General features: G+C 59.8%; 8 protein-coding genes across 28 annotated transcripts in view; 7 read left to right on the top strand and 1 right to left on the bottom strand.

The window, feature by feature from the left end:
- Positions 1-28,240, top strand: part of CAVIN1 (caveolae associated protein 1) — a 31,919-nt gene extending 3,679 nt beyond the window's left edge. The window contains exon 2 of the mRNA XM_048830037.2: positions 24,253-28,240. Within this exon, the coding sequence (XP_048685994.1) occupies positions 24,253-24,918 (666 nt within the window). The 3' untranslated portion in view covers positions 24,919-28,240. The remainder of the gene's footprint in view (positions 1-24,252) is intronic.
- A 13,501-nt stretch (positions 28,241-41,741) lies between these two features.
- On the top strand, positions 41,742-76,594 carry STAT3 (signal transducer and activator of transcription 3). 4 transcript variants are annotated; one of them, XM_048829979.2, is made up of 24 exons: positions 41,742-41,881; positions 59,175-59,321; positions 60,372-60,516; positions 62,174-62,272; positions 62,909-63,004; positions 63,117-63,198; positions 63,876-63,970; positions 64,760-64,911; positions 65,883-66,041; positions 66,221-66,313; positions 67,249-67,308; positions 67,666-67,695; positions 67,822-67,915; positions 67,998-68,045; positions 68,473-68,556; positions 70,095-70,193; positions 70,836-70,971; positions 71,362-71,414; positions 71,499-71,593; positions 72,493-72,632; positions 73,127-73,339; positions 73,596-73,638; positions 74,085-74,197; positions 74,445-76,594. In XM_048829979.2, exons 2-24 carry the CDS (start codon positions 59,194-59,196, stop codon positions 74,498-74,500), a joined length of 2,313 nt encoding a protein of 770 aa, XP_048685936.1. In that variant the 5' UTR covers positions 41,742-41,881; positions 59,175-59,193; the 3' UTR covers positions 74,501-76,594. The 4 variants fall into 4 exon arrangements, with proteins under 4 accessions (XP_048685936.1, XP_048685935.1, XP_074979828.1 ...); XM_048829978.2 differs by having other exon boundaries at positions 73,127-73,342; XM_075123727.1 differs by lacking the exons at positions 74,085-74,197; positions 74,445-76,594 and having other exon boundaries at positions 73,127-73,342; positions 73,596-73,642.
- A 5,028-nt stretch (positions 76,595-81,622) lies between these two features.
- Positions 81,623-107,984, bottom strand: LOC125626678 (signal transducer and activator of transcription 5B-like). Of its 5 annotated transcripts, none has more exons than XM_075123731.1 (19): positions 107,879-107,984; positions 100,339-100,476; positions 93,249-93,405; positions 92,674-92,763; positions 92,222-92,396; positions 91,589-91,719; positions 91,343-91,494; positions 90,683-90,838; positions 89,822-90,001; positions 89,312-89,399; positions 89,113-89,235; positions 88,689-88,781; positions 87,952-88,158; positions 87,318-87,412; positions 87,097-87,227; positions 86,606-86,761; positions 86,228-86,279; positions 84,835-84,942; positions 81,623-82,403 (listed from the first exon to the last, which is right to left on the bottom strand). In XM_075123731.1, exons 2-19 carry the CDS (start codon positions 100,464-100,466, stop codon positions 82,277-82,279), a joined length of 2,349 nt encoding a protein of 782 aa, XP_074979832.1. In that variant the 5' UTR covers positions 100,467-100,476; positions 107,879-107,984; the 3' UTR covers positions 81,623-82,276. The 5 variants fall into 5 exon arrangements, with proteins under 5 accessions (XP_074979832.1, XP_074979831.1, XP_048685934.1 ...); XM_075123730.1 differs by lacking the exon at positions 107,879-107,984 and adding an exon at positions 105,042-105,143; XM_048829977.2 differs by lacking the exon at positions 107,879-107,984 and adding an exon at positions 103,978-104,166.
- Positions 107,985-138,410: 30,426 nt separating this feature from the next.
- STAT5B (signal transducer and activator of transcription 5B) lies at positions 138,411-183,638 on the top strand. Of its 8 annotated transcripts, none has more exons than XM_048829971.2 (20): positions 138,411-138,505; positions 169,875-169,965; positions 170,745-170,882; positions 171,681-171,837; positions 172,323-172,412; positions 172,690-172,864; positions 173,367-173,497; positions 173,592-173,743; positions 174,248-174,403; positions 175,035-175,214; positions 175,637-175,724; positions 175,801-175,923; positions 176,255-176,347; positions 176,878-177,084; positions 177,770-177,864; positions 177,953-178,083; positions 179,619-179,774; positions 180,093-180,144; positions 181,008-181,115; positions 181,272-183,638. In XM_048829971.2, the coding sequence occupies exons 3-20, from the start codon at positions 170,755-170,757 to the stop codon at positions 181,396-181,398; spliced, it is 2,349 nt and encodes a 782-aa protein (XP_048685928.1). In that variant the 5' UTR covers positions 138,411-138,505; positions 169,875-169,965; positions 170,745-170,754; the 3' UTR covers positions 181,399-183,638. The 8 variants fall into 8 exon arrangements, with proteins under 8 accessions (XP_048685928.1, XP_048685931.1, XP_074979830.1 ...); XM_075123729.1 differs by lacking the exon at positions 138,411-138,505 and adding an exon at positions 142,378-142,462; XM_048829968.2 differs by lacking the exon at positions 138,411-138,505 and adding an exon at positions 148,022-148,264.
- A 2,210-nt stretch (positions 183,639-185,848) lies between these two features.
- On the top strand, positions 185,849-193,678 carry GHDC (GH3 domain containing). The gene is made up of 8 exons (XM_075123604.1): positions 185,849-186,119; positions 186,266-186,402; positions 186,780-187,353; positions 187,640-187,829; positions 189,227-189,298; positions 189,571-189,704; positions 191,016-191,104; positions 191,997-193,678. Exons 1-8 carry the CDS (start codon positions 185,864-185,866, stop codon positions 192,195-192,197), a joined length of 1,653 nt encoding a protein of 550 aa, XP_074979705.1. The 5' UTR covers positions 185,849-185,863; the 3' UTR covers positions 192,198-193,678.
- Positions 193,679-197,671: 3,993 nt separating this feature from the next.
- On the top strand, positions 197,672-228,310 carry LOC142068287 (inactive phospholipase C-like protein 2). Of its 2 annotated transcripts, none has more exons than XM_048829918.2 (6): positions 197,672-197,863; positions 211,769-214,252; positions 215,055-215,258; positions 215,715-215,790; positions 218,783-218,892; positions 227,073-228,310. In XM_048829918.2, the coding sequence occupies exons 1-6, from the start codon at positions 197,738-197,740 to the stop codon at positions 227,256-227,258; spliced, it is 3,186 nt and encodes a 1,061-aa protein (XP_048685875.2). In that variant the 5' UTR covers positions 197,672-197,737; the 3' UTR covers positions 227,259-228,310. The 2 variants fall into 2 exon arrangements, with proteins under 2 accessions (XP_048685875.2, XP_074979790.1); XM_075123689.1 differs by lacking the exon at positions 197,672-197,863 and adding an exon at positions 209,050-209,100.
- Positions 228,311-228,417: 107 nt separating this feature from the next.
- On the top strand, positions 228,418-235,772 carry HCRT (hypocretin neuropeptide precursor). Of its 4 annotated transcripts, none has more exons than XM_075123690.1 (3): positions 228,418-228,702; positions 229,957-230,077; positions 235,020-235,772. In XM_075123690.1, exons 2-3 carry the CDS (start codon positions 230,000-230,002, stop codon positions 235,659-235,661), a joined length of 720 nt encoding a protein of 239 aa, XP_074979791.1. In that variant the 5' UTR covers positions 228,418-228,702; positions 229,957-229,999; the 3' UTR covers positions 235,662-235,772. The 4 variants fall into 4 exon arrangements, with proteins under 4 accessions (XP_074979791.1, XP_048686012.2, XP_048686010.2 ...); XM_048830055.2 differs by having other exon boundaries at positions 228,576-228,702; positions 229,905-230,077; XM_048830053.2 differs by lacking the exon at positions 228,418-228,702 and having other exon boundaries at positions 228,947-230,077.
- Positions 235,773-238,073: 2,301 nt separating this feature from the next.
- KCNH4 (potassium voltage-gated channel subfamily H member 4) lies at positions 238,074-271,353 on the top strand. 3 transcript variants are annotated; one of them, XM_048829935.2, is made up of 16 exons: positions 238,074-238,205; positions 248,620-248,853; positions 249,328-249,459; positions 249,926-250,053; positions 251,855-252,098; positions 252,497-252,654; positions 253,607-253,814; positions 255,033-255,227; positions 255,938-256,137; positions 256,375-256,624; positions 257,481-257,695; positions 265,290-265,328; positions 265,812-266,152; positions 266,795-266,901; positions 267,644-267,720; positions 269,306-271,353. In XM_048829935.2, the coding sequence occupies exons 1-16, from the start codon at positions 238,130-238,132 to the stop codon at positions 269,909-269,911; spliced, it is 3,210 nt and encodes a 1,069-aa protein (XP_048685892.2). In that variant the 5' UTR covers positions 238,074-238,129; the 3' UTR covers positions 269,912-271,353. The 3 variants fall into 3 exon arrangements, 2 of the variants coding, with proteins under 2 accessions (XP_048685892.2, XP_048685891.2); XM_048829934.2 differs by having other exon boundaries at positions 266,795-266,997; XR_012666203.1 differs by lacking the exon at positions 266,795-266,901 and having other exon boundaries at positions 269,306-269,327.
- The last annotated feature ends 2,613 nt before the right edge of the window (positions 271,354-273,966 follow it).

The following is a 273,966-nucleotide window of genomic DNA, read 5'->3' as shown; positions in this document are numbered from 1 at the left end:
AATCCCTGTCCTGGGGAGTTGACAATGGGGAACCTCTCTCCCAAGCCTGGCTGTAGAAAACCAGTAGCAAACAGTTCCAAAACAGTCCCCTAGTTCTACAACTCATGCTCAGCGCTTTCCAGACTGAACACTCAACGGAGGGTCAGTCTAGACGCTGCCTTGGCTAGTTTTGTTCTTCTCGTGTCTATGAACAATTCCAATATCAACCTTTAATGGCATTTGTGCTTTAAGAAACTGTGATGAACTTTCCTGCTCCCTTGTGACTTCAGTAGCCAGGGGAAGGATTTCGGAGTTTGTTTTATTGTGGGGGGCAAATGTGCCTAATACACCTGCAGGATTAGCCGAGAGGAGGAATGGCCTCTTTCCAGGGGGGATTGCCAAGCAGGGAAGGGGCTGCTCCCCAGGTGGATTTAGTATGGAAGGATGCTGTGCCTTGGAGAAGCAAAATGACAAAGACAAGAAGTCTGTTTTAATAGGTGAAGGATGCCTGGTTGGCTCTTCCAGTGCATTTCGAGAAGTTATGGAAGGAATGACACTCAGGGTGCAAGCGAGATCCCTGGGACTGCTTGTTGGGGGAGGTCAGACTAAATGCAAGCGCCCTACTTCGGTATTTTACGTATCGTAGGAGCAGAGAGAAAATCCAAGTGGGTTCCTCCGTGTCTTGGCAGCTGAATTTTGGTCTGGAGAGCTGAGCATCAAGTATGTCTGTCTTGTCTGCCTCAAAACTAGGGAGACAACGGGCAGTACTAAAAAGCAGCCACACCCAGGAGGATATGTACAGTGACTCTGATGGGAGTTGAATCAGGCCCCAAGAGCAATGTGAAAAAAAGCCAGCCCCGAATGAAGCTGCCCAGGAGAAGACATGATTCTTTGCCAAAGAGCCGTGTGGACAGAGCGTTAACCTCCGTGTCACAGAGGGGAACGTTCATGCCCAAGAAGCTGGAGAGCAGAGGGTTGGGCCCTTATTTGCTGCTCGTATCCCCAGAGCCGTTGTTAGTGCATCCTCTCCGCTGCATCCTTCCCCCCAGGCCATCTGGAAGGGCAGCTCGGGGTCAGAGCTAGGTGAACCAGTCTTGTACCCAGTTGCCTCATCCAAAAACTCCTGAATGTTGGGGGGTGGGAAATCGGGGGCTGGATTCATTTGGGGCCCATCCCTACAACAACGGGAGTCCTAATCCAGTTATAAACACAACTCACCTGGCACAGGACAGCTGGAGAACCGCAAGTAGCTACAGTTCCACTAACGCGCCTCGTTCCTCCAAACATTTGACAAGCGAATTCATCCTTCAGAATGACACGGACCTGCTTTTTGTAGGGTCAGATTTTGAAAAGCGCAGACCCCAGCACTCAACTCTGCCCACGTACCATGGTACCCAGCCCATGCTGCACGGTGCCCCCTTTGTCTGAGTTAGGGGGCTCAGGGATGGGGGAAGCAGGGACCCAACACTGATAGATGCAGACCCCGCCCCCCCAAATGGATGCTTTCAATGGACATTCTGGCCACACGGGCATGGTGGGGACTATTTTTCAAAGCTTTCGGCAGTGCTGGGGAGGCATCTGGCCCGTTCCTGCGTGTGCAGGGTCTGGTCTGTTATACTGGGGAGGGCAATTGTTTGGGAGGCCCCCGCAGAACTTTGTCTGCCTTGCCGATGAATCTGAACAGCCGCTCCAAGCCCATCAAGGGGCTGAGCCGCCCCAAAAAAGGCCAGGTGGCCACGGGCTGGAAAAGAAATGTGTAGGGTAGGTGGGGCTGTGTGAGGAGTATAAATAGCACAGTTTGGCGGCTGTGCCTCCAGTGGGCCTTATAGGGCTCCGAGCGGCCAAACGCCCGCAGCAGGGAGGGGCGGACTCCCTGCGAACCACGTCTCGCTGTGGTGGGTCTGGAAGCTGGACCCAAAGCGGCCATTACGGGGCTCGTGCTCTGCGAAGGACCGTGTGAAAAGGAGCCCAAGTGTGTGTGTGGGGGGAGAAAGCACCGATCACACCGGGGTGGGAAACGGAGCAGAAAGCAGGGCAGAGTGGGAGCCAAACCCCCAAAGAGAGAACACGAAGCGCAGCCCGGGCAGAGGAGAAGGAGCACCCGTTCTGCCCAGCTGAGCCGCAAGGTGTCGTCCTCTTCTGCCCCGAGCTCGGACTCAGGGGTTTAATGACAAGAAAAGACTTGGGAACGCCAAGGAGATTTGCAAACTCACAACCAGCTTGCAAGGGGCACAAGCCCGGGGACCCCACAGAGTTTGCCCAGCTGCAAGCTTGGAGGGTGAAGAGCAGGGTCCCAGTGCAGGAGATTGGCAGGAGCACTAGGTGCTGCATTTATGCCTTTCTTACAAGGCTGCACATTGTGGCCAAGAAACTCAGTGTTTGCGACTGGGGCCCCGGGCTGGAGCTAGGAGCACTGGTGTATGTGGCATGAGCATTTCCTGGGGTCCGCTGGAGGGACGGTCCTTCCCCACCCATTGTTTTCGGTATTTCTTTTTATCGCCATACATAACAAAGCAATGACTCCGTGCTGCCCTGGATCCACTCACACGCAGCTCCCCGACAGCCCTGGGGGTTCTGCACACAGCCTCAGGGCCGTGTATTAGGGTTGCGAGTTGTCCCCAGAGTCCCAGGATAATCTCTGTTTCCAAGGGCGTGTCCCATGTTGCAGGAGACTGATTTCTGGGGCTGTTAAGAGCCCTGGTTTTACTGCACAGCACCTTGCTGGGCTGTAATGGTGTATAGCAATGGGAGGACACATCAGCATAACCGGGTCATGCAGCTTCCCAGCACAAGACGACTTCCCTGCAGGAGAAATCCAAATTCCCTGTACAGCGAAGTTGAATGCCAGGCCTGACTGATTGCAGCGCTGCAGTGTTTGGTCGGATGCCCCACTTGAAGTGAGTTCTCCTGAATCAAGAACATCTCGGCCCCAGAATGGGATTCAGTTTTGAGATACGCCTTGGAATGGGATTTGGCATGAGCGATCCTGCTCCGGCCGCGTACAGGGGCCTTGGAATGGGCAGGATGATTATTTAAACTCTCGTTACAAATAAGATTCAGGCCTGTTCTACACTTAACGTTTAGGTCAATATTGCTACGGTGCCCAGGGCTGTGAAGACCCCATGCCCCAGCGTGCTGCGGCTATGCGAACCCCCGTGGTGGGGCTGCAGCCAGGTGGATGGGAATGATGCTGTTGACTTAACTCTCCTGGCCCAGGGAGGTGGCATTCCTACAGCGACGGAAAAACCCTTTCCATCCCTGTCGGCTGTGTCCGCACTGTGGGGTTGTGCTGGACCTGCACCTCTGCCGTTTGCATGGCCTGTGGTCGGGACGCTTTCCACGGTGTCGTTATTCCTGCGGACTGCTCCCGAGAGGAGGCAGCTACCTGGTCCGAAAAGTCTCTAGCAGGACCCTGCGGTTCAGCCTTAACGCTGACCTGAATGTTACCCCTCCCAGCGTGCTCACGCCCCCGGAACACTTGCCTCTTTCTGCAAAGGAAAAACGGGTTTCAAAGAAACCCTTGTGAGTCAGAGGCCTTTACAGTCGTGCTGTGCGCATGCAGCTTGCCTTACAGCCCCTGGCGGTGACAGTGTCTCTGAAAAGGGCCTCAACATTGATTAGCATCAGGCTAGACTGACTGGTTTGGGTAAAATGAGAGCCAGCCTAGCGTTTGCTCAGTTTTCAGCCCCGAATCTAGGCTTTCCCATTGCTGAGAGATATATATATATGTGTGTGTGTGTGTTCTGGTTGCACAAGCATGTACATATTGTGCATGTACTGTTCTACATGTGTATTTGAATGTTGAATATAATATCAGACATCTGTGTACTAAGCATCAAAGGATTAGCAAGACAGGGGGTGCCACGTAGAATCAGATCCCGCATTAAAAAACTGCGTTTCTGTCTACAGATGTCTGAATTGAGGAGGTCATAAACAGTTCCCTATCATGGTTTCTATAAGCTAGGGCTCATCCTTTGCCAAACTTATACCACTAGCTCTTAAATATTAGCCTGTCACATAGGAGTTAGGAGAGAAGGTAAACAAGGGATTGCTTTAACTAAAATTAGTCAGTAAAATGTTACACACGGCCCCTCTGGGGTGAGGCCCTGAGTGTCATCACTAAAATATGCAATGGTCTCAAGAGGTTAATTTGGGCTAAGTGTTTTCTTTCCCTGTTTGGATAAGAAAGCCCCAGCCTGACTGATAAGATCGCTGCTTTCCTCTTTGATGTGAGAGCAGCTGTGGAGAATAGCTCTCAGCACAGCTGCACAGGGAGGGGTGCCCTGGAGGAGGTTGTTTTCCATGCACTGGTTTGATTTTACTTGTCCCACCCCATAGCTCACATTAACATGTGCTTTGAATGGATAAAATCCACCCCCCCCCCCTGTCCTTTCCTTTCCCAGTGTCTGTGTCCCAGGCAGGAATTCAGAGAGCGATTCAGGGAACCAGCTGGTCACCCCCGGCTACTCCAAGTAGAAATGCAAACAGTCCATGTGAGACATGGGAAGACAAGCATACAAGTTAACCGGCTGCGGTGGGGAGCCCACTTCTGATGCAGGATACTGCAAGACCCTGGGTGACTTGTAGCAGCTTGGCCAGAGGAAGGGGGCTCACAGCTGAGACCAGCTCAGAGGACTTGCTCATTGCTATGCAATTCAGCGGGCATCCCCCTCCTCTAGCCCAGCCGCTCAGGAGGACAGTGGTGATGTGGCCTGGGCTCAGAGTCATCTCCGTCTAATCTCTAAGCTCACCCACATGCCTCCCTTTTCAGAGCATTAGCAATACCCTGCGAAGCCCAGATAGCATCTGATCCACTCTCACACTGCTGGACCCAGTGGAAGTTCATTGGTTTCACACAGTAAGTTTGGCTGAGTCGGGTTCTCCACTGGCCCCCAGGACTGTGCTGTTCCCAGCGTGTCCATAGTCCCACACACTCCTCACTCCAGGCTTTTGCAGAGAAGGACCGTCTGGGCCCCTAGCAGCTACATTCATAGATCAACATGCGGGGTTTTCACCAGGCAAAATCCCAGTAAATGCCTGATCCAGTGACGAGCTTGGTTTGTGACAACGGGGGACCAGAGCAATCCCACGGGAACTGGGACACGTCCCGAGACCCCTCAGGTCCAGCATACTCTCGAGGACAAGCCGTTAGCTCAGGGTTTTCATACTATCTTTAAGAGCAATAATGAGGAGTATTAAATGCAAAGTCGTGGTTAAAACGCCACACACGAACTCTGCAGACTGAAGTCCAGGAACCAAAAGCTCGCACTGCTCTGTTCTGCGCCTTTGGCTTCACTGCTGAAGTACAGGAGCTCAGTCAGCGGGATGGCCGCGGAGTCTCTAAACGAGTCCTGCTTCCACTCTGACCCTCCTGCCTTTGGCCAGAGAACCGTCGAAGTGAGAGATGGAAAAAGCGCCATTAGGTCAAAAGCGCCATTAGGTCTGACCCATCCGCTGGGAGCCAGGGCAGGCTGGCCACTCAGACTACTGTCGGTTTCACTCAGACCCTCAGGGACGCAATTCCACAGCAGTGCACAGAGAATTCAGCTGCATGATTCCCATCCACGGCAAAGGGCACAAGGCTGCCAGCCCCCATGCACAAGGAGCTTGTACCACTCCCTGCACGGCCGTTCATTAGCCGAGTCTCAGGCTAGTCACCCACAGCAGAGCGCGGCCCCAGAACAAGGGGATTACTTAGCACCCAAGACATTTCCTTGGTGCACGCTGTCAGTTCTTCCACCCAGAGCCTCTTCTGAAGTGTGGCTCTTGCTGGGCCCCAATGCACCAAAGTTTCACGGCTCAGCTCTGAGTTATGAGCTGCCAGTGTCAGGGCAGTTTGTTTTGCTGAAGTGCTTTTGTATTCTACGGACATGCTGAGCTGTGGAGTGCCCAACTCCCCCCGTGCAAAGAGGAAAACAAAAGGCCCCGAATAAAGAGAAATGTGAGATGGCTAGTGAACCTCAAGCCAAAAGGGTGAGTCACTTTCAGCTCACCCTCTGGATCTCTTAGGCATCTCTCATGTGCCCAACCCATAGTAGCTAAGCAGGAAAGGTCTGCCCTGTGCAATGCCAATGAAGTCACTGCACCAGAGGGGGTAACTGAGGGCAGAATTTGGCCCCTGTGACTCACCAGGCCAGGCAGCCAGCTGGCTTGTTCTCATTTCCAGGGCTTCTCTGTCCAATACACAAGGCCCGATTCCGCTGATGTTAATGGGGGTTTGAAGTGGATTGAAAGGAAATTCTAGCACAAGATCACAGGTCAAACTCCCTGCTGGCATGCCCCAGGTTTGAGTTTGGTCCCATTGTCTTTATTTAAATAAGGAACACAAATCCGTGCAAATGCACCCCTGTGGTATAAATATGGCCATGGCCAACCCAGAGCCTCAAGCAGCCCTGTACGTGCTCAGCACGGTTAGTCCTGTTGAACTGCACAGCACCTGGCTATTGTCTTCTTGACTACACAGTAAATTCCACAGGTTAAAAGAATTCCTGAGCCCCCATCCGGCTGCATTCTAGGATGAAGCCCAGAGCCAGAGGGGAGAGCTGTTGATTGGAGAAAGACAATCCAACTAAACATTTCCAATAAAACGCCCCTGGATGTTTAGTCTGCACCTTCCAGATGCTGCTGCTAATGTCAATTAATGCCAGTCACTGATCTCCCTGCGTAGCATCTGCAGTGCAATCTCTGTCTTTGTAAGTCTGCTGTTCAGAAATAGCCCCGAGGGTCATTAATCAGACATGGCAGGGTAGCCGGGAGGGCAGTTCTGAGAGTCGAACTAGATACACAAACAGGCTGATAATGGCATTAAAACATTCTTTCTGTCAGAGAAAAAAAAAGTGATTTTCCCCCTTGCAATCTGCTTACTTACCCATTTCCTAGGGACCTGCCTTTCATCTTCTTGTTCTTCCAAACCTAGCTTCACTGTTTATATTCAGCCTCACCCCTTGCCAGGTTCCCATGCTCTTCTTCATCAGGTCCAGATTAGCACCAGTACATTTCACAGGGGGTTTAAAGCACCAATCTCCTTGTTCCCATCAGCCTGTTAAAGAGGGAAACAGCTTTTAAGGGCACAGTTCCCAGGACAGGGAGAAGCTAGAAACCTTTGGGAGACTCCCAGTCTCAATGAGAGTTTCAGAGTAGCAGCCGTGTTAGTCTGTATCCGCAAAAAGAACAGGAGTACTTGTGGCACCTTAGAGACCAACAAATTTACAGTGAGGTTGTACATTAAGGGTAGGGGGACCAGATGTCCCAATTTTATAGGGACGGTCCCGATTTTGGGACTTTTTCTTATATAGGCACCTATTACCTGCCACCCCCGTCCCGATTTTTCACACTTGCTATCTGGTCACCCTAATTAAGGGAAGTTATTTGAGGATGGAAGGAATTTTGCTGGATGTGGAAAGGTCACGTGCGATCCAACAAGCCCTTTAATGTTTATTTGCATCTCACTCCCTGCTTTTGCACTAGGGTCTTCAAGACCCTTTCTTTCCATTTTATGGAGACAGGACCAATAACCTCTTGGTACAATTTTTTACTGTGTTCTACAATGAGCTGCTGCTTCTCTTATTCTGAGCCTCCTCATTTTAGCTGATAACCTTGGAGGTGGAGACTTATACCGAACTTTCTGAAAATTTAGGCATGAAACCTGGTTTATGTGGCACTCCTAAAGGGGTTAACACCTGCTGCTCTCCGGATTTGCCACGTAGCAGAGGCTTGGCCTCAGGGTATGCTCAGTGGGCCTCTCTTGTGTTTCTTTGGCTGAGGGTGTTGTCTGGATCCTCCTGGGAGAGTTGCATGGATGTAGGTCTGGAATGAGCCCTAACATTCCTGATCCACCTTGCTCCCGTAGTTGAGTTTAGCTCTCAATGAATGTTGCTATTATTTTTCTGCGCACGCTCCCTGAAACTCTTAGAGACTTTGAGAGCCAGATTCCGCTTTCAATTACACTGGTGTAAATTGGGAACAACTCCACTGAGTGAAGTGGTGTCACTGGAGATTTACATCAGTGAAAATGAGAGCTGAATCTGGCCCTATGCCTAAATACAACACAAACATACATTATTCCAGAGCAGGGACATTGTATCCTCCAAGCCTGGCAGGCAGTTAGAGAAGCTAGACTCCCATCCTTCTTGTCTGTCTCTGTTCGCAATATCGCCACTCACTAAATCATTCTGATAGCATTCCCCCGCCTGCCCGTTATCACCCTAACCCGCTCTATATCTGGGCCATGTCCTTGTTTACAGCAGTTAATGGGGGAGAGGAAATTCTTCCACTCGGATTCCTTTTTGCTGGCCATTGAAATTCCTTTTCCTCATCTCAGCCTGAGAAGACCCTGAGTGTGCCCTCTGCCCCTGCCCCTGCGAATCCGCCCTGGCCCCAACCAGCAGTGGACGTGAAGGGAGGCAGCAGATTTAGGGCATCAGAAGCGTCACCTGAAGACTGTGTTAAGCCTCTTCTCCTGAAACTCTGAAAGCTGCCGTGGCCAGTGCCACGTGCTGCTGCTGCCCACTTCTTGGTGGCTTCACTCGGCAGTACAGCTAGTAAGGCAGATATTTATAATTGGCATAAATGCCTCAGCGGATTGAATAGTCTGTTTGCTGCAGGATGATGGTGCTGTCGTTTTGGGGCTGTGCAAGAAACTGTGATCTCCTCTCCAGGCTGCAGGGAGATGCCTTGTTCCTCCCTGGGGGAGGGAAGGGTGGTCAGATGGCTAAAGCACAGGGGCACCAGGGGTCTATTCCTAGAGATTCATTGTGTGACCTTGGGCAAGCCACTGGCCTTCCCCATGCCTCAGTTTCTCCATCTGTAAAATGGGGGTGCTGCTGCTGACCTCCCGGGAGTAGTTGTGAAGTTGAAGTCACCTCTGTTCATACAGTGGTGTGAGCCCCTCCAACGGAGCTCTGCGGAGGCTCATCTCAGACAGCGTAAGGGGAAGGCAGCAAGGCAAGTGGCTTGGTTAGAAAAGGCAGATCGGGTTCAGATCAGCAGGTTACATTTCTGCCTCTATGCTGCAGAGGGTGGAGCATCTGGCTTCGTGCACGCTCACCCCGGCCCTTGAGACACCTAGCCACAACCTCCTAGGAGATGCTGGCAACAAGATGCCTTCCCCTGGCTAAGATGCAGCGAAATCCCAGCCCGCCTGCTTTGCAGAGGAATTTCTCTGCACTGCTCCGGCAACGAAGTGCTCCAAGGAGCCTTACCAGGCAGCAGGCCCGATTCTCGCCTCACCAGCGTGAGCTCGGAGCCAGGCCCCTGGGGATGGTGCTCTGGAGCCCACCTCCCTGACAGCAGCAGCCAGGGGCTTGTGCTGCATGCAGCAGGTGCAGATCCTGCTAATGTAAGTGTTTAAACTGAGCAATGTGGGGGGAGTGTTGTGGGGGGGGTTGTCCCCTAGGCTCCAGCAGTGCTAAGTCCCGGAAACCCCCTGCACAGCAGGGCGACCCTCGGAAGGTGCAGGGAGGTTCAGAACGAGGGTTCAGATTGGTCCGTATTTTATCCAGAATGGCTCCCCCCAACCCTGCAGCAGAGACGGAGTTACTGCAACCCCCTGAACCTCACCGAGCAGGTACCCAACAGGGAGCCATCCGCAGCACCCAGCGGGTACCGGCGTGGCTCAGAGTTAGCAGAGCGGGGCTCCCATGTGGGCATCAGAAAGAGCTCGCCATGGGCACGCAGCCCCCGTCATCCCAAGCACTTTCCAGCGACAGGCACAGAGCACAGCTGAAATGCAGCCACCCTGGGAGCTGAGGGGGAATGCAGCACCTGGAGATGGGCGGGGGGAGGTCTTTCACCAAGGACCTGGGGTCAAACCCTGACTCGATGAAAAGCACCCACAAGATCTTTACTCGCCAGCCCAAGCCTGGGTTCGAAGGTCTTGGTGGAGAAAGGCAGCCTCAGCGACACAGCCTTGCCCTAGTCCTTGGCGGCAATGAAATCCCCCGGTGCAGACCAGGTAAGGATCCCGAGTACCTGGGTTGGGCAGGAGGATGGTCGCTGGTCCCTGGACACGGCTGTCGCCGCACTGGTTGAGTGCCGCCCTTAGGCGCTGAACGAGACAGACCCGCCGTCCGGGCGAGAAGGGCCGCAGAGCAAGGAGAGCAGCAGACCGCTTCCGTTAGCGACCAGCCAGGAAGGTTGTTAATGACTCGCTCCCTGCCACCCTGTGCACAGCAGGCTGCCGACGGGGCGGGCAAAGGGGGCAATCGGTCAGGGGCCTGGGCGATTTAAAAGGGGGCCCCCGGCCACGCAGCAGGGCGAAGGTAGGCTTCCTGCCCATCCTCGCTCCGTGCTGCTCCTGGAAGTGGCCGGCACGTCCCTGCGGCCCCTGCGGAGGGGACCTCCACACATTGCCCCCGCCCCGAGTGCCAACTCCGCAGCTCCCATTGGCCGGGAACTGCAGCCAATGGGAGCTGCGGGGGCGGTGCCTGCGGGCAGCGGCACGCGGAGACCCCCTAGGCCCCCTGCCTAAGAGCCACTGCCAGAGGGGTGTGCAGGCGGCTTTCTGGAGCCACCCGAGGTGAGTGCTGACCCCCTGCCATCCAACCCCCTGCTCCAGCCCAGAGCCCGCACCCAAACTCCCTCCCAGAGCCCGCACCCCCACCCCTCCCACACCCAAACTCCCTCCCAGAGCCCGCACCCCCACCCCTCCCACACCCAAACTCCCTCCCAGAGCCCGCACCCCCACCCCTCCCACACCCAAACTCCCTCCCAGAGCCCGCACCCCCACCCCTCCCACACCCAAACTCCCTCCCAGAGCCCGCACCCCCACCCCTCCCACACCCAAACTCCCTCCCAGAGCCCCCACCCCGCACCCCCTCCCACACCCAAACTCCCTCCCAGAGCCCGCACCCCCACCCCTCCCACACCCAAACTCCCTCCCAGAGCCCGCACCCCCACCCCTCCCACACCCAAACTCCCTCCCAGAGCCCGCACCCCCACCCCTCCCACTCCCAAACTCCCTCCCAGAGCCCCCACCCCGCACCCCCTCCCACTTCCAAACTCCCTCCCAGAGCCCCCACCCCGCACCCCCTCCCACACCCAAACTCCCTCCCAGAGCCCCCACCCCGCACCCCCTCCCACACCCAAACTCCCTCCCAGAGCCCGCACCCCCACCCCTCCCACACCCAAACTCCCTCCCAGAGCCCCCACCCCGCACCCCCTCCCACACCCAAACTCCCTCCCAGAGCCCCCACCCCTCACCTCCTCCCACACCCAAACTCCCTCCCAGAGCCCCCACCCCGCACCCCCTCCCACTCCCAAACTCCCTCCCAGAGCCCCCACCCCGCACCCCCTCCCACACCCAAACTCCCTCCCAGAGCCCCCACCCCTCACCTCCTCCCACACCCAAACTCCCTCCCAGAGCCCCCACCCCTCACCTCCTCCCACACCCAAACTCCCTCCCAGAGCCCCCACCCCTCACCTCCTCCCACACCCAAACTCCCTCCCAGAGCCCCCACCCCGCACCCCCTCCCACTCCCAAACTCCCTCCCAGAGCCCGCACCCCTCCCACACCCAAACTCCCTCCCAGAGCCCGCACCCCTCCCACACCCAAACTCCCTCCCAGAGCCCCCACCCCTCACCCCTCCCACTCCCAAACTCCCTCCCAGAGCCCCCACCCCGCACCCCTTCCCACTCCCAAACTCCCTCCCAGAGCCCCCACCCCGCACCCCCTCCCATTCCCAAACTCCCTCCCAGAGCCCCCACCCCTCACCTCCTCCCACACCCAAACTCCCTCCCAGAGCCCGCACCCCCACCCCTCCCACTCCCAAACTCCCTCCCAGAGCCCGCACCCCCACCCCTCCCACTCCCAAACTCCCTCCCAGAGCCCCAACCCCCACCCCTCCCACACCCAAACTCCCTCCCAGAGCCCCCACCCCTCCCACTCCCAAACTCCCTCCCAGAGCTCCCACCCCGCACCCCCTCCCACACCCAAACTCCCTCCCAGAGCCCCCACCCCTCACCTCCTCCCACACCCAAACTCCCTCCCAGAGCCCCCACCCCTCACCTCCTCCCACACCCAAACTCCCTCCCAGAGCCCCCACCCCGCACCCCCTCCCACACCCAAACTCCCTCCCAGAGCCCCCACCCCCTCCCGCACCCAAACTCCCTCCCAGAGCCCGCACCCCCACCCCTCCCACTCCCAAACTCCCTCCCAGAGCCCCCACCCCGCACCCCCACCCCTCCCACTCCCAAACTCCCTCCCAGAGCCCCCACCCCGCACCCCCTCCCACTCCCAAACTCCCTCCCAGAGCCCCCACCCGAACCCCTCCCACTCCCAAACTCCCTCCCAGACCCCCACCCCCACCCCTCCCACTCCCAAACTCCCTCCCAGAGCCCCCACCCCTCACCTCCTTCCACACCCAAACTCCCTCCCAGAGCCCCCACCCCCACCCCTCCCACACCCAAACTCCCTCCCAGAGCCCCCACCCCCTCCCGCACCCAAACTCCCTCCCAGAGCCCGCACCCCCACCCCTCCCACTCCCAAACTCCCTCCCAGAGCCCCCACCCCGCACCCCTCCCACACCCAAACTCCCTCCCAGAGCCCGCACCCCGCACCCCCTCCCAAACTCCCTCCCAGAGCCCCCACCCCACACCCCCTCCCACACCCAAACTCCCTCCCAGAGCCCCCACCCCCACCCCTCCCACCCCCAAACTCCCTCCCAGAGCCCCCACCCCCACCCCTACCACACCCAAACTCCCTCCCAGAGCCCGCACCCCCTCCCACACTCAAACTCCCTCCCAGAGCCCCCACCCCGCACCCCCTCCCAAACTCCCTCCCAGAGCCCCTACCCCTCACCTCCTCCCACACCCAAACTCCCTCCCAGAGCCCCCATCCCTCACCTCCTCCCACACCCAAACTCCCTCCCAGAGCCCCCACCCCTCACCCCCTCCCACACCCAAACTCCCTCCCAGAGCCCCCACCCCTCACCTCCTCCCACACCCAAACTCCCTCCCAGAGCCCCCACCCTTCACCCCTCCCACTCCGAAACTCCCTCCCAGAGCCCGCACCCCTCACCTCCTCCCACACCCAAACTCCCTCCCAGAGCCCAGCCTGGTGAAAGGGAGTGAGGGTGGGGGAGACTGAGCGACGGAGGGTGGGGGGATGGAGTGAGCAGGGGGCGGGGCCTCAGAGAAGGGGCGGGGGCAAGGTCTCGGGGAAAGGGCAGGGTAGGGGGTTGCGCGATTAGACTGTTGGCATCCCTACCGGGTGGGCATGGGGATGCCCTGGCCATGCCGAAACAGTGCGCAGCCGGCAGCTCGCTGGGCACCAGCCAGCGCGGGTGCAGCACGGCCCGAATGTCAGGCGGTCCGCGTGGGTGCAGCTCGTGTGTGCCCCAAGGCCTGGAATTGCTGTCGGCGGGCCTGGTGCACAGTCTCATCATTTCTGATATGCTAAACAATTGCGCGAGTGAGGGCGTCTCTTTGTGTCACGGCTCTTGGCACAAGGAAGCCTGGGGGATGCCGTGAACCAAGCACAGAACAGGCCAGGAAGCTGAAACAGACACAGACTCAGTGAACTTGTTAACCGGGTGGTTACTGGGGGAAATATCTGAAATTCCCTGCAAAGGGCCCGAGGGACCATTGCCCTGGCACTCAGGGAATCGCCCACCCCAGGGCAGCGTGGGTGTAAAATGCTGGCAAATCAAAATGGCAACGCTCCAGGCTGGTAAAGGGTAAAGGGTTTCACCAGGAGCGGGACATTGGTGAAGTGGATCCAGACAATTCAGCACTTGGGGAAATTGCTCCTGTGGCCTTTGCGATGGGTAAGGGAGGTGGAAAGGGGGGGTTGAGGTTACTATTATTTCCTCTTCCTTTTACCCCACAAGTTTTAGGAATGTCAAGCCAGGTTTTTCCAAAGACCCAAGCCTCGCACCTGAATCAGTGCGGACAGGGCACCGCCTGCGTGTGGATCTCCACTGGGCCCCAGCTGCATGGATCCAGGTCCAGGATCAGGGGCCCAGGTTTGCGGGAAGACTCTTTGCAGGCCTTACATTTGGAGTGGAAGTTTTCTCAGTTTGAAGAAGGGGAGCTGAATCTTTAACACAGATATCTGGTCTGCCAAGAGTGATAGGCGCCTTTCAGATCAGCAGGGGCTGGGGAGGCCAGACCTGTATTTCTAATGTGAAGAGGGAAACCCACTTAAGCCTTCTCCAACATGGAGCAGGTAAAAAGCACGACCCCCATTTTCTCTGTGCAGATCACCTGAAATCCAGGAGTTTGCGCCTTCTGCGGTTGCTTATCTGGTTTTCTGCCCTTAGTCTGTGGAATGAAAGGGAACCGAGGGCTGTAGGAAGGGCCACAGCCCCTGCGGCGCTGAAAGCTCAAGCCACAGCAGTGGGCACTCAGCATCTGTCAGAATTGGGCCCCTGGTGGTGGTGGGCCGTTGGTTGTGTTCTGTGTCTTGCAATCGCATGTGAAACAAGCCCCTGCTCTCTCCCCCCACCAGAGACTGGTGGTGATGCAATGATGTAAAAGCAACTGCACCAAATGAACTGCAGATGTGGTCAGCGTGCGTGCGAGCCAGGCTTCATGAAACATTCAAACCGGAGAGCAGATCGCCTGGGAGTTTTGCTTTCTTAAACAAACTGAAGATTTTTTTTAAAAAAATCCCCCTAAACAACAACAATGCAGGGGCTCTTTGGAGTTCCTGGGGCATTTTGCTCCTAGACCTTTGGGAACCTTCCCCGCTTTGGCAGTGAGTCTGGAGAACTTGAACAGTTCCAGGCCTGGCCCCGGTGGGAAGGCAGCTCAGCTGTGCAGTTCACGGGCCTTTTATACAATGAGGAAAGTGTTTACATGTGTTGTAGCAACCAGGCAGTATGTACATGGCCATAAAGGGCACGGATCCAGTGACTCACTGGAAGGGAACTCAGGCTCCAAAATATAATCAGATAAAAAACACACGTAGGGGGGAGAACCGGGGCAAGTCAATCCAACGGACCTACCAGCACTGGGTCATTTGAAATAGAAAAAATAGAGATGTCAAACCCCCCTCAACCAGTCTGCCAGCTCTGGGTTTCACAGCTCCACGAAAGTGACCCAGGTCTCCTGGTGGCTCCCCGAGACCTGCTGGACAAAGGGCTTTTCCCTGGTCATGGAGAGCCCTTCACACAGTCTTTGCAGCTCTGTTTGCTCCTCCTGGGGGGTTCTGTGCAGCAGGGGGCAATGTGGATCGCAGGACAAGGACGGACACTGTCCAGTAAGGTCACCCCATCCAGTATGTGGGCTCAGGGACAGGAAAACCAGATCATTCACAGAACCCTTCTGAAAAGCTCAGCAAAGAACTCCCCTGCCCGCCCCCTCCCCCCCAAAAAAACAACCCACCACACTTCCCATGGATACTCGTCCTCTGTGCTTCCGGCATGTGGCAGGGGCCGGGACAGAAATCCAGTGGGAATGCCTGTCCCCCCCCGTCTGCGCCAGCTGGACTGAGGCAGAGCTGGAGCACACAACCACAATTTGGGAATCCCAGTTTGAAGAGCCCCAAGTTCCAGGACGCGGAGAGCCAGGGTTTTCAGGACAGGCCCATCTGGGCAGCTGGACTCACCCGTCACCAGACTTGGTGCGTTTCCCAGTAAAAAGTAGTGTGCTTCAAATGCCCAGGGCTAAACCTTGTGGTTCCTGTGAGAGCTGGGAGCGAGCCGCAGCCTTCCCGGGGCTCATGCTCTGCGTGTGAATGGGGATTTGTGTAACAGCCAGCCAGCCTGCGCCTCCATGATTCCTGGCTGTTCCCACGGGCTCCCGTTGTCTTTTCACTGCACCCAGACTATGGCTGCATTTGCAGCCACATTCCCGCCATCCAGGGCCCTGCCGCAGCAGACTGCCCGTCCTACACATGCCCGTCGCAGGCAGGAGGCAACCCTTCCACTGGGCAGCTCCCCCCATCTGCCATGGGCCAAGCAGCTCTTGTGGAACAGGGCGGAGATCCTTGATGTCCCACAGCCAGGGAGCTGAGTCCTCCTCCCTACCAAGGCTGCTCCGGCACCACCCTCCTGACCCCCTGTGGAAACACAGCGGTTTTGTTCTTGCATTGCCTCCGCAGAGCCTGCTGCAGCCCAGCGAAGCCAGGGGAAGGCCCCCTCTCGGCTGGTGGGCTCCCTCAGAGCCCCTTGCAGGACGCGCAGCCTTGCTCTGGTCTCTGGCAGGCCCTTCCCTCCGGGCACAGCGTATTCATTCAAACACAAACAGCTCCACTGCCCACCACAGGCTGCAGCTCCCGGAGGCTCTGCCCCTCGCCTGGCTCAGTGCTGAGCCGAGGATACGCCCCGCAGCCCCCTGCTTCGGGGCCTCTGGAGCCACTCCTCCCGCTGAAAAGGGGGTCAACCCCGCCCCAGCTGGCTCTGCTAATCCAACAGGGCAGCTGGGGCCTTACAGACGCAGACCAGCCTGGAACGCTCCCCTTGCCTCTGGGGGAGGACTCAGGCTCCCCACGGCCTGTCCGAGTGGGCTGTAGCCAGGCAGAGGGGCAGACGCTGCAGTTCCACGGTTCTAGGGCGAAAGGCTGGGGGAGAGCCAGGGGGCAGGGGCCCGCTCTGGGGGTAGACTGTGCTAGGCCGAAAGGTTACACACGAGCGATCCCTCGGGATTAGCTGCTCAAATGAGTAAAAACCCCGCATACGGCCCAGGCTGGGCAAACGCAGCTCCTGGGGTTCAGTGCCTGGCAGACATGCACGCCTCTCCCAGAGAGACCGTCCGGGCTCCCAGTTTGTAGTGCTCCAAACAGCCCCGCTGCTTCGTCCGCCGGGAGCAGCTCCGGCCCTCTCGGTAGCACAGAGGAGGGTGGGTGCATTTTATGCCGAGAGAGAGTCATGGAGAGCAGCAGCCCCCTCCGCTCCCACGCTGGAGGGGGGTAGGGGACAGCTCACGTGGAGCTGGAGGCTTTGAACAAGTCTCTGCTCTGTGCACAAACCTTCTGGAGTCAACAAGGGCTGATAAGTATCTGAGCCCGCAGGATATGGCCCCTTTCCAGCACAGCCAGGCCAGGCCGAGATGGGGAATGCCTTTGTTCTTGCTGATGGTGTTGACTCAGAGGGAAGGAAGTAGCTGGAGTTCCTGCTGTCAGGGTCCCCGGGAGATGAGGCATTGCTTGGGCAGATGCTGCTGTGGAGAGGATGAGCAGTCTTCATGGGGGCTGTGGACTTGCTCTGGGCTGTCGGGATCCCCCGGGACAGCGTCGGTGGTTTTGTTCTATGTGTTGCTAATCATAGTAGCAAAGCAGACGTTGGCTTCTCCAGAAAGCAGCACAGCAAGGGCTCCTCGTGCATGGCTCTCTGGTCCAAAGACCAGGAACAACCCCTCAGCCCCTCCTGCACGCTGCAAACCTGTCCTTTGTGCCAGGTATTTCCGGAGCCCGGTGCTGGGTGGAAGCACACATGGCTGCATTGTTAGGAGCTGTGAGATGAGAGGGGATTTGGGGCAGATGCCGTCACTTCCCTCAAGAGCGAGAGTTTTCTTGGGCTGAAAGCAGGGGGAGGAGCGGGCAGGACGTCCTGCGTCGGCCCTGGACGAAGCTGGACTGACATGGCGGGAAGCTGGATCAACTGAATCAGCCACTTCTCCCTTGGGGGCAAGGGAGGAGAAATGGAGGGGAAACCACACTGGCTGTCCTGCTGCAGGGCCGCGCTGGTGGTGACGGTCGTGTCCCTGTTGTCTGGAACAGCCGGGACGATCGTGCCACCAGCTGTACAGTGGGTCGTCGTGAGCCCGTAACAGGGACGCTCTCCCCCACTGCACTGGAGGGACGGGAATGGTCTGGGCCCAGGACCTGCTCCTCCTGGCTGCCTGGGCAGTTTTGGAGCTGATGGCTGTTCCTTTGGGCCCCGGGCCGAAGAGGCAAGCACCTTGACTGGCAAGAGGGGCCTGGGCCTTGCACCTGCTTCGCTCGTTAGCTTGGGGCTGGGCTGGTTCAGCAGCTCCGGGCACGTGTCTCTGGGGTAACAGGCAGAACCCAGATGTCACAAGTGAGCTGGTGGCCTGGACACGTGGCCTCTGGCTTCCCAGAACACTGAGCTTGTTGCTGGGCAAATCAAGTCCCTGAGCCCTCCTGCGGTCCACGTGGGACTGAGGGAAACCGGCTGCCAGGAGGAGCAGGCAGGCTTTGTTCTTCATTTCAGACTTTTTCAGAGTGAACGTAAGCCTGGACTGGCACCCTGGGAACGGCCATCCTGACTCACTCCCAGAGCTGGGAGCAGAACCCAGGAGTCCTAGCATCCAGGCCCTGTTATTCTAACCCTGGGTCCCCTCTCTCCTCCCAGAGCCGGGAGCAGAGTCCTTGTGCCCAGACCAGCCCCTCCCTGCTTTAACCCAGTACGCAGAACTGCTTTCAAAATGAACTTGTGAAAGGGAGGCTTTTCCAGGTCTCTTCACCGCCTGGTTCATGAAAGACAAAAGCTGAGCCATCTCCACCTGCTGCTGCCCACGGCTTGGGGCTCTCAGAGAGCTCCCACTTCCTGCTTTATGGACTTTCACAGGCTTTTGCTGGGAGGTCAAATGGGCAGATCCTTGGCCAGGCGAGTGCTGGGGATCAGGCCTAGCTTAGCTGGGACGTTGCTTGTTTCCAGGGAGGTGCATGCAGGGTCGGTGCCTGTTTTCCTGGGTGTGGCGGCTGTTGGGTGGGTGTGGCTGGCTGGCTGGGCCATGGTGCTGGGGGAGAGGCAGATCCTGAGTCACGCAGCCCTTGGGACGCAGGCCCAGGGGCTGACGGAGCCCTGCTGGCCCTGCCTAGCTCTCCTATCAAACCCATTCACGGCTCCCTGGCGGGCGGCTCATCCCAGAAGCTCCACGTCTCCCCCTCCCAGCTCCTGAGATTAAAACCCCTCGAGTAATAAATCCCTGAGCTGCAGGTTGAGGCCCGGCAGCTGTGACGCTTCATACAGTGCAGGGCTATTTCCAGCCTGGGCTGGGAACGCGGAGAGGATTCATCGCACGCGATGTGCTGCTCAGCTGAAAACCAATCTCATGCCAGCCTCTTCTCCCTCCCGCCCGCATGTTTCCCTCTGCGGGGGACTGCAGGCCTGGCTATCCTGAATGAGTCTCTCTCTGCTCCATAGGGACGCAGAGTGACTGGAACACTGAGCACAGGGGGTCAGGACTCCAGGGTTCTGTCCCAGGCTCTGAATTCCCGGGGGAGGAGGGTCAAGGCAGCAGGAGAATCTGGGGGGCAGAGGGGAAAAAGCAACCATGATCAAACATCCCCAAAGGGGAAAGAGTTTAAATGCTGGGGGGTCGCATTGAATTGGAGGGGAAAGTGCCCAGGGCAATGCAGCGACTGACTGGACCTGGGAGCTGAGCCACAAGGCCTGCGCTATCGGGAGGGACGCCGGGGCCAAATCCAACCTGAGTGGCAGGGATCACAAGGCCACTCCAGCTCAGAGTCCCTCCTCCTGCCGCAAGGCGCAGATCCGGCTGCAGCTCTCCACGCCCAGGGAGAAGGTGATTTCCCATCTTTCCGTGCGCTGCAGAGCCTGTCGCCCAGCAAGGCAGCTGCTGCCCCGAGACTGGCTCTGTCTGGCGGCAGGAACAGATACCAACATGTGCTCAGCAGGAGCAGGGCTGGCTGGGCGTCGCAGCGCTGCTGAGCCTCCAGCCCAGCACAGGCTGGGTTTCAGGCCAGGCTGCATTCCGGCGCCATGGAGAGAAGCAATTGGGGGGAATATGGAGTAACAGATAGGGAAGAGCAGGGCCCCTGGTTTCTGAGCCTCTAGGGGTCACGTCTCCCAACTCCCCACACCAGCTGCGAGGGTTAAAAACTTCCATTTTCCTTTACATGAAAAATGGAGCGTCTCATAATCACCTGACTCCTGGAGCTGGGGCTGGAAACATCGAACGTCACAAGACGCATGGCACGGTTGTGAGAGCTGGCAGCATTGAGCTGGGACAGCAGCGCCCCGAGCCCCCTGCCGGTGCCTTGTGCTGCTCTGGGCAGAGAATGGGGGCTGAGAACTCTGATTTGGGCACATGTCGCACCGGGGGAAGGCGCCAGGGCAGGCAGTCAGCCCCGTGGGGAGGGCAAAGCCCCCACCAAATGCCACAGAGGGAGCATCGTCTCCTTCTCTCTCCTCCTGGCACTAGCAGCCCAGGCTCCACCCTTGCTCTAACCCTGGTGGCTTGTTGCGCAGGGCCATTCGAGCCGGGGAAAGAATGTGAAACCAGGGCCCGAGGCTAATTGTGCTTGGCCGGGAGAACAACAATAGGAAAGTTCTGATTGTCTAAAAAGATGTTGACAGAGCCTATGGTGGGGCAGGAGCCAGGGGAGCCATTCCGGCCTCTGGCAAACAAAGGCAGGATGGCCATGCTCCAGGGTACACGGTGAAAATGAGGTAATGCCCCTGGCCGGCCCAGGAGGCCAGGGGAGGGCCCTGGGCCCCCGGCCAGGCCCACAGCCCTGGAGGGGAACCAGCCAGGCAGAACAGGGTCTGGGGGAGCATGTGAGGCAGGGGCCTGTCAGGTCAGCCAGGCTATGGGTAAACCAGGGGAGATGGGCAGGTGCTGCTTGCCCCTTCTCTGCCCCCGTGCCCCACGGCACTGGATGCAAAGGTCCATCTGCAGGGTAAGAAGCTACACCCCACACGCTGACTGCCTGGCCCCTGCAGGCAGCTTAATACACGCTCATGCAGAGACCGGAGCATCTGTCTGTCCTGGACCCGGCTGAGGGGAGGGTGCGGGGGAGCCATCCCATCTTCACTCCGGCCGGGGCACGTCAATAGGCCCCTAAGAAACTGCCGCTACTCCGTCTGCCTACGGTTCCCCGCTGGCCCTGAGCATTGCAAGGTCCTGCTCCCTGGCTGGAGTCACTGGGGATTGTGAACTCACATCCTAGGCTGGTGATGGAGGAATCGACCAAAAAGCTGTTTGAAGCAACCTGCGCTTGGCCAGTTCCCTGCTTGAAAACAGGATAGGGTGGGTTATTTTTGTTATGGATTTGGGCTGTATTCAGGCTGTGAACAGACATGGGCCAGGCTAGTTGGGTAGCCCAAAAGAGAAAAAGGCCGGGGGGGGGGGGGGGGGGGCCCGAACCCTGAACTCCTGGGTCCTATTCCTGGCACTGATGCTTGCTTGCTGAGGGACCTTGGGTAAGTCACGCTGGGATTTCATGCCTCAGTTTCCCCAAGGAAGCTGACCCACTTCACAGGTGTATTAGCTCATCAGTGTGCACAGCCATTTCCCAGAGGATGGGAAGGTCGTAGGGCTAGTTTGTCCTTAAGCACATTTTGGGGTTACAAATCGGTCACAGCCTCCTGCTGCCTGCCCGCTCGCTGCCGGGTGTAACTATACCCATGTCTGGGGGAAGCAGGAGTTAATTCTGGCTGGGGAACGCAGAGCAGAGGGCTCCTCGCAGGCTTGGCCCTTCAATAAAAAGGGGACTAACTAGGGATGGACCGACTCCAGCTGCCTTCCCCCTGGCCAACTAGCTAAGCACAGGTCCCACTTGACAGATGAAGAAACCGAGGCACAGAGAGGGGAAGTGATTTGCCCAAGGTCACCCAGGAAGCCAGTGGCAGGGCTGAGGATAGAACCCAGGAGTCCTAGCTCCCAGTCATCCTTGCTCTAAACCCCACTCCCCTCCTGGAGCTGGGAATAAAACCCGGGAGTCCGGGCCCCCAATCTCCTTTCTAACCTCCCTGGACAACACACTGCTTGTGGGCCTTTGCTGTTACAGCCGCGGTTTGACTGCCGTGGGCTGGGGCATCTGCTGGGGCATCGGCTGCTGGGGACAGGGAAACATGCTGAAGCCCGTGCCCCGTGGCACGGGGCACCCTCCTCAGCGCCCGCCGGCTGCTCTGTGCTGTTGGGATGCCCCTCGCCTCGCACCAGGGGGCGCTTGGAATCTTTCCCTGTAACTCGAAACAAGCCCCACGGAAGGCAGCTGTCTCTGGCTGGGCTGGGAGGCCGGGCACAGGTCACTTCTTTCGGGAAAGTGGGGGAAATCTCCCTGGCTCACTTTCCCTTCCTCCACGAGCCCCGGGGCCAGTGCCCAGGTGCAAGGGGAAGGGTTCCTGTGCGTCTGCGTTGTGAGAACGGGGCGGAACGCAAGCCTTGGGGGGCAGGAGCCCTCTGCTCCCAGCCCAGCTGCCGCAGGCACGAGGCCATATGAGGGGCTTTCCCACGCTCAGAGGAGAGGCCTCGCCCCAGGGGAAAGCCCAGCAGGTGCCCTCGATGACAGATCACGGGTGATTTCTAGGGGGACCTGAATTCCTGTGCTCCCGGGGGAGCTGATCTCAGTGGTCAGCCAGTGACTCGCTGCTGTGAGAGCGCTGGGAAATCGAGCGAGGTCTCTGCCCCTTCCCAGGGGGAGGGCCAGTGCTGGCAGGCTCTGTTCACATCGCTCTGGGGAATGCCCAGACACCGCCTCGAGCGGCATGGGGAAGGGATGTTACTTCACCAGCAGCCTCGGGAGGAATCTGCTTGGGAGGTAGTTTCCCCAGCAGTACCAGGGAACAAGCAAGCGGCTGGGTGTGGTCCTGCCACGGGGGTGGTATGCGATAGGGCGAAGGGCAGGCAGGGGACACATAACTAGCAGAAACAACCTTTCCTCCAGGGCAGCTCCCACACACCAAGGCAACAAGGCCACGGGTTTCAACTCTCGCACCTGGTGTTTTATCCTGTTTCTTCTGCAATGAGCAGTTCGGCGGGTGAGGATCCCAGACCCTCTCGCTCTGCAGAACCAGCCAGAAACCTGGGCGGCTCTCGCAGAGGGGACAAGATGCCAGCTCTGCTCCTCTGCAGCTCCAAGCCCCCTGCTGCTGCCTGGCTCTGTTTGCGGTGTGATGTACCGGGCCGGGGAAGCACGGCCTCCCAGTCTGTGCTGCAGAGGTTAGACACCAGCCTTGCAGCCAGGAGTGGGAGGCAAACATGGGAGCTTTGTGGTGTGTCTTTTGCTCTTTGCGCAACAAGAAACCACCAGGGCATGGGTGAGTGCAAATAACTCTCTGCAGACTTGGCACTGCTGTCCTGGCTGGGTTGTGAAACATACAACATGGTGAGCGCCACGAGAGGGCTCACAAGCTATTTAAAGGGATACGACCCAATTCCTATACATCACTGTTTGCATGGGCTGGAATCAGTCAGACCCCTAGTTCGTCTCTGAGGCCGGTGTGAATCAGGAGTGGCTGCCCTGGCATCAGGGAGGCTGTCCATGGGTGAGTGAGAGGGTGGGGCCTGTGCCTTGAGTCGTGTGACTGTAGTGAACCCCGCGCTGTGAAAAGCTGGGCTCGGTGCCGAATGCAGGTGCCAGCAGCACCCAGGATGCCCCAGCGGGGAACGGGGGGGGGGAGTCCCCGGACTGCTCAGCAGGGAGCTCAGGGCTGCGCGGAGGGAGGGAGCCAGCCAGGGGAGATGAGCTCCGAGGGCCGGAGGGGAGAGTCCGCTGGCAGCTTTGACTGGCGGGAGGGTGAGTGGTACAAGCAGTTTTGGGATGAAGAGGATGCTAGTGAAGGGCTTGGAAGATGAGGGGTGGGAGGAGCCAGGATAGAGGGGACAGAGCCCGTTCCAGCACCTGCAGGTCTCTCCTGTGCTGTCAAGGCCACGGTGGGTTTGTCACCCAGGCCGGAGTGTGCAGGGCAGATAAGGCTCAGCTTGAATTTAGCAAGGGCCCCAAGCTGCTGTGGGCGAGAGCTGCATCCTACCGGGGTAATTTACCAGGAGGAGTGAAAAAGGGGGTGAGGAGTCCAAGCCGGGTGCTGGCCACTGAAGGCTGGATTTGTCCCCAAGGTCAGACTAGCTGTGAATCTTAGTCCTCGTAAGTGCGGCTAGCTGGGCAGTGACTCCGAGAGCTGCTCAGCCCAGGTTAGATGGCTGGGAGCCGCGGGGGCAGAGTGGGCCAAGGGGCAGAGCAGGGGCAGGGCTGAGGCTAGGGGTAGCCGAGGAGTTCGTGGTCAGTTCCAGGCTGGGGTTGATAGCAAGGGTCAGAGTCCGAGTCAGGAGGCGAAGCCCAAAACAAGCCGACGTCAAGCCAGGGGGTCAAGTGCATGAGACAGGAACAGCCCTGGCAACACCAGAGATGCACCACGCTGTGGCCCAGATGGTTCCTGGACTGCCCGCTGGGTTTATATAGGGCAGGGAGCCTATCAGGAGCCATGGGGCTGCTGCCTGACAAACCCCTGAGGCCAAATGTCCCATGGGCTGTGTCCACAGAGGGTTGTGGGAAGTGGGGCACAAGCTGCCTACATGTGGTGCTGGGTGGCCGCCAGGCGCTGTAGCTCTGCCAGGCTGGGTCCTAGGGCCGTGGGTCCTTACAGTGCACGTGTCTTACCGATTCCATTTCACCGTTGGCAGGATGAAGTGAAGCTCCCGGCCAAGCTGAGCATCAGCAAGTCTTTGAAGGAGACTGAGAGGGAAGAGAAGGAAGAGGAGGGCGTGGAGGTCCCTGTGGACGAGGACCGCGCCGATGAGGACCGAATCCAGCTCTCCTCAGATGAGGAGGTGGAGGTTGAAGAGACCATCGAGGAGTCCCGAGCAGAGCGGATCAAGAGAAGTGGCATGAAGAGGGTGGATGACTTCAAGAAGGCTTTCTCCAAGGAGAAGATGGAGAAGACCAAGCTAAAGACCAGGGAGAATTTGGAGAAGACCAAACACAACTTGGAGAAGACCCGGCACAACCTGGAGAAGAGGATGAACAAGCTGGGCACCAAGATCGTAACCACTGAGAGGAGGGAGAAGATGAAAACCTCTCGAGACAAGCTGAAGAAATCCTTCACTCCCGACCACCCCATCTACACCAGGTCCAAGACAGCAGTCTACAAGGTGCCACCCTTCACCTTCTACGTCAAGAAGATCAGAGAGGGCGAGGTGGAGGTGAAAGCCACGGAGATGGTGGAAGTGGGAGGAGAAGAGGCCGAGAACACGGAGCTGCTGAGGGAGGAGAGCCCTGAGATGCACACGCTGCTGGAGATCACGGAGGAGTCGGACGCAGTGCTGGTGGATAAGAGCGACAGTGAGTAGGATGGGTGGCAGCACGGGATGGACGGCTGAACACATAACCTTTCACACTGCAAAATCTCTCTTCGCCCCACGCATCCTGGGGAACGTGTACCCGTTGTATCATTATTCCTCTGGACGTCCAAGCCGACCCCCCACCATCCCAGACGAGGTGTAGTTTATATTTTAGTTTTAGCACACGGAGGAGTTAGGAATACAGGACTGTTTTCCTTACACTCGTTGTGGAGACCATTCCTGCTGGCAGCCCTGTGAGAGCTTGCTAGCCACCAGGGACCCCCCTGAGGGGAAGCGTGCTAAAACCAAGATAACTGCTGTACACCTGGGAATATCCCTCTTTGCAGCTCTCCAAGACCTGATGTCCAGAATGCTTCTTGCCCGGCAAACTGCCCAGTGCTGGAGACCCCCCCAGTCTGTCAGCCCGAGCAGCCATCCCCCCAGGCAGATGGAGGGGAACGCAGGAGCCCAGCTGGCTAGCAACAGCAGAGAGACGTTTCCCACCCCTGCCCGAATGCCAGTTCCCGGGGCCGGGCGGTCTGGAAGATCTCCAGCGGAAGGTGGATCTCTGACATGTCTTAGCATGTGGCGAGGGAAGGGTTAAGCCGATCCCACTGGCGGGTAGAGCACGCGTGAGGATGGGCAATGCCACACGGGGCTGGGAAGGGCTCCCTGCCACTTCCTGACCCCAGAGGGTTCAAAGAGTTAATGGGCCAGCTCTGGAGAACCCAGCATTGTGTAACATTTGGAGAACATGGGCACCACATTGCCTGGGTGGCAGCGAGAGCCCCTGGCAACGCGGGCATCCTACACACACACACCGGACCCTGTCACTGCTGCCGGTTACACCGGGGCCACCCCAGGCCTTACCGGGACTGCCCCACAGGAACGGAGAGCTGAGCATGTGCCTCATGCTCCTGTGTGTGTGTCTACAGTGCCCGTGGCACAGGGGCGTAACCGTCCGCTGGCTGGGGCCCGTAACCACTTTGCTCCAGGAGGCTCCAGGGAGCTGCATCGAGTCGGGTGTCCCAGCCCCTCACCGGAGAGCGAGCCCTGTACCATGTGGCATCAGCAGCCGGGAGCTGCACGGTCACTGGCCGGGGGAGGGTGCAGGCCGGGGGAGGGTACAGGCCGGGGGAGCTGCATGGTCACTGGCTGGGGGAGGGTGCAGGCCGGGGGAGCTCCATGGTCACTGGCTGGGGGAGGGTGCAGGCCGGGGGTGCTGCACGGTCACTGGCCAGGGGAGGGTGCAGGCCGGGGGAGCTGCACGGTCACTGGCTGGGGGAGGGTACAGGCCGGGGGAGCTGCATGGTCACTGGCTGGGGGAGGGTGCAGGCCGGGGGAGCTGCATGGTCACTGGCTGGGGGAGGGTGCAGGCCGGGGGTGCTGCACGGTCACTGGCCAGGGGAGGGTGCAGGCCGGGGGAGCTGCACGGTCACTGGCTGGGGGAGGGTACAGGCCGGGGGAGCTGCATGGTCACTGGCTGGGGGAGGGTGCAGGCTGGGGGAGCTGCATGGTCACTGGCTGGGGGAGGGTGCAGGCCGGGGGTGCTGCACGGTCACTGGCCAGGGGAGGGTGCAGGCCGGGGGAGCTGCACGGTCACTGGCTGGGGGAGGGTGCAGGCCGGGGGAGCTGCATGGTCACTGGCCGGGGGAGGGTGCAGGCCAGGGGAGGGTGCAGGCCGGGGGAGCTGCATGGTCACTGGCTGGGGGAGGGTACAGGCCGGGGGAGCTGCACGGTCACTGGCCGGGGGAGGGTGCAGGTGGGGGTGCTGGAGGGCCCAGGGTGCGGCTGTGACTCATTTCCAGGAGGGCTAGAGAACGTGCTGATGCCACAGAAAGGGGACAGAGCAAGGAGGGCTCTTGGCCAGCCAGAGAGAAGCCTTGACACGGGTCTGTGGGCCTGATCCTGAGCAGCTGAGTCTCTGCAGGGAGTCCCGGCACGGCTCAGGGCCCTGCATATCCCCCCAGCCTCCCCGCTTGCTGCCATTCTCACTTCCATAGCTGATGTCAGATGCCCAGCGCAGTTCGCCAAGCGCCTGTTCCAGCTTTCCTATCCGCACGCACTGCAGCTGCTTAGCGGGCTCCCTGCAGCCCTGGCAGCACGGAGGGAGGGGCCGCGTGTGCTGGGACACGGTGTGTCTCCTGACCAGCCGACGTCGGCTTTGGGGCTGGCAATTCCCAACCCCCACCCTGCCCCTTTGCAGCCCCTCAGGTGGCAGGGGACACCGGGTGGTTTGGCTTGTGTTTGTGCCCATCCTTCCCTTAGTTCAGACCTGCTGGGCACAGCCCAGCCCCTGGCACACGCAGCCACCGTCCTGACTGCCATGTGACACACAGGAGAGCAGAGGTTTGTTGTTAACAGAGCCACAATATATAAACTTGCTTCTTTGTTAAGAGCATTTTCTTTCTTATTGCCCGTCCCCCTCCCACCCCCGGGGTCCTTCCCCTGCAGCAAAGCTCACGGCCTGCCCAGCCATGCCCAGGCCAAAGTGGGCACGGCCCCAGCACCTGGGCTCTGTGCCTGGCTCCCTGGTGGGTTCTCTCTAAGCCACGAGAAGGCATCTCTGGACCCCTGTGCTGCCCCCACAGATGGGCAGGAAGAGATGGGGTTGGCTGGGCCTTTGCCATGCTCTGCCCTTCCCTGCCAACCCCATGATGGCACCGCCACTGCGGGGGGATGCCAGGCCCCAGGCAGTGGCAGTCCCCAGGGGGCAGGGGAGCCTTGCTTGCCCTCGGTTGGGATCTTTGCTCACTGCCGGAGCTGCCCTTCACTGTTTGCCACGGGAGCTCGCGGAGAAACCAGATGTTCTGCAGCCCCCCAGCCCAGGGCAGGCTGAGCCCTCGCCCCTCTGCCTAGGGCCATTCCTTCAGCATGTGCGTGGGGACCCAGTGACTGGCTGTGCCCCGCACTCACCCTGCCGAGCCGCGCTGCACCCCCCCTGTGCAGCCCAGCCCATGGCAGGGGAGGTGCCAGCTGGCGAAGGAGTGGCCAGGGCAGGGGGCTGTTCACCCTCTGTCTGTTTCCAGGGGCCCATCTATTGTTTTTTACAGATATATTTTTCTTACGGAGAAGCAGAGTAAGCAACTCCCAGGGCACAGACAGGCGCTTGGCTTGAGCGGCCCAAGGCCACCAGGGTTTGGTACCGCACTAAGCAGCTCTGACCCCGGAGGGAGGGAGCCGAGCGGGTCCACGGGGCAGAGCGCGAGTCCTGGGCCCTCCCGAGCTCAAGGTGATGAGCTGGGGGCCATGGGAGGCGGGCGGAGCTTTATCCATTTTCTATGACTGCATCCTGGTGAGCAGCCCGACCAATAAAGTTTCTTTTCTAAAAGGCCAAGCGTGGAGTGTGTTTCCCACGGACGGACTGGGGCGAAGGGCACCGGCCCGGGGGTGCCAGCTGCTGCTGGCTGGCAGGGAGCCTGAGCAGGTGCATTTTGTTGCCTGTTCCCAGGGGCCCCCGACGCTCTCTGGCAAACTTTGATTCAGCCTTTTTTAAACCGCAGCCCACACATGGAGCTGGCAATATGGGGAGCGTGCTCGGCTCCCGCCTCCTTCCCTGGCCGCATCTGTCTCCCACGAGCTGGAGCCAGAATATTGTGATTTCACTCCCAATAACGTAGGTCCTACATAAAACCATGGAGTGTTTTGTTTTGCTTTCTCAGGAAGCGGGCTGGACATTTAGAACATGGCAGAAGCTCAGCAACCCCAGAAACCCCTCTAGGGGAAGGTGGCTCATTGCGAATCCCGACTCCCTTTGTCATTCCCCCCACGTCTGTGTACCCAGCTCCCCCCTTCCTGTACCCAGACCCCAGCAGTGACCCACACCAGGCTGGCTGGACACCCATCTCCATGCCCCGTCCTGAGCCTCACACACATTTGTGGATTTACCCTCCCTAATGGGGCAGGTAAGCTCCATCACTCCCATGTTACGGGGGAAACTGAGGCACACGGCAATCACATGTCCCTCCCCAGCCTGGCCCCTGGGGAATCACAGCTACCAGCACAGTGAGTGCCCATCGCCCCTCCACTAGGGGTGGGGGATTCAGAGTTAGGAACGCTGGGGTGGGGGGTGGCCTGTCAAACTGTACCGACCCAGTGGGTTCAGTCCTGGCCCCAGCTGAGGGAACCGTGGCTTGGCATCCTCTCCCTACCCTCTCCCTGTTTACCCAGCTCATCCACCATCCACACGGCACACGGACCCCAGCACACGGGCCTGGGGGGTCGAAACAGACTGGCCTGGCCCAGCTCCTCCCAGCACCACTTCCCCCCAACAGTCCCCGACAGGCAAACACCCTAGAGCCCGCGGAAGGGGGAGAAGGAACCGGCGCCAGCCCAGAACGGGGGGCTCTTACTGCCATGCTGGGGAACAGCTGGATCCCGGCTCCAGCTGTGGGTCTGAGATCCCCTGGGGAGCCCATAGCCCCAAACCCTAGAACAGGAGAGGCCTTGGCCACTGGCGGGAACTGCCCCATCCCGGCCCAGTGCCGCACTTGCCAGCCCTCTGCAACTCCCAGCCCAAGCACTGATCGTGGGGACACCTGGGGGAGCAGGCTGGGCTGTGGGGAGGGCCCCAGGGAAACCCCCCTGCGCTCCCCCGCCCGGCGCTGAACGCTGGTGCGGGCAGGGGGTTCCCCTGGGAGGGCTCTGCATGCAGCGAGGCCTGGGGAGCGGGGAGGAGGGCGGCTCAGCCTTGAGGTTTCCTCCCAGCGCTGACAGTGCAGCGGTGCACAGCCTCGGCGCCCCGCACAGGAACGAACGGGGGCCAGAGACAAAGCCGCTGCAGTCGCAGCTGGGGACGCTGCCAGAGAACCAGGGCGGGGGGGAGCCGCATGGGGCAGAGAGGAGCTGCCAGCCTGGGGCCCTGCGGCCTCTCTGGCCCCGCACCAGCTGCTGCCAGAGGGGAGCTGGAAACCCCGCATCTGGACGCAGCTGCACCAGGAAGCTCCACCCCGCCTGTCAGGCACTGGCTCACGGCGTCTGTCCCTTCCTCGGGCTCTGGCTGGCATAGGCTGGGGTGAGAAGCATCCCCTACATGCCCTGTGCCAGACTCCAGCCATCCAGCCCCATCTCCTGGCCGCGCCAGGGCCGGCTCCCAGCAAGGGCAGGCGTTTTCAGGAACCTTGCAGCCTTTTCTGGGTCTTGTTCAACCCTAGAGAGTGTCTGCAAGGGGATGGGGCAGGGACAGCCCGGGGCTCGGCTCCCAGCAAGCCCTGGCTGGGTGGGTTTTCCTGTGACATCACCAGCCAGCATGCTGCAGCCCACGGGGAGTCTCCTCAGAGCCTGCTAGGAAAGCCCAGGGCACAGGGGAGTGAAGGGCACCCAGTCGGCTGGCCCCTCAAGGCCTAAGTGTTAGCTGGGAAAATACATCTGCAGCCGTGCAGGGCCCGTCTGAGCTGGGTCCCAGGCACAGAGCGCTCCCCACACGACTCACACCATGAGCCACACAAACAATCCCAACTCTGATGAAGTGAGCTGTGGCTCACGAAAGCTCATGCTCAAATAAATTGGTTAGTCTCTAAGGTGCCACAAGTACTCCTTTTCTTTTTGCGAATACCGACTAACACGGCTGTTCCTCTGAATCCCAACTCTGTTCCCCGTGTGCACTCAGCGACCCCACTGCAGAGCAGCAGCAGTTGCTGGGTTGCCTGTGAGGTTAGTGGGTACATGCGTCTGAAGGGCCAGGTCAGCGGGGGGCTGCCCCTAAGGATCAAGGGGCATTGGCAGAGCTGGGCGGTGGTGCCAAGGGCTGGGGTGCCGTAGCAGGGATTTGTGGGCTGGGATTGAGGGGCCTCGCAGTTGGAGAAGGGATGAACTGACTGAAACAGCATGGCTGGACCTGCCCTGCCCTCCGCACTCAGCTGGGGCTCGTGGGGTTGCACAAACACAGACATAGCGTCTGATGGGCCGCGTCCCCACCACGGCAGGAGGAAATCTGTCTCTGGCTCCTTTGCATAGAGTTGGAGCCAGAACAGAGCAGCAGGTGGGAATGCAGTTTGTCCTGCCAAGAGGGTGCAATCCCTTCAGCGGCCTGAGTCACTGCTACCGAAACACGACTCAGGTTTTCATGCCATGCTTTGGGGGGTTTGGTGTTGCACCGGGCTCGCCCCCAGGGAAATGGGGTCCCTCTGCAACGTAATCAGTCTAGCAATAGGGCAAAGGAGACATTGAGCCATGAATGGCTGTTCTGAATCCCGGGGAACAGTCATTTGGGAGCAGCGCAGCTGGAGCTGTTATTGGGAAATAAACCAACTGTCTTATTTTTAGCTCCACTGAAAGACCCCGGAGGAACCAAAGCAGCCAGCGGGTTTCTTCAACACCAGAAGACAGGTGGATCAGGAGGGGAAGGGCGGGGGGAAGTTTTCAGGCTTGCAAAAGCAGGAGCGATCCAGGGAATTGTTTAAAAACACAGCTACAGCCGGGAAGGGGACAGCATGACCTGTTCCCTTGAGCCCACGCATGATGCAACCGCTGCCTGTGTGTCCTAGCCAGCTGGTAGCTTCCAGGAACACGGGACATGGGACCCACATGGATCACGTCTCCTCAGAGACCATCTGTTTGTTTCCAGCTCCCTGGTCCTAAGGGGCATGGCGCCGCATACAACGTAACACATGCTTATCCCTTGTGGTCTCGGCACCAGGCAGGTGAACGCTATACATTTCCATGCATGGCTAAGCTCCCAGAGCTCTGCCCAAGGCTGCAGGCTTGGAGATGAAGTTACAGTGAAGCCTTGGGGCTAAGAGCCCGGGCCTTCTGGGTTCACATGCTAGCCCTGTGACTGGCTCCCAGAGAGGCTAAGCATTGGTCACCGGGGATAGGCATGTCCAGCCATGCTGTGTGGTCATGAGGATGCAGCAGTCAGCATCTGTGCAGGGCTCTGAGATACCCTGGGAATGCTCAGGGCCAGCTCTCCCTGATGGCACCTGAGTGAACGAGCCGCTCGTGCCCTAGGTGGGTCCTCAGTTGTTTCCAAGGGTCCCAGGCTGTGCATAGCATGTGCCTCATGCTGGCAGAGAAAGGACCTGACAGAGGGCAATGAGTTCCCTGGGTTGCACCTGGAGGGCGGCCAGCCCAGCTGAGAGGGGCAGGATGACCCGTACCAGAAGGAGTCAGGGCCGTGGCAGGGAGCGTAGGCCTGGAGCTCCTGGGGACGTTGACCTGGGAAGGGAGCTCAAGCAAAGGGCCAGGAGAGATGCTGGGAAGCCCCAGGGCAGGACCAGCTCCTGCGATGAGCCTGGACAAAAGGGACAGACCCCAGGGAGGCAGTGCAGGGGTCAGGTTTCTGGAGGAAAGGGACACCCACACAGACACCCTGGGAGAGGCTGATGGGAATGGGGCCTCGGGGGTGGGGGGTGTGTGTGGAAGCGCTGGGTGGTGTCACCCGGGACAGGGCAGTGGAGAACTCTGCAGAGCCCAGGAAGGGGCTGTGATGCGGCAGGGAGGGGGGAGTATTGACCTGGGAATGTGGCAGGGGAGTTTCAATGGGAGACCTGAGAGCCTGTCACCTGAGCCGGGAGGGGGAGGGGGAGGTGACACCTCTGCCCAGGAATGTGAACAGAGGCTGCAGGAGGGAGCCTGCTGGGGGGGGGGGTTTAGTTTCAGTTTGGGGCTGGGGGGTGGAACGCAGGGAACCCCAGGGCTGGGGCCTAAGCTCCCTGCTCCGCCAGAAGGACTTGACTGAGGGGTCCTGGTTATACCCACAAGCTCTGTTTTAGACTGTGTTCCTATTGTCCAATAAATCTTCCATTTTACTGGCTGGTTGAGAGTATCAGTGGATCCCAGGAAGAGGGGTGCAGGGCCTGGACTCCCCCACACTCCGTGACAACTGGTGGTAGCGGTGGGATGTACTGCACCCCGTGGACGGCGCTTCCTGCAGTAAGTGACTAGGGAGCAGTAAAAAGAAGGGGGATTGACGGGGACCAGGTGTCACGGAGTCCCTGGGCGATGCTCTGGAACTGCTCCCCATGAAGCCAGTCAGGACTCTGGGGCAGTCGCCTTTCTGTGAGCAGCCTGTCTTCAGGACACACAGCTCACACAGCTTCCACCTTCCTGGGTCTGACCTCGGAGCATTCAGCATCCTCTGCCTCTCCGTGCGCTTTCCCCCAGCGAGTCCGCTCAGGCGGGGCTCCTGGGGAAGCCAGAGGGTCCTGCACCCCAACTTCGCAGTCAGACGTGACTCTCAGCCAGCCAGTAAAACAGAAGGTTTATTAGACGACAGGAACATGGTCTAAAACAGAGCTTGCAGGTGCAGAGAACGGGACCCCTCAGCTGGGTCCATTCTGGGGGCAGTGAGCCAGACAACCACGTCTGCACTTCACTCCATGTCCCAGCCAGCCCCAAACTGAAAACCCCCTCCAGCCCCTCCTCCTCTGGGCTTTGTTCCTTTCCCGGGCCAGGTGGTCACCTGATTCCTTTGTTCTCCAACCCTTTAGCTCTCACCTTGCAGGGGGGGAAGGGCCCAGGCCATCAGTTGCCAGGAAACAGGGTGTCGGCCATTCTCTGTGTCCAGACTCCTGCACACACCTGCCCTCTAGGGCTCTGCAATGATCATACACCCTTACCCCACCCCCTAGATACTTAAGAACTGCCTAGGGGAAACTGAGGCACCCCCCCACTATTCAGAGGAAACATTAAGAACAGTCCCACTTCGTCACACCAGGCGTGCTGAATATTCAGAGAGAGACGGTTTCAGGGGGCGGTTAACCCCTGGGAGTGTGTGACCAGAGAGAAGGACTTTTGCAGTAACAGGATCCCCTGCGGGATTGCAGCAAGCGGTCCCAGGGGCGGAGGAGTCCGCAGCTCGACCCTGGCAAAGAGGTGGTGACCTCAAGAAGGACTGGCACACGAGGGGATTTTCCTGGAAACCGTGGAAAGCTGCCCGGCCTGCGAGTGGTCAGCAGGGAGATGTACGGTAAACCTGGTGGAGCTGAGCAGGCAGAGGGGGCTGCGCATCGGGAGGTCCACCAAAGAACAGCTGATTGCCCAGTTGGAGGAGAGGGATCGCTTGGATGACCCGATCCCTGTCCTGGAGGGAAGCCGCCCGGTGGACACAGCATGGGCCCTGGGGTCTGACCGGGCTGGGAGGGGTCAGACTGCTGCCGAGGACATCCCGAGACCCTTCCTACCTATGCCTGGGGGAGGGGTTGGGGGAAGCCCAGCGAATACCGAGGGCACCCTGACCCCGGCAGCCAGCAGGGGATCCTCCCGGCGGAGCTCCCCATCCCTGGAACAGAGGCGGCTGGAGTGGGAGAGGGAGATGAAAATGAGGGAGCTGGAGGATCATGAAAAACAACGTCAACATGAGCAGGAGGAGAAGGAGAGGGAACATCAGGAGAAGGAGAAACAAAGACAGCATGAACTGGAGCTGGCCAGGCTGAGGAGCAGTGGGGCCCCAGCTGCAGTGAGGGAGGGGGACCCAAGACTGCAAGGAGCTTTGATAAGTGCTTCCTGGCCCAGCGTAAGGAGGGGGAGGACATAGATAGCTTCCTGACGGCCTTTGAGAATGCCTGCGAGATGCACAGGGTTGACCCTGCAGACAGGCTCCAGTTCCTCACCCCCTTACTGGACCCCAAAGCCGTGGAGGTGTACAGCCGAATGACAGGGGCGGAGGCAGGGGACTACGAACTGTTCAAACAGGCCCTGCTCCGTGAGTTTGGGCTGACCCCCGAGATGTACCGGAGAAGGTTCCGGAGTCAGCGTAAAATGCCTGAGGTCACCTACCTACAACTGGCCAACCGGATGCAGGGATATGCCCGCAAGTGGACAGCTGGGGCCCGAGCTAAAGAGGACCTGCTGGACCTAGTCGTACTGGAGCAACTGTATGAACAGTGCCCTTCTGACCTGAGGCTGTGGTTGGTGGACAAAAAGCTCGAGAACCCCCAGCACGCAGGGCAGCTGGCCAACGAGTTTGTGAACAATCGGTCAGAGGGTAGCCGGGACGAGTCCCAAAAGAACAGGCCCCCCCCGATACAGAGAGAGAGTCACCAGGGGACCTCCCAGTGGGGAAATGTGGAGAACCCCCTCCCAAGGGGAACGCCTGGCATCGGGCCCCTCCGACCCGCTCAAGGGGACCAACGTGACCTGAGCTGCTATCACCGTGGCCAGAGAGGCCACGTACAGACCCAGTGCCCCAGCTCAGGGACAGACTGAGCAGACCCAACCTACCCAGGGTTAACTGGGTAGGGACCCAGCTGGACGAGGGGCAGACGGCCCAGGCAAAGGGGGCTGCCAGCTTACCACCTGCTCAGGAGGGAAGAGTACCCGCGGCCAGCTCCGCCAGAGGGCTGGAGGCTCTGCACTCAGGGTGCTCGGTTTACAGGGTGAGCGCGGGGCTGTCCCTCCGGAGAGAGTGCCTTGTTCCCCTGGAGGTGGATGGGAGGAAGGTTTCTTCAGGTAAGTTGGCAACAAGAAGAAAGCCAACGAAAGTGTGGGCCCCTTAATGAATGAGGGAGGCAACCTAGTGACAGAGGATGTGGAAAAAGCTAATGTACTCAATGCTTTTTTTGCCTCTGTTTTCACTAACAAGGTCAGCTCCCAGACTGCTGCGCTGGGCATCACAACATGGGGAGTAGATGGCCAGCCCTCTGTGGAGAAAGAGGTGGTTAGGGACTATTTAGAAAAGCTGGATGTGCACAAGTCCATGGGGCCGGACGAGTTGCATCCGAGAGTGCTAAAGGAATTGGCGGCTGTGATTGCAGAGCCATTGGCCATTATCTTTGAAAACTCGTGGCGAACGTGGGAAGTCCCAGGTGACTGGAAAAAGGCTAATTTAGTGCCAATCTTTAAAAAAGGGAAGAAGGAGGATCCTGGGAACTACAGGCCAGTCAGCCTCACCTCAGTCCCCGGAAAAATCATGGAGCAGGTCCTCAAGGAATCAATCCTGAAGCACTTACATGAGAGGAAAGTGATCAGGAACAGTCAGCATGGATTCACCAAGGGAAGGTCATGCCTGACTAATCTAATCGCCTTCTATGATGAGATTACTGGTTCTGTGGATGAAGGGAAAGCAGTGGATGTATTGTTTCTTGACTTTAGCAAAGCTTTTGACACAGTCTCCCACAGTATTCTTGTCAGCAAGTTAAAGAAGTATGGGCTGGATGAATGCACTATAAGGTGGTGTCACGGAGTCCCTGGGCGATGCTCTGGAACTGCTCCCCATGAAGCCAGTCAGGACTCTGGGGCAGTCGCCTTTCTGTGAGCAGCCTGTCTTCAGGACACACAGCTCACACAGCTTCCACCTTCCTGGGTCTGACCTCGGAGCATTCAGCATCCTCTGCCCCTCCGTGCGCTTCCCCCCAGTGAGTCCGCTCAGGCGGGGCTCCTGGGGAAGCCAGAGGGTCCTGCACCCCAACTTCGCAGTCAGACGTGACTCTCAGCCAGCCAGTAAATCAGAAGGTTTATTAGACGACAGGAACATGGTCTAAAACAGAGCTTGCAGGTGCAGAGAACGGGACCCCTCAGCTGGGTCCATTTTGGGGGGCAGTGAGCCAGACAACCACGTCTGCACTTCACTCCATGTCCCAGCCAGCCCCAAACTGAAAACCCCCTCCAGCCCCTCCTCCTCTGGGCTTTGTTCCTTTCCCGGGCCAGGTGGTCACCTGATTCCTTTGTTCTCCAACCCTTCAGCTCTCACCTTGCAGGGGGAAGGGCCCAGGCCATCAGTTGCCAGGAAACAGGGTGTCGGCCATTCTCTGTGTCCAGACTCCTGCACACACATGCCCTCTAGGGCTCTGCAATGATCATACACCCTTACTCCACCCCCTAGATACTTAAGAACTGCCTAGGGGAAACTGAGGCACCCCCACACTATTCAGAGGAAACATTAAGAACAGTCCCACTTCGTCACAGGTGGGTAGAAAGTTGGCTAGATTGTCGGGCTCAACGGGTAGTGATCAATGGCGCCATGTCTAGTTGGCAGCCGGTGTCAAGTGGAGTGCCCCAGGGGTCGGTCCTGGGGCCGGTTTTGTTCAATATCTTCATAAATGATCTGGAGGATGGTGTGGATTGCACTCTCAGCAAATTTGCGGATGATACTAAACTGGGAGGAGTGGTAGATATGCTGGAGGGCAGGGATAGGATACAGAGGGACCTAGACAAATTGGAGGATTGGGCCAAAAGAAATCTGATGAGGTTCAATAAGGATAAGTGCAGGGTCCTGCACTTAGGACGGAAGAACCCAATGCACAGCTACAGACTAGGGGCCGAATGGCTAGGCAGCAGTTCTGCGGAAAAGGACCTAGGGGTGACAGTGGACGAGAAGCTGGATATGAGTCAGCAGTGTGCCCTTGTTGCCAAGAAGGCCAATGGCATTTTGGGATGTATAAGTAGGGGCATAGCGAGCAGATCAAGGGACGTGATCGTCCCCCTCTATTTGACATTGGTGAGGACTCATCTGGAGTACTGTGTCCAGTTTTGGGCCCCACACTACAAGAAGGATGTAGATAAATTGGAGAGAGTCCAGCGAAGGGCAACAAAAATGATTAGGGGTCTGGAAAATGACTTATGAGGAGAGGCTGAGGGAACTGGGATTGTTTAGTCTGCAGAAGAGAAGAATGAGGGGGGATTTGATAGCTGCTTTCAACTACCTGAGAAGTGCTTCCAGAGAGGATGGTTCTAGACTATTCTCAGTGGTAGAAGAGGACAGGACAAGGAGTAATGGTCTCAAGTTGCAGTGGGGGAGGTTTAGGTTGGATATTAGGAAAAACTTTTTCACTAGGAGGGTGGTGAAACACTGGAATGTGTTACCTAGGGAGGTGGTAGAATCTCCTTCCTTAGAGGTTTTTAAGGTCAGGCTTGACAAAGCCCTGGCTGGGATGATTTAATTGGGGATTGGTCCTGCTTTGAGCAGGGGGTTGGACTAGATGACCTCCTGAGGTCCCTTCCAACCCTGATATTCTATGATTCTAAGGTCAATGGATACTGGGATACGGGCGCGGAGGTGACGCTGGCCCGGCCCGAGGTGGTGGCCTCAGATCGGGTGGTGCCCAACACCTACCTGACCCTGACGGGGGTGGGCGGGACCCCATTCAAGGTGCCTGTGGCCAGCTTACACCTGAAATGGGGGGCCAAGGAGGGCCCCAAAGATGTGGGGGTACACCACCATTTGCCCACTGAGGTTTTGATGGGGGGAGACCTAGAGGACTGGCCAAGCAACCCCCAGACTGCCCTGGTTGTGACCCGTAGCCAGAGCCGGCGAGGGGCACTGCACCCTGACCTTGGGGAGGGTACCGCACTGGAGGCGCAGGACCCTACCCTGGTGGGGAGGGAGCGCCGAGGGGCACGGCTCAGAGAGGCTGAGGCCTCAGACCCGGCCAATAGAGGGAACCGGGCCCCGTCCCTTCCCCAGCCGCTGAGTTCCAGGCCGAGTTGAGGAAAGATCCCTCCTTGCGGAAGCTCAGGGACCTGGCCGACCTCAGGGTGGTACGGACCATGAGGAGAGGCTGCCAGGAGAGGTTCCTGTGGGAGAAGGGGTTCCTATACCGAGAATGGGCTCCCACAAGGGAAGTAGAGTCCTGTGGGATCAGGAGGCAGCTGGTGGTCCCCCAGAAGTATCGCCGCAAGCTCCTGTACCTGGCCCATGACATCCCCCTCGCAGGGCACCAGGGAATCCGGCGCACCCGGCAGAGGTTGCTACAGAACTTTTACTGGCCCGGGGTCTTTACCACGGTCCGGCAGTATTGCCAATCCTGCGACCCTGTCAGAGGGTGGGGAAGGCCCGGGATAAGGGGAAAGCGGCTTTGAGATCTTTGCCCATCATAGAGGAGCCTTTCCAGAAGGTGGCCATGGACATCGTGGGGCCTCTCAGCAAGACGACCCGGTCGGGGAAGAAATACACTCTGGTGGTGGTAGATTTTGCCACCCGCTACCCCGAGGCAGTGCCCTTAGCTTCCATTGAAGCAGACACCGTGGCCGATGTGCTCCTGACCATTTTCAGCCGAGTGGGGTTCCCCAAGGAAGTCTTAACAGACCAAGGCTCCAACTTCATGTCGGCCCTGCTCCGGTGCTTGTGGGAGAAATGTGGGGTCCGGCACAACTGGGCCTCAGCGTATCACCCCCAGTCCAATGGGCTGGTGGAGAGGTTCAATGGGACACTAAAGATGATGCTGAAAACCTTTATGAACCAGCACCCGCAGGATTGGGACAAGTACTTACCTCACCTGTTGTTCGCGTACAGGGAGGTGCCCCAGGAGCCTACCAGATTTTCGCCTTTCGAACTGTTATATGGAAGGAGGGTGAGGGCCACCACTGACTCTCCATTGGGAGTGGCCTTCCCCTCCCATTTGTCTCTCATCAGGCCACTCCCGATGGAGAGTCAGTGGTGGAGTATGTCCTGATCTTCCGAGAGAGACTAGCTGAACTCATGGTCCTGGCCAGGGAGAATCTGGCCAGAGCCCAGAAGAAGCAGAAGGTCTGGTACGGGTACGACGAGCGATGGCAGGAAGGCCCGATCGCTGTGAGATTGAGATATTTCGCACAAAGTCAAACCACTTTATGCTGAGGATTTGGCGCAGACGAGTCAGCCGGTGAGAGGGCCCTGGTTTCTGACGGGATCAGCATTGCAGGCATAACACAGGAGGGATAGATCACGAACTCTGGCTCAGTGCAAAGACGGTTTTGCATCCCTAGGGAGGTTGTGGAATCCCCATCATTGGGAATTTTTAAGAGCAGGTTGGATAAACACCTGTCAGGGATGGTCTAGATAATACTTAATCCTGCCATGAATGCAGGGGACTGGACGAGATGACCTCTCGAGGTCCCTTCCAGCTCTATGATTGGCGAGACATACACTTTGTGCAGGAGACAGCGAAACCTGTTCATGGAAGAACGTACAGTTCGCTGTGACTGTTTGAACTCTGCTTGCAGCCTATGGAGGTGGACTCATCAGTGTTCTCCAGAGTACTTGAACCCATTTGCCCAAGCGGGTCTGGGGGCCCAGCTCCAAGGTTCTGGACCTTGGTCTTCTGCCACAAGCTGTTCTACCCCGTAGGGTGGGCAGCATCTTGGAGCCCTTGGGAGATTGGAGCTGAAATTCTCTGTCCAACATTGTTGTGGACACTTATCTGCTGATGATGCCTATACGCCAACAGAAGATGTATCATCTGCAAAAAAGGACACACCGCACCACCAGCGAGCAGCAAAAATCCAGTCTGTTCCGCCACATGACACGCTGCCAGCACTCAGAGCTCCGATCGAACTGAGTATGAAATCTTGATTGGTTCCTTTGGTTTGAGTTCCCCAAACGACACCACCATCCAGGGTTTGACATTGTGGTGCCGCTAAGAGCTTGTCTGTAATGGGCTCCTTCCATAGGCACTTGAACAACCATCGCTGGACCTGGGTTTCAAACAGAGGATGTGCCACAAGGGAAGCTGACCACATCCTCATCAGAAATTGCTCCATAGTGATCAAGATTGGAGTTCCTCAAACACACACTCTAGCTCAATCCCCGGATATGGGCTGGATGCAGGGGGCAGTGGGCTAGGTTACCCGGCCTAAGCTGTGCAGGAGGTCAGGTTAGGACATAATGGTCCCTTCTGGACTTAACATCTCTGGCTTTTCTGAAGTGGGAGGGACACTGGTGAGGGCCCGGCTTCCTCACACCCTGCATGGTTCCTAGAGGACAACCAGAGAGATGTCTCTGGCCTCGTACTGAACAGTCCTGCCTGGGGGTCCCCCACGCTCCGGTGCAAGGGGCAGGGACGTCCTGTGTGTGTCCCTGACCAGGCTGGTGCAGCAGGGCAGGAAGGCAATCCCCTGGAGGCACCAAAAACATACACCAGCCTGAGAGCCGGCTCTGATGCAGGAGACGCGGGGCTCTGGTATGGAGCTCAGATGTGATCAGCCCCACCCCTCCTCCGGTGTTATCATCGTCATTATTTTTAATAATAACCTTAAGCAGCACTCACCTCCCTTCACCAAGGGGTGTTTCTTGCTGCTTTTCGCAGCACTCAGCAACTCCCGGTCTTGTTGGACTGAGATGCGGGAATAAGGGACTGTTGGCAACTCTACGCACCCAGCCCCAGAGGCAGCTGCTTCTCCGCTCTGGATGTTTGCTGCCCGGCCCAGGGCTGCCCCAATTTCACAGTGGGGATAGTGAGGGGGAGGGGGGAGCTGGGGGTAATGCTCACGGATTCCCAGGAGACGCAGGCTCCAATCCCACCAGGGAGGAGGCCTCGCCGGGGAAAGAAACCGAGTCCCTGCTCAGCCAACCATGACCCCCATCCCCGTGTCCCTGCCCCCCAGTCTCACCCTCCCCATGTATGCCCCCATCCAGTCCAGTCCCCATGGGCCCCCACCACCATGTGCCCCCTACCCCCACTTTGCCCCTCTTCCCAGGCTCAGCCCCACATGTCCCCCCGCCCCTAGGTTCAGCCCCCCCATGTACTCCCTCCCTCATGTGCCCCCCACCCCCACTTTGCCCCTCCTCCCAGGCTCAGCCCCCCCACGTCCCCCATGTGCCCCCGCCCCTCGGTTCAGCCCCCCCCCATGTACTCCCTCCCTCATGTGCCCCCCCAGGCTCAGCCCCCCCATGTGCCCCTGGCCCTTTAAGGGGCGGGGACAGCGGCAGCCCCGCCGCGCTGATGTCAGGACCTGCCCGGAACTCAGCTGAGTTTCCCGCATGGACATTCCCGGCACTTGCCGCTCCCCCCCCCGGAGCCTCCGGGCTCCCCTCTCCCCTCGCCCGGCCATGCGGCGGGAGGGGAAGATTCATGCCGGAACAGCCACCGAGGGCACCCTCCCGGCAACTCATGAATAATTAATGAGTCTCGCGGCTGTGAGGCGCTGATTGGCCAGAAGGTCAAGTCCCCTCGTGAATAATGAGCAAAGGCGGAGCGCCATTGGCCAGCGGCGCCTTGACGTGTCCCGCGGAGGGGCCGCAAGTTTCTGGTCCGCCACGGAGGGAGCAGGAGGCCGAGCGCCCCAGGCAGCCGGAGCCGCGGACGCCGCCCCCAGCCTGGGAGCCCCGTCCCCGCAGGTGAGCTGGGGAGCCTGGCGGGGGTCCCCGCGGGGACGGGTGCAAAGGGGCGGGGCCCGGGGGGTCCCCGGGGTGCTGCTCCCATGGGTGCTCCGGGCATAAGAGTGCGTGTGGGCGCCCCCCTCGGGTGCTTGGGTCAGACCGCTGGGAGGCGCAGGGTTAGGGGGGAAGCAGCTGCACCCATGGGTGCTGGGGTCAGACCGGGGGGCTGGTAGCTGCACCCATGGGTGCTGGGGCCAGGCTGCTAGGAGTAGCTCAGGGCGGGCTGCACCCATGGGTGCTGGGGTCAGACCAGGGGGGCTGGTAGCTGCACCCATGGGTGTTTGGGTCAGACCGGGGGGCTGGTAGCTGCACCCATGGGTGCTGGGGTCAAACTGGGGGGGCTGGTAGCTGCTCCCATGGGTGCTGGCTGCCCTGGCGCCTGTCTCTTTTGAGCCAGGCAGCGGCTGGTGGCTGTTCTGAGAGCAAGATTTAAATGAACAAGGGTCAGGAAACTGAAAGTGGCGATGCCCGTGGCAGCCGGAACCCGGCCCTGCTCGTACATCCATCTTGTCTTGCATCAGCCTGGCCTGGGTGCTGGCTCTCCCCAGGCCCTGCTGCAGCCGCACGCCTGGGTTAATGCAGGTGGCTCTGGGCCGCAGTGAATGCTCAGGGCTCCCTTGGGGGAGCCTCTTGCCCCAGAGGTAGACCAGCTGTGCGAGGGGGAGCCTGACCCGACAGGTGCTGCTGTCACTCAGTATCAACCTAGGGGTTGGACTGAGAAGCTTGCCTCAGCTGCTAAGCACCTTTGCTTTGCTGTTCCCCCAAGGGCCACTGACTCGTCCTGTTACCACACTCTGAGGTTACTCGCTGGAATTTGACTTCCTGAGCGAATTGGGCACAAGGCCCCAGCCAGTGGCAGGAGGGGGGTGTCTGTTTGCACTGTCCGTAGAAAAAGGTGTCTTTTGTTTGAGAAACTCCGTTGCCAGCGTTTGTAAGCTCCCTGCGCCTCTTGCTGCCTAGCAGCAGGGATGCATAAAGTTGAAGCGTGTTAAAAAAGACCTAATATCCAGTGGCTTGGATTATTGGAATCTCCTTTTGAGGCCAGTATTGATGCTGGGTGGGTCTCATACCCTCGGCCAGGAGAAGACTCTGCAATTTAACTTTTGTTGTTAGTCATTGTCCACTTTCTCTCTGCCTTGGGGTGCTAGGTCTGTAGCCACTGGGGGGGAACGGGGCCATTTCTCTGGCACCCAGAAATGAGCTTGGCACCTTAGAGAAATAGGTAAGAGCATTGTACCTGAAAGGCATGGAATCAGCATTACTAAGAGTGTATGTGAATGTCACCACCTGGCGCTTTTACAATAGGAAGTTGTGTCCCATGGGTGGTGGGTGAGCCCCACCTTCAGGGAGGTTAGCCCCTAGTTCCGCCCAAGCCCATGGCTGGAGGAGCCTTGGCCAGCCTGCTGCTAGGCTGGCCAAAGCTGCCCCAGGCCACTGGCTGGCCCAAGCCGCTCCAGCATCTATCCGCCAGCCCAAGCCCTGAGCTCCAGGCTGCAAGCTGGAGCTTAGTCCCCCGCCAGCTTCAGGGGAGGGGAGGAGCGAGGGTGGGGCCACGGCCGGGGTTAGGGGAGGCTTAGCCTTCCCTGACCTTCGATACCCACCGCCCATAGGGTTGCTAACTTTCTAATCGCACAAAACCAAACACCCCTGCTCTGAGGCCTCACCGGGGTTGGGCCAGAAATGAGGGGTTCAGGATGTGGGAGGAGGCTCTGGGCTGGGTCGGGGGTTGGGCTTTGAGCTCTGGGGTGGGGCCAAGGATGAGGGATTTGGGGTGCAGGAGGGGGCTCTGGGCTGAGATGGGGGTTGGGGTGTGGGAGGGGGTACAGGCTCTGGGGTGGGGGTACGGGCTCCAGGGTGGGGCCAGAAATGAGGGGTTCGGGGTGGGAGGGCGCTGTAGGCTGGAGCAGAGGGTTGTGGTGTGGGGGGGTGCAGGGTGCCAGCTCTGAGAGGGAGTTTGGGTGTGGGAAGGGGCTCAGGAGAGGGTGTGGGATGCAGGAGGGGGCTCTGGGCTGGGGCAGGGGATTGGGGTGTGGGAGGGAGTGTGGGCTCCTGGCAGTGCTTACCCTGGGGGCTCCCAGAAGTGGCGACATGTCCCTTGACTCCTAGGCGGAGATGTGGCCAGGCAGTTCTGTGCATTGCCCCTGCCCGCAGGCACCGCCCCTGCATCTCCCATTAGCTGCGGTTCCCGGCCAATGGGAGCTGCGGAACTGGTGCGTAAATTCCTCTGGGTGCGCCTCTGCCTGGGAGCTGAGGGACATGTCGCTGCTTCTGGGGAGCCAGGTAGGGAGCCTGCCAGCCCCACCAACGACTTCTAGTGGTGGTCCAGTTGAAAACAGGACACCTGGCAGCCGTAGCTGCCCATGGTCCCTCCCACAAATCCCTGTTGGTTATTGCAAGGAAAGAACAGTCTGGTCAATACCAGCCAATCTGTAAAACATCCAGACTCTGACCCTGAGCACTCCTCCCTCTAACCAGCCTCTGCAGTTAGCCCTGGGGTGACCGTGTTTGCTGTACATCTTACTCAGAGCCTTGATTATCAAAGTTCTGCAACTGCCCTGCAAACACAGTAACAGTGTAGAGATGGCCTTGTTCATTCAGTGAATGCGCTCCTAGAGTTCGGTGCATTTTAAAATGACATTTCAGGAAGCTTTGGCTGTCAACTGCCTTCTTGGAGTAGATGAACTGGGGAATCTATGAACTGAAGCCAAACTGTGGACATTCAAAAATCTAGTTTTTTATTGGGTTCTGGCCTTGAGCGCCCCACAGACTGCTCTCGGGCACTGTGAAATTCACAATGCGTAAGAATAAGGATTTCTAGCTGAGCCTGTGGAACCTTTCTTTAAAGGTGTTGCATTAACACCGGTCAAAACTGCTGGCTGGCTGAGATTACTGGTAATCGAGACTGAAAACCAGAAATTTTGGTTCTGTATTTGGTCAACCCAGGGCTTAGCGAGCTGATTCATGTTTCCAACAGATGTGAACTCTGGGTTGCATTTTATTCTCCTTTGCTTGTTGCAACTGCTCTTAAAGAATCACAGTGAGAGTGTGTTTTGTGCTGGTTCAGGTCTCAGCTGGGCCAGACCTTTGTCTTTAGTAAGAAAACTGGCACCTTGGGTGAAACGCAAGGTCTGGGGTTCATGATGGTGGATGATTTTCAGCACGGTGTCAGGGAACCTCTTAAGTCCTTACCTGGCCCCAACGACCGCAGCATCCGAGCGCCTCTCAATCCACCGGTGGGTGTATTCTCCCCATTTTACAGATGAGGCAATGAGGGGCAGAGAGACTAAGTGACTTTCCCAAGGTTACTCAGGGACTCTGTGGTAGCACATGGACTATTCCCCGGGTTCCTGGCTAGCACCGAACAGCCGCACCATCCTTCACCCTTTCCTAAATCTCTGCATTGATTACTTGACTTTCTCCTAGCACCAGCAGGAGAGTGAATTTGTGTGGGGGGGTGGAGGGTGAGAACCTGGATTTGTGCTGGAAATGGCCCACCTGTTGATCACTTTAGATAAGCTATTACCAGCAGGACAGTGGGGTGGGAGGAGGTATTGTTTCATATTCTCTGTGTGTATATAAAGTCTGCTGCAGTTTCCACGGTAAACATCTGATGAAGTGAGCTGTAGCTCACGAAAGCTCATGCTCAAATAAATTGGTTAGTCTCTAAGGTGCCACAAGAACTCCTTTCCTTGTCCAGGGTTGCTTTTCTTGGCCACCTGAACCCGGAGAGTCATGTTCGCTCATTAAACCAGCCGTGCAAACCCTATTTGCCCATTTGCCTGGGGCAACATACTTTCTCTTTTACAGGAGAAGAAGTCCATATGTTTTGTCATGCTACAGACAGCCAGGTAGAACTTCGTGTGAGCTGGGGAAGTTCTGTTCATCTACTGCTGCAGCCTCACAAACCTGCAGCCTCACAAACGGACAAGGAAGAGAAGTTCATTTGAAAGCTTCGGTGGGTGCTAGTGGGTGGCAGGAATCACTCTCCCACAGACAGGACCTCTGCTGAGAGTGGGTTGGGAATTGTTTCCCTCGCTGTTTCTTCGTTGGAAAATACCAATTTATCAACACCAAAACATTTTGATGAAAAGTTTGTTGAGGAGATTTCTCGGGTCCAGGATGGGAGGGAGGGAGACAGAGACCCACCCTCTCCTAGCCTGGTGATTAAGGCACGTGGGAGATCCAGGTATCCCTTCTCTGCCTGACTTGGAGCAGGGACTCCAAGTTGGGTCTCCCGCATCCCAGGTGAGTGCCAGAAGCACCAAGCTTTTGGGTCTTTTGGTGTGCACGCCTTTCTCTTGCTCTCGGTTTTATTCCAGTGTGGAATGGAAATGTGGTGGAACCTCAGCATTTTTCATGAAGGAGAATTCCTGTTTTCCAGCCTGCCTTACCCAGCAAGCTGCAGGGCATCATTCTCCTGGCTTGGCACGGTGGAGGCGTGAGAATAGCCCCGGAGTATTCTGAGAAAACAGGGGCTCTTTGGAGGGGTCTGGCTGTCCCCTGCAGCTTGCCTAGCAGCTCCCCACTCGGCATGCTGACTTCAGCATTCGCTGCTGCATTTTGGGTTCATTACAACCCTCCCCCCCATCCCAAGGAGATCTGGATCACAGATTGCACTGCATGGTTCCTCAGCTGCATTTCAGAACTCAGTCCCCAGCGCACAGGTTGTTTGCAGGAGAGCGATTGGTGGCGTCTGTCAGTTAAACAGCACCTCTGGCTCACTAGAGAGTGACGTTCCCGGGAATGCCTGCCAAGGCAGGAGATCAAGCGTTCAAAGTGCAAGGACTGACGGAAGCTATTCTTTAACCCTTCATGACGCACCCCTGCCCTCCACCACAGCAAGATACAGTGGAGTTTAATGATCCTTGTGGCTCTATTCAGCTGCTAGGGTGCAGGAGAGAATTGTGCGTGCTGTGACATGGCTCATTTAATGCATCAACTTAAAATGGCCTCCCATAATTGCTGGCATGGTGCAGTAATGGCTCAGGAAGTTGGGTCCCAAATGAAGCATGCTAGGAAAATAACGGCGTCTGCAAGCTGTTTGGGAGGAAGCCAGTCCTCCATTCAGGCTGAAGTAATGTTCCAGTGTATATTTCTTTTGCCTCTTGAGGAGGAAATTTTGCCGTGCAGGCCTGTCCCTTGCTAGCAGTGATCCGAGTTACCTGTTGTCCCCCCCCCCCCCCCCGCACACCTCCAGTGCTGCTATAGCGTAACCAAGGAAACCCGAGGTGAATGTTCTCGCATCTCCGTTTTGTACCTTCGCGCAGTCTCTGTTTGTTTCACCGAGTGCCTGTGTGATGTCAGACTGTGCATTCAGCATGGTTACATGCTGGCTCTGCTCCAGAGATGAAAGGAGAGGCTAACCACAGAGAGACCTAAGCCAGGCAGAATCGGAAAGGTTCATCCCTCAGATCTTTAAACCTAGGCTGGGAAGACGGAGCAGTAGCAAATCTGGGTTAGGTGGGTGAGGGACCCATTAAAGCTTCAAGGTTAGTCAGATGAAAGCTTTAAGAATGCAAGTGACCAGAAGGCTGGTGGGAGACGGAGTAGCTCTTCCTCCTTTCTCTTGGGGCTTTAGTCACCAACACAAACATCTACTGTAGGTGGCCACACTGGTGCCAGTCACTGCTTGCACTGGAGCAGCACCTACAATTGTCAGCAATGATGCAGCACAGGGAGAAGTGTTTAGGAAATATTTGTTTGGTATTTGGGGGGGAAACACCTAGATATGATCTAGTCGTCGTATGATGAAACGCTTTCAATTCCAATAGTAGCTCAGAAGTGTGTTCAGCATCAGCTGCTGAAGTTAGCTGTTTTTAAATTGGCAGGTCCAGATAATTTGCACCCAAGGGTCTTAAAAGAGCTGGCCGAGGAGCTCAATCGACCATTAATGTTGATTTTTTTTTTTTTTTCAATAACACTTCAGGCACTGGGGAAGTCCCAGAGGACTGGAAGAAAGTTCATGTGACAGTATCTGGAAAGGGTAAATAGGCCAACCCAGATAATTACAGACCTGTCAGCCTGATGTTGATCTCAGGCAAAGTAATGGGAATGGCTGAGACAGGACTGGATTAATATAGAATTAAGGGAGGGTAATGTAATTAATACCAATCAACATGGGTTTATGGAAAATAGACCCTGTCTGACTAACTTGATACAGATATTTTTGATGCAATTACAAGGTTGGATGATAAAGGGAATAGCATTGGTAGCCCAGACTTCGGTAAGACGTACTGCACAACATTTTGATTTTAAAAACTAGAACAATAAAATCCACATAACACATGCTAAATGGGTTAAACTGACTGACTGGTAGGTCTCAATGGAACTGTAAACAGGAAATCATTGAGCGGGAGTGTTTCTAGTAGGGGCCTGCAGGGATCAGTTCTTGGCCCTATGCTAGTTAACATTTGTATCCATGACCTGGAAGAATACATGAAATCACTGATCAAGTTTGCAGATGACCCAAAGATTGGGGGAGTGGTAAATACTGAAGGGGACAGTCATTGATACAGAGCCGTCTGGATCGCTTGGTGCAAGCCAACAATATACATTTAATATGGTTACTGGTAAATGACACATCTAGGAACAAAGAGCATCAGCCAGGCCTGCAGGATGGGGGACTGTGCCCTGGGAAGCAGGGGCTCAGAAGACTTGGGGCTCATGCTGGGTAATGAGCTGAACAAGATCTCCCAGTGCAACCCCACTGCCAGAAGGGCCAATATGATCCTTGGGTGCATAAACAGGGTGGGGGCGGATGACCTGTATTGCCTTTGTATTTGGCAGTGATCTGACTACTGCCGGGAATCCGGTGTCCTGTTCTGGTGCCAGCAGTTCAAGAAGGATGTTAATAAATTATAGAGAGGAGCTGGGAGAACGATACAGGCTGGGAGAACATGCTTTTTGTGATAGACCCGGCCAGTTCAAGACGTTTAGCCCAGTAAAAAGAAGGTGAAAGCCTGAGTGGATCGGTCTGTTAGGACCTGGATGGGGGCAGAGTTTTGATGAGGCTCGTCCATCTAGCAGATAAAGATGTGTAACAACCCCCCCGGCCGGAAGTGGAAGCTGGACAAGTTGGACTGGGGATGAGTCATGGTTTTTAACAGGGAGGGGAATTAACCCTTGGAACAAGTTACTGAGGGCTGGGCTGGATTCTCCATCCCTGGCAATTTTTAAATTGAGAGAGGACATTTTTCTAACGAGGGCTGCTCTAGTTCCAACGCGTTAATTCAGGGCTGGGCTGTGGCCTGTGTAATGTGGGAGGTTCAGACCAGATGATCGGTCGTCCCTGCTGGCATAGTAGTCTAGGACACTTTGCTAGCCATTGGCACGGATGCAGCCACGCCGGTGGCTAACTTCCCCCCCAGGATAGGAGCCCCTTGCATTCAATTCTGTACCCCGCCTCTGGGCAGAGCGGCAGGAAAGAGGAGATGGCAAAGCTGCCCCAGGTGAAAGCTTCCAGCCCTTCCGTCGTGCTTTGCTGTCTGTTGCTAGCTTGGTGGTGGGCCAGTCAGCCTAGCGCATCCTGAACCCTTTCCTTCCCTTCCCCCTGGGTGGGATCAGTGCGTGGCGGAGGAGCTGAGCCCCGTGCAGCGTGGGCAGAGTATTTTAACTCTGCAAATTCACCTTGAGATGCTTTTGTGAGTGGCCGTTTGGATGGTGGCAGCCCCAGAGGCTCTGGCCGCGAGGGGCCCCGCTGCGCTGGCTGTTCTGCCCACCTAGGAACTAGCAGCTTCTGCCCCAGCAGGTTGACAAGAGGCAAGACGTAAGCGGTAGATGGGACAGACAGACAGGCGGGGGTTTGGGGAGGGGCACGGTGAATACTGGACAGGGTGCAATGAGTCCCCACTCGCCCCCCGGCTTGGAGCTGAGGGAGAGCCTGAGGCAAGCTCAGCCCGTAGCTCTCTGGGGTGATTTACGTGGCCAACTGTTCCTGGCTCCAGTCGGCCTGCGGGTCCTGTGTCCGGGGGTTGATTTAGAGAGTGCGTGTGCGGGGCCTGCTCCTGGAAGCAGTGTTCTCTGCAGCTGGGCCTGCCTGGGGCTTGCCGTGGGAACTCAGAAGCATTTCGCAGCCAAACAGAAGCCCAGACTGGTTTGGCACCCAGTACAGGAACTGTTCCCGGAAGCGAGCCGTGGCTGACGTGGTCAGAACGTCCCTGCCGCGCTGCAGCCCGGGGATCTTGGTTTCGGGCTGCCGACACCTGTCTAGCCGTGCGAACAGCCACGCTCCAGGCGTCATCTGAGTAGTTTCAAATGATGTTTATGAAAGACGGAGTGGGGCACAAGTTCAGCTGTGCTGGAGGCTGGGTTTGTGTTTCCTGGGCTTAGTAGGGAAACACCCCCTGTAGCGAGGCTCCTGCCACGCTCTGCGGTCTCCTGGAAGGTGTTCAGGGTGCGTGATAGCACTGCCCCAGGGGCAGCTCTTCCAGGAAGCAGGTGTCCGGCTCTCCTGGCATTAGGAGTAAGAGGGCAGTCCGACTGTTGGAGGGGACAGGTCCTGTAAGCACGGTGCTTTGCTCTCCATGAAAAGGCTGACTAGAAGGCCTTGTGGAGAAGGGGGCTCTGAGGACAGTGACTGGAGTTACCTGATTACGTAATACATTTTTGGCCGTGTGGCTGTATCTAGACAGCCCCCAATTCTGTGCCGAGTCACATAGCGACCTATGCTTTGGTCGAGATCTCCGAGGACCTGCCATTTCTCCCCCGCTGTGCAATGGCTAGAGGGAGTGAGGAGTACTCGGGATTCCCCCCACGCATGCCTGGGAGGCGGAGAGAGGAGGGTTGTTCTGTAATGTGGTAAAGACACTTCAGAGAATCCAAGTTTCAGAGTAGCAGCCGTGTTAGTCTGTATTCGCAAAAAGAACAGGCGTACTTGTGGCCCCTTAGAGACTAACCAATTTATTTGAGCATAAGCTTTCGTGAGCTACAGCTCACTTCATCGGATGCATTGGTTAGTCTCTAAGGTGCCACAAGTCCTCCTTTTCTTTCGGAGAATCCAAGTGGCTGAAATCTCCATGTGGGCAGGCTGTAGTCTGTGGACCAGGCAGGCTGCTCTGTATTTCTCCAGTGTTGTTTCCCACCCCATCCAAGGGCAGTGAGCATCCCAGGGATGTTCTGCAGGAGTGTGAATGGGAGGGGAGCCCATGCAAACATCTCCGAGCTCGCAGCAGCTACAAGGGGACACTGGTGGGTGCAGCTGTAAATCCAGGAGGTCCCTGAGCACCTGCGGGAGCGGGAGAGGTTACGGTCTGGGCTGAGGCTTTGGAGGAGCAGCAGCCTGTCTGGTGAAGCATGGCAGACTTGGGGCACAGTCCCTGGGCAAAGAAGGGTCAGTGCAAAGCCACCGATGCTAAGAGGAGCCTGTCCATTGACTCCAGCAAGCACCGGATCAGTCCCTCCGAGCACCGCTGGCCTCTTCAGATGGGAGATACTGCCAGCATCCTGGGTTTGGCTGGCTGGAGCTGGGGGGAGCCAGACGGTAGCAGGTTTTGGCTTTAAGTCATTACCCTCTGTGAGGTTGGGATGAACCTTCCCTCTCTCCAGGTGTCTCTCCCCAGCTGTCACTTGAGCTCCCCATTGGGAAGCACTCGGAGGGCTGGGGGTCAAATTGGCTTTCTAAGCTTCATGGTTTTGCTAATTTCATCTGCGGTGAGCTGCAAAAAGCAGCTGCTCCATCAGGGTTGGAGCCGGTTTAGTTTGGAAGCCTTTTAGAGCTGATAGGAGACTATCTCGGGGCTTTGTGAAACTGGCGACGTGGGCTCCAGGGCGCCCGCACCTGCCCTATGCGGACAGACGAGCGCGGAGAGCGATCGCTGCCAAACCCGGTTACGCCGTTCCCCAGCTTGGGCTGCAGCCTTTTGGCGCCGCAGAGGAGCGTAGGAGACATGGAACGGCGCTGCTGTGGTGTGCTTGATAGACTCCTGGTTTTGGCATAAGAGCTCAGTTTTGGTTTTATTACAATGCACAATGTTCCGCTGGTTTGTTTTACTTGTTTAGGGATCAGGCCTCAGGGCTTGGTTGTGGGCAGGTCACCTAGGGCTAAACTTTCTCCAAGTAGTTTCATGTTCTGGATGCCTCCCTTTGAGTATCTAGTTTGACCCATTTCAGAGGAACAGCCGTGTTAGTCTGTATTTGCAAAAAGAAAAGGAGTACTTGTGGCACCTTAGAGACTTCATCAGATGAAGTGAGCTGTAGCTCACGAAAGCTCATGCTCAAATAAATTGGTTAGTCTCTAAGGTGCCACAAGTACTCCTTTAGTTTGACCCATGTTAGGCTCCAAGGTGCTGAACGTTACAAGTTTGCAGCAGTTTTGCTAATCCACACGAGGGTCTGGCGCCCTGGCAGGCGGAGGAGGGAAAACAGCTTGATTACTATGAAACTGCAGCTTTGGTAAGTTTCTCTTTCTTCAGATTCAGGTCTTTGGCTGCTGCTAAAACAGAAGCAGAGAAGCAGCTGTTCTCACTCTGGTCTGATGTGTGTGATTTGTGCTTCCTCATCCTGCTGAGCTGCTCCTTTGCCTGCAGGCGTCTAAGCCTAGACTCGGCTTCAGGGCTTGCAGAAATCCACCCTGAACTGCTGGGAGTGGCTGGGGGGGTTTCCCCATCTCTAACTCCAATGACTTTCAGAAGGTGGCGAGTGCAGGGAGTGACTGAAGGCATGTGATGGGATCTGAGATGCTTCCTGTGACCTCTCACACCCCCAACTCCACAAAATCAGGCTCTCCCAACTGCCAGCTTGTCCTGTAATATTTGCTTGGATTGCTTTCATGTGGGGTTACCTGTCCTGGGCTTTCCCCACCGTTATTTACCATCACCGAAGCTGTAGGTCCCGGCTGCCCTCTGGCACAGAGTGGGAGCTACCCCTGTGGAAGTCAGTAGGGTTATAACCGTGCAAGCCCAGCAAGAGAGGGAATGGTTTCTCCAGGCTGTGGTTTTCTCCCTGTTTCTCCAGGCTGTGACCCCCTGCATTGCTCTCGGGACAGACAGACAAAGCAAAATGCAAAGGTCCCGTTGTGACCCATGACCACTCCTAGCTTCTCACTCTGCCCTGGCCTGTCTCAGGGGGACCGAACTCTAGTTACTGCAATGCCAGCCTGTCACGGAGTCCCTGGGCGATGCTCTGGAACTGCTCCCCATGAAGTCAGTCAGGACTCTGGGGTAGTCGCCTTTCTGTGAGCAGCCTGTCTTCAGGACACACAGCTCACACAGCTTCCACCTTCCTGGGTCTGACCTTGGAGCATTCAGCATCCTCTGCCTCTCCGTGCGCTTCCCACAGCGAGTCCGCTCAGGCGGTGCTCCTGGGGAAGCCAGAGGGTCCTGCACCCCAACTTCGCAGTCAGACGTGACTCTCAGCCAGCCAGTAAAACAGAAGGTTTATTAGACGACAGGAACATGGTCTAAAACAGAGCTTGCAGGTGCAGAGAATGGGACCCCTCAGCTGGGTCCATTCTGGGGGGCAGTGAGCCAGACAACCACGTCTGCACTTCACTCCATGTCCCAGCCAGCCCCAAACTGAAACCCCCTCCAGCCCCTCCTCCCCTGGGCTTTGTTCCTTTCCCGGGCCAGGAGGTCACCTGATTCCTTTGTTCTCCAACCCTTTAGCTCTCACCTTGCAGGGGGGAAGGGCCCAGGCCATCAGTTGCCAGGAAACAGGGTGTCGGCCATTCTCTGTGTCCAGACCCCTGCACACACCTGCCCTCTAGGGCTCTGCAATGATCATACACCCTTACCCCACCCCCTAGATACTTAAGAACTGCCTAGGGGAAACTGAGGCACCCCCACACTATTCAGAGGAAACATTAAGAACAGTCCCACTTTGTCACACAGCCCATCTGCTGCTGTCCATCTCCCGCCATTTCTGGCTGAGATACTGAACTGACACAGCATCTCACCCCGATACTTCACAGGCTGAAATGTTGGTTTAAAAGCAAAATTACCCGTGACGAGGTTCGCTCAGCTGAACTTTAGCGGTAGCTGGTTGCGCTCAGCTGACCTTTCAGTGGTGACTGAATTTGCTCACGCCTTCACAGAGTTGCAGATTGCCCAGTGAACAAGCCACGGTTTCCCCTGCTAGTTTTTGTTTGATTCCCATTGACACACATGGAATAAACCCAAGAGTTATTTCTTCCTCGTTTCTGTTGTGGTTCCTGGCAGTCTCCACCTCCTGCACTTACTGTAAGTCGGGTGGCTCATTCCCAGCGCTGGTTCTGGAGGGAAACCAAAGACGAGAATCAAGGTAGAGTCTGGTTTGTGGCCGGGTGTGTATCGGCATTCTGCTGAAGTCACGTAACTGGCTGCTCTGGGCTGGTTAAGAGCCCTTCCAGGTGAAGGTAGGGAGCCTACCGAAAATGTTCTGTGTTGCGTGGACAGAGCCGGGCCTTGGCAGGGGGATGTTTCTGGCAGGGATAGCTGGGGGTTGGCTTCGCTGTAGGGAGATTTGCATAGTGATGGGACGAGAGCTCCACTTCCAAATCTAAACTGCAGACCCTTCTGCCTGATTGGTTCACTCCTCCTTTTGAAGTGCTGGGAAGTCTTGTGGACTGTGCTCAAGAGAGGGTGGGGTGGGGGAGAAGGTTCACGGTGTAAGTCCCAGTTGGTGCAAAGGTCTCTGCAGATCTCTGCTTTCTGAACCAAGGATTCCTACAGCTCCCTGATCCTGCAGCCTCGGGCAGGCACAATTCCTGCTGAAGCTGTGTGAAGTCGACAGGATCAAACTCTAGGGCCTTGGGTCCCGATTCAGCAAATACTTTAAGCAGCTTGTGTGCTTAAGTCCTTTGCTGAATCGGGGCCGTAGCCATTTAAATATCGGCAGCTCTCCTCAGGGTTTGGCTCTGAGGGGCGCTGTGCAGCGCACAGGCTAGGCTGCCTCTCCATGGCTCTTCAGAATTGCTTCTGGGGTGACTTGTGTGTCCCACTGGGGTGAAGCTCACCCTGTGCACCAGGCCTGTGCACCAGGCCTGTGCACCACCGAAATCCCACTAACCTGGCACGTGGCCCTGGAGCTGCCCCTCTGCCCAGGGCAGAGTTCCCTCGTTGGGTCCAAGTCGCGTGGATATTGTGTTGTGTGCCGATCTGTGTCTTCTCAGCCTCTCCATGGTCAGCCTTCGCTTGGAGGCTTGAATAGCCAAACTAGCAAGATTTGGACTCCTAACACCAGCGCTGAGGCAGGTGGGGGATTAAATCTTTGCAGGTAGGGGCATGGGGGAGGGTTAGAGCCTGAAACTCTTCAGCACTTGTGAGAGACTGGCTCTCGAGTCGGAGCAGGGTTATTGGTGCTCTGAGCTGTGTGGGCTGCTTGTTTCTTGATTACTCATCTTCGTGCTTGGTGCCCACCTCCGGTTGCAAGAGGAGACGGGGTCGGCTCGCCAGGAGTCGTTCCCCCGGTGTTTACAGGATGTATGTTAAAGCCATTGGGCCATGTAATGTCGTGAGGGGCGCTGGTGGGTTTGTAAGGGAGGGAGGGGGAGATCTTCCTGAGGACAGCACACACCCACTGCCCCCTCAGCGTGTCTCTTTAATCTCCCAGTGATGTGGGTTTGGCCTGTGGCTCAGGGTTCACTCTTCCTTTGCGTAGACCAAGGCTGTGTCCTGGGAGTTCCCAAGCCGGAGCCGCTGGGCACTGTCCTCTGGTGCTGAACATAGAGGGTTGTGTGGGGTGCAAATCCATGCGGGTCTTGGGCTGCTGCAGCAGAGCCATCCTGACCGCCAGTTGCAGGTAGGAAGCCAGGAGCAGCTTTGCTGAACAGGAGCCCGAGGGGTCCCTGAGGCATGCACCTCACCCAGAAAGGCGAGCAGTCCCATCCTGCTCAGCAAGCACGTTGTCCAGGCCCGAGCCACTGCCTTGAACCGGGGGGGTGTCAAGCACGTTGTCCAGGCCCGAGCCACCGCCTTGAACCGGGGGGGGTGTACCAAGCACGTCGTCCGGGCCTGAGCCACCGCCTTGAACCAGGGTGGGCAAGCGCGTCCTTACGGGCTCTGCTGAATCAGGAGCTGAAAGTGAGGCACCTAAAACGGGGATGGGTTTTCCCCAGAGGCGTTGCAGGCCCATGGAAGTCAGTGGCAGGGCCCCTCTAGCCAGCCAAACGCACGTCCTATCCAGGCTCCTAACTGAAAGCTGCGGCCGTCGTGAACTCCCGTGTCTGCCTGCAGCCTCCTGGTCCTCTTCCCCGAGGAGCAAGTGTGACTCTCTCTGTTGTCCGGAGTCTCGTTGTGCCGGGTTGGCGTCTGGGCGGCTCCTGTGCCTGGTGGCAGCCGGGACATGACATTGCCCCTGCGGGCCCTGAGCGGTGCGGAAGCTGCTACTGGTTGGGTTGAAGGGAGAAGGCGCACTGGTAACTGGCTGCTCTTCAGCAGCATTAGTCGCGGGTATGCTGCTTCCTGTGGCTTGCTCATGCTTTAATAAAGAGACCTCTACCGCGGCCGTGCCTAGCCGCTCACCAAAGAGAAGATCTTCGGTCCACGCCCACCTCCAGATGAGTAGAAGATGCAAAATAGTCAGGGACCTTGCCAGCTCTAAGGGCGAGCGTGAATTGTGTGGAAGGGGGCTGCCTTCAGGATCCCGGGCCGTGTCGGTGGCTGGGGCTACAACTCAATGATTTTGGTTTTGAAACCAGCTCGTTCTCAAAAGGTGCTTGGCTCTGGTCCAAGGCAGAAGTGTTATTGCACGTAGGAAATGGCTCGCCTGGGAGAATCTGACTTTTGCTTTCTGTGTTGCTGAACTGAAATGGTGTCGATCTCTGGCCAGCCCAGCATGCGTGGGTGAAAACGCTCCAGCGGCCCAGAAAACCAGTTGCTGTACTAACGAGAAGACAGGCAAAAGGCCAGGGGCTCTCGAACGGAGCCCCGAAGACCCCTGTGGATGGAATGTGTCGTGTGTCTTAGGGGCCTCAATGGGAAATCAATGTCCTGGGGTCTTGCGCTCAGTGGCATCAAACTAACCCTGAGCAAATGCCTGGGAGCCGCCTCTCTCAGTGCACTTCCCTGCTGTTGGTGGATGGGTGGACAAGTAGGTGCAGTTGTATCCTGGCAGCAGAAAGGGGGCGGGGGGCAGGAGAAGTGGCCTACCAGGATGCTCTAGCCTCTTGTTTGATTTTCCTCATTAACCTTCTAACCACAGGTTTCAGAGTAGCAGCCATGTTAGTCTGTATCCGCAAAAAGAACAGGAGGACTTGTGGCACCTTAGAGACTAACCCATTTATCTGAGCATAAACTTTCGTGAGCTACAGCTCACTTCATCAGATGCAACCACAGCACTGCCTGGAGCCAGGCTCTGTGACAGAACGCTAGTCGGGTGCATGTCCGCCCCCAGGGACCACAGAGCGAAGCCTGGGGCTTGTGCCGTAGCATCGAGCTCCTGAAAACCAGCGCGTGCGAGGTCCTCGTGTTGCAGGGTGAATTTCACTCCTGCGCAGGGGGCCAGCACAGGCCTGTGCAGGAAAGGGTGAGAGGGGAGCGTGGGCTGACACTGCACCAGGGTGAATTTTAACCTTCAAATTCTAGCTGCCCTATTATGCTAATGACCGGAGATCTGTTCACTCTGGCAGCTCATTCTAGACCAAGGTTCTTTCCAGTTGCAGATGGACCCTAGGGCAGATGGGTCAGAAGATAGGCCTGAGATTAAGGTTGTCGGATTTGTCTTTTATTCCTGAGGCGTCTCTAAATCCCCTAGTCAGAGAACTTGGTCCTACCTCTGTTTTAGTGTGTCCTTCAACCTGTCCTGCTGAGTGTTGCATGGAGCCTTTCCGTGAGATCCTGGGGAAGCCAACAGCCTGTTATCTGGCCCATAGCAGCTAGTCCTGGTGTCCTGGATCCACAGGATCGGAGCTATACCCCAGCTTTTGATCAGAACCAATCAGTGTGCCAGACCCCCAGGGGAGCCCCTCTACCTTCAGGGCGGACCACACTGGGCTGCAGCCCCCTTGCTTCGCTGTTAGTCTGCCCTGAGAGCAAACGTAATCCTTTCCCCCATCCCTCCCCCCCAACAGCAATGCAAAGTGTAGGGGGAAATTGAGGCATGCTGTCACGGAGTCCCTGGGCGATGCTCTGGAACGCTCCCTATGAAGCCAGTCAGGACTCTGGGGAAGTCTCCTTTCTGGGAGCAGCCTGTCTTCAGGACACACAGCTCACCCAGCTTCCACCTTCCTGGGTCTGACCTCGGAGCATTCAGCATCCTCTGCCCCTCCGTGCGCTTCCCCCAGCGAGTCTGCTCAGGTAGGGGTCTTGGGGAAGCCAGAGGGTCCTGCACCCCAACTCCGCAGTCAGACGTGACTCTCAGCCAGCCAGTAAAACAGAGGTTTATTAGACGACAGGAACAGGGTCTAAAACAGAGCTTGTAGGTGCAGAGAACAGGACCGCTCAGCTGGGTCCATTTTGGGGGCAGTGAGCCAGACAACCACGTCTGCCCTTCACTCCATGTCCCAGCCAGCCCCAAACTGAAACTCCCTCCAGCCCCACCTCCTCTGGGCTTTGTCCCTTTCCCGGGTCAGGAGGTCACCTGATTCCTTTGTTCTCCAACCCTTTAGCTCTCACCTTGCAGGGGGGAAGGGCCCAGGCCATCAGTGGCCAGGAAACAGGGTGTCGGTCATTCTCTGTGTCCAGACCCCTGCACACACCTGCCCTCTAGGGCTCTGCAGTGATCATACACTCTTATCCCACCACCTAGATACTTAAGAATTGCATAGGGGAAACTGAGGCACCCCCACACTATTCAGAGGAAACATTAAGAACAGTCCCACTTCGTCACACATGCACAGGATTCATAGAAACACTTCTGGCAAGTCCCACTTGTCCGGGGGAGGCGCTCAGGGCAGGCTGCTCTGCAGTGTTTAGGGGAGTTATTTTTGTCTCCTGTAGGCAGAGGGGCAATAACAAAGCCAGGAACGCCTCTGAAAATGGGGAAGACCGGGTCCGTTCTTTCTGCTGAATTCAGAAATGGCCCAGGGGATTTCCATCAACCTTAAATAAAACCGAACTTTGGGCGAAGATCAAGCATGGGAGATGCCACCCTTTCAGGCGGCCCACCAGTGGGGCTAGGAGCCTGGCAAAACGGGGGGTGGTGTTTAAAATCTGACCGGGACCCTCCCCACAGGCCTGTGATGACAATCACTAGTCACTCCAGCGTATGGGTCTGACGCTGTGGCAGACGCCTCGCAGGAATTGTTCCCCGGTGAACAAAGACGCGCCCTGAAGCCCGCGGCGGCCCCCTGCAGCTCGGCATCCCTGCGGCTCTGACGCGGTTCTCCCTGTGTTGCCAGGTGTCCAGAGTCGGACGAGATGGCACAATGGAACCAGCTGCAGCAGCTGGACACGCGCTATCTGGAGCAGCTGCATCAGCTGTATAGTGACAGCTTCCCCATGGAGCTCAGGCAGTTCCTGGCCCCCTGGATCGAAAGCCAGGACTGGTAAGTCCTCGTGTCTCCCCGCCTGCTTCAGGGCATGAGCCAGCCTCCAGCGCATGGGGGTCAGGCAGGGACTTACCTGGGGTGGGTATCCCGTAACCGCAGCGGCTGGGGGCGGGAAACTGCACTCGGTGGGCACCTGGCCTGGCAATTCCTCTGTCCAAACCTCCTGCGCTTGGGCTGCTGTTGCCAAATGGCGTGGCAGCACTCTGGCCTGCTGTGGCTGTCTGGATGACCCTCTCCCATGCCCGGGGCCAATACCAGGACGAGATGCCACTGAAGTCACGCCTGGGGGGTTTCAGGCTGCCTGGCCCTGGTGCTTAGCCCTTTGCAGAGGGTGAATCTGGCCATTGCTGAGCATCTCTCCTAGAACCGGAGCCGGTGGAGGAATTTGCAAACACAAGCACTTCCCCCTCCCCTCTCTCCTGTGTCACTGGGCGACCTGACGCTGCCAAGGTGGTGAACGTTGGTATGTGTCACACCTGCAGGCAGGTAGGGCAGCCTGGGGGCTCGGGGCTGGCTGGAGCACTTTTAATGGTGGATTTGACACATCGCAAGCGGGTCTGGGACTGGGCGCTGGCTCTTGCAGACTCTCCCCGCGGTGGGAGGTGGAGGGGACCGATGCAGAGCGCGTACTCGGCTTGCGAAGACTGACTCAGGCCGAGCTGTCGGGCAGCCTAAAAACGTCCCCGTAGAATTTGCATGCACAGCTGCCTGCATGAGTGAGTCGGGCCTATGCGCACGGATGAGCAGGTTTCTGCAGCCACTTGACTCAGGTGTGCAGACGGCGCCTCTTGCTCTCGCTGGGGCTTGCCTAGGGGGCCCTCGGCAGGCAGCTGGGTGCCCAGGGGTCACACCCCAGCAGGGAGCCTGGGCCTGCTCTCACTGTGCAGGTGGGAGTCGCTCCCATGCGGCCGATGGAGTCGCCCTGGGCTAAGGCTGGGGTGAGCAGAGTGGGGCCCGTGCTGGTGGCACGGACTGTTCCTACCCCCTGCTTGCACCCGCTCTGCGTGTTTAGTTCAGTCCCGCCTCTGCGCTGTCCCTCCCACGCAGGGCGTACGCCGCCAGCAAGGAGTCCCACGCCACGCTGGTGTTCCACAATCTGCTGGGGGAGATCGATCAGCAGTACAGCCGCTTCCTGCAGGAATCCAACGTCCTCTACCAGCACAACCTGCGCAGGATCAAACAGTTCCTGCAGGTGGGCGCCGTGCGACCGGGGCGCCCCAGGAAGAGCCTCTGGGGTCAGCAGCACGGGTGGCAGGGTGGGGCGCATGGGGGGACGCTCTGCCTCCTGTCTCTCGTGCTCAGAGGCAGCGGGGTTCTCGACTCAGCCCGGCCAGCTAGTTCAGGATGCTCCCGTTGCCTCCCTGACCTCGGGACCCACGAAACTTATGGGCTCGACTCGCCCTCCGGCCCTGTCTAGCCGCACAAGCTGCACCACGTAGCCACGTGAGAAACCGCCGCCGGGCCCTTTGCACGGAGCTGTCGCTCCCTTCAGGCAGAGTGTCCCCGGCCGGCATCTCGCTTGGCCGCAATGGGCAGGTAGCCACTCCAAAGCGGCAGTCCCACCTCGGCATCGCCTTCCCTCGGGGCCCTGGCAGCAGCAGTCTCAGGTCAGCGCCTGTCCCCAGCCAGCCCTGTCTCTGAGTCCGAGCTCGACGTCCCCGCCCAGCCAGCCCCCAGCTTTCCCCCTTTACGCCTCCCTCCAAGCCGTTTGCCAATGTGTCCGGGTAGGACTAACAAAGCCCGCAGCAGCTCATTAACCCTTTCCTGACCCTGTCAAGGCCCCTCGATCGCAGTAGAACTGTCCACATGAGGGGTTGCACCTGGGTAGCTATGCAGGTAACCCTCCTGCCCCCCAGTGACATGGCTCTGCTGGTCTGAGATCTTTGACAGCCCTTGTACTCTGGCCCCTCCGGAGGGCTGATGGGGCTGTGGCGTGGCTGCCGGGGGCCGTGCCCAACACTCTGAATCGGAAACCCAGCGAAGCACGCGCTTCCATTGTCCCGCACCCAGCCCTCCTGCCCTAGCCAGAGTTCAAGCGGAGGAGTCACAAGGCAAGGCCTGGCCAAAGGTGGTTGGGAACCTGGTTGGCGTTTCCCCCTTCGCTCCTCAAGCACCAGAGAAGAGGCGGAGGCCACGTGATGTCGCTGATGAGCAGCCCCTGCCTCCCCACTCTGATGGCAGAGAAAGCCGTGTGCGCTCTCGGCTCTGCCTTGTCTGCGACCTGAACAGGGCACTGTCCTCTCCCCTCCAAGGCCAATGCTGAGCTGCAAGGTCGAAATGCCCTTTGGGTAACGACCTCAGCTGCCTGTGAGTGGGTTAAGATTCCTGCCCTACTGGTTTCTCACGACCCCACCACTTAATATCTCTGCTACACTCAGTCTTTGGCAGATTGAAGAACTGATAGTGGGCAGTGATACCTAGTGGTCAGAGCAGAGGACTGGGGACCAGGACTTCTGGGTTATCGTCCCAACTCCGACAATGATTCCCTCTGACCAGGTCACTTCCTGGGGAAACTGAGGCACGGAGGGGGCTTGGCAGGTTCTACTAACTACTTGTAAAATGCATTTGTGGGTCGTCTGTGTCCAGGGAGAGACCAGCAGTTCGTGCTGGACTCTGCAAAACTGTGACGAATCCACTCTACATTTTAGGCAGTGTTTTGTGAGGGAGAACCTCAGCCTAGCAGGCCGTGATTCCCTGTTCCTGTTAAACCCCTCAGCGGTTCCCTGAACGGCTCTGAAACGCTCGGCCTTTGCCCTAGGCTTGAAAATAACCATCATTGTTGTCACCTGCTCAACGTTGGTTGGATGTTTTTGTTTTTCTCCTGTCCCTCTCTCCAAAAATGCCTACAGAGCAGGTACCTGGAAAAGCCGATGGAAATAGCCCGGATCGTGGCTCGGTGTCTCTGGGAAGAATCTCGCTTGCTCCAGACAGCTGCAACCGCGGCCCAGGTGAGAGCAGGGGGGGCTCCAGCTCTTCGCTGAGGCGGTTCCCTGCCAGACAATTTCCCCCCCCTTCCTTGATGCAGAACAGGCCTACGTGCCCTTTGGGCGGAAGTGGGGTGTAGGGGGTACCTAAGGCCTGGTGGGATTTGAATGGCCATTCGCAGGATCCGTCAAGAAGGGGGCCATGTTAGCTCCGCATGTGGGAAAAGTGGCGAGTGCAGGACGGCCATTAGTTGGCTTGGGCCGCTGTCGCTTGTTTGCGAGGTAGTGCCCTCTCGGGGCACAGTGCTAATCCTCGCTTGGCTCGGGGGAGCTGCGTCACTGCCCCCTGGTCTGTGCGTCCACCTGTCTTCTCCTTGTCTGCGTTCAGCTTGTCACTCTGGGTGTCAGGGTGGGGTGGGGGCATCTACTAAGATCTGGGGCCCCCGAGCTACAATCCCAGGACTTGACGCTGCTGGTTTGATTCGTGGTGGGAGGCAAATCTGCTTGCAAAGCCCTGAGCCAAGAGGCCAGAGTGCCCAAGCTGCCCGGCTGATCCAGGAGCTCGCTAGCAGTGCACGCGGCTCCCCCACGGGCACACAGTATCGCAGCAGGGTCTGCGATCCGGCTCTCGCAAACGCCCATCTCCTTTCCCCTCCGCAGCAAGGCGGGCAGGCGTCGCACCCCACGGCCGCTGTGGTGACGGAGAAGCAGCAAATGCTGGAGCAGCATCTACAGGACGTGCGGAAGCGGGTGCAGGTAGGTCAGCCCAGCTGCCCGGGGACCAGCCCTGGGGATCCCCACCCCATGGCCCTGCTGAGGGCGTTTGAACCTCTGCCCCTGAGATGACCCCCGACCCCTCACCTTGCAGGATCTGGAGCAAAAGATGAAGGTGGTGGAGAATCTCCAGGATGACTTTGACTTCAACTACAAGACACTGAAGAGCCAAGGAGGTAAAGGGGGAAGTGCCTGTCCAGAGGGGAATGTGCCAGGAGGTGCGATCTGGCGAGGCCTGTCTGAGCCAGCGCTGGGGGCAAGCCTGGCATTCCTCCCAGCGAGGGCGAAGACAGGGCACTGGCCTGCAACTCGGGAGACCCCAGTTCTATTCCTGGCTTGGCCACAGACTCCCTGTGACTCGGGGCAGTCGCTCAGTCTGTGTGCCTCAGCCAGTCCATGGGGGTCGTGCTCTAAGCCTCAGTGTGCGGTGGGGATCCCAGCCCGGCGTGACAGTCACCATCTGGGCTTCAGCCCCCCAGGCAGTGGGGATCCCGGTGCTGACCGGGGGGAGGGTAGGGGGGTGAGGATAAATACGTGAGAGGTTGGGGGTGGTCTGCTACTCCCATGTTGGGGGCTGGATGATGGTGCAGGAACAATTTGTGGGGGTGCTGAGAGCTGTTGAACCAAACTGTAAACCCTGTACGTGATGGAAACCAAGCCGGGGGTGCGGTACCCCAGCGCCCCTAGTTCCAGCACCTATAGGGCTGGAGAGATGGAGAGTTAAAACCAAAAGCCCAGCACCTTCTGCTGGACGGGTGACTGAGCAGGGAGCTGGGGGACACTGGGCGCCCCGTGCTGGGAGAGGGCTGGGGCGTGTGCGCTTGGTGAGTAACTCGCTCTTCTCCCCACCCAGACATGCAGGACCTGAACGGAAACAATCAGTCTGTCACGCGGCAAAAGATGCAGCAGCTGGAGCAGATGCTGACCGCGCTGGACCAGATGCGCAGAGTACAGGGCTCTCCTCCCCCGGCTTCTGTCTGCCCTCTGCTCAGCCTCCCCGTCCCCCCATGCCCTCACTTGTCAAAGTCCCTGGGCGGTTCCCTCTCGGGCACCAAACCGGCCTCCTCTTGTCTTAGGCACAAGTAGAAAAGACCAAATGAAAGAGCAGAGGCAGCTCCTGCCTCTGTCAGCAAGTGCCTCGTGCCGAAGAGCAGCTGAGCTGCGTAGTGGGACGTGCCCGGCCTGTCCGTGTGCACACGTCAGACGTACCATGTGTGATCCGCTGACCCAGTGCAGGCTCTTTCACACCTACCCAGCCCTGACTTCTGCTGATTCTGTTTGAAAGCAAACAGCTGAGTCGATCGCCACCCCCAGGAGTTTGCAGTGACTTCCCTAAATCCACTTCCCAGCTGCTGTGCGCTTGGTGCATCTAGTGTGTGGAGAGCAACCTGGGGCCAGGCCCCCCGGAAGGGCTCTGCTCCCACGTAGGCACCATGACACGTGGCCAGAACGGAGCTTGGCAGGTTGGGAGCTGAGCTGGGAAATCTGGCCCCACCTCTGGGCATTGAGCACTCGAACATCTGTTCCTAAATGCAGCGTCGGGATGCTCAGATACCACGGTGAGGGGCTTGATATAAGCACCGGCTAGAACAGGACATGCCCACAGAGCCGCAGTAGAAGCCACTGGTGCTGGCAGAGCTGCAGGTGCCTTTCAGGGGCTCCTCCCATCTAAGGGATCTAGAACTTGCAGGGACTGGAGGGATCTGGCGACACCTGACTGTCTTGTTCCCTGGACAGGGGATTGTGAGCGAACTGGCCGGGCTGCTGTCAGCCATGGAGTACGTGCAGAAGACGCTGGCAGACGAGGAGCTGGCTGACTGGAAGAGAAGGCAGCAAATCGCCTGTATCGGGGGGCCTCCCAACATCTGCCTGGATCGCCTGGAAAATTGGTGAGAACCCATGAGCCCCCCCGCGGCCTGTTCCCAGCAGAGAGCTGGCTGGGCGCTGCTTAGATCCCGGGCAGAGAATCCTAGAATCAGAGAATCTCAGGGTTGGAAGGGACCTCAGGAGGTCATCTAGTCCCACCCCGTGCTCAAAGCAGGAACAATCCCACACTAAATCATCCCAGCCAGGGCTTTGTCAAGCCTGACCTTAACTTCTAAGGAAGTTGATTCTACCACCTCCCTAGGTAACGCATTCCAATGCTTCACCACCCTCCTAGTGAAAAAGTTTTTCCTAATATCCAACCTAAACCTCCTCCCGCTGCAACGTGAGACCATTACTCCTCGTTCTGTCATCTGCTACCATTGAGAACAGTCTAGAGCCATCCTCTCTGGAACCCCCTTTCAGGTAGTTGAAAGCAGCTATCAAATTCCCCCTCATTCTTCTCTTCCGCAGACTAAACAATCCCAGTTTCCTCAGCCTCTCCTCATAAGTCATGTGTTCCAGTCCCCTAATCATTTTTGTGACCCTCCGCTGGACGGTTTCCAATTTTTCCACATCCTTCTTGTAGTGGGTTAATTCAAACCGCCAGGAACGGATCTCTGTCCCTGGCCCCTCCTCCCGCCTGGCTAAATAGTCCCCAGTGTCTCCCCCGACCAAACGCACCTCGTGCCAGCCCGCCTGGCTGCCGGAAGAATGAATGGTGGTCGATTGACAAGCCCATCAAACCCTTCGCCCCAGCGGGTGTGACCTTGCAAGGCGGCTGTGACGACTCGGGGCCCTGCCCAGGCCACTACTGAGCAATCTACACCGTTCTCCTTTGCAAACCGCGTGCCTCGGGCGTTCTCCTGCAGCCCGCGGGGAAAGGTGCTGAGTGGGGATCCAGGCCTCTCCCCTCTGCTGGCTGCAGATTGCTGGCGCCCAGGCCAGTAAGAGGCTAATGAGTGAGAGGCACTAACGTGGCTCCCCCCTCCTCCAGGATCACATCCCTCGCAGAGTCCCAGCTCCAGACGCGGCAGCAGATCAAGAAGCTAGAGGAGCTGCAGCAGAAAGTGTCTTACAAAGGAGACCCGATCGTCCAGCACCGGCCCATGCTGGAGGAGAGGATTGTGGAGCTGTTCAGGAATCTAATGAAAAGGTACCGTGGGTACTTCCCAGGTCACGAGGGCAAATCGCGGCTCCCGCTGACCCTGTGCGTGACTGAAAGCAGCTATCGCAGGGAGGAGGCTGGCAGCGTGGGTGTGTCTGGGAGGCGGGTCTGCCCCCCCCCCCCCCTCCAGGTCCGAGCATGACGCCCCATGTGCTCTCGTCCCACAGTGCCTTCGTGGTGGAGAGGCAGCCCTGCATGCCCATGCACCCGGATCGCCCCCTGGTCATCAAAACTGGCGTGCAGTTCACCACCAAAGTCCGGTTCGTCTTTGTTTGTGCTGGGGGAGCTGTTGAGGTGGGGAGGCCAAACGCACGGTCGCTGTTAGCGTGCATCTGGAGGGTCCTTTCGCTCCTTCGTTTGGCTGGAGGCCGCCCGTCCTGCCAGGGTGGGGAATCCGGCCCAAATGGCTGCAGGAGCAGGCCCCGGGTTGACACAGCGCCAGCCGCTCTGTTCCCGGAGACTGCGGGTTCTTGTTTCTCTGGCGGGAGGACGTGGCAAGTGCTCCTGCCTCCGCGGCTGGTGGCGTTTGTGCCTCGACCGATCTCTTGGGGCATGGTGCCTCTGCTCGCCCACATGCCTGGCTCCTGTCGCCATATTCCCATTGCGGCTGGTCTCCCCTGGCCCAGCCTCTCCCACACGACACCTTTCTGCTCCGTCATGTTGGAACGCTTGGCAACAAGAGCAGCATGACCCCGGGTTTGGAGGCAGGCGCCCCGGTGCGGTGGTGTCGTCCAGCGGCTGGCGTTGGAGCCCCTAGAGTGGGGAGGGACGGGCGTGAGGTCGAGAGCTGGGGGATCCCGAGTGCTGATCCCAGTTCCGCCGTGGTCCTGCCACGTGGCCTGGGACCAGACCCTTCCCCGGTCAGATCCCCAGCTGAGAGCCTGTCCCCTGAGTGCATGGGGGAGCAAGGGGGCAGTGGGTGCTAACAGCCTGATCCTCAGAGCACCCGCAGCTCCCAGCACGCTCGACAGCAGCTGCAAGGGCTGGTGCCCTGGGAATGGGGCTCTAATCTCCTGGAAGCGGAGACCTCCCTGGGCCTTTGCCTGGGAGCCTTTGTGGGAACAGCGCTGCCCCAGTGCTTAAGTGGTGCTTAAACCTCCTGCCATTCTCCTGGGATGCTCGGCTCGTGGCCACCGGCGAAGGCTGCTCTGGCGTCCAAACGGCTCGTGCTGAAACGCCTGCTGCCTTCCGACAGGTTACTCGTCAAGTTTCCTGAGCTGAACTACCAGCTGAAGATCAAAGTCTGCATTGACAAGTGAGTATTGCGCTCTGGGCCATGCTGCACCCGCGGGGCTGGGGAGGAGTCGCTGAACGAAGGGCCAAGCCGCGGCCATGGGCTCTGCCCAGGTCCCAGCCTCTCCTGGGGGAATCCGCCCTTGTGCTGAGATCCAGGAGGAGCGAGGGCTCTGTGGGCACAGGGGAGGCTTTCATGCCCACTGCACGTGGCTCTCATTCGGGTGCCCTTGGTCTGCTGGGGTCAGGGTGCGCATGAGTCATCCACACGAAGTCAGGGCCCCTTGGGAGCTGCCGTGCCCACCTGGGTGGGGGGTGTAAATGGGACGTGCCCTCCACTCCGGAGCGAACCAACACTCTGCCTCTGTCTCCTCTGCAGGGACTCTGGTGACGTTGCTGCGCTCCGGGGGTAAGTGGAGCCAACGCGTCTCGTCTTCCTCCGTTCCCCGAGGCGCGTGTCGTCCCGCCCCCTGCTCTGTTGCTGGGCTCTGGGGGGTCCTAACCATCCTTCTCTTCTCCCCCCCTCCCCCCCCAGGTCCCGGAAGTTTAACATCTTGGGGACAAACACCAAGGTCATGAACATGGAGGAGTCGAACAATGGCAGCCTGTCGGCAGAGTTCAAACACCTGGTAGGGAGCTGGCCCGGGAGCTGGCCTGGGGCCCGGGGCCCGGGAGCTGGCCTGGGCTTCAGCTTGTCCCTTCTCTTTGCAGACACTGCGGGAGCAGAGGTGCGGCAACGGGGGCAGAGCCAACTGCGACGTGAGTGTCTGAGCCTGCGCGTGTGGCCGGAGAGGCGGCCTGGGGGGCCCTGAAGGAGACCCCTCTGGTCCCCAGCCCAGAGGGAGGGGGAGCTCCTGCCAGGCCCTCCTCCTGGGCAGCCCCTCCAGAGCTCACTGGAGTTCTCTCCTTCTCCAGACCGTCTGTAGGGAAGATTTTGTGCGCCGCATTCTGCAGGGAGGCAAAGCAACCCCCCAGCGGGCCCCTGCAAAACGGGTCAAGCCTGCATGTACCTGCAGGGCATCTGGGGTGAACAGGCTGCTGCTGACCTCGCTGTGCCCAGGCGCCAGCCCACTGGTGCCCCATGTGGCTCTGTGACCCAGAGCAGTGCCTGGCCTGTCAGCTGCCTGGCGCCCAGGGGTGGGGGGAAGCTGGCGTCCTCTGAACGCCCTCCCTGTCACCTTCCCAGGCCTCCCTGATAGTCACAGAGGAGCTCCACCTCATCACCTTCGAGACCGAGGTCTATCACCAGGGCCTGAAGATCGACCTGGAGGTGAGTCCAGGCGGAGCTGTGCATCTGCCCCCCGGCGGGAGCAGGACGGGGTCGCCCAGCCCAGTGGGGAAGGTGCCGCCGACTTCCCCCTCAGATAAAGGCCTCGCTTCTCCGATGGCTTGTCCAGGCCTGTGGGAGCAAAGGCCGCACCTGCGGGTACACAGAGCATTAGGCAGAGCGCTGTCTCTCACCTCTATTGCTGGCCTTCGCAAGGCTCCCAGGAGGAGATGGGCGAAGGGAGGCAGGACGCTGCTGTGGCCTCGGCACTGGGCGAAGCCGCTCATGGCGGAAGGGGAGGCCAGCTTGAGAAGGGAGAGCGCGCTAGAAACAAGGCTGCGCTCACATCAGGGACCCCTGGCCGGGGCAGCCAGGCGGGGTGGCTTGCAGCATGTTGCAGGGCCTGGGCCGGGAGATGGGGCCGGGGCAGGTGGGGTGTGTGTCTGGAGGGACCTAAGCAAATAACCATGTCCTATTCAACATATTCATAAGTGATCTGGAAAAAGCAGTAAACAGTGAGGTGGCAAAATTTGCGGATGATAGAAAACTACTCAAGATAGTTAAGACCCAGGCAGACTGCAAAGAGCTACAAAAGGGTCTCTCAAAACTGGGTGCCTGGGCAACAAAATGGCAGATGAAATGTAATGTTGATAAATGCAAAGTAATGCACATTGGAAAACATAATCCCAACTATACATATACAATGATGGGGTCTGAATTAGCCGTTACCACTCAAGAAAGAGATCTTGGAGTCATTGTGGATTGTTCTCTGAAACCATCCACTCAGTGTGCAGCGGCAGTCAAGCGAACAGAAAGCTGGTAATAATTAAGAAAGGGGTAGATAATAAGACAGAAAATATCCTGTTGCCTCTATAAATCCATGGTACGTCTACATCTTGAATACTGCGTGCAGATGTGGTCGCCCCATCTCAAAAAAGATCTACTGGAACTGGAAAAGGTTCAGAAAAGGGCAACAAAAATGATGAGGGGTCTGGAATAGCTTCCGTGTGAGGAGAGATTAATAAGACTGGGACTCTTCAGCTTGGAAAAGAGACGGCTAAGGGGAGATATGATCGAGGTCTATAAAATCATGACTGGTGTGGAGAAAGTAGTTAAGGAAGTGTTGTTTACTACTTCTCATAACACCAGAACTAGAGGTCACCAAATGAACTTAACAGGCAGCAGGTTTAAAACAAAAGGAAGTATTTTTTCACACAACACTCAGCCAGCCTGTGGAACTCCTTGCCAGAGGATGTTGTGAAGGCCAAGACCATAACAGGGTTCAAAAAAGAACTAGATAAGTTCATGGAGGCTAGGTCCATCAATGCCTATTAGCCAGGATGGGCAGGGATGAGGTCCCTAGCCTCTGTTTGCCAGGGCTGGGAATGGGTGACAGGGGATGGATCCCTGGGCGATTTACCGGTTCTGTTCATTCCCTCTGGGGCACCTGGCATTGACCGCTGTCGGAAGACAGGAGACTGGGCTAGATGGACCCTTGGTCTGACCCAGTAGGGCCATTTGTATGTGTCTCGTCTCTCTAGACCCACTCCCTGCCTGTTGTGGTCATCTCCAACATCTGCCAGATGCCCAATGCTTGGGCGTCCATCCTGTGGTACAACATGCTGACGAACAACCCCAAGGTACGTGCGCGGCCTGCCCCTGGGTGGGAGAGACTCAGCAGATCCCCCAGAGGAGCTACCCCGAGGGTGTCTGTCTCTGCTCAGTTGAGCTGCCCTGGGCCTGAGCACTCCAGGTCAGACCCGTGTGAAACGCCCTCCGAACGCGAGTCTGTGCACCGCATGTCGGCAGCGCTTTGAGTGGTGGTGCACGGCCGGTCTGCCTGAGCCCGGTCCCTTGTGCAAGGGCTGAGTCTGCACTGGTCTGTCGCGTGGTCAGAGGCCGCAGCCTGGGGGCTGGAGCCCCAAGAACCCCTCTAATTCGGACTGTGCTATGACCTTAGAAGGCCCAGCTAAGATCGGGGGCCCTGGCACTGCACGTAGACAGTGAGACAGTCCCTACCTCAGAGAGCTTCCCAGCCACCCAGACGAGGCAGAGAGGAGAAGAGGGGAAACTGAGTCCTGGCAGTTGCTGGCGTGAGGTCACACACCCGGGGGGTAGAGGCACCGCCTACGGGATGCCAGTCCTTCTTCCATGGTACCCTGTCCAAGTGGGGTGGGGAATTGGGCTGGGCAGCGTCCCCCTTCAGGCTGCCCGCTGCAAGCTGGTGTGTTTCCCAGCCTCCGTCGGCATCGCCCACGGGGCGGTTTCATTTTCTCCCGCAGAACGTGAACTTCTTCACCAAGCCCCCGATCGGCACGTGGGACCAGGTGGCTGAGGTTCTGAGCTGGCAGTTCTCCTCCACCACCAAGCGGGGTCTCAGCATCGAACAGCTGACCACGCTGGCAGAGAAACTCCTAGGTAATCTGCCCTGCCCGCCGGAGAGCCGGGCTGGCTGTGCCCATGGATTCTAAACCCCTTAGGCAGGTGGGTTGTCTTGAGGGGTGTGGGCTCTGCCCTGAGCCCGGGGGAGCCTGCCCAGCATCCCAGTGGAGGAGAAACTCGGCAGGAGGCCTAGCCCCCGGTGAGCCCTGCCCGGGCGGCTCTCAAGTGGCACGGCAGGGTCCGTGCCAAGTGACGCAGGCCAAAGGCAGAGGCTGAGTTTGTTCCTGGCCTGACTCACTAGCCGGGAGCATGGCGGCAGCAGCCCGTGTGGGGCTCTGCGGTTGGGCTCAGTTCATGGACCCGTGGAAATGCCATTCGTTAAGGAAATCGCTCCAGTGCTAACGACCTGCTCTGTCCCCACCCTAGGGCCAGGCGTCAACTACTCCGGCTGCCAGATCACGTGGGCCAAGTTCTGCAAGGTGAGCACTGCCCTGCGGCGCGCTCCTGCTCCACGTTCCCCTCCCCGAGCCTGCGCTGACCGGGCATCTCTCTCTTCCCTGCAGGAAAACATGGCCGGCAAGGGGTTTTCCTTCTGGGTCTGGCTGGACAACATCATCGACCTCGTGAAGAAATACATCCTGGCGCTGTGGAATGAAGGGTGAGCCGTGGCCCCACCCCTGGGACCCTGGAGCTGACCCAGGGGATGGAGGGGCTGAGACGGGAGCTATAAGGTGGCTGCGGGGGGGTGTCCATGTCTCCTGTAGCTCAGTGACTCCCAAAGCCTGGGGTGTTCTCCCGAACGCCAGGCCCTGTGAGTTCCCCCTGGGCTCGGAATCATGCTGGGTCCCTTTGCAGTTATTGAACTTTGTTTCAGGCGTTGATGCAGATTAGAAATGCGGGGTGCACACTTTACTGGGGGGGGGGGGTGCATAAGCCCTGGGAACAGCTCAGCCAGGGCCGTGGTGCAGTCTTTGAATCAGGCCTGGGGTCTCTTCCTGAAATGTGCCCTAGCTCCGCTGTGAGCTGGATGCTGGAGCCGGGTGGGCTCTCTGGCCTGTGCAGTGCCGGTCAAGCGGGGGGCTCGGTTGTTTCCTTCTGGACTGAGCGCTGGGAAGCTCTGCAGCCAATGTCCGGCCCTCAGGACATGCCAGCCGGCCCGTTAGCCCTGGCAGGGTGGCCCTAGTGTATCAAATTGGCAGCCCATCCCGAGGATGGGCTCCCTCCTTCCCTCCCAGCCGCGGCGTTGGCTGCATGGTGGCAACTAGCAGGAAGAACTGTACGGAAGGGTCAGTAGATCTGTCTCTGCCAACACCCTGGGGCAAAGCAGCCCCTGGAGAAAGTTCCTCTCGCTTCAAAATGTCTGCATGCCCACTGGGACCGTGCCTAGCAACCGTCCGCAGCAGTGGGGCGAGGGATCCCTTGTGACAATAACGTGCAGCCCCAGCCATGGCCGGTGGTGCTGATCCTGCGGCCGCGGCCGGCTGCGCTGGGAGTGGGGGAGGAAGGCGGCGATATGGCCGATCGCTGCGTGGCTCAGCACTGTCTCCCCTCTGCCAGGTACATCATGGGGTTCATCAGCAAGGAGCGGGAGCGTGCCATCCTGAGCACCAAGCCACCAGGCACCTTCCTGCTGCGGTTCAGCGAGAGCAGCAAGGAGGGGGGCATCACCTTCACCTGGGTGGAGAAGGACATCAGCGGTACGCACCCCGCAGGCAGAGCTCGTGTGTCCGGACAGGGCCGGGCACCAAGCCAGGGGGAGCCGCGTGGTCCCGTTACTGTGGAGCAAGGCGCTTGTGATCTTAGCGTGTCTTTGCCCAGCCCTGCAATCAACTCTGCCGGCCGGCAGTCAGCCAGGGTCATGAGGGGCTTGGACCCCGCTCTCCCGAGTCCCCAGCCAGCGCTCTAAACCCTGCCCCTCCTTCCCCATGACAGTCACTATTTGTGACACGTGAGCCAGGTAACTGTAGTAACCAGCCCCAGGATGCTGAGCACCTGGTGCTGCCAGGAACGGGGGGTGTTCGGCCCCTCCCCAGATCCCAGGCTCCCTGCTGCCATGCCCAGAACCTGCCTCTGTTCGGTCGCAGCCACTCCGCGGCGGCTGGCTGGGCTGTCTCTGTTCCTGGTCGTTCTGCGGGGCGGTTCCCAAGTGAGCCAGGGCCGGGCCAGCGTGACCTGCTGCCTCCCCCTCTAGGGAAAACCCAGATCCAGTCCGTGGAGCCGTATACCAAGCAGCAGCTCAACAGCATGTCTTTCGCGGAAATCATCATGGGCTACAAAATCATGGATGCCACCAACATCTTGGTCTCGCCCCTGGTCTACCTGTACCCCGACATCCCCAAGGAGGAAGCCTTTGGCAAATACTGTCGCCCGGAGAGCCAGGAGCACCCTGAAGCTACAGACTCAGGTAGTCGTTGACATTCCGCCCCTGCTGTCCGGCCAGTGGCTGGCGAGAGCTCTGCGGAGAGGGAACGTCGGGGAGATCTGGCAGCCGTGAACGATCAGTGTCACGATGGCAGGGAGCTGCCTCCCGGCCTGGATCGATGCTTCCTGCGCTCGTGGGTAGCGAAGCCGGCCCATCTGTGGCTGGCCAGGTATCCCAATAGCGGGGCCGTCCGGGGTGGGACAGATGGCATTCAACTAACCGGCTCTTCTCCCCACAGGCACTGCACCATACCTGAAGACCAAGTTCATCTGCGTCACCCCGTAAGTGTTCTCCGAGGAGGCTGCTGCCTGGGGGTGTCTGAACACAAGGTTGCCCTGCTCTGTAGGAGCCTCGACTGTGAGAGCGAGACTCTGTTTCGTTCTGTTGCAGCGAGCCCAAGATCCGGCCCTGTTGGGCTGGGAGCTGCGCAGACATGCATGGTGACACCCCGTCCCAAGGAGCTCGGAGGCTCGCCGGCTCAGCCCCGCAGAGTGTGGGGGGAAGGGGGTTCTCCCCATTTTGCAGATGGAGAAGTGGGAGCCCAAGGCACAGGGTCACTCAGGAAGTGGGCGCAGAGCTGGGAATTGATCCCAGGGCACCATCCTTCCCCCTCCCACACAGGCTCAGCTCTGTCCGATGCTAGGCAGCCTCGCTGCAGCGGTGATGGATGCGGCTCTCGGCCTCTCATGGCTTCTCTTGTGCTGTCCTCCACCCCCTCCCACTACAGAACGACCTGCAGCAACACCATCGACCTGCCCATGTCCCCGCGCACGCTGGACTCGCTCATGCAGTTTGGCAATAACAGCGAGGGAGCGGAGGCCAACGCAGGAGGCCAGTTTGGTAAGTGGGCAATGCCTGGCCCCCTGGACTTAGAAACCTGGGGCCCTCAGTGCCCCAGGGCATGGGGCCTCTGATCACTTCGAGCTGGCAGGTGACTCAAGATCTGGCACCAGCCCCCTCCAAGAGCCCAGCTCACCTTAGACCCTTCCCAGCCTGGTGGCTCCCCAGCTGGGAGAGGCGTGTTGTGTCCAGCTGGCTCTAGGGGCTCCCCCCCATCTGACTGGCCCCTGTCCCTGTTTCCCTGCAGAGTCTCTGACCTTCGACATGGAGCTGACTCCGGAGTGTGCCGCCTCGCCCATGTGAGGGCCGCGCGCCCGGCTCCGCGTCTCGACAACTCTCGCTTCCCGGCTCCAAGTCATTCCCTCGTCCTGCTAGGTCATGCGTTCGCTCCGTGCCCCAGAGCCTCCCTGGGCTGCTCCCTGGGGAGAGACGTTGACCTGGGGGGTCCCGATCAGTTCGCGGCCGTCTAACTGGAGCACCCAGTCGGCGCTCGGAGGTGGTGTCGGGGGGCTGGGGGGAGGGAACCTTTTTTCTATTTCCTTCCGTAACAAACGTTTTCTGCTCGATCAAGTGCCTGTTAGCATCTGATTGCCGCCTCCATCCGTGCGAAGCGCTTTCCAGACCTCCTGCAGCGCTGCCAGACCCTTTCCCAGCTCATCCCTGCGCTAACCTCCAGATCCCCACCAGGATTCGGTGAACAGGCCGCTGCTTTGCGGCAGCTGGAAAAGGAGCCTTGGAACCCAGCAGCCCTAACCCCCAAAGCTTTAGCCAGTCAGCACAGGGGTGAGGAGCGCGGAGACCGCGCCGGGCTGACCTGCCTCGGGCACCAGATGCCATTGAACGAAGAGGGCTGTGAAGCGACTCCCCGACAGGCAGGTTATTCCGATGGTTCTGCCTCCGGCCTCCAGGAAAGGCCGGAGGCTGGGCTGGGCGGGCCTTCAGCCCCGGTGCTGGGGTAACAAGTGGCCCAGCCGATCTGTCTCCAACGTGGGGAACGGCTGTCCTGGCCCCTGAGCTGGAGTCAGATGTCCATGGCGCAGTTCAACTCCCTGCCTGTCTGCCGGGGCTCAGGCTAGACCCAGCATGGGTGACGAGCAAGCCAGGTGCCCGCCTCCCCCCTCCTGGGACGGCCTCTCCAGGCAAGCCCCCTGGAAATTGGCCAGCAGGGACACTTGGCTTGTCCTGTGTGCTGGGGCTGCAGCGGGGGGAATCTCCAGCGAGCAAGCCAGTAGTTCTCTCCCTGTCAGACCAGATCCACGCACTGTCTGCTGTCCCGATGCTCCCTGATCCCACACAGCTGGGTCCTTCCTCCAGGTGGTCACTGTCGTGACAGTGGGGTGCCCTCAGTTACCAATCCGCTCTCTGGTGTAACCCGACTGGGGCCCCCCATCCCCGCCCTGGCTGCTGGGCTCCTCAGGGCACTGAATCAAACGCAGTGTCCCTGGTGCTCTCCCTCCAGAGTTTAAACCCTACAGACCTCCGGGGCCGGCTGGCACCAGTTCTTGCCGCTCTGTGGCCCGCCAGCCCCATTGGACTGGGAGCGGAAACACCGAGTGGCAGGCACTAGACAAACCTGGAGGTCTTTGCCCTTCATTTCAGTCGGAGGTCGGTTTTTCAGTGATAAGCTAGCAGGCTGGATGGCCTAGGAGAGTCAGCAGCCACCTCCCAACCAGCTGTGCGGGGTGAGGGCAGCAGGAGGAAAGTAACGACTCTCCTAGCGTCTGCCGGAAATGTGCCAAATGGCCAGCAAAGTGTTGTGGGTCAGAGAAGGTGGATCTCCTCTGTGGAGACTGGGTCACCCTGCAGACAGTCGGCAACTGTATGAAGCCATTACACACAGACAGTTCTGTGCTGTGTTTAACCAAGCACCATGCTTTGAATTTCTCAGGCTTAATGGATCCCAGTATAAAATCAGCGTGGGCGAGGGGAGCGGGGGTGCAGAGCCAGAGCCGTCTGCATGTTACAGTGTGGTCTAAACCCAGGCTTATCAACACTGGTGGGTGTTTCCTTTTCTTCACCCAGAAGCCTGGAGAAGCCCTGGGCCGGGGTGGCAGCAAGCGCCTGCGCTGAGCTGCTGCTCCAGGCCCTTCGCCTGGGGCTAGTGCTCTGCACTAGTGCGCTGCGTGGGCTCACGTTCACCGAGCTGGCCCTCTGGTGCAGACCTAGGTGCTCGGATGAGGTGAACGCTGTTTGCCGACCCAGGTTTATTTCTTAACACAATAGCCACCTCCTTCCACCACCACCTCCCTGCCTGCCTCTCTGCTTCTCCGTCATCCGGCCACCTCTGGCCTGTACATCTCCTCGTGACGCTCAATACTGTAAAGATTTTATTTTTTGTATATTTTATTGCTGTATTTACAGGCTTTAACTTTCTCCTAAATAAAGGTGCTAAAGCGACTGTGTGCTCCAGCTGGATTAATCTCTAAACAGTCACTGAGACTCAGTCGGGTTAAATGCAAAAACCAGGGACAACGAGAGAGGCCAGACTGGGTCAGACCAATGGTCCGTCTAGCCTAGTGTCCTGTCGGCTAGCAAAGCCCCGAGCCAGGTGCGTCTAAGGGAATGACCAGAACAGTTAATTTATCGAGTGATCCTTCCCGTCAGCCAGTCCCAGCTTCTGGCAAACAGGTGTAGGGGTCACCCAGAGCATGGGGTTGTGTCCCTGACCGTCTTGGCTAATGGCCATTCGTGGACCTGTTCTCCACGAACGTATCTAGTTGTGGCCTTCACAACATCCCCTGGCAGAGGTCCCTCGGTGACTGCATTGCCTGAGGTACTTGCTTTTGTCTGTTTTAAACCTGCTGCCCTTAATTTCATTGCGTGAGCCCTGGTTCTTGGGGTAGGTGACAGGGTAAATAGCACTTTCTCCACACCAGTCATCATTCTAGAGACTTCACTCGTCTTCCCCCGGAGCTCTCTTTTCCAAGCTGACTAGTCTCTTTTCAATCTCTCCTCAGATAGAAGCTGTTCCATCCCCTTAATCATTTTTGTTGCCCTCCTCTGTACCTTTTAAATTTCTAATGTATCTTTTTTTGAGATGGGGTGACCAGACCTGCCCGCAGTAGTCAAGGTGTGGGCGTACCCCGGATTTATATAGTGGCATTATGATATTCTGTCTTACTGATCCCTTTCTTCATGGTTCCTGATAGTAGCTTTTTTGACAGCTGCTGCACATTGAGTGGATGTTTTCAGAGAACTCTCCACAACGACCCTAAGAGCTGTGAACAGTAATGGCTAATTTAGATCCCATGATCTTGTATGTAGAGCTGGGATTGGTCTTCCAATGTGCGTTACGCTGCATTTATCTGCAAGGCAGCCCCCGCGACCCAGGGTTAGATCATCTCTGCTTTATAGCAAGGTGGGGGAGCTGTATGGTAAACACCACGACAAATAGGAAAGGAGTTCCTGTTCTTTTTGTGGATAGAGACTAACACAGCTGCTACGCTGCAAGACAAATGATGCCTCTGTCCTGCCCCCCGTGGCTGCTTCTCCACCTATAGAAGTAGCAGAACTGTCCCCTGCAGCCGAAGCTGCGGTTCCTGGACAGGCCTGGCTCCTTGAATAACGAAATAGGAGTGGAGACTGCTGCCCGGCAGCTCTGCCTGGCAGCCAGCAAAACCTGTGTATTCCCAGCCTGCCCCTGGCTGTTCCTAGGGAGCCAGAGACCAGTCTGAGCTGCTGCAGGTCCCACCCGTTCCTCTTGTACCTTCTGCGGGTGCCACGCTTGGCAGGCAGGGTGCTCTGCCAGCCACGAACAGCCCGGGCAGGGACCCAGCCCCAGCCTCTGGCACTGAACTTTGTGGTTGGAGCCCCAGGCTGGGCAGGGCCAGAACCCCGCTGTCCCGTGACTAGCCCCTCCAGCTCAGAAGCTGGGGGCTAGACAAGGTTATTGAAATCATAGAATCATAGAATATCAGGGTTGGAAGGGACCCCAGAAGGTCATCTAGTCCAACCCCCTGCTCAAAGCAGGACCAATTCCCAGTTAAATCATCCCAGCCAGGGCTTTGTCAAGCCTGACCTTAAAAACCTCTAAGGAAGGAGATTCTACCACCTCCCTAGGTAACGCATTCCAGTGTTTCACCACCCTCTTAGTGAAAAAGTTTTTCCTAATATCCAACCTAAACCTCCCCCACTGCAACTTGAGACCATTGCTCCTCGTTCTGTCATCTGCTACAATTGAGAACAGTCTAGAGCCATCCTCTTTGGAACCCCCTTTCAGGTAGTTGAAAGCAGCTATCAAATCCCCCCTCATTCTTCTCTTCTGCAGGCTAAACAATCCCAGCTCCCTCAGCCTCTCCTCATAACTCATGTGTTCCAGACCCCTAATCATTTTTGTTGCCCTTCGCTGGACTCTCTCCAATTTATCCACATCCTTCTTGAAGTGTGGGGCCCAAAACTGGACACAGTACTCCAGATGAGGCCTCACCAATGTCGAATAGAGGGGAACGATCACGTCCCTCGATCTGCTCGCTATGCCCCTACTTATACATCCCAAAATGCCATTGGCCTTCTTGGCAACAAGGGCACACTGCTGACTCATATCCAGCTTCTCGTCCACTGTGACCCCTAGGTCCTTTTCCGCAGAACTGCTGCCTAGCCATTCGGTCCCTAGTCTGTAGCTGTGCATTGGGTTCTTCCGTCCTAAGTGCAGGACCCTGCACTTATCCTTATTGAACCTCATCAGATTTCTTTTGGCCCAATCCTCCAATTTGACTAGGTCCTTCTGTATCCTATCCCTCCCCTCCAGCGTATCTACCACTCCTCCTAGTTTAGTATCATCCGCAAATTTGCTGAGAGTGCAATCCACACCATCCTCCAGATCATTTATGAAGATATTGAACAAAACCGGCCACAGGACCGACCCTTGGGATACTCCACTTGATACCGGCTGCCAACTAGATATGGAGCCATTGATCACTACCCGTTGAGCCCGACAATCTAGCCAGCTTTCTACCCACCTTGTAGTGCATTCATCCAGCCCATACTTCCTTAACTTGCTGACAAGAATACTGTGGGAGACCGTGTCAAAAGCTTTGCTAAAGTCAAGAAACAATACATCCACTGCTTTCCCTTCATCCACAGAACCAGTAATCTCATCATAAAAGGCGATTAGATTAGTCAGGCATGACCTTCCCTTGGTGAATCCATGCTGGCTGTTCCTGATCACTTTCCTCTCATGCAAGTGCTTCAGGATTGATTCTTTGAGGACCTGCTCCATGATTTTTCCAGGGACTGAGGTGAGGCTGACTGGCCTGTAGTTCCCTGGATCCTCCTCCTTCCCTTTTTTAAAGATTGGCACTACATTAGCCTTTTTCCAGTCATCCGGGACTTCCCCGGTTCGCCACGAGTTTTCAAAGATAATGGCCAATGGCTCTGCAATCACAGCCGCCAGTTCCTTCAGCACTCTCGGATGCAACTCGTCCGGCCCCATGGACTTGTGCACGTCCAGCTTTTCTAAATAGTCCCTAACCACCTCTATCTCCACAGAGGGCTGGCCATCTCTTCCCCATTTTGTGATGCCCAGCGTAGCAGTCTGGGAGCTGGCCTTGTTAGTGAAAACAGAGGCAAAAAAAGCATTGAGTACATTAGCTTTTTCCACATCCTCTGTCACTAGTTTGCCTCCCTCATTCAGTAAGGGGCCCACACATTCCTTGGCTTTCTTCTTGTTGCCAACATACCTGAAGAAACCCTTCTTGTTACTCTTGACATCTCTGGCTAGCTGCAGCTCCAGGTGCGATTTGGCCCTCCTGATAACATTCCTACATGCCCGAGCAATATTTTTATACTCTTCCCTGGTCATATGTCCAACCTTCCACTTCTTGTAAGCTTCTTTTTTATGTTTAAGAGCCGCTAAGATTTCACCATTAAGCCAAGCTGGTCGCCTGCCATATTTACTATTCTTTCGACTCATCGGGATGGGACTCATCGGGATGCCAGCATAGGAGCCACAGGGCCTGGAAGTCAAGCCTGCAGGGCCAGTTCCCCTTCCCCAAGGAAAAGGGGGGTGCCTGGGGTTGTGCACAAGCTCTTCAGATCGGCTTTTGTTGCCCTGGGCCTGTCCCCTTCTGCGGGCACTATTGGCCTCGCTGCCAGCTCCCTGCCCACTGCAGAGCAGCCCCTGGGCCAGAGAGCATTTGGCTTCTACATTCAGGGCTCGAGCCGAGCAGGCGCCTTGCCCAGCCCTGCCATGGCTGCGTGTTTCATCTCCATGGTCCACCAGGGAACCTCTCCTGCTTTCCTGGGCCAGGGCCACAGCCTGGCTGTGGGCGCAGCAGCTCACCAGCACCACCTCCTGCCCCAGTGATGTCTTACGGTTTATATCCTCTGCTTGCTCACGCCCACAGCAGTCACCTGAACCAAGCACAGGCCTGAGGGCTTCAGGCTCGGTTCTTTTCTTACACTGAGGCACTGATGGGGGGGGGGGGGGGGGGAATGGCTTTGATTTGCTGGTGGGGGAGGGGGGTGGATGAAGGCACCTCTGGACAGGTGTCCCCCATGTATAAAAGGAGGTGCTGGCTGCAAGGGAGAGAACGGGGTGTACAGGGCAGAGCCCAGAATCCTGTTACTGGCAGGCCAGCAGCATGGGCAAGGGGCTATTTGCACGGCGGGGGTGGGGACGGCTCACCTGTGCTCCAAGAGGGCACCCTGCAGGTTTGACAGGGGTGCTTAGCTGCTCTCGCAGCAGGGAGGTGCTCCATGGCCCCTTGGCAAAGGAGCCACAGGAGCAGTGGATGCCCCAGCTCCCGGCCCAGCTCAGCAGCAGCTGGGAGTCAGGGCCCAGCCTAGTGCATTGTACGTTCTCCCCCTAAGGTACAGACAGGGCCTAGCGCCACTGCAGGGGAGCTGCTCTCCCAGGGAGGGTCCCTGCTGCACCCCTGGGTGCCCGCCTGCAGGGCTGGGGCAGGAGCAGGGCCCTAGTGCTGTGTTGTGCTGCCACCTTGTGGCGAGCCGCAAAGCTGCAGCAGTGCCCAGCTGGGTTTCTTCACTTTAGAGCTTGGCCCGAAGCAGGGGGGCTGCTCCTTTTCCCCAGCCCCTGCATGCCCCGATTTCACTCCCTCCCTCGGGGTCGGGGGGGCGGGGGCCTGGCTGGGAGCCCAGTGACCAGTGCAAAGGATGGATGGGGCATGGGCCAGGCCCAGCTCTGCCATAGCCATCCTGCATTGTCTTGGGCCAGTCCCTCAGTGCCCACCTGTACAAGGGGGACCCCAGCGCTGCCCCGCCTGCCCCTTGACCTCATGCACCTGAGCCCCCTCCCCAGCACAGCTGGTGCTGAGCAGGCTGTGCGCAGGGGGCCGGCTAAGAATAGCAAGCTCCCCGTGCACGCGGCTGGGCCCGCAGCCCTGTGCTGCTGAGGATGGACGGATACCCCAGAGCACCGGCCGGAGCAGCCTGGGCTTGGCGCAGAGCCTCACTTCGCAAACTGGCTTTAAAAAAAACATCAGTTTTATTGCCTGGTTGGTCACGAGAGAAAAGTGGTTGAGAGCCAGAAGTAACGGCTGGGGCGAGAGGGGGCATCATCTAAGGGCCAGCAGGGGGAGGGGAGGGATGAGCCCATGGGGGGAAGGGGGTCAGAGACCCCTGCTTGTCCCTCCCCAGGCTGCTGCCCAGCCTTCCCCTCCCAGAACAGGGGCTGCTTCAGGGTTGCCTCTTGCTCTTCAACCCCCTGCCTAGCTTTTGGGGCTGGGGCCCGCTGGGATCATGTTGTCTCCCCCTAAGGTACAGTGCGTGTCGGGGGAGGATGGGGCAGAGGACGATCTCGATAAAGAAACCAAGGTGGCTGCTACGGGGGGAGGCGGGGCTGGGCCACGTCCCCCACGCCCCCGAGAGAGGCAGCTCTGCCAGGGTGGGGGAGGAGCGCTGAGCGAGGGGGAGGGGCCCTGCCAGAGCTGGGGACCCCACAGATGCAGCCAACAACGGCAACGCTGCAGCTGGTGCAGAGCAAAGCCCCCGGACGAGCACCCCCCACACAGGGGCCCACGCACAGAGACCCCAACACAGGGCTGCTCTCCACGGGGCTTCCGCCCCGGATCGTCTCCCAGGGACACGGCTGCCGGGCCGGGGCCGTACCATGGCGCAGGGTCACGACTGGCTGTGGGGGATCCACTGAGTGTCCATGGGCCGCCGGAGAAGCTCCTCCACGTGTCGCGCGACGTCCATTGTATCCTCCAAGTCGAACTCGCCCTCGGGATCCAGGACGGAGTCGGAGCTGAGAGAGAGAGAGAGACCTACATAAGAGCAGCCAGACTGGGTCAGACCAAAGGTCCATCTAGCCCAACATCCTGTCTTCCGATGGTGGCCAATGCCAGGTGCCCCAGAGGGAATGAACAGAACAGGGAATCATCATGTGATCCATCCCCCGGCACCCGTTCCCAGCTTCTGGCAAACCGAAGCTAGGGAAAACAATGAAGCGTCCTTGTGACGCCTTTGAGACTAACAAATTTATTTGGACATAAGCTTTCGTGGGCTAACACCCACTTCATCAGATGCATGGAGTAGAAAATACAGGAGCAGGTATAAATACGTGAAAAGATGTCACAGATGTGACTTGCCTTACCAAGTGTGAGGTTAGTCTAGGGACACCATTCCTGCCCATCCTGGCTAATAGCCATTGATGGACCTGTCTCCCCTACATCTATCTAGCTCCCTTTTGAACCCCGTTATAGTATTGGCCTTCACAACACCCTCTGGCAAGGAGTGCCAGAGGCTGACAGTGCGTTGAGTGAAAAAATACTTTCTTGTGTTTGTGTTAAACCTGCTACCTATTAATTTCATTGGGTGGCCCCTTGTTCTTGTGTTATGAGAAGTAACTAACACTTCCTCATTTACTTTCTCCACACCAGTCATGATTTTATAGACCTCTACCATATCTCCCCTTGGACTTTTCAGCTTGGAAAAGAGACGACTAAGTCTTATTAATCTCTCCTCATACAGAAGCCGTTCCCTACCCCTAATCATTTTTTCTGCCCTTTTCTGAACATTTCAAATTCCAATAGATCTTTTTTGAGATGGGGCGACCACATCTGCACGCAGTATTCAAGATGTGGGCATACCATGGATTTATATAGAGGGAATATGATATTTTCTGTCCTATTAGCTATCTCTTTCTTAATGATTCCCAACATTCTGTTTGCTTTTTTGTCTGCCGCTGCACATTGAGTGGATGGTTTCAGAGAACTATCCACAATGACTCTAAGATCTCTTTCTTGAGTGGGAACAGCTAATTCAGATCCCATCATTGTCTAGGTATAGTTGGGATGATGTTTTCCAATGTGCATCACTTTGCATTTATCAACATTAAATTTCATCTGCCATTTTGTGGCCCAGTCACCCACTTTTGAGAGATCCTTTTGTAACTCTTCACAGTCTGCCTGGGACTTAACTATCTTAAGTAGTTCTCTATCATCTGCAAATTTTGCCTCTTCATTGTTTACCCCTTTTTCCAGATCATTTATGAATATGTTAAATAGGACTTGGCCCAGTACAGATTCCTGGGGGACACCACTATTTACCTCTCTCCATTCTGAAAACTGACCATTTATAACTACCCTTGGTTTCCTATCTTTTAACCAGTCACCAATCCATGAGAGGGCCTTCCCTCTTATCCCATGACGGCTTATTTTGCTTAAGAGCCTTTGATGAGGGACCTTGTCAAAGGCTTTCTGAAAATTTAAATACACTATATCCACTGGATCTCCTTTGTCCCCATGCTTGTTGACCCCCTCAAAGAATTCTAGTAGATTGGTTAAAAGAAAAGGAGTACTTGTGGCACCTTAGAGACTAACCAATTTATTTGAGCATAAGCTTTCGTGAGCTACAGCTCACTTCATCGGATGCATACTGTGGAAACTGCAGAAGACATTATATACACAGAGACCATGAAACAATACCTCCTCCCACCCCACTCTCCTGCTGGTAATAGCTTATCTAAAGTGATCACTCTCCTTACAATGTGTATGATAATCAAGTTGGGCCATTTAGTAAAGAACAAAATTGTCAGACACATAGATGAACATAATTTGTTGGGAAATAGTCAACATGGTTTTTGTAAAGGGAAATCATGCCTCGCCAATTTGCCCGGTACTGAAGTGAGGCTTACTAGCCTGTAGTTGCCAGGGTCTCCTCTGGAGCCCTTTTCAAAAATTGGCATCACATTAGCTATCCTCCAGTCATTTGGTACCGAAACTGATTTAAATGATAGGTTACAGACTATAGTTAGTAGTCCTGCAATTTCACATTTGAGTTCCTTCAGAACTCTTGGGTGAAAACCATCGAGTCCTGGAGACTTATTACTGTTTAGTTTATCTATTTGTTCCAAAACCTCCTCTAATGACACCTCAATCTGGGACAGTTCCTCAGATCTGTCACCTAAAAAGAATGGCTCAGATTTGGGAATCTCCCTCACCTCCTCAACAGCGAAGACCGATGCAAAGAATTCATTTAGTTTCTCCGCAATGGCCTTATCATCTTTGAGTGCTCCTTTAGCACCTCGATCGTCCAGACAGAGACAGAGCGAGGCATCCCAGAATAGGCATGCCGGGGGGCCGGGAGCAGCATGCTCCAGCTAAACATGCCCCTAGCACGGGGGAACCCCTCGCCCCCGGAACGCGGCTCAGGCCTGGGGAAGGAGCAGCACCTACTTCTGTGGGTAGACGTTGTAATGCGGCTGGGAGCAAATGGCTGGCGACGGTGCCTGATCCATGTAGGTGACCGTTCCGGCGGCGGGATCCCCGGAGGCGCTGGCAAACCTGGAACAGATGAGGGACCGGCGCGTCAGCTGGGCTGGGGGCACCAACAAGGGAGTAGCGGCCCGATGATGGGGGAAAAAAGCAGGGGGGGGCCCTGAACATCAAAGGGCTGGCCTAATGCACAGAGTGAGAAGGAGGGAGCACAAGGCAGAACTGAGGGAGCTGCTAAAAGCAGTAAGGGAGCCTGCCCCCCGGCTGAAATTCGAGCAGCGGGGGGCAGAGATGCTGGGGGCCTTGGTGTCACACTGTAGGCTTAGCCCTCTCCCTGGGGCCCAGCCTGGCTGGAGTGACAGCTCAGGTCCTCCTGGCCCCAACCCTGGCTCTAGCTCCCTTTCGTAATTATGGTGCTGCTGCCAGGGGTTCCGTTTGGGCCAGGCTGCGGGGGGTGCCCGTGGTGCCTTACGCCCCCCGCCATGGCCCGCATTCACACATGGGGGGCCTGCGGCCAAGGGGCCAGCAGACCCGGTTTGGCACCTGAGCCGAGCCGCCATGCTTGGTGTCAGTGTCCCGGAGTGTGGGGGAGTCCAGGCCCTGCCCCCCTCTTCCTGGGATTCACTGAGACCTCAGCCAGCCAGTAAAACAGAAGGTTTATTGGACAACAGGAACACAGTCCCCAACAGAGCTTGTGGGTACACCCAGGACCCCTCAGTCAAGTCCTTCTGGGGGAGCAGGGAGCTTAGACCCCAGCCCCGGGGTTCCCTGTGTTCCTCCACCCAGCTCCAAACTGAAAACTAAACCCTCCCAGCAGGTTCCCTGCTGCAGTCTCCGTCCACATTCCTGGGCAGAGGTGTCACCTCCCCGTCCCCCTCCTGGCTCAGGTGACAGGCTCTCAGGTCTCCCATCCCCAGGGCCCATTCCCCGGTCAACACTCCCCCCTCCCTACTGAGTCATAGACTCATAGAATATCAGGGTTGGAAGGGACCTCAGGAGGTCATCTAGTCCAGCCCCCTGCTCAAAAGCAGGACCAATCCCCAATTAAATCATCCCAGCCAGGGCTTTGTCAAGCCTGACCTTAACATCCTCACATCGTCACAGTCAGTCCCTCGCTCGCAGCGGGGAACAGACTTTAACCCAGTGCAGGGCGGGCTCAAAAGGCAGCGAGCCTCCCCCTGGTTGAGTCCCACTGGGAGCTACTTGCTGGCACTTCACCCAAAAGGCCGGGCCAGGTGCCTGCCAGGTCTGCAGGGAACTGGGCCTTGGCTGGCCGGACTCGCCGAGGGCACAGCCTGGCTTGCTGGAGGGGGAGAAGCCCAGACAAGAGCCATGCCGGCGGGGAAGTACTTACTCTGGCACCACCTGTTTGATCTGGGGCTTCACGTAGCCATCCGCGGCTTTGCCTGCAGTGGGAGGAAAGAGCCGTGAGCCCAGCAGTCCGAACACTGGGTGCTGGCGAGAACCCTGCCCCTGCAACCCAGCGCTGCCCCATCACCCGCAAGCTCCTGCTGCAGCCTGCTGGTGTAAGCGCACGCACGGCCCGGCTGCTGTCCCGCGCGTCCTGTCAGGCTGTAGGAACCTGCCTTCCCCCCACCCACGCCGCAGAACACCCGGGCCAGGCCCAGCCCCGACAGCAGCCAAGGGGGCCAGGTCTCGGCAGAGCCCCTCAGCCAGCGTGCGCCGCGTTGGGCGGACCTGCTGCAGCGGCTCCGCTCGCCGAGAGACTCACAGAGAACCGGCGTGTAGTACTTGGAGAAGACCTCGTCCTTAGGCCGGTCGGGGAACACGTAGTTGAGGTAACTGAGGTCACCAAGGCGGTCGGCCAGCGAGCGGATGGAGAAGTCTCTGGTCGTGAAGGGTTTCAGGTTCCACAGGTTGCGGTCGGCTACAGGAGAAAGGTGGCAGTGTGAGCCGGCCCGCGAAGGGCCAGGCGTGGCAGGCAAAGGAGCCGAGAGCAAACCCGGCCTTGCGCTCAGGTGCCCCGATCCCGGGTGGGCCGGGCAGGGGACTGGGCTGTCCTTCCCCGCCAGCCATGCTGGCTGGAGGTCACCGCCATGTCTCTGTCCCCTTGTGCCGGCCGGCAGGGCGGACTGAGATGCCCCCGTTCCGTCAGCTTTTCCCCACCAGACTCCCGATGGAACCATGGGGTGCCCCAGCGGCCAGATGCGCCAGAGGAGCGGCAAAGCCAGCCCAGCGCTGCCCCGGCCCACCCTGACTCACGCGAGTCGAACTTCCAGGCGATGGTGATGCCCCCGATCTCGGAGTCGCTGAACCGCAGCAGGAAGGTCCCGTCTGGCTTGTTGATCAGCAGGTCGTGCGCTTGCTGCTTGTTGACAAAGCCCAGGATGGCCCTGGAGCACAGAGAAGGGGGTGAGGAGCTGGCAGTCGGGGGGGAGGGGGGGGCTGTGCCGTGCCGGCCGTTATGGGAAGGAGGCTCTCACCCGTCGTTCCAGTGAGGCTTCTGATGCTTCTTCAGCACCTCCATGACCCCGTCGAACCACTGCCAGAAGGTGTAATTCCAGCCGGGTAAGTTCTCCTGGGGGAAGACCAATGCGGTGATGGCCAGGCCTGCAGGTCGTGCCACAGGGCTCACTCCTGGCCCGTGGGGCTGCAGGCAATCCATGGCAGTGCTGGAGCAGCCTGGACTGCACATAGCAAACCCAGCAGAACACAGCGCTCCCCAGCCCCGCACTGACAAGTCTCCCCCGGGGCGGGGCAGAGAACAAATCACTTGGGAGGATGTCTGGCCGGGGCTGCGGGAGGGACGGCGCTCGAGGGGGGCAGGCGGGATGGCACTCGGGGGGCGGGGGGGATGTCTGGCCGAGGCTGCGGGAGGGATGGCGCTCGAGGGGAGTGTGTGGGGGGGGGCAACACTTGAGGGGAGCGGGAGGGACGGTGCTCAGCGGGGCCGGGGAGGCCGAGGTAAGAATTTCAGCAGTCGAAGGACATTAATGGGTCAGGCCACCCTGGGTCTCCTGCTGCCCCACAACCCTCCGCATGCTGCTGTCACCAAGTCGCCCCGCGAGCCGGCGCCCCCCGCCCCCCGGCAGAGGCTGGCGGTGTGGCGCGGCTCACCCTGTTGAACTGGGACCAGGAGACGGACATGGCGCTGTACTCCTCCAGCTGGCCACTGCTGCTGGTGAAGAGCTTCTGGGCCAGGAAGAGCAAGTTCTCCTTCGTCAGCCCCCGGCTGCTCTGCACCTCGGCCTTGAACTTCATGTTGAGCGCCTCGCACAGCTGGGGCCACAGCACCTTGTCGGGCACGGCGAACGGCACCCGGCCCTGCGGGAGGGGGCAGCGCGGGAGCCTGGGGTCAGGGGGGCTCCAGCCGCACCCGGGCAGGGAACCCAGCGGGGAGAGCTCCGGCCCCAGGAGCCAGCAGCATCCATGCACTATCCCAGTGCCCCCCTCCTGTGGCACTCACCCCCTGCGCCCCCCTCCAGGGTCCCCCTCCGCCTGCCCCTGTGCCGCCAACTCCCGGAGCTCCCCTCCTCCTCCTCAGACCTCCTGTCCCCCTCCCCCTGACCCTCACCCCCCTGCGCCCCCGACCCCCACTCCCAGAGCTCCCCTCGCCCGCCCCGTGTGCCTCCCTCCCCCAGAACTCCTGGTGCAGAGGCCAGCTGAGGGCAGGAATGGGAGACTGCCCAGGCGAGAACAGAGAGGGCTGCAGGAGGGGCCAGGTGCGGGGGGCCCAGACCAAGGGACCTGATGATGTGGGGGGCCCAAGGGCAATGCACATCTGGGGCCCCAAGTGAAGCGGGGCAGGCCCCCCGGGTGTGGGACTCTGCCCCCCGGCGGCGCTGGCTGCTCACCGGCTCGGCGAAGGCGTTATCCCAGAGCACGGTGGCCGTGGCGTTGTTGTCCTGGCTCCCGTGCACGATCACCACCACGGGCAGGGACAGCGTCTGTGGGAACCGGCAGGGCTGGGCTGAGTGTGGGGCGGGGGTGGGGGCTGGACCCAGCTCCGGTTCCTGCCCTTCCCCCACCTGCCGCTGGGCGACTCTCAATCAGACCAAGCCCCCCCCGTGCTTCTCGCCTCCATGCCCACCCACGGACCCTGCGCCTCCCGGGGCTGCCCCGGCTCGTGACCGAGGCTCAGGAATTCCTGTGTCCCTCCCTCAACCCGGAGGGACCGTCCTGGGGACGGGCGACACGGCCAAGCCTGACACCAGCCCCAGAAGGGCTCCTGGAGCCCCCAGCGCCGGGCAGGGCCCTGGGCAGCGGTGCCGGCTTTACCTTGACCTGGAAGACCAGCTCGTTGCCGCCGACGCTGAACTGCGACTCGAAGAGGATGGTGAACTTCTCCTCGGTCACCGACTCGGCGCCGCGCCGATCCGAGCGCTTGATGCGCTTCAGGGACTGCGGGAGGCAGGGGAGAGCGTGAGAGGCGGGTGGGGGCAGGGGGCAGGGGCGGTGCCTGCGGCCCGGCTCTCACCATGTTCCTGAAGTGGGCGCTCAGGGTGCCCGTGGCTTGGTGGTACTCCATCACGCAGCAGTTGTTCAGGATCTCCCCACTGCTCTCGCTGCAACGGGAAAGGCAGGTGAGGGGGGCCAGGCACTGGGCCAGCTCCGACGGCCAGGGGGGATGGGGGGGACTGGGCGGTGCCAACAGTCACCATGGGGGGCAGCTCGGGGACTCCACTGGGGGTGCTGGGAAAGGGGCCAATCGCCAGCCCCACAGGCGTGCGGCTGACCCTCCCTCCACTCAGCGATACCCCGGGGGTCAGAGGGGGCCACACGCTGGGCTGGGCTCTCTCCGGGGGATCCAGGCTACGTGAGCAATGGGACGCAGAGACAACAAGGGACCAGCCCCACAGGGTCCTGCCAGAGCCCCCCAGTTACCCCACCCAGTTACCCCGGGACTCAACAGGAGCCGCGTGGCTCAGCAGAGCCAGCTCGGGTGTCCCCCAGGACCTGCCCCGGGCGAGTGGCGGGGGGGCATTACTTGCGGGTGCTTTCGTTCTTCAGCAGGGCCTTGGCTTGCTGCTCGCTGATGATGGTGGCCTTCACCTGGGGCGGGTTCATGTGCACGTTCAGCTTCCCCCCCACCAGCAGCCGCACCGTGGCCGCAAACTTGGTCTGCGTCTTCAGCACCTGGGGGGGCTGCTTCTCGATGATGAAGGTGCTGGGGGGAGGAGCCAGCATCATGGGGCCTGCGGCTGCGAGATGGGCCCCGGGGCCGGAGCTACAACCTCCAGGTGCGGGGAGGGGTAACGAGACCACCACATCCCCGCCCTGGCTCACAGCACCTGCGCCCAGATTCCCCCTTCCAAGCCCCCGAGCCAGGTCCCCCCCCACCCAGAGCGCTTGCCCCACGAGCCCCTTTCTCTCGCCACCCGCCTGCAGTGCCAGCGGCCCCCCCGCCCCCCCGACCTAGCCGGCCCGTGGCCCCTCGCAGCCCAGGTCCTGCCTGGTCGGGTCAGAGTCTGAGCCTGTTCCCAACCGTGCCCTGAGCTCAGCCTCAGCCCCGCCAGCCCGTGTGGGGCAGATGGCCCAGCCCAGCTCTGTCCCCCAAGCCCGTGTGAGGCAGACGGGCCTGAGCCCAGCCCAGCTCTGTCCCCCGAGCCCGTGTGAGGCAGACGGGCCTGAGCCCAGCCCAGCTCTGTCCCCCGAGCCCGTGTGAGGCAGACGGGCCTGAGCCCAGCCCAGCTCTGTCCCCCGAGCCCGTGTGAGGCAGACGGGCCTGACCCCAGCCCAGCTCTGTCCCCCGAGCCCGTGTGGGGCAGACGGGCCCAGACCCAGCCTGGCTCTGCCAGCCCGTGTGGGGCAGTCAGACACAGCCCAGCTCTGCCCCCTGCATTATTACCTGGTCACCAGGGCGGAGATGATGTCTGTGATGGTGCCATTGAGCTCAGCCAGCATCTCCTCTACGGGCCCCGGGATGGGCAGCTGCTGGCACAGGTGCTCGGCCCGACGGATCTGCTGCCGGTTCTGCCAGATGATCTCGGCCAGCTTCTCACACCTGGGGCGAGGGGCCCCCGGGCCAGGTCAGCCCTCTGGCAAGGCCCAGGGACATCACAGAGCCCCAGGCCGTGGCGTCCCGTGTCTGCTGGTCATGGGGCTCCCTGTCTGTGCCTCCCCCACGGGCACCCCCCAGGCCGCGGTGTCCAGGCCGAGCCAGGCCAACACAGGCTGGAGCGGTCCGGCCTTAGCCTAGCCATGTGGGGAGCTCAGCCGCCCCAGGAATCCAGTCCCACGTCCCTCGCGATGGGGGCAGGGGACCCCTGGTGCCCTGGACTAACAACGCCAGCGAGGGCAGTGTCACCCACCAGGGTCACCCCCGGGGCTGCCTCTTGCGACCCAGGGCAGCACGGTGACTCCCCCGGATTCCCTGCTGCCGGCGGCACCGTTCGCTGGTTTCCCAGCCAGCCGCCATGGGGCCAAGCGGCAGCTCCCGGGTGCCCAGTCCCCATTTCCCATAGGGCTGCGAGCCCCGTTCCCGGCAGCGCTGGGAGGGGGGACGCACCAGGACTGCAGCACGTCCAGGGTGCCCTCGGGAGGGCCGCCGTTCCCCGCCAGCTGCTGCCGCCGCTTCCACTGAATCAGCTCGTCGTCCAGGATGGTCGTCTGTTGCTTGCGCAGCAGCTGCAGGGTTTTCTGGTGCTTCTCTGCCAGCTCCTGCGAGGGGACGGGCTGTTAGCGGGGGACGGGGGCGTCACCGCCCCCTGCTGGCACCAGGGCAGGGAGTGGGGGCCCCTGGGTCGGCACTCACCACTCGGTACTGCTGTAGTGTCTGGGCCTCCCGGTGCAGCCAGGCCTCCAGCGACGCCTTCTTCTGCTGCAGTGTCGTCTCGCGGGACATGCGCTCCTGGGGGCCCAGCTGGGAGAGCTGGGAGAACTGGGCTGGGGAGGAGGCCAAGAGCGTTAGGCCTGAGCCCCGCCTGCCCCGGGGGCTCCCCGACCCTCGGTGGCATCCCCAGAACCCCTGCGCCAGGCCTGCCCCTGGGGTGGGGGGAGACTCGCTCCCCGGGCCCCACGGAGCCGGTGGGGCGGTGCTGAGCTGGGGACTCCCATGGGACTGCGAGGGGAGGGGAACCGTCCTGGGAGTGCTCAGATACCTGCAGCCTCCTCATGGGGGTGCGGTGGGCAGGTGGGTGAGATGATGCCCCCCCAGATGCTATGGCAGAGTTTCCCCCGCACCAGCTGCAGCCCCCGCCGGACCCAGCCGGAGCCCAGGGCCTGGCGCCCCCTCGGCAGCTGGGACGGGGCAAGTGCTTCGGCACGTTTGCTGGCACGGGCTGGTGTCTCCCCAAGGATGGGATCTCAGGGCAGGTCCCTGCCCCCAGCAGTCCAACCCCACGGCCCCTCCCTCTCCCCATGGCTCGAGCGCCCCCCATCCCCCCACCTTGGAGGCGCATGTTCTCCTGGTACTGGATGATGAAATACTCCTGCGTCTGCTGCAGCTTCTTCAGCTCGTTCTCTGTGTCCTGGGTGACGAGGCGTAGCTCCTCGAAGGTCTGGTTGATCTGCAGGTGCTTCTGGGACATGGCGTCCGCCAGGCTGCTGGCCGGGGAGGGGCTCTGCAGAGAGAGGGCACCAGGTCAGTGCTGTGCCCCCCACGCCTGGGGCAGGGAGAGGCCGGGCTGCAGGGGCTGCCATGGGGGGCAGCGACAGGCCCCACAGCACGGAGGCCGAGGCTCACGCCATGGGGCAGTGGCTGGAGCCATGTGCACAGGGTGGGGTGCGGGGCCCCAGGGTGATCCCAGCAGAGTCAGCGCCGGGGCTGGGCTGGGGCAGTGTCCCTGGGGCCCCAGAAAGATGGGGAGAGAGACAAGGCCCCCCTGCCTGGCTACTCACGTTCGTGGCCTCCCGAACCAGCCGCTGCTCATGGTACAGGATGTGGCGGATGCAGCGCACCAGCTCCATGGGGCACCGGTCGTACGTGTTCTGCAGCAGGGAAAGCAAAGGCCCTGAGCCAGGCGCAGAGCGGGGCTAGTCAGGGGCTCTCACCGGCCCAGGCTGGGGGAAAAGGGGTGCCATGGGCACTGGGCGGGGGGGCTGCTCCTGCCCTAACCTACCTTGCCAGCATCCCTGCTCCCAGGCCACGTGGGGGAGGATGGGGGTCACCCCAGCCAGCCTGTGCCAGGACGGCAGCTCCCCTTGGCCAGACGAGGAGCCTGCGGGGGACGGAAGCGGCTGGGGGGGCTGCGACATGCCAGGTGACGGAGGGGCTCAGTGATGCGCTGGTCCCACGCGGTGAGGAGAGGGGAGCGACGGGCACCAGGCACCTGCCATCACACACTCTGCCGCTGTCCCAGACCCTTGCTACGCGCCAGGCTTGGCCAGCCCACGGGGGAGCGCCCAGTGGGAGTGACCGGCCCCTGGCAGGACACGAGGGCAGAGGCCGCCCCATTGCGGCTCTGGGCACTGACCTGCAGCTGAGTGGCATAGTGCCCCAGCTTGATCTTCAGCAAGAACCCGTCCTCGCCCACTTGGTGATCTGCCTTCTTCTGCAGCTCCTGGATCAGCCCCTCCAGCAGCTGGGTGGCTTTGAGGTTCTCCTGGGGGTTATCGAGGTCGATGGAGTCCCTGGCACAGAGAGAGACAGGGGGTGGGCGGAGGGCCCAACTCGGCACAGGGACTGCATCTAATGCGGGAACCCAACCCCCCACAACTGAGGCCCCCCTTCGTCCATCCCTCAGCCAACTGGGATGATCCAGCCAACCCACCACACAAAGCCCAGAGCGAATGGGAGCAAAGCCCCATCCCAAGCCCGCCCCCCAGCCCTGCACCTGCCCCCTATGCCTGCCCCTCTTCCCCCACTGTCACGGTGTCCCCAGGCGATGCTCTGGAACTGCTCCCCATGAAGCCAGGCAGGACTCTGGGGAAGTCTCCTCGCTGTGAGCAGCCTGTCTGCAGGACACCCAGCTCACACGGCTTCCACCTTCCTGGGTCTGACTTCGGAGCTTTCAGCATCCTCTGCCCCTCCGTGCGCTTCCCACAGCGAGTCCGTCCAGGTGGGGTCCTGGGGAAGCCAGAGGGTCCTGCACCCCAACTCTGCAGTCAGACATGACTCTCAGCCAGCCAGTACAACAGAAGGTTTATTAGATGACAGGAACATGGTCTAAACCAGAGCTCGTAGGTTCAGAGAACAGGACCCCTCAGCTGGGTCCATTTTGCGGGTCAGTGAGCCAAACAACCCCGTCTGCACTTCACTCCATGTCCCAGCCAGCCCCAAACTGAAACTCCCTCCAACCCCCCTCCTCTGGGCTTTGTCCCTTTCCCAGGCCAGGAGGTCACCTGATTCCTTTGCCATCAGTTGCCAGGAAACAGGGTGTCGGCCATTCTCTGTGTCCAGACTCCTGCACACACCTGCCCTCTAGGGCTCTGCAATGATCATACACCCTTATCCCACCCCCTAGAGACTTAAGAACTGCTTAGGGGAAACTGAGGCACCCCTACAATATTCAGAGGAAACATTAAGAACAGTCCCACTTCGTCACATCTCTTCCCCCTTCAAGACCAAACTGAGTGGGGTCACTTTAGCCAGTGACCTGGGGAAGTTCGAAGCCACCAGCGTTCCCATGGATGCCCCAGCATCTCTCCCGTTCCTTGGTGGGAGTTACACCAATCCCTTCCAGTTTCATGCCCTCCCTTAGGTCGGAGGTGGTCGATAGGACTCGCATACCGCATGTGGGAAGGTTTATGCGGCCCGTGCCCTTTTGCCACCCCAAAACCCCCGGGGGTCAAACTGGGATCGGGTCTTCTCCCAGCGCTCCAGTCTGGAGGGCTGCAATTCACGCTCTCTTGGTTAAGAGGCCCCATCTTGACCTGGGCCACATACTGTTCACTTGCAGAACAAGCATGGAGACATTCCTTTCTCAACAACCTTGTCTCCCCAACAAGCTGGCCAGACACAGCCACTTGGTTATAGGACTGTTTAACTTTCTTAACAGCTTTCATTTCATCTGAGACCTTCTCAAAGCTATCCACACTGGATCTTTCAACAGGAAAGTCAGTGGATCCATTCACAACAGAAAATTTCTGGCTGTTAGGAACTGAAACTTTCTTGATTAAATCACTTTCACACCCTTCAGTTGCAGTAAACTGCTTGCAAAGACTCCATGAGGATTCCTTTCCCTAGGGCTTCTCTATGTAACAATTCACCCTACACAGAAATTCTGCCTTTACCCTCTTCACCGAGGGCTTGCTCTAGAGGAACACTTTCCTGAGCAACAACAGACTCTTTCTGGGTCTCCCTTACATCCAGAATTACCTCTGGCCCATCCGGTGGATTCCTACACAATCCCCTTTCAGGCAAACTCACAGACTTCCTAGATAAAAGGTCAGAAACATTCTCCTTCTCTTTGCCACACACAAGTTCAGGAATCTTTTCCTTCTTGCTACAGGTTTCCACACCCTCAGTAGGTAACACAATCACATCACCTTCATGCTCTCCTTGTGCCCTGGCTAGGATCTCACCCTGATTAGACAGAGTTGCTCCACCCTTTCCCAACAACACACTAGCAACAGGCAAAATACAAGCACCAGAATTGTCTGGTCTCTGGGATTTTGCATAGACACTAACTGGATGCGACCTAGTTACAGGGCCATTCTCCTGAGCAGACACAAACTTAGGACCCTTCGCTTCCTGGGCTTTAGCTGAATCCAGAACCAGCTCTGAAACAACTGCACTCCCCTCAACCGTCACAGGCTGAAAGGTCCCTTCTGTCTGCTCCACAAACAAAGAAGAGCCGGACACACTTTCTCCTTTCCCAGACACACAGCTTGGGATCTCATTCCCCTGGTCCCAGCACACAAGGCTGGTCACAGACAACTGCTTGGAGATCAGGGTAACTCCCTCCACAGGCAAGTCAATACCCCTGACAGACATGGGCACGTTTCCTTACCTGTCACAATTCTCCACCCAGCTAACAGGTAAGGTCCAGGGACTCTCATCTTCCACTCTCCTCGCCTTCCCACCCTGCTGACTAGACACAGCCATCAACTCACAAGGCTGCCTAGGCTCATCCAAACTTTCCTTACCAAGCACCTTGCCACTCCCGACAGATCCCCTGCCCTGCCTGTGTCTCCCCCCACTCAGCTGGGGTCTCAGCTCCACTGTGCTCAGCGCTGCCCTTGCTGTCCCAGTGGGGGCAGGCAGCGAGCTTGCTGCTTTCCTCACAGCATCAGAGCCAGCGTGAGCCCCCTCTCCGGTGTGCAAGGGGGGCAGGGAGCATCTCTCTGTCCCACCCAGCCCCAGGGGGCTGGTTACAGGCAGGCAGGTATCCTGAGCCTAACAGCTCCTCCCCGCTGCCAGCCAGGTCATCTGCATTTTCACTGACCATTTCCCTCTCCACCGATTGGTTCCCTGGATTCAAATTCAAACCCTTGGCAGTTACCGGAGCAGGGCCTGGATCCTGTCCCAAAGAGACACAGTCACCCCACAACAGGGTCTCGCAGCTGATAACCTGAAGAACCCCAACGACCAGCCAACCCCACCCCTCCTGGGTCCGCACCGGGATCTGGGCCATAGGCAGGGCGAGGGGCTTCGTCCCTGGGATGCTCACACAGCCCCTCAGCCTCTGAGACTGCTGTGATGAAGCGGGACTGTTCTTAATGTTTCCTCTGAATATTGTGGGGGTGCCTCAGTTTCCCCTATGCAGTTCTTAAGTATCTAGGTGGTAGGGTAAGGGTGTATGATGGTTGCAGAGCCCTAGAGGGCAGGTGTGTGCAGGGGTCTGGACACAGAGAATGGCCGGTTTCAGAGTAATGGCCGACACCCTGTTTCCTGGCAACTGATGGCTGGGCCCTTCCCCCCTGCAAAGTGAATGTGAAAGGGCTGGAGAACAAAGGAATCAGGTGACCTCCTGGCCTGGGAAAGGGACAAAGCCCAGAGCAGGGGGGGCTGGAGAGAGTTTCAGTTTCGGGCTGGCTGGGGATGTGAAATACGGACGTGGTTGTCTGGCTCACTGCCCCCCAAAATGGACCCACCTGAGGGGTCCTGTTCTCTGCACCTACAAGCTCTGTGTTAGACCATGTTCCTGTCGTCTAATAAACCTTCTGTTTTACTGGCTGGCTGAGAGTCCCGTCTGACTGCGGAGTTGGGGGGCAGGACCCTCTGGCTTCCCCAGGACGCCGCCTGGGCGGACTCGCTGTGGGAAGCGCACGGAGGGGCAGAGGATGCTAAATGCTCCGAGGTCAGACCCAGGAAGGTGGAAGCTGGGTGAGCTTCTTGCCCTGGAGACAGGCTGCTCCCAGAGAGGAGACTTCCCCAGAGTCCTGCCTGGCTTCATAGGGAGCAGTTCCAGAGCATCGCCCAGGGACTCCGTGACAACTGGTGGCAGAGGTGGGATGTACTGCACCCCATGGATGGCACTTCCTGCAGTAAGTGACTGGGGAGCAGTAAAACGAAGGGGGATTGATGGGGACTAGGCGTGCTGAAGGCTCAGAGAGGAGCGGTTTCGGGGGGCGGTTAACCCCTGGGAGTGTGTGACCAGCAAGAAGGACTGTGCAGTAATGGGGTCCCCCTGGGGACTGCTATGAGCAGTTTCAGGGGCGGAGGAGCCTGCGGCTTGGCCCTGGGAGAGAGAAGGATTTTTGCAGTAACAGGGTTCCCCTGGGGATTGCAGTGAGCGGTCCAGGGGCAGAGGAGTCTGCCGCTCGACCTTGGCAAAGAGGTGGTGACCTCGAGAAGGGCTGGCGCACTAGGGGTTCTCCCTGGAAACTGTAGGGAGCTGAGAGCACACAGGCCTGTGAGTCCACAACAACTTGGGAACAGCGGAGTGGTGGCCTATCACCATCTCCTTAAGAAGGACATTGTAAACCTGTGCAGAAAGAGAGGGTTGCACATTGGGAAGTTCACCAAAACACAGTTCATCCTGCAGCTGGAGGAGGATGACTGCTCTAAGGAACAGATTCCTGACCCCAAATGGGGCTATAGCAGGATCTGGGAGCAGCTGGAGTAGGAGCCAGGCACTCCCAAGACTCCTGTCCCCGACCAGACAAGGGTCTTCACGATCGGGTTCCCCATCCGGGGATCGGAGACGGACGGGATTGAAGCTGAGTCCGAGAGAGCAAGAGGACTGTGAGAGACAGCGAGAGCCCAAGAAAGAGCTGCAGAAGCAGCAGCAGCATGAACTGGCGGTGGGGGAGCGGAGAGGCCTAGGGGACCTCCCAGGGGTGAGTGGGGATAGACCCGGGGGGGGCCAGTTCCACAGGGAACCTCGAGACTAAATTGCTGCCCCTGGTTAAGGAGGCGGGGGATGTGGATGCCACCTCACTGCCTTTGAGCAGGCTGGCGATTTGAACCAAGGGGACCCTGCAGAAAAGCCCCGGTGTCTAGCTCCCTTGCTGGGTCCCAAGGCCATAGACTCCATCAGCCAGATGGGTGGGGAAGTGGACAAGCTCCCACTCCTGACCCCAACCTATATGTCTGTGTGGAGTTTCCTGGGGCCAGGCCCCTTGGCCCTCCAGTGGGAGCAGAAGGTGACGGTCAATGGGGAGACATTCCTGGGGTGGCGAGATCCTGGGACGGAGAGAACTGTTGTCAGGACCTGAGTGGTGCAGCCTCAGATGCTGAGGGGCTGTGTGAGCTGGGTAAGTGTCCCAGGGACGAAGCCCCTTGCCCTGCCTATGGCCCAGATCCCTGTGCAGACCCAGGAGGGGTCAGGCTGGCTGGTCGTTGGGGTTCTCCAGGATACCAGCTGCAAAACCCTGTTGTGGGGTGACTGTGTCTCTTTGGGACAGGATCCAGGCCCTGCTCCGGTAACTGCCAAGGGTTTGAATTTGAATCCAGGGAACCAATCGGTGGAGAGGGAAATGGTCAGTGAAAATGCAGATGACCTGGCTGGCAGCAGGGAGGAGCTGCTAGGGCTCAGGCTACCTGCCTGCCTGTAACCAGTCCCCTGGGGCTGGATGGGACAGAGAGATGCTCCCTGCCCCTTTGCACACCGGAGAGGGGGCTCACGCTGGCTCTGATGCAGTGAGGAAAGCGGCGAGCTCACTGCCTGCCCCCACTGGGACAGCAAGGGCAGCGCTGAGCACAGTGGGAGCTGAGACCCCAGCTGAGTAGGGGGAGACACAGGCCGGGCAGGGGATCTGTCGGGAGTGGCAAGGTGCTTGGTAAGGAAAGTTTGGATGAGCCTTGGCAGCCTAGTGAGCTGATGGCTTTGTCTAGTCAGCAGGGTGGGAAGGCGAGGAGAGTAGAAGATGAGTGTCCCTGGACCTTACCTATTACCTGGGTGGAGAATTGTGACAGTGAAGAAAATGTGCCTGTGTCTGTCAGGGGTATTGACTTACTGTGACGAAGTGGGACTGTTCTTAATGTTTCCTCTGAATACTGTAGGGGTGCCTCAGTTTCCCCTATGCATTTCTTAAGTCTCTAGGTGGTGGGATAAGGGGGTGTAATTGTTGCAGAGCGAAGGGCCAGGGTACATAAATGGCCGACACTCTGTCTCCTGGCAACTGATGGCCTGGGCCCTTCCCCCTGCAAGGTGAGAGCTAAAGGGTTGGAGAACAAAGGAATCCGGTGACCTCCTGGCCCGGGAAAGGAACAAAGCCCAGAGGAGGAGGGGCTGGCTGGGGACATGGAGTGAAGTACAGACGTGGTTGTCTGGCTCACTGACCCCCAAAATGGACCCAGCTGAGGGGTCCTGTTCTCTGCACCTACAAGCTCTGGTTTAGACCATGTTTCTGTCGTCTAATAAACCTTCTGTTTCCCCTGCTGGCTGAGAGTCCCGTCTGACTGCAGAGTTGGGGTGCAGAACCCTCTGGCTTCCCCACCATGCCAGTGCCCCCTCCACTATATGGGGCATACACAGAGGGACCTGCTGAGTGTTCACAGGGCTGTCCCCTCAGCTGCTGACTCCTTGCTGCTGTGCGGGCTGAGTGAAGTTGCGAGCCCCGCCCTGATGCCTTTCTGCCAACTCTGACGGGGGAGGCACTGAGGCTGCATCCAGGTTCCCTGCCGCAGTGGGCAGCTCCCCTTGTGCAGGATCCCTCACCAGGCAGCTTCAAGTGGCGTCTACAGAGGTAGAAAGGCTGATGAGGTAGCAAGGCTGATGCATGGCACTGGGCAAAAGGCTTTACAAATGATGACTGGTTAATGTAACCCACGTGCCTACGAAAGGGTAAACTGAGGCACAGCAAACCAGCAATGGGCCCCAGATCTGTGCTCAGACTGCTAGGCTGTGCTGCCTGTCTCTGTCACAGCCAAAAGCAGCATTTACCTTTTTTAATTGATAAAACAGAGATTGGCCAACAGTGGGGTGGGGGTGGGAAGCGTTTGATAGAGGACACACTCCCCAGCCTGGGGACAGAGCCGGGATGCAGCGTTCATGCAGCAGCACCATTCTAGACCCCTCGTACTGCAGGGGGAAGAGGAAAGGGGAGTTAGGTGAACCTTCTGCAAGCAGCAACAAGCACCGTCAGCAGCCGGCCCCCAGCTCCACCATGCAGCCCCTGGAGGAAGAATTTCACTGGCACGGTGACAATGGCATGGAGCGGGGCGGGCTCACCTACCATGCTTGGCTCTCGATCCACTGCGAGAGGTAATGCCGCACCTCGATGGGGAAGTGCTGGCCGTACAGCGCCTGCATCTGGCGCAGGGCCTCGCCCTGCAGCTGCTGGGCCTGGATCCACAGGGCCATCGGTCAGAACCTGGGGAAGGCACACGACAGTTACCCAGGAAGGTTCTTCCCCCACTCGAGAGGATTTGCACGCTCAGTGGTCATTGTCTCTCTGGGCTTCGTGCCCGCAGAAAAAGAAACTTGTCTGCCTCCCTCACACCCTTTCCTGTCTAGTCAAAGGCAGGTCTCACAGCTGCTCCCTCAGCAGTGGGGCACAGGATCCGATCTGTGCCCCGAAGGGGATGTGAAGAAGTGGAGGGGACAAAAGCACTAGCAGAGGGAACCTGGAGCCGGAGGCTGCAGCAGGAGCTGCCCACCAGCCTGGCCCTGAATGACTGGAAAAGCCACCAACTGTCACCACCCCAAAGGGAAAGATGCTGCTCCAGGCAGACGGGTGCGACAGGGTGAGCCGAAGCCAACGGCAGGAGCAACTTCGATGTCTAATGAGCTCAGGTCTAGCTCTTCCAAGGAACTCACAATTTCTGGGGCCCGGTTGGAGGCCCCTAGCAGGGCCTGGCTCTCCAGAGGGCAGGGGCTGAGCAGTCCCTAAAGAGTCTCTCAGACAGGCCCCCCAAGTTCCCAGCCGTCTCTGAGCATCGAGCTCTCCCAGACAAGAGCCAGGTTCTGACCCGGAGGAGTGGTGGTGAAAACGAAGCGGGTAAACTCCTAAACTCAACGCCCCGGTCCCCAGGTGAGAAGTGAGCAAACACCATTTGCTGACACTCCTCCACCACACCCTGACGCCGGCAGGAACTCGGTGCCGCATAGCAGCCTGCGAGGTATCTCCTGGCTGAGACGGATGCCGCTTTCAGGAACCCAGGGGCGTCCGAGGTACCGGTGTCCCGGTGCGCACCCACGTGGGTTTGACTTCACGTGCAGGAGCCAGCCCCACGCACAAAGCTTAGCACGTGGGTCACTGCTTGCCTTACCCTGGATCCTTATGCGGAAGCCAAGAGGGAGTTTCTCACGGTCCCAGAGGGATTCAGCTAGCTCGAGCCTCACCCACCCCACACTGCATGAATCCCCTCCCCCTGCTGTGAGGAAAACCCGGACAGAACATCCCCTTGAGCACTGTCATGCAGGAGCTGGCTCTGGACCCTCAGGCATGGCCCAGTCCCAGGTCAAGCTAGACCAAGGGAATTCTGGGAAATGTAGTTCCTAGGGGAGGGTCATGGGAATTGTAGGCTAATGCAAGGCATGCTGGGAGGACTTGCCCGGGTATATAAGGTGCGGGATGCGCAAGGGCAAGGCAGCTGCAGCTCAGGAGAGCGAGTGGGTGGAGGGGCAGCAGGGTGGCTGCAGGAAAGGGCTTGTGGGGAGGCCCAGGGACAGGCTGGTGCTGCCACCTGCACTTCTGTGGGGGTCCCAGCCAGGGGAAGCCCCTTCCCCCGTCAAGACGGGGGCGACTGAAGAGTGCCAGGAACGGGGCTGGGAGGCTGAAGGAGCATTTGGGGAGGTTTAGTTCCCCTGGCAGGGGGAGGCCCTTCTACCAGAAGGGGAGCCGCAGCCCCCAGGAGACGGCCAGCCTGGGGGGCGGCCAGCCCTGCTCCAGCGGGGGGCCGGAGGCCCAGCTGCATCCACCAGCCAGCCCCAGGTACATTCCAGTGCGCCTGCGGCGGGCTCGGGAGCGTGCTAGACAAGGGGCTCCGGGTGCACGGCGGCTTCGGCCTCCCCACAGCAAATGCTCTGTGCTACCCCTTGGGGCCCGGCTGTACCTGGGGTCCCTGACGTGGCTGCTTTGTCTATTGCAGATGGGGGGCCCAGGTGTCTGAATGGCGTAATCCAGCAAGTAAAGGGAGCGGCCCGTTTTGGGTGGCAGGGGAGGCATTACCTGCCTTGGTATAAAGGGAGAGCTCGCTAGTAGCCGGCACCCTCAGCCCCTCATCCACACACTTCGCTTCGCAACCCCTCCCTTGGCATGCTTCCTGCGGCCGCCACTGCGGGAGCTGGGGCAGTAACGGGTGAGTTCAGCACGCAGCCTCCCTCTTGTTGCCGAGCTACTGCCCTGACGAGGGCTTGTCTGCGATGGACACTCGCACCAGGTGTGACTTGGCCCTCATTCAGGTAGGCCAGCGCCGAGCTCTGCGGATGCTCATTCTCCGCGACGAGCCGCTTTGTCTAGGTTCACCCAGGTCTGTTAGACAAGGCTTAAGCTAAATGTCCACACAGGGTTTGTACCAGGTCCTCTAAATTCACACCACCGGCTACACCTGGGCAACTAGCCGTGGTCCCTGCAGCCAGCCTGCCCCACCGTGCTCCTGGCAGTGCCACCAGCCCAGGTCAGGAGCCAAGCTAGGGTCAGGGGATGTGTGACTGTAGCACCCTTGTCCAGGGCACAGCCCGCGCTGGCTCCTTTAGCAGATGCTGTTTCCTAGTGCAGTTGCCAGGACTTGCCTTCCCTGGCATCTGCTGAGAATGAGCCGCCTCTGGCTGTGCCTGTAGACACGCTGCGTTCCCAGGGCTGCTAGATCTGGGGCTGTTTGCTTCATCCCCCACCCCCGGGGCTGCATAACACACTCATGTGACTCCTGCATCTCTCTGAGCCCCCGTCCTCACCATCCCTGCCCCGTCGGCGCCTGATCTCCCAGGCCTGTCTAGCCTGCGGTTCCGACTGCCCGTTAGCTCAGGCGAAGCCCCCATGATCAGACAGGCACGTTACCCGGAGTTACAGCGGGTCCAGCCAAACACCTGCTGGCCATGCCGCACAGGGCTGGCTCCCTGCCAGCTGGGCTCAGGTGGAGACAGTGCTAAATTCAGATCCAAGGACCCTGGGAGTGGCATTAATGTCAAGACTGGACCCCTGCCCTGCACAACCACGATCGCTCCAGCTCTCCTGCCCAGGGAGCTGCCGTCTTTGCTTACCAGGCATTAACCGGACATGGTTAAATCAGAGCTCCTCTCATTCTTGCTTCACACCCCCTGACCCCACACACACAGACAACCCTATCTACAGCTCCCCTTGTGGTCTTCCAGGTAGCAAGACTTTGATCAGCCAACACAGGGGCGCGGGCAGCTGTGCCCTCTGCCCAGGGAACCTGTGAGAGGCCGGGGGTGGGGATCATGGAATCATAGAATATCAGGGTTGGAAGGGACCTCAGGAGGCCATCTAGTCCAACCCCCTGCTCAAAGCAGGACCGATCCCCAACTAAATCATCCCAGCCAGGGCTTTGTCAAGCTTGACCTTAAAAACTTCTAGGGAAGGAGATTCCACCACCTCCCTAGGTAACGCATTACAGTGTGTCACCACCCTCCTAGTGAAAATTTTTCCTAATATCCAACCTAAATCTCCCCCACTGTAATTTGAGACCATTACTCCTTGTTCTGTCAAGGAGTTGCGTTGCAGAAAGAGATTCTGCACAGAATGTCCCTCGTAAGCCGTCCGTGCCAGCATCTCTCCAATGCCTAGGAGCCTTTTACTAGTTGGGCAGCAAACTCTCTCCTTCCAGCACAGAGCAGCGGCCCTGGCGACAAATCTCTCTTGGCCCCGGGTCAAAAGCTGATGGTCCCTTCCCCAAGTGCCGGGGATACTCACGGCAGGAACAGATGTTCTCCGCGCTCTGCCCTGCCCCATGCACTGCCCTGGCAGCGCCTTGCCAGCCACCTGGGCACCCTGACCCTGGGCACCGAGGGGGATCCTGCCTCTTGGCGAAGGGGTCACGCCCGCAGGGACAGCCTAGCGTGGCAGCCCAGTGTGGCTGCTCCTCAGGCTGCCTGCTACAGGAAGGAGTGAAGAGCAACTGTTTCCTTCCAAAACGTCAGCTGCCTCTTGCGGACCAAACAGCAAGCGCTGGGCTCCTGGCAGCTTCCTCCCCGCCGCGGCCGCGAGTGCGCAGATCCAGCCACGCTCACTGGGAGCGCCAGCTCCAGGCCGCGTGGGGCCGGCAGCGCACAAGTGTCAGAGGGTCACATTACATCTGTGCTCCTTGCCCAAGAGTTATTTATAGTTTTACTGTCTGGGAGGACGGAACAAAAGGAAACCAGCTGGAAAATGGCGCTTTTGGCTAATCCTGATTTAGAGTTCTGGCTTTAATGTGAACGGGATGTGACATGGGCTCAGCCGTGTGTGGCATTGAGATCCCCACGTCCTCTCCGTCGGCCCGTGCTTCACAATCGCAGGCTGAGTAACTGCAATCCCCCTGCCAGCAGGGTCCGTTCTCCCCCTCTGACGGAGGGAGATGGAGGCAGGCACTAAGTGACTTGCCCAAGGCTGTGGAACAAATCTGTGTTGGAGGCAGGATTGGAACCCACAAGCTCTGGGCTCCCAGCCCTTTGCCCGCAATGATGGGTACTCTACACACCTGCTGGAGGGGAGACTTACCTACACTAGCTCTGAGAGCTAGCATGCTAAGAACAGCTGCGCAGCACACACCAGCCGCCCACGCAGGCGGCAAGGGATTGTACTCCGGGCAGGCAGTGTGCCCATCCTGCTGAGGCTACCCTGCTGTTCGCAGCACGCTGGCTCAATCTGCATGAGTGGGAGTATGTCCACCCGAGCTGGAAATCCGCTCGAGCTGGAAATCCGCTCCAGCTGGGATGTGCACGAAGGCAAGAGAGGTGCCTGCAGATGTCCATGGGGCTGGAGGGAGGGGCTCATACCTGGAAGCTCCTGGGTCTGTGGTAATGAGCCGTAACTCCCCTGAAGCGAGGTGGGGTAGAGACCGCATGCCCCTTCCAACCCCAGTAGCTGCCTGTCTCATGAAGATGGCACAGTCATGGGCGTTCCCCCAAGTGGGATGGGTTCTCTCCACCTTTAGGAGCGGCTTGGTCTCTAAAGCACCCAGCCAGCCAGGGGCCTGCCCGAAGGAGGGAGTTGCAGGGATCTCTGTCCCCACCCACCCACACACACAGCACAGCACACGTTGTCCTGCGAAGCAGCGCCAGGGAGCAAGCCAGCCAGCCCAGAGCAAGGAGCAGGCAGCCTTGGGCTGGGTCTCTGCTGCTTAGCAGTCTGTTGCAGCTAGAAAAGTAGGTCACTAGAGCAGACTTCCTCCTTCCCGAGGGGCGGGAGCTGCCCTGGTGGGCACCCCTCTGCAGCAGACCCCCAGCAGCGGGGAGAGACATGGCGCCAGCTGCCCAGCAAGGAAGGGGCTGGTCAGAGCGTGAATCAAAATCCCCCGCGGATTAGGGATTTCCAAATCCAGCTCAGCTGCTCACGTGAGAGCTGTGCCTCAGAGGGCAGACCCCTGGGGATAAAAGGAAAAGCCGCAAGATCAATTGAAGTGCTGCCTAGCTAGCACGGGGCAGTCGACGCCTCCCAGAAATACGCAGGGTCGCCACTGGCCACCGCAAATAGATGCAGCAGCTACACAGCCAGGCCTGAGGAGCTCCCTTCATTTTAACCAGGGGCTGTCTCGGCAATTGCTTCTGCCTGCAGGTCCCAAGCAGCTGCCCCCAGTGCTGAGCTATGGGCAGAGGGAGGGGCATGGGCCACCCAGGGAGGGGGAGGCTTCAGCTTCCGTTTACTTCAATTACTGACTTTCCTTTCCTTTTTAAAGTGCTTGGAGCCCACAGCAGAAGGCTGTTACACAGGGAGCAGGCAAGCAGCAGGGGGCTAGGTCAGTACAGGTATGGAGGAAAAGGAGTCGTGTTTGGGAACGAGGAGTCAGGGCACCTGGGTTTTCTTCCTGGCTCTACCTTGGACATTAATGGGCAAGTTACTTGGCCTCTCTGCCTCAGTTTATCCCGAGGACTTGTCTGGCACACTGCAATGCTAGGAGGCTTTAGTAACTGCTTCCTGAGATCCTGGGGTGAAAGTTGCTAATGGTATGGTATGGCTGCAAGTCACTTGCAAACAAGATCTGCTCTAGGAATGATTTGGGGCCAGGTCTCTGGCATGTGTCACAGGAGGTCAGACTAGAGGATCACAATGGCCCCTCCTGGCCGAGGAACCTAGGAAAAGATTGATAGATCCAAAATAGGGAGTAACTGAATTTCTGTCCTGTGACCATCTGCAAGTTTCTGCTACATTCACCCCCGCAGAGTGTACCAGGGACCAGCCCCACTCCCCACCCACCCTTGACTACTGCAGAGGGTTATAAAACTCTCAGGAAGAATTCCAAGAAAGTTTCTTTTCCTCACACAACTCTGTTCCAAACACAGCACGAGCCACTGCAATCTACTCTGGGAAAGGCACAATCTTGGCTTCTCTGCAACATTCGATTATCTTCCCTTCCAATTACAGAAGGCTCCCTTCGCTTGCAGATCTCTTCGGTGAGAAAGCTGGAAAGCTTTGCCTGCCATCCTGCAGAGCAGTGGTGATCTGTGGCCCATCCGAGTAATCTGCTGGCGGCCCTCTAGACAGTTGGTTTACATTGACCATCCGCAGGCATGGCCGCCCGCAGCTCCCCGTGGCCACGATTCGCTGCTCCCAGCCGATGGGAGCTGTGGGAAGTGGCGCTGGCTGCAGGTTGCCCACCACTGCCACAGAGCAACCAACATAGGATTGGGCCAATTTCCCAAGCTGGGAAGTTGCCTCGCATTCCCGTCTGGGAGGCCAGCACTGTGTGCTGTTGCTACAGGCTAATTCTGCTCCGGGCTGGCTTCCCTCACCCCCCCCCACCCCCCCAGCCCCCTTATGAAGAGAAGGGGAAGGGTGGGCAGGTTTCTAGACGCTTGATCCATGCACCTCTCTGCACAGGAGCAGCACGTCTCCAGGAGCTGTGGGAAGAAGATGCATGGAGTCGTCCGAGGAAGAAGAGCTGCCGGGGGCTCGGCTGGGGTATCGCAGCAGTTCCTAGAGCCCCTGTGAAGGAGCAGCTCTGCAGGCAGTAATCCAGCTGGGAGGACGATCGGGCAGTTTAGCAAGCCCTGGGGAAGCCTAATCTCTGCTATTAACGCCAGTGCCCCCATTGTGGCTAAACCCAGACGTGGATTAGACAGGCCTTGGTGGCGCGTTAATAACGGCCCCTGCAGCGCCTGGGGCCACGCGGCCCAATTCCCCTTGCTCTGGGGGGCGACAGGGCCTTGACCAGCTGGAGCCAGTGAGGCACAAAACAGGGACCCACCAGTGTACAGGCTCTGCCACGGCCCAGGGGCTTTCCCTGCTCAGACGGGATTCCCCAGGGCAGGTACTCGGAGCTGGGCACCGCCTCGGCTCAGCCAGCTCCATCCCATCCAGCCACTTCCCTTCTCTCAATGGCCTTGAGGAGCAGTCGCCTCATGGGGCGAGCAGGGGAGTTGGCAGGTCTGGATTCTCTAGTGCGTCGCCCAGTCCTGGAGCAGAGAACCCAGGTCCTGCTCCTCGGCACAAATCTCCTGCACCTTTCCTAAATCAAACAGGGTTAGGTACTCAGCCCCTGGCAGGGTAGGGACCTGTAGCAGCCTAGTCCAGCAATTCACGTTAATGGTAGCTTCTGCCCACTGGACTCACTGGCTGCTCTCTGCCTTGCCATCTGACACGCTGGTAGGGAGCAGTACCATGTTACTGGACTTACCTGTCAACTAGAACTAGGAGCAACTCTGCCATCGAGCCATGTCCTGCCAAGACTTCATGTTCGGCTCAGGCTGTCCCTGGCATAGGCAGGATGTCTGCCTTAACCAGGGCTGCTCATCGCACCGCAGATCCCGCGTGTGCCCTGGAACACAGCACTAGGGTAAGATCCCGGACTCACAAACGAATGCCAGTTGGGGACTCAGGTTGCAAATTCCTTCTCAAGAATATTCCCACGCTCGGTGAACATCAGCTTGGATGTAGGCGTCTGTTTATTTTACAAGCTGTGATTTCTGGCTCTGCTCCTGTCAGGGATTGTACAGATAACGAAGATAGGCTGGCTCCTTAGCTCTCTCTTCCTCCTGCACAGCACTTCACCTGTGACATTTGGGCTGCATTAGAGGGTTGGGGGATCAGGTCACAAGGCATGCTCCAGTGAGAGCATTCAAACCACTCTTAGGAGACGGGCACTCAGGGGTGTCCCTGCATCGCGGCTACCTTCATTACTGGGTACTGTGATTATTGCAGCATGAGTCAGCTCAAGGCTGGGCAGTTAATTCTCTAATGCCTGGCATTTCTGCTTAGCGGGCTGGCAGGGCTACAAGATACTTTGACAGGTTTCAGAGTAACAGCCGTGTTAGTCTGTATTCGCAAAAAGAAAAGGAGTACTTGTGGCACCTTAGAGACTAACCAGTTTATTTGAGCAGACGCTTTCGTGAGCTGTAGCTTATGCTCAAATAAATTGGTTAGTCTCTAAGGTGCCACAACATAACTTGAGTCATAAGAAAGGGCTGCTCTCCACTCACGGTAGCACAGCTCGCAGCCGAGTGAAAAGAAAAGTATCCCAGCAGCAGGGGATGGCTTAGGGGGCTAGGCACCAGGTTTGAAATTCCTGGACTGGAACCTCCGTTCTCTACCTTTCAGACAAGCAGTTTGAAGCGTGATAGGACAGACCCAGCCCCTCACCTCTCAAAGGCCGAGGGAGCCAGTTCCAGGTACCAGACTGCCTTTCCAGCTGAAATATAAAACAACACCCCTCAAATCTTCTCCAAATGGACACTGGACTCCACCACCCTCCTTGGGAGAATGGAGGGGTTGGGTACAGCTGCCTGGATCAAAGTGCCTTTCTCCCCACCTCTGTTCAGCCGTCTGCTGTCTTCCTGGCTGCTGTCCCCTCCCCAGAGCTGGCTGCATTTTTAGGGGTGCATTGATGTTACTTCTGAAATGCCCTGCAGTGAAGGGATCATCTTATAGAATCTGCATCAGCCTGGCAGCCCAGCAGCTAAGAAGAACCCCCAGAGTACAGGCCGGCGCTGCTTGGGTAGAAAAGTCCCTGTGCGAGGGCACCCCCCGGGCACAGAATCCACTTGAGGTGGGTAATGAAACAACCAAGACTCTCAGACTGGGTCACGCTGAAGTGCCCAGGCTGCCTGTGCAGCTGTTGACACCTGGCAGTGAGAAGTGAAGAAGGGAATGGAGGGATGAAGAAAGAGAGGAGAGTCCAGGGCAGCAGCTGAGCCTTGTGTCTACAGGGCCTAGTACTGCGGCCTCCTGCTTGGAGTTACGGCACCGCCTAACAGAGACACCACTCACCCCCCACCCCACCCCCCCTCTGAGTCAGCCTGGACTTCCCCTGAGGAGCGGGGCTTGTGGCAGGGGATTCCCGCTCAGCCACAATGACACCGAGCCTGGCTGCCCAGAAGTGAGGGGGGGGGGGGGTGAGAACTCTCCTCTGAGAGAAGCCCGCGGCTCAGCCCCCGTTTCTCTCTGAAAAGGCAGGTAACGCTGTGAGCGGGCTCCCCCCGTGCTGTCTGTCCAGGCGGGGTCCCGGGAAGCCAGAGGGTCCTGCCCCACCACTCCGCAGTCAGACGTGACTCTCGCCAGCCAGTAAAACAGAGGTTCATTAGACGACAGGAACATGGTCTAACACAGAGCTTGTAGGTGAAGAGAACAGGACCCCCCTGCTGGGGCCGTTTTGGGGGACAGTGAGCCAGACAACCACATCTGCACTTCACACCACATCCCCAGCCAGCCCAAACTGAAACTCTCTCCAGCCCCCCCTGCTGTGGGCTTTGTCCCTTTCCCGGGCCAGGAGGTCACCTGATTCCTTTGTTCTCCAACCCTTTAGCTCTCACCTTGCAGGGGGGAAGGGCCCAGCCATCAGTGGCCAGGAAACAGGGTGTCGGCCATTGTCTGTATCCAGACCCCTGCACACACCTGCTCTCTAGGGCTCTGCAACGATCATACACCCTTATCCCCCCACCTAGATACTTAAGAACTGCCTAGGGGAAACTGAGGCACCCCCACACTATTCAGAGGAAACATTAAGAACAGTCCCACTTTGTCACAACATCCCCCGCCAGCCACCTGCATCCTCCACTTCTGTTTGCCAGCGCGAGGGAGGGCTGCTGGCACAAGTTTCTCTAGCAACTATTGTGGGGCAGGTCTCTGGGCTATGCAGGGGGGCCCTTCTGGCCTGGGAAGCTACGAACTTATGAGCACCGGCCCTGCCTCCAAAACCCACCCCCAGCAGCTGCTCCCAGGCTGGGCAGTCGTGGGGTGACTCACCCCCATCGGGATGAGTCATTCAGGGCTGTCCTAGGCGGTCCGGGCAGAGACCGGACTTGTAACCTGATTAAACCATTGGCACTGGGGGAAGGTGTTAAATGAACTGTGCCTACAATTGGCCTGCTTCATAGAAACCTGAGTGCTAGGCTCTCCATGACAGCGTGATCTCCCCTGTCTGCATGCACGGCGCACTCTCCTGTTACCAGGGATACCCCAGGTACAAACCAACACAACCGCGGAGCATTCACCGCCTGAGCCGTCCCTTGTAGTGAAAGGAGACCAAGAGACTGGTGGAAAACTAAAGGAGCAGCAGCACCAGCCCATCCTCAAACGAACTAGGGTCGTTCAGCTCCGTGCTGGAGCCTGAGCCCGCTCTCTGTCCTGGGACCAGGCACGGCAGCCTGGCGAACTTCCCTTTACTGCCCTATACCATGCCTCTACACAGCTGATGTAGGGAAACTCTGCAGCTGCCCTCAGTCCCGAGAGCCCCCTGCTATCCTGTCCCTGGGATCTTCCCCCTGCTCCCCCCATCTTTGCCAAAGCCCCTTGCTCCCACCCCTCGGCAACGCTGGCATGTTTGGGATTTTTTGTAAACAAAATACTCCTCTATGCCTGTTCTACTGAAAGGGAACGGTAGCTTTGCCATTTGCTGCTCAGAGCTCTGACCCACGAAGCCGAGCCCTTCAATGGCCAGCGTTTAGAGGAGGCAGGCTGAGTTCTGCTAGGATGAAACACTCCAATCTCATTACCCCCCCCTCCCCCCCACCGTAAAAACAACAGAGGCTTCGTGCTCAGCTGGAGAGCACAAGCGATTGCAGTCATCCCTGTGCCCAAAGTGCTAATGCTCATAAAACGACATTCACCTATTTCATCGACCCCCGCCCCCCTTTCGTATGCTAGTGAAGCAGGGCCCAGCGAGGTCTCTGACGTGACAGAGGTCAGGAATGGAGACGCTCAGACCAAGCCCGCTCAGTCTGCCTGCCACTGCCTTGCACAAAACCACCCTACTGCCCAGTCATAATCAGAAGCACTGGAGTGTAGACAGACAGACCCAGTCTGTCCCAGGACGTTCTTCTCCTCTGAGGTGGCACAGGCCACACCCCAAAGACCTGTGAGGAGATCACCCTGTTACAGCCAGGGGCAGCTTCCTGACACAAGGGCCCCTTACCCCCTTCAGCTGGTATCTGCACTATATTTGTAAGTTGTAATCAGCACATCACTGGGCTCAGTGTTGCACAAGATGCCCAATACAGATGGAGTGCCTGCCCAAAGGAGCTTGCCAGTAAGCCAGATGGACACGGAGTAGGTGGGAGGAACTGGGAAGCCCACGGGAGGAATGAGCGGGGTTATTTAGCATTAATATTGTTGCCCTAATTCCCTGTGGTTATTACAGAAGAGGGGAGATCGTGGGATTTGGCTTTTCTAGCTGGAAAAATAGTCACAGATTTCTGAATGTCTCTGCTGTGCTTTGTGCTCCAGAATGTTTCTGCATAGTTTGGTTTTAACCCCCCTTCTGGCTGTTAGGGTCAGTCTAGGAGTGCAGGGAGAGAGTTCCCAAGGCAATGGTAACAGAGGCTCTGAACACAAGCCCCAAGAGTCTCCGCTTAGTCTTTTGGCATAGGTCTAAACCAGTTTAAAGTCACAACTTAGTCTGGTGCAATGCTGTGTGTAGACAAGCCTTGAATCCCCACAGGCAGAAGAGTCTGGTTGCAGGATCAGGGTCAAAATGTGGGGAACGAAAGGTTACACAACCTCTTTGTGTTGCTTTGAGCAGCTAGAAGCCTGTGCAGGCATGGTCCACACAGTGAAGAGGGTCCATCTACCCAAAAGCTTCAGTTCCTTCTACCAGGCCCCTGACAGCGGAGCCGTGTACTGAGCTGGACCTGCCGTACACAGACTGGGAATAAACACTCGCAACCTAAGGCTCTCTGCCCGCCCACTCTGTGTCCAGAGACAGTGTTATTTCCAAGCTGGGAAGAATAGACTCGTCGGACTGGAAGGGACCGCGAGAGGTCTCTAGTCCAGTCCCCGGCACTCACGGCAAGACTAAGTATTATCTAAACCAGCAGTGGCCAAACCATGGCTCGCAAGCCACATGTGGCTCTTCTACAGTTAAAGTGCGGCTCATGGGAACCCCCTCCATTCTCCCCCCCCCCATTCTCCACCTATCAGACTTAGGGGCGCAGGGGGAGCTCAGGACCTTTGCCTTGCAGCAGGGTGATGTGATAGGGGATTCAGCACTGGCAGGCGCCTCCCACAAGGATGAAGCCCCGAGCCCCGGCAGGCACACACCGGCTCTTGAACTTCTGAAGATTGTCCTATGTGGCTTAGAGAGTCAGTAAGTTTGACCACCCGGATCTAGACCATCCCTGAGAGGTGTTTGTCTAACCTGCTCTTAAAAATCTCCAACAGTGGAGGTTCCACAACCTTCCTGGGCAATTTATCCCAGTGCTTAACCACCCTGACAGGAAGTTTTTCCTAATGTCCAACCTAAACCGCCCTTGCTGCAATTTAAGCCCATTGCTTCTTGTCCTACCCTCAGAGATAAAGAAGAACAATTCTTCTCCCTCCTCCTTGTAACAACCTTTTACGTACTTGAAAACTGTTATCATGTCCCTCTATCTTCTCTTCTCCAGACTAAACAAACCCTGTTTTTTCAATCTTCCCTTATAGGTCTTGTTTTCTAGACTTTAAATAATTTTTGTCTCTCTTCTCTGGATTCTCTCCAATTTGTCCACAACTTTCCTGAAATGTGGCACCCAGAACTGGCCACGATACTCCGGTTGAGGCCGATTCAGCACGGAGTAGAGCACAGGAATTCCTTCTCGTGTCTTGCTGACAACACTCCTGCTAACACATCCCAGAATGTTGTTTCCTTTTTTTTTTTTTTTGGCAACAGGGTGACACTGTTGACTCATGTTTAGCGTGTGGTCCACTCCAACCCCCAGAGTTAATTCACCTTGATTATAAATGTGTTCCTTGATTATCAGGATTGATTCTGAATCTGGCACCAGATTTCCCAAGGAAAAACATTTGTGGCGTTCCAGGTCTGACCACCTGTGACTGCGAGTGGCTTTCAGTGTCTGAGCAGGGGGTGTGTCACAGTCAGCACAAGCCAAGGGAGTTTATAAAACAGGAGGGAGAGACGCAAATACGGAACAGGATGGAGTTTAAGTGTATCGTGGCCCCTGAGTCCCCAAGCTGCTTTGGCTCTGCTCCCCCGGCAGTGCTGGGAATGATTGCTGCCGGCTGCAAACAACAATGACAAGTTACACAACAAGCAATGCGGGTCAGAGCCCTGTAAGGGGCAGCCAGCCCAGTGCTGCACAATTGCATTACAGCGCCCAGGGCTTGGTACGGTGCTGACACAGAGGCGAAGTGAGATCCCAGCCTTACAAAGGTGCTCCTGCACTGCGCTTCTATTGCCCCTTCCAGAGCTCGTCTGCACTGGCAAACTCCGTCCTGTTAGAACTCATGTTAACTGTGCTGTGACCCATCTTCACCCGGAAACCGGCTGTGGTCTTCTTAAAGATGTGCCAGCTCACACAGGTTAACGGGTTTAAAAAACCCTCCTGTCCAGGGGCAGCCTATGTTTTGACACACGTCCGTCAGCTGGCAGAAGTTAACCCCAGGACTGTTCGCTAACACCTGGAACCCCACCCCTTCTCTCCCAGTGGAAACAGGGCCAGGGGGAAGTGTTGTTCAGTGTCACGGGGGCTGGCTGTAGTTCCCCGTGGCCACTGGCAGTCCCTGTCTGCACTGAGGGCTTCACCCTATTTCACACCGGTCCTAGGGCCACGTACCGCTCAGGGCACCACCCTTAGGCCCTGGGCCTGGTATGGACAGAACGAGGGGCAGCCGACAGATCCCTGCCAAAGATCCTCCTCTGCCTGATCGTGAATCAGCCACAGCTTCTGCTGCCCCAGCACCTCTCAGGGCCCTGCCCCCTTAGTTCACACCCAGGGGCCCCGTCCCCAGGGTGGGCAGCTGCGCCCAGCCCAGAGGCTCAGGGAAGGGGGAGCAGGCAGTGCCCCAAGGGGGCTCGTGCCACTCGGGGATCATTCTGCAGGTGCCGGCTCGGCTCCCTCTCCGGCCGAACCGGGCCAGCCACAGGCGCTGGAGCAGGTCCCAGCTTTTCAAACTGCCCGCACTCTGCCCGCGGATCCCCGGCAGCAGCTGCTGGGCGATGGGGCCCGAGGGCCAGGCTGGGCCCTTTCTGGGGGCCGAGGCCACTTACTTTGCTCCCCACGAGCCCCGCAGCAGGGGCCCCGGCCCGGCCCCCTCCTACCTCCGGCTGTGGCAGCTGCTCCCGACTCTGCTCCGGGGCCAGCTCTGCCCCCTCCGGCTGCTGCCTGCACCGCCCCCGCCAGTCCCTTCCCTGGCACCGCCCGAGCCGAGCGTAGCGCCCGGTGCGGGGACCCGAGCCCCGGACCGCCCCCCCTCGGAGCCTCCCTCCTGGACCCGGGCACCCCCCATTGGCCCTGCCCCCAGCCCCCATTAGCTTCCCCTGCTACCTGCCCTCACCTCCCCACATTCCCCGGTTCCTGCTTCCCCATCTCCCCCAGTCCCTCTCATCTCCCCCATGCCCCATCCTCCTGCCCCTGGTGCCACCCCAAATGTCTCCTCCACTCTTCCTGCTCCCCCACAGCTTCCCCTCACCTGCCCCCACCCTGTCCTCACTGCCAGCAGCGGGACCCTTTCGGGCCAGTCATGCTGGTAGGGAATTGTAGGAGTTGTGGGTCAAATGCCCAGAATCCTCTGCCCTCTCCCGGAGGTCATGCGCTTGAGCCATTTCTGCAGGGCCAGCTGCGAACATGGTTGAGGCATGGAGGAGTGAACTTCTTCCATCCGTTGTTTGGGCCGCAAGCCGGAGAAGAGGTGGAATCCCACTCACTGGGCTAGGACTTGTCTGCACACAAGTTGTACCAATTTATCCAACATCAATTTAATAACCAGTTTAATGCAACTGGTGCAAACCCTGTGTAGACACACTTATATCAGCTTAGAACTAGTTATACTGGATTTAGCCTGGGCCAGTCAAGTTATTGACAGAAGCTAACTTTTACTGTCACATGATAAATTGGCGTACACCTGGTTGAAGTTGAATTAGTCATGTCCACACAGGGATCTGGCACTGATGTAGCCAGCTTGGTTTAAAAATCACACCTTTAGTTAAACTGGTGCAGCCCTAAGACTCCAAGCTGGATTCTTCCTGCTCTGCAGCTTGTGGGGATTGTTTACACCAGCACTGCCACTCTTGGTGAGAAGGTGGAGCATTCGGTGTAATTTCTCACTCACTGTGGGGGGATATGACAATACAAAGTGCATCACTCCTAAGGAGACAGGTGAGAGGTGTCCTGTCTCAAACAGGCTGCTGCATGCTGAAAGCAGGTTCTTCACCCCAGAGGGACAAGCCCACAGCTGCAAGCCCATGTGGTTTTGTTTTTAAAGGTGACCCCAGAAAGAATTGCCCTCCCACAGCAAATGGGTGAGGGTGGGTGGAATGGGTTTCCACAGCACGCTGAGCCTTTGCAAATCAGACCTTGCGTGTGTCTGTGGTGGGATTGGAGGAAGAGGCAGGGGAACAGGTTGGTTGAGAAAGGACAAAGATCTCTCTGTCAGCCTGACTCTAACCCCCAGCGTTATCACCTACTTCAGGTGATGCTTTGCTCAAAGAACTTTTCCTAGGATCACCCAGGGAAATAAGTCAGTGTGGCGATTATTTGGCAGACAGGAAAACGGAGACACAGACAGAGTTGAAATTACTTCTTCAGGGTCCCGCAGGGAAGGAGTTGGGATTGGGAATGGAACCCAGGAGTCCAGTCCTCCCTGCTCCGCCAGCTAGCTCACTCTATTGCGAGTCTGTCCTGCTCATTCCTCACAAGAGGTGTGTTGTGTGTTTCTCTGTGTCCTTCAGTCCTTCCCAAGGCCTGGGAAGCAGCACCATGTGCTTGTTTGCTGTCTGTCTGCTGGAGCCCCATGCATTGTCCACCCTCCTTCCTTAATCCAGATACACTGAGTGCTGTTGACACAAGGTGTTTATTTTGGACCGGTCCTTTTTCTAATGAGCCAAGCTGATGCTGGGTTGAGGTTTCACCCAGGCTAGGAAATTCATTTTCAATTACTCCTCATGCACTTGTGTTATTTTTGTTCCCCTAAGTTTGATCTGGAGCCTTTTCTCTTAATCCTTCCTCTCTTACCAGTAGCAAAGAGCTGCTGGGTTACTCGCCCCTGCAGCACACCGCACCTGGGGCTCGTGCACGCTTATGCCGTAGAGAGATACCCGAGAAAGCATTGGACTTAGGAACTGCCAGGCCCAGTGAGTCCAGCTTTTCATCTCTGACCATGGCCATCGCCAGATATTTCAGAGGAAGGTATCAGATCCTGCAACAGCAGGTGTGGGGTAATCTGACCTCCACATTAGGTCTAGTCTTGATCTCTGATAGAGGTTGATTTAGACTTTGAAGACTGATGTGACCCAGGGATCTCTTGGTACCGCCTGGCTGAGAGAACAGGGGTACATAAATGTGGCGGGGATCCCCTGGGTCTGGTATCCGCAAACTAGTTCACCAGAGAGTGTCATGTAAGGTCTCTAATGAAAGCCTGTGTCACCGGCCATCAGGATCATGGCGAGGGGTATGGACGGACAGTGTGTGAAGAGCTGGATCTATGTACTGACAATAGGTTCTCTAAGTGCTGTGTGTGTGGTAAGCAGAGTGGTGATCCTGATTGAGTCCAGCACGCGGGGGCGTTCTGGTCCCTTGGGAGAGCTCTGTGAGTGCTCAGTGGAACGGGCTGGGCACTCCAGAGGGACGCTCGGAGGTTGGTGTGTGCCTACCGCTAATCTGTGCCTGGAGAGTGAGGCCTGCAGGGCCGGCCAGGTGGAGCTGGTGCTGCCAAGGTCTGGCGGGTTCAGGGAACTGACCCCTGGCAGATGCAGACGAGACTGTCTCACATTGAGGGCAGGTGCCTCACAGCCCTGGGAACGCCTGGGGAGCACCACACATGAGGTTTAATATCCCTTTCAAAATGTTTGATATCTTATCTTGTATAAGTAGGGGCATAGCGAGCAGATCGAGGGACGTGATTGTTCCCCTCTATTCGACATTGGTGAGGCCTCATCTGGAGTACTGTGTCCAGTTTTGGGCCCCACACTTCAAGAAGGATGTGGATAAATTGGAGAGAGTCCAGCGAAGGGCAACAAAAATGATTAGGGGTCTGGAACACATGAGTTATGAGGAGAGGCTGAGGGAGCTGGGATTGTTTAGCCTGCAGAAGAGAAGAATGAGGGGGGATTTGATAGCTGCTTTCAACTACCTGAAAGGGGGTTCCAAAGAGGATGGCTCTAGACTGTTCTCAATGGTAGCAGATGACAGAACGAGGAGCAATGGTCTCAAGTTGCAGTGGGGGAGGTTTAGATTGGATATTAGGAAAAACTTTTTCACTATGAGGGTGGTGAAACACTGGAATGCGTTACCTAGGGAGGTGGTAGAATCTCCTTCCTTAGAGGTTTTTAAGGTCAGGCTTGACAAAGCCCTGGCTGGGATGATTTAACTGGGATTTGGTCCTGCTTCGAGCAGAGGGTTGGACTAGATGACCTTCTGGGGTCCCTTCCAACCCTTATATTCTATGATTCTATGATTAACTATTCTAGCCCTGGATATTCTCCTCATCCATCTAAATCAAAGGGACTGCATGTAGTGTCTTGTCCACAGTCAGATTTCAGCTCTGCCAGGTTGGCAGCCCCGTGCAGACAAGGCCTAGGACATGACTCCACATGGACATGGGTGGCAAAGCCTGGCTCTTGCTCAATGGCTTGGTGCTGAAAGGCCTTGTGAAGCTGAGCCCTCGCACGCCGACAGCACCTGCCCTGGTCCCTGCTGGCCTGGGATGCTGTGCCCCGCTCTCTGGTTTGTCTGGTCTTTCGTACTTCCCCCCCTCCTGCTGCGTTTCTGTTTTCAATGACTGACACGGGCAGTGAGGGGACGGGGGGGTGTTTGTACTTGCCTGACTCTGAAAGAGTGGCAAAGCCCCAGCTCCTGGAAGGGAGCGATGACCTAAGTGAGCGTCTCGCCCTCCTGGGTGCAGAGGGCGAGCTGCCCGAGCTCAGATGCCAGAAGGCAAAGACAGGGAACCTCCCGCTGATTCTTTTTTAAAAATCTCATGATTTTTAGGCCTGTCTCCTAAGAACCCTCAGGGCTGGCGAAGCTGTGAGGAGATGGAGCAGGATTTCTACGGTGCTGTCCAGCCGGCCTGGCTCTCTCTTAATGCCCCCGACTGAAGTCGGCAAGGCACAGACCCTGGCCCCTGGCAGCCCCTTTGACCAGCCGGGCTGGCCAGGGAGAGGCTGGGCACATGCACGGTACGCTGGAGACCTCTCAAAGGGGCGGGCGGGCGGCCGCTCGGGCTGTGCCGGTGAACCAGGGTGACCCCACGTCTGCCGTGTTTACCAGCCCGGCTTGTGCAAGAGCAGGCCTCCGAGGGGAGAGAGGCAGTGGAGGGGTTACCCTGGCAACCGCTGGCTCCAGTCAAAGAGGGAACAAAATACATCCAATGTGTTAATTCATGGCAACACCTAGGGTTGTGCGGTCCCTGCCCAGGGTGACCCAGCCTGGGGAACGGGAGCCCATGTTCGTTGTTATCCCTCCTGACACCCCCCCCCGGCTATGGGGAGAGGGAGCAACGTTTACACCCCCAGGGGCCTGCAGCTCCCATTGATTTGGGTGAGACCGGAAATGAGGCCAGGTTTATAGGGAGCGAAATGTGGCTTCAGGTGGCTCCCTTTATGCATCAGCTTGTGCTAGTTGCTCCCTGCCGCTGGTCCCTGTTCTGCGGCTGTGTCGGGGAGTTTCCATCGCCTGGGAACACACCCGTCTGGCTCCTTCCGAGAGCCGGAGGGGAAACGTTTTCTTGTTCTGTTTGGGTTGTTTCTTGTTTTCGTTTTTTTTTGTCCTGCAAAAATGTCCAAACCTCTCCATTTTCATCGACCTTTTCCGACACCATGGTCAGGTTTTCATTGCAAAACCAAACCCCCTTTTTTGTCTTCCGTTTTCAGCAACCAAAATTGAAAACATTTTCAGCCAACTAGCTGAATGTTTTCAGTAAAACCCAGCAGTGTTGCCCGGCCAGCTGAAATGTTTCTGGTTTATTGATTGCCGAACAGTTAAAATGTTCTAGTTTTCAGTTTTTCAGCGACACCCTCCCCCTCCCCATGGAATTCCCTTTTCGACAAATTAGCCACTTTCCATCTACATTTTTTCTGGCCCGCTCTTTTCCTCACCCCGGCCAGGCTGGGCTCCAGCATATTACTGCTGCCCATCTCCCATCCAGCTGTGCCCGCTCTGATCTGCCAGGGGGCCTGGGGCTGGTCTTGAGACTGTGTGTGGGGTTTGGAGCAGCCCTAGCTCAGTGGTGGGGTGAGGAATGTGCAGTGTGGTGGCATGTGGGGACGCCTGCCCTTGGTGAAACGAGTTTAGAATGTGATGAACCCAGCCAGACAAGTTAATTCCTGCAGGGCCATGGCACTCCCCATGCACAAGGCTCTGAAGCCAATGCAGGAAGTTGGGACCGGCAGGGTGCAGGGGCTGAGGAGTTCAGGGCCTGGGCTTGTGATCCCTGAATAGACAGGAGTCTTCTTCCTGTCTGAAGTACTTGTACTCCCTGTTTTCAGTCTGTGAAGGAAGCTGCCACCATGGAAGACAAACCGGCTGTTGGAGACATCACTCATTTATCTCTTCCTTGTCTTGCAGGGTGTATCCAGACTGTACGTGCACAGGACCCATGGTCTCTCAGGCTGGATGGCGTGCACAGCAATGGGGCATGGGTCTTGCTAAGGGGGTGAGCCCCCTGTTGTTGCTGCACCGCATGCGACCCTCTCTGGAGTTCGCTCTTTGGTTTATAGATGGCAGGGCGCTATTGCTCTGCGAACAGGAACGGTCAGGGAACACGCAGCTCCTCGCATGGACCACGGGAGTCCCCTCACCCACTTGGCTGGGCCTCTGAACCAGAGTTCTAGCTAGTTCGTAAATGGCTCTTTGCTGTTCTTCTTCAAGAATGTACCGATGCAGCGTGCGGCTGCTGCCCTCGGGGGTTGAATTGGGACCTCCAAAGCTAAAAGCATGAGGGCTACACCTTGTGCTAAAGATCCCTCTCTGGGGTGGTAACAGACGGTGGGGGGGTCACAATATCAGGCTGGGGGCACAACTCTGACCCCCAAACTGGCCCCAGCCCATTCCCAGACGAAGCCTCCTTCTGGTTGGTTCAGCTCAGGATGAGATTGATTTCCCCCCCTGAAGCTGAGTGACTCTGTGCTTTGCAGAGTGAAGCGTCTGAGGGGGAAATGAGAAAGGCAGCACCGCGGGTGACAGAAACGGATCGGACTGGCTGGAGCTCCAGCAATGCAGCAAGGCAGGTCTGACCCTCCCACCCGAGCCCGCCAGGGAGATGGGTGTGAGGCCTGCAGGACCAGTTTGGTTTGACCGTCAGATGAACCTGCCCTCTCTACATCATCCCCCCTGCTCTAGTAAAACAAGGACCTATTTTCAGTTGGAATGCACCATGCCTCAGCTCCCAGGGGCCGTGCGTGCCCCTTTCTCCCTCAGCTGTCAGTCGGTTTTCTGTATTCACCAGCTTCCCATGGCCTTGGTATCTTCAGCTTTCGACACGGCTTTGGGAACAATCAGGCAGATTTCAGTTTCCCCTGAAGGAATATTTTGCCGCCAAATACATGGAATCTGGAAGCACCAGCTCATAGCTCTCCAACCTGACCTGGCATGTTCTTCACCCCACACCCCTGGGCATCTCCTTTCCTTCAAGTGGATAGGAGCCAGGCACGCAGACTCCCCACTGGTGCTGGCAGAGAGACAGCAAGTGCCCTAGCACCCCAGTAGTGCTCACAGAGTCTCCCCTGGTGCACAGAGCACCCCTCTACCCTTGTGCACACAACAGCCTGGTAGTGCTCACCGCTGGGTCGGCTGTTGCATGCCACATAGTTGTGCTGTCACAGTTTGAGCAGTGAGCCTGTCAGTGCTAATTACACTCCTGTGCCTGCCCCCAGTCATGCATGAGAGTCCCTGATACTGCATGCAGCATCCTGCTTGTGCACACAAGGCACGATCTGCATTGGGTCTTTGTGAACTTCATTAAAAGGCAAGAACACAACAAGGTGCAGAATCTGTTCCAATCTCAGCTAATCCGTGGTATGGCAATGGCCCAGGAAAGAGAAGCGTTCACTTCTGCATGGCTGCTCCAAAGCCAGCCCACAGCAGGACTGAGAGCCCGTGTGAAATGAGTTTGAGAGTCCCAGCTGAATCAGCCACCTCACAAACACAGCACAACAGCCGCTGATAGTGACCCCCTGCCCCTGCCCATGGACGGCCAAGAGCACTCGGCGCACTTTGGATCCTAACTCACAATGTTCTTCCCAAAACTTCCAATGTCTGGGCTCGTGAGGCTCCAAAAGAGGGACTGTGTGATTACGGAGAAAATTGCTGACTTGTTGAATGAGATGAATACAGTGCTGGGAAAAATCTTACAGCATTACTAAGTGGCTGCAGGAATTGGCCGCTTCCCAGGAGGATCCATCTGTGTAGGCCTGAGACACTGAGCAGTCCAGAGATTTTCCCTGTTGAAGCAACAGGCAGACTTTGCAAAATGGAGCAAAGATCTGCAGTGCTAGGGCACAGGTAGTCAGGGCCCCAAGAGACGGTCTCTGAGTTCTGAGGACTCTTGGGGCTGGGGAGTAGGAAGAGGAGCATGCTAGCGCACCATGGAATTTCGCCAAGCAGGTACTGTGAGGGGCCCCTCCAACGATTCCAAACTGCAGCGTCAGCTCTGTGCTGTGCCGCCCGTTTGCCAGCAGCTCTGGAGTGACCTGACCACACTTGGAACCGTCTCAGAAAGCCGCTCACGCTGGCAGCAGAGTAGCTGAGCTAGAGCTGGGCTGAAATACTGAGTGCCTCTGCCCCTCTCTGCTGCTTTTCTGAAACAGGTTGGAGCCTTTCTGACAACTTTTAAACTGCGTGACAAGCGTCTCTGAAAGGTGAGAGATGCAGGAGGCCCTGGTGAGACCTGGCCTGGTTCGGTCCAAGGTTCAGATTTCCCTGTGCCATCATCTCTCGAGCTGTTATCCCACGACTGCAGCCCATTTGGAATAGAGGGCGCTTTGTAAGATCAATTGCTCCTGCTGGGTTTCCACTATCTTGGTTCTTGCCAGATTTCATTCATATCTGGACTGAAACTGGAAAATAGATGCCATACTAGGTCAGACCAATGGTCCATCTATCCCAGTGTCCTGTCTTCCAACAGGGGCAGGTACCAGACGCTTCAGAGGGAATGAACAGAAAAGGGCAATTTATCAGGTGATCCATCCTCTGTGGTCCAGTCCCAGCTTCTGGCAGTCGGAGGTTTAGGGTCACCCAGAGCCTGGATTGCATCCCTGGCCATCTTGGTTAATAGCCATTGGATGAGCCATCAGCCATGAACTTACATCAGGGGAGGCAACCTATGATTTTCAGTGGCACTCACACAGCCCAGGTCCTGGCCACCGGTCGGGGGGCTCTGCATTTTAATTTAATTTTAAATGAAGCTTTTTAAACATTTTTAAAACCTTATTAACTTTACATACAACAATAGTTTAGTTATATATTATAGATTTATAGAAAGAGACCTTCTAAAAATGTTAAAATGCATTACTGGCCCGCAAAACCTTAAATTAGAGTGAATAAATGAAGACTCGGCACACCACTTCTGAAAGGTTGCCGACCCCTGACTTATCTCATTCTTTTATGAACCCAGTTATACTTTGTGCTGACTGGCAGAGGGTGCATCAGGGCTGCAGGGATCCCCTGGGTGTGGGATCCACATACTAGTTTACCAAAGAGTGCCATGGCAGGTCTCCAATGAAAGCCTGTGTCAGACCAGTCATCAGAATCACTGGAGAGCTATGTGTGGAGTTAGGGATATATACTAAATTTGTGTTCTCTACATCTGTAAGTTAAGGCACCTCACCAAGCGGTGATCCCCATGGCCCAGTGGTCAGGCAGGGGGAAGAGAAGCTTAGCTCACTCTGGCTGCTATGTGCAAATTAAGTGTTGGATGGTTCACATTGGGCGGACATTTACAGTCAGAGCAAAATGCTAATCAACAGATTGCAGGGGCTGCAGGAAAAAAACAGAAACAGATGGTGAAATCCTGGTTAGGAGTAGGTTTCAGAGTAGCAGCTGTGTTAGTCTGTATTCGCAAAAAGAAAAGGAGTACTTGTGGCACCTTAGAGACTAATAAATTTATTTGAGCATAAGCTTTCGTGAGCTACAGCTCACTTCAATGGGAACAATACCTGAGATGCAAGTTGGGTGACCAGATGTCCCAATTTTATAGGGACAGTCCCGATTTTTAGGTCTTTTTCTTATATAGGCTCCCATTACCCCCCACCCCCTGTCCTGTTTCACATTTGCTATCTGGTCACCCTAGATGCAAATGAACCCCCAGGGGAGAGGAGTTGTCAGCGGCTGGGGCTCATGAAAGGAGGGGCTCGCCAGCCTGGCTGAAAACTGCTGTGGAAAGGCCTTTGGGCGAGCAGGAATTTAGGGTGTTAGGGCTCCAGGATGCAGGCGGTGATGCTGATTGATCTGTAACCTTTGGTTTCCAATGTTTCGATTCAGTAGTATTTGAGTCTCTGTCCTCTGTGAAATTGCATGGAAACTTTTTAAAGACACCATAATAGAGGCTCAACTTAAATGTATACCCCAAATTAAAAAACACAGTAAGAGAAGCAAAAAAGAGCCACCGTGGATAAACAACAAAGTAAAAGAAGCAGTGAGAGGCAAAAAGTCATCCTTTAAAAAGTGGAGGTTAAATCCTAGTGAGGAAAATAGAAAGGAGCGTAAACTCTGGCAAATGAAGTGTAAAAATACAAGTAGGAAGGCCAAAAGAAGAATCTGAGGAATAGCTAGCCAAAGACTCAAAAAGTAATAACAATTTTTTTTTAAGTACATCACAAGCAGGAAGCCTGCTAAACAACCAGTGGGGCCACTGGACGATTGAGATGCTAAAGGAGCACTCAAGGACGATAAGGCCATTGCGGAGAAACTAAATAAATTCTTTGCGTAGGTCTTCACAGCTGAGGATGTGAGGGAGATTCCCAAACCTGAGCCATTCTTTTTAGGTGACAGATCTGAGGAACTGTCCCAGATTGAGGAAGTTTTGGAACAAATTGATAAATCATTAGAGGAGGTTTTGGAACAAATCGATAAATTAAACAGCAGTAAGTCTCCAGGACCAGATGGTATTCACCCAAGAGTTCTGAAGAAACTCAAATGTGAAATTGCAGAACTACTAACAGTCGTCTGTAAACTATCATTTAAATCAGCTTCTTTACCAGATGACTGGAGGGTAGCTAATGTGATGCTAATTTTTAAAAAGAGCTCCAGAGGTGATCCCAGGCCTGTAAGCCTGACTTCAGTACCGGGCAAACTGGTTGAAACTATAATAAAGAACAATATTGTCAGACATATAGATGAACATAATTTGTTGAGGAAGAGTCAACATGGTTTTAATAAAGGGAAATCATGCCTCACCAATCTACTAGAATTCTTTGAGGGGGGTCAACAAGCATGTGGACCAAGGGGATCCAGTGGATATAGTATACTTAGATTTTCATAAAGCCTTTGACAGGGTCCCTCACCAAAGGCTCTTACGCAAAGTAAACTGCCGTGGGTAAGAGGGAAGGTCCTCTCATGGATTGGTTAAAAGATAGGAAACAAAGGGTAGTTATAAATGTTTTCAGAATGGAGAGAGGTCAACAGTGGTGTCCCCCAGAGGTCTGTTCTGGGACCAGTCCTATTCAACATATTCATAAACAATCTGGAAAAAGGGGTAAACAGTGAGGTGGCAAAATTTGCAGATGATACAAAATTACTAAAGATAGTTAAGACCCAACCAGACTGCAAAGAACTACAAAAGGATCTCTCAAAACTGGATGACTGGGCAACAAAATGGCAGATGAAATTTAATGTTGATAAATGCAAAGTAATGCACATTGGAAAACATAATCCCAACTATACATATACAATGATGGGGTCTAAATTAGCCGTTACCACTCAAGAAAGAGATCTTGGAGTCATTGTGGATTGTTCTCTGAAACCATCCACTCAATGTGCAGCGGCAGTCAAAAAAGCAAATGGAATGTTGGGAATCATTAAGAAAGGGATAGATAATAGGACAGAAAATATCATATTCCCTCTATATAAATCCATGGTACGCCCACATCTTGAATACTGCGTGCAGATGTGGTCGCCCCATCTCAAAAAAGATCTATTGGAACTGGAAAAGGTTCAGAAAAGGGCAACAAAAATGATTAGGGGTATGGAATGGTTTCCGTATGAGGAGAGAATAATAAGACTGGGACTTTTCAGCTTGGAAGACACGGCTAAGAGGAGATATGATTGAGGTCTATAAAATCATGACTGGTGTAGAGAAAGTAGATAAGGAAGTGTTGTTTACTACTTCTCATAACACAGGAACTAGGGGTCATCAAATGAAATTACAGGTTTCAGAGTAGCAGCCGTGTTAGTCTGTATTCGCAAAAAGAAAAGGAGTACTTGTGGCACCTTAGAGACTAACAAATTTATTTGAGCACAAGCTTTCGTGAGCTACAGCTCACTTCATCGGATGCATTCAGTGGAAAATACAGTGGAGATCTCTCCACTGTATTTTCCACTGAATGCATCCGATGAAGTGAGCTGTGCTCAAATAAATTTGTTAGTCTCTAAGGTGCCACAAGTACTCCTTTTCTTTTTGCAAATGAAATTAATAGGCAGCAGGTTTAAAACAAAAGAAAGTATTTTTTCACACAACACACAGTCAACCCGTGGAACTCCTTGCCAGAGGATGTTGTGAAGGCCAAGACCATAACAGGGTTCAAAAAAGAGCTAGATAAATTCATGGAGGATAGGTCCATTAATGGCTATTAGCCAGGCTGGGCAGGGATGGTGTCCCTAGCCTCTGTTTGCCAGGGCTGGGAATGGGCGACAGGGGATGGAATTTATGATTCCCTGTTCTGTTCACTCCCTCTGGGACACCTGGCATTGGCCACAGTCGGAAGACAGGACACGGCTAGATGGACATTTGGTCTGACCCAGTAGGGGCTTTCTTATGTTCTTAAATAATCTTATCCTTGCTTTCTCTAGAAACAAAGCTAAGTGCTGTGTGCTCAGCAGAGCTGGGGACTAGATGGAACTAGCAAACTCAGGTGTAACTGTTCCTTTGGGAGCAGCAGGTCTGGTCATTGTGTGAGCGTCCAGTGGACGAGGGGTGGATGGACACCGCAGCGGGTGCAGGGAGGATGCTGGGCTGGAGCGTGTCTGTCAGTATCCTGAATGAGGGACAGCAGGGGGTTTGTGCTGCGTGTGGCTGGGCTGTCAGGGAGCTGACCCCTGGCGGGCACAGACCAGGCTCCCTCGCGCGAAGGGCAGGTGGTAGCCACCTAGCTCACAGCTCTGCGCTCTCTGGGAAGCCAAGAATGGTTTTTTTCTAAACGAGATGCTCTTGTTCTCCCACAGCAATGGGACTCACAGCAGGAATTACTTACAGCAGAGGGGCGCAAACTTTTTCAGAGTCCGTCCCCCACAACCTGCTATAAAAACTCCACAACCCACCTGTGCCACAACTGGTTTTCTGCATAGACAAGCCAGGGTCAGCGTCAGGGGGTAGCATGTAGGGCAGTTGGCTGGGACCCCATGCCACGGGGCCCTGCAAAGCTGAGTTGCTCAGGCTTCAGCTTCAGCCCTGGGTGGCAGGGCTCTGGACCTGGGCTGCCGCCCTGCTTTGGCTTTTTGCCCTGGGCCCCAGCGAGTCTAATGCCAGCCCTGCTTGGCGGACCCCCTGAAACCTGCTCATGGACCCCCAGAGGGCCCCGGACCCCTGGCTGAGAATTGCTGAATTAAAGGAAGATTTGTGACCTGTGTTCTGCAGGAGGTCAGAGCACCGTGGTCTCTTCTGGCCTAAGAAGCACAAACCCAAGATGTGGGTCTGGACTGGCAAGGTTCCAAGCAGAACCTCCCGTCTCCTCCTTACACCCAAACGGTTGTAAACCGAAGAACCCAGCCTTACTCCGGCTCTGGCTCCGGTTCGCGTGATTGGTGCTGTGACCACACCAGATAGCCATGCAGTGTCCCACCAGGAAGCCCGCCCACGGCAGGAGCCACGGGAGCTCTCGGGAGAGAAGGGGCATGAGTGGTGCAGGGGATTGCAGCGGAGGTGTGACTGGCTGCATGCACAGTGTAGGGGGATGAGCGAGGAAGGGCAGCATTCACACCCCCTCATTTCCTCTGAAACATCTCTCTCTCATCTCCTGGCTAAATAGGTGCTTCCAGCCCTGGAGAATAATTAAGACTCCCCAAATGCCACATAATTAGAGGGGAAGGTTGCTGTGAAAGCCACAAGCTTGCGCTCCACATGCAGGAGCCGGAGAGACAATTTTCTAGGAAATCAATTACAAAGCCTACGCTCCCTCCCCAGCTCAGACAAGCTGCACCACGGCAGGTCCTGGGGAGCTCAGCTGAGACAACAGAGTGCGTGCCTGGGTCTGGACAGTGCTCCAGCTGGCCATCGGTTACCCTCGTGGGCTCTTTTTGAGAATTCAGCAAAAGCAAAGCTCCTTTGCAGAGCAGCAAGGTCTGCTGGCCTGCCTTAGCCATGTCCACCGGAGGATCCAATCAATTTGCAGTTCTAGGCAGGATTCTGCAAAGGTTGCTTGGAAAAATCCACCTTTTCGAAGCTGTCATGTGGTGCCTTTGCTGTTTAAGAAATCCTTTTCATGCCAACCTGTTCCCCTCTCCGGACCCCAAAACTAGAGTGTCCTGCTGTTAGGGACAAACCTGTGTTCCATTAAAAACTTCAGAATACCAAGTGTAATTAAAAACTCTCAGGAGCACAGTCTGACAGCACTGGAATTCCAGACACTTCTCAGGGGCGTCTGTTCGCCTGGTGCTGCATTACAGGGGTTCGCAAGCAGAGGGGTGGGCAGTAGTAGATCAGGAAATCAGGGCAGATTCCACAGATTTGTTCTATTACTCCTCGTTATCCTTCCCCTGGAGTGAGCGTGATGTTCACACGCAGGGCCCGGCACCTCTCCCAGCTGTGGCTGGCCTGGAGTTCTGTGGGGCACACCACCCTGCGGCATGCCACCCACACACCCATGGCCCCAGTCCAGATATGCATGTCCCGGTGGTGTTATCACAGTCTTTCCTCAGAGAAAATCATGCTACATTTACTGCACCTTTTACAGGGACGGAGGTGTGTCTTGGGATGGGCCAAACTGCAATACCAGGACCCAGTGTACGAAGTGTGGACCAGTAGTCCCCAAACTGTAGGGACTGCCCCTGTAGGGGGGCGCAGAGGAACACTGGGGAGGCCCAGGCACCTCCCATGCGGGGGAGGGAGGGAGCGCCACCCAGCCCCACTCTGCTCCCAGCTCCACTCCGGTCCTGCCCCCAGGTCCAGAACCCCTGGCCTCAGCCACTGGCACCCAGCCCCGCTCCTGGTTGCAGCTCTGTTCCTGCAAATGGCCCCCAACTCCGGGCCCTCACCATGAGCCCATTCCTGGCCGCGGTCCCCAGCTCCTGGCTCTGACCACGGCCCCAGCTGCAGCGCCAGCCCCAGTCCCGACAGCAGCTCCTGGCCTCAACCGCAGCCCCACTCCCAGCCCCAGCTGCTGACCATGGCTCCCGGGAGCGTGTGTGTGTTGGGGGGAGGCACAGACCAGGTACCAGGGGGTGGGCGGACCTGGGGCCAAAGAAGTTCGGGGAGCACTGTTCTAGATAGAAGACGCTGGTAACAAGAGTCTCCTGTAGAGAAGCTAGGAAGAATGCTGCAGTGGCAGCTGGCAATCTAAGGCAGGATACAGACAGGAGACGCTGCTTCAGACTCCTGCTTGGGAAAATATTCTGAGAAGCTTGGAGGTGCAAAGAGACAGTGAGTGTGTGTCCATGTGAATATACAGTTTGCTCAGCTCAAATGCAAAGGGGTTATTTATGCCCAGCCATACACCCTTTGACAGGCAAGACCTTTTAGGCTGGTGGATGGGAATTGCATGTGTTGCACCAGACCCTGAGCTGGGGTAAATCAGTGTCGCTTCGCTGACTTCCAGAGAGCTGTGCTGATTTATGCCTGACAAGGGCTGGCCCATGGTATATAATCTCAAAGAAATGCTATCCTCTCCGCTTCATTTCCTTCTACCCCAAAACCCTCCACGACATCTTCATGTTGTGTTGCCAATTTTGGTAACAGAAACATTTCAGTTCCCATTTGTATTTTCTTGATTTGGGTTTTTTCTCCCCTTTTTTACTCCCCCTCCCCCATTTTTCCCACTGGAAACAAAAATGGAAAAGTGAGTGAAAGTGGGGAAAACCCACTTTTCACCCTTATTTACCATCTTCCAACTTTCCCTGGGGCTTGTGTATCTGGCTGCTGCTATAAGAGAACTGGTGTCCATCAAAAGATTTCTCAGCCAGAGGAGTCTGGACATGTGCTGCAGGGAAAGCCCCTGAGCTGTCGATGTTAAAAGTGACCTTGGTTTTCTCAGCTAGATCAGTCACTGTCCAAATGGCACTGCTGACTGGTCATGTGGATTTTGTATTGTGAAAGAGGTTTGTTTGCTTGGTGCAACTTGCCGGTGTGTGTGTTTCCTTCGCAAATCTGGAGAGGGAGATGAATTGAATTTTCTGTTGACTCCCCCATTCTATTCCCTTTTTTTGGTGGAAACGGATGGAACTGGGAGTTTCTAGTGATTATCGTAAGCTTAGAATAACCCCAAAACCAGAGGAGAGGAGGCGGAAAGGCCCAAGGAATAGACTGTGGCATCCTGGACTCTGCAATGCAGCTTGCTGGGCGGCATAATCACAACAGGCCTGAGACTCCTCGGTGACTCCAGTACGTGTATAAAGAAAAGGAGTACTTGTGGCACCTTAGAGACTAACCAATTTATTTGAGCATAAGCTTTCGTGAGCTACAGCTCACTTCATCAGATGCATGCTGTGGAAAATCCTTATTTATTAGTATGTGTATAAATCCTTATTTCTCAAGGTTGTGCATGGCTTTTCTGTGGGAGTTTATGGGAGCTCCTGGCTGGGCTGACCCAAACAACCCCTCCAAAGGGGGAGAGAATGTTTGGCACGTTGGTCAGAACCGCCACAAGCGGGGATGGAAATTGGACAGTGGAAGAGCTGGGCAGGCTTCCTGGGCCAGCCGGCCTGTTCTTGCTATAACTGGCCGACCCTGAGCTAAGGCCACTTCTGCTCTCGCCTCATTACAGGCTGCCCTAGGCGTCTTGTTTAGGGTGTGGAGAGTCAATAGACAGATCTTGATGTTAATAGGGGTCGTTGTTATGGGGGGTAGGGCAGGAACGTGTTTTGGCTGCTGTTTGTCTAAATACCCCAAGCGGGGCTCTCTTTACCCCTAAACCCACGTCTCAACCTGCCCACAGTGCCTAGGCACCACAGTGAGGAGTGCCATGGAAGGCACTTGAGAGATCCTTGCTTCCACTGACGACTGGACAGAGATCTCACCCGGGCCCACCAGCACCTGGCTGGGTAACAACAAGAAGCTTCTCTCTGAAGTGCCATCGCCCTGGTCCACAAGGCATCAGGGTGGGGAATCAAAGCCAGGTCTGCCCCATGGCACCAGCTCCCTTTGATCTGTCAGCCTGGCTGGCATTGGAGAGTCTTGTGAGCAAGGGTCTGACTTGGTGTTTACTCTGCCAAAACAGGTGTGTTCTTAACTGGCGTTAGCTAACCCAGGTTAAAATAGCAGGGGAGGCACGGCACCTCGGCTTTAACTTGGGTCAGCAGCTCCAGTTCCACCCCAGGGCCCTGTAGGCTTTGACTTGAGCTGCGGACCCCAGGTGAAAGCAAAGCTGTGTCCTCACGGCTGTTGTAACCCGGGTTAGCTAACCCCAGTTAAGAGGACGCCTGGGTTTGCAGTATAGACATACCCCTAGGCACCGAAAGGCTTCTGGTGCCAGCTGGGAGCGGGAAAGCCGGGTGTCACAAGTTTGCCAGATCTTGGTGTTAATTTTCCGCAGGCTGCTCCGAGGATGTAACTCACATTGGGTGGGCAGAAGGCGTGAGAGGCAAAGCAGTGGTTTGTGGCAGTAGCTGGTATGCTGCACTGGGAGTGGCTCCCTCGAGGGCGCTGGCTGTGGGATACGCAGCCCTCTGGCTCTCCGGCACTGCTTTGAACCCAGCCCGCCAGCCAGTGAAAATCGTGAATCAAGTCTGGTGTGTCAGTGTGGAGCTGCTGGTCTGGTTCTTAGTGCACAGGAGTCCAGGTGGCACCACTGTCCTAGAAACCAACCCCTGGGGGCAGGGCAGCTGGGCAGCTGGGGGCTCAGGGGGCAGGGAGTGGGGCAGCACACCTTGCTCTGTGCAGTAACAGAGGACGTTGCCTGCAGGCCAGTGACTCTGCAGCTTAATGCCAGCAGCGCTGAGCAGGCTGAGAGTTCAGAGGGGGCTGAGCACCAGGTGGCTGATTCGTGAGCGCCCCTGGCCCGGGTTAGCTTCTTGCAGAAGGCAGGACAAAGTCCAGTGCCCCAGGGAATGCTGGTGGCTACTACGTCCACCCACCCGCCCCTGGAAAGGACAAAGGTGGTGAGGAGGGGCAGGCTGCAGCCCCGCCTCGTGTTCCCAGAGCTCTGGGGCAGAGGGAGGGCAGCAGGCTGGGAAACTCCACTCGGCCCACCCCACAATCATCCTCTCTCGGCCCCGGCAAGGGCCGGCCTGTTCAGCTGTTACGGGGAGAGGCCAGAAGGGAGCCTGCGGGGCCTCTCTGAGACATTCCTAAAGCCGCTGGGCTGGGCCGGGCTGGGCTGGGCCCTGTGGCATGTTTGCAGGAGGTCAGGCTGTGGTTAATAGCTCTGTGGGACACCAGATCCAGTGCTGGGGACAGGCGCTCTCTGGGCCGCCACGTGAGACCCAGTCGCCCCACGTTGGCAACAGAGGGGTGTTGCCTAGACACACCCAGACAGGCCTGTTTCCCCAGCGGCCGCCACCTTCACGGAATTTCACCAAAGGGGCCGAGGGGGGTGGAGGTGGGGGCGCTCTGCCGAAAGCTGAGAACTCGCTGTCGTGTCAAGCCTGCTGTCGTGGTAATAACTGTCCTTTTTGGGGAAACAGAAACAGCGGAGATGGGCTGCAGCTGTTGCAGTTGCTGTTGATGAAGTCTGATCCCGTTTCCCAAGGAGAGAGAGGGTGGGGGCATCATATCCTTTACTGGACCAACTTCTGTTGGTGGAAGAAACAAGCTTTCAAGATTCACTGGGCTCTTCTTTGAGTGTCCCAGCTACATACAGTGGGACAGATTGTTAAGCATAAGGATTTAACATGTTGCAAGAAACCAGTTCAAGTGAAGTGTGAAATTAACACTTCTGCAATTCTGGGACAGAGGAGGGTTAGTAGGTTACGAACTGTTGAAATGAGCCGTCAAACCAGCATCTCAAGAAGAGACCATGATTTTATTAGTATCTAGCAGAGTTATGAATCTGAGTTCCCAAGCTTGTCTTTTGAAGGTGCTGTACGGGTTTCCTTTGATAGGTCAGATCTGGAGTGATCACTTTGTGAAGCGTAAAAAGAACAGGAGGACTCGTGGCACCTTAGAGACTAACCAATTTATTTGAGCATAAGCTTTCGTGAGCTACAGCTCACTTCATCGGATGCAAGCTCACGAAAGCTTATGCTCAAATAAATGGGTTAGTCTCTAAGATGCCACAAGTCCTCCTGTTCTTTTTGCGAATACAGACTAACACGGCTGCTACTCTGAAACCTGTCATTTGTGAAGCGTGTTCACCCACAGGTGATGGAGTATTTTGTCTTGTATCATTTTCTTGGTGAGTTCATTCAGAGCATAGCGATTGTCTGGTGTCACCCACATAATTCTTGCATTAGATACACTTACTGAGGTGCACCACATGTTGTGACAGGTGTGTGTAGGACCCATGGATCTGGAAAGGTGTGTTATGGGGGAGGTTGATCATCGTAGCTGTGGATATATGTCTGGAGGATTTGAATCGGAACCCCAGCACCCCTGGGCCTAGGCTAGTGGGGGCCAGATGGCTTCTTGAGCGCAGCTTTTCGGTCTCAGTTAGGGCCAAGTGGTCTTCCTGGCTTCAGTGGGGCCATTTGTGAAGGAAAGATTTGTTCCCCGTGAGCGTGGGTGTTCACAGATGGCCCTTGGGAAGTTCTGTTCAGCAGAGTTCACAGGCTGGTGCTGGTAATGAAAGTGAAAGCCCAGCAAATCCCATGTGGCCAGCGAGACTGCAGAAGCAGAAGCAAATGTACTGAGTATTGCTTCCTGCAGCAGAACGCCTGGCTACAGGAGTCCAGGAACTGCCCAGCCGACGCAGCCTCTGGGCCATTATCCTGTCTCCCTCAGTGACCTACGCAGAAAGGCAAAAACCCCTCAGGATGTCCACAGAGGCAGCACAGGGCACAGACAGCTGCATCTTAGAAGCTGCCCTTGCCAGCACTGCAAGGAGGCCCTGCACATTTGATGTCTCAGTGGTGCCTGTGGCCATGGGTTAGTAACTGCTCTCCATCCCTTGCCCCCAGCTGTGTGGGGTCCCCGCTACGGAGAAGCACCATACTTACATGGGAGGGAGGGGGCAGCAGTGGCCCCACCAAGCATGTTGTGGCTCAGTTTGGCCCAGGGAGGAATTGGAAGCCCAGGGGAGCTAGAGGAGCCAGAAATATTGCTGGCATCTCTTTCCCTTCCGTCTTCAGGAGCGACAAGCCAACTTGCCTGGGCCCCCAAGGCCCACTTCACACAACAGGAAGTTCTGACCCCATTGCAGGGAAACCAAGCCACTGACAGTGACTCAGACTTACCGGAGTTACAGTGACCCGCCTTCGGGACATCCAGGCTTTTGTTATCGTAACTCTCTGCACTTAGGCATGAAACCACCAACCTCAGTGCTACAATTGGGTCAGAATCCAGCAGCTCGTGTACTTAGTAACACAGGCTGGTGTAAGACCATCCCGCAGTACTCCGCTTTGCCTTGGGTCTCCTACAGGCACCTGTGCCCTGCAGGAGTAAGGACCAGGTACCATTACAGGGGTATTAAACCTTGTGCATGAGGGCTCACACCAATCTCTAACTACCAGAAACCAAGGTGAGACTACGTAGGGGCAGATTATCCCACAACTGCTTCCTAGGGAGCCTTTTCACCTCCCTGGGAAGAGGTGCTGTTGGAGGTGGGATACTGGACCTTTGGTCTGATCCAGTCTGGCAATTCTGACATTCCCCACATTCCCAATCAATACCCTAACGACTGCAATTGGGGATGCTCCCCTTATTCATGTGTGTCTATCTATTTGAATCCTCAGCGGTATCCTGCAGCAGGGAGCGTACGATTTTGCATTCTGCCTGTTTTGAACGGCTGCCTAAACAGACTCCAGCGAGAGACTGCTGAATTGGAATTAATTTGCAAACTGGATACAATTAACTTAGGCTTGAATAAAGACTGGGAGTGGATGGGTCATTACACAAAGTAAATCTATTTCCATCCTCCCCCCCCCTCCCCCCCGCTGTTTCTCAGCCGTTTTTGTCAACTGCTGGAAATGTCTCACCTTGATTATCACTACAAAAGGTTTTTCTCCCCACTCCCTTGCTGGTAATAGCTCACCTTACCTGATCACTGTCCTTACAGTGTGTATGGTAACACCCATTGTTTCATGTTCTCTGTGTATATAAATCTCCCCATTGTATTTTCCACTGAATGCATCCGACGAAGAGAGCTGTAGCTCACGAAAGCTTATGCTCAAATAAATTTGTTAGTCTCTAAGGTGCAACAAGTCCTCCTTTTCTTTTTGCCTGTTTAATGTCACTGTTCTTGTATTGTAGGGTGGAAATAGCATGCAATGAAATCTCCATCGTACACCTTCCACAGACCGCCTGGGTGATGTGACCGTGAGTTACGATCTCGAACAGCAAAGATCCAGCTGAACTCCGAATACAGCACAGTGAAATATGGAAAAACCCCAAACTAAACCCAGCAGCTCTTTAGCTGATTAACCTGGAATAAGGAAGCCAGAAAACCACCATGATTTTGGGTGATGATCTCACTCCTACTGCACTTGCTTAGCAGTGATTTCCCTCCCCCTCCCAATTACATGCAAGTCCTTGGCACAATTACTGTTGCATCCAAAAGAACTCTCTGTCCATCCAGAAAGCACGTTTCTCTCATGTTTGGCTGGCTGGAGCACACTGTAATGCAGGCAGTTATTCTGAAAACTGGATTATTCATTATGTTTTACCGTAGTGCCTAGTTTTGAGCTGCCAGGCACTGTACCAACACAGAACCAAAAGGTGGTCCTGCCCCCAAAGAGTGTACCAGACACAAGCCAGACCAACGCGGGGAATACACAGACATACTGGTCAGCAGTAATGTCTGAACGCCTGCTGCTGCACTCGTGTTAATTTAGTGGTCAGTGTCACAGAAAAGGAGTTTTGAGCAGGGGCTGAAAGTGAATAGTTATCTAGCTTTGAGGGGGTTTAGAGGGAGCTCCTCCCTAGGGCGAGGGGCAGCAGGAGAGAAAGCACAAGGTGCTGGTCTGAAAATGTAACGAGTGGGTGATGGAGGCTGGCACCATGGGAATCGACTCTCGGCGGAGAGCTGACGGGTAGGATGGGGTCCGGGGAGAGGCTGAAAGTGAAGGCAAGTAGCTTCCTTGTGATGCCGTAGAGAAGAGAGAACCGCTGGAGGGATGCAGAGACAGGAGTGCCATGGTCGAAGTGCCAGGCTAGGAGAAGGATCTTTGCTGCAGCATTCTTATGGGATCTGGGCGGGTAAGGCTGCATTTGTCAAAGGCTGCAAAGGCAGGAGAAGGGACTATGAGCCCATGTGTGTGTCTGGCTCTCAAGATGCCACTGCCAAGCCTCCAAGGGGTGCAGCCCTTGGGTAACAGGGCTGTCTGGGCAGCGCAAAGCCCACGTGCTGCTCAGCTCTTCTGGGGGGGTTGGAATGGGGTTTGTACTGCCCCCCGGCCTAGGGCTAAATTGGGGGCTCTTGCTGAGCATGAGGAGAAAGTGAAACTTCCAGGGGAACTGCACAGGAAGAATGTAGCTGCGGGCCCTGTACAGTCTGTGCTACACAGAGAAGGCCTAAGAGGCTAGGAGATTTTCTGTGGTTCCTTTTCAGCCTTAGATAGAACAAAGAGCTCGACTCTCTTTTCCCTGGTTTTATTCGAGGTCTCCCTGGAGGAACCAGGCAGGGGGCTGGGGAGCCCTCTTAGCTCTGCTAGCTAGTCTGGGGTGAGGGTCCTGATGCTGCCGGTCTGTCCTGGAGGCTCCCATGACAGTATGGGGCCCTTGGCGTCACTGGTGCCACAGGCCAACCCCTTGTCCTGCCATCCGCAGAGGGGAAGCCAAGCCAAGCCGGCAAGAACTGGAACCCCACCTCTAGAGGGAAAGGCAGCTGCCCTGTTGTGTGAGGTGGACTGACCCCTGCCCCTGCCCCACAGAGGGGCAAAAGGAAGCACCAACCCCCTTGCTATTCGCTCTGCAAGTCACCTCTACGGCTCTGCGGGGGGGGGGAGAGGAGGGCAGGGGGGAGTGTGGGGCTGCACTGGGGACAGGAGGGTGAGGGCAGGGAGGAATGTGGGGGCAGGTAATCGGGGAGCTCACAAGGGGAAGGGAAGGGGGTTGGGGAGGGGACTGCGGTATGATGAAGGTCAGTGGGGTGCAGGGAAGAAAGAAAAGGGAGCTGCCCAGGAAGGCAGGGACCTAGGGTGCTATGGGGTCAGTGGGGTGCGGGGTCTGTGGGGGAAAGGGTAGTGGGTACCGGGTGCTGGGCCTGGGGGGGGCGCTCGGGGGGGCCGGGGGAGGGGCCGGGCGGGGGGGGGCTCAGGGGAGAGGGGGTCTGGGCCGGGCGCTGGGCTGGGGGGGGCTGAGCGGCAGGGGGGGGGCCTCAGGGGAGAGGAGGGCGGGGCCGGGGCTCAGGGGAGAGGGGGGCGGGGGAGGGGCTCGGGGGGCCGGGCGCTGGGCTCAGAGGAGGGGGGGGCTCGGGGGGGCCGGGCGCTGGGCCGGGGGGGAGGGGCCGGGCGCTGAGCTCGGGGGGGGCTCAGGGGAGAGGGGGGCGGGGCCGGGGGCTCAGGTGGGGCGGGGGCGGGGCTCGGGGGGCCGGGCGCTGGGCTCAGAGGAGAGGGGGGCGGGGCCGGGTGCTGGGCCGAGGGGGCTCAGTGGGGGTGGGGCCGGGCGCTGGGCTCGCGGGGGGGGCTCAGGGGAGAGGGGGCGGGGCCGGGGGGCTCGGGGGCGGGGGGCTCAGGGGGCCGGGGGCGGGGCTCGGGGGGCCGGGGGCGGGGCTCGGGGGGCTCAGGGGAGAGGGGGGCGGGGCGCTGGGCTCAGAGGAGGGGGGGGCTCGGGGGGGCCGGGCGCTGGGCTCGCGGGGGGGGGGGCGCTCAGGGGAGAGGGGGCGGGGCCGGGGGGCTCGGGGGCGGGGGGCTCGGGGGGCCGGGGGGGGCTCAGGGGAGGGGGGGCGGGGCGCTGGGCTCAGAGGAGGGGAGGCTCGGGGGGGCCGGGCGCTGGGCCGGGGGGGGGCTCAGGGGAGAGGGGGCGGGGTCGGTGGCGGGGCCGGGGGGCTCAGGTGGGGCGGGGGCGGGGCTCGGGGGGCCGGGCGCTGGGCTCAGAGGAGAGGGGGGCGGGGCCGGGTGCTGGGCCGAGGGGGCTCAGTGGGGGTGGGGCCGGGCGCTGGGCTCGCGGGGGGGGGGCGCTCAGGGGAGAGGGGGCGGGGCCGGGGGCTCGGGGGGCGGGGCCGGGCGCGGGGCCGAGGGGGCTCAGTGGGGGCGGGGCCGGGCGCTGGGCTCGCGGGGGGGGGGCGCTCAGGGGAGAGGGGGCGGGGCCGGGGGCTCGGGGGGCGGGGCCGGGCGCGGGGCCGAGGGGGCTCAGTGGGGGCGGGGCCGGGCGCGGGGCCGGGGGCGGGGCCGGAGGGGGCAGAGCCGGCCCCGGAGCTGAGTCGGGAGCAGCCGCCGCGGAGCGAAGCGGAAGCCGGGGCCGGAGCCGCCCGGCGCGGCCGGAGGTAGGAGCGGGCCGGGCCGGGCCGGGTTTCCCTCCAGCCCCGGGGCGCCGCCCCCGACGCTCGCTCCGGCCGCCCGCGCGGGCCGGGCCCGGGGACCCCGGTGGGGGCGGGGCCCGCGGGCGGTAAACAAGGGAGGGCGGCAGCGCGCGGCCTGGCCGGGCCCGGGGCGGCGACTCGGACAGACCGACACGGTGACTGACTGACAGACACTGACCCAGAGACTGGCTGACAGACAGACACACGCTGACACAGACACTGGCTGACTGACGCACACACACTGACTGGCTCTGACTGACTGGCTGACTGACAGACAGACAGACAGACACTGGCTGACAGACAGACAGACACTGGCTGACTCTGACTGGCTGGCTGGCTGGCTGACAGACAGACAGACAGACACTGGCTGACTGACACAGACTGGCTGACTGACGCACACACTGACTGACTCTGGCTGGCTGACAGACAGACACTGACACAGAGACTGGCTGGCTGGCTGACTGGCTGACAGACAGACAGACGCTGGCTGACTGGCTGACAGACAGACAGACGCTGGCTGACTGGCTGACTGACTGACTGACAGACGCTGGCTGACTGGCTGACTGACTGACTGACAGACGCTGGCTGACTGGCTGACAGACAGACAGACGCTGGCTGACTGGCTGACAGACGCTGGCTGACTGGCTGACTGGCTGACAGACGCTGGCTGACTGGCTGACTGACTGACAGACTGACAGACGCTGGCTGACTGACAGACAGACGCTGGCTGACTGGCTGACGCTGACTGACAGACAGACGCTGGCTGACTGGCTGACGCTGACAGACAGACAGACGCTGGCTGACTGGCTGACGCTGACAGACAGACAGATGCTGGCTGACTGGCTGACGCTGACAGACAGACAGACGCTGGCTGACGCTGACAGACAGACAGACGCTGGCTGACTGGCTGACGCTGACTGACTGACACACACAGGCTGACTACCATTGACGGGCTGACACTGCCAGGCTGTTGAGTGAGACAGAGGCCCAGACAGACAGACCGTCACCGGTCTGGGTCATCCTGAGTGGCTGTGAGGAAAGAGAGGCAGGAGGAGCCCTGTGGGGCGCGGGTCCCTGCGCCAGGAGGTGGCGGGATCCCCATGAGGACATTCCCATGTGCTGCTCTCTCCCCTCCTAAATTCTTGAAGGAACCTCACACTCCCTCCTTCCGGAAGAGAATGGTGTTCCCAGAGCCATAAGAACGGCCACACTGGGTCAGACCAAAGGTCCATCTAGCCCAGTGTCTGGTCTTCTGGCAGTGCCCAATGCCAGGTGCCCCACAGGGAATGGACAGAACAGGGAATCATCAAGCGATCCATCCTCTGTCTCCCATTTCCAGCTCTGGCAAACAGAGGCTAGGGACACCATGCCCAGCCTGGCTAATAGCCATTGATGGACCTGTTCTCCATGAACTTATCTAGTTCTTTTCTGAACCCAGTTATAGTCTTGGCCTTCACAACATCCTCTGGCAAGGAGTTCTACAGACTGACTGTGCGTTTGTGGAAAAAATACTTCCTTTTGTTTGTTTTAAACCTGATGCCTGTTAATTTCATTGGGTGACCCCTAGTTCTTGTGTTATGACAAGGAGTAAATAACACTTCCTGATTTACTCTCTCCACCCCAGTCATGATTTTATAGACCTTGATCATATCCCCCCTTAGTCATCTTTTTTCCAAGCCAAGAAGTCCCAGTCTTATTAATCTCTCCTCATATGGAAGCCGTTCCATACCCCTCATCATTTTTGCTGCCCTTTTCTGAACCGTTTCAAATTCCAATAGATCTTTTTTGAGTTGGGGCAACCACATCTGCATGGAGTATTCAAGATGAGGGTGTACCCTGGATTTATAGAGAGGCCAGGATTAGTGCGTGATCTCTCTCGTCATCGGGGGGTCCCCGTTCTTAACTGGCAATGTCCTGTCATCAGCCTGGCACTCTTGTTCCAACTCTGTGCTGCTCCGTGCTGTAGTTCAAAGTGCTGCATGAAAATCTGGTCCTGGTGATTGCACTCGGGATAGTAGCTGATTTGGCTAGAGCCCGGGGTGTCTAGTGCATGAAAGCCACTCCCACCAGCTGTGTCTAATTGAGCAGTTTGGGAACAAACCAGCTTCCACTGTTTTGCTAGCTCTGGCGATGGTGCTAGAGTAAGGCCTTGCTTCCACGTAGACAGTGCAGACCCCAGCGCAGCTAAAGCAGGGCACCCGCTGCCTCCCCCCGTGTGGCTGAGGTTTTGCCAGTATGACGGTGCTTTTACCCGCATAGCTTATTCCCATATGGGAAGGACAATACGCTATATTGGTACAAGGCACCTTTATACTGGTATAACTGCATCCACAGCAGGAATTGTACTGGTACACCTATATCCGTAACAAACCACCCCCCAGCTCACATAAGTATGCTGGTACAAACCGTGTGGTTGGCCAGATGTAAGAGAGGGCAAGAGTGTGTGTGGCTGCCGCGTTGTACAATGGGGCGCTGACCTGGTCAGGGCCTCTAGGCCCGACTGTAATATGCATAGATAATAATATTTTCAACCTGCTTGAAGCAAAATTATGCAACATGGTAGTAAAAAGGCTTGTGCTATCTCTGCATCAGAGCTAATGCCGTGATAGGAGATCACCTGAAGAACCCTAGCATAGGAAGACAAGGAGGGCAGGAGATCTTGCAGAGTGGGTGAGTCAGTGACAGGGCAGAGGAGATGCCAGCCACGGAGGACAGTTTGAACAAGTAAAAAGAAATGGAATGTTTTGTGTTGTCAAAGCCCTGACCCTGTAATCAGACCTGTACGGAGCCCCGTAGACTTCACCTATGTGCAGGTGCATGGGTCTGTCTGCTCAGGTCCAGTTGTGGGATCAGTTATAGGATCAAGGCCTAATTGTATGGTTCTGAAATGCACAGCCCCCGGATTGCATTGCCCAGAAACCAAAGTGAAACCAACATCTTGGTTTTAGAGTTGTTTTGTACCTGCCCTTTGAAGAGGGGATTTCTTCAAACACCTGCTTCACATGAGCCAGGATGGGGTGGGGAGGAAGTGTTAAAGTCGACCAAGAGAGGTAACAGCTTTGTAAATATTTTGGTCATTGTGAAACTCAGTGTCACTAAACCCGACGTAAAAACCCCCAAACCTTGGGTGCAGGCTATAGGTAGTTTTTGCAGTGTCAGTACCAGGGCCTTACTGCTGGCAGTGTGTTTGTGTGGTGAGAGCAGAGACAAACTACTTAATTCAGTTCTCAAGCTGGTTGCATAGCATCTCTGTCTCTTCCAGTGAAATTCACATCCTGTCTCACAGAGCCGGCATAACCTCTGTTCTTTTCCTAGGTAAGCCTTATGGGGTGTGAAAGACAGGTCTCGTGGCCATCACCCAGTGTCCTTTCTAGAGTGACATCCATACCATGCTTGTGGTATAGGGCATTAGTCTGAAATGTTGGACTTCTCGCTCTTCCCCACAACACTATCCCCCTCCCCCAGCCGACTTCAATACAAACAAGGTGCCTTGGCCTGGGAATGATAGGCCAGTTAGGATTGACTGGCATGATAGAGGGCCTGTCTTGGAGATGACTGTGAGGATGGTGGTGAGAGTTCAGCCTGCTGCCTCGGTCCAGGTACAGTTTGCATTCCCTGTTGTACGGTGTGAAAAAGTGGATTTCCCCTCCTCAGCTTAAACCTCTAGAGCATGTTGCTATAGGCTTTATTATATATTATTTGTATTGTCATAGCACCCAGGAGACCTACTCATGGACCAGCACCCCATTGTGCTAGGTACTATACAAACAGTACAAACAAGATGGTAGCATGATGCTATTTGGTACTTCCCCCATATGTGTCTCTTTGTACGTAGGTGTTTCGTTTCCTAGCCTTGTGTGTCATCCTGGGAACTGGGCTGAGAACAGTTGAAAAGCTGAAATCCAAACAACTGAAGAAAGGGTAATTTTCATTTTTTTTAATGAGGCAAAGGGACTTTTGGTAGCTTTTGTTTTCTTCTCTATTCGGTTTTTAACATTACCATTTTGTTTCAGAATCAGTAATGGTTGATAGAGTGACACTGCAGAAAAACCTGTAGGGCTTAGGGACAGGGACTGTTTGTAAATGGCTTCTGACTGTGGAAGGGAGATCTGATACTCGTGTAGCACTTCACGCCCTCCCAATGCGGGGCAGTCACAAACAAGGCCTGGTAGACACTCCCTGTTGCAGCAGTGCAACTCCACACACACTCACACCCTCCCATGCAGACACGATTTACACTGGTGCAATGTGACTTGCACCAGGGCAGCTTACTCCAGTTTCAGACTAGGATAGGTAGCAAGGTGCGAATTGAGTTGGCAGTGATGCAAATCCACCAGTGGTGGATGTTCCAGCGTAGACAGGCCATTACTAGTCACCTCCCTGCTCCATGACTGTCCCTGTGTTACTGAAGAGGAAGAAGAGGCCTTGCCCAGGGTCACCCAGGGAATTACTGACAGTCTGGGGGTAGAATTTGGGAATTTTTGGGTGCTGGGTTTCTGCCAAGACCACTAGACGTACTGCTTGGAACCCAGGGGGCATGAGCAGCAGGGTGGATTACCTAGGTCTAATCTGCAGAAACTCTACTCACGTGGTTGGTTCCCAGTCTGGTAGCTCTCAGGATTGCGCAGGCTGAATCTAGACTCTGGCCCCTTTCGAGGCCGGGGTCTCTCTAAGTGCCAGCCCTGTACCAAGCTGTGGGTGGGGCAGAGCTGTGCAGCACTGGCTGCCCCTTACAATGCTCTGCTCCATGTTGCATGTTGTGGAACGTGTTTAGAGCAGGCAGGAATCTGCGGGATCTTATTTCATGCACCGCACTGTCCTGGGAGCCGAGCTGGGGGCTGCTCGGGGGCTTGTGGGTAGCAATACACCAGCTCCAGCCTGTTGGGCTGTTTGCACCTGTGCCTACTGGCCAGGCTGCAGTGCCCCTAACGTATTATGAGCTCTCTTGGCTTGTGCTGTGCATGGCGTCTTGGGAGTTAAACCCAGGTTCTGGGAACACCCCAGGGATCAGTAACCAAGCCCAGCTGAAGGCCCCAAGTTAGGTTGTTTTTTCTTTGCAGTAGCACTCGCTGCATGCCAGCACCTTTCCAAACATGTAAGGATGGCCCCTGCTCCAAGGGACTCGCAGCTGAATGACAAAGGTCGGTGGAAGCGGGGCACAGACAGGCAGTTTGCGTAAGCTCATACACAGATCCAGGAGATTCACCATCGCAGCAGGGCAGAGGTATCTTTAAGAGGGACTGAAATGTGGACAAGCTGGGGCCCTGCAGAGGAGCTCAGGATGGTTCAGTGTTGCCTGGGGGCCGCCTGGGAAAGGACTAGGAGAGTCTGGTGACAAAGCTGGCCGCCTTAGCAGAGTACAGTGGCAAAGAGAAGCTGCTCTCTAGTTTAGAAGCAAAGTTTCAGAGACTTTGGGGTTTTTCTGTTTGTTTTGCTGAAGCCTAACGTACAAACCCTTCCCTTTGGAAAAGGAAAACCCTGCGGAGACAGACAGTGGTGGAGCTGCAGATCTCAGCCCCTTATGACAGCGGGAGACTGGCCTGTCTAATGTCCAGGCACTCGGATGTGAGGAGCAGGAGGCAGCTTGGCTGGGTGGGAGTCAGCTAGATTCTAACATTCGTTTACAAAGCGAAGCTTTTCCCAATTTTTTTGCCTCAGGGATGTTCAATTTGTCCCTGGAAGAGTAAGAAGAATCTCGGCTTCCGGCAGCACTTTGAGCTGCTGTCCAAGCACAGGGCTGTTGAATTGTGTTGGCGCTCAGCACGCTGGCTCAGAGCACGTCTGAATGGCTGCCTCTGACTGTGGGTGTTTTGCTCCTGGGGAAAGCAGACCCTGCGTGGCCTAGTGTTGCTACATGTGTCTGTGGGCTCGCTCCTGCGGAATCCCCCAGTGAGGCCTGGACCCGGGATGAGTGGCTGCTGCTCCGATTCAGTCCCCTGCTGACTGGGTGGCTGCTGTAAGTCGGCTGCAGGGTATTCGCCTGGTGTGGTTTCAGTTCCCTTTTCATGGTGATATTGAGAAGAGGGCGGACCCCTTGTTCTGCCTTCCGTATCTCAATATTGGGCTGACTCAGTGATGCGGGTCCTGTTTCAAATTTCATCACCACCTGTGAGGGAGCGGACCCTGGGTGGGTGTGGGTGTGGATGGAGCCAGCCAGAGACACTTCCCTCCGAGGCTGTTTGCTCTAGGGAAGTGGTGGGGCATAGGGACACTGGCATGGTACCTTTCACGGAGTTCATAGTATATACGGTTAACTCCTTGAGTGTTGGTGAGGCAGAGGGTGAGTGTCCTAGGGCTTGTCTATGCATAGAAACTGCACCGGGATAGCTCACACCTCTTGGCTGGCCTGTGTTCATGCTGTGGCAAGCAAGCCGCATCACTTTTGAAACTTTCTATCCACATGGTGCTGTGCTGCCCTGATTGCAGCCCATCCGTCGCTGTGCAGGTTGGTGTCCCAGGATATCTTGTCCTGCCTCCAGGCCAGCAGCGTTCTAGGCCATTTCCAGGGTGGCTTTGTGATGCTGCCTGGAGGCTGGAGGAATGTGCATTGGGGTCGTGCTCTCAGGATGGACGAGGGAAAAGCATGGACTGCAGTCAGAGGCGATGTGGAAGGAGGTGCCAGGTGTAAGGGGCACTGAGAGAGCCTGTACTGCCCTAATGGACAAGTAAGACTGTCTCCTGCTCGTGCTTGTCCTGCGACAGCCCTCTCTTCCAGCCCCTAGGGGCACCTCCTTAAAACCACCTTGCGTGCCTCCCCTGGGTTTGGCATCAGACCTCCAGCTATGGCATGCAGGATCTGTACCTCTCCTACTCCAGTGTCAGAAATCAGCAGAAGCTGTTGAGTGTCAGTTGGGGGCTACCGTGTTCCCTGTGGGAGAGCGGATGCCCACGGTTTGATCATGAAGAGCAATTGTAGAGTCTCTCGCCTTCCAGTGCGAGTGACAGTCCCGTAGGAGAGGACAGGGTGGCAACAAGGCCATAGTTGCGGTGCCTGGGGCACTGTGGGGGATGTTTGCTCTGCTGGTCTGGGGATGGAGTCCAGCCGCCGCCAGAGTTTTCAGCACTTGATTCGCTGCCATATCTCAATGGAGCTGCCTTGCCGAGAGCTGGGGAAGCTTTGACCCCAGATAAGCAGTGAAGTCTCTGCTCATGGGGTTTCCCTGCTCTGTCTAGCTGATGCAAAATCCCTGCTCCCTGCGCTCACCACTGCATAGGTGTGAGGAAGCAGTTGGTGGCTGTGCTGCAGAGTATGGTGAAGAAGCACGTTTGACTCAGAAATGGCTTTCGAGCTGAGCAGGAATTACTGTAGGGGCGACTTGCACCGGAAAGCGCTTCCGCGTCATCCAGGTGGGGGACTGTCCCTGCAGAATTCAGCCAACAGCCAGGTTTTCCTAGATACATTGGAGCATGCTGGAGAATTTGCTCATACGTTCTCTCTGCGCTGGAGAACTGTGCAGCTAGGGTCGGCAGAGTGGGACTCTGATTTTCTTATGATTGCAGCAGATAATGCTGATTATTTTTAAGCATTTTTTTCAATTTTTATTGATTTGAAATTTTCACAGTTGCAGGAAATTTTGGGGGTGTCAGACAATTATGTAATGACAGTCTCTAGTAAGTTCTCGACCAGAATTTTGCTTACTTTGCCTACCTGTAAATTTCGATTATTACTGATGGGAGTATTTTTTCATCGGGCTGTGTGTACATTGAAATCGAGGTTTACCAACATTTATTGATTAAAATCTAATCCTTCCAAGCCTATTTATAGCGTTGTTGAGAGAACCCTATAGAAGTGAGCTCATTCTCTACTAAATTCTAAGGGGGTTAGCGTGATTTCTATAGGATCCCCATTGGTTTCATTCCCATTAAATTCTTTAGGGCCTTACATTTTAAAGGCCCTCTCTGCTTGGTGTAATGATATTTCTGTGTTTGTTTTGAATGCACCGCATATGATGCCTTGGGATGCATACCTTGGGAGCATTTTGTATGGGCCCCTAGCATCCGAGAACATCCCGGGAGGGAGCTGTGGGGTCCAGCATGCTTTAGGATCTCCAGGTGAAAAGATGGTTGTAGCAGTGCAGCGTGTTACCCTCTGGTCTCTAGAAAGGCCCAGGTGGTGCTTGGGGCCCCGTGGCAGGGCTGTGAGATGTAGGAAATGTGAGTCAGACACTTGAGGGAATCCACTCAGCTGATTTTAAAAGCCGCTTTCTTGATGGGTTTGGCTTGAAGCCACAGGCAGCCAGGTGGGGGTGGGACCTGTTCGCAAGAGGGGGCAGGAGCAGGAAGTCCCAACCAATGGGGCACTCGTTGCAGTCCAGGGAGGGCTCAGGCCTGTCCAGCCCGTGTCCCTGACCGGTTTCTGCTGCTTTCTGTCTCTTGGCCACCCCGGGGAGCCTGCCCCTTCCCAGTGCTCTGGTGCAGCAGGCTCAGCGGATGGGTGGGGGCTGGGCTGGTAGCTAGGTAGAGTGCATATGGGGCCCCTCGGGCACACTGCTCCTTGCCTCGAAAAGGCAACACTGTCCCAGCTGGATGCAGTGCCTGCTCTGGTGCTGCTGAACCAGAGCTGCCTGCAGTGCTTCACCCCAGCCTCAGGCCAGTTTCCCCCAGCTTCAGCTTTTCCTCCCCTCCAAGCCATGGCCTGGGTGGTGTCATTGCTGAGACCGGACGTCATCTGGGAAGCAGCCTGAGCATCGGGAGGGTTATTTGAATGGAGGAAAGTCACTGGAAGGAACCTCAGTTCGACAAAGACCTGGGCCCCCTTCCCCAGGCCTGGCAGCTCAGATCTTCGCTCTCAGAAAGAGAAGCATGCGGGATGCTTTGAGCCAGACCCCAAGGGAGCCCAGCAGCTTCTGTCCCCTCATGGGGGCTGGGTTTGTTTGATTCCAACAGGAGCAAAACTCCTCAGGGTGGCGGAGAGAGAGAGGGACCATCAGTGCCAGGGTGAGAAGAGGCGGCTCGCTTCGAGGTAGTGGTGCTGGTTGAACATAAGCCTGGCCCTCCTGCTTCTCTTATTGGGGGGCTTCCCTGAGACCTCGCTCATCACCCTCCTACTTCCCTGAGCTCCGTCTCTGCTGTAACCTGAATGCTGCCTTTGAGCCAGAGGAGTTAGCTGGATCCTGGGGATCCCTTTGCTCGGCTGAGCCGGGCTCTCGGGCTCCTCCTTGGCTAGACAAAGCAGCTGTACTGTTTTATGACATGCCTTTCACATGGTGGGGAGCATATGTACAGACCAGGGGCTTTATTCGTGCAGCCTGTTCGCCCAGGAGCAGCAGGTGTGTTGGAAGGGCCTGAGCCGGCTCTGCCTGCCTGAAATCGGCATGCTGGGTGCAGGGATGGTTTGAGCCTTGCAGCCTCTGCCCCTTGATAGAAGGTGCTTTGCCTTCAGCTGCTTCTCCCTGCAGCGTTGGGAAACCTCAGGGGGAGGCGCCTATGTGTACACAGCTTCCTGGATGATAGGGGTGAGCTGAGCGGATGATAAAGAGGAATCCGCCCATCTAGCTGCACCAGAGAGGGGACGGGAGCGCTGGTTGCTTGCAAAACAAAATATGGTCGTTGGTGCTTGTTTCCCCTGCTGCAGCCGCTCACGTTCGGCTTAGTCCGGGGTCCAAGTTTTACCTTTTAACAGCAGGCTGGATTCCCACCGGGGCTGTACAGCTTCTTGCAGTGGAATATTATAGTCCAGCCGTAACATGGTCACGGATTGTTCTTTATTGAAACAGTTGGTTGGTAAGTTTTGCAGTCTCTGCTTTCGCTCTGGCTTCTGAATTCACTGCTGTTGTGACATGGACATTCTGGTTTGCGACATGGCTGTGTGTGTGTGATCGGGGGATTGCTAGGGTTTTATTAGACACTGTGTGGGTTGCTGGCTCTCGGAGTGCTCAGTTCTCCATTGTTGGTGTGAAAGCTGAGTGCGGTGTACACATTCCTGTCTGTCTACTCCCCACGATGCACAAATGCTGGCTGTTAAGCTTTGCAGGGGGGAAAGGGAGAGGATTCTTGCCTTTTGCGTGTCATAACCCCTTGTCCAGGCTGAGAACGGGTGTCCAATGCTTGCGCGTCTCTCCCATTTGTTGTTGTTTTCTAAAACGCAGCCATGGCATTTCTGGTGTGCGAGGGGTGTGCTAGGCATGGCTTCTGCAGCCTGACGGGCTTCTCTCCGGCACTGATGAGCCCATTAGTCATCTGTGCCTTTTATAAGTGCTTAGAATGGAAGTGCTTGCTTTCCCAGGGCAAGAGCCTGCAATACCATGACAGTCCTGGGTTCTTCGGCACTGGTCCCTGTTTCACAGGAGTCCTGAGGGGAAGAGAGAGAGCAGAAACTGCGCATGTTTCTGGTAGCTCAGGTGGCAGTGGGGAGGAGGGGGAGGTTGTCAGATAGGTTAATACCAAAATTTCCCCTTAGGATTCTTAGGATTGTCATCATATGGGAGTAAGCGCCCCTTCCCCAGGATCTGTGCTGTGCCTGCCTCCTAAAGGGCGGTGTGGTCCCTGCTCCACTCCCCCCACCTCTCCATCTCCTTTCTGTATGGCACATGGAATGAGTTCCCCCCTACCGCCAGCCCGCTGCACGCCGGCCAGCTCATCACACCAGTTCTTGCTTTGGGCCTCTCATTTTTCCGGGCCCCTCTGTTAGTCATATTTCTAATTTTAAAGTCCCTTTTCCAAATCCGCTCTCCAGGGACTTTTGTTATACACGTGTCTGCCTTTAACCCCCATCAGCAGCCGTTGGTTCAGCATGGTTGTTTGGTGTGTTCAGAAACGCTCCGCTTATTTCCCAGCAGGTTCCCAAGGATCCGTTGATTTTCCATTTCCACTGAGCTTCCTTCGTTCTAGGTCCATGGTTCACACTAGCCCACTCTTCTTCCCCCAATTTAATGGGCCTTGTGGACCATTCCTCTCGCTTTGTTTGCCATGTGGCTTGGTCAGGAGTCACTCAACACAGACAGAGTAGGGCTATGGAGCGTCGATTTCTGGAGTGCTTCAGAAAGCCAGAGATGTTTTGGGGTAGGGGCTGCAGGCTCTAGGGTGGCCCAGGTGGGTTCAAACTATTCTTGCGGGACTCTCTGGTCACTGAACCTTGGCCCGGGTGATTTCTGTTATGCAGTCGCTGTTGGAGGTGCGAGAGGCTGTGGGAGCCTGGGCTCATGGGGGAGACACACAGAAATGAACATGTCACATTTTTGATGAGACGAGAGAAAGCTTCATCCAAGCGCAGGCCTGTGAGCATGATGCCAAATCCCAAAAGCTTTACAGACAGAGACGCCTTCACAGCTCCTGGGCCATCGAGTGTTCCAGTTCCCAGCCCCTGGCAGGGCCCCAGGGACGTGCCAGAGCTTGCATGGAGTGCAGCTGACAGTACCGAGAGAGGGGTGTGAAACTGTTCATTGCAATGGATGTCAGCAACAAAGGAGTTAATTGCGGCTCGCCTTTAACCTGTAGTGGGCTAGGTGCCTGCAGTCAGAACTGGTTTCCAGGGGTTTATTGGCAAAGGAGGGTCAGCAGGGCTGTGCTGGGCAGGTTCAGGCAAGGTGTAGATATTCTGGTCCCTAGTCTGGAGTTGGCACGTGGGTGTCCGCATGGCTTGGGGGTGCTGGTCCATTCAGTGCAAAGGGTTCATCTCTGTTGGCATTGGCATCCCAGAAGAGGCTGTGCCTGCCCTTGCCCCATGAAGGGTTTAATTGAGAGTGGCCCCAAGCTCTTTGCAGACAAGGGCTGGTTGGTTTGAGACATAGGGCAGTTAGCCCCACGCTTGGCATGGCTTTGCAATGCCCCGGGCTTGCCTGAAACTTGGAAAATATGAGGTGGCTGCTTCCCAGGGTCCCGTCTCCCTTTGTTCCTCCCCCGGTTGGACAAGGACACTTCCCCGTCTCCCTTTGTTCCTCCCCAGATCGGATGTGGACCCTTCCCCGTCTCCCCTTTTTGTCTCTAGTTGAAACAGAAGGCAAACCTAGCTCTGTTTGTCGGGCTGTGCGTCTGTGATGTGCCCAGCGGCCCTGCGAAGGCCCAGTTACTGGCAGTGGTATCGGGCTGCATTAGGGTTAGTTGCTGATAGCCTGACGTACCCGGTTCCCCTCCCCAGGGTGTGGTCAGCGCCATGTAGGAGCAAGTCACGTTCTTCCACTAAGGCAAGTGCCAGTTTTGCACTTGCTCTGAGATGCTGGGAGTATGTCAGGTGTGTGGGGGACCAATGGGTTTTTATGTCATTATTCTGGGGGGCGGCCTCTCCATAATGTAACATCTAAAGCTGGGGGCAGCTTTGCACAGAACAGTTTTCCATTGAAAAATGCAGGTTTGTCGAAATCAAAATGTTTTGTGGGAATGTTTCAATGTCAATTAAAATGTTGATGGAAAAAGTCAAAATGAAACATTGTGTTTTTTGTATTAAATTAGTAATGTTAATACAATGTTTATATACGTATTGCATTGTGTTTCATATTTTAATACAATGTAAAAGTCAGAATGATAAAGTGGAAACAAAATATTTCAGTGGTCCCAAATAAAAACAATTGTTACATTTCATTTTGCAGGAAATTTTGAAGTTTGGGCTTTTTTCTTTTCAGTCCAGAATGGTTTTATCCCAAAATGTCAGAATTTCCCATGAAATAGAAATCCCAGCTCCTGAACTTTAGTCAAATCCAAAACTCCTCCCCCCCATCTCAGCCTGGAGGAGAGTCTGTTTTACTTTGCTCCCCTGTCTGATCTGACCACCCCTTTCACTGGGTTTCCAGGTAGCTTCTCTCCCCACACAGAGGTGGGGTGAGGTCGAAGTCTCCTGCAGTGCACTCGGGGCCCAGAAGAGCAGAGAACATCAAGAAATCCCAGTGGAACTGGGCTCTGCCAGTTTGTATGCGGCCTTTCCCCAGGTTACTATCCCTTGATTCATTTCACTGGGCTGCTTTGTTGCTTCTCAAGAGCTTGGTGCTTGCATGCCACAGCCTGGCTTACCCACGCCGCTGCGGTGCCAGAGCCCAGCTGGTCCCTGCTGCTGTGCGGAGCCTAGTGCTGGGTCCTGGAGAACAGAGGTTTTTGCTGCCCTGAGGCCCTGGGAGTCAGGTGTCTTTCTCTTAACTGGATACACATTGGCCATGAATCCGCAATCGAAAGAAGCCTGGTTGGTCATGTTTCTCCTTCAAGAAAAGGAGTACTTGTGGCACCTTAGAGACTAACCAATTTATTTGAGGATGAAGTGAGCTGTAGCTCACGAAAGCTCATGCTCAAATAAATTGGTTAGTCTCTAAGGTGCCACAAGTACTCCTTTTCTTTCTGCGAATACAGACTAACACGGCTGTTCCTCTGAAACCTTTCTCCTTCAGGCGTCTCTCTGAAAAGCCCAGCTGTTTTGCTCGTTGGCTGGGGAGGCAGAGCTGCCGTGGCCATGCCAGCGGAAGAGAGCCAAAAAGCCCTGGCTTGGGACCCAGGAAGGTTCAGAGAGCAGCATGTGGGCTGGTTCACTCCCCTAGCTGGCTGATCGGCACCTCAGCAAGCTGTCGCTATTTTCGCTTCAGACCTTCAGAGTGGGGGAGGGGGCTGCCCTGCCCAGCAACTGGCTGGCTGCAGCAAAAGATATTAACGGGCAAGCTTAGGTGCTGGTGGTCTGAGCCTCTGTATGGCTTGCCCGTCTTGAGTCCCTGGGAAGTGTAGCCTTGTGCAGGAGGCGTTCTGGGAGGTGGATCTGCAGCACAGACCTCTTGCTTTCTGAATGCCAAGATGGCTTTGATCCTGGCTGTGTGGTCAGTATGTCTGTAACAGATGGCTTGGAAAAGGAATCGTGTGCAAGGATGGGCTCTGAATAGAGTGTCAGATCTCTGGTGTGGCCTTTACTGAAAGGATGGGTGCAGAACAGTAACGTCTTGGGGACGGTGTGGCCAAGCTGGCCTGAGAGTCAGGAGAGCTGGGTTGACTTCTGGCCCTGCTACTAGCCCATTGTGTGATGCTGGGGGAGTCTCTGCTCCCCAGTTACCCCATCGGTGGAATCACTAGCCTCCTCTATGAGGTGCTTGGAGATCCCTTTGTGGAGAGCATGGTCAGGGTTGTGCGGCAGCGTGATCTGGAGAAATGTCGGTGCTGGGGTTATGAGCTGACGGGCTTGCGTTGCCGTGCATTAACCAGTGTGTGGCAGATGCACACGTGTGGAAATGTGTTGTGTTGATCTCAGTTCTCAGCTCTTCTGTAAAAATATTCGATCTAGGGCTGGCAAGCGATTAAAAAAATGAATTGCGATTAATCACGCTGTTAAACAATAATAGAATACCATTTATTTAAATATTTTTGGATGTTTTCTACATTTTCAAATATATTGATTTCAATTACAACACAGAATACAAGTGTACAGTGCTCACTTGATACTTATTTTTTATTACAAAAATTTGCATTGTAAAAAACAAAAGAAATACAATATTTCAATTCACCTAATACAAGTAGTGTAGTGCAGTCTCTTTCTCATGAAAGTTGAACTTACAAATGTGGAATTACGTACAAAAAAATAACTGCATTCAAAAATACAACAATGTAAAACTTTAGAGCCTACAAGTCCACTCAGTCCTACTTCAGCCAATTGCTCAGACAAACAAGTTTGTTTACATTTTCAGGAGATAATGCTGCCCGCTTCTTGTTTATAAGGTCATCAGAAAATGAGAACAGGCATTCGCATGGCACTGTTGTAACCGGCATCGCAAGGTATTTACGTGCCAGATGCGCTACAGATTCATGTGTCATTTCATGCTTCAACCACCATTCCAGAGGACATGCTGATGATGGGTTGTGCTTGATAACAATCCAAAGCAGAGCAGACCAACACATTTTCATTTTCATCATCTAAGTCAGATGTCACCAGCAGAAGGTTGATTTTCTTTTTTGGTGGTTCGGGTTCTATAGTTTCTGCATCGGAGTGTTGCTCTTTTAAGACTTCTGAAAGCATGCTCCACACCTCGTCCCTCTCAGATTTTGGAAGGCACTTCAGATTCTTAAACCTTGGGTCGAGTGCTGTAGCTATTTTTAGAAATCTCACATTGGTACCTTCTTTGTGTTTTGTCAAATCTGCAGTGACAGTGTTACGTAAATCAAATAACGTGCTGGGTCATCATCTGAGATTGCTGTAACATGAAATATTTGGCAGAATGTGGGTAAAACAGAGCAGGGGACATACGGTTCTCCACGAAGGAGTTCAGTCACAAATTTAATTAACACACTTTTTTTTTAACGAGCATCATCAGCATGGAAGCATGTCCTCTGGAATAATGGCCAAAACATGAAGGGGCATACGAATGAATGTTTAGCATATCTGGCATGCAAATATCTTGCAATGCCGGTTACAAAAGTGCCGGTTACAAAAGTGCCTGTTCTCACTTTCTGGTGACATTGTAAATGAAGCAGGCAGCATTATCTCCTGTAAATGTAAACAAACTTGTTTGTCTTAGCGATTGGCTGAACAAGAAGTAGGACTGAGTGGACTTGTATGCTCTGAAGTTTTACATTGTTTTGTTTTTGAGTGCAGTTATGTAACACACAAAAATCTACATTTGTAAGTTGCACTTTCACGATAAAGAGATTGCACTACAGTACTTGTATGAGGTGAATTGAAAAATACTATTTCTTTTGTTTATTATTTTTAATGTGCAAATATTTGTAATAAAAACTAATAGAAAGTGATCACTGTACACTTTGTATTCTGTGTTGTTATAGAAATCAATATATTTAAAAATGTAGAAAAACATTCAAAATGTTTAATAAATTTAAATTGGTATTCTATTGTTTAACAGTGCGATTAATCACAATTAATTTTTTTGAGTTAATCGCGTGAGTTAACTGTGATTAATCGACAGCCCTAATTTGATCTCTCAACTTCATAAGGCTCCTGGCTTCATAAGGAACAAGACTACAGTGTCTGGGAGACGTATTAGCCCAGGCTTCCAGGAGTGGATTTCCTTTGGCGAAAGTCATTTAGGCCACATCTAGAGCCCCAGCTTGCACTGATTTAACTGAAATGGGTTACAAACTGGTTTAGTGATATGGGTGCAACACCCTAATTCTGGCTCTAAATTTTCTGGCTCTGACACTCTTTTTAATTCAACGTAAAAGAGCATCCGCTTAAGCTAACTCAGCGTCGGGCACACTGAAATCAATGTACAAGTGTCCACAAAAAGGGGTTGGTCACACCAGTTTCCACACTGATTCGGTTAAATAGTGCAACGTGACAAGGGTTTCATCTTTATCCCATCACAAATAGAAACTTTGCTTTAAAATGTGTCTTTACAAATTGTGTTTCCTGGAGGGTGAAAGAAAAATGCAGTTTGTTCTCTGATGGAGGCTGGAGCATCGTGAAAAGATGGAAATCTCTCCCGAGACGGAGCGCTGTTTGCTTTTAGTGAGGCTAATATTGCTAAGGCTCTAGCTTCACTCTGCCTTATCGATCCTGATCTGTATTGCAGGAGCATCCAGAGGCTGCCAGGGGTCCGCTGTGCTGGCACATGCCGTAAGGACCTGGCTCTTGGGTTTTGGTCACAACAGACATTTTAAAACAAGTGTTTTAATAGTCATTCCTCTGTGTCCATAAAGCATGAGTATGTGACGGATTGCTGTCTGAATCGTGCATGTCCGTCTGTCTGTGCTGCCCCCTGCTGGCGAGGATGAGCCCTGCCGTCTGTGTATGTGTAACTTTTTGCAGGTTAAAATGAGTGCCTGATAGAACTGCCTAGCGCCAGCTGTCCTGTAGGCAGGAATCCTGAAAACTCCCCGCGCATCTGCTGGTGCCCCTCAATCCTGACCCTTGGCCCCCTTCTAGCCCTGGGTCGCTCACCTCCCGCTCTGATCCTGCCTATCCCTCACTCCTGACTGGCAGTGCCCTGGGTATTCTAGCCTGGGCCCCACTCGTGGGTCAGTGAATGGTGCTGTGTAGCCCAGCCCCCTGCCAATCAGTGTGAATGCAGGGTCCTGTCTGCTCACCCCACTTCTCATGGCAGAGGTGTGGACTGGTTGTGGAAGGTGAAGGCAGCCCTTGCGGGCTCCTTCCTCGTCTGTAACACCAGGACTCCCTGACCTTGTGCGGCCCTGGGGGTGCCTATGACCATGCTGCAGTGTTTCCAGGGAGCAGGGGCGCATGCTGCTGTTGGCGAGATGAGCTGGCGTTTGCTGTCAGTCTCCCCAGCCCCTTTACTGTGTCCTGCGGTTACACTCCATGCTGTAGCTCTCAAACACCCCTTAGCCAAGCCCAGGGGCTGAGAATCCCTTGACTGTGTTGGGGCCCGTGGGAGTCGAGGGCGCTTGGCACCTCCCCAGATCCAGCCCTGAGTGACTCCATGTCCCTTGTGCAAGAAGGACGAGGATTTTGGGAGCCTGACCCATGTTGTGCCTCCTCCTTGTGGGACTAGGCTGGTCTGCCGACCCCTGGCACAGCAGCGTGGACCGTCACTCAGCCTGTGCCAGCAGCCATGACGTTGTTTGGAGGGAGGGGCGAGATGAGCCGGGAATGTACAAGCGAGAGGGTGGGGAGAAGCCAGTGGACGGTGTTTCCATGTGCATTTGACCCGAAGGAAGGAGTTTGTAAATGTAGAGATACAGCCCCTACCCTGCCTGGCTGGTGTGGACTGCAGCCTCTGAGCGTAGTCACTGAGGCCCCTGCATGGTGCCAGGGTGGCACCAGCAGGGCATTGGTGAGCAGGTGAATGTGCCAGCTGCTGTGATCAGCAGCCTGAGACGTCGTAGCCCATCCCGCTCAAGGTGAGGGAGGCTGGCCAAGATGCAGGGTCGTCTTGCTGCCCCTGAAAATGGCGCAGGGAGCTGACTTGAACGACTCAGCCAGAGAATGGCAAGAGCTTTTTCCCCCACCTTGTTCTAGCCAGCCGGGATCCAGGCTGCCCTGTGGCTCAAGCTCGTGACTTGACCTGTGTGCGACCCATTGGTGCCAGCCACAAGGGAGCACGTTCCCAGGGAACCGTCCCCTTCCCGTGACATTATTGACTTGAACTGGGACCATCTAGAACAGCTTGCAACCAAGGTCCTGTCGTGGCACCAAATCTTATATAAGGGGGGTCAAATGAGGTGTCTCAGACACGGTTATGGTTTGCTGGTTAGGATGATGCTGTCTATATGTGGGTATCATTTTTGTAGTTGAAGTTATGAATATTGGCTCTACACTGTCTGAAGTTCAAACTTCTGCTCTGCTTCTGGGTGACACCCCAGACAAGTTGGTGTCAGCTCTGCCTAGCCTGCCTGATGGCCCATTAAGGACCATCAGCGACACAACTGACCCATTGAGAGAAGGCAGACACGCCTGGGGACTCAGCCGAGGGACAGAACTCTGAGGTGTTTCCAGGCCATGGGATGGGCAGCTTGTCCTTGGGACACAGACAGCAGAGACCACATGGCAAGAGACTGTAAAGAGCTGCTGCAGCTCCTCCATCTTGTCTTCAGTCCTGCTTCTGACCTCCGGAGGGACTTGGCTGCACTGACCTCTGAACTAAGGACTGAAAGACCCTCCCAGTTGGGGCTGTTCTCCAGGGACTTGATTTGAACCTGCCGTTTATTCCATCCCTGCTGCAAGCCTGAACCAAGAACTTTGCCATCACTGGGTGTCATTGATTCCATTTCACCCATTCTAGCTCTCATCTGTATTTCTTTCCTTTTAGGAATAAACCTTTAGATTTTAGATTCTAAAGGATTGGCAACAGCGTGATTTGTGGGCAAGATCTGATTTGTATATTGACCTGGGTCTGGGGCTTGGGCCTTTGGGATCAAGAAAACCATTTTTCTTTTACTGGGGTATTGATTTTCATAACCATTTGTCCCCATAACAAGTGGCACTGGTGGTGATACTGGGAAACTGGAGTGTCTAAGGAATTGCTTGTGTGACTTGTGGTTAGCCAGTGGCGTAAAACCAAAGTCCTCTCTGGCTGGCTGGTTTGGTTTGCCTTAGAGGTGGAAAAACCCAGCCTTGGGCTGTGACTGCCCTGCTTGAAGCAATTCGTCCTGAATTGGCACTCTCACTTGGGTCGCGCCAGAACCAGCCTCGTTACACACCACCCTCCCCGGGAGCATGCATAGAAAGTGGCCTGAGATTCTGAAAGCTACTGGGGCCCCCCTAGGGCTGTCTGGGCCTAGCTTGGCAGCTAAGTGGATTTGTCATCTTGTATTTGCTTGCCTGAGCATAACAGATAAAATGAAATTGTGTCTCCAGGCCCAAAGCGGGACTAATTCTCCACTCAAATGTGCGTAATCCTTCACTCCTTTCACCCAGCCCGCCCGTGCCCACACTGTGTGTGGAGACAGATTAGCAGCCCTGTCTAGGCACCAGCTCATGGCTGGCCTGCCAGAGGCGGCTGTGGATGTTGAAGGGCTGGCAGCCAGTTGAGGCAGGGCCTTGCCCAGCTCTGGCTGGGCACGGAAGCTGCCTTCCCGAGAAATGAATCAAATGTGGCAAAGGCAGAGTCAAGCTGGGAGTCCTCTGTGGACCATGGGATGCTCAGCAGAGCTCGCTCTCTGTTGGATTCCCTATTCTGGCTGTGCCTGTTCGGGGTAGGGTCCTGACCCCTTTTGAGGGATTGACTGGGGCAATGGAAGGATTAGCTGGAAGTGGCCAGAAGGTGTCTCTGGAGCCATGAATGCTTTCCTCACTGCCCAGGCCTGGCATTGTGAGCCACATCCTTCTGGCTGTTCGTGAGGTTCAGGGTCCCCTTTGGGGAGTCCTCTGGTCAGCACCAAATGGTGTGTCCCACAGGGTTCATGCTGCCCTGATGGGGCAGTGGCAGCAGGTTGGGAGTCTGTCCCTGGAGTGGCTCTGTGGTGCATCCAGCGGGGAGTGGCAGGCACTGAGTTTTGTGCAACAAGGGTGTGCTTTGCAGTGAAGCCTTGCCGAGCCTCTGTCTGTATCTGGGATGGTTTTGTTCAGCTGGAGGCTTTATCCCGAGCGAGCGATTGCATTATGGAGATTGAGAGCAGGCCTAGCCGGGGATCTTTGCCCCAGATCAAGATCTCAGTGACATGGTGTCATGGAGTCCCTGGGCGATGCTCTGGAACTGCTCCCTATGAAGCCGGTCAGGACTCTGGGGAAGTCTCCTTTCTGGGAGCAGCCTGTCTGCAGGACACACAGCTCATCCAGCTTCCACCTTCCTGGGTCTGACCTCGGAGCATTCAGCATCCTCTGCCCCTCCGTGCGCTTCCCACAGCGAGTCCGCCCAGGCGGGCTCCTGGGGAAGCCAGAGGGTCCTGCACCCCAACTTCGCAGTCAGACGTGACTCTCAGCCAGACAGTAAAACAGAGGTTTATTAAACGACAGGAACATGGTCTAAAACAGAGCTTGCAGGTGCAGAGAACGGGACTTCTCGGCTGGGTCCATTTTGGGGGGCAGTGAGTCAGACAACCACGTCTGCCCTTCACTCCATGTTCCAGCCAGCCCCAAACTGAAACTCCCTCCAGCCCCTCCTCCTCTGGGCTTTGTTCCTTTCCCGGGCCAGGAGGTCACCTGATTCCTTTGTTCTCCAACCCTTCAGCTCTCACCTTGCGGGGGGATGGGCCCAGGCCATCAGTTGCCAGGAAACAGGGTGTCGGCCATTCTCTGTGTCCAGACCCCTGCACACACCTGCCCTCTAGGGCCCTGCAATGATCATACACCCTTACCCCACCCCCTAGATACTTAAGAACTGCATAGGGGAAACTGAGGAAACATTAAGAACAGTCCCACTTCGTCACACATGGCTCATCGTGTAGGGAAAATACCTTGTTTGATCCAGTGGGTTGGGTTAGGGACCGAGAAGAAAAGGAGTACTTGAAAAGCTTATGCTCAAATAAATTGGTTAGTCTCTAAGGTGCCACAAGTACTCCTTTTCTTTTTGCGGATACAGACTAACACGGCTGCTACTCTGGGACCGAGAAGAGTGGCTGTCCAGTAGCATGTGCTTGCTGCAGCTTTGGCCTCTGCCACCCCTCGTGCACCTCTCTGAAAAAAGAACAGGAGTACTTGTGCCACCTTAGACACTAACAAATTTATTAGAGCATTATTAGCTCACAAAAGCTTATGGTCAAATAAATGGGTTAGTCTCTAAGGTGCCACAGGTCCTCCTGTTCTTTTTCCGGATACAGACTAGCACGTCTGCAGCGCAGCCCTTGCCCTGCGCTCCCTGGAAAGATGGGTACAGCTAATCCCGTAGCCCATGAGCCAGCAACTGGGGGAGACAGCCGTGAGCACTCAGACCCTATTTTATATCCTGGCCACTGAAAACGCTTGAAATAATCTCTTGTTTCTAAATACGTCGCTTTAGCTACACTCCCCCATGCTGGGATGAGCAGCAGCCCTGCTCTGGAGTCTGCTCCTCTGTTTTGGTAGGGCTGTTGTGGGCGGTGTGTGGCTCTGGGTTAGCCGTTTGGTTTTGCAGCAAGGAACCGGCATGGGGCTCTGGGAATAGAATTTGAAAGGGACTGCTTTGGGGAGAAGGCGGGGCCTGCACATTAAGTCAGGAGCTTTCCATGCTGCCTGCACAGCTGAATCCTCCACCAAGCCAGGGATGTGTTATCCCAGCTGCTCTCGTCATTCTAAACAGGCCTGGACAAAACCCGGATGAGCTCAGACCTGCCTGCTGTGCTGGGACACCCACTGGATCCGCAGCCCGGGAGCACAGACCTGCCTGCTGTGCTGGGAAACCCACTGGATCCGCAGCCCGGGAGCACAGACCTGCCTGCTGTGCTGGGGAACCCACTGGATCTGCAGGCCGGGAATGCAGACCTGCCTGGGGTTCTGGGGAACCTATTGACTGGCAACTTGCTCTGATGCTGGGCTCAGTACAGGATCAGGAAGTGAGCTGTATGTGTGGGGTCTGCTCCATGCTCTAAGTTTGTAGCAGCTCAAATCCCCCAGGGGCTGCCCCTTGTAACTCGCCTGTGGGCTTAGGTCTGCCACCTCTTGGTATAGAAGCTGGAGCCTTTCCTGCAGGCAGGGTTTAGGTGTGGGCTCGGGGTTAGTTCCACCGGTGGCCCAGCCAGAACGTTGCAGCACAGAACAGGGGCCACCCGGGTGGCGATTCCGCTGCGTGTCCCAGGCAGACGAAGTGCGAAGGAGTGGCTCCTGCGGGAGGCTGGGCTGGGTTGGCTGCACTCAGGCCAGCAGAGCGCAGGGTTCCTGGGCCCCTTACTGCAGGGGGACGCTTCGGTTTAACCCTTCATTGTCCCTGTTTGCTAGCCGCTAGCTTGCTCCGCTGCAGTGGAGGGAAGAGCAGGAGATAATGCAGGCCTCAGCCCTTCCCTGGCTGTAGGGAGAGGCATCAGGGCACTGGGCTTGCTGGGCCCTTCACGAGAAGGGAAGTGGCTGGATGGGATGGAGCTGGCTGAGCCGCGGAGGCGCCCAGCTCTGGGTTCCTGCCCTGGGGAATCCCGTCTGAGCAGGGAAAGCCCCTGAGCCGTGGCAGAGCCTGTACACTGTACACAGCTGGTCAAGCCCCTGTCGCCCCCCGGAGTGAGGGAAATTGGGCCGCGTGGCCCCAGGCGCTGCAGGGGCCGTTATTAAAGCGCCACCAAGGCCTGTCTAATCCACGTCTGGGTTTAGCCACAATGGGGGCACTGGCGTTAATAGCAGAGATTAGGCTTCCCCAGGGCTTGCTAAACTGCCCGATCGCGTCCTCCCAGCCGGATTACTGCCTGCAGAGCTGCTCCTGCACAGGGACTCTAGGCACGGCCACGAGAACCTCCCCCCTCGCCAAGCCCCCGGCAGCTCTGCTCCCTTGGGTGGGCTGAGAGTCGTTATCCTCAGCCAGGAATGAGATTCTGCACTGAGTTCCTTCTCCTGGAGAGGCCTGGCGCTGGGGTGATGGGCAGCATTGCTTCTGGGGGGGCCCTTCCTTGGGCCCTGGCACCCAGTACCCAAGGGAGCCGGGTGCTGCCGCTGCAGTGCTCTTGGCAGCCAGGGGAGGGGAGAGGGAGCATGGGTCATGTGTAGCTGCCCCTGGGTCCCAGCCCCAGTCTTGGGCAGTTGGAGGGGAATAATCCTGCAGCGCCTCCTGCTGCCAAGTGGCAGTTCTGCGTGTGGTCTGCGCCGGGCCTTCCTGCATACGGCTGCTGGGCAGGTGTTTTGGGCTGTGAAGAGCCCAGCCAACAGCCCAGCCTTCCCCACAGCCCCCTTCCCCAAACTGCTGCCCTGAATCCCCTGTGCCAGGGGTTTGGGGCAGCCCCCTAGGGCACTGCTTAGTGCCACCCAAAGGGATGAACCCAGTGCCCACCCGTGAGGGTGCACAGGCTCCCTGGCTGTGCAGCCAGCACGGCACCTCTGCACAAGGGCAGGGTGTGGGCCGCGCAGGGCGGACTGGTGCCGGTGGCCTGGGGCTCCGCTGTTCTGTGGACTCCCCTCTCCCTGAGTCTTTGCAGCTTCATCTGCACCAGCATTTCCCTCCAAACTGCCTGCCCCAGCAGCTCCACGAGTGACAGGATCGAGGGAGGGCTAGTTCACAGAGACCCCATACGCCATAACCACCAGGCTGTCTACAAACTCCACGTGGGAAAATGCGGAACAAAGAGAGAGGGATGGAGACATGCCCAAGGGCACACGGGGAGCTTGGTAGTAAAGCTGAGAACAGAACCCAGAGTCCTGTCTCCCAGCCTGGCACTCAGTCCATTAGAGCACATGATTTTCCATGGCATAAGGACAAAGGATGCATTCATCCCAGGGCAGGAGCCATACGAGCGACTCCGAGGCCCAGCCATCCTCTGGCTGCTGCAGCACAGCAGCTGTGTGTGTTTTCTAAACTCTCTGAAGAAACACCTCCAAGCTCTGCCAATCCATCCAGGCGTTCGCTCCCCGGCAGGCAGCCCCCCCTGCTCAGCAGAGGCTGGGGCTGCCGAGGTGCTGTGGTACAAACACGCTCCCCGGCAGGCTCACAGAGTTTGAAAGTTATCCCAGAGCATCTTGAATGCAGAGCTGAAGGAACCCGCTGCAAAGCCCAGTGAGGCTGCCCCAAGTGGATGGCAGTTACGCTTTCACAGGGAGAAGATCAGCAAACATTTCAGAGTGAACACTGCAGAGTCCAACCCAGGGAGTGCCCGAGGCTCTTCCCAGCCTCTTCCCAGCCTTCCCTACCAATTCTCTTGGCAACCCTGGATCGAGGAAGGAGGCCCCACAGGAACAACACACACAGCTCAACACGCTGTCCACACCAGCTTCCCCCCAGAGTCGGGCGGTGTGCGTGGCTCCATCGATGCTCCACTGCAGAGAGGGACCTGGCGAGGCCTGTCTGCACCCAGAGCCCCCTTTACAGGTCAGAGCCAGCAGCTGTTCCCTTCACCTCCCCAGGCATTGCACACTGCCTGCTGAAACGCATCAAGCAAGTGGAGACCCCAAGCCAGACCTAATCTCAGGGGCACTGAAACCAGGCTACCAGGGGACAGGAAATGCAGGAGCCGGAGTTGAACTCACCAGGTCCTAAGGGGAGCCAGATGTGCCTGAAAGAACAACCACTACTCGCTCTGCAGCAGGTATGTTTAGGAATTGCAGATGGGATGGGATGGGAAGGGAAGGCCTAGCCTGGAGCTGGAGCGGACCTGAGCACTGAACACGCAGGGCCCAATTTCCCTCCCTTGTTGAGTTTACTCTGGCGCCACTCTCAAGAATTGCCCTGCCCAGACGTACACCAGAGAGGCAGGGATCGGGCCCACCCCTCGGTGCAGCAGCCAGTCCAAGCAGCCAGGGTCTTCAGGCAGCAGGCTGAGAGCCGCTCTGCAGGGTCGCTCTCTCTCACGGGAAATCTCTCATCTGCGGGAAATCTCTCATCCACTGAATGGCTGTTTTCAGTCAACTTCAGGTTTTGTTTGTGAGGAGGTTTCTCAGGGTGGCCAACTCCTGCGATTGTATCAGATATCTTGCAGTACTTGGTGTTTTTCTCAAAGCCCCAGCTCTTGGAGTCATGTGATTCCACAAGAATCTCCGCTTTCGGTCCTTTGTTGTGGTTGTACGTTTCTAGCCCTCCTGGTTGCAGAGAGAAGCTTGAAAACCCCCAAGTGGGACCCAATGGCAAAGCAAAGGACTCCAGCATTGATTTGTGGATTTTTGAACTAATCTCAGTATTTTGGTCTGACTCCTGCTTTCCGAGTACTTGACACTGGTGAATCTGATCGCTGCCTCGTGCTCACAAGTGGCTCTGGAGGAAAGAGATGTTTCCACTCCTCCTAGGAATAGACGAGACCTCGAAGGGTCCTCTAGTTCACCCCCCGCACTGAGGGAGGGTTAAGAATACCTAGCCCTCTCCCATCTGAGAGGGAGTGTGGACTGCTGTTTGGGGGCTACACTGGGAGGTAATGGGTTAGTTCCTTGCTTTGGGGTGACCATTGCTGGACAATTGGATTTCCTGGCTATGTTTGGGGGGTCTTGCTCCCATGTCTCTTTACTGCCACAGCCATCATAAGAATGGCTAGACTGGGTCAAACCAAAGGTCCATCTAGCCCAGTATCCTGTCTTCTGGCAGTGGCCAATGCCAGGTGCCCCAGGGGGAATGAACAGAGCAGGTAATCATCAAGTGATTCATCCCCTGTCACCCATTCCCGGCTTCTGGCAAACAGGCTAGGGACACCATCCCTGCCCATCCTGTCTAATAGCCATTGATGAACCTATCCTCCACAAACTTATCTAGTTCCTTTTTGAACGCTGTTTATAGTCTTGGACTTCACAACATCATCTGGCAAGGAGTTCCAGAGACTGACTGTGCGTTGTGTGAAGAAATACTTCCTCTTGTTTGTTTTAAACCTGCTGCCTGTTAATTTCATTGGGTGACCCCCAGTTCTTGTGTTAGGAGAAGGAGTAAATAACGCTTCCTTATTCACTTTCTTCACCCCAGTCATGCTGGCCCTGCAGAGGATAAAGAATTGCCCCATCAGAAGCTCTTTGCGAGGATTCACAGTGTATTCTCTTGTTTCTCCTGCTGTTTGGATTCTCTCCACAGGTTTTTCTAAAAGGGCTTGTCTACATGGGGTGTTATTCCGCAAGAGCCAGTCCTGATTAACTCCACTTTAAACTATTGGATTAAGCTAATTTGGAATAAGAGCGACCACACATGGAGCTAATCAGGGACGGTTGAGCTACTTTTATTTCACACCCTGCCTGACTCCAGATGGATTTTACTGTGCAGACCAGCCCTGAGTGAGATGTCGGTATTCAGGCAGTGTCGTTACGTTCCGGCAAAGAATGTGAAGGTCCAGGTTGGTTCAGGGTCTCACCTCTGAACTTTCAATTCATACGTGGCTCTTCAGAAATTTCAGGCAGGGAGCCAGTCCCCTCTCCGGCGTGTCTCTGCTCCTGTGTGTTTCTGGCTGATACGCTATCGGGGAGGACAAGTGTATGTCGAGTGTGAGCTCTGAGATCCAGCCAATCTTTATTCCACTGCTTGGTCCCTGAGTGGTGGGTGGCAGAGTAGGACAAGGGGTTACATATCGCCAGCGTGATTACTGTGTGACTAGATCTGGAGCCTGAGCTATTGTGTTTCCATGGCAGCTTTCATCCTGAAAGATCCCCAAGCACATTGCAGAGTGACCGGCCTCCTCTGAAATGCAGCCCTCTCAGGGGCAGAGCGCAGCAGAATTTTAGCAGCACAATGCAAGAGTGTCGAGACGGGAAGCGAGGAGCTTGGGTGCGGTGGTAGTGGGGGACTTCTGGAAAGCAGAGCACTGATGATGGGAGTTGGAAGGGCACCTGAGTTAACAGCGCTCCAGACCTTGTGAAAAGTACGGTGAGTGCTTAGAACGCGTCTTTCCCACCTCCGCTTCTCCAGGTGCCACGTTTGCTGCGCTAGTGACTGAGAGGAGAGCGCATCCTGCTGGAGCATTCATGTGGCAGCACCAGGTTTCTCTTGGGCTCTATCCAGCCCACTCTGCTGAGCTGGTGAACCCGGCCAGGCGTCGAGCCCGTGGGGGCACACGCAGAGCTGCTGGCTCTTGACGGTTGGGTTTCAAAGGCTTTGCCTGTAGCTGGGCCCTTCGCCTTTGTTCTCAAGAGGAAATATTTTATTTCCACAACTGATACTGTCTCTCTTCTGTGAGTGCGGAGCGGGCCTTGACGTTCCCTTCCCTCGCTCGCCTGGCACAGATCATTCCAGTGTGGGCTGTCTGGGGGAGCGCCGGCTGGGCTGTGCGGAGAAGCTGGTTCTTTGTCTCCAGCTGCAGTGAAAGACTGGCAGGGCGAATACTGTGCTCTTCTGCAAGAGAAGAACAAAAACCTGTTGATGCACCAAACCTTTAGAGCAGCCTGTCTCTCCAGCCCAGCTGGTGCCAGCTCTGCCTGAAACAAACGTGCTGGAAACCACAGGCAGACGTGAAGCGACCCAACCACACAGTCAGTTCCAAAGCGAAGGGCTTGCAGGCGACGTGGAGGGGAGGTAAGGAGTTTACATCTCCATCTCCCCTGCCTGCACTGTCCCTGGGCCCTGGCGGGGTTCACCAGCTAGTCTGGTGAGCCTCTTAAAATTCCAGCCTCTGGAATCCTGAGATTCTGTGAGAATCTGTCTGAAGGGAATTTGTAGCCTCGTCGTTGCAGAGAAAAGCTCGCGACATGGCACCTGATGGCTTTATCCACAGAAGATAAAGAAAGGAACCCAAGATCTATGTAGGGCTTGCCTCACGATTTCTGAATGCTTGGTTGCCCAGGCTGCTTAGTGAGTAGTCCCCTGGCAGTGGGCTCTGGGCTGTCATCCCTCCTCTCCCATGAGCCCTGCCCCTTTATTGCTGGTGGGGCCCCTGCTGAGCTCCATAAGGCACTGGGGGTGAGCGCAGCCTCCCAGAACTTCACTCCAGGTGCTACTTCCGAAGCATGCCTAGCCCGTCGGCCCCGGCTGTCGCACTGGGCGTCACGGAGGCTGCTGGGACTGGGCTGGTGGCTGAATGCTGCCAAGCAGTGAGTGCACAAATGATATTCAAATAGAGACGAAGGTGCAGCAGCCAGTGCCTGCTCGTGGGCTCAGCCTGCCAGCTGCTGGGGAGGCTGGGTAAACTCTGTGGCTGGCTCCTTGCACCCCACCACTGACCCTGTGCTGTATTCGTAAGAACAGTGACCTTGGTGGGGGAGCCCAGCCGCCAGCACAGGCTGTGAAATGCTCACTGAGAAGTGGGAGAGGCAAGGCGGGCTGTGCGTGGGCTGTGAAGCAGTGCGAAGTACAGCATGGCCCTGCTGGAAGAGAGACATTTTCACATGGCCTGATGGCAGTAAACATGCTTCCAGGGTAGGCATCGCCCATCCCCTCCTCAGAGCCACCCTTAGGAGCCCTTCCTGGGCACAGCCAAGGGTGCTGTGTGTTCTGTGTCTTTCATTAAATGCCTCTCCTTGCCTCCTGCTGTCTCCCTACCCCGCCCCCCCCAGCAGGCTTGGGGCCCTGGTGTTTCAGTTCCTTGGGCAGGTTGGTCTCTCCTGGCATTGCCAGGTGCCCAGGGCACTTCTGGGTCCCGTAATACCAAAGCAGCAGCGAGTGCTGGTGTGAGGCGAGAGGGTCACGGCTCATGTCGTGGCCCACTGAGTACGTGTGGTCTCTGCAGGCCTGAGGTCAGCCTCCTTCCCTTTCTTCTGTGCCCTGCTGAAGAGCAGCCAGGCACGGAGACCCCCAGGTGCAAACACCTCCTGAGGCCCTGCAGTGGGACGCTGCCCCGCTGGTTTTATGGCCTGTCTTCAGCTGAGTGAGACGCTTGTGCGCTGCCGGCCCCACGCGGCCTGGTACTAGCGCTCCCAGTGAGCATGGCTGGATCTGCGCACGGCCGCGCGCTCGCAGCCGCGGCGGGGAGGAAGCTGCCAGGAGCCCAGCGCTTGCTGTTTGGTCTGCGAGAGGCAGCTGACGTTTTGGAAGGAAACAGTTGCTCTTTACTCCTTCCTGTAGCAGGCAGCCTGAGGAGCGGCCGCGCTGGGCTGCCACGCTAGGCTGTCCCTGCGGGCGCGACCCCTTCGCCAAGAGGCAGGATCCCCCTCGGTGCCCAGGGTCAGGGTGCCCAGGTGGCTGGCAAGGCGCTGCCAGGGCGGTGCATGGGACAGGGCAGAGCGCGGAGAACACCTGTTCCTGCCGTGAGTATCCCCGGCACTCGGGGAAGGGACCATCAGCTTCTGCCTCGGGGCCGAGAGAGAGAGTTGTCGCCAGGGCCACCGCTCTGTGCTGGAAGGAGAGAGTTTGCTGCCAGCCCCCAGGATCTCCAGCAAAAGCTTCCTGGGGCATTGGTGAGATGCCAGCATGGGAGGGTTAGGGGTCTGTATGGCACTCAGCTCTGCACAGAACCTTTCCTGTTCTCCCCGTCCCTCCCCCCGCATGCTCGCAGCCCCCACTGCTTAGCAGGAGCTTGGGATTCGCCATATGTGGTGTGAGGCTCAGAGCTGCCTCGTTGACGCTGGGGGTGAGTGCTGTGCCCTGGGGCCCCAGAACAGCTCACGCTGAGCTAGGGTGCTGCTGGGGTCCAATGGTTCGTAGCCCTCACTTTTTTCCAGTCTGACTTCGTCTAGTGTCCGCTTCCAGCCACGGGACTGGGTTAGACCTTCCTCTGCTAGACTGAAGGGCCCGTTATTAAATATTTGTTCCCCACGTAGGTACTTACACCCCGAACCATCTTTGTGTTAAGCTAAATAGACTGAGCTCCCTGAGTCTGTCACTGTAAGGCAGGTTTCTGAACCTTTCATCATTCTCGGGGCTCTTCTCTGACCTTTCTCCAATTTACCAACATCCTGCTGGAACTGTTGGCGCCAGAACTGAGCACAGGATTCCAGCCGGCCCAAACACGGAGGTAAAATAACCTTCTCTGCTCCTGCTCAAGGTTCCTTGTTTCTGCTGCCCGGGGTCACATCAGCACTTTTGGTCACAGCATCACGCTGGGTGCTCATGTTCGGCTGATTATCCCCCACAGCCCCCGCTTTTTTTCTGAGTCCCTGAGAGTTCCCCTCCCGGAAGTGTGGCCTACCTGTAAATGGGGTGCAGGAGACTGGGGCCAGGAGAGACCGGGCCTGAGGGTTGAGGCCTGGGAACCAGGGAGGGAAATAGTGGGGTGACTAGTTCAGCAAGGGGGCTGGACTGAGAACCAGTAGGGCAGGAGGAAGGAGGCAAGGGAACCTGGGTATGGGGGAAGAACTGGGCTTAGCTGGGCAAAGAGGCTGGGGAGGCTCCGAGATTGGACAAGGGGATCAGGGAGGGAGCCTGGCACTGGGAACCACTGGGCTTGGGGAACGAGGCAGGAGGAGGCTGGGGGGAAGGAGAGACAGACTGGACTAGGAACTGGCAGGGGGTGGGAGGGAGACAGGAGCTGATGGAGGAGATCACTGGAAGTGAGTGGAAACTTGGAAAGGAACTCCAGATGGGCGACTAGGACAGTCTGGGTAGGGGGACAGGAACTAGTTGGGTGAGGAGAATGGGACAGGGAGCCAGGGGTGTGGAAGAGCCAGAACTGGGACAGGTTGGAGGGGACAGGGCAGAAGAGGCCAAGCATGGGGGGAATGGGCAGCTGGGTTTGGGACCACGAGAGCACACTCCTGTCCAGAGCCTGGAACCCACGGCTTCTAAGGCTCAGCGTTCCTCTGCTGTCAGGAATGAGGTGAAACCACCAGCTAAGGGGCTCATCCGCCTCTAGCTTTGGTGCATGTACAGAATGACAACCTACTACTGCTGTGGGTTAATGCTTCGCTCAAGTGGCAGAGGTCTGTGTGGTGGATGTGAAGGTCCAACCCTGCTGATGACACCTGGGGGTCGACGTGGTGCCATGTGTTGGAGTTCATGTCTGGGGGGTTTGGCAGATTCTTCCCCAGTTCATTTGTTTTCCTAAAAACCTAGGAAATTGCACAGAGAAAACTGTTTTAAACGAATGTTGTTAAGGGTACGAAGTTGAACACTCAGCAGTTAGGAAGTGCCAAAGGAAGGTTGCCCAGGCATTAATTGTGGCATTTCCTAACTTTTCAGTGCTTGATTTGAACCCTGAGTCATGTTCTGTAAGGTTGTCTGTGCTTGTGGTATTTATACCAGCACGCTAGGCTGGCGCTGCTCACCCCGGCCCATGAGCTCCTCTCGTGTGCTTTGTTGCGTCACCTGTAAAAACTCTCTGTCGGACGAGTTGTTTTTCCAAGACCTGTCAAGCTTGAAGAGGGAAGCTCTTGCTTTTTATAGGCGCTGGCTCTGTCCGGCCATTCTATATTTGCCTCCAGGGATTGCATTTGTTGCCGTGTGTGCTCTCTCCACGAGCCAGTTTAAATGCCTAAACCCCCAGAATAAAGTGCAAGGCAAGAGCATGGCTGCGTGGTGTGGCCTGGGCCCAGAATAGAAGCTGGCACCTCTCCCCTAGTGTTTGGAGAGTCTTACTAGCCTGAAATAGCTCCAAGAATCTGATTTCAGAACCGACCGCGACCTCGCCCGTTTCTTTTCTCCAGAGTGTTTGTGTACAGCGGATAGCGGGCGTGTGCCGAGCGTGCTCCTGAACCCGGGCCCCCAGGTCTGCGTGCTGCAAGGACCCTGCGGGAGGCACGTAAGACCCCATCCCTGTGCTGTCCTGGATGAAGGGCCCTGAACGCTTGGTCGTTTCACGCTCCCATGGCAGTTTAACAGGGCAGGGACCGTTCTGTAGCAGAGATGGGTGTCTCTGCCCCCGAGGAGCTGGACTGCATGGGCTGTACTGGGCGAACCCCCGAGAACCTGTGCCATGTGCACGTGGGTGATTCCTGAATGGGTGGGTGCTGGCCTGTTCCGTCACACCCTCAGCCAGCTCCTCCCATCAGCTGCTCAGGGAAGGTGGCCAGGGAAGGCGGGCAAAGGGCTGGGGAAGTTGTCTGGGCACTGGGAAGCCAGGGAAGGCAGCTGAGGAAGGCGGGCAAGGGGCCGGAGAAGGGGGCCGGGCGCTGGGGCGGACATTTCCTCTCTGCACTGGTCAGTTACCCCTGTCCCCTTTTCACAATGGATGACTTCACTTGCCTGGACTGAGGCTGAGCTCTCTGGGTGCATGCTAAGGGAGATGGTTATTGTGTTGCATGAGATTACAAGGGACTGTACATAACTGGATTCTTCAGTGCCCCCCCCCCCCCCCCCCGGGAGGCGGAGGGGGAGTCCGATCCTGGGTCCCCAGAAGCCTTTCCCAGCAGTGCCCTGTGATGTCAGAGCCAGGAAGTCTCCCTCCCGCATTAGAATAGAGGCTGCCCTGGGCAGCCGTTGTCTGACGCTGCTCTAGGCTGATGGCACAGAGGGCCCTTCTCCCCCTAAGTGTGGACAGAGGGTCCTTGTCCTGATGGCGTCTCCTTGCCCCCCAGGTTCTGAACAATGGCTGTGTGGATCCAGGCCCAGCAGCTGCAGGGCGAGGCCCTGCGCCAGATGCAGGCGCTGTACGGCCAGCACTTTCCCATCGAGGTGCGGCATTACCTCTCGCAGTGGATCGAGAGCCAAGCATGGTAGGTGAGCCCGCCCCACGGCTACCTGACGCACTCCAGTCGGTCCTTCAGGCCATCGAGAGGAGACGTGGCTTGGCTGCCAGGTGCCCTGACAAACCCGTGTCTAAGGGGCTGGAAATGGGGCTGTGGGCCTGGCCTTACCAACCCGCTGGCTCTGGTCAGTGGTGTCTGTGGCGGATCCCCACTGAGCGCTACACTCCAGAGGCCATGGCACATAGACCAGCTGCACAGCTTCCTCTCGCCTGTCCCCAGGCAGGGCCGAGGCACGGGGGTGGGGCCGGAAGACTCAGAGCTGGGAGGAGGCGGAAGGTTAAGGCTTTGCGAGGTCCCCTGGGCTGTTGGAGTGAGTGGAGCCTGGCCTAATGGTTAGAGCCGAGCCTGGGAACTCTTTGGTCTGGCCCTCCTCCTCCCTGTCCTGCCACCTGTTCTCTGAGGCCTTGGCCAGTCGCTGCTGCACTCCGGGCCTCACTTTCCCCTTACCCACCATGGTGCTTGGAGACACCCCAACGAAAGGTAGGGCCCTCCCTGTCTGCGACCCACATGTCTGGTCTGGGGTCCTTGTGCAATGGGGGGCTGGCGCTGTGCTGGAGGGCAGGGGCAGGGTCGGGAGGGCAGAGTCGGGGCAGGACTTCACTCCCATTCGCTCTGGGCTTTGTGTGGTGGGTTGGCCGGATCATCCCAGTTGGCTGAGGGATGGACACAGGGGGGCCTCAGTTGTGGGGTTTGGGTTCCCGCATTAGATGCAGTCCCTGTGCCGAGTTGGGCCCTCCACCCATCCCCCGTCTCTCTCTGTGCCAGGGACTCCATCGACCTCGATAACCCCCAGGAGAACCTCAAAGCCACCCAGCTGCTGGAGGGGCTGATCCAGGAGCTGCAGAAGAAGGCAGATCACCAAGTGGGCGAGGACGGGTTCTTGCTGAAGATCAAGCTGGGGCACTATGCCACTCAGCTGCAGGTCAGTGCCCAGAGCCGCAATGGGGCAGCCTTTCCCCTCGTGTCCTGCCAGCGGCCGGTCACTCCCACTGGGCGCTCCCCCGTGGGCTGGCCAAGCCTGGCGCGTAGCAAGGGTCTGGGACAGCGGCAGAGTGTGTGATGGCAGGTGCCTGGTGCCCGTCGCTCCCCTCTCCTCACCGCGTGGGACCAGCGCATCGCTGAGCCCCTCCGTCACCTGGCATGTCGCAGCCCCCCCAGCCGCTTCCGTCCCCCGCAGGCTCCTCGTCTGGCCAAGGGGAGCTGCCGTCCTGGCACAGGCTGGCTGGGGTGACCCCCATCCTCCCCCACGTGGCCTGGGAGCAGGGATGCTGGCAAGGTAGGTTAGGGCAGGAGCAGCCCCCCCGCCCAGTGCCCATGGCACCCCTTTTCCCCCAGCCTGGGCCGGTGAGAGCCCCTGACTAGCCCCGCTCTGCCCCTGGCTCAGGGCCTTTGCTTTCCCTGCTGCAGAACACGTACGACCGGTGCCCCATGGAGCTGGTGCGCTGCATCCGCCACATCCTGTACCATGAGCAGCGGCTGGTTCGGGAGGCCACGAACGTGAGTAGCCAGGCAGGGGGGCCTTGTCTCTCTCCCCATCTTTCTGGGGCCCCAGGGACACTGCCCCAGCCCAGCCCCGGTGCTGACTCTGCTGGGATCACCCTGGGGCCCCGCACCCCACCCTGTGCACATGGCTCCAGCCACTGCCCCATGGCGTGAGCCTCGGCCTCCGTGCTGTGGGGCCCATCGCTGCCCCCCATGGCAGCCCCTGCAGCCCGGCCTCTCCCTGCCCCAGGCGTGGGGGGCACAGCACTGACCTGGTGCCCTCTCTCTGCAGAGCCCCTCCCCGGCCAGCAGCCTGGCGGACGCCATGTCCCAGAAGCACCTGCAGATCAACCAGACCTTCGAGGAGCTACGCCTCGTCACCCAGGACACAGAGAACGAGCTGAAGAAGCTGCAGCAGACGCAGGAGTATTTCATCATCCAGTACCAGGAGAACATGCGCCTCCAAGGTGGGGGGATGGGGGGCGCTCGAGCCATGGGGAGAGGGAGGGGCCGTGGGGTTGGACTGCTGGGGGCAGGGACCTGCCCTGAGATCCCGTCCTTGGGGAGACACCAGCCCGTGCCAGCAAACGTGCCGAAGCACTTGCCCCGTCCCAGCTGCCGAGGGGGCGCCAGGCCCTGGGCTCCGGCTGGGTCCGGCGGGGGCTGCAGCTGGCGCGGGGGAAACTCTGCCATAGCATCTGGGGGGGCATCATCTCACCCACCTGCCCACCGCACCCCCATGAGGAGGCTGCAGGTATCTGAGCACTCCCAGGACGGTTCCCCTCCCCTCGCAGTCCCATGGGAGTCCCCAGCTCAGCACCGCCCTACCGGCTCCGTGGGGCCCGGGGAGCGAGTCTCCCCCCACCCCAGGGGCAGGCCTGGCGCAGGGGTTCTGGGGATGCCACCGAGGGTCGGGGAGCCCCCGGGGCAGGCGGGGCTCAGGCCTAACGCTCTTGGCCTCCTCCCCAGCCCAGTTCTCCCAGCTCTCCCAGCTGGGCCCCCAGGAGCGCATGTCCCGCGAGACGACACTGCAGCAGAAGAAGGCGTCGCTGGAGGCCTGGCTGCACCGGGAGGCCCAGACACTACAGCAGTACCGAGTGGTGAGTGCCGACCCAGGGGCCCCCACTCCCTGCCCTGGTGCCAGCAGGGGGCGGTGACGCCCCCGTCCCCCGCTAACAGCCCGTCCCCTCGCAGGAGCTGGCAGAGAAGCACCAGAAAACCCTGCAGCTGCTGCGCAAGCAACAGACGACCATCCTGGACGACGAGCTGATTCAGTGGAAGCGGCGGCAGCAGCTGGCGGGGAACGGCGGCCCTCCCGAGGGCACCCTGGACGTGCTGCAGTCCTGGTGCGTCCCCCCTCCCAGCGCTGCCGGGAACGGGGCTCGCAGCCCTATGGGAAATGGGGACTGGGCACCCGGGAGCTGCCGCTTGGCCCCATGGCGGCTGGCTGGGAAACCAGCGAACGGTGCCGCCGGCAGCAGGGAATCCGGGGGAGTCACCGTGCTGCCCTGGGTCGCAAGAGGCAGCCCCGGGGGTGACCCTGGTGGGTGACACTGCCCTCGCTGGCGTTGTTAGTCCAGGGCACCAGGGGTCCCCTGCCCCCATCGCGAGGGACGTGGGACTGGATTCCTGGGGCGGCTGAGCTCCCCACATGGCTAGGCTAAGGCCGGACCGCTCCAGCCTGTGTTGGCCTGGCTCGGCCTGGACACCGCGGCCTGGGGGGTGCCCGTGGGGGAGGCACAGACAGGGAGCCCCATGACCAGCAGACACGGGACGCCATGGCCTGGGGCTCTGTGATGTCCCTGGGCCTTGCCAGAGGGCTGACCTGGCCCGGGGGCCCCTCGCCCCAGGTGTGAGAAGCTGGCCGAGATCATCTGGCAGAACCGGCAGCAGATCCGTCGGGCCGAGCACCTGTGCCAGCAGCTGCCCATCCCGGGGCCCGTAGAGGAGATGCTGGCTGAGCTCAATGGCACCATCACAGACATCATCTCCGCCCTGGTGACCAGGTAATAATGCAGGGGGCAGAGCTGGGCTGTGTCTGACTGCCCCACACGGGCTGGCAGAGCCAGGCTGGGTCTGGGCCCGTCTGCCCCACACGGGCTCGGGGGACAGAGCTGGGCTGGGCTCAGGCCCGTCTGCCTCACACGGGCTCGGGGGACAGAGCTGGGCTGGGCTCAGGCCCGTCTGCCTCACACGGGCTCGGGGGACAGAGCTGGGCTGGGCTCAGGCCCGTCTGCCTCACACGGGCTTGGGGGACAGAGCTGGGCTGGGCCATCTGCCCCACACGGGCTGGCGGGGCTGAGGCTGAGCTCAGGGCACGGTTGGGAACAGGCTCAGACTCTGACCCGACCAGGCAGGACCTGGGCTGCGAGGGGCCACGGGCCGGCTAGGTCGGGGGGGCGGGGGGGCCGCTGGCACTGCAGGCGGGTGGCGAGAGAAAGGGGCTCGTGGGGCAAGCGCTCTGGGTGGGGGGGGACCTGGCTCGGGGGCTTGGAAGGGGGATCTGGGCGCAGGTGCTGTGAGCCAGGGCGGGGATGTGGTGGTCTCGTTACCCCTCCCCGCACCTGGAGGTTGTAGCTCCGGCCCCGGGGCCCATCTCGCAGCCGCAGGCCCCATGATGCTGGCTCCTCCCCCCAGCACCTTCATCATCGAGAAGCAGCCCCCCCAGGTGCTGAAGACGCAGACCAAGTTCGCGGCCACGGTGCGGCTGCTGGTGGGGGGGAAGCTGAACGTGCACATGAACCCGCCCCAGGTGAAGGCCACCATCATCAGCGAGCAGCAAGCCAAGGCCCTGCTGAAGAACGAAAGCACCCGCAAGTAATGCCCCCCCGCCACTCGCCCGGGGCAGGTCCTGGGGGACACCCGAGCTGGCTCTGCTGAGCCACGCGGCTCCTGTTGAGTCCCGGGGTAACTGGGTGGGGTAACTGGGGGGCTCTGGCAGGACCCTGTGGGGCTGGTCCCTTGTTGTCTCTGCGTCCCATTGCTCACGTAGCCTGGATCCCCCGGAGAGAGCCCAGCCCAGCGTGTGGCCCCCTCTGACCCCCGGGGTATCGCTGAGTGGAGGGAGGGTCAGCCACACGCCTGTGGGGCTGGCGATTGGCCCCTTTCCCAGCACCCCCAGTGGAGTCCCCGAGCTGCCCCCCATGGTGACTGTTGGCACCGCCCAGTCCCCCCCATCCCCCCTGGCCGTCGGAGCTGGCCCAGTGCCTGGCCCCCCTCACCTGCCTTTCCCGTTGCAGCGAGAGCAGTGGGGAGATCCTGAACAACTGCTGCGTGATGGAGTACCACCAAGCCACGGGCACCCTGAGCGCCCACTTCAGGAACATGGTGAGAGCCGGGCCGCAGGCACCGCCCCTGCCCCCTGCCCCCACCCGCCTCTCACGCTCTCCCCTGCCTCCCGCAGTCCCTGAAGCGCATCAAGCGCTCGGATCGGCGCGGCGCCGAGTCGGTGACCGAGGAGAAGTTCACCATCCTCTTCGAGTCGCAGTTCAGCGTCGGCGGCAACGAGCTGGTCTTCCAGGTCAAGGTAAAGCCGGCACCGCTGCCCAGGGCCCTGCCCGGCGCTGGGGGCTCCAGGAGCCCTTCTGGGGCTGGTGTCAGGCTTGGCCGTGTCGCCCGTCCCCAGGACGGTCCCTCCGGGTTGAGGGAGGGACACAGGAATTCCTGAGCCTCGGTCACGAGCCGGGGCAGCCCCGGGAGGCGCAGGGTCCGTGGGTGGGCATGGAGGCGAGAAGCACGGGGGGGGCTTGGTCTGATTGAGAGTCGCCCAGCGGCAGGTGGGGGAAGGGCAGGAACCGGAGCTGGGTCCAGCCCCCACCCCCGCCCCACACTCAGCCCGGCCCTGCCGGTTCCCACAGACGCTGTCCCTGCCCGTGGTGGTGATCGTGCACGGGAGCCAGGACAACAACGCCACGGCCACCGTGCTCTGGGATAACGCCTTCGCCGAGCCGGTGAGCAGCCAGCGCCGCCGGGGGGCAGAGTCCCACACCCGGGGGGCCTGCCCCGCTTCACTTGGGGCCCCAGATGTGCATTGCCCTTGGGCCCCCCACATCATCAGGTCCCTTGGTCTGGGCCCCCCGCACCTGGCCCCTCCTGCAGCCCTCTCTGTTCTCGCCTGGGCAGTCTCCCATTCCTGCCCTCAGCTGGCCTCTGCACCAGGAGTTCTGGGGGAGGGAGGCACACGGGGCGGGCGAGGGGAGCTCTGGGAGTGGGGGTCGGGGGCGCAGGGGGGTGAGGGTCAGGGGGAGGGGGACAGGAGGTCTGAGGAGGAGGAGGGGAGCTCCGGGAGTTGGCGGCACAGGGGCAGGCGGAGGGGGACCCTGGAGGGGGGTGCAGGGGGTGAGTGCCACAGGAGGGGGGCACTGGGATAGTGCATGGATGCTGCTGGCTCCTGGGGCCGGAGCTCTCCCCGCTGGGTTCCCTGCCCGGGTGCGGCTGGAGCCCCCCTGACCCCAGGCTCCCGCGCTGCCCCCTCCCGCAGGGCCGGGTGCCGTTCGCCGTGCCCGACAAGGTGCTGTGGCCCCAGCTGTGCGAGGCGCTCAACATGAAGTTCAAGGCCGAGGTGCAGAGCAGCCGGGGGCTGACGAAGGAGAACTTGCTCTTCCTGGCCCAGAAGCTCTTCAACAGCAGCAGTGGCCAGCTGGAGGAGTACAGCGCCATGTCCGTCTCCTGGTCCCAGTTCAACAGGGTGAGCCGCGCCACACCGCCAGCCTCTGCCGGGGGGCCCCGGCCGGGAGGGCAACAGGGGCGCCAGCTGGGGGCGGGGTGGGGGAAGGGATCCTGTAGTAGCCGAGTGGCATCACTTGTGGGTACTGGTGAGATGCCCCAGCAGTGCACCTCCCCCCGGGCTACTGGCCAGGTGTGGAGACTTGCTGTCCCATCTGTGCACCCTGCCAGGAATCCCTTTGGCACAGGCTGGCAGTCGCATCTCGCTGCAGAACAGCGCATGGCATGTGGGAAGGAGCAAGAAGCAAACGGTGCTGACAGACTGTGAGAGATGGGACGCTGGCCCCAGCTCACACTGACACTGGACCAGCCTTCCCCTCCCAAGGAAGCAGGCGGGGATGGTGGAAATCCGTCACCCTCTGGGTTAGGGGCCTGGCACACTTCCGCTGTGCCACTCTGCTGCCTGCCTCCCTCTGACTAGCACGGGAGAGATGCCAGGCTTGCCTGCGCTGGCAGGACTGTGCCCCCAGCTGCTCCCAGGAACAGAGCCTGCTTACCCAGTGCTCATCGTGATGCCTGCATGCACGTTAGGTGTGCATGAATCCCTGGTACCAAGCCCTGTGGCCAGAGCGGGGCTGGAGGACGGGAGTGGCTGTCGTAGGGCATGCTGGGCTCAGACATGCTCACGGTCTTTTTTCTTTACCCAGGAAAACTTGCCAGGGCGGAATTACACCTTCTGGCAGTGGTTCGATGGGGTCATGGAGGTGCTGAAGAAGCATCTTAAGCCTCACTGGAACGACGGGTGAGAGCCTCCTTCCCGTAACGGCCGACACGGCACAACCCCCTTCCCCCCGACTGCCAGCCCCTCACCCCCCTTTTCTGTGCTCCAGGGCCATCCTGGGCTTCGTCAACAAGCAGCAAGCACATGACCTGCTGATCAACAAGCCGGATGGGACCTTCCTGCTGCGGTTCAGTGACTCCGAGATCGGGGGCATCACCATCGCCTGGAAGTTTGACTCACGTGAGTCAGGGTGGGCTGGGGCAGTCTGGAGCCACATCCATGCCTGGGGCTGGAACAGGGCCAGCTCAGCCCTGGCCCGTGAGTCAGTTCATGACCCGTGAGCTGGGCATGGTGCAGAACAAACCCAGTCGTCGTGCTGGGCCAGTTCCTGCTTCTGGCTCCTCCTGCTTGGAAGGCCAGCTGTGCTCCTAGGGCAGGGGCAGGCAAACTTTTTGGCCTGAGGGCCGCATCGGGTTTCTGAAATTGTATGGAGTGCTGGTTAGGGGAGGCTGTGCGCCCCCAAACAGCCATGCATGGCCTGGCCCCCGCCCCCTATCCGACCCTCCCCACCTGCTTCTCGCCCCCTGTTCCCTGACGGCCCGTGGGCTGTCGTTTGCCCACCTCTGTCCTAGAGGTTGTGCTGTGCTGATTTGTTACCGATGTCAGGAGACTAGATAAAGGTGCTCAGGCCAGGATAGCGTAGCCCCCTTCCCATGCAGGACCAGGCTATGCTGGTGCAAGCCCTGCCCTGCTGTCTAACCTCGGCTATGCTAGGGTGGTTGCACCATTTACTATACTAGCACAACTGGCTAGAGGACGCAGGCCTCCGCTGGCTGGCTGGGAGCTCTGGAAAGCCATTGGAAAGGGTAGCTTTGGGTTTTCTCTTTTTAGCTCAGAACACGTGACCTAGGCTGCTCCAGGCTGTCACAATGATTCTCTTCCCATTTATGAAATCCAGGGCAGGCCCTTGTGCGGCGGGTCCATGCTGAGCAGTTCGGTAAATCTTCTAAAGGGTGTTCTGTCATGAGAGCTGTGTTTAAAGAGACCTATGTGAAAATACAACCAGAGCAGAGTGCCACTCGCAACGAACTAGACTCCATGTTAACCCTGAAATAGCCTCACGGCTCTGCCTCACCTCTGCCTCTCAGCTCAGCTTAGCCAATCACAGCAGAGTTTTCGGTTCACTTTGGTTTCTAGTTAGTTTCACTTTCTGGCTCTCTGGGGAGCTGTTGTGTCAGATGATGTGCTGCAAGGGAGCGGGTGAGCTCAAAGAAAAGCTGTTTTTATTAACTTGAGATTTTAAACAACTATGCTCGTGAAACATGTCAGAGGAGTTTGTACGCCCTGAATGCAGCGGCAGCCCTGGCGCTCTGCACGAGCCGGTGGGAAACTCACGGGACTTGAACTGCAAGTTCGGCTATATTTGGGTTTTTTTTCTTAAAGCCCCAGCTCCCGGATTCAGGCGATTCCGCGAGAATCTCACCTTTTGTGTACACAAACAATACATTTCCAGCCCTGGGGGATGCAGGGAGGGAATCCTAAAGCTCAAAGGCAGAAGGTGGAGAAAAAGAACCCAATGCTGATTCTTATTGGAGGTCTCATGATTTTGAAGCCAGTCTTGCAGTTCCTCGAGGCCTGGCTCCCAGGGGCCAGCTGTGCCGCACAAGGGCCTGTCTTAAGCAGCATTGTTCTTAGGCCCCTCTGCGACACGGAGGAGACCCGCGGCTCTGGGCTCTGTGTTTCACTGTCGTATCTCTCTGCTGTTGCGTTTCTAGCTGAGAGGATGTTTTGGAACCTCATGCCCTTCACGACCAGAGACTTCTCCATCCGCTCGCTAGCCGACCGCTTGGGTGACCTCAATTACCTCATCTACGTGTTCCCCGACCGGCCCAAGGACGAGGTCTTCTCCAAGTACTACACGCCGGTTCTCTGTGAGTGCGCCATGCAGCGCTGGGCCCTGCACTGGCCTGTGTTCCCCTCGCCCTGCAGCAGGCTCTGGGGCTGTTGGAGCTGGCATCAGCTCGTACCCCTGAGGGCCTGGCCCGTTAGCAGCCAACGGTTCCTCTCAGTGGTGTACGGCCTCATGGCACAGAGACCCGAACCCGACAGTGCTGATGGGCTCTCCTGCTCGTCGGAGTCCTCGTGCCGACCGGCTGCTAGCCCAGGTGACGCTGTCGGGTCAGTGCCTGGAACGTCCCCTGGCCTCTCCATGCCTTAGCGCTGTCTTCTCTCTCTCGCCCTGTCTGTAGCTAAAGCCGTGGATGGATACGTGAAGCCACAGATCAAACAAGTGGTGCCAGAGTAAGTCCGTCTGGGTGTGCGTCTGTCTGTCCATCTGGGCGTGCGTGCGTCTGTCTGTGTGCTGTCCTCGGCCCGTGTCTCCCTCTTCCCCTCCGTTAACACCCCTTGTTGAGGAAATGTCAGATTCTGAACCAGTGTCCCAGCCCCGAGTCTCTTCCGCAGCCTTGTGCCTTACCAGGGGATGGGCCTGCGTGCTGCAGGCACCATGGGGTGGGGGGTGGGTGGGGGGGAAGCTGTTTGCCCTGTTGCTCACAGGGGGCAGAGCAGGTGGCCAGGGGAGGAGCACTCCAGGCTGGCAGCCCCAGCAGGCGGCCCCACAGGCTGCAGGAGGAAGTGATGGGTGTCAGGATCCTATGGCAGGGCTGGAGCCTGGCTCTGCGCTGGGTGTGTGCCGCACTGGGAGGATTTAAAACACCCCTGAGAAGTGAACTGGCTACGGGGGTGTTTGCTGGGCACTTGGGAGGGGCTGGTATGGGCCGAGCAGGATCTGCACAGATGAGGCCAGCTCTGATTGTGGCCGTTCCCACCGACATGGCTTCCCCTGGACTGCGTGGGAGGGTGTAAAGGACCATCGACACAGCCGTGGGTACGGCCTCCTTCCCCCTGGCCCCAGGGAGCTGAGGACGGCATCGATTCAGGAGCTGGACCCATGTGAAATCCCTCGGCTACCATCAGTAGCCCAAGGCCACGGGGCCAGCAGGACAGAAGTTGCCATTGCAGCCAGGGAGAGGAGCCGGCAGAGTGGGACAGAGCTGCAGCCTGCCCTTCGGTGCAGTGCCTCCTCGCCTCCCCACTCTCATCACCCTCCCCATGGCCCTGGCGCCCCCAGCCCAGCTGACGCGCCGGTCCCTCATCTGTTCCAGGTTTGCCAGCGCCTCCGGGGATCCCGCCGCCGGAACGGTCACCTACATGGATCAGGCACCGTCGCCGGCCGTGTGCTCCCAGCCGCATTACAACGTCTACCCGCAGAAGTAGGTGCTGCTCCTTCCCCAGGCCTGAGCCGCGTTCCGGGGGCGAGGGGTTCCCCCGTGCTGGGGGCATGTTTAGCTGGAGCATGCTGCTCCCGGCCCCCCGGCGTGCCTATTCTGGGATGCCTCCCCCAGGCTCGCCCTGTCTCTCTCTCTCAGCCCTGACTCCGTCCTGGATCCCGAGGGCGAGTTCGACCTGGACGATACAATGGACGTCGCACGACACGTGGAGGAGCTTCTCCGGCGGCCCATGGACACTCAGTGGATCCCCCACAGCCAGTCGTGACCCTGTGCCGTGGTACGGCCCCAGCCCGGCAGCCGTGTCCCTGGGAGACGATCCGGGGCGCGTGCCCCGTGGAGAGCAGCCCTGTGTTGGTGTCTCTGTGCGTGGGCCCCTGTGTGGGGGGTGCTCGTCCGGGGGCTTTGCTCTGCACCAGCTGCAGTGTCCATGGCTGCGCTTGGCTCTTCGGTGTTTATCCCCGTGTACTAAAGGCAGTGGGCTTGTCGTAGGGTTTCCCTGTCTGTTCCTTTGAGGCCTGCCTTCAGCTTCTCGCTTCTGCAGCGCTGCTCCTCCCCGTGCAGCAGATCCCCGGAGCCCCATGTGCTTCAGCACCCGCTGGACTCGGATCCCTGCCCCTGTGCCCAGGGGCCTCTCAGCGTGGGGGGCGGGCCTGGGAGGTTGTTTGCAGTAATCGTCACATCTAGGAGTTCTGTGTTCAAATTCCTTCCTTTTGTTACCAGCTCCCCCGTCCCGGGGGGCGTGTGCGTGTGCGTTGGGTCCTGTTTGTGTGCACAGAGACCTGGGGGCAAAGACTCTTTCTTCTCAGCCTAGGCAGCAGCATCTGCGCCTTGGGAGTGGCTTGCTGGGAAGGCGCCCCTCCAGGGCCCGTTTCTCCTCCCAGTTCCTGCGTGGCCCGTGTCCGCTCAGCCAGTGGGACGCTGCCCTTCCCCTACGCCTACCGGTGGGGGGTGTTTAATAAACCCTGAGAGGAAGGAGGGGGTTCCAGGTGGACACGACTGCTCTGTGTGCAGGAGGAATGGGGCTCCCGGCTGGGGTCTGGGTGAGGCGCGGCTCAGGCTGGGGTGAGAGGCTGCCGGTCCCGCCCCGGGTGCCCTCCCTCCCCCCCCTTCGACATTATTTTTCTACGGCTGAGTAAATAAAGCACAGAATATTTTTTTAACACAAAGCTCTGGATTCCGCGTGTCTCTGTGGGAGCATCAGCTCTGGGCTCAGCAGCTAGCTGACGTCCTGGGGAGGGGTCAGACAGAGCCCCTGGGGCTGGGGCTGTCGGTGGGCCGGGCAGCAGGTGTTTGAGCCCAGGGCTGAGCTGCGCCCTGTGCAGACGTGCGGGGGAGGAGCTGCTGTGAGGGAAACGCTGCATTTGCCAGCTGGGTTCAATGGTCAGACTCCGTGGAGGAGGACAGGGGAGTTGTGACATTCCTCCCCCCGCTTTCTAGAGGACTTGCAGCAGCCCCCAGACGATGACTGGCCCCACATGGCCCGAGGCAGCAGGTGCTGAACCTGGCGATGGGCGTGCAGGGGCCCCAGCCAGGCCCTCTCGTCCCTCTGCTGCTTTCCTGTGTTCTGAGTGCCCTGAGCTGCGTGAGGGGAGCCGTGCCGCTGGCTCAGCCCTGAGCCACGTCTTGCCCAGAGGCACCGTGCTCGTCACCTGGCAGGTTTTGCAAAGGACGCTCCCCAGTGCGTCCTGGGCTGTGGCCGCGTGAGCCTCTGGCGAAGCAGCGCTAGGGCCAGGTGCTCCCCGCCAGACCCCATTTGCACCAGTGCTGTCTGTCCTGGTTTGAACCTAGGACCAGCTGCCCTGGTGCAAAGCGTGTCTGCCCCTGGGCATTGCACTAGTCACTGAAATCCCCGAGGCCTGGACGTAGGCAGGGCACGTGGGGAGGAGGCCGGGGCGCGTGGTCCGAATGGTCTGTCCCTTACCTGCTCAGTGCTGCAGGCAGCGGGGGCAGCTGGCGTGAGTGTGTGCTTAGCTCGGCATTGCTGCAAATCCTGCACGTGGCCTTTCATGTGCGTAACTCCACAACCCCCTGCTTTGCCAGGCTGCACGCCCGCAGGGCAAGGGCTGGGGCTGCCCCGGGCTCCTGGAGCGCTGGGCTGGCTCCAGCAGATAGAGCTAATATCATCCTGAAAACAAACAATTCCAGTCTTTTCTTTTTAAAGAAAAATTCTCTTGCCCAAGCCCCGGCCAGGTGGGGGTGAGTTCTCGCCTTTTGGAATTACAAGCAAATTTCAAAGAGAAGCAGGAAACGCTCTGATGCGAGGTGGGACACCCGCAGGTTAAAGATCACGACTCTTGTAGAAAGGAAAAAAATACATGATTTTAAAACTAGCCCCGGTGAAACTTTTTGATAATTTTCTTTAAAAACAAAACAAACCCAACCCCCCCCCCCCCCCCCCCCCAGAAAACCTTGTATGTGGAAACTGAATTATTTCAGCTGCCTCCTCTTCGTGTTGCAGGCTGCTCCTGCCTCGCGCAGGGCACTAATAAAGTATTGTCAACTCTGCCCGGGGCTGCAAAATTGTGTTTTTGTGTTCACAATACCGGCCTCATCTGCCCTGAGCGCTGCCCCCATAGGCCCCAGGCACCTGGCTCCTGCGACCCACAGCATCTGGCCCCCACAGGTCCTGTGGGCCACACGCCACCCAGCGGGGACGGGACCTCCTGCTGGGCCGTTCCTTAGCCTCCAAACCCAGTGCATAACGGCCTGCGGGACTCCCTGCCACAAGAGCAGGCTCTAGGAAGAGAGCTGGATCTTTAGTGGGCGAGCGTGAACCCATGGTGCAGCTCTGCTGGGGGGGCAGGGATGCCAGCCCTCCTCCCACTGGCAGGGGCAGGAAGAAACTCCTTGGAGGGGCAATGTACCTTCCACTGAACGGGCTGGGCTTGGCCTCCAGTTGGCGCCGGGGGCTGGGAGCCCGGGGCTGGGCCAGGCAGGCAATGCCTGGATTGCTGGGCTGGGGACGGTAGCTGCTGCCTGGGCAAGGGGCCTTGGAGCCGGGGATTGTCGCTGCTTTTTCCTGCTGTCTCCACGCTGGGGGTGTCATGGAGGCAGGGGAGGAGCAGAGCTGAGGGGCTCAGTGACCTGCCGGCTGGCAGCTGGGGTTGGGTTTCTGCCCAGAGCTGTAGCCTCCTGCCCGTCACCATGGTGTCTGGCCCCCTGCCCCTTAAAATAGAGAGCAACTGCTGACTCCCTGGCGGGCTCCTGGGGGCCCCGGCTCTGCTCCCATTTGGAGGTGAAAGCTCTGCTGGGGGTCTCGGATTCGCTGTTTGGGACGTCGGGGCCAGGGGGGCGGCGAGTCGCTCACTGGGGCAGACAGGCCAGTTCCAGGGGGAAGGTTTGGTGGTGTCTCCTGCCTCTAGCCGAGCCCGGCTCCCAGGGGTGCCTGGAGCCCTTGGCCCAGCATGCTGCTCTTAGCGCATTCGGTGCCCCCCGGCCCGGCCCCCCCCAGCTCTGCCGGTGCCCCCCCACTCCTGACCCCTGCCTGGGCCCCCCCTCCCCCAGCTCTGCCGGTGCCTCCCCGGCCCGGGCCCCCCCTCCCCCAGCTCTGCCGGTGCCCCCCCACTCCTGACCCCGGCCCGGGCCCCCCCTCCCCCAGCTCTGCCGGTTCCCCCCTCACTCCCGGCCCAGGCCCCCCCTCCCCCAGCTCTGCCGGTGCCCCCCCCCACTCCCGACCCCCGGCCCAGGCCCCCCCTCCCCCAGCTCTGCCGGTGCCCCCCCCACTCCCGGCCCGGGCCCCTCCTCCCCCAGCTCTGCCGGTGCCCCCCCCACTCCCGACCTACAGCCCTGTTCCCCCCCCCCCCAGCTCTGCCGGTGCCGCCCCACTCCCGGCCCGGCCCGCCAGCCCTGGGTGCCCCCTGCCCTGGGGGCCGCAGGGCGGGACCCCCCATTCCCGGGGGGGGTCAATGGGCATCTGGCCCTTTAAGAGCTGGGGCCGCTCCCGTCCCTTTAATTCTCCGTCACTTCAGCGGGAGGCGGAGTGTCCGGGGGGGGACAAGGGGGGGCCGGTAGGAGACGCGGCTCCCGGCGGGGCAGGGGGGCTGCGGGACCGGCCGGGGGCACTGGGGGGCCCGAGATATTGGCGGGGGCCGGGGGGGCTATTGAGGTGTTGGGGGGCCAGGTGGGGTTGTGAGGAGCATGGGGGCCAGGTGGGGCCGTTGGGGGGCCAGGTGGGGCCGTTGGGGGGCCAGGTGGGGTTGTGGGGGGCACTGGGGCCATTGAGGTATTGGGGGGCCCGGGTGGGGTTGTGAGGGCCAGGTGGAGCCAGGTGGGGCCGTTGTGGGGCCAGATGGGGTTGTTGGGGGTCCAGGTGGGGCTATTGAGGTATTGGGGGGCCCGGGTGGGGGGCCAGGTGGGGTTGTGGAGGGCCCTGGGGCAATTGAGGTGTTGGGGGGCCAGGTGGGGTTGTGAGGGGCATGGGGGGCCAGGTGGAGCTGTTGGGGGCCAGGTGGGGTTGTTGGGGGCCCAGGTGGGGCTATTGAGGTATTGGGGGGCCCGGGTGGGGGGCCAGGTGGGGTTGTGGGGGGCCCTGGGGCCATTGAGGTTTTGGGGGGCCAGGTGGGGTTGTGAGGGGCATGGGGGGCCAGGTGGGGTTGTTGGGGGCCCGGGTGGGGGGCCAGGTGGGGTTGTGGGGGGCCCTGGGGCCATTGACGTGTTGGGGGGCCCAGGGGGCTGGGGGGGTCCGTGTGTCTCTCTGTGCTGACGATCCCCCCTCTCCCCACAGCGCCGCGATGCTGCTTGTCGGGCTGGCCGTGGCCCTGGCCCTGCTGCTCTGGGCCTGGCGCTGCCGCCCGGGGGGCGCAGGATCCGGGGGGGGCCGGTGGGGGCCCTGGGGGCTCGTTCTCCGGCACTGGCTGGCGCTGCGGGTGCTGGGCCGGGCCGTGGGCTGCCAGCGCTGGCATCTGGAGCAGGCGTCGGCGGCCGCGCGGCGGAGCCAGGAGCGCCTCCTGCTGCGGCTGCTGGGGCGAGCCGGGGCCGCGGAGCCAGGTACCGGGGCAGGGCCTGGCGCTGGGCGAGGGTGCCCGTCCCTGGGCCCCCAGCCCCTTGTGGGCACCCGGCCGGGGGGGCTGGGCCCGCCCCCTCCCAGCAGGGCGTGGGGGGCTCATCCTGACCCCGGCGTGTTCTCCCCGCAGACCCGGGCGTGTTCCGGGAGCGTCGCCCCCTGGCCCGGCGCGGCTCCCAGGGGGGCGAGGCGCCTGCCCCCCCGGCACTGCCGACGGGGCCCTGGGCTCTGCTTCGGAGCTGCTGCACCGCGGACTCCCCCCTGCAGGTACGTGGAGGCAGCCGGGGCAGGGTCCTGCGGACCAGGGCTCCCCCCTTTTCAGGGTGCCCGGGAGGGGGGAATGTGTCTCAGCCCCCCCACCCATGTGCCACACGGCCCTGCTGCCCCAAACTGGAGCTGAGCCAGAGGGAGCCGAGGGGCTGGGGGGAGTGAGAGCTGAGTGGGAGAGAGCTACAGGGGAGGGAGGTGTCCTAGGCTGGGCTTTTCCCCTGGGGGGCTGGATTTCACAGGCTGGTACCCGGGGAAGGGGGGGAGGGGAGGGGGTGTTGCAGGCTGGTACCCGGGGGGGCGGGGGGAGATACAATGGCTGGTATCTGGCTGCCCTGGCTCTGTCTCCATCTCTCTCTCCCCCTCTCCCCGCCCAGGGGCCCGTCTTGTACCTGGACATCCTCAGCAGAGTCTTCCCGGAGGCCCTGAGCCCGCGGGGCACGGCCCGCTTCTCCTGGGCCCGGGGCTGCTCCCTCCCTGCCGCAGCCTGGCCGCTGCCCACCCTGTACTGCACTCCGGAGGAGGCGGGCACCGTGCCCTCGCGAGCCGCGGCCCTGTATGTGCAGCTGGTGTTTGCCCTGCGGGAGCGAGCACTGCGGGCGCTGGAGGCCGGGCTGGCCTCGGAGCTGTACGATGCCCTGGGCGTGCTGCACGCCAGCTGGGAGGGCCTGGCGCAGGACCTGGCCTTGGGGAAGCTGAGTCCCCGGCTGGAGCTGCCTGAGGGGACCCGGCGCCGGCTGGAGGGGCTGCTGGCTCCCGACGCGGCGCGGGCGGCGGAGCTGAGGGCAGAGTGTACCAGGGGCTGGGACGGCGTCGCCCAGCGCCTGTGGCCGCGGCTCCAGGTGGTGGTGGTGGCAGAGCCCAGCGGCGAGCAGCTCTACGGGGAGGCCCTGCGGGAGTCGGAGTGCCGGGGCCTCCCCTTCTACTGCCCCTTCTACGGCGCAGCAGGAGGTAAAGGGGCATCGGCCGAGCCAGGCGGGGTCAGGTCAGCGCCCTGTGCAGGCAGGAGCCCCGTAAGCAGAGCCCAGTGTCTGCGCAATGGGGGGGGCGTGGTGAGCCCCAGCCCCGCGTAGCAGTGGGGGGCCAGTGCTGGCTGTTCAGGTCATTCTCCTGCAGGCCGAGAGGGTGTCTCCATGCTGCACAAGGGGGCCGCTGTGGGTCTGTCTGCGGGGGCTGGGTAGCCGGAGGGCTGGGGGCTGTGTACTCTCCCTGCTGACCCACAGTGTCCGCCCACCAGCTCTGCTCGGGGTGAACCTGTGGCCGGAGCAGCCCGACCCCCGCTACCTGCTCTGCCCGGGCTGGGCTTTCTGCGAGTTCCTGCCGGCGGGGCCGGGCGCTGAGGGGCCCCCCGAGACCGTGCTGCTGGCAGACGTTGAGCAGGGCCAGGAGTATGAGCTGGTGCTGACGGCCCAGGATGGATTGTCCAGGTGCCCCCTTTCCTGCCACCCCCATATGCCCTGCGCCCCCACCAGTCCTCTATGCCCTGCCAGCCCCATACACCCCCTGCCCCACCAGTCCTGTACGCCCTGTGCCCCCCACCACCCCAGTGTGCCCCGCACCTCTCAGCATCTGCCCCCTGTAACGAGGCTGGTTCTGGCGGGACCCAACTGAGAGTGCCAATTCAGGACGAACTGCTTCAAGCAGGGCAGTCACCGCCCAAGGCTGGGGTTTTTCCACCTCTAAGGCAAACCAAACCAGCCAGCCAGAGAGGACTTCGGTCTCACCCCACTGGCTAACCACAAGTCACACAAGCAATTCCTTAGACACTCCAGTTTCCCAGTATCTCCACCAGTGCCACTTGTTATGGGGACAAATGGTGATAAAAACCAGTACCCCAGTAAAAGAAAAATGGTTTTCTTGATCCCAAAGGCCCAAGCCCCAGACCCGGGTCAATATACAAATCAGATCTTGCCCACAAATCACGCTGTTGCCAATCCTTTAGAATCTAAAATCTAAAGGTTTATTCATAAAAGGAAAAAGATACAGATGAGAGCTAGAATTGGTCAAATGGAATCAATGACACACAGTGATGGCAAAGTTCTTGGTTCAGGCTTGTAGAAGCACTAGAATAAACGGCAGGTTCAAATCAAGTCTCTGGAGAACATCCCCAGCTGGGTCTTTCAGTTCTTGGTTCAAAACTTCAGTGTAGCAAAGTCCCTCCAGAGGTAAGAAGCAGGACTGAAGACAGGATGGAGATGAGGCATCAGCCTTTTATAGTCTCCTCCAGGTGTAAGAACCCCTCTTTGTTCTTACTGTGGAAAATTACAGCAAAATGGAGTTTGGAGTCACATGGGCAAGTCCCTGCATATTTCGCTGAGTCCCCAGGCGTGTCTGCCTTATGCTCAAATAAATTGGTTAGTCGCTAAGGTGCCACAAGTACTCCTTTTCTTCTCTCAATGGGTCAGTTGTGTCGCTGATGGTCCTTAATGGGCCATCAGGCAGGCTAGGCAGAGCTGACACCAACTTGTCTGGGGTGTCACCCAGAAGCAGAGCAGAAGTTTGAACTTCAGACAGTGTAGAGCCAATATTCATAACTTCAACTACAAAAATGATACCCACATATAGACAGCACAACCCTAACCAGCAAACCGTAACCGTGTCTGAGACACCTCATTTGACTCCCTTTATACAAGATTTGGTGCCACGACAGGACCTTGGTTGCAACAATGATCTATACGGTCCCAGATTAGGTCAATAACGTCACACCCCCCACCCCAGTGCGCCCCATGTGCCCGCTGCTGTCCATGGGAGGCCGCGATGGAATGGGGCCTGTTGCGGGAACTACGGTCGTGGCTCACGTTCTCTCTACCCCTTTATCCGTTAGGTGCCGCATCGGGGAGGTGCTGAAGGTGGCTGAATTCCACAACCAGTGCCCCATCGTGGGGCCCGTGCGCAGGTGGGGACAGTCACCCCCACACACCCCGTGCCAGCTCCCCACACGCTCGGCTGCTGCCTGGGGAACGCTGGGGACCAGATGGGAGCTGCCCCTGCAGGGCGGTTTGGGGGGGAGGATGAAGTGGGGTGGGGGCTGGGGGCTCCCCTCCCCGGTGCTTTGAGGGCGGGGGTGGGGCCGTTCTGGCTGGAGAGTTTGAGGCCATGGCACTGCCCCCTGCTGGCAGAGGTGCAGTCACCCGATTCCCACGCTCACCCCTGCTCTTGGCTCCCCAGGCTGAGCCAGACCCTGAGCGTGCGTGGGGAAGGTGTCCCCGAGGAGCGCTTCTACCGGAGCCTGTGCCGTGCCGTGGCCATGTGGCCGGGAGCCCGGCTGGTCGATTACGTCTGTGCAGAGAGCAGCCTTCTGGGTAAGTGCCGCTCCCGGTACCCAGCCCCGTGCTGGCAAGGCCGGGCCTGTACGTGTCCTAGGGCTCCTGGCTTGAGACAGCCTGGCCCCTCTCTGCCCCACTGGCTATGCTCTGCGCTGCTGCCCCTTTCAGCACCCCTGGGTTTGCCTGACCCTGTCTGTGCTCAGGCCTGGCTGGCCGTGTGTCACGGAGTCCCCGGGCGATGCTCTGGAACTGCTCCCTACGACGCCAGGCAGGACTCTGGGGCAGTCTCCTCTCTGGGAGCAGCCTGTCTGCAGGACACAAAACTCACCCGGCTTCCACCTTCCTGGGTCTGACCTCGGAGCATTCAGCCTCCTCTGCCCCTCCGTGCGCTTCCCACAGCCAGTCCGCCCAGGCGGGGCTCCTGGGGAAGCCAGAGGGTCCTGCACCCCAACTCCGCAGTCAGACGGGACTCTCAGCCAGCCAGTAAAACAGAGGTTTATTAGACGACAGGAACATGGTCTAACTCAGAGCTTGTAGGTACAGAGAACCGGACCCCTCAGCCGGGTCCATTTTGGGGGGCATTGAGCCAGACAACCACCTCTGCCCTTCACTCCATGACTCCAGCCAGCCCCAAACTGAAACTCTCTCCAGCCCCCCCTCCTCTGGGCTTTGTCACTTTTCCGGGCCAGGAGGTCACCTGGTTCCTTTGTTCTCCAACCCTTCAGCTCTCACCTTGCAGGGGGAAGGGCCCAGGCCATCAGTTGCCAGGAGACAGAGTGTCAGCCATTTATGTACCCTGGCCCTTTGCTCTCCAACAATTACACCCCCTTATGCCACCACCTAGAGACTTAAGAACTGCATAGGGGAAACGGAGGCATCCCCACAGTATTCAGAGGAAACATTAAGAACAGGCCCACTTCGTCACATCGTGCCCCCAGCCTGGTCAGCCTGGGTCCCGGGCCCAGCTGTGTCCTGGTGCTGGGCCTGGTTCCAGGGGTTGGTGAGACGGCTGGACAGGAAGGGGCCAAGCCACCCAGGGCTGTGGCTGGCACTAGCCTTGGTGTCATGGAGTGGCCAGGTGATCCAGATCCCAGCACTGAGATGGGGGGGCAGCTGTGCCAGGGCAGCCCCTGAGCAGCTTGACGACAGGATGGCACCTCCTGGGAGCGGCTCTGCGCCCATCTGCAGCGAGGTACTGCTGCCGAGAGCCGGCCAGCTAGCCTGGCGTGGCCTGGGTCCTTGCCCCCCCATGGGGGTTTTCCACCCCTGTCCCTCAGCTCCCGGCATGGGATGTCTCTCCTGCTCTTCCAACTGGGTGGGTTAACGTGGGTCCATGCTGCCCCCCAGGTGCCTCCTCCGGGGCCTGTGCCCCCCATTACCAGGTGTTCGTGGAGCTGCGGGGCGTGCGTGATCTGTCGGAAGCACAGCGCTATAAGGTGAGTGCCTTGGGAAAATGGCAGCATGGGGTAGAGGCAGCTGGTGCCATGGGCAGGTGGGGGTCTTCCTGCTCCTGCTTGCCCAAATCCAGGGGCCTGGAGCTGGAAGGAGGCTTTGGTGGGGATGGACCTTCCCTCTCCAGCCTGCAGGAGGGAACGATCCTGCCTGCTTGGGGCTGCTCCCAGCATGGGGCTCTGGCCCCACCAGAGCCGCAGGGGTGCCCCGGCCTAGCCTGGGGTTTTCCCCTGGGGAGGTCTGTGCGTCTGTGGCTGGATTTGGCCACTAGGTGGCAGCACTCTCTGGTGCGGCTCAGCCCTGGCCTGCGGGAGCCGCCCCAGCTGCGCTGCTGAGCCCAAGGACAGGGCCTCGGCCCCTTGTGCGCTCCCCGGGGGGGTGGGGGTGGGATTGCACAGGTGAAGAGAAGCACACAGCAATGTCTGGGGCCGAGAGGGGCCCCGTCACCCTCACGGCACAGGGGGGCACTTGGTGCAGCAGAAGAGCCAGATGCTCTACCAGTGGAACTCCTCGCCACAAGGTCTGACTAAGGCTGGGAGCAGAGCAGGATTCCAAAGGGGCCTGGATGTTGCCAGGGGTAACGAGACCTTCCAGATGCAAACAGGGATGGGGGACAGCCCCTGCTGCTGACAGCGCTCGGGGCCGGTTGTCCCGGCACTGTAGGGCACCTGGCACCTTCCCCTGCTGCAGCTGGGACCGGCCACTGTGGGCAGAGGCTTGCCGGGCCCAGCTGGTCCAGGCTGGCGACCTTTGGGGTAGAAGGAGCTTTGGTGCACGGGTGAGGTAGAGGGTCTGATGCGACCCTTGGCTCCCGGAGCCGGAACCAGCCTGCTTGTTGCCCAGGGCGAGCCCCCACCCCTCTCCCTCTCCCTGCAGCTGGATCAGTGTCTCCAGGAGGATTTTCCTGTCTACAAAACCTTCCGCCTCAAGGGCAGCATTGGGCCAGTGCGGCTGCACCTGGTGGCGGCCGGGGCCTTCAGGGAGCTGCGGGATGCTGCGGGCCCCCCGGGCCCCATGGCCAGGGTCCTGAGGGAGAGGCGCCCGCTGCACTTCATCCAGAGCAGAGTTGTCTCGTGAGGCCGGCCAGCCCTGCGGTGCCACGGGCCCAGCTTGGCCTCGCTCAGGCTCTGCGTCTGCTGCTGCTTGCAGGGGGCAGGAAGGGTCCCTGGTGTAGGGAACCGGGGCTGTGGGGCAGGAGGCTGGGGAGGTCCCGTGGCCAGGGTGGGTGCGGCTCCGGGCCTGGCAGAGGCTGCCCGCAGAGCTCGCCTGGGAGGGATGGGTGGGGCAGGGTGGGGGCCATGACCTCTGCCCCACAGCCTTTCACGGTGCTACCGCAGGAAGGGGTGCCCGGTTGGGGCGCTGCACCCTACGTGGCCTCCCCATCACGGAGCATGCTGAGGGGAGCAGCGGGGCAGAGTGGAGAAGTTGCCTGCCCCTGCCCCCCTGCGAGGCCTGCCAGCTCCCTGCGGGTTCGGGGCCTGACCTGCTGGCGATGCTCCAGGTGTGGCCCTGCCAGGGAGCGGTTTACCCACCAGATGGCGCCAGCGTCACGTTCGCCTCCCAGGTCGGGAGCTCGGGGCAGGTGCTGGCTGCTTGGAGACGGGCAGGGAAGGGGAGACCCAGGGCTGGCGGCCCCGTGCCCCCAGGCAGGGAAGGGGGGTTGTCCGGGGCGGGGGTTTGAAGAGGAGGAGGCGGCTGGTGAGATGAGGGTTGATGGCTAAAGGGCAGCACCTGCCCCATCCCCGCAGTCTGCGCCCCTGGCAGCGAGGCAGGGCTGGGCTGGTCTCCCTACAGCAGAGCTTGGGGGCCGCGGCTCAGAGAAGCCCGGGGCGTCTGGGGGAGAGCCAGGAATCGAACCCTGGCTCGTGCTCCGACCATTGCACCCTACTTCCTCTGGCCACGGAGCTTGCGCCTGTCACCTCCTCCTTGGCAGCGCGAGGGCGAGGGCTGGCTGCAGAGGGAGCTGCCCCCTCGGCTGGAATCTCTCCTCTCCCTTGGCTTCGTTACTGTGATTGTTCCTGACAAATTTATCACCAGGCGTTCTGCTTGTGCCTTTTGCCCCAGGCTCTGCCTCTGTAGCACCCCTGAAATGCAGCCACCTCTGGGGTGGAAGGTGGTGGCTGCAGAAGGGAGGGCAAAGACGTGGGGCAATCTCTGATCGTCTTGGGGGAACTATCCATGGATCCTAGGGCCCACAAAGCACCGAGAGGCCCTTGGTTTGCAGGCCTGGGAACCAAATCACACTGCTCTGTGGAGCTGAGCCGGGCCTGCAGGGCAGGTATGGATGTCGTGCCTGGTGTGGCTCGAAGCTCCCAGCTGTGGTGTCCTACGTGGTGCCAGCGGCCTGGCTCACGGAGCTCCAGATCTGCTCGCAAAAAGCAAGTCCTTCGCTCGTGCGGTCCTGCGAGGCAGGAGCTCGGGAGGCCGAGATCGCTGGCAGCCCATAAGCTGCACTGCGGCACGTGCCCTCCGGTTTATGAAACAATGAGCGGGGGTGGGGGGGGGTTGCTTTTAATGTTTCAAAAAGCAAAATAAAGATGGATTATCTCTGAACATAACCCCCGGGCCTTGCACCGTGATTGGGGCTTTAATCCCCATGAAGAGATTTCAAGGCTGACTCTTGGCTTGATTAAAGAGTTCCCCATGGTGGGAGGTTTGCCTTGTGTTCGTTATGGAAGCAGCCCACCCCGTGAATATTTCACCAATTCGGCATCTGTTGCGGGGGCCCTGGGACCGTCCGGCTGCCTGGGAGATCCAGGCACAGGAGCTGGCTCTTCCCAGCAGCTAGTGACAGTGTTATTTGGAGGTCAACTGGGCTGTGATGCACAGGAAGCCTGCTGGGCGGACAGCTGGGCCTGGGGTAGGGGCAAGCCGAGCCCCTGGCAGGAGGTCTTGCCTTAGGAAGATGCAAAAAGCAGCCCCCAGCTTGCTACTGAAATTGCTCATCAGCCATAGATAATACGCTGGCAAAAGGCCTTGTCCAGCCTTTCCCCCCTGCCCTGTCCATGCTGCGGGAGCAAAATTCTGGTTGCAAGTGGAGAAAAAATGTCCTTTGGGGGCTGGGGCAGGGAGAGGGGAGGGCCTGGAGCTCTGCTCGGAGCTGGCATGCCTGGCCTCGCGCCAGCATCTCCTCTGCAAGGTGCCTGGTGAAAGCCCCCTGGCTGGATTCTGGGGGGCAGCTGGAGGAAGGCTCGTCACAGCACCCTGTCAGGGCCTGCTGTGCACAGAGAACAAGCTGGGGGGGGGGGGGGGGGCGCAGCTGTAGCATGTCCAACCCCAGCCATCAGCCAGTGAGTTAACGGGCCTGTTCCCTCCTGCAGGCGCTGTTCAAATCCACCTTCTGCAACACCCCCTGGGCTGCGTTAGGGGCAGCAGGCCTCGGCAGCGCACACCCCGGCCTCCCTCCTGCAGTACCCGGTGCTGAGCGATGCTTTGCCACGGTCAGAGTACGCCTGGCCCCCGCGAAAGCATTCGCTGGTCCAGGGCAGGTTGAGCTAATTCTGCAGGGACAGGCGCTGTCTGCACCGTATCACGGACCCTGCTGGCTGATGTGGGAGCGACTGGAGTGACTTCAGCCCTGGCTTGGCTTGCAGGAATTCTGCGTGGTCCTTGGTGCAGCCGGCGGGAGCCCAGGAGGGAGCTGCGGGGCCCTGCCTCCGCTGGAGTGTTTCCTAATGTTTCCTGCTGTGGGGGCAGCCGTGGCGAGCAGGGCGAGCCTGGGACGGGGATATATATACACACATACACATGGGCACACGCACGTGAACGCAGCCTTCCCGGACCCTCACTGAGCTGTTCCCCATCCCATTCTTGTCCCGATGCCCTGCGCCGGTGTCGAGCGTCCCGCAGCAGTGCTGTCCCTGGGGCCCACCCCTGCATTCTCTAAGCTGGAGCCTGCATGCTGCTTGCTTTATTTTCTTTTCCTAGCTGCCACCTGCGGGTGCCTGGATTCGGGTTATCCACCTGCTATCAAATGGGAACGTCTGTCTGCCCGGGGCCTTGCACACACAGGGTCAGGGACCTTTCCTGCCTGCAATTTGGGGCCTCCTCGTTTGCTCTGTAGGGAGCCCCTCATGTCCCGCAGGGGGTCCGTCCCTCACAAGGGCCTATTCCAGTGGATGAATTCATTTCCTCCCCTTAGAGCACCTCGGCGTGCTGCGAAATCCAGCTCGTTAGCTCTGCCGAGCTGGCCAGGGGCTCCTGTCACGGGGCTGCCAAGCACAGTGGGGGTTTGCAAGGAGCTTACGGTCTCATTAGGCCTCCCTGGAGTCCGCAGCCGTGGAATCAGTGGAGAATCGGGGATTGCAGTGGACCCAGGGCTGGGGTGGCTCCAAGCTCACAGGGGGTGATTAGCTGCTGCTGCTAGGAACACCTCATCCTGCTGGCCTGAAATTACCCTTGGTTGTTTTGTAAAGCTTAGTGAGTAGGGTTATTTGTTTTATGGTGGCCCCTGGAGATCCCAGCTGAGATCAGGGCCCCATCGTGCCAGGGGCTGCACAGAGCCCAAGGGAGACAGAAGAACTAGATAAGCTCATGGAGGATCGGTCCATCAATGGCTCTCAGCCAGGCTGGGCAGGGAGGGTGTCCCTAGTCTCTGTTTGCCAGGAGCCGGGAATGGGCGACAGGGGATGGATCACTGGGCGATTCCCTGTTCTGTTCTCTCCCTCTGGGGCACCAGACACTGGCTGCGGTCGGCGGACCGGACACTGGCTAGATGAACCCTCCGTCTGACCCAGTCTGGCCATTCCTAAGCGCTCAGGGCCCCCATCGGGCCGATGCCCCACAGAGCTGACTGAGCTCAGGGCCCCCTGGGGCTGGGTGTGGAGGAGCTCACAATCTGTATAAAACAAAGCCCACACCGAGGTTTGTGAACTAGGTGGGGCAGGGGCAGTAGGATCCATGATCCCTATTTAGAGAGGGAAGTCACGTGCTCCCAAGCCCCCCGACTGACTCTGTGGGGGTGTGGTGGGGGGGTTCTGGCAGGGAGTTGGGGGAAGGTCCAGTGGGGGTCTGAGGTGGGAGGCTCAGGGGGCAGATGAGGTGAGGAGCGGGGGATCCTGCTGGGGGTAGATTGGGGGGCTGGGGTGAGTGCTGTGTGTAGGGAGGGTGTTTTTGGGGGGGTGATAGGGTTGTGTCCGTGGGTATCTGGATTCGGGGAGATAGCAGTTTGTGCTGGTGAGGGGTGGGGGCTGTACTGGGGTGGGGGCTGTGGGGGTGGGGGGTGCAGATGTGGTGGGGGTGTTTGGGGTGGGTAGTTGTGTAGTGTGTGTGGGGAGTCTGGGTGTGGGGAATGCAGAAAGTGGGGATGTGTAGATGGGGTGGGGGTGGGGTGTTTGGGGGTAGGGGGTGTTTGGGGTGTAAAGAGGTGGGTGTGTGGAGTGGGTAGATGGGTTGGGAGTTAACTGATGGAGTAGTTTGGGGTGCAGAGGGCAGGGGTGTTTGGGGTGGAGGGTGGTTGGGGTGGGGGGTGCAGAGGGCGAGGCTGTGTGGGATGGGCAGATTGGATGGGGGTGTTTGGAGGTGCAGAGGGTGGGTGGGGGTGAGGTGGGTCAGGGTATGGGGGTGCAGAGGAGGGGGGTGTAGATGGGGAGGGGGGTGCAGAGAAGGGGGGTGTAAATGGGCTGCGGGGTGTCTGGGGGGTGCAGAGAAGGGGGTGTAGATGGGGTGGGGGTGTCTGGGGTGGGGGTGGAGAGGAGGGGGTGTAGATGGGGTGGGGGGTGTCTGGGGTGGGGGTGCAGAGAAGTGGGTGTAGATGGGGTGGGGGGTGTCTGGGGTGGGGGTGCAGAGGAGGGGGGTGTAGATGGGGTGGGGGGTGTCTGGGGTGGGGGTGCAGAGAAGTGGGTGTAGATGGGGTGGGGGTGTCTGGGGTGGGGGTGCAGAGAAGGGGGTGTAGATGGGGTGGGGGGTGTCTGGGGTGGGGGTGCAGAGAAGGGGGTGTAGATGGGGTGGGGGGTGTCTGGGGTGGGGGTGCAGAGAAGTGGGTGTAGATGGGGTGGGGGTGTCTGGGGTGGGGGTGCAGAGGGGGGGTGTAGATGGGGTGGGGGGTGTCTGGGGTGGGGGTGCAGAGAAGGGGGTGTAGATGGGGTGGGGGGTGTCTGGGGTGGGGGTGCAGAGAAGTGGGTGTAGATGGGGTGGGGGTGTCTGGGGTGGGGGTGCAGAGAAGGGGGTGTAGATGGGGTGGGGGGTGTCTGGGGTGGGGGTGCAGAGAAGGGGGTGTAGATGGGGTGGGGGGTGTCTGGGGTGGGGGTGCAGAGAAGTGGGTGTAGATGGGGTGGGGGTGTCTGGGGTGGGGGTGCAGAGGGGGGGTGTAGATGGGGTGGGGGTGCAGAGAAGGGGGTGTAGATGGGGTGGGGGTGTCTGGGGTGGGGGTGCAGAGAAGTGGGTGTAGATGGGGTGGGGGGTGTCTGGGGTGCAGAGGCCGGCGGCGGGCCAGGCTCGCCCCCCTCGCCCCAGGGCGGCCGGGGGTCAGGCTCGGAGCTCGGGGCCGGGCTCGCCCGGGGCCCGCCCCCCGCCCCGCCCCGCCCCGCCCCGTCTCCCGGCAGAGCCGCGCGGGGCTGCGGGGCGCTCGGGGCGGCGGAGCCTGGGGAGCGGCCCCGCCGCGGAGCCCCGAGCCGGGGATGGCGGACGGGCCCCGGGGCGGGGGGAGCCCGGGCTCGGGCTCGGGCTCCGGCTCCGGCAGCAGCCGCGAGAACTCGGCGGAGCGGAGCCCGGTGCCCGCCGCGCCCCGCGCCAGCATCATGAAGGTGAGACCGGGACCGCGGCCCCCCCGCACCCCTCCCGGGCCCCCCGCACCGCCCGGTGGGGACCCGCATCCCCGCCCCCCCCGCATCCCTCCTCGCCCCCCCCCCGCATCCCTCCTCGTCCCGCCGGGACCCGCATCCCCTCTCCCCCCCCGCACCCCTCCCGGGCCCCCCGCACCCCTTGGTGGGGACCCGCATCCCCGCCCCCCCATCTCTCCTCGCCCCCCACCCCCACATCCCTCCTCGCCCCGCCGGGACCCGCATCCCTGCTCCCTCCCGGGCCCCCCGCACCCTCCGGTGGGGACCCGCATCCCCGCCCCCCATCTCTCCTCGTCCCCCCCCGCATCCCTCCTCGCCCCGCCGGGACCCGCATCCCCGCTCCCTCCCCCCCCGCACCCCTCCCGGGCCCCCCGGACCCCCCTGTGGGGACCTGCATATCTCCTCGCCCCGCCGGGACCCGCATCCCCGCTCCCTCTCCCCCCCGTCCCCCCTCCGGTTGGGACCCGCATCCCCGCACCCACCACCCCCGCATCCCTCCTCGTCCCGCCGGGACCCGCATCCCCTCCCATCCCCCGCCCCCCCCCAGTTGGGACCCGCATCCCCGCCCCCCCCCCGGTTGGGACCCGCCCCCCCCCGCCCCCGCATCCCTCCTCGTCCCGCCGGGACCCGCATCCCCTCCCACCCCCCGGACCCTGGGACCTACATATCCCCCATCTGCCTGGGACCTTGGGGCCCCCATCACCCACCTCCCCCTGGCCGGGACACTTCCTTTCCCCGCCCCCCCCCGGACGGGACCCTCATCACGCCCCTCCCCCCCACATCTCCCCTGCTCACCTGTCCACTATCTCGCACCCTGCCTGCCCCCCCATCCTGTATCCCCCCTGCCTGGATGGGACCCCCTGTACCTGGGACCCCCCCTTCCTCTGGAGACTCCCGTATCCAGAGTACCCCTGCCCCAGCTCCTGTTTCCCTCTGGGATTCCCCCCCCCATTCCCTGGGGCGAACCCCCCTGAGCTAACTGATCCCCCTCCCCCCACCAACCTGGGGTGATCCTGCCCCAGCCCCCACCCCCACCCCTTCATAAATGGCTCTACCACTGGGGCTGACTGGGGTGGAAAGTGAGCGGGGAGCTGGTTGGTGGGGAGGGCAGGTGGGGCAAGGGGGCCTGGGAGAGCTGTGGGGGGTAGGGTGGCCTGGTTCGGAGGGGCTGTTGACTTGTTCCCACCCACGAGGGGCTTCCCCTGGTGGGGGGCCGGTACCAGGTTCAGTGGATAGGGGCTGGGGGGTCTTGCAGCCTGGTCTCTAGGTGATGCTGAGCTGTGGGGGGCTTTGCAGTTGCTCATGAAAAGGCTGGGGGCGGGGCCCAGGGGCCCCCCCATCGGCGTCTGTCCAAAAGGCGCTGGGCCCCATGGGGTGTCAATGCGGATTGGCTCTGGGTTGGCCTCACATGCCTGTGAGCGGGGGAGGGGGCCTTGCACGGTGCATACCCCTCCCAGCGGTCCCTGCCCTGGGTGTCCCTGGAGGTTTGTCTCGTTTGCCCCGGGGGAGATGGGCAGCGCCAGGGCCCAGGGCAGCCGGGAGCCTGCTTGGGTTGGCAGCGAGGCCTGGCAAGGGCTGACCCCGTTGGGTTGAGGCCCTGGGCTGGCCTGTGAGGCTCTGGGGTCAGAGTTCGGGCAGGCGCACAGCACCATTGCCGGGTTTGGCTGCGGGGTTGTAAGCTCCTTGGGACAGGGCCTGTCTCGGTGACGCCCCCCGGCTTGCCATGCACAGGCCCCCTGGCAGCCCCCCATCGCCTGGCGTCCCGAGGCAGCAGGGCTGGGTTTGGAGGCTCTGTCCAGAGTGAAGTTCCGGGCTGTGCGTGGGGAGGGGACGTTGCTTCTGAGCTCTGGGGGCTTCGCCCCTTGGGGGGTTGGTGCTTCCTGCCGGAAGGAGGAACTTTTGCGTGGCTCCCTGCCTGACCGCTCGGTCCTCGCTCTTCTCTGGCGGGGAGGTCGAGGGAGGGTCTGACGGTGCCCCCGTCGAGGACGGTCCCGGGGCCGGGGGGGTGGAGGAGAGTCACACGTGGATTTCTAAATCTGTCCCCCAGTGGTGTCTGCGTCACCATGGCTGGGCCGTGCAATAGGTCGCCTTTGTCCAGAGCCCGCCTCCTCTCTTCTCACGGCCTATTTTGAGACCAAGTTGCCGCTGTGCTATTAATACCGGGCGTGTGGGCTGCTGGCCCCTGCCCACGGCTCCTTTGTCGAGCACCGCGTTGCCTTGGCAAAGGGAGCGTTCGCGATCCTCGTAACGTGCGTGCAGGGCAATTACAGCCCCACTGTTCCCCGTTCTCTGAGCAGCCTCATTGTGTTCCCGGGGCCCCTGGGGACGGGGGTGGGAAGGTGGGCACGTGAAATGGCCCGGGAGCCGCTCCCCGAACACTGTGCCCGCAGCACGACCGCAGCCAGAACCCTTCACAGCTCTGCCCTCATTTTCCACCCTACCGGGTGCTTGCTGAGCTGATTTCCCTGGGTCTGGGAGACGTAGCAGGGTTCTGCTGGCCCATGGTCCATCTCATGGACTTTAAGGCCAGACGGGACCCCCGTGATCATCTCGTCTGACCTGCCTGTCGCAGGCCCCAGAACCCTGCCCACCCCTCCTGCAATAGACCCCTCACCTCTGGCTGAATCACTGACGTCCTCAGATCAGAGATTCCACCGTTGACATCAGGGTAAACCTGCCAGGGGCCCGCACCTCTGTTAGCCTGCAGCCAAAGACTTTGGAGAGCAGAAATGCCCACAGAGTATCTTACTGGTGGCCCGAGAGTCTCCCCTGGAGAGGCCCTTGGGCCACAGAGGCAATGGGAGGCATATCGCTATGGGGTGGGGCCCTGTCTGCAGCCAGCGATGGTCTCTGCGGCTGGGCGTGCAGAGATTGGCCGTGTCTCATGGGAGCTAGCCACGCTGCAGGAGCTGGCTCGATCTACGTGAGGGTCTTACGGACAAGAGGCAGGAATTGCTGTCTGTGCCCCGAAGGACATGCTGAGGATCATAACTGTCCCCTCTGGCCTTCACGTAGACATCTCTGAATTGAATCCCTTCTCTGAGTCCCACTGAGTGACTGGGCACCCCAGTCCCCTTGCCTTGACGATCTCCTGCAGCTGTGAGTTCCATGGGTTAGTTCCATGCTGGGTTTGTCTCTGCCCTGATCCCAAGTGTGCTCTCCTCTGGATGGCGGGATGGGGTAAGGAGGAGTCCGGTCGCTATGTGACATGGCTTGCCGCTGCTTGCTCTGGAGGAGGGGCTGGCTGTCAGCGTGGGAAGGGCAATTCTGGGAGGGGTGGGCAGCTGGTTGGAAGAAAGGCCGAGCACTCGGACCAGGCCTGTCAGGTTCGCCTTGGGCCAGCGCCCAGCACAGGCCTCGCGGGGCAGCAGTAAACCTCTACAGTGCTCGAGTGCCCCCGGGGCAGGAACCCCCCTAGACCTGACTGCCCCTCCCCAGGGGCTGTGGGGGCGGGTATCTCACAGGCTGGGCATGTGCCAGCCCCTCGCTGCGGGCAGCAGCTGGTGCTGCTGGGGAGCGTGTGTGTCGCTTTGTCTTTTCTTGGCAGGGAACAAGCTCCTCTAGAAAAGCCCCGGCTGAGCCCAGCCGCCTGGAGGGGGGGCGCTGCCCGCCTGGGCTTCCCGTGGCCGTGGGAGGATGAGGGGCTCCTGGCTGGAGCCGAGGGGCAGCCACCTGCTTTTGAGTAACATGCCACGGCCCCCGCTGCCCTGGAGCTGAACTCAGCATAGGGTCTTGGCGTCTCTCCAGCATCCAGTGGGCCAGGGCAGCGTGGTGCAGTGGGTAGGGCACTGGACGGCGCTTGGACACCTGGTTTCTGCTCCCAGTTCTGCCCGTGGGTGAGGGCCCCGCCTGTCTGCTTGCCTCGCCTCCTCTGGGACCATATTAGCCGAGCTTCCCGGGGCGGTTCTGGGGCCAGCTGCTGAGGGTTGGCAGACGGGCAGCGGGGCGGGGGTCCGGCCCAGGAAGAGGCAGAGCGTTCGGTTACTGTAGCCGTGGGGGCCCTGCTGCGGTGGCTGTTAGTGTTAAAACGTTACCCCCGAGGCTGGGATCTTGTGAGTGGGATGGCGCCGTGGGATGGCGGGGGGGCACCTCTTGCCGTGAGCCCGGGGCTCAAGTGATGAAGGACCCTCTTGTCTACCCGTGTATCTCCCCAGCAGCACGGCCTGAGCCCTGTGCTGCTGATCCAGACCTGCCCCGAGCCGTCCATGGCTTAACCTCAGCTGCTTTCAGTTCCTCTGTCTCTCACGGTTACCAGCAGCCGAACCCAACGGGGTGTGAACGGGATGGGGAAGGGAGGTGGGGGAGCCGCCAGATCAGCTGCTTAAGGGAATGTCCCACAAGATTCCTATGCAAGTTACACAGAGCTTGGTGCCAAGTCGGCTCACGGGGACTCGGAGGCTAAACCAGCGAACCCAGCTGGGGCCCGATGTGCGAGAGGTCCCAGGCCATGGAGCCGTGGCAGGTACAGCATCAGGCACGGAGAAAGCCCGGCATAGTGCCAGGGAGAGTGGGGAGCTGGTGTTTTGGAAGGGGCCTGGCCCGGAGGGGACGTCCCAGGTTGTTCTGGCCCGTGTAAGTGGCTGAGCTTGATCCCGGGGTGAGTGGTGTCGGCTTCTGGAACTGGAGGCTCTGTCCTTGCCCTCCTGTGAAAGTCTCTGTCTTGTGCCTGGTCTGGCAGGTGTGACTGGACGTGTCACTCGCCCTGTGCTCCTGCGGTGCCTATCGGGGGTGCTGCATTCACTGCCCCCGGCGCACGCGGTAAGAGCCACGCTGGGCGGCCTGTGCCCCAGTGGTGCATGGGGCCACACGCCCCACACTGCTACTGGCTGCCAGGGATTCTCTTTCCTCTGCAGCATCAACAGCTGCAGCGTCCAGACCTGGCCCCTTCTCATCTCAGCTGGAGCCCTGGATTCCTTGAACCGCCTCCCAGAGCTTCCCGGGGCTGGGCTGTGCATCGCTCACGGCTGCCCTGATGTGGGGCTTCCTCTTCCTCTCCTCAAGCAAGGCTCATGAAACTGCCGGCAGGAGCGGCCGCGCTGGGCCGGAGTCAGGCAGCGTGCGGTTAGCTCCATCCTGTACCGGGAAGCGAGTCTCTGTGCCGTCTGCAAAGCACTTGGAGGTGCTGGGGCGGAGCAGGCCGCTGAATGTGCCGGGGGGAGTCTGGCGTGGTGAGGCCGAGTCAGGCCGGCGTTAATCTGGCTACCCTGAAACCCATCACCTCATGTCACGGCGTCCCCGGGCGATGCTCTGGGACTGCTCCCCACGAAGCCAGGCAGGACTCGGGCAGTCTCCTCTCTGGGAGCAGCCTGTCTGCAGGGCACACAGCTCACCCGGCTTCCACCTTCCTGGGTCTGACCTCGGAGCATTCAGCCTCCTCTGCCCCTCCGTGCGCTTCCCACAGCGAGTCCGCCCAGGCGGGGTCCTGGGGAAGCCAGAGGGTCCTGCCCCCCAACTCCGCAGTCAGATGGGACTCTCAGCCAGCCAGTAAAACAGAAGGTTTATTAGACGACAGGAACATGGTCTAACTCAGAGCTTGTAGGTGCAGAGAACCGGACCCCTCAGCTAGGTCCATTCTGGGGGGTAGTGAGCCAGACAACCACGTCTGCCCTTCACTCCATGTCCCAGCCAGCCCCAAACTGAAACTCCCTCCAGCCCCTCCTCCCCTGGGCTTTGTCCCTTTCCCGGGCCAGGAGGTCACCTGATTCCTTTGTTCTCCAACCCTTTAGCTCTCACCTTGCAGGGGGGGAAGGGCCCAGGCCATCAGTTGCCAGGAAACAGGGTGTTGGCCATTCTCTGTGTCCAGACCCCTGCACACACCTGCCCTCTAGGGCTCTGGGATGATCATACACCCTTACCCCACCCCCTAGATACTTAAGAACTGCCTAGGGGAAACTGAGGCACCCCCACACGATTCAGAGGAAACATTAAGAAAGTCCCACTTCGTCACACCCCACCCACAGATTGTGCCCCAGCTAGAGCAGGGGTTCCCTGCTGACTGTACTGGGGGGCACCCAGGCATTGTGGGGGGTGTCGGCCTGACATGACCCCCCTGCAGTCAGGTCTCTGTCCAGTCGCGTGGACTGTAGGCCTGGTTCTCTCTGGCAGGAGAGGACAGGCCTGCGGGGTCACATCTGGCATGGAGGCCCCGGCAGCCGTTTGATCAAAGCAGCTCCCCGCCCGGCTGTTCCTTTCCGGGTAGATTTCCTGTTTTCTGTTCTGGGCCAGGGCAGGGCTGTGCGGGTGTGGGGCGAGCGGGGCGGTGCCTCTCGGACTGGGTGGAGGCTGGGCCGTGACCCCATGTGTGCATCCGATCCTGCTGGGAACACAGCCACCACCCCGGGCGGGCGGGTGCGGGAGGGGCACAGAGCTCCCTGCCTTGGAGGGGGCTCGGAGCTTCGCCCCTGTGCTGAGCACCCCTTCCAGGCTGCTTGAGGTGCTGTGACGGGCGGGCTGGTCTCTGCTCTCCATGGGACCCGTTCTCCCCCCGCCCACGCTCTGGGCTCCCCTGGGTGCTCTGCTCAGGAGCAGCGGGTGCAGGGCGGCTGGGAGGGGGTTGGAGCATGGGGCCTGCCCAGGGAGAAGGGGAAGCACCCTCTGATTGCCAGCCGGCCCCCCACAAACTGGAGCCAGGATGAGAGTGGGGAACCCCCCAAATGCTGCCTGGCCCTTCCCTGAGCTGTGGAGGGAGCCAGCCCCCCGCCCCAGCTCGCCACTCGCCCCATGGGAGCAGGGAGGTCTCCCAGGGGTTTGTCTCGGTGTCCCATGGCTGTGCCTGGCTCTGGCCAGGGGGCCGGTGGATGGCACCAGCAGAGATGTCAGCCCGGGCACAGTAACCATAGTGATGCTGCGTTCTGTACCTCCCCGACCTGACTCGTCCCCCCGAGATCACTCCGGGCTGGGGACGTCTCTGCCTGTCGGTCGCCTTTGGAACCTGCTCCTGGCCTGGGTTTCTGCCCACGGCTGGGTGCAAGGTGCCAGTGAGCCCGGTGGGTGTCGGGCGCAGTGTGATCTGTGCCAGCTCCCATCTCCCACACACGTCCCCTGGGCACAGGGAATCCCTGGGCAGGACATGCCGGGAAGCCCTGAACCGATGTCCCGCTGGGAGCCCTCCTGGCACCCTGTGGACAGGACCCGTGCTGGCCAGTCTGCCCCCGCCCCACGCGGCCTATTGCCCAGCCTAGTCCAGACTCCCTGCCTTGGGTTGGGGGTGGGGCTGCAGCGCCCGGTCCAACGGGGCCCTGATCCTGGCAGGGGCCGCTAGGTGCCCCCAGAACGGTAGGCAGGCTCCCCTAGTCCTGCACCTCCTGCCCCCGGCTAGGACCTCGCGGTCCAGCTGGTGCTGGCTGGGGCCCTTTGCTGCTGGCCCTGGGTGCTCTGCCCGCTTCATGATGTCTTTAAACACCGTGGCCTCTGCCCCCCAGGCTCTGCAGCATCCCAGGCTGGAGCCTCAGCAAGGGGCAGGGTCTCTGCCAGGCGGGAGGCGCTGTGGGGCCCTGGTGCCCAGCCCCATAAGTAAAGCAGCTCTGGCTGAGCCAACAGCGAGTGTCTTGGGGAGGGCGCAAGGGCCCGGTGGCGGCTGGTTAGTTCTGGCCCGGTAGGAGCCGGGAGCTGGTGCCTGGCGCCCAAGATGCTGCTCATGCTGGCTCCGTGGCTGAGTCCGGTGCAGCTTGGCAGTGACCAAGAGCCGTGACCCCTCCTGTGGCTGGTTGGGGGCCCCTCTTGTGTTCAGCTTGTTTCCCAGTGGGGCCGGCTCCCTTGTTAGCAGAGTCCTCTTCCCCACCTGCAGCCCCACAGGACCCAGCTCTGGCTCGTGGCGTGACGGGCCCCATCTCGCGGGCGGACGCCAGGCGGGGCGGAGGCTGCTGTCCCTGGCGCCGGGCTGGCTCTCCAGAGCAATCTGGCAGCGAGGGGGGAACGGAAACCAGGGGATGCAAACGGATTCTGAAGCTGCTAATGGCAGGTGTGGGGGGTGCCCGAGCAGCGGCCCCGGGGCCCGTCAGCGTCAGCACCAGCCGGTTACCGAGAGCAGAGGAGGGCGCCAGCCCCCAGCTGGGGTGGCCCCGGCCTCCACCTGCTGTTTTCACGTCCCGCCTTACCCTGGCTGTGTGCTGCTGGGCTCTGGCTTGGAGTATTCCTGGGGTCTGCGCAGCCCCCGTTGGGCCCCCTGTGGGCTGGGTCGGGCCTGCGGGGGCCATGCCGCCAGCTGGGGATGCCTGGCCCCCTGCTCTCGGTAAAGGGACGATGCAGCCTAATGAAATCAACGAGGCGTCTGTGCAGCCGGCGCTTGGGTCAGGTCTGCGTCATGCTGCCCCGGGCTGCAAGCGTTGGCACAGGGAGGGGGCTGCCAGGGGTGGGGGGGGTTGTGTTTAACATAACCGTGTTGTGTTAAAGGGAGGTGTCTGTCCCTTTAACAGAAAATGTCCGCCGGTGCCCCTCACTCCCGACCTGCAGCCCCTCTGACAACCGAGCCCCGGGCTCCCCCGAACCCCGCTCTGCTGGTGCCCCTCACTCCCGACCTGCAGCCCCTCTGACAACCCAGCCCCGGGCTCCCCCCAACCCCGCTCTGCCGTTGCCCCTCACTCCCGACCTGCAGCCCCTCTGACAACCGAGCCCCGGGCTCCCCCCAACCCCGCTCTGCCGGTGCCCCTCACTCCCGACCTGCAGCCCCTCTGACAACTGAGCCCCGGGCTCCCCCAAACCCCGCTCTGCCGGTGCCCCTCACACCCGACCTGCAGCCCTCTGACAACCGAGCCCCGGGCTCCCCCAACCCCGCTCTGCCGGTGCCCCTCACTCCCGACCTGCAGCCCCTCTGACAACCCAGCCCCGGGCTCCCCCCAACCCCGCTCTGCCGGTGCCCCTCACTCCCGACCTGCAGCCCCTCTGACAACCCAGCCCCGGGTTCCCCCCAACCCCGCTCTGCCGGTGCCCCTCACTCCCGACCTGCAGCCCCTCTGACAACCCAGCCCCGGGCTCCCCCCAACCCCGCTCTGCCGGTGCCCCTCACTCCCGACCTGCAGCCCCTCTGACATCCCAGCCCTGTACAGCGGCTCCGTAATCAGAACAGCCCCAGTTTCTGCTGGCTCCCGGGACGACCAAAGGCGGGTTGGGTGCTGGTGCCCTCCCAGCTGGTGCTTTACTCCTCCCCTGGGAGGGGAGTCCCGGGGCTCTGCAGGCACCTCGGGCTGGTACCCCCTGCCTGGCAGATGCCCCACCCCTCCCCCCAGAACTCGGCCCCCCAACCTAGAGATTTCGTCCTTCCCAGGGAGTTTCTCTCCCTGCGAGAGCAGCACGTGAGGCTTCCAGCCCAGAGTGCAAGGGCCAATACACAGTATAGAGACTGCCCATGTGGCCACACTGTTTCGGGAAGGGAGGGGCCGATGCACTGACCTGGGCCAGGGAAGGGGGCAGCGTGTCTGGGAGGCACCAGCCGCAGGGACAGGGCAGCTGCCTGCTTCGCCTGAGGCTTTGGTCACTGCCACTCTGGGTTTCCCCAGGCCTGGCTCCCGAGAGCAGCCCCCTGGGGTGTGGGTCAAGCAGGGCCCTCTGAGGGCAGCCGGTGTGTGTTCCCTGTGGGCCTTGGCCTGGGGGTCACAGGGCAGCCCCGTTAGGGCAGCGACTCCCTGGGGTCGCTCCTGCTCCGACACAGCCCTGCCCGGGGCTGGGGGCCAGGTCCCGGTGCTGGGTCCTGCTGCCGGGCCAAGCTGAGCGGCAGCCTTCGGCGGGGCCTTGGGGTGGAAGGTGGCCTGGCCTGGGCCAGCCCTGCTGTGCAATGAGCCCAAAGGCCCAGCCCCCCTCCCCGTCCCCCAGGGCTGGCTTTGGGGATACTGTGATGAATGGGCCCCGTGGGGGGGGCAGGGGCCTCTCTGGGTAGCAAGCTGGGGGTGTCTGCAGTTTTCTTTTCCCTTTGCGGGTGCTGGTCGGGTGCGGGGTAGCTGGGGTCTGGCATGGTGCTGCAGGGCGGGGGGCAGGACTGAATCGTAGCACCAGGGTCGTTAGCGCTGATGGGCTAAGGGGGCTGCGGGCACGTCCATCCCTGGGGGAAGACGGGGGCAGGTTCATGGTGGGGGCAGGGGCCCATGTCAGAGCTGGGGCCGAGCTGCTCTAACCCCAGGTCTGGTGGGGCAGCTGCGCTGGGCTGGGCCTCCCTGTGCAGGGAGGAAGCCCAAGTGGCCAGGCCGCCAGGGGAGGGCGAGCGGCCTCCGGCCTTGAGAGGAAGGAAGGAAGGAAGGAAGGAAAACGGAGCTAAAACAAGCTGGCTTGGCCAGGCAGGAACCTCTCCCCACTGGGCCATGTGTGGGAGGCTGGTAGAGCTGGGGGCTCCCCTGAGGTGGGGGCTGCTCAGTGCCCAGCGCAGGGAGCCCTGACCCTGGTGGGCTGCAGCTGTTCGAGTGGCTGAAGCGACCCCCTGTCCCCCCAGGGCTGAGGGGACCCTCCACTGTCAGGGCATCATCCTGGCTGAGTGAGCCACGAGCCACTGGCTCTGTGTCTCTCAGCCGCAAGAGTGGGGTGGGCGGTGCACACATGGGGGTCCCTTAGCTGATGGTGACAGTGACACCTGGGTACCTGGCAAGTGTGACGAAGTGGGACTGTTCTTAATGTTTCCTCTGAATATTGTGGGGTGCCTCAGTTTCCCCTAGGCAGTTCTTAAGTCTCTAGGTGGTGGGGTAAGGGTGTATGATTGTTGCAGAGCCCTAGAGGGCAGGTGTGTGTAGGGGTCTGGACACAGAGAATGGCCGACACCCTGTTTCCTGGCCACTGATGGCCTGGGCCCTTCCCCCCTGCAAGGTGAGAGCTGAAGGGTTGGAGAACAAAGGAATCAGGTGACCTCCTGGCCCGGGAAAGGGACAAAGCCGGGGGGCGGGGGTTGGGGGGGGGGGGCCTGGATAGAGTTTCAGTTTGGGGATGGCTGGGACATGGAGTGAAGGGCAGACGTGGTTGTCTGACTCACTGCCCCCCAAAATGGACCCAGCTGCGGGGTCCTGTTCTCTGCACCTACAAGCTCTGTCTTAGACCATGTTCCTGTTGTCTAATAAACCTTCTGTTTTCCTGGCTGGCTGAGAGTCACGTCTGACTGCGGAGTTGGGGGGCAGGACCCTCTGGCTTCCCCAGGACCCCGCCTGGGCGGACTCGCTGTGGGAGGCGCACGGAGGGGCAGAGGAGGCTGAATGCTCCGAGGTCAGACCCAGGAAGGTGGAAGCCGGGTGAGCTGTGTGCCCTGCAGACAGGCTGCTCCCAGAGAGGAGACTTCCCCAGAGTCCTGCCTGGCTTCATGGGGAGCAGTTCCAGAGCATCGCCCGGGGACTCCGTGACAGCAGGGTTGGGGGGAAGTTCAGAGGGGCCAAAGCAGGAATCTCGGATTCCGGGGATCAGTTCACACCAGCTGCTCTTGATTGGAAGATCCTCTGGATTAAAAGGGCAGCAAGTCCTGCTTGTGGGGGGGTCGGTGGGGGGCTCAGCTGCGGAGCCATGTGGGGGAGACACTGGCTCCATGCATTTCTGCTTGACAGAGCGAGGATGGGGCAGGGGGATCAGTGAGGACCAGGGCTGGCCTAGCAGGGGCTGCGGGTCGGGAGTGAGGGGCACCAATGATTCTTGTCAGCTCCTTTGTGTCTTTACATTGTCCCGTTGCTGCGCAGGGTCCAGCCCTTGAGCTGGGAGCTGCCCTTGGGGCTGGTCCATCCCGCGCCCTCCCCCCCCCCCCCGCCCTGCCCCACGCAGCCTTGCGGGACCAGCCCCTGCGGATTGAGCCTGTCCGTGGAATTGGCTGCCGTGTCCTTGGGCTCCCGTCCGCTCCCCCACGCCTCCGTTCATCGTTTATGGGCAGCAGGCTCTGAGCCTGGGCCTTGATGGGCCTCGCAAAGCCCCCCCGAGCAGGATTCCCCCCCCCCCAGGACTGGTGGGCTGAGGGGTCTGGTTTGCTGAGAACCAGCTGCTCCCCCGCCCTCCTTATCTCCTAGGAGCAGCCCGTGGAGACTTCCCTTTGAAGAAACCCCAGGCAGGATCTGCTTATCCCAGCCCCAGGCCTCGTCCAGCTGCTCTCTGCCCCCCTGGGGCCTGCCCAGCCACCAGCGTCCCAGGGGCTCCCTCGAAACACTCCCCCCCCCCCCCCAGAGATGAGCCAGGATCTGCCGCGCCCCAGAGCCGCTCGGAAAACACCCCTCAGTTTGGCTGGAAAACTTAAAACCCGGCGGTGTTTATCCCTTGAAATCCCCCCCCACCCCACTTGCTGCAGCAGCTTTCTGCCTGCCTGGGGGCATGGGTGTGTCCGGGGGCCCAGCAGCCCGCTCTCCATGGATCCAGCCAGTCCCAGCATCCCAGCAGGGCTTCCCGCTCCCGCCAGGAGCCACCCCAATGCCACCGCCTTGGCATGGGCCGAGGGGCGCCCAACCACGTCCCTCTCATTCCTCCCCTGCAGCAGGGGCAGGAAGCATTTGTGCCCTGCCCCTGGTCCCAGGGATGGGGCAGGCTGGGGGATCACCCCGCTTGGTGGAGCCGGGGAGGAGGTGGGGAAGCAGGCTGGGGGAGCACCCCGCTCGCTGGGGGCAGGGGTTGGCATGAGGCTGGCTGCCCCACGGATGCTGGGGGCTCCCCAGCTGGTCCGGGAGCTTTTCAGGGCCACAGGGCTATTTTGTCTGTCCAAGGCCTGAGCCGGGGAATCACCTTGAGACAGAGTTGTGTGGGGGAGGGGAGCTGGAGCCGAGATCCCCCCCTCCCCCCAGCTACTCAGCGTGGGTGGCTGATCGTCTATGGGATGGTTGGTTCCTTCAACTCCAGTTCCCGCTCGCTGGAATCGGGGTCCTGGTGCCCATTTGGGCATTCATTCTGGGCTGCGGGTTGAGAGTGAGGGGCAAGAGCAGAGCTGGGGGGCTCAGGGCTGGGCTGGCAGGGGGCTGTGGGTCGGGAGTGAGGGGCACCAGCAGAGCTGGGGGGGCAGGACTGGGGAGCCCTGGGGTGGGATAGCAGGGGCTGCAGCTCAAAGGAGAAGCAAATCCAGCCAGGTGGGGGTCCCGGGGTGCAGGGTCCTTGTGCAGTGGCATCAGGAGCACACGCTGCCCACGGGGAACCAGGAGGGGCCCACCTCCTGCCCCTGGGTCCCAGAAGGAAGAGCTCAGCAGCCGGCTGGCAGCGGAGGAAGGGGGCGGGGGTCCCTGTGTGGCGGCCACGGGAGGATGTGCCCTATATTTAGCTCGAAGGGGCCATGCTGGCTCTGGCCTTATCAGGCCCCTGCCCCTTGCCAGGGCGGAAGGAGGGACAGAGGCTTTGAGGCGGCTGCGGTCGAGCCCCCATCTGGCGGCTGGCTGGGGGGTCACTGCCGGGGCCCTGCAGTGCGGGGGGGTTGAGCCTATCTGGCCACCCCACAGGAGACGGACCCGCTGCGCCGAACAGAGCTTTCCCTTCAGAGCAAAACCAACCGTGGCAGTAACGCAGGCAAGAGACAGCCCCCCATGAAGGCTGCACTGTCCCCTGTGCGGCCGGGCGGGCTCCCTGAGGGGCGTCGAGGGTCCTGAGCTTGCCCCCAGCCAGTTAGGTGCAGGGAGAAGGGACGTGCCCAGGGTCACCCAGCAGGGCTGTGCCAGAGGTGGGCCTTCCCCCCAGGCCTCCCAGGTCCCCGGCTTGAGCCAGAACAGCGCCGTCCTTCCTCCCGTCTGTGCTCCGCTTCGAAGGAGCCTGCCAGCTGCTGGCCGCAGGGGCAGGAGCCCCACGCCAGGCTCTGCTTTCAGCCTGGGTCCCGGGAGCAGATGGCGCTCGCCCCAGTCCCTGTGTGGGGCGTCGCCCTTTGCCCCTCCGGTCTGCCTCTGTGCAGCCCGACCCGCGGCCCGACCTGTCGGTCTCTGTGCAGGGCCTGACCGCTGTGTTCTCCCTCGGCAGGACGGCTCTCGCCAGAGGCCAGTTCAGAAGAAGAAGACTGTGTCCTTCAGCACTATGCCCCACGACCGGAAGATCAACAGCACGGCGGCTTGCATCTCCTTCATGCTGGAGGGCTGCGAGATGAAGAAGGTTCGCTCCAACTCCCGCATGTACAGCCGCTTCTTCCTGCTGGCCCCTGACATGCGCGACCTGCGGTGGGAGCCCTCCAAGAAGGACTCGGAGAAGGCCAAGATCGAGATCGAGTCGGTCAAGGAGGTGCGGGTGGGGAAGAAGACGCCCGTGCTGCGGAGCAACGGCCTCTCCGACCAGTTCCCGGACGAGTGCGCCTTCTCCATCATCCACGGCGACAACTACGAGTCCCTGGACCTGGTGGCCAGCTCGCCCGACGTGGTGAACGCCTGGGTGATGGGGCTGAGGTACCTGGTGTCCTACGGGAAGCACACGCCGGAGGCGCCCGAGGCCGGCCACCCCAGCCTCCGGACCTCCTGGATCTCCTCAGTCTTTGAGGTGGCGGACCTGGAGAAAGTGGGCCAGATCCCCGTGGCCCGGGCTGTGCAGCTCATCAAGGCGCTCAACCCGGGCATGAAGGCCTCCACCATCGAGCTGAAGTTCAAGGAGCTGCAGAAGGCCGGCGAGCGGCCAGGGAGCGACGTGGCCTGCGACCTGTTCGTGGAGGCCTATTGCGACCTCTGCACCAGGCCCGAGATCTTCTTCCTCCTGGTCCAGTTCTCCAGCGACAAGGAGTCGTTGGGGCTGAAGGACCTGCTGACGTTCTTGGAGGTGGAGCAGGGCATGGAGGGGGTGACTGAGGAGACGTGCCTGGAGATCATTGGCAAATACGAGCCCTCCAGCGAGGGCCGGGAGAAGGGCCACCTGGCCATCGACGGCTTCACCCGCTACTTGCTCTCCCCGGACTGCTCCATCTTCGACCCGCAGCACCTCCGGGTGTGCCAGGACATGACGCAGCCCCTGTCCCACTATTACATCAGCTCGGCCCACGGCGCCTGCCTGCGGGAGGACAGCTCCTGGGGCAGCACCGGCCTCGGCGGCTACGTTGCGGCCCTGCGTATGGGTTGCCGCAGCCTGGAGCTGGTGGTGTGGGATGGCCCGGAGGGCGAGCCCCTGGTCTCCGGGGGCCGCTCGGCCGCCTCCCGCGTGGCCTGTCGCAGCGTGGTGGGCGTGATCGACCGGTACGCCTTCGAGGCCTCCGAATACCCCCTCGTCCTGTGCCTGGCTGTGCGCTGCTCGCCCGCCCAGCAGAGGCTGATGGCCCAGTGCCTGAGGAAGACCCTGGGCGCCAAGCTGTACCTGGACCCCCCCGACCCCGAGGAGGCCTACCTGCCCTCCCCGGAGACCCTCAAGGGCAGAGTCCTCATCAAGGGCAGGAAGCTGCAGCCCAGCTGCCACGAGAGCGAGGGGGAGGTGACGGACGAGGAGGAGGGCCCGGAGACGGGGCAGTGCCCGGGCGAGGCCGACGGGCAGCCGCCCGCAGGGGGCGGGCAGCGCAGGCTACGGCTGAGCAGGGAGCTGTCGGAGCTCGTGAGCCTGTGCCAGGAGGTGCCCTTCCAGGACTTCGAGGCCTCGCGGCGCGGGCAGCGCTACTGGGAGCTCTGCTCCTTCAGCGAGGCGGAGGCCGGGCGCTTCGCCAGCGAGTGCCCCGCCGAGCTGGTGAGCTACAACAAGCGGTTCCTGTCGCGGGTCTACCCCAGCCCCCTGCGCATCGACGCCAGCAACGCGAACCCGCAGGACTTCTGGAAGTGCGGCTGCCAGATGGTGGCCATGAACTTCCAGACGCCGGGGCTCATGATGGACCTGAACGCGGGCTGGTTCCGCCAGAACGGGGCCTGCGGGTACGTGCTGCGCCCCGCCGTCATGCGGGAGGAGGTCTCCTACTTCAGCGCCAACGCCAAGGACTCGCTGCCCGGCGTGCCCGCCCAGCTGCTGCACCTCCGGGTGATCAGCGGGCAGAACCTGCCCAAGCCCCGGGGCTCGGGTGCCAAGGGCGACGTGGTGGAGCCCTACGTCTGCGCCGAGATCCACGGCATCCCGGCCGACTGTGCCGAGCGGCGCACCAAGACGGCGCTGCAGAGCGGGGACAACCCGGTCTTCGAGGAGAGCCTGGAGTTCCAGGTGAACCTGCCCGAGCTGGCCCTGCTGCGCCTGGTGGTGCTGGATGACGACTACATCGGGGACGAGTTCATCGCCCAGTACACCATCCCCTTCGAGTGCCTGCAGAGCGGCTACCGCCACGTGCCCCTGCGGTCCCTGGCCGGAGAGCTGCTGCCCCACGCCACCCTCTTCCTGCACGTGGCCATCGCCGACCGGCCCGGCGGGGGCAAGGGGCGGGGGCGCTCCGGGCGCAGGGGCCGGCGGCTGCGGGAGTACACCTCCGCCAAGGCCACGGGCATCAAGCCCATCGACGAGGTGTTCCGCGCGGCTGGCCAGCCGCTGCGCGAGGCCACCGACCTGCGGGAGAACATGCAGGTACACGCCGGGCCAGCAGCGCGGGGGCTGGGGGCAGGACGCCTGGGTTCTCTCCCCCTCGGGGAGGGGAGTGGGGTCTAGTGGGTTAGAGTGTCTGGGGGAGAGGTGGGGGTCAGGACGCCTGGGTTCTCTCCCCGTCGGGGAGGGGAGTGGGGTCGAGTGGGTGGGAGCGTCTGGGGGAGGAGTGGGGGTCAGGACGCCTGGGTTCTCTCCCCCTCGGGGAGGGGAGGGGGGTCGAGTGGGTTACAGTGTCTGGGGGAGAGGTGGGGGTCAGGACGCCTGGGTTCTCTCCCCGTCGGGGAGGGGAGGGGGGTCGAGTGGGTTACAGTGTCTGGGGGAGAGGTGGGGGTCAGGACGCCTGGGTGGGAGGGGGGTCTAGTGGGTGGGAGCGTCTGGGGGAGAGGTGGGGGTCAGGACACCTGGGTTCTCTCCCCGTCGGGGAGGGGAGGGGGGTCTAGTGGGTGGGAGCATCTGGGGGAGGGGTGGGGGTCAGGACGCCTGGGTTCTCTCCCCCTCGGGGAGGGGAGTGGGGTCTAGTGGGTGGGAGCGTCTGGGGGAGGGGTGGGGGTCAGGACGCCTGGGTTCTCTCCCCCTCGGGGAGGGGAGGGGGGTCTAGTGGGTGGGAGCGTCTGGGGGAGGGGTGGGGGTCAGGACGCCTGGGTTCTATTTGGGAGGCCCCCAGTATAAGGCCTGTGTTAGTGCCCCAGGCCAGGCTGTGCAGGGCTCCTAGCTGGGGCTGCAGCCCTGCCCTCCCCACGCAGCGCGCCGTGGGGTGTCCGGCTCACTGTTTCTCCATCTCCAGAACGCCCTGGTCTCCTTCAAGGAGCTGTGCGGCCTGACGCCGGCGGCCACCATGAAGCAGTGCATCCTGACCGTGGCCACGTGGCTGATGCGCAGCGAGAGCACCCCCAGCGTGACGCTGAACCTGGGCCAGCAGTACCCCCCCATGGAGGCCCAGGGGCCCGTCCCAGAGCTACTCCGCAAAGTGCTCACCGCCTACGAGACCGTAAGCTCCCGCCCGGCAGCCAGCCCCCACCCCGCCCGAGCCGGCTCCCTGCTGCGGCCCCGGGGGCGCGGGTGGCCAGGCCAGGTTGACCGGGAAGTGCCAGCCCCCCGCCCCAGGGTGGGAGAGCGAGGTCCCAGCATGGCCTGGTCCTGCCACCTGCCCTGCTGGCAGCCGGCCAGACGCGAGTCGCTCCCGCGGCCCCCTCGGGGTCCATTCGCCAGCGCAGCCCCCTGCCCCTCGTCCCCGCGGGCGGCACGAGTCCCGTTCATAGCAGCCGCCGGAGCCGCTTCCTTCCTTTGCGCTCCCAGGAGCCCGGGGCGCCTGGCCCAGGCATTGCTGGGAGCGGGGAGGCTGGGGCTGGGGGGAGCCTGCGGGGGCCGGTGCGGGAAGGGGTCACCCGGGAGCTGGGCCGTCCCCCATCCTGCCCCCTCACTGCCCCCGTCTCTGCTCCCACAGACGATCCAGACCAGCCGGACGCTGATCGAGTCGGCCGACGCTGTGCACAGGAAGCTGATGCAAGCCCAGCAGGCGGGTACGTGCCACGGGGGGGCAGGTGCCACGTGCTGCCTGGGGAGGCTGGAGGCTGCTGGGCCCGGCTGCAGAGCGGGGTGGGTTTGGGGGCCCCGACTCCGCTCCCCCCAGGGTGCTGGGGGGCTATGGGCACCTGGGGCCACGGGGGGTGGGGGTGGCCTTTGTGCTGGTCACCAGTGACACCCGCTGGCATGACAAGGTCCGGCGCTAATGGGGCCTCAGCACCCTCGTGGCTGGAGGTTCCCTGGCCCGCCCCGTCCCCCTGCCCTCCCCGGGGCTGGATGGGAGCCGGCACCCCTGGAGGGGAAAGACCCCGGGCCCCAGCCGGCCTGGCCTAGCCGATGGAGCTGGTGGCTCCTGCTGGGGCGGTGACCTTGGCGCTGGCCGTGGGGGAATCTGCCGGGCTCTGCACAGCCCCCGAGCCCCGGCCAGCCGGGCCCTGTCTCCTGTTTCCCAGGACAGCGAGCGGAGGAGCTGTGGCTGCAGCTGTGGGCAGGGAACGGGGCTGGGGCGTGTCGGGGGCAGGTGCATTTGGCTCGACCCAGGGGTGTGCGTATAGGACACGGCTCTGTCCCCTCTCCTGGCTGCTCCCAGCTGAGACACCTGATCCGTGGAGCGAGCGCCTCGGCCCCGGGAATAGCTCCCTGCCGCCACGGGGGGGCCAGGGCAGGAGATGGAGCCCGCCCTGCACCAGGAGCAGGGCCCCAGCCCCCAGCACTGAGAGGGGGCAGAGGGCCGCCGAGGGGCGGGCGCTGGGCGGAGCGGAGGAATCAGAGAGGAGTCGTTAACTGCCAAACCCCGGAATATAATTAGCACCAGAAATAACAGACTGGGGCTGTCGGCGTAAGTGGCAACAGGGTGTTATGGCATAAAAGACACGGGGCTGAACGCACACAGGCATGTGCTGCTGTCAGGCTGTGCCGATGTACCTCCCTCCAGCCCCCCACGCCTGCCAGCCCAACCCTGGGCTCCCCCAGCTCTGCCGGTGCCCCTCACTCCCGACCCGCAGCCCTGGACTTCCCCCAGCTCTGCCGGTGCCCCTCACTCCCGACCCGCAGCCCTGGGCTCCCCCCACAGCTCTGCCGGTGCCCCTCACTCCCGACCCGCAGCCCTGGGCTCCCCCCTAGCTCTGCCGGTGCCCCTCACTCCCGACCCGCAGCCCTGGGCTCCCCCCCAGCAGGTTACTGCGGGGGCTGCACCTCTTCACTTAGTGTAGAGTCACGGGGGGCTGGGGTGTCGGGTGGGGGCTGTGATGGTGTCGGTGGGGGGTCGCTGTAGGGGATGGGGGCCGCGGTGGCATCGGTGGGAGGTCTCTGAGGGCCATGGTGTCGGGGTTTTTGGGGGGGGGGTATGGTATCGGTGTGGGGTCTCTGGGGGGATGGGGTTTGTGCTATTTGTGTGGGGATGGGGGCCACGGTATTGGTGGGGGGGCGTGGTGTCGGTGGGGGGGTGTCTGGGGGGAGCTGCCTTTGCTGGTTAGAGCCCGTAGCTCACTGAGCGGCTTGGCAGGTGGTGAGGAAGAGGGGCCCCCATGCCCCACGGCCCCTGAGTGATCTCCATCTGCTGCCCCAGGGGCGTGGGGGGGCTACATACCCATGCATGGTGTTGGTGGCCCTGCCCCATGGCCCCGGGAGGCCGACACGGACGTTTCCCATCAGTTCCCATTAGCGTCAGCCGAGATAACGAGCCGGAGCCCTGCGCTAATGAAGGGGGATCAGTGCGGGGGACAGGCAGGGCCCTGCGTGAGCTCCCACAGGGCGGGAAGGACTTTGGAGGGTTACAGGGCTCCCCGGGGGGGGGGGTCGCTACCCTCAGCTCCTGGGATCCCCTCCCCCACAGGCAGCTTCGTGGCTGTGCGGGTGCCCGGGCGAGACGTGGGGGGGCTGTTCTGCGGGCGACCCCAGGCTCCTTGCTCAGCAGAGGTTTGGGGGGGGGTGGCCTTGGCTGCTGCCTCCCCCGCCAGCTCTCGAGGCCGTTCCCTGGTCCCCGGCGCGGAGGGCGCCCGGAGGCGGCTGGAAGCTGCTGGCTCGGGCGTGGGAGGCCAGTGAGTCCGCGGGAAAGGCTCCTGCTGGGGGCGCTTGTCCTGGCGGGGCCCCCCAGCAGCACCGCATGGGCAGACCTCACTGGGGCAGTGTCACCATCCACCTGGCGAAGGGCTCAGATTGGGCACGATGCCACCCCCCTGGGGAGACTCCTCCCTACGCAGCTCAGCCCTACAGCCCACCTGCCTGCTCCCGGGGCACAGGCCCCCCAGCCACAGCCCGGCTGCCTCCAGCCACCATCCCACGGTGCTCCCATTGGAGTCCAAGGCACTCAGAGCCCACGTCTCCCACGTACACCCCGTCCGTGCCCACAGGGCACCGCCCCCCACGTCGGCCCCAGGGCCCTCGCCTGAGACGGAGCCCACGGGAACCTGCTGCTTGCTCCCTGCAGGGGTGGTGACAGCTGCCAGCTGGGCCCTGCCCTGCCGCCGGCTGGGATCACACCTGTCCCAGCCTTCAGACCCGCTGAGCCGGGCGTCGGGCATCCCGCACGTCCCCTGGGCTCTGGGGCTGCTCTGACTTGCACCGTGACTGCACCGGTCCCCCAGGGGCAGCCGAGCGCCTGCCTTATTGGGGATCCCCCTTTGTGACGTGGAATTCCCTTGTTTCCAGCTCTGTAGAGCTGCCCGAGTGGGGTGCAGGATGCAGTCCTGGATCTCTCCTTTGACCCCAGGCCCCCCGCCAGCAGAGCTCCCCGGCCTGACGTGGGCTGCCTGTGCCCCACTGCTCTCCCCTGCCCGTGGGCTGTTCTGGGGCAGCTCCGTGTCTCCTTGTGCAGCCGGGGCACCAGTGAGCAGCGCAGGGCGATCTCCGTCCGGAGCCAGCCCTGGGCACCCTGGCGCCGGCTTTGCTGTATTCCCAGCTGCCTGGCCGCTGTGGCCCCTCCTGTCGGCGCCAGCAGCTCTCCCCACCCGGCTCGGCGTGACGGCTCCCCTCTGCTCTGCTCCCCAGGGATGGGTTTCCACAAGGAGCTGCACCGCCTCGAGGCCAAGGAGGGGCTGAAGGGCAGGAAGTTGCAGAAGGCCCTGGAGAGCTTCGCCTGGAACGTCACGGTGCTGAAGGTAACGCCGGGGCCTGGCCCAGGGCGCTGCCTGATGGGGACGGGGGATTCCCTCGAGATTTTCGGCTGCAATGGTTTTCTCTTGACTTAGTTTCCCGAGGACCAGTGGGACCGAGAGCCGGGATCCCTGGTCCCACATCTGCCACTGGACTCCCTTAGGCCCATCCCCTCCCGGGGTCTGTTTCCCCACCTGTGCCTGGGACAGGTGAGGGCTGAGACCGGCCTGACGGGGTGAAGCTGTAGGCCCTGCTCCCGGGGGCGGTGGGAAGCCAGACGGCACTGCACGAGGGAATTTCCTCTGCCACTCGGAGCGCTGGGCCATGACGCCCAAGAGAGGGATGCCCACGCTGAGCATTCGCATCGCCTCCCTACGTAGCAAACCCGGCCAGATTCACATGCCCACAGGACGGGCGTTATCCCTGCTCTCCTGGGGGAAACTGAGGCACGGGGGAGGGAATTCCTTAAGGCCACACTGAGAGTCAGTGGCGGATCCAGGAATGGAACCCAGGACTCCCGCTCCCCTCTTGCGTTGCCAGCACTGGCAATGGCCCTGTGCATCCTGCCGGGATGGTGTGTGTCTCCCCCATGCCCATTGATCTTGGGACCTGGGGCAGATTCTCGGCCTGCCCTGACCTTCCAGGCCACCAGCTCCCAGCCCAGCCTTGCCCTGGGCCTGCTGGGTGCTGGGTCACGTGGCAGTGCTGAGACGCCCAGGGATCGGGGCCAGCGGGGCTGGGTACAGTCAAGGCTGCGGACAAAGGGGTGTGCTGGTGGCCGGGGCTGGTTCCCTCAGCCTGGCTGTTTTGTCCTGGTGTCAGCAGCCTGCCAGCTCCATGCCCCCGGCCCAGCAGCCTCCACTCCTTAGGAGCCCTTCCCAGCTGCTCCAGCACCCACAGGGCTGAGTCACCCATTCAGCACGCCGTCGGGCTGAATCCCAGCCCTGTGTGGGGAGTGGGGCTACAGCCCCCCAAGGGCTGGCCTGTGTCACGGAGTCCCCGGGCAATGCTCTGGAACTGCTCCCCATGAAGCCAGTCAGGACTCTGGGGAAGTCTCCTCTCTGGGAGCAGCCTGTCTTCAGGACACACAGCTCACCCAGCTTCCACCTTCCTGGGTCTGACCTCGGAGCATTCAGCATCCTCTGCCCCTCCGTGCGCTTCCCCCAGCGAGTCTGCCCAGGTGGGGTCCTGGGGAAGCCAGAGGGTCCTGCCCCCCAACTCCGCAGTCAGATGTGACTCTCAGCCAGCCATTAAAACAGAAGGTTTATTAGACGACAGGAACATGGTCTAAACCAGAGCTTGTAGGTGCAGAGAACGGGACCCCGCAGCTGGGTCCATTTTGGGGGGCAGTGAGCCAGACAACCACGTCTGCCCTTCACTCCATGTCCCAGCCAGCCCCAAACGGAAACTCCCTCCAGCCCCCCTTCCTCTGGGCTTTGTTCCTTTCCCTGGGCCAGGAGGTCACCTGATTCCTTTGTTCTCCAGCCCTTCAGCTCTCACCTTGGGGGGGGGTGGGGAAGGGCCCAGGCCATCAGTTGCCAGGAAACAGGGTGTCGGCCATTCTCTGTGTCCAGACTCCTGCACACACCTGCCCTCTAGGGGTCTGCAAGGATCATACACCCTTACCCCACCACTTCGATACTTAAGAACTGACTAGGGGAAACTGAGGCACCCCCACAATATTCAGAGGAAACATTAAGAACAGTCCCACTTCGTCACACCCAGCAAGGGAGCTAGACACCGGGGCTTTTCCACAGGGTCCCCCTGGTTCAAATCTCCAGCCTGCTCAAAGGCAGTGAGGTGGACATCCACATCCCCCCCTTCCCCCCCAACCAGGGGCAGCAATTTAGTCTCGAGGTTCCCTGCGGAACTGGCCCCCTGGAGTCTATCCCCACTCACCCCGGGGAGGTCCCCTAGGCCTCTCCGCTCCCCCACCGCCAGTTCATGCTGCTGCTGCTTCTGCAGCTCTTTCTCGGGCTCTCGCTGTCTCTCACAGTCCTCTTGCTCTCTCAGACTCAGCTTCAATCCCGTCCGTCTCCGATCCCCCGATGGGGAACCCGATCGTGAAGACCCTCGTCTGGTCGGGGACAAGAGTCTTGGGAATGCCTGGCTCCCACTCCAGCTGCTCCCAGATCCTGCTATAGCCCCAGTTGGGGTCAGGAGTCTGTTCCTTAGAGCGGTCATCCTCCTCCAGCTGCACGATTAACTCTGCCTTGGTGAACTTTCCAATGCTCAACTCTCTCTTTCTGCACAGGGTTACAATGTCCTTCTTAACGAGACGGTGACAGGCCGTCACTCCGCTCCTCCCAAGTTGTTGTGGACTCACAGGCCCGTGTGTTCTCAGCTCCCCACGGTTTCCAGGGAGAACCCCTAGTGTGTCAGCCCTTCTCGAGGTCACCCCCTCTTTGCCAGGGTCGAGCTGCAGACTCCTCCGCGCCTTGGACTGCTCGCTGCAATCCCCCGGGGAACCCTGTTACTGCAAAAGTCCTTCTCTCTCCCAGGGCCAAGCCGCAGGCTCCTCCGCCCCTGAAACTGCTCATAGCAGTCCCCAGGGGGACCCCATTACTCCACAGTCCTTCTCGCTGGTCACACACTCCCAGGAGTTAACCGCCCCCGAAACCGCTCCTCTCTGAGCCTTCAGCACGCCTGGTCCTCATCAATCCCCCTTCGTTTTACTGCTCCCCAGTCACTTACTGCAGGAAGCGCCATCCACGGGGTGCAGTACATCCCACCTCTGCCACCAGTTGTCACGGAGTCCCTGGGCGATGGTCTGGAACTGCTCCCTATGAAGCCAGTCAGGACTCTGGGGAAGTCTCCTTTCTGGGAGCAGCCTGTCTGCAGGACACACAGCTCACACAGCTTCCACCTTCCTGGGTCTGACCTCGGAGCATTCAGCATCCTCTGCCCCTCCGTGCGCCTCCCACAGCGAATCCGCTCAGGCAGGGGCCTGGGGAAGCCAGAGGGTCCTGCCCCCCAACTCCGCAGTCAGACGTGACTCTCAGCCAGCCAGTAACACAGAAGGTTTATTAGACGACAGGAACATGGTCTAACACAGAGCTTGTAGGTGCAGAGAACAGGACCCCTCAGCTGGGTCCATTTTGGGGGGGCAGTGAGCCAGACAACCACGTCTGCACTTCACTCCATGTCCCAGCCAGCCTCAAACTGAAACTCCCTCCAGACCCTCCTGCTCTGGGCTTTGTCCCTTTCCCGGGCCAGGAGGTCACCCGATTCCTTTGTTCTCCAACCCTTTAACTCTCACCTTGCAGGGGGGAAGGGCCCAGGCCATCAGTGGCCAGGAAACAGGGTGTCGGCCATTCTCTGTGTCCAGACCCCTGCACACACCTGCCCTCTAGGGCTCTGCAATGATCATGCACCCTTACCCCACCACCTAGATACTTAAGAACTGCCTAGGGGAAACTGAGGCACCCCACACGATTCAGAGGAAACATTAAGAACAGTCCCACTTCGTCACACAAGGATCCCCTGAGCTGTTCTTGGCCGGTGAGGTGAACCCCGGCATCCTGGCCTCCCCCGCAGGCTTGGCTGCCACAGTTTGGCTCACATGGTCCCTGCTGGCCTGTGCAGGGGGGTGCCATGGGGCACACACAGGTGAGGACAGCTCTGTGCCCCCTGAACTGGGCTCTGCCCTGCCTGGGCCTGGACCAGGGCCCCATTGTTCTGGGCGTGGGGTGGGCCGTGGGGAGACCCGGGCCCTGCTCGCGTGGGTCCGTCAGAGGCAGGTTGGATCAAGGTGCTGTACAGTGATCCCGTGCTGCCATCTAGGGGCTGTGTGGGGCACAGGCCGTCTTGGGGAGCGAGCATCCCTTGGAGCTGGGCAATGGCTAAGGGGGCCCTAAGGTGCTGAGCTGGGGAGAGTAGAGGGCAGTGCCACGCGGGCGTAGGGGCCAGAACTGGGGGGCTGCTGCACCCCCTGGCTTGACGTGGTTTCCATCTGTGACGAAGTGGGACTGTTCTTAATGTTTCCTCTGAATAGTGTGGGGGTGCCTCAGTTTCCCCTAGGCAGTTCTTAAGTATCTAGGGGGTGGGGTAAGGGTGTATAATCATTGCAGTGCCCTAGAGGGCAGGTGTGTGCAGGAGTCTGGACACAGAGAATGGCCGACACCCTGTTTCCTGGCAACTGATGGCCTGGGCCCTTCCCCCCTGCAAGGTGAGAGCTAAAGGGTTGGAGAACAAAGGAATCAGGTGACCTCCTGGCCCGGGAAAGGAACAAAGCCCAGAGGAGGAGGGGCTGGAGGGGTTTTCAGTTTGGGGCTGGCTGGGACATGGAGTGAAGTGCAGACGTGGTTGTCTGGCTCACTGCCCCCCAGAATGGACCCAGCTGAGGGGTCCCGTTCTCTGCACCTGCAAGCTCTGTTTTAGACCATGTTCCTGTAGTCTAATAAACCTTCTGTTTTACTGGCTGGCTGAGAGTCACGTCTGACTGCGAAGTTGGGGTGCAGGACCCTCTGGCTTCCCCAGGAGCACCGCCTGAGCGGACTCGCTGTGGGAAGCGCACGGAGAGGCAGAGGATGCTGAATGCTCCGAGGTCAGACCCAGGAAGGTGGAAGCTGTGTGAGCTGTGTGTCCTGAAGACAGGCTGCTCACAGAAAGGCGACTACCCCAGAGTCCTGACTGACTTCATGGGGAGCAGTTCCAGAGCATCGCCCAGGGACTCCGTGACAACTGGTGGCAGCGGTGGGATGTACTGCACCCCGTGGATGGTGCTTCCTGCAGTAAGTGACTGGGGAGCAGTAACACGAAGGGGGATTGCCGAGGACCAGGCCTGCTGAAGGCTCAGAGAGGAGCGGTTTCGGGGGGCGGTTAACCCCTGGGAGTGTGTGACCAGCAAGAAGGACTGTGCAGTAACAGGGTTCCCCTGGGGACTGCAGCGAGCAGTCCAAGGGGCGAAGGAGTCTGCAGCTCGACCCTGGCAAAGAGGTGGTGACCTCGAGAAGGGCTGGCACACTAGGGGTTCTCCCTGGAAACCGTGGGGAGCTGAGAACACACGGGCCTGTGAGTCCACAACAACTTGGGAGGAGCGGAGTGATGGCCTGTCACCGTCTCCTTAAGAAGGACATTGTAACCCTGTGCAAAAAGAGAGGGTTGAGCATTGGAAAGTTCACCAAAGCAGAGTTAATCGTGCAGCTGGAGGAGGATGACCGCTCTAAGGAACAGATTCCTGACCCCAACTGGGGCTATAGCAGGATCTGGGAGCAGCTGAAGCAGGAGCCAGGCATCGCCAAGACTCCTGTCCCCGACCAGACGAGGGTCTTCACGATCGGGTTCCCCATCGGGGGATCAAGACGGACGGGATTGGAGCTGAGTCTGAGAGAGCAAGAGGACCGTGGGAGACAGCGAGAGCCCGAGAAAGAGCTGCAGAAGCAGCAGCAGCATGAACTGGCGGTGGTGGGGCGGACAGGCCTAGGGGACCTCCCCGGGGTGAGTGGGGATAGATCCCGGGGGGCCAGTTCCGCAGGGAACCTCGAGACTAAATTGCTGCCCCTGGTTAAGGAGGGAGGGGGGTGTGGATGCCCACCTCACTGCCTTTGAGCAGGCTGGCGATTTGAACCAAGGGGACCCTGCGGAAAAGCCCCGATGTCTAGCTCCCTTGCTGGGTCCCAAGGCCACACACTCCGTCAGCCAGATGGTTGGGGATGTGGACAGGCTCCCACTCCTGACCCCAACCTATATGTCTGTGTGGAGTTTCCTGGGGCCAGGCCCCCCGGACCTCCAGTGGGAGCAGAAGGTGATGGTCAATGGGGAGACATTCTTGGGGTGGCCAAAGGGCATGGGCTGCATAAACCTTCCCACATGCAGCCTGCGAGTGCTATCGACCACCCCTGACCTAAGGGAGGGCGTGAAACTGGAAGGGCCTGGTGTAACTCCTACCAAGGAATGGGAGAGATGCTGGGGCATCCATGGGAACGTTGGTGGCTTCGAACTTCCCCAGGTCACCGGCTAAAGTGACCCCGCTCAGTTCGATCTCGAAGGGGGGAGAGATGTGACGAAGTGGGACTGTTCTTAATGTTTCCTCTGAATAGTGTGGGGGTGCCTCAGTTTCCCCTAGGCAGTTCTTAAGTATCTAGGGGGTGGGGTAAGGGTGTATAATCATTGCAGTGCCCTAGAGGGCAGGTGTGTGCAGGAGTCTGGACACAGAGAATGGCCGACACCCTGTTTCCTGGCAACTGATGGCCTGGGCCCTTCCCCCCTGCAAGGTGAGAGCTAAAGGGTTGGAGAACAAAGGAATCAGGTGACCTCCTGGCCCGGGAAAGGAACAAAGCCCAGAGGAGGAGGGGCTGGAGGGAGTTTCAGTTTGGGGCTGGCTGGGACATGGAGTGAAGTGCAGACGTGGTTGTCTGGCTCACTGCCCCCCAGAATGGACCCAGCTGAGGGGTCCCGTTCTCTGCACCTGCAAGCTCTGTTTTAGACCATGTTCCTGTAGTCTAATAAACCTTCTGTTTTACTGGCTGGCTGAGAGTCACGTCTGACTGCGGAGTTGGGGGGCAGGACCCTCTGGCTTCCCCAGGAGCCCCGCCTGAGCGGACTCGCTGGGGGAAGCACACGGAGGGGCAGAGGATGCTGAATGCTCCGAGGTCAGACCCAGGAAGGTGGAAGCTGTGTGAGCTGTGTGTCCTGAAGACAGGCTGCTCACAGAAAGGCGACTACCCCAGAGTCCTGACTGACTTCATGGGGAGCAGTTCCAGAGCATCGCCCAGGGACTCCGTGACACCATCATGTGCAGGGTTGAGCTTGGTTCAATGGCTCTCAGCCCCCCGCCCCCCTCGCTGTGCCAAGTGTTCCCGTGCCCCTGGCACATGGCTGGGACGCTGGAGGGGCCACGTCTGCGGCGAGTGTGGTGCCCACGGCTGCCCGCAGAGAGGAGAACAGCCCACTGCTGCCGCCAGCGAAGGGAGCTGCTCCCCTGGCTCGGGCACTGTGCGCCCAGGGTCGCGGGTTCGGCCCCAGCTCACGGCGGGGGGTTCCCAGCACTGTGCCGACGGCCGGGCTCTGCGTCCTGGCTGGTTCTCGGGGCTCCCCGTCCCTGCCCGGACAGGGGCTCTGTGGGGACAGGCGCACGTCGGGCTGGTCTGGTGCCGCTGCCCGGAGCCGCTTCCCCCCACGACACCCCACCGCCGCTGGGCGTGTAAACGCTGCCTCCTGCTGGCCGCTGCCTGCCCAGGGAGCCAGCTGGGGCTTGGCCGCGGGAGGCGCAGAGTGGACTCCAGGTGGGACCAGAGCAGTAGCCCATAGGGGCTAGTGAGCAGCGAAGGGGGCCGGGTGTGGCTGGGGCCCTGTATGTGCCGGGTTGGGCAGGTGACCCCCAGCCCCAGGCTCTGCTGGCGCCGGATAGCAAGGCCCCCCCACGTGCCATGTAAACGCACCTCGACCCGGAGCGATGGGGGGCGGGGGGACGGCGTCGCCGTGATCCCTTAAGGACCATGTCCTGCCAGCTGTAGGGTGTGTCCGCTCCTCTCAGGGCCCATGGGAACTGAGCTTGCTGGGCCCACAGCAGGATTGGGCCTGCATAGGTAGATCTCTGCATTTATCGTCCGCTCTCGGTGCCACTTGTGGGGTGGAGCCTTGTCCCGCCGGGGGGCTGGGTTGAGATCCCCCTGCCCCCCGTTCACCCCACAGAGGCCACGGGTGGGTGGGATTCCAGCCTGTGCTGACCCGAATGCCTGGAGCTGGCTGTGAGGCGGGCGTGAAAGGGGGGACTTGCTGTCGCGTGGCTGACCCGTGAGCCGAGGCGTCAGGGACTCAGCTGGGGGCGAGGGTCTGTGCAGGAGGTCAGACGAGAGGATCACGCGGCTCCCTTCTAGCCCCCGAAGCCCCGGGCAGGGCTGGGGCAGGGGGACGCAGCTCGTCTCATGGGAGGTGGGGTTGTGCTTTAGGGGGCAGTGACTCTGCCTGGAGAGGGGAGCTGGCTCGGCTGGGTTAGGGTCTCTGCGTGTCGTACGTCGGGCCCCCCTCCCCGCAGCCCAGGGGCCAGCACCCGCTGGCAGGGGGGAGCCCCTGCCCCTTGCTCTCCAGCTGCTGCAGGAGCGGTGTGCCCCTGGGTCCAGGCTGCTCCCCCAGAGCACGGAGACCTTGAAGGAGCCAGGCCCCGTGGGTGGGGGGTGCCCATTGGGTGCTGTACTGATGGGGTCCCACACGCCCCCTGACCTGTGGCCTTTCCCCGCTGCAGGGCCAGGCAGATCTCCTGAAGCAGGCCAAGGCGGAAGCTCTGGACAACCTGTGGCAGATTCACAACGCGGGGCAGTCGTGTGGCATCGGCAGGAATGGCTCTGCCTCCCCCGACCTCGCCCAGGCCCGGACCCCGCTGGAGCCCATCTCCGAGACAGAAGGAGGCAGCGACACTGGGTCCTGCTGACCGCGGGGCAGGGCATGGGGGCCAGGACTGAGCCCGGGGCCCCCAGCGCTCCTGCCACGGACCCAGGATTGTACGGGCAGCGACCCCACCCCAGAGCTCCCAGGCCTTTGACCGTGCGCGTGGAAGACAGGAGCCCGGCTGTCGGCGGGGTGGGGGCTGCCCGGGCCGTCCCAGGGCGATCCAGACAAGTTGATTCGGGTGGGGGCAGAGTTAGCACTCACACCAACTGCCCACGTGACGGTACCCCCCCCGGCTGCAGCTGGGCCGCCCTCCCCCCACCAGTGCAGCTGCAGCCGGGGGGTACCGTCACATGGGCAGTTGGTGTTCACCCCACGATGGAACCCCCCTTTGGAGGGCATCGGCTGTGTCTGCACTGCGGGGTTATGCCAGCGCGTTACAGAGCGTCACCAGCCTGCAGACGTGGGGGTCTCAGAGGGGGGCTCTCTGGGCACCGAGTGGGGCTCACACCTGCTCTGTCTCGCCACCGGACTGCCAAACCCCCGCCGCCCCCAAGGGTCCCGGCTCAGGGCTGGGCTCTTTGCCTGCTCTGGGCTCAGCCTTGAGCCTCCGTCCTTGGCCCAAAGCCGCTGAGCTGCCGTGGGGCTGGGAGCGGCCATGAAGGTTCCTGCTTTTCCCAGCCCCCCGCCCTCCTCTGGCCCATCTGCCGTAGAGAACATTCCTGGACGGGGCTCAGGGGCCAGGCAGCTGACAACCGTGCCCTGGCTCATGGGCTGCCTCCCCAGCCCCACCTGGGGGTCAGGGCCCAGGGCTGAGCTGGTGAGCACAGCCTGGAGCAGGGGCCTGGCTGTGGGGCTGGGCAGAGAACTGCCCCAGGGGGTCAGGTGCGATTACAAGGGTTCCTGCTGCGGTGAATCGGGCGGCAGGGTGGAGACCCAGAGCAATAGGGGGCTGCTCGGCCCAGTGGGAGCCCGAGAAACCAGCTCTGAGCCGGGCGGGGTCTCCAGACAGGCAGCAGAAGCTGGGAGCAGCCCCCCCGGGGGTTCAGAGCAGGGTCAGAGCTGCAGTGTTATAAAGAGCAAACCCCAAGCTGGTGCCACGGCTGCTGTTTCTGTCTGTGGGGCTGTGAGGCAGGGAGGGCCAGAGGCAGGGTGGGGTCAGCCATGTGTGGGTCTGGGGGAGCTCAGCTCCAATGGGTCACAGGGCAGCCAGGAGCCATGCTGGGCCCGGCATGGGGCAGGCCTGGGGCACAGGCTGTACATGCCCCCTGCCCCCCAGGATTGCAGTGGCCCCAGCCCGAGGGGTTTTCCTGCTGCAGGGGGGACACTTGCTGCTTGCATGGTGACCGCGATGTCCTGAAGGGGCCCAGGAAGGAGGCAGCAGCTGGGTCAGGACACCAGGCCCAGGGAAGGAGAAGCTGGAGGTGCAGCCGTTAGCTGCTGTGACTCTGGGCCGGCCTGGACTCCCGGCCCCGCTCTCCGGCCAGGTCCGAGTAGCCGCAGGGCCAGGTCCGTCGTCCCCACCCCCCCACCCCCCCGCCCCAGTTATTTGCACAGTCATCTCCTGCCCTTGGTGCCCTGGGGCTGAGACCCTGTCCTCCCAGCCTCTCCCCAGTTCCCACAGGGGTGATGGGGTGGCTCTGGGTCATTGACCCACAGGGGATGTCTCTGCCCCCTGCCCAATCCTCTGCAGGGCACGGTCCATCAGGGCTCATTTCTCACCATGCCGGGCTCATTTCTCACCATGCCAGCCTCAAGCTAGGGCCCCTGTGTGCTGCACGGACAGCCGTGCCCCCCCATGCAGACACACCCCACCACTGCGACAGCCCCATCTTAGCCGGACACCTCCAGCCAAAGCCCCCTGCAGCCCCACCTGAGGGGGCCAGCTCAGGGCTAGTGGAAGCAGGTGTGTCCCTGCAGGTGCGTCCCGCGTTGGTCTTCCTGCCGTTAGCTGGTGCCAGGCCAGGGGAGGGCCTGGCCCCACCAAGGACATTGCTTCCACCAGCGCTGGGTGGCTCCTGTGGGCCCATGTGGCCTGGGATGCTGTCGATAGCCGGGGCCCAGCTGGCCTGAGGGGTGGGATGGAGGTCACCCCCCCCAGCCCTGCAAAGCAGCTGGGCCAGCTCCCTGGGGAGGGTGCCTGGCAGTGCGTGAAAACAGGACGTTTTGCCGCTGAGCTGTGGCCATGGGGCCGTTCTGCAAGCGGTGGGTGCAGAGGGGGCCTCATGTCCCCCAGTGCCCCTCCTGGCTGAGGCAGGAGCCGCAGGGAGCCCCCACCCTGCCATGGCCTGTCTGGATGCAGCGGGGACTCCTGGAGCGGGGGGGGATAGAGGGTTTGCCCTGTGCCATGGGACTGAGCAGCCTGTCCCTGGGGGCACCCCCCCACTGCTCCCCAAGCGCGATCCAGCTTGCAGCGAGGTGCCCATGGCTGGGCACAGATGCCGGCCTGGGGGTTGCCATGCGGTGGTTCTTGTGCTGAGGTGTGGCTGTCCAAATCCAGCTGGGGGAGTCTGATGGACCCCAGACGTCCTCTCCCAGGCCACGGGGTCTGACCCACAGGCAGGGTGAGGACTGACAGGGCCCCAGGGCTGAGCAGGGGCCTCCTTTGGGGCTGGAAATGGGGGGTGGGCAGTGGTGCTGGCAATGGCTTGGAGAAGTAATAAGCCAAAACTGGGGTTTCCATCACCAGCGCCCCCACGACAACGCATATTCCAGTGTCCCCCCGCGGTCTCTGCCTGCAGGGCCTGGCGCTCCGGGGGCTCGGAGGTGCACCGTGCCACGGACATGTGCGGCCACGCCAGCGCCTCTGACTCGTCAGGGACGGATGCGGCTCGGCTGCCGGGCGCCCTTTGTTGGGGCAAGGTAATTAGCCTAATGGGGCCCCCGTCCCCCCCTCCCCTCCCTGCCGCTGACCTTCCGGCAGCTTTGTGCCGGGCAGGCTGGCGGATTCCTTAGGAAGTTACCGGCTCATTAGCACCGGGCTACACGGCCTGTCTCCATCCAGCACGACCACCAGCCACTCGGCTCCGGCCGCCGCATAATGGGGAGCCACAAATGAGGGAACGGGCCTCGCCCGTCTCCAAGCAACGGGGAACAATGGGGAACAATGGGTGCGTGTCTCCCAGAGCCTGGCCTGTCCTGCAGCCCCGGCCCCACAGCTGCCAGGGGCTATTTTTGGCAGCACCAGTGTGCGGGGGCTGGGGAGAGCAGGGAATGAGCTGTGGGGCAGCCCGGCCCTATAAAACCCTGGACTGCCAGGGAGAGCAGCTCAGGGCATCGCTGCGCCTCACCGGGCCATGCCATAGCTGCGCTCAGGCCCTCGCAGACACCTCGGACCGATGGAGACGCCCAACGGCAAGGTACGGCGCCAGGGCCCGGCCCCCAGGGCTGGGCCGGGCAGAAGAGCAGCCGTAGTGCAGGGAGGGCTCGCCCCAGGAAGGGCACGGTTGGGGAAGGGGCAGGCGTGCAGCGCGAGGGGGAGCACGGTGACCAGGGGGTGGCGCGATGGGGGCCTTGAACCCGGGAGGTTCACACTTCCCTGCCGCATTCGCTGGGGAAACCCTGCGAGCCGCAGCTCCAAGGGCTGGCATGTCTCCACGTCTCCCCGCCCCATGCGCCCCCCCTGGTGGGCAGCTCTGGGGAGGAGCCCAGCCCGTCCTGCCCTCGGGGACGCAGGCCGGGGTGCAAATGGTATCTGCTGTGTCCGTTCCCAGTGTGACGAAGTGGGACTGTTCTTAATGTTTCCTCTGAATAGTGTGGGGGTGCCTCAGTTTCCCCTAGGCAGTTCTTAAGTATCTAGGTGGTGGGGTAAGGGTGTATGATCATTGCAGTGCCCTAGAGGGCATGTGTGTGCAGGAGTCTGGACACAGAGAATGGCCGACACCCTGTTTCCTGGCAACTGATGGCCTGGGCCTTTCCCCCCCTGCAAGGTGAGAGCTGAAGGGTTGGAGAACAAAGGAATCAGGTGACCTACTGGCCCGGGAAAGGAACAAAGCCCAGAGGAGGGGGGGCTGGAGGGTTTTTCAGTTTGGGGCTGGCTGGGACAGGGAGTGAAGTGCAGACGTGGTTGTCTGGCTCACTGCCCCCCAAAATGGACCCAGCTGAGGGGTCCCGTTCTCTGCACCTGCAAGCTCTGTTTTAGACCATGTTCCCGTCGTCTAATAAACCTTCTGTTTTACTGGCTGGCTGAGAGTCACGTCTGACTGCGAAGTTGGGGTGCAGGACCCTCTGGCTTCCCTAGGAGCCCCGCCTGAGCGGACTCGCTGGGGGGAAGCGCACGGAGGGGCAGAGGATGCTGAATGCTCCGAGGTCAGACCCAGGAAGGTGGAAGCTGTGTGAGCTGTGTGTCCTGAAGACAGGCTGCTCACAGAAAGGCGACTACCCCAGAGTCCTGACTGGCTTCATGGGGAGCAGTTCCAGAGCATCGCCCAGGGACTCCGTGACAACTGGTGGCAGCGGTGGGATGTACTGCACCCCGTGGATGGCGCTTCCTGCAGTAAGTGACTGGGGAGCAGTAACACGAAGGGGGATTGCCGAGGACCAGGCCTGCTGAAGGCTCAGAAAGGAGCGGTTTCGGGGGGCGGTTAACCCCTGGGAGTGTGTGACCAGCGAGAAGGACTGTGCAGTAGCAGGGTTCCCCTGGGGATTGCAGTGAGCAGTCCAAGGGGCGGAGGAGTCTGCAGCTCGACCCTGGCAAAGAGGTGGTGACCTCGAGAAGGGCTGGCACACTAGGGGTTCTCCCTGGAAACCGTGGGGAGCTGAGAACACACGGGCCTGTGAGTCCACAACAACTTGGGAGGAGCGGAGTGATGGCCTGTCACCGTCTCCTTAAGAAGGACATTGTAACCCTGTGCAAAAAGAGAGGGTTGAGCGTTGGAAAGTTCACCAAAGCAGAGTTAATTGTGCAGCTGGAGGAGGATGACCGCTCTAAGGAACAGATTCCTGACCCCAACTGGGGCTATAGCAGGATCTGGGAGCAGCTGAAGCGGGAGCCAGGCATCGCCAAGACTCCTGTCCCCGACCAGACGAGGGTCTTCACGATCGGGTTCCCCATCGGGGGATCAAGACGGACGGGACTGGAGCTGAGTCTGAGAGAGCAAGAGGACCGTGGGAGACAGCGAGAGCCCGAGAAAGAGCTGCAGAAGCGGCAGCAGCATGAACTGGCGGTGGGGGAGCGGAGAGGCCTAGGGGACCTCCCAGGGGTGAGTGGGGATAGATCCCGGGGGGCCAGTTCCGCAGGGAACCTCGAGACTAAATTGCTGCCCCTGGTTAAGGAGGGGGGGGTGTGGATGCCCACCTCACTGCCTTTGAGCAGGCTGGCGATTTGAACCAAGGGGACCCTGCGGAAAAGCCCCGGTGTCTAGCTCCCTTGCTGGGTCCCAAGGCCATAGACTCCGTCAGCCAGATGGTTGGGGATGTGGACAGGCTCCCACTCCTGACCCCAACCTATATGTCTGTGTGGAGTTTCCTGGGGCCAGGCCCCCCGGACCTCCAGTGGGAGCAGAAGGTGATGGTCAATGGGGAGACATTCTTGGGGTGGCCAAAGGGCATGGGCTGCATAAACCTTCCCACATGCGGCCTGCGAGTGCTATCGACCACCCCTGACCTAAGGGAGGGCGTGAAACTGGAAGGGCCTGGTGTAACTCCTACCAAGGAATGGGAGAGATGCTGGGGCATCCATGGGAATGTTGGTGGCTTCGAACTTCCCCAGGTCACTGGCTAAAGTGACCCCGCTCAGTTCGATCTCGAAGGGGGGAGAGATGTGACGAAGTGGGACTGTTCTTAATGTTTCCTCTGAATAGTGTGGGGGTGCCTCAGTTTCCCCTAGGCAGTTCTTAAGTATCTAGGTGGTGGGGTAAGGGTGTATGATCATTGCAGTGCCCTAGAGGGCATGTGTGTGCAGGAGTCTGGACACAGAGAATGGCCGACACCCTGTTTCCTGGCAACTGATGGCCTGGGCCTTTCCCCCCCTGCAAGGTGAGAGCTGAAGGGTTGGAGAACAAAGGAATCAGGTGACCTACTGGCCCGGGAAAGGAACAAAGCCCAGAGGAGGGGGGGCTGGAGGGTTTTTCAGTTTGGGGCTGGCTGGGACAGGGAGTGAAGTGCAGACGTGGTTGTCTGGCTCACTGCCCCCCAAAATGGACCCAGCTGAGGGGTCCCGTTCTCTGCACCTGCAAGCTCTGTTTTAGACCATGTTCCCGTCGTCTAATAAACCTTCTGTTTTACTGGCTGGCTGAGAGTCACGTCTGACTGCGAAGTTGGGGTGCAGGACCCTCTGGCTTCCCTAGGAGCCCCGCCTGAGCGGACTCGCTGGGGGGAAGCGCACGGAGGGGCAGAGGATGCTGAATGCTCCGAGGTCAGACCCAGGAAGGTGGAAGCTGTGTGAGCTGTGTGTCCTGAAGACAGGCTGCTCACAGAAAGGCGACTACCCCAGAGTCCTGACTGGCTTCATGGGGAGCAGTTCCAGAGCATCGCCCAGGGACTCCGTGACACCCAGTGTCTCTCCTGATCCCAGAGGGGTCCCAGAACCCCCCGGGATGCCTCCTCCCCTGCCACACGAGCCCTGGAACCGGCCTGCTGGGCCACGTAGGACGTTGGGGAGGCAAAGACCTGCTTGGGCAAGCTGAGGTGAAACCACCTCCTAGGGCTACACGCTGGGCCTGGGTCTGCCCCGCCTGGCACCTGTGGCCCAAGCCACCCTGGCCTTTCAGCTGTGGCCTTGCATCCGCTGTGTGAACTGCTCCCCACTCAGCCCCACGGTGCGATGCACGTGCGTTGCACGGGGACACTGTGACCTCGCTGAGCGCTGGGTGTTGCAGAACTGAGCCCCACTCAGCGTTAAAGGGAGACCCGGCAGCTGTTCTATTTAACCCCTTCCCCACCCTGCCCAGAGCCTGCAGCAGCTGGAGCCTGACCCCGCCGGCCATGCACGAAATGGGGTGAGCTTCCCACCTGCACCAGTCTCTGCCTCACCCCGGAGGGCTCCCCAGGGGCAGCTTGGTCTCCATGACGCACCCTCTGCCAGCCAGGGGGCCAATTAGTGCTAATTGCAGCCGCCGCGGCTGCTTCTCCCACATGGAAAGGGGCGGGGGCTGCAGTGTTGCCATGGGTGAGGGGCAGGGGACAGTGCGTGTCTGGTCTCTTTGTCTTGGATTTTGGAGCAGGTTGCTAGGGCCTGTGCAAAGGGCATATGACAGGCAGGACTCCTGGGTTCAAGTCCTGGCTTTGGGAGGGCAGTGGGGGCTAGTGGTTAGGGGCAGGGGCTCAGGACTCCTGGGTTCTAGTCCTGCCATGGGAGGATCATGCAGCCCAGCTAGTGCAGCTGAGAAGCCTGGGGGATGGCTATGGGAGAGTGGGGCACGCTGGGTCTTTTAGGGGAAGCGTTTGTTGAGGGTTCACAGTGGGGCAGGGGAGCAAGGTGGCACCCACGGGGGTTTGCTGGGAGAGGGTGTAGATGGGCCTGCGAGGTGTGGGGGTGGGCTGGGACAGCTTGTTGGGGGCCCCCCACAGGCTGGGACAAGCTGGTCGCTGGGCACCAACCAACCTGTCGCTAGTGGGTCAGGGGCAGGGTTCCCGGAGCTGGGCAGCCCGGTACTGCAGGGCATCTTGCTGGGGCTGTCAGAGCCACGATGCCAGGCTAGATGGGCCCCTGGGCTGAGCCCACCTGGTGGCTCCTTTTGTGGGGGAACCAGCTTCTTTGCAGCTTTGGCTCTGAGATCTGCAGAGTGGGGCTGGGGTGTCTCTGGGTTTACCCCCATCAGTGCCAGCCTGTCCCTGCGCTAATGCCTGCCTCTTGCACCTGCAGCTCCACAGGCCCTCCTGCCTCCTGCTCCTGGCACTGCTCTGCTCGCTGGCTGCGGCCCGGCAGAGTGTGCCCGTCTGCTGCCGCCAGAAGACCTGCCCATGCCGTGTCTACGACCTGCTGCACGGCCCGGGCAAGCACGCTGCCGGCATCCTCACCATGGGCAAGAGGAAGAGCGGCTCGCGGGCCTTCCAGAGCCTGCTCTACGATCTGCTGCACGGCCCGGGCAAGCATGCTGCCGGCATCCTCACCATGGGCAAGAGGAAGAGCGGCTCGTGGGCCTCCCAGAGCCAGCTCTACGACCTGCTGCACGGCCCGGGCAAGCACGCTGCCGGCATCCTCACCATGGGCAAGAGGAAGAGCGGCTCGCGGGCCTTCCAGAGCCTGCTCTACGATCTGCTGCACGGCCCGGGCAAGCATGCCGCCGGCATCCTCACCGTGGGCAAGCGGGCAGAGCTGGCGCCAGAGCAGCCAGCCCCGGCCTGCCGGGCCGCCTCCCCCGGCCCCTCCGGCCCCGACACCCTGCTCCCTCCCGCCACGTGTGCCACCAAGTCTGACCCCACCAACACCAGGGAGTGCCTGGGCCAGCTGGGCAAGGACTCGGCCAAGGGCCAGTGCGGGGGGGCTGCAAGGAGCTTTTCCTGAAGTGGCCGGGGGAGCCGCAGCCCGGGGGGGTGGGGGAGGAACCGCGGCGACTCTTTTAATGACTGCGGGCACCACGGGCCGTTTACAAATAAACCCAGCCTGATGCTCCCAGCTGTCTGCCTGGCATGTTGTCTCCCAGGAACACCGCGGCTAGGGGGGAGAGATGGGGTGCCCGGGGGTCCGGCCAGAGGCTCCAGCAGCCAGCTGCCGTTATGTGGGTGTGAGGGGCCTGGTGGCCCTGGGCAGGAGCAGAAGGGAGGAGGTGCTGGGACCACGCTGAGTGGGGTGAGGAACACGGCAGCTCCCCCGGCCGCCTCCCCTGCCCCGGGAGCCTGTGGCTAAGGGGAGGGTCTCTCGAGAAAGAGCGAAGGAGCCTAGGAGCAGGTTTGCCAACGACCTGTGCACCTGGGAACTGCCCCCTTGGCCCGCAGGCCGAACGCTGGGCAAGGCCAGGCCGGCCTGGGAGCGGGTGAGCTGGCTGCACGGGCCTGGCTGGGACGGCTTAGGCCTGAGCCCAGAGGAGCACCCGGGGGGCTGTTCTCCCGGTAGCCGGCAGCAGGGGGTGTGGCTGAGGGGCGCTTCCCGGGCTGGTGGTCCGCGGCTCGCAGCATCCGATTTATGCAGCAGATGCTCAGATCTATTGCTTGGTGTCTGAACGGCTCCCCCCACCCCCAGCGCGGGGGCTGGGCAGCGCTGGCAGCCAGAGGGCAGTGTTGGAAAATAAACTGGCCTCGCTGCGCTGGGTTGCTGCTGGGTTCCCAAACACACACACACACACACACACACACACCCCGTGGCAGTGGTGCTGAGCCAGCCCCAGCCCTGCCCCATCCACCCGGCGCAGGGCAGGACTCAGGCTCCCTTGGGGCCATGACGTGAGTGGCCCCAGCGCCCACGGGAGCATGGCAGAGCAAGAACTCAAACCTGGGTCTCCCGGGCTCCTGCCCTGCCCGCTGGGCCAGCCTTCCGCTAGGACATCCCACTGCAGCCAGACTCCCATTCCCACACCCAGCCCAGCGCCCTCCGCTCTGACCCCTTCCTGGGTCTCGGCACCGCTGGCCCCTGCCCTCACTGGGTTCAAGGTTTGATGGGAAACCCTATGCTCCTCCCCTGGCCCCCGCCCAGTCTTTGGGTCACAGGGAAAAATTCCTCAGCGGGGCTGGGGGGCTGCCTATGAGGGTCACCCCGTGCTGCAGAGGGCTACGCTCACGGAGCTGGGCAGGGGAGGAGACACGGGCATTGCAGGGGGGCAAGAGGAATCTGCGCTGGGATCCTTTGGGAGCCCCTTTATTGCTCCCCCTGGAACTCCCTGTGGAGACGCCAGGCCAGGGCGGGAGGCCAGCGAGTTCTCCAAGGACCAGGCTGTACCCAGCCATCCGCTCCACCTAAGGCCGGCGCGGCTGGTCTCTGCTTGGCAGGCCAGGCTGAGCCGCCCTGAGCGTCCCCACAGGGCTGCACTGCTGGAACTGCTCTCTGAAGGTCAATGAAAGCAGCACGAGCCCTGGGCCTCCCCACGGCCTCCCTGCCCAGGCTGTGGGACCTGGTGCTGGCAGGGAGCCCTGGCACGGAGCCGAGATTTCAGCACCACCAGCCAACGCGCTGCAGTGTCAGCCCCGGGCGATGCACCGAGGGGCAGGGCGCTCAGCCCCTCTTGGGCCCCACTCTGCTCCGAACTGATGTGAGCTCAGCCAGGGCAGTGGGAAGGGAAACCTGCTTCAGGGTGGGGCAGCGACCCCAGAGCCTCTCCCCACAGTCCCTGGGTGCAGAGCCCTTCCCCCCCAACACTGTCAGGGTCCCCCCTCCCACCTGCACAGTCCCTGGGTGCAGAACCCTTCCCCCTTCAGCACTGTCCATGGGTGCAGGGTCCCCCCCAGCAGGTCCCTGGGCTCAGGGTTCCCTCTGCTCCCGGACTATCCCTGGGTGCAGGGTCCCCCCTCCCCCCACGTTTATAGGTGCAGGGTCCCCCCCCCGAAGGTCCCTGGGTGCAAAGCCCTTCCCCCCCCCCGCACTGTCAGGGTCCCCCCTCCCCCATGGTCCCTGGGTGCAGAGCCCTTCCCCCCCCCCGGCACTGTCAGGGTCCCCCCTCCCACCTGCACAGCCCCTGGGTGCAGAACCCTTCCCCCCTCAGCACTGTCCATGGGTGCGGGGTGTCCCGCCCACAGCAGGTCCCTAGGTTCAGGGTTCCCTCTCCCCCCATATCTATAGGTGCAGAGTCCCGCCCCCCCCGGAAGGTCCCTGGGTGCAGGCCCCCCCCCCTCCCGGCACATCCCTGGGCTCAGGTCCCCCCCCGCACGGCTGCCGCCCGCAGGGTCCCCCGGGGCGGGGCCGCGCCGAGAGCCCGGCCGGGATTAGCGCGGGGCGGAGCGGGGCGGCGCGGGGGCTGCACCTGCCGCCGGAGCCCGCTGCCCGAGCTGGCAGCCCGCGGGCCGGGCCGGGGGGGGAGCGAGCGGGCGGGCGGCGGCGGGGCCATGCCGGTGATGAAGGGCTTGCTGGCCCCGCAGAACACCTTCCTGGACACCATCGCCACGCGCTTCGATGGCACCCGTGAGTCTCGCCGGGCGCAGCCGGGGGGGCCCTGGGCAGCCCCCCCTCTGCGCCCCAGGGCCGGGCAGGGCTGGGGGGGGACCCCGCCTGCGCCCCAGGGCCGGGCAGGAGCTGGGGGGGCGCCTGAGCCCCAGGGCTGGGCAGGACTGGGGGCCCCCCCTCTGCGCCCCGGGGCTGGGCAGGGCTGGGGGGGGACCCCGCCTGCGCCCCAGGGCCGGGCAGGAGCTGGGGGGGGCGCCTGAGCCCCAGGGCTGGGCAGGACTGGGGGGGCCCCCCTCTGCGCCCGGGGGCTGGGCAGGGCTGTGGTCCTACTGGACAATAGGGGTGGACTCTCTGGGCCGGGCTTAGAGGGGACCCCTCCTCTGGGGCCGGGTTCCCTCCGGAGCAAGCTGCCATCTCCCCCCCCCACTCCCCCCGCAGCTTTTTCTCTCCCCCCCCCAGGTTCTGGGTAGTAGCAAAACTGCATCTGGGGTGTGTGGGGGGGAGGTATCGATATCAGGGATCCGTGACCTCAGCCCCAGCCAGCTGCCCTGCGTGACCCCCTTCTGCAGCTGAGGGGTGGGGTCAGTAGCTGGGATCCCTGGCCACGCAGACCACAGAGCCCCCCACAACCCTCGGGCTGGGGATTGGTCTTCTATTGTTGAGCCAAGTGCAATAACCCGCCCCCGCCCCTGGGACCTGCGAAAGGGGGGCCCTGTGTGTGCCTACGCTGGGTCCCCGCAGACCCAGGGGGGTTGGGGAGGGGGTGACTTCATTAGTGTCCTGGGATCCAGGGACCTGCCGGGCATGTCCCCTTCCTGCTGCTTCTGGGAGACTGCTCAAGGATCCCCAGCTCATGGGGGCTGCCCCCCCAGCCCAGCCAGGCCCCCTGCATTACCCCCAGCCTATCTCAGCACCCCCTCTGGCCCCCACTATAAAGATGACTGGTCGTTTCCAAATAACGCTGCTCCCCGTTGCCACTGTGGGGGATGGGCTGTATCCAAGGGGCACCTGGGGTGTGAGAAGGCTTGGTGTGTCTGGTCACCCGCCGGCACCCCGGGGGAGCAGTGATGGTGACCAGGAACGCTCTCCCTGGGCAGGATGGGCCCGGAAGGCTCCGGGTTTGGCATAGGTATTTTTATGAAAAGTCACGGACGGGACGCAGGCAACAAACCAGAAATCGCGGGTTTATTTTTGCCCAAGCCCAAGCTCCGTCGCCAGGGACTGAAACCCAAGCCCCACATCTGAATTACTGGCATTTTCGCGGGGTCACGGAGGGCTCTTAAAATCACAGACTCCATGACAGATTCGTTGCCTGAGGTCTAAGGTGGGGACACTGGTGTCGAGGGCGGGGTCTGGGATCTCTCTCCAAGCACGCCGCTCACTCCTATCCACATTGTGCACAATCTGCGCGGCCCAGAGGAGGGAAAAGTATCTTCACGTCTTCCTGCTGACCTGTCAGTTGGTGGAAAGTGTCAAAAAACCGTCCGCCGACCTCGTCTGCTCCTGCCCCGAGAGAGCTTGGCCTGTTCGGAGCCTTCCGCGTGGATTAACCCCCCCACTGGAAGTCACCTGTTTAAGGTGCTCCCCCCCAGGGGGAAGGTGTAGTAAGCGTGGCTTTTTGTAAATAAAATGCCACGGTGCAGACGGGGGGATTTTCCCCCTAAGAGGATCGCAATTGAAATGCTTCCAGAAAGCTCAATGAAAACTGATTTAGCATTTCCTGGGCCGCCCTGACAGCTTTTCCTAATGAAACCGCCCTAACCCCTTTTCCCGGTGCAGGGAGTGAGCCACCCAGGAGAGAGCCTGGGTCACTGGGGAGACAACGAGGGAGGCTTAGAGCACTGAGCCCCCCTCCCAGCCCCCCACTCCAGAGCCATAGCGGGGTCCAGAATTATATAAGTATGGATTAAACTGAATATCATTTGTGGAAGGCCGGAGTGGAGCCCGGCCCGGATTTCAGGAGTACACTGGAACGTATTGTATGAGCGCAAACAGGGTCTTTCGTTGTCTTGGTGGACGGGAGGGATTTTGTGCCTCTCCTCTGCGTTGCCAGGTTGTCCCAGACTCAGCACCAGGGACAGTTACCATTGGCCTCCAAGCGCACAGCTCAGCGCTGGTCCGGGCCCACGTGGGGTGGGGAACGGGGCTTTGTCAAGGTGTCACAGAGTCCCCGGGCGATGCTCTGGAACTGCTCCCCATGAAGCCAGGCAGGACTCTGGGGCAGTCTCCTCTCTGGGAGCAGCCTGTCTGCAGGACACACAGCTCACCCGGCTTCCCCCTTCCTTGGTCTGACCTCGGAGCATTCAGCATCCTCTGCCCCTCCGTGCGCTTCCCACAGCCAGTCCGCCCAGGTGGGGTCCTGGGGAAGCCAGGGGGTCCTCCCCCCCATCTTCACAGTCAGACGTGACTCTCAGCCAGCCAGTAAAACAGAGGTTTATTAGACAACAGGAACATGGTCTAACACAGAGCTTGCAGGTGAAGAGAACAGGACCCCTCAGCTGGGTCCATTTTGGGGGGCAGTGAGCCAGACAACCCCGTCTGCACTTCACTCCATGTCTCCAGCCAGCCCCGAACTGAAACTCCCTCCAGCCCCTCCTCCTCTGGGCTTTGTTCCTTTCCCGGGCCGGGAGGTCACCTGATTCCTTTGTTCTCCAACCCTTTAGCTCTCACCTTGCAGGGTGGAAGGGCCCAGGCCATCAGTTGCCAGGAAACAGGGTGTCTGCCATTCTCTGTGTCCAGACCCCTGCACACACCTGCCCTCTAGGGCCCTGCAACGACCATACACCCTTATCCCACCACCTAGATACTAAGAACTGCCTAGGGGAAACTGAGGCACCCCCACACTATTCAGAGGAAACATTAAGAACAGTCCCACTTCGTCACACAAGGGTCCATTTGGAACAAAGCCAAGCCCAGCCTGGCCCTGCTGCAGCTCACCCCAGGCACGTGCCTTAGGGCAGGGTCAGAGCACAGACTCCGTAAGCCCAGCTGACTCGGGGCTGGCGAGCAGTGTAGATGGTGAGGCAGGCACTGCTCAGGCGAGCAGCATATCCTACATGCCTGAATCCCCAGGGTAGGGCTCCCCCCACCCCAGTGCCTCCCCCCTCCAGGGCCATTCTCTGCCGTGTGTAGCCACACCCCAGAGTGAGCGTGGACACGGCCCGCCTGTTGCTGTGGTGAGTAGCTACACGTAAGGCCTTAGAGGAAGGAAAACCCCAAGGAGCAGCCAGATGCCAACCAAGGGGAAGGGGGAACGTTGCCCAAGGCTCCGAAAAGGAGCAGCCTCCAGCTCGCAATATAGACGTGCCGCCCCACGGCCCAACACTGGCTCATTGTCAGTGCTGGTGTCCGGGTGCCCTGGCTCCACCCAGCTGCACTCAGGCTGCCTTGCCCTGCAGGCGTTCGGGACAGTTTATCCCAGAGGGTCTCTGGGCGTGGTTTCCCGGTCGCCACAGGTGACTTGTTAGCCCGTCTCGGCCTGGCGGCTGGCATCGGGGGCTGTCTGGTTTGGCTTGTGCTGCGGTTTGTGTTAGCATGTCCCGTGCCAGCCACAGGGGGAGGAATGTACCAGGGAGCAGCCAGGAGGGAAGCAAACAGCCCAGGGCTGCGTATGGTGCTGGCATGCTTGGGAAAGGGCACGTGCAGAATGCGTCCCCAGGGTTGCAGCTGCTCACGGGCAGGGTGGCTGCCACTCACCCCAGAGCCCCAGGGAGCGCTGCTGGCAAATATTGAATTTTCCCCAGCAGAAAATTGAGTTGAAAACAGGGGTTTTTTTTGTTTTTGTGGAAATTTTGTGTTTTTTGTCAAAAGAACCCCCTGAAGTTTTCTAGCTGCCAAAAGTTGGGACTTCTTCGAGGTTCAGGTTTTCCTTTTTTTTTAACAAATCTGCCCAGTTTTTTTTGATTAAGTGGATATTTTTTGGTGAAAATTCCCATTTTGTCAAAGATCCCTTTTCTGCTGAAGAGACGGCTGCCTGGGGACTTTTCAGCTGGCTGTGCAAGGCTGGGCTCCTCTGCCAGTCGCTCAGAATCCGCGGGCCAGGTGATGGCAGATCCGCCCGAAGGAGCCCCCCTCAACCCGCTCCGATCCCAGCCCCGGCGCTCGGGGAACCCCTTGCTCACATGGGGAGATGGTGCCCGTTTGGAATGGAGCCATACCCAGTTGGAGCCGCAGTTAATAACCTGACACAGGGCATGTTCTTAGGTACCCATGAGAGATGGGGAGACCCACTGGGCTGCAGAAGAGTCTCCCAAGAGAGGGGGCAGATGCTTAAAACTGGCCTGGTCAGAGCCCCGGGAGTCTGCCAGGGCTGATCCTCCCCAGGGGCTGGGGCCTGACCCCTAATGTCTGTGATTCTGTTGGAGGAAGGGCAGCCCGATCCCTGGTCTGCAAGCTGCTGGCACTGCGTGTGGCAATGGCAGACAGCCGCCCCCTGAGTACTGAGCACCACGCTAACCAGGCCCCAGCTCCAGCGGGAGAGCTGTGCCGGCGAGGACGGGCTGTGGCCATGGCGTGGGCCCTGGGAGCTGGCGGGCCGGGGGCCAAGAGCGAGCAGTCAGCTCTGTCCAGTGTGCAGAGACAATACAGATCAAGGCACATGCAATTACTGCTCTGCTGGGCGCCCGGGCTCCCCTGCAGCCACCAGTCCCAGCAGCCCAGATGTTTCAGACAATGTTTCAGCCACCCCCACTTGGCTCCCACAGGGCTTTGTTCCCCCACCACAGCCACACGCACCAGATGTTTGCATCATGACCTGAGCTCCCAGCAGTGCTGGGGGGAGGCTGCAACAGGGGTTAGGAGAAAGGAGCCAGGACTCCTGGGTTCTATTCCTGGCTCTGGAGGGGGCTGGAGTCAGGACTCTGGGGCTCTATTCTAGGGAGTGAAGTTGCCTGCAGGGTCCAGGAAAGGGTTAACCCGCTCTGGAGAGGAAGCAGATTTGCCTCCAAGGGCTGCCAGGGCTGGTGGGAAGCGCTGACAGGCTCTGCTCCTTGAGCCCTGGCAGAGGGTCTTGTTCCCCTTCAGCCGGCTGAGGGCAGGCCCAGCCCTGGCTTGTGTCCCAGCCAGACGGGTGGGACACCACCCGCTCACCAGTCACCCCGAAGGGGGGTGGCACTTGGTTTGCGAGCCAGCTGGGGGCACCTCGCTGGGCTCAGACATTAGAAGCCACCAGAGCCTTAGTCCTGGGGGGCCGTCGTGTTACCAGGGCCACCCCGCAGCATCTCCCCCGCCGTACGCGAACAGCTCCGTGCGCTGTCCCGGGCCGCGGCACCGGGGGAGCCACCGGGAGAAGGAGCCCCGTGCCGGTGCTGTGCATGGGTCAGTCGGCAGGAGGCAGCACTGCGAAGGGAGGGGCAGCGGGAATGGGGGCGCACGTGCGGCATGAGTGTGGGGCCATTGCCCCCAGAGCGACAGCAGAGCTGGTCCGTGCCCGGGGAGGAGCAGGGAGCCCAGGGCACGCACGGGAGAGGCTCCCTGGGATGCTGTGTTTGCGTTTCCAGGGCGATGCGATGCTGGCAAGGCTCTTTGAAAGACTCTCGGCTTCAGGCCTCAGTGTGTCCTCGATGGGCTTAATGAGGCCTGAAAGGGGGCTCGTCCCAGCAACGCCTGGCGCTAAATGAACCCCAGCTCGCCCATGCAGCAGGCCCAGGCCTGTGGCATGATGCCACCCCCTGGTGCTGGGCACCACAGCCCGGGGGCAGCAGGGCACGGGGCAGGAGCCCCGGCTGTGTTGTTGGTGGGGACCCTGCGTTGCCGAGAGCAGACTCTGTACTAATTCCCCACCCCGGCCAAGCCAGCAGCTACAGCTCCAGGAGCCAAGAACTTAGCCATGGGCATTGGGTTTTGATTCCCCAATGCCTCCGGCTTTGAGCCACAGCAGCGAGCGAGGAGCGAGGCCCCGGGGCCTCCCCTGGCGGGGGCAGGGGACTCCGGAGCTGGGGCTTTCTGGCCATGGCCTCAGCTGTCCTTGCTCCTGCCCTCGGGCCGCTGACCCACGCTGGTGGCATTGCTGCCTGTTGGCATGGAAACAAGGGCTGTCAAATGGGCCACGGCTGCTGCGGGGGGCACGTGGCTGGGTTCACAGCCCCTGGGCCGCAGGGCACGCAGTGCTTTCCATGGGGGGAAAGGGGCCACTGGTCTGCCCCTGGCAGGTGGAAACCAGGCCGGCTGGCCCTGCTGGCTGCTCCTCGGCGGCCTGTGCACTCGAAGCCATCTGTCTGCGCTGGCAGGGAGCCCGCCAGCAAGGTGCCATTCCTGACCCTGCTGGGCAGCACTTCCCGCCAGTCACGAGCAGCCCGTCGCATGGGGCAGGCTGGCCGCAGCGAGGCCAGGGGATCGGTAGTGCTGGCTCATGCCCCCTTGAGCCCAGGAGCAAGGCTCTCCCGGCCTAGCGCTAGTTACACATTGCAAGGGCTCGTTCTCGGTGGTGCCAGGGGTAAACACTAATGATCCGACCTTGCCGCCCTGGAGCATCCTCTGGGACCATGCAGGGCCCCCTGCGTTTAGGATACTGGTGTCTCCTCAGGCTTCCCCTGCTGCAGGCGGATGCCCGGCGTGGCAGGGATAGGCACTCGGAGCTGGGCTCATCTCCCCGCAGCTTGGCCTGTGCCCGCGGCAAGCCCCCGGCTGCCGTGCCTGCGGGGAGCCCTGGCACAGCCCCCGGCTGGGTTTGTTGTTGTTGCTGTTAAGCTGCCTTAGCCCTGCCGGGGGGGTGGAGGCACCAGCTGGCGAGGGGGAGGTGCGGCTCGCTTGGCACCACATCTCTGAGAAGATGGAAGCCAGGGGCTCTATCTGGGCTCCCGCGCTCACCTTGCCACTGAATGGCGAGGGGCAGAGCGTAGCCAGCTCGCCCAGCCGGGAGGAGGGGCTGCAGCCCGGGTTGGCTACCGTCACGGCCTGGGGGGCGGGGGCAGGGGGCAAAGCAAGGAGGGGCCCTCAGGAATAGCAGCTGGACGTGGCTGCACAGGGTGACTCTGGGGTCTTTCCGTGGGGTCTTTCCCGGGGTTAGTGATGTGGGGGGCTCCGGAGGCTGTAGGGGAGCGGGACCAGTGCTGGTGAGGTCCTACACATCGCTGGCCCTTCCCTCGCCCCAACTGCCCCCTCTGCATCCGAGGCTCGTAGATCCCAAGGCTGGAAGGGACCGTTGTCCTCAGTGCTCTCCGACCCACACTGCCCCACACTAATCCTAGAGCAGATCAACAGACAGCTTTGATTTTTAAATGATCAGTGCTGGAGACTCCACCACAACCCCTGGTGAATTGTTCCAAAGGTTAATTACTCCCTGTGACGAAGTGGGCCTGTTCTTAATGTTTCCTCTGAATACTGCAGGGGTGCCTCCGTTTCCCCTATGCAGTTCTTAAGTCTCTAGGTTGTGGGATAAGGAGGTGTAATTGTTGGAGAGCAAAGGGCCAGGGTACATAAATGGCCGACACTCTGTCTCCTGGCAACTGATGGCCTGGCCCTTCCCCCTGCAAGGTGAGAGCTGAAGGGTTGGAGAACAAAGGAACCAGGTGACCTCCTGGCCTGGGAAAGGGACAAAGCCCAGAGCAGGGGGGGCTGGAGAGAGTTTCAGTTTCGGGCTGGCTGGGGATGTGAAGTACGGACGTGGTTGTCTGGCTCACTGCCCCGCAAAATGGACCCACCTGAGGGGTCCTGTTCTCTGCACCTACAAGCTCTGTGTTAGACCATGTTCCTGTCGTCTAATAAACCTTCTGTTTTACTGGCTGGCTGAGAGTCCCGTCTGACTGCGGAGTTGGGGGGCAGGACCCTCTGGCTTCCCCAAGACCCCTACCTGAGCAGACTCGCTGGGGGAAGCGCACGGAGGGGCAGAGGATGCTGAATGCTCCGAGGTCAGACCCATGAAGGTGGAAGCCGGGTGAGCTGTGTGTCCTGCAGACAGGCTGCTCACAGAAAGGCGACTACCCCAGAGTCCTGCCTGGCTTCATGGGGAGCAGTTCCAGAGCATCGCCCGGGGACTCCATGACACTCTCACCGTTAAAAATTTACCCCTTATTTCCAGTCTGAATGTGTCTAGTTTCCACTTCTAGCCACTGGATCCTTTATACCTTTCTCTGCTAGATTGAGGAGCCCATGATTACATATTAACCTGCTCGTTGGTCAAAGAAATAGATCGAGCTCCTTGAGTCTCACTGTCAGGCAGGTTTTCTAACCCTTTAATCATTTTCATGGCTCTTCTCTGACCCCTCTCCGATTTATCAACCTCCTTCCTGAACTATGGGTACCAGAACTGGACACAGGATTCCAGCAGCGGTCGTGTTAGCTCTTTTGCCACAGCATCACACTGGGAACTCATGTTCAGCTGATTATCCAACCCCCCAACAAATCTTGAGTCTCTGCTTCTCAAGGTAGAGTCCCCATCCTGTAAGTGTGGCCTGCATTCTTTGTTCCTAGATGGATATGTTTATATTTGGCCATATTAAAACACATAGTGTTTGCTAGCACCCAGTTTACCAGGTGATCTATCACCCTGAATCAGTGACCTGTCCTCTTAGCTATTTACCACTCCCCAATTTTTGTCATCTGCAAACTTTTATCAGTGATGATTTTATGTTTTCTTCCAGGTCATTGATAAAAACGTTAAATAGTGTAGGGCCAAGAACAGATACCTGTGGGACCCCAGTGGAAGCAAGCTCCTCAGGCAACTCTTTTAAAACTCTTGGATTCAAGTTATCTGGACCTGCTGATTTAAAAATGTCTGACTTTATTAGCTGCTGTTTAACATCCTCCTGAGGTGCTAGTGGAATGGAAAGAGAGTTATCTTATGACACGACTACATCATAGGTTTTTCCCAAAATATAGAACAGAAATATTTATTTAACGCTCCTGCCTTTGCTGCATTATTACTGAGAATTCTATCATTTCCATTTAGTAATGGATCAGTGCTATTGTTAGGATTCTTGTTGTTCCTAATGTACTTACAAACTCCTTCTATTGCTGGCTCGGCAAGGATGGGGGCGTCTCTCGTTGTTAGAGCAGGAAGGGGAGAGCTGGAAGCTGAAATGCCTGGGTTCTATCCCTGGCTCTGGGAAGGGAGCGGGGTCTCGTGGTTAGAGCAGAAGGGCCCTGGGTTCCATTCCCAGCCCTGGGAGGGGAGTGGGGTTTGTCACGGAGTCCCCGGACGATGCTCTGGAACTGCTCCCTACGAAGCCAGTCAGGACTCAGGTGAGGTCTCCTCTCTGGGAGCAGCCTGTCTGCAGGGCACACAGCTCACCCGGCTTCCACCTTTCTTGGTCTGACCTTGGAGCATTCAGCATCCTCTGCCCCTCTGTGCGCTTCCCACAGCGAGTCCGCCCAGGCGGGGTCCTGGGGAAGCCAGAGGGTCCTGCCCCCCAACTCTGCAGTCAGACGGGACTCCCAGCCAGCCAGTAAAACAGAAGGTTTATTAGATGACAGGAACATGGTCTAACACAGAGCTTGTAGGTGCAGAGAACAAGACCCCTCAGCCGAGTCCATTTTGGGGGACAGTGAGCCAGACAACCCCGTCTGCCCTTCACTCCATGTCCCCAGCCAGCCCCAAACTGAAACTCTCTCCAGCCCCCCTTCCTCTGGGCTTTGTCCCTTTCCCAGGCCAGGAGGTCACCTGATTCCTTTGTTCTCCAACCCTTTAGCTCTTACCTTGCAGGGGGGAAGGGCCCAGGCCATCAGTTGCCAGGAAACAGGGTGTCGGCCATTCTCTGTGTCCAGACCCCTGCACACACCTGCCCTCTAGGGCTCTGCAACAATCATACACCCTTACCCCACCACCTAGAGACTTAAGAACTGCCTAGGGGAAACTGAGGCACCCCCACACTATTCAGAGGAAACATTAAGAACAGTCCCACTTCGTCACAGGGTCTAGTGGGTTTGAGCGAGGGGGCTGGGAGCCAGGACTCAGGCAATGTTCCCTCTAATGTTTCCCATTCATGTGCAGAATGAATTTTGTTATGTGCACCAATATGGAGGTGATGTGCAGAAGGGGTGGGGCCAAGGGGTTCAGAGTGCGGGAGGGGGCGCAGGGCTGGGGCAGAGGGTTAGGGTAGGTGAGGCCAGGGATGAGGGGTTTGGGGTGCAGGCTGCCCCGGGGCCATGGAGGGAAGAGAGGACTCCCCCCAGCCCTCTCTCCCCGCAGCAGCTCTGGGGCTAGGGCCAGGGGAGAGGTGCCTCTCTCTGCCACAGCCCTGAGCGCCTGCATGGCCCGTGATAGGCTGCTGCACAGCCGCGCAGCTTAGAGGGAGCCAGGACTCCTGGGTTCTATCCCTGGCTCTGGCAGGGGAGTGGGGAGTAGTGGGTTTGAGTGGGGGCAGGGCAGGGAGCCAGGACTCCTGGGTTCTATCCCTGGCTCTGGGAGGGGAGGCTCAGAATGGAAATGCTTCCCAGGACCCCTCCAGGGTGCTAACCTGGCCCTGGGGGTTGGGGTCTGTTGGCTTCTTTCCAGACAGCAACTTCATTCTGGCCAACGCTCAGGTTCACCGCGGCTTCCCCATCGTCTACTGCTCCGACGGCTTCTGCGACCTCACCGGCTTCGCCCGCACCGAGGTCATGCAGAAGAACTGCAGCTGTCGCTTCCTGTACGGGGCCGAGACCAGCGAGTCCGTCCTGCAGTGCGTCGAGAAGGTGCTGGATGGGAGGCAGGAGTACCAGGCTGAGGTCTGCTTCTACAAGAAGAGCGGTGAGTGGGGCGGCAGGCGCGTGACTCACTGCACTCACGGAGGCTGGCCCCGGCCCACGCACCACGTGGGTCCCCCGTGCAGGGGAGCCGGCTCCAACCCCTTAGCTTAACAGCACGGCTGATCCTGGCCAGGCAACTGCTCCCAGTGCCCCAGGCCTTCCACGTAACCCCATGGGTTCAGTGCGTGTGTCCTGTGGCCCCCTCTAGTGGCCGGCTGATGTGGGGATAACAGCCTACTGCTGCTACCAGGTCCTAGAGTTACTCCCGTAACTCACTTCTTAGAGCCTCCTGCTTTTGGGGCTGAAGGTGCAGAGTTGGGTCCCTGCTGGCTGGGGGGTTGTGTGCCAACCCGGTCTCGTAATGGGCGCATTGATGACTAGCCCTGCAGGGCGGCAGTGCAGGGTACTGGCCTTGGGGCAGTGCGGGGCGGCCAAGGGCATTTCCTGGCTCAGCTCCTTCCCCTCCTCCCCGCAGGAGTCGCCTTCTGGTGCCTGCTGGACATCGTGCCCATCAAGAATGAGAAGGGGGAGGTGGTTCTCTTCCTCGTCTCCTTCAAGGACATCACCGAGAACCGGGGCAAGAGCCACCCAGGCGACAGGAGAGATGGTGCGCCCTGGCCGAGGGAGGGGGGGCAGGAAGCAAGTGGGGCTGGGGGAAGAAGCCAGGGGGTGGAGTCAGGGGAGTGGAGCAGGCTGGGGGGAGGGTGCCTGGGGTGGGGAGGGGGTTGGGAGGGGCGTGGAGCAGGCTGGGGGGGAGGGGACAAGCCAGCATGGTCCTGGTGGCATCTGCTTGGAGCCAGGCTGGGTCCCCGTGGCACTGGCTCCCAAAGGCCGGGCCGTTTCCCGGGGGACCCACCAGCCCGGATGCTCCCTGGACGGTCTTTGCTCGCTTGGGTGGTGCACAGTGTGAATTAGAAGGGGGAGGGGACCTTCCTAGGACGGCCACAGTGTCCACACGAGGGGCATGCACGGGGGCAGCTGAGATGGGGCCCAGTCCCAGCACACACGGCGCCTGCCCCAGCTCTGAGCTGGCCCCGGCTCACCCGGCCCGCGCCGCTCTCCGTCTGTTTTAGAGAAGCACCGGAGCAAGAAGGCGGGGAGCTCCCACCTGCGGGCGGCACGCAAGCAGGGCTGCACGGTGCTGCGCCAACTCACCCGCCAGTTCACCGGCAAGGAGCGGGGCGAGATGAAGATCACCAGGGTAAGAACCCACCCCCTGCTCCCATGACCTCCCTCCGGCTCCAAACCACCCTGGCCTGTGCTCCCGGTGAGGCCTCATCCCCTGCCTATGTGCTGGGCTCCTAGGTCACCCGCGGGACTGCAGAGAGCTGGCTTCTGCTTCCCGCTGCCTTTCCTCAGGCCCCCTGCGGGTGTCCGGGGGCAAGGACGGCCCAGGAGCTGCAGGGACCCCCTACCCAAGGAGCCCCCCTGAGCCCTGCGGGCCAGCTGCTCACCAGGCGGAGGGAGGCGTTTACCCAGCGTTATTCTCCAGTGCTTTGTGCTTTAGCCCTTGGGATGGGAAGGTGAGAGCGGCACCAGAGAGCAGCCCTGCTCCCAGGGACTTAGCCTCATCCGGGGCCGGGATTAGCTGCCCGCAGAGGAGCTGTTAGCCAGGCAATGTGCAAGTGGACCCTTGACTGCCAAAGCCTCGAAAATTTGCACCTTTAACTCTTTTGGGCAACAGCCAGCAGCGCTGGTGGATTATTGGGAATAGCATTCGTGTGAAATGTAACCGGGCCGTCTGCACCCGGCACATCATAATGCCGCTGCCGGGGTCACCTTACACCAGCCGGCACTTCCTGCACTGCCCCGCACCGAGCTGCAGCTCGCGGCCGTGTTCCAGCCCTGCGTGGTGGCATCTGGGCCTGGGTCCCCCTGCAGCGTTCGGCAACGGGAGCGCTGAGTCGTGCAGGGAGTCCTGGGGGGCCTCTCCGCCATCACCCTTCCCGTTCCTCCTCCGCTCGCTGCTCTGAGTGAGCAGCCCCAGCTCGGACCCCCAGCCAGCCAGGGCCTCCTCTGCGGTCGGGCGCGTGCTGGCTTGTCTCGGGAGGGTGGCTTGGCTGCCCCGGCCTGGTTTGCTGTTGTAGGCTTGCTGGGGTGGGGCTGGGGGCCAGCACACTGGTTTTATTTCCCCACTCTGCCCCTGGCCTGCCCCATTCCCCACCCGATCCAGCCCATGCCAGGACCCCCAGACCTGGCTGCCTCCGGAGAGGGATTGGGGCAGGGGCTGTCTCGAGCAGATGCTGCTCCAAGCAAATGGCCCTACGTGCCGTTGGGTGCGGGGGGAGGATGGAAACACCCTTGTCCCTACAACTGGCAAATCACCTCTGAGCCTGCTTAGGGCAAGCGGCTGATGGCGGGTGTCCACTCGCGGCCCGCGGGACCCTTGCCAAGCCGGGAGCCGCTCGGCAGCCTGGATTCGCTCTCCCTCTGGGGCCACGAGACTAAGGAGCTTTCGGGAAGTGCAGGTGCTGAGTGGTTAGTGCAGCGGCTGCTGTGGTTGGGATTATCCCTGGCCTGATGGGGATGACAGAGAGATCACCCCCCAGCACTCCCTGCACTACCCCAATCTCCCTGGGTCAGGCCACGGCTGCAGCTGGCTGGCGCTCCTGAGCGGTGGGGAGAGGGGTGCTGGGGGCACCTACCGGGAGGGTGTATTGGGCTCAGAATGGGCGAGGAGGTTGGTGGGTGTCGGGGTGTCTCGGTGTCCCTGCACGGGGACTCCCGTCCCGTTCGTCAGAGCAGCTCTTTAGGACACGGGCCTGGTGCTATTTCTAGCGATCTCTACTGTTGGCCCCTCACCCTGGTACTGGGCCTTGTGCATTGTGCTGATAGCCATGGGGAGCTGTCCCTCCCCTCCTTGTGACTTGTGCCCCTCTGTGCCTGACCCCCACTGGACGTGAGTCTGCTCCCACCCCCTGCGGAGGGCACCCGGGCTGGCTCCACAGGTCCTCGGCCGGATCCCAGCTGGTGCCAGCCTCTGAGCCGTCTTCCTTCCCCAGAGCGTCTTTGGGAGCAAGCCGTCCGTTCCCGAGTACAAAGTGGCCTCGGTGCAGAAATCCCGCTTCATCTTGCTGCACTACAGCGTCTTCAAGGCCCTGTGGGACTGGCTCATCCTGCTGGCCACCTTCTACGTGGCCGTCACCGTCCCCTACAACGTCTGCTTCACCGGCGCCGAGGACAGTCTGGCCGCCGCCCGCAGCACCATCGTCAGCGACATCGCCGTGGAGATGCTCTTCATCCTGGGTAGGGCCGATGCTGGGCCGGGCGTGGGGGCTTGGCGCCCAAGCCTGGCTCAGGGGAGTTCACTCAGCGCGTGGCTGGGGGGCCACTGGACCCTTCTGGGCTGGGGAAGGGGAGCCTGCTTTCTCAGCAAGCAGCTGAGACGGGTCGGGGCCGGAGCTCAGCTCTGTGCCGGGGGCGCGTATCCGAGGGTGCTCAGAGCGCTGGTTGCAGCTCTCCCGGATCACCCCCCTGTCCGCGCTCTGGGCTGGGTCTGAGTGCCCAGGTTCCAGGCTGGCGTCTGCCCCGGGGAGCAGGGCCCTGCAGCGCGGGGTGCGGCCAGGGCCAAGGCCGGGTGGCTGTGATCAGGGTTCCTGCTGGCGGCAGTGCAGGGCCGTGACCGGGTTGGCCCTTCTCTGCAGACATCGTCCTGAACTTCCGCACCACCTACGTCAGCCAGTCGGGGCAGGTGGTCTACGACACCCGCTCCATCTGCATCCACTACATGGCCACCTGGTTCTTTGTGGACCTGATCGCGGCCTTGCCCTTCGACCTCCTGTACGCATTCAACGTGACCGTGGTGAGTGCGAACCCGGGGGAGGTGGAGGGGGAGGGGGGGTCTCCTCTGTCCCGTCTCCGGAGGGGCCATCGGGGCGAGGGGAGCGCAGTGATCTCAGCGACAGCGGGAAGCCACCCACCCAGCCCAATTGAACCCGAGAGCCGCAAACCGTCCGCAGGTGTGAAATCTCTGCCAGCTCAGTGCTGGCTCCCCCGGCTGAACCCTCTCCCTGCAAAGTAGCTGGACACACACGTGCAAACGGACACGGCAAGGCCTCCGTGCTCTGAGAGAGACACACACGTACAAATGCATTCTCCTGCACACCCAGCTTCGTTTGCACTTGCAGAGACGTGTGTACAATTACAGACACACACGCTGCCACATACATAGTGCTCAGATAATGCTGAGAGACCGGACAGCGGCTGGGGTGGGCAGCGGAGGGCCCGGGCCCCAGCCCCTCCACAGGCCCTGGGCAGGAGTGATTCGGAACGCCGTATTCACCCCAGCATCAGCCATCAGGGACAGGGGGCGTCGGCCCGGGCCAGGAGCGGGGCCTGTGCCTTGCAGGGTGCTGTGGCTCCTGCTCCCTGGGCCCCACGCGCCGTGGGAGTGGATCCAAATGCAGGGGCTGCCAGCCGCAGAGCGTGACCCAAAGCAGCCCACCGAAAGGGGAGCATCCAGGCAACAGGCTGCTGGAGCCCAAGGACGTGCCCCCCCGTGTGGTGTCGAGCCCCTTCCCAGCAGGAGACCTCGGGCTGCAGCGGGACGTCAGCCAGCGGTGGGGAGGGCAGCGGTGCCGAGGCCTGCGGGGCGCCGGGCGGGAGCAAGGCCCCATGCTGGGCTGTGCCCCGGGCTGAATTTCCCCCGGTGGCTCTAGGTCTGTAAGCTGTTCCCCATCCGGCCCTGGGCAGAGGCTGGCCTGGCGCCCGCGGTCAGTGACGGCTGCCTCTGCTCTCCCCGCCCGCCAACCCAGACCTCGCTGGTGCACCTGCTGAAGACCGTGCGTCTCCTAAGGCTTCTGCGCTTGCTGCAGAAGCTGGAGCGTTACTCCCAGCACAGCGCCGTGGTGCTCGCCCTGCTCACGTCCGTGTTCGCCCTGCTCGCCCACTGGCTAGCCTGCATCTGGTACGTCATCGGCCGGAAGGAGATGGAAAGTAACGACCCTCTGACCTGGGGCATTGGTGAGTCAGGCGGGGTGCCCGGGGGGCCTGAGCCGGGCGGATCCAACGGGTGGGCACAGGACTCCTGGGTTCTGTTGCTAGCTCTGGGAGGGGCGTGGGATCTAGTGGTTACAGCGGGTGGGGCTGGGAGTCAGGGCGCCTAGGTTCTATTCTAGCTTCCCCATGGACTGCTTGTGTGATCTGGGCAAGTTACTCGGCCCGTGCCTCATCCCCACCTGTACTGAGGCTGGCCCTGTGCTGAGGGTCCAGGAATGGATTTGGCTGGCGGGCAGCTAACGACACTGCAGCTGCTCAGCAGGAGCCATCAAAGGAAGCAGATGCTGGGTCGGGCTAGGGCCAGTGGGCCCGGCACTAGACTGGTCTGTGTGGTCCGGGGTTGCACGCAAAGGCCCAGCACAAGACGGGGGCCTGGCTGCAGCCAGGGGGCAATCCCCAGCCCTCAGGCTGGCTCCGTGCGGCGTTGAGGGCCAGCCTGGCTGGGCAAGGGCAGCCTGCCCTCTCCGCAGGGGGAGCCCAGCCGCCTGCAGCAGCTGGGGTGAGCCAGGCCCCCCCGCTGCAGGCAGGGAGAGCTCTCCGAGCAGTGGGGGTGGCCAGGCAGTCGTGGGGCTCCGGGGCAGTGGTGCAAAGGGCCCCTGGATGCATTGGGGAGGCCAGGATGGGTGGGGAGAAAGGGGGGGCACTGGGGGAGTTGCTCTCCAAGCAGGGATCCAATCCCCTCTTGCCCTAGGAGCCGCTGGGTGTGAGCTCCCTGGTCTGGCAGGGCGACACAGCTGCGGCAGCCAGGAAGGCGCAGCCGGGGGCTTACGGGAGCGCATCTCCTGGCCCTGGCAGACAGCACGCCAGGCTGCGCCAACCCCACCCATCGCTCATCCCTGCCTTGGTTCGGGGATCGAGCCCTGAGTGGCTGGGCCAGCGGCAAGGGCTGTTGTGCTTGGCACGCCCGAGGGCTCGGGCCCCGGTGATGCGGAGGGAGTGAGACGTGCCCCACTCCAGCCGAAGCCCGGGACCACAGAGCGGGCTCTGGCTGCAGAGCTGAAGGCTCTGGGGTGGGAATGACCCCTCCCGGTGCCAGGCTGGAGCCGAGATCCAGCGATGCCCAACATCTCTGCCCTCTGCAGGGGGCTGCTCTGGGCTCCACCGTGGGCGGGCTGCCGGGGGGCTAGACCGGCCCCCCATTCCGAGCGCCGGCCGACTTTAACTCTGCGCTGTGCTTGGCAGGCTGGCTCCACGAGCTGGGCAGGAGGCTGGAGGCGCCCTACGTCAACAGCTCCGTGGGGGGCCCATCCGTCCGCAGCACCTACATTGCTTCCCTCTACTTCACCCTCAGCAGCCTCACCAGCGTGGGCTTCGGCAATGTCTGCGCCAACACCGATGCGGAGAAGATCTTCTCCATCTGCACCATGCTGATCGGGGGTGAGACGGGCAGAGCCAGGCAAGGGGGCATGCGCCCTGTTCTGGGGAGGAGCAGGGTAGGGCCAGGCAAGAGGGCATGCGCCCTGTGCTGGGGAGGAGCAGGGTAGGGCCAGGCAAGAGGGCATGCGCCCTGTGCTGGGGAGGAGCAGGGTAGGGCCAGGCAAGAGGGCATGCGCCCTGTGCTGGGGAGGAGCAGGGTAGGGCCAGGCAAGAGGGCATGCGCCCTGTGCTGGGGAGGAGCAGGGTAGGGTCAGGCAAGGAGGCATGCGCCCTGTGCTGGGAGGTGAGCCAGGCAGGGACTGGCAAGGGGACACACCCCCTGTGCTGGGGGGAGTCGGGTAAGGCCAGGCAAGGAGACATGTGCCCTGTATTGGCGGGGAGCTGGGTAGACACGCCCTGTACGTCTGGTGCGAGGGGACTCAGGTGCACGCCTTGGGAGTGAGCGGGGGGTGGCAGGATCCCCAAGTGTCTGGCTGCTGAAGGGAAAGTTAACAGGGGAGGGTGTTAGAGGTGAACATGACCCCCCGCCCCCAAAAGCTGACCTTGAGCTGCCAGGGCTGGCGGGAAAGGCCCCTCGCGGGTAGGTTCCCCGCGCAGTGCAGGGCAGCTGGCAGAGAGGAGCCTCGGCCCTGGGCTGGTGCAGCCTGGGGGCCAGGCTCCCTGCCCCTGTCCGCCCGTGGCGCTGAGCCGGCGCTGGGCCCTCCCCGCAGCCCTGATGCACGCCGTGGTGTTCGGGAACGTCACGGCCATCATCCAGCGCATGTACTCCCGCCGCTCCCTCTACCACACCCGCATGAAGGACCTCAAGGACTTCATCCGCGTGCACCGCCTCCCGCAGCCGCTCAAGCAGAGGATGCTGGAGTACTTCCAGACCACCTGGTCGGTGAACAACGGCATCGATGCCAACGAGGTAGGCGGTGCCCCCGGGCCCACGCCAGGGGCTAGGTCCCTGCCACCGGGGCCGCCCGCTGAGCACAGAGCTTGGAGGGACGGAGCCAGAGGAGCTGGCTCTCCGGGTGCATGTGCTGGCTGCAGGAGCAGAGGATCAGAGCTCGGCGCTCTGCTGTTCCCCTCCAGCACCCTGGGGAGCCGCCGGGCCAACCCTCCCCCCGCCAGCGCCCCTGACTCCCTCCCGCTGCCCCCGCAGCTGCTGCGCGACTTCCCCGACGAGCTGCGGGCCGACATCGCCATGCACCTCAACAAAGGCATCCTGCAGCTGCCGCTCTTCAAGGCGGCCAGCCGGGGCTGCCTGCGCGCCCTCTCCCTGCACATCAAGACCTCCTTCTGTGCCCCCGGCGAATACCTGCTGCGCCAGGGTGATGCCCTGCAGGCCAACTACTTCGTCTGCTCCGGCTCCCTCGAGGTCCTGAAGGACAACATGGTGCTGGCCATCCTGGGTAAGGGGGTGCCCGGCATGTGCCAGCCCCACCCCTGGTCTCACGGGCAGCAGGGGCGAAGGGCTGACAGCCAAACAGGGGGGCCAGTGCGGCTTCTTTCCCCAGAGCCTGTGGCTGGCCTGTCAAGCCCTGTGCCTCTCTGTCCGTCCACCTGTCCGGCTGTTTCCTGGCTGCGCTGGGGGGATTCCTCCGGCAGCAAGTTTCTGAGGTGCTGGGGCCTCGCGGGGCAGTGAGAGGTGGTTGCTCCAAGGCGCCTGCCCCCCCACCCTTCGCGGAGCGACCTGCTGAGAGCAGGGCCTGGCACCCTGATCACATGGCAGCGGTGGAGATGGGCATTCCCCTTGGATCCCAGATGGTGCCCGCTCCGGGAAGGGATTTGGCAAAGCCCCACCCTTGGGTTCAGGGTCTCAGATACACCATGTGAGGGGCCAGGCAGGGCTCTGTGGCTGATCCAGATCACTGCTGGGCCAGTGGCAACCCCCAGCATAGCCACAGGCTTCTCTTGGGGCCAGTCCAGCTTGTCATGCCCCACAAAGGGCCGTCCCTGGCCACCAAGATGCCTAGCTCCCCTGTGAGATGAACAGCAGGTCCCTGGTGCCCCCCAGCTGGGCTGGAGCAGTGGAAGCTGGGTCTCCTCCCTGGGAGGAGGCTAAGGAAGGGGACTGGAGTCAGGACTCCTGGGTTCCATTCCTGGCTACAAGGAGGCCAGGCCCTACCCCCCCACCTCTGTGCCTCAGGTTCCCATCCCTACAATGGGCCTCCCAGGAGGCGCGTGAACCCTCCGAGGCCTGGGCTATATGGGGGCCTGGCCAGGGAACCCCTAGTCCTGCTCACCCCCCTTTCCTGATGCCCACAGGCAAAGGGGACCTGATTGGGGCCGACCTGCCCGGCAAGGACCAGGTGATCAAAACCAACGCGGACGTCAAGGCGCTGACCTACTGCGACCTGCAGTACATCACCCTGCGTGGCCTGCTGCAGGTGCTGGAGTTCTACCCCGAGCACTCCAGCAAGTTCATGGCCGACATCCACCAGGACCTCACCTTCAACCTGCGGGAGGGCAGCGAGATCGAGGTGGGTGCGCGCCTGTCCCAGAGCCGCCTCTGCCTCCCTCCATCCAAGCCCCAGCACCGGGGGATGCTGGCTGTGCCCGCAGGGCCGTCAGGTCTCCTTAGCCCCAGGGGGTGGCTGGAAGGGGAGATTAGGCGAGACAGCGGCTCCCTGAGTCGCTCCGGCAGCCGGGAGGCTCGAGGAGACCAAGCGCAGGCTGGGCTCGGCGTCCTGACCCCGGGCTGTCCGGCCCTGCTGCGGGCGGGAACTCTGGCGACTGCTCTGCACCAGTGCGAACAGCAGCGGGGCTCGTGCGCGGGGCGGAGAGCATGAAACGCTCGTGGAGAGACACGTGGACGCCCCACTGCCCCATCTTGCCTCCCTGCCACGCCGCTTGAAGATGAACTCCGGGCCCTGGGGCTCACGGAGGGTTTCTGTAGCGGAAGTGGAGCCTGCTCCATGCCCACAGGCCCGTGGGCTCTGTCACGGAGTCCCCGGGCGATGCTCTGGAACTGCTCCCCATGAAGCCAGGCAGGACTCTGGGGAAGTCTCCTCTCTGGGAGCAGCCTGTCTGCAGGACACACAGCTCACCCGGCTCCACCTTCCTGGGTCTGACCTCGGAGCATTCAGCATCCTCTGCCCCTCCGTGCGCTTCCCACAGCGAGTCCGCCCAGGCGGGGTCCTGGGGAAGCCAGAGGGTCCTGCCCCCCAACTCCGCAGTCAGATGTGACTCTCAGCCAGCCAGTAAAACAGAAGGTTTATTAGACGACAGGAACATGGTCTAAACCAGAGCTTGTAGGTGCAGAGAACAGGACCCCTCAGCTGGGTCCATTTTGGGGGGCAGTGAGCCAGACAACCCTGTCTGCCCTTCACTCCATGTCCCAGCCAGCCCCAAACTGAAACTTCCTCCAGCCCCTCCTCCTCTGGGCTTTGTCCTTTCCCAGGCCAGGAGGTCACCTGATTCCTTTGTTCTCCAACCCTTTAGCTCTCACATTGCAGGGGGGAAGGGCCCAGGCCATCAGTGGCCAGGAAACGGGGTGTCGGCCATTCTCTGTGTCCAGACCCCTGCACACACCTGCCTTCTAGGGCTCTGCAATGATCACACACCCTTACCCCACCACCTAGAGACTTAAGACCTGCCTAGGGGAAACTGAGGCACCCCCACACTATTCAGAAGAAACATTAAGAACAGTCCCGCTTCGTCACAGGCTCCCCTCTTTCTGCTGAGTGTGCCCCACGGGGAAAGGCCCTGAGTCACCGCGTTACCCCTGCTCCCCCCACTGCCCAAGTCTGAGTGTAAAACACACCCTGGTTTAACCGGAACCGCGGACACCAGGTCTGGCCAGAGCCCAGCGGCTTTATCTGGGCTCCCCATTTCTGCCTGCGCCCGCCCGGAGGAGGTGAGCAAATCTGCCGCAGTGCGATGTGTCAGTAGCATGCCCTGTTGCCCCGGCGCGCTAGCGAGGTCAGTGAAAGAACAGGGCATTGCAGGCACGGGTGGAGCCGTCGGGCTGGGCACTGCGGGGTACATGGCAGCACAGCGGGTGTGCAATGCTCAGGAGCGCCACACCCAGCCTCGGGGCAGCCTCTTCGGAAGCGGGGCACCAGCCCCGGATTGGCTGAGCTCCATGCTTCCACCTCCCCAGCCTGCTATCCCGCGTGAGCTGCTCCGGCGCCATGGCAGCCTTAACGGGGCGTCGCAGACAGTCCCTGGGTACATTCCTCGCTGGCCAAGGAGCTGCAGTGCCAGGCAAGAGGCCTCGCGGCCTCCGCCAGATGAAGCCTCCTCGTGGAAGGCCGAGGCAAACAGAAAATTTACGAGTCTGCCTGTCTTTGTTGGGGGTAGGGGGGAGAGACATTTGTTGGTGCCAAACTGTGAGATCAGAGCTTGGAACTCAGCCAATCCAGGAACTCTGCTGTTCCCGCTGGGGGCACCCCGAGATTGAGTTGTGCCCGGGGGGCATCTCGCTGCAGCCCAGCGCAGAGCGCGGGGGCCGGGCTGGCAGGTTTAGTCATTCTGCTGACTCCCACAGGCAGGCGGGAACGTTCTGCCTCAGAAATAGCAGCTTGTTGCTCATCCACCCCAGAATAGTTGCCTACTTTGTATCAGCTGAAATAAAGAGCTCGGGATTTTTTACAGCGGTCTCTCCATGTAGGTCCCAGATGCGCCCTGCAAAGAATACCCACCAGACCCTGAAGAGAACCTGGTGGGAAATTTCCCTCTGGCTTCTAAATAGCTGTTAAAAAATCCACCACCAAGTCATTTATAAATTAATATATAGGTAAAAAACAATGGCCGTGTTTGCACAGGACCTACAAAAATGAAGTGTTGTGTGTGCCCTCTGCTGGTCAGCTGTCCAACCTCAGTCTCAGAGCTGTGCAGACCTTCCCTTGATAACTCCGAACAAAGGCATTAATATGCGACGGATGGGTCAAGGAGACAACAGTGGGGTCTGGAGGACGTGTAGCTGAGAGTCCAGTGTGGGGCCTGCCAGGGTCTGGTTCTGGTTCAGCAGCGCTGACCCCTCCTGAGCTGCTGCTCTAGAGGGTTCAGCCTGACATGGCAGGTGTCTTGCAAGATCCGATCTTTCCATGAGGTTTCGGCTAACCAGGGCCAGAAAGTAGCTTCCTTCCTGCTTTGGCCCTGACCCAGAGGCAGGTTCCCCTCTGGAGCACTCGGCGAGGAGGTTCTGACTCTGACCCATACAAAGAACAGGGAGAAAACAGGGACTCAGGCTGTCTGTGTTTTCAGCCTTTTAGGAAGTAAACCCCGGTTGAGACTGACAGACAAATGCTGTGAGGGACCCGCCCCCCCGAGGCCCCTCCCATGGCTGCGCCGCTTGGTGAGGCCACAGTCCGGCACTTACAACATCACCGTCACCGCTGTGGTGATGCCTTGTGATGTCACTTGCTCCGGATTGTGACATCAGCAAGCTGGATGCGCCGATCCCCCCCGGGCAGCATCTTCCAGGCCAGCTGGGACCCAGGGGCAGGTGCTGAGTGCCGGAGCAGGGAGAGGCTGGGCCGCGCCGATACCCGCTTTCTCCCGCTGCTCCCCGCCAGCGCTCTCCTCCTCTGCTCTGCCGGCTGCGGGACGGTGCCAATTGTGATGGGTGGTTTTTGTCCACTAGGACCGGGAGCAAGACCAGCCTGTAATTGCGCATAGGCCCCTGAACAGCCGGCGGATGGTAACGTGCTTCGGTCGCTACCGACCCAGGCTGCATTCGAAGCAGTGACCTCGAGGTGAAAGGCCGTGTGTCCCACTCCCGACCCCTGAGCTGTTCCTCCACCCATCCCGCCGCTGTGGTCCTTTGCGTGTCAATGGTTCCCAGCCTCCCTGCTCCCCCCCCCCAGTCTCGGCATAGGTCTGTGTCAGGGAGTCCCCGGGCGATGCTCTGGAACTGCTCCCCATGAAGCCAGTCAGGACTCTGGGGCAGTCGCCTTTCTGTGAGCAGCCTGTCTTCAGGACACACAGCTCACCCAGCTTCCACCTTCCTGGGTCTGACCTCGGAGCATTCAGCATCCTCTGCCCCTCCGTGCGCTTCCCCACAGCGAGTCCGCTCAGGCGGGGCTCCTGGGGAAGCCAGAGGGTCCTGCACCCCAACTTCGCAGTCAGACGTGACTCTCAGCCAGCCAGTAAAACAGAAGGTTTATTAGACGACAGGAACATGGTCTAAAACAGAGCTTGCAGGTGCAGAGAACGGGACCCCTCAGCTGGGTCCATTTTGGGGGGCAGTGAGCCAGACAACCACGTCTGCACTTCACTCCATGTCCCAGCCAGCCCCCAACTGAAACCCCCTCCAGCCCCTCCTCCTCTGGGCTTTGTTCCTTTCCCGGGCCAGGAGGTCACCTGATTCCTTTGTTCTCCAACCCTTCAGCTCTCACCTTGCAGGGGGGGAAGGGCCCAGGCCATCAGTTGCCAGGAAACAGGGTGTCGGCCATTCTCTGTGTCCAGACCCCTTCACACACCTGCCCTCTAGGGCTCTGCAATGATCATACACCCTTACTCCACCCCCTAGATACTTAAGAACTGCCTAGGGGAAACTGAGGCACCCCCACACTATTCAGAGGAAACATTAAGAACAGTCCCACTTCGTCACATCTCTCCCCCCTTCGAGATCGAACTGAGCGGGGTCACTTTAGCCGGTGACCTGGGGAAGTTCGAAGCCACCAACGTTCCCATGGATGCCCCAGCATCTCTCCCATTCCTTGGTAGGAGTTACACCAGGCCCTTCCGGTTTCACGCCCTCCCTTAGGTCAGGGGTGGTCGATAGCACTCGCAGGCCGCATGTGGGAAGGTTTATGCAGCCCATGCCCTTTAGCCACCCCAAGAATGTCTCCCCATTGACCATCACCTTCCGCTCCCACTGGGGGTCCGAGGGGCCTGGCCCCAGGAAACTCCACACCGACATATAGGTTGGGGTCAGGAGTGGGAGCCTGTCCACATCCCCAACCATCTGGCCGACGGAGTCTATGGCCTTGGGACCCAGCAAGGGAGCTAGACACCGGGGCTTTTCCGCAGGGTCCCCCTAGTTCAAATCTCCAGCCTGCTCAAAGGCAGTGAGGTGGGCATCCACCTCCCCCCCATCCTTAACCAGGGGCAGCAATTTAGTCTCGAGGTTCCCTGCGGAACTGGCCCCCCGGGATCTATCCCCACTCACCCCTGGGAGGTCCCCTAGGCCTCTCCGCTCCCCCACCGCCAGTTCATCCTGCTGCTGCTTCTGCAGCTCTTTCTCGGGCTCTCGCTGTCTCTCACAGTCCTCTTGCTCTCTCAGACTCAGCTCCAATCCTGTCCGTCTCGATCCCCCGATGGGGAACCCGATCGGGGACAGGAGTCTTGGCGATGCCTGGCTCCCGCTCCAGCTGCTCCCAGATCCTGCTATAGCCCCAGTTGGGGTCAGGAATCTGTTCCTTAGAGCGGTCATCCTCCTCCAGCTGCACGATTAACTCTGCTTTGGTGAACTTTCCAACGCTCAACCCTCTCTTTTTGCACAGGGTTACAATGTCCTTCTTAAGGAGACAGTGACAGGCCATCACTCCGCTCCTCCCAAGTTGTTGTGGACTCACAGGTCCGTGTGTTCTCAGCTCCCCACGGTTTCCAGGGAGAACCCCTAGTGTGCCAGCCCTTCTCCAGGTCACCACCTCTTTGCCAGGGTCGAGCGGCAGACTCCTCCGCCCCTGAGACTGCTCACTGCAGTCCCCAGGGGGACCCCATTACTGCAAAGTCCTTCTCGCTGGTCACACACTCCCAGGGGTTAACCGCCCCCCGAAACCGCTCCTTTCTGAGCCTTCAGCAGGCCTGGTCCTCGGCAATCCCCCTTCGTGTTACTGCTCCCCAGTCACTTACTGCAGGAAGCGCCATCCACGGGGTGCAGTACATCCCACCGCTGCCACCAGTTGTCACGGAGTCCCCGGGCGATGCTCTGGAACTGCTCCCCATGAAGCCAGTCAGGACTCTGGGGCAGTCGCCTTTCTGTGAGCAGCCTGTCTTCAGGACACACAGCTCACCCAGCTTCCACCTTCCTGGGTCTGACCTCGGAGCATTCAGCATCCTCTGCCCCTCCGTGCGCTTCCCCCCAGCGAGTCCGCTCAGGCGGGGCTCCTGGGGAAGCCAGAGGGTCCTGCACCCCAACTTCGCAGTCAGACGTGACTCTCAGCCAGCCAGTAAAACAGAAGGTTTATTAGACGACAGGAACATGGTCTAAAACAGAGCTTGCAGGTGCAGAGAACGGGACCCCTCAGCTGGGTCCATTTTGGGGGGCAGTGAGCCAGACAACCACGTCTGCACTTCACTCCATGTCCCAGCCAGCCCCCAACTGAAACCCCCTCCAGCCCCTCCTCCTCTGGGCTTTGTTCCTTTCCCGGGCCAGGAGGTCACCTGATTCCTTTGTTCTCCAACCCTTCAGCTCTCACCTTGCAGGGGGGGAAGGGCCCAGGCCATCAGTTGCCAGGAAACAGGGTGTCGGCCATTCTCTGTGTCCAGACCCCTTCACACACCTGCCCTCTAGGGCTCTGCAATGATCATACACCCTTACTCCACCCCCTAGATACTTAAGAACTGCCTAGGGGAAACTGAGGCACCCCCACACTATTCAGAGGAAACATTAAGAACAGTCCCACTTCGTCACAGTCTGGTCAAGAACCACCCCAAAATCTCTGTGTTTCCAGAGTCCTCGCCAAACTACCGCTCTGTGGGCATGATGTGCTAGGAGCTGGCAGCGATCCAGCCCACTCACAGCGGGACCCTGTAGGGCTAGCCAGGGAACGAGGAGGGGGAGCTGGAGCCTGGAGACAGGTCCGGAAAACCAAGGTGGTGAAGGCACCTGCTGGGTTTAGTTCATCCTGATGCAAAGCCAGCGTCAGGCCTAGGCACCACTAGGACTTGAAGCAGGATTGAGCGGCGTTGGGCCTTGTGGTTCTGGAGTGAGGGATAAGCAGTGCCTGGCCTTGTGCCGGACTCCCTGCGTGGGGCAGCTTCCCCCCCAAGTGACCTATTTCCACTCTCAAGGGCAGGCTGTGAGGTCTCCCTCTCCCCAGGCTTTTGTCATCCCCCCACCCTCACTCCCCTCCAGCCCCCCTCATGGCCCCGTGGAATCTGGCCTCGAGGAGCTGGTAAAATATACCCTGGTGGTAAAATCCACAAGCCTGAGGCCTCCGCTTGGGCATGGCTCCGTCTCTTCCAGCCTCACCCTGCTGCTCCCAGCCTCCAGCTGACCTCCTGCCGGGGGCATCTTTTGGGCAATTCTGCCCTCTCAGCAGACACTCGTTTGGACACTGGCTCAAGCCCCCGATGCCCCTGGGAAGTGGAGAGCCATTCCCAATCTGGGGTGAAGATGCAGGAAACAGGGCAGCCATTCTCTGCGATGGGAGCAGAGCAGCCCTAGGTCTGAAGCCCAGGCTGCGGGAGTGAAAGATTTTCCCTGGACACCAAGCGGGATGGTTGGAGATGGCACGTATTTCCGCGGGGCCCATCCGTGGCAGCACCCGAGTGCCGGGAGATCTGGAGCTGTGGGGCGCGAGAGGAGAACCTTCCCTGTTCGCTGCGGCACTGGCCCAAGGCTGAGCATCAGGTGGTCGCTGGTCCCTACATCCAGCTTGAATCACGGAGATCCCCTCATCATCTCCTTGGACAAGCCACTTCCATCAGGCCAGGGCTCCCTCTCCTCAGGCTCTGCCAGTGACCCAGGCCACGTGCTGTTTGCGGTCGTGCCCACCACGTGCCAGCTGCCTTCCAGACCCTTAGGGACTGTCCCTGCCGACAGCGGCCGGGGCAGGGGATCACAGGCGGTGGTGTACATACGGGTCAGGTACAGAGCAGCGAGATTCCACACAGGCGGCGGGGCAGAGGTGGGCGTTGACACAGAGACACGGTGCCTGGAGGGCTGGGCTACACTGTCCCAGTACTGGTGGGGAAACCTCTTCCTGCCTCTCCTGTCCGGAGCCAGGAGGATCCCCAGCGCCGTGTCCCCATGTGCGCGTTTGCTCAGGGTCCTCCTCTGCCAACCCAGCAGCAGGTTGCTAATCGGAGCTGGCTGTGGCTTGCCGATACCCAGTGGATGTTGGTCTGAATGGAGTTTGCTGGGCGGCACTAACGAGCCTTTCTCTGCTTCGTTTCCAGGGGCTCCTGCGATTTCCCAGATCCCCTCTGTTATCCCAGGTAGGTTGGGTTTGTGCCAGGCTGGGTTGGCAGCTGCTCGCACCCCCTGTGTTCCGTATTAGTGCCAGGGGCTCATTTGAACCCAAACGCAACACGCGGGTGAAGTGGCCGCTCACCAGAGTGACTCCCCCGCTCTCAGGGCCTTTCCGAGCAGGACGCTCCCATGCCCCTGGGCTGGGCAGCAGTGGGGACGGAGACGCGGCAGCTCCTCCTGGCTCAGCCTGCAGGCGGATTGAGCTGAACCACTGAGCTCAGGGCTTAACGCCAGCTTCGGGAGCTGAGTGCAGAGGGGCTGGCTGCAGTCACACCGCGATGCCAAGTCCCTGAGGGGCCCTTCTTCTCCCTGCCCCACTGGCCTGGCTGAGCGATGCCAGGAGGGCATTTCCCCAGGGGATTGTCCTGCCCTTCAAGCTAGCGCCAGGTGCAGCAGCCCTGGGGCGAGTCTCCTCGCCTCGTCACCCAGCTTCCTCCCTCTGCCCGCAGCCTCGCCCGGAGAACGGCGCCAGCCCCGAGAAGCCCCTACACTCCATCCTGGAGGGCGAGGAGGGGCTCCACCCTTCGCCCACCCGCCGGACCCACCGCAAGCTGCTGCTGCCCACCCTGCAGAGCCCCGTGCGGTGTGGCTCCCTCAGCAGCCTGCTGGGCGACGAGCTGCGCCAGTTCTCGGCTCTGCGCCGCACCTGCCGCTCCCCCGCCCGCTGCAGCCAGGGCAGGAGCCCCTCGCCACGGTGTCTGAGAGACGGTGAGAGCAGCAATGGCCGCAAGCCAGCCAAGCTCCTCATCCCCTCCCTGCACACCGCCGGCCCCCCGGACCTGAGCCCCAGGTAAGGACTGGCAGCACCACATTCTTGGGACCCTGCAGCCGTGGGGCAACCCACCAAACCGGTGTGTGAAGGTTTGCACGCCTGCCTCGGCTGCACACATCTGAGTGCATCGCCGTGTGCTTGCACGCCTGTGCACGTTGGCAGGGGTGAACTCATTAGTACGCCCCACGTCCCTGGGACCATTCTCTCCCCCCATGCCATGCCATGCGCCCACACCCCTCCCGTTGAGCCGGCCCCACCTGTCCTGGCCTCTCCTGGTACTGCCAGCATGGGGGGTGGGCGGTTAGTGCCATGGGGTGGGGACAGGATGGGCCCATGGAGTCATCTACCTGGATCAGGGCTGAGACCCACTTGCTCATTTCACCTCAGGCACCCGGTGGCAACAGCTGCCATGCTCAGCTGGCCACAGTGAAATCATTGGGAGTTGCCCCATATGAGCCAGCGAGCCCGGGGTAAGAGGGTCTGTAGCCCAGACTCAGTCCCTCCAGGCCGCCCAGACCCCATGCCCCAGTCGGGTTCTGCCTGGCAGTGCTTGAATTTCCACCCGTGCCCAAGAGGCTTTAGGGAGGCAAAGGGGCCGGTTAGCGATGCCCAGCGGCGCTGTGCCAGCCGATCATGCCAGTAGGATGAACCCCCCCGTAGGGTCGTTGATGGGATCGAGGATGATGGCAGGACGTCGGAGAGGCAAACCTTCCATTTCAACGTGGAGCCGCCTCTGCAGAGCTCGGTCGCAGACTCGCTGACTTCCGGTAACTGCCTGCTGCCCCGGGGCTGTCCCGGCTCTGGGCCAGACGGCGCCGGGGCTCGGAGGCACGCTCTGTCCCGGGGAGAATGGCTTGACATGAGTAAGCGGCTGTTTCCTCTGGGCCTGGGGCACTGCCTGCCCCAGGGTTTGGAGGGGAGCGGGTTTGCCAGGCTGGAGCACAGCGCAGGCGGTCAGGACTCCTGAGCCCTATCCCTAGCCCTGACTCCCCGTGCGCCCTCAGGCACGTTACTCATCCTGGCCGGCCCCTGGGGGGATGGGGCGGGTGAAGCCCCTCATGCTGGTTCGGTCCCTGTAGCCCCTGGCTGGCAGGTGCTCTGGAGGCAAAGCCAAGCGCACCGCGTTGGGATGAGCAGCGGCTAGTTCAGATGCTGGCGGAAAAGCTCCAACTCCTCCCAGCCTGGCCTGAACAGCTTGGGGGGGGCGGGGGGCTGCGCAGCGGGGGCTGGAGTAGCTGGTCCCCCCGCCCCACTCCGCCCAGCCAGAAGCTCCTCTGTCTCTGAGCGTTCAGGGCTTGGGCCCGGAATAAGGCCTGGCAGGAGCGGGGTTGTGTCCGAAGGGGTCGGCCGGTCCCAATGCTGGGACAGGCGAATGGATGCGGGGCTCACTCGGGGAGGCTTTGCCCCCGGCCAGTTGTCCTGGCACGGCCGCGAGTCACAGCGGGCTGGGGTCAAAGGCCCATGGGGGCGCGCTGCCCTCCCCTGAGATCCGTCTGCGGTTCCTTGCAGGGACGGATGAGGCCAGCCCAGCCTTAGGCGCAGAAGCGGAGGAGATCAAGCAGAACGTCTGCAGACTGAACCAAGAGGTACAGCCTGGAGCCCCTGCGGCCGGGGCTGGGGGGGAGAGGTGGGCGCTGCAGGGCTGGCTCTCCTGGGGTTCGCATCCGCCTGGATCCACCGGCACCAACCGACCCGGTTTGCCCCCTCCGGAGCGGGGCTCATTGCACGCTGCTGCCTGGGGCATACTGCAGGAGGTGAAGTGACCCCAGCTGTTGGCAGCTCCCCACCCCCAGCGCTGAGCCCGCTCCGGATCGGGCAGCCCTCGCCGCTTGGCGGCTGTGCCCTGACTCAGGCGATCGGGTTTCAAATGAGCACAGGCTCTCTTTGTAACGATTTCATAGCAACAAACACAGCTCCAGGAGCAGCCCCTCCCCCTCTGTGCCCTGCTCCCACCTCCCCCTGGGCTGCGTGCTTGAGGGTAGGGTACGCTACTCTTGAGGGCACCCCCTCAGGGGCAGCAGGCAGGGTCTCTGTAGCCTTCTGCCCCCCATACTGGGGGCAGCTCCTGAGCGAGGCAGCTTGCTCGGTGCAGCCTGGGGGAGCAGCATGCTGGCTTTGTCCTGTCCAGACTGCTGTAGGGAGAGAAATGTTTCCTGGCGTAAGCTAGAGCAGCCTCAGGGTGGCTTAATGTCAGGGTCGTGCTAGGGCTCGAGAATGCCCGTAACCAGCCTTGATGTCGGCATCAGATCCTGTGCTCTGCATCCCCGAGGGAGGTCCTTGCATTATGTCCCCCATGGCCCGTGGCCAAGGCGCTCAGTGGCCAGTGTGGAAGCTCACAGACTAGCCCAGTAAAACCAGTGGGGCCGGGTTGAGGGAGAGCGCGTCCCCTCTGAGGCTGAGCAGCGTGCTGGGGCTGCTGCTGGGCCCTGGCCCTCTGGGCTTTCCTCTGCTTTGCAGCCAGTGCTCACGATAAACAGCGGCCCCCAGGAGAGACAGGGCTGGTACCCTGGGCTGCTGGGTGAGCACTGAGCAACCCGGATCCAGCAGGAGGTTAAACTGGCCAGCCCGGCAGAGAAGTAACAGCAGTGGCCACTAGCCATTTGTTTTCTATAGGACCTACAATAACAAAAGGTCTCTTGCTTGCTCTGCTTATTTTTCCTGTCAAACAGCAGCAGCAGGAAACAAGCCACTTCCCTGGGGTGCGTTGCCAATGGGGCTGGTGAACAAAACACAGGGTAATAGGCCCAGTGGGCACGTTGGGGCACGTGTCCCGCGCGGTCCGAGGTCAGGGTACATGGATGCATGCGGTCAAAGAGCCCCAAGAGGCTGTCCTGGGGCTGCAGGCAGGCGCTAAATAGGCTGCTGCCTCTGGGTGTGCGTCATAGCAACACTGAGACACACACTCCCCCCGGTCACCCACCGCCAGCCCCGTCCTGATCCACACTCCGCTGGCTGCAGATTCCGGAGCAGCCGGATCCAAAGGGGCATCCCTGCCCCATGCTCCCAGACCCCTTTGCTTCTCCTTTGGAAGGGGGGCGACAGCCAGCATGAAGCGTTGCCCGGCCATGCTTGGTACCAGTGCGGGGCGCTGCTGAGCTGGGGGCCGGGGGAGTGGTGGGGAGGGCGCAGGGCGCTGTCCCCTCGCTCGGCACGGTTTTTGTCTCTTTCCAGATCAACAACCTCAACCAGGAAGTTTCCCACCTCAGCCGGGAGCTGCAGCGCACGATGTACCTGCTCCAGAGCCCGCTGCCGTGCGCCCCAGCCTTGGCCTGCCCCTACGGCCTCCCCGTGCTCTCCTCCCAGCCCCCGAAACCCAGCAGCGGGAGCGAGCCGCCATCCAGACTGCCCCCGGGGACGGTGCCACCCCTTCTGCCCTCGGCTCACGCCTCCGCCTCAGGGCTGCCGTCACCATCGCCGGGGGACGCTGGAGTTTCTCCCGGCGCCACCTCTGCCAAGGCCCCTGGCTCCCGGAGTGCGCCCCCAGCCAGCCCGCGGGAGCCGGAGGGGCTCCACGCTCCCAGAGACTCATCCCACGCGCCTTCCAGCCGTTACCGCCTGCCCCGGGCGGACATGGACGGGGCCCACCTCCCACCGACACAAGCTGCCCCTCTCAGCGGTCAGACTCCCAGGCTTCCCCACTCGCTCGCAGGCTCCTGGGTCCTGTGCCCTCTGCCCTCGCCCCCTGCCGGCCCCAGCCCGGCCTTCCCCAACTGCTCCGCTCAGAGCCACCCCCCGCCACCCCTCCGCTGCCGATCAGACTTGGAAAACTTCCACTGACGCCCCCCCGCCGCCTGTCCCACGCGCCCTCCATGCGTGGCTCAGCCCGGGAGCTGCAGCGAGCCGAGCAGATGGAGCGCACTGGGGGGGCCTCGCCAGCGGTGTCCGGTGATGTCGTTGGGATGATGGCCCCATTTCTGCCAGCATCAATTTCCCTTCTGGCTGCAGGTGTAATTGCAAGAGTTGGGGGCCAGGCGGGGGATGGATGAGAGCCCCCCCTCCCCCCCGGCTCTTCCAGGGCACTTTCCGCTCCAGCTGTGACCCACCACCTGCTCACGGCTCTGCGGAGCTGGTGCGATTTCTACAAAATGATGGGTTTTTTTGTGACGAGGAATTTATTCTGAGAGCCTTAGAACTCCTAGGAGGACCCTAAGCACAAGCCTGTCCTCTGCCCCCCGGACCAGCCCCACGGGCGCCCTGCAGGCCTGGGGTGCCCCACCGAGCCAGGTACCCCTCTGCTCCCCCTCTCTGCTCGATACGCCACTCTCTCCGCAGCCTTCCGCTCCCATCTTCAGTACGTATTTGCCTGAATTGAACAGGGTCAGGGCCCTGCTGAGGGGGTGGGGGCTGTGCTGGCGGCCCAGTGGGGCTGGGCTGCGACGGTTCGGGTGTAGTTTACAGAGGGAACAGCCTGCGTGAAATGCACAATGCTGGAGAACAGCCGGGCTGCTTCCAGGGCCGCTTGGAAACCAGGCCCGGCAGGGCCGGACCAGCTCTTGCTGACCCCACCGGGGAGGTAGTTTGCAGGATTGGACTGTGCAGCCCCGGGGCCAGTCCTGTCATCTCTCCACGACAGGCCAATTCCGGGCCGCTTTGTGTTCCGGCGGCTCAGGGCTCAGCTTCGAGGCATTGCAAGGTGGGGGTTCAGACTGCGTATGGGACGCTCCTTACGGACGTAGCTGGGGGACGGGCAGGTTCCCCCCGTTTGGGGAGTCTGTCAGCAACTCCCCTGGAGCTGGGGGTCACATCCACCTGCTACACAACCCTCTCCCTCTGCCCAGGCTGCGGCTCCCCACAACTGCATGTCCCAGCATGCAAGTGTAGCCCACTGCTCAGTGCGTTCTAGGTCCCCCCCACCCCGTGTGCTAGATCCATGTCGCCCCGCTGCGTGAGCCGTCAGCGTCCTCTGTGTGACGTCTGTTCCGACACAGCCCTGCCCGGCCACCCTGGCTCCTGCGTGTTCTCTGCGCTGGCCGAGGCCTCTCGTCCGGGGGCGCGTGCAGCCATCCCCGAACCAGCCTCCAGAGGCTGCAGGCCGCACGGGGTCATGGCTGGCTCTGCAATGGATTTCGACACCCCTAGGCTGTTGCCACCCCGTGCCCGTGAGCCCACATGGTGGCAGGTCCCGGCCTCCTCCCCACTCACAGGACCTCACTGCCACAAACGGCCAGTGTCCCCTGCTCCTCTGTGCGAAGGAGTGAGGGGCAGGGGGAGGCCGGATGAGCCCAGCTCCAGGGAGCTGGGGGTGGGTGCGGGGGCCTTATTGCTCAGGTTTAGGAGGGCAGGGGAAGCCCCTTTGCCCAGGTGGGAATTCCCCATAAAGCCCCCGAGGGAGGCACCGACGTGGGGTTAAAAGTGCCTGGGCCCCTGGCATGAACGGGATAAACTCAGGCCAGGTTGGAGGCCAGTTTCTGCATCGCTCCTGGGGGGCTCTGGCCAGGGAAAGGGAGCGAGGGCAGGTGGAAGGCAGCAGCACGGGATATGGGGGTGCAGCGAAACGCCGGGTGGTGCCAAGCCAGCGTGGCGCTACCCCCAAAGCTGCCCTTCCCCACCAGGAATCCCGGGGCAGGCATGGCTGACCTGCCCGCAGGGCACACAGGGCTGGGTCTGGGAGTCCATGCAGCATGGTCGGGGCTGAACTGGGCACGAAGGGGGCCATGGCCTGACAGGAGCTTTGCCATTGCCCCGCTGGGAGCAGAAGGACCGGGCAGATCAGACCCAGCCTGTGCGGCCCCCTGACCCTGGCCCCTTGCTGCCCAGACATCATTTGGCCACATCTGTCTCCAGCTGCCTGTTCCCACTGTCCTGGGCGCAGGGCCTGGCGGGGTCACTGTGCAGCCTTTGTGGGTGGGGGACTCCTCTGGACTGTGCAGCCCAGGGGGGCGGGTTGAAGCCTTTTGATACTTTTTTTCCCAAAGATTTTTTTAAGACTTTTTTATTTCCTGGTGGGATTTTTCTCCCCCACCCGGATGACACGGACTGGCAGCTCTGGGCCAGCACCAGGGAAGCCGGCCCCAGCTCCGGGCGGGCAGGCAGGCAGGGCTGGTGCTGCCGGCTCTGTGGCTGGGGGCCGGCGGTGACTCAGTCCCATGCGGTGAGTTGGGGGCGTCTCAGGCCCGTTCTCAGGGCGCCAAGGTGGTCACGCACTGAAGCACCCGCGCCCCCCGCCCCAGGCTCCTCTCCCCAGACTCCTCTCCCCCTCCCGCTCTCCCAGGCTCCCCCCTGGCCCGGCTGCCACCAGCATGCGCCCCCACTGCCCAGCCACCACCTCCATGGTGCTGCGAAGACACACCCTGTAATAAAAGCTCTATTTTTCCAGCTGCTGGCTCTGGGTGGTCCCGTCCCTGCTGCGGGGGCGGGGCAGGGGGCAGGGTTGTGGTACTGTCCAGGGCTGGAGCAGAAGGGATTGGAGAGAAATGGGAAGGGGGGCCTCCATGGCTCAGTTTGGTTCCCCGGAGCCCCTCACTGCAAGGCCCCGTTTGTTCCAGCTCACAGACTCCTGGGTGCCCCTGTCCCCGGAACAGGCTGGCTCCACCTGCGTGGAGCCCTCCAGCGACGCTAGCTGGGATCCCCAGGGACCAGTTCAGGGCTCGCCACCCCCACACCCGCTAGCCATCACAGCCACCCGAGAGGAATTGCCAGAGCAGGGGTCCGGGGCCTTACCCCAGGCCCTTTGGAGCTGCAGCTGGGCCCCCTGGGCAGGCATTCGCACTTGAAGGCGTTGGTCGAGCAAAGTGTTCTCACTTAGGCAGCTGTTCCTGGAAGCTGCCCTCCTCTAGACGCCTCCCCCCAGCACCAGCTGCCCCAGAAGAATATTTAAAAATAAATACTAAATAATGCAGAGATTAAAGGAAACAATGGAGAGGCGAAGGGCTTCACGCTGCCAGGGGCGCGCATGGGCGCGGTGCCCCCAGGGCGCAGCCGGCAGCTTCTCCAGCCAGATGTGGGGGAGGCTGCATTGTGGGGGAGCTGGCTGCTCCGAAGCAGGAGAGGGGCCAAGGTCGTTCCGGGGCTGGGGGATTGGCTTCTCTCCTCCACATCCCACGTGGCTCGGATTCAGAGGGAGTGGTTCAGTGGCCTCCCAGTCTCCTGCCCGCCACCCCTGCTGGCCCTTCGTCTGCCAGGACCCAGACGGGCCAGCTGAACTCTCCCCTATCTCTGCTGCTGCCTGGTGGGTGTGTGCAAACAGTGGGTCTTGCACAACGGCTGCTTCAGGCTCCAGGCCACGCAGCCCCAGGGCCCTGTCGCTGCCTGAGTCCCGCCCTCACCGGCTTGCCTGCGCGCCAGGACCAGCCAAAGCCCCCTGCGCCCAATGGTGCCGTGCCATCCACCTGCCCAGGCTAGCCAGGCAGGGGGACCACCCTGCCGGGAAGGGGGCAGTTAACTGTTGGCTCCTTTTCCTGCCAGGCCTGCCCAGCTCTTGGGCACCAGGACCCACCGGTCCTTGCCCGCTGGGGCTGGGGCGACTGGCGCTCGGCCATTGACAGATGGGCCACACCCGGTTTGCTGGCCTAGAGGGGAGCGCGCCCCTGCTGAGCAGCCCACCCTGCTCTCTCGCACCGGGTGGGGGCAGCGGTTTTAATGCTGACCTGCAGCACCCCCTGGTGACTAGCGCCCCCCCGCAGCTCTCTACGTGCTCCGTGGAGCTCGCCCAGCCCTGCTCAGCGACTGGGGGGTCCCGTACTGAGCTCCACGGCCCTGCCTTGGCTCTGGCAGCTCGGTTCGTCGCGGGTTCTCTGCCCACCCTGCCCCAGCCAGACTCTCGGGCCCCAGAGAGGAGGGCAGGGCTGTGCAAATCTCCCTCGGCCCAGGGCTGGCGCCAGCAGGTCCCAGGT

The sequence above is a fragment of the Caretta caretta genome, chromosome 27 (genome assembly GCF_965140235.1).
Source record: "Caretta caretta isolate rCarCar2 chromosome 27, rCarCar1.hap1, whole genome shotgun sequence".
NCBI classification, from domain to species: domain Eukaryota; kingdom Metazoa; phylum Chordata; order Testudines; family Cheloniidae; genus Caretta; species Caretta caretta.
Note: the sequence above shows the minus strand (reverse complement) of the source record. Positions and strands in the feature narration are given on the sequence as shown.

Coding starts and splice junctions, on each gene's coding strand:
- HCRT (XM_048830053.2), top strand. CDS start 229,859: ATGGCTTGGAGAAGTAATAAGCCAAAACTGGGGTTTCCATCACCAGCG. Junction 230,078..235,019: donor GCGCCCTTTGTTGGGGCAAG/GTAATTAGCCTA, acceptor TTGCACCTGCAG/CTCCACAGGCCCTCCTGCCT.
- KCNH4 (XM_048829934.2), top strand. CDS start 238,130: ATGCCGGTGATGAAGGGCTTGCTGGCCCCGCAGAACACCTTCCTGGAC. Junction 249,460..249,925: donor CCCAGGCGACAGGAGAGATG/GTGCGCCCTGGC, acceptor CGTCTGTTTTAG/AGAAGCACCGGAGCAAGAAG. Junction 265,329..265,811: donor GATCCCCTCTGTTATCCCAG/GTAGGTTGGGTT, acceptor CTCTGCCCGCAG/CCTCGCCCGGAGAACGGCGC.
- GHDC (XM_075123604.1), top strand. CDS start 185,864: ATGCTGCTTGTCGGGCTGGCCGTGGCCCTGGCCCTGCTGCTCTGGGCC. Junction 186,120..186,265: donor AGCCGGGGCCGCGGAGCCAG/GTACCGGGGCAG, acceptor TTCTCCCCGCAG/ACCCGGGCGTGTTCCGGGAG. Junction 186,403..186,779: donor CCGCGGACTCCCCCCTGCAG/GTACGTGGAGGC, acceptor CTCCCCGCCCAG/GGGCCCGTCTTGTACCTGGA.
- LOC125626678 (XM_075123731.1), bottom strand. CDS start 100,466: ATGGCCCTGTGGATCCAGGCCCAGCAGCTGCAGGGCGAGGCCCTGCGC. Junction 93,406..100,338: donor TGGATCGAGAGCCAAGCATG/GTAGGTGAGCCC, acceptor TCTCTGTGCCAG/GGACTCCATCGACCTCGATA. Junction 86,280..86,605: donor GTACTACACGCCGGTTCTCT/GTGAGTCTCTCG, acceptor CTCCCACTGCAG/GCAAAGCCGCGGATGGCTAC.
- STAT5B (XM_048829974.2), top strand. CDS start 170,755: ATGGCTGTGTGGATCCAGGCCCAGCAGCTGCAGGGCGAGGCCCTGCGC. Junction 173,744..174,247: donor CTGGACGTGCTGCAGTCCTG/GTGCGTCCCCCC, acceptor CCCTCGCCCCAG/GTGTGAGAAGCTGGCCGAGA. Junction 177,085..177,769: donor CCTGGTCCCAGTTCAACAGG/GTGAGCCGCGCC, acceptor TTCTTTACCCAG/GAAAACTTGCCAGGGCGGAA.
- STAT3 (XM_048829978.2), top strand. CDS start 59,194: ATGGCACAATGGAACCAGCTGCAGCAGCTGGACACGCGCTATCTGGAG. Junction 62,273..62,908: donor CAGCTGCAACCGCGGCCCAG/GTGAGAGCAGGG, acceptor TCCCCTCCGCAG/CAAGGCGGGCAGGCGTCGCA. Junction 70,972..71,361: donor GCTGGCAGAGAAACTCCTAG/GTAATCTGCCCT, acceptor TCCCCACCCTAG/GGCCAGGCGTCAACTACTCC.
- LOC142068287 (XM_048829918.2), top strand. CDS start 197,738: ATGGCGGACGGGCCCCGGGGCGGGGGGAGCCCGGGCTCGGGCTCGGGC. Junction 214,253..215,054: donor ACCTGCGGGAGAACATGCAG/GTACACGCCGGG, acceptor CTCCATCTCCAG/AACGCCCTGGTCTCCTTCAA. Junction 215,791..218,782: donor GATGCAAGCCCAGCAGGCGG/GTACGTGCCACG, acceptor TCTGCTCCCCAG/GGATGGGTTTCCACAAGGAG.